We start from the raw sequence: 288358 nt of genomic DNA on the forward strand, positions 1-288358 counted from the left end.
ATTTCCAATTCCTTAGCTGAAGCTGGATGGTAATTTGGAGTTAAAGTGTAGCACGGAGGAAGTACTTTTATGCTGAAATGAGCATGGAAAAAAACCAATATTATAAAAATAGAGTGGCAAAATTATTTTATAATATTTCATATAGCCAGGAAACTGTATAATTTGATGACATCCAACTATTCTATTAAAAGCCTGAAAGGGCTCAGAGTGCTGTGTATTCAAGGACTGCAGAGTGAAATGCTGTCTGTGCTCCAGACACACAGGGCTCCAGAGCCACTCCAGGGCACAGCTGAGTCCTGCAGCCACAGCAGGGGCTCAGGGAAAGCCCTGGCACAGGCAAATGTGAGGAAGGACAAAGTGCTGCCCACCAGTGACAGCTGAGGGGTAAGTGTGAGAAGCATCTCTGAGCTCTGTGGTGAGAGAATGAGCAGGGTCAGGAGGTGCTGCAGTGTCCATGCAGCCTTTGGGAGTCTCATGACAGAGCGGGTATTCCTTGGACAGCAGAGAAGAGCCCAGGCTGGAGCAAGCTCCTGGCAGAAGAGGAACCCACGCAGGAGCTGGTTTTCTGGCACAAACTGCAGCCTGTGGAGGACAATGCTGAGGGTGTCTCTGCCTGATGGACTTCACCCCTTGGAGAGGATCTGAGCTGAAGCACAGAAGAGCTGCAGCCTGTGGGAAGGACTCGCCTTGGAGCAGTTTGTGAAGGTCTGGTTCCAGGGGGAGGGACCCCTTGCTGGAGCATGGGAATTATGTGAGGAAAAAGGAGCAGCAAAGTCAAATTGTTATGAGCTAACCACAACTCCCCTTGTCCCATGTCCCTGCATCACTCAGGGAAAGGAGACAGAAGATTCCACAAAGGAATGAAGCTGACCCAAGGAGGAAGGAAGGGATAGCTGTCAGGTCATGACTGTTCGGAGTTTATTTCTCCCACTCACTTTGCAGCCCCATAAGTGATACATTTAATTAATTTCCTCCAAATGAAGTCTGATTTGCTCATGGTGATAACTCATAAGCAATCTCCCTGTTTCCATCTTCACCTGGGGGCTTTTCCATATTTTCTTCTCCTGTGCTGTTGAGGAATGGGAATGAGAGAGTGGCTGCCAGCCAGACAAGGTCAGCTCACCACACTTCCAAAGACAGTCAAAATTTACTGTCACTCAGAATCTGCTCTCTCCTTCTGAGGCCATAAACTCAGCATTATTGTCATTAAATAAATGTAAAATACACTTTCACTTTCCAAATATTGAATGTTATTCAATAATGTTATTGAAGTTGGAGTCCAGCCTTCTCTGTGCACACTTCTGCTAAATATTCATGACAACATTAGACACTGAGGGGTGTTTACAATACTTGGATTTCAGAAAATTTGTGCCTGATTTATGTAGATTTTTTTCTCAAGTGCACGAATAAGATTACAATATTTTACCAAATATTTCTAACAATGCAGCCAGAAGAGTAACTGAAATTAATTTTGTTAAAAGTTGATTTTTAAATTAGGTTTTTCCTTAAGGAAAGTTGTTCATGAATTAGCCTGTTTATTTTAATTCAGTAATCTTTTAGTATATTTTTTGTGGTTAGGAAAAAAATCCTAATATAAAAGTTCTTAAGTTTTCAGAAATATTATTTAGTTGGTGAGGTAGAAATAAGTTTTAAAGAAGTTATATTTTTTATAAAAGACATTAATTTAAAAATTTAAAAGCAATTGTACATTATGCTCAAATTAGTAGTGCTATAAACTTCAAGGTTTTTAACATTATTATTATTAAAAGAACTGACAGCAATGACTCAGTATTTTTTATTTCATTTACTGCACACCACAACACTTTGTGATTAGTGTTAAAAAATGAAGAAAATGTTTTTGATTGATTTACAGTAAATTTAATCTTTGATTAACATTTCAGAATGAGGAAAAATAAATGAACATGCTATAAAACATGCTAATGATGATCATGATAATTGAGAATGTTCTTAGAATAGATAATGCCTTAATGAAGACATCAAGATTTCATGTAGATATTCCCCCCTGCAGGTTTTACAACAGGCAGAAGAATCTTCGAAAGAATCAACAATTTTTTAAAAACTGTATTGGATTTAAACCCCTTCTAACATTAAAAAAACCAAAAACAAAACCCCCTCAAAAAACAAACAAACAAAAAAAAAAAAAACAGAAGAAGAAGGAAAAAAAAAAATTCCTTGCCATGTTTTAATTGACATTGTTCTATATGTATTCTTCCTTTTCTTTGATCACTAGGTTTTGCATTTACTAATATTAAATCTCCCCTGTTGGCTGAAAATGTCACAGGCCAAACCACTGTTTTTCATCTCACTTTGGCCTCTGTTATTTTATTTCCTACTGCTTTGAAAGTTGTGGTCAAAGCTGAATAATTACTCGAAAGTTACCAGCAACAGATGTGGAGCACAGGAAAGAAGAAATTGTACACGGATTTCAGATTAATTGGTCATGAAATCACCTAAAAACTTCTAAAAGTCACTATGAAGTATGACTGCTAAAAAACCTCACTATCTACAGAACAATGATTTCCATAAAAAAACAAAGAACTATTCTCTGTGCCTCCAGTGATCTGCAAATGAATGCTTGAGAACTATATCCTAAATGAAATGGACAGGATGTAGATAAACCTTTCTTTTCTAGATCATTGATAGGAATATGAGAATATAAAATGGTGAATAATGGTTCATTATGAGATGAATATCATACATAATAAAGTAATTCCAATTCAGATTGTTCATCTGGGCCCAATCACAATTTGGCCAGAAGATCTGTTCTGAGGCAGGAAAGGAAAAAAAGGGACATAAGGGAGTTAGGCACTTAACATCAGGATTTTAAGAGTATTTAGCTTCTGTCTGTCATGATAGTTAGCATGACTGAGCCATCTAGCAGCCCATGGAAAAAACCCAACTTCCACTGAATTTCACAGAGCCATCACTCCTTTCTCCAAAAGCTGAAACCTACTCTCATTTTTTCTCTTGGATCACTTACTGCATACCAAAGTCTCTTAGTTATCAGATCAGCACCCACTGTTCCTGCTCTGAAACTTCAAATGTAAAAGAGCCCCCCCAACTTCATCCTTGGGCACCTGGTATTTTGTTAAATGTTCAGGTCTATGTATCCTAGAGGCCCTACTATATTTCCACATGTAAAGCCTTTTTTTTTTTTTTTTAAACTTAGCATGTCCTCTCTTTTCTTTAACATCCCTGCATGAGCCTTCCTGCTTGCAGTTTGAGTTTCTTATGTTCAATTAACTTAACTCATTTAACCTGGAAAGGGCAGCTGCTCCCCACTAGGCCATGTAGTTCTCAGCTTTTGGTAGGGCTGAATTAATCAGAGAGTGTGAATTAAAACTCAGGGGAAGGGTGGAGCATTTTCACAGGCAGCCTTCTCCAGAAAAGTCTCTGACTCCATCTCGCCGGGATTGGTTAATAGGTAAGTGCTATAGAGTAAAGGCTGGAGGTTGAGTTTTATCTCTCTCTACTTGGTGTTCTTGCTGGGATTAAAGCACATGGAGTTCTGCTACTAGTGGATTGCAGCACTGCTTCATCTTGATGTGTTTATGTCCTTTCCAGCTGCACAGAAACTCTGGCTTGCTGACAGAATAGGATGCTCTTCTTGCTTTCAAAACAGTTTTAAAAGGATTGTTGCTGTGTGTTCTTTTTATCTGCGGGTTTCTTATGTGAAGCACTTCATGCAGGAGATGGGATAACTAGCCTGAAGCTGGGAGTGTGAATTTGGGTTTATGGCTCACATTGTGTAGGTTCCTATATTAAGTGTAAAACCGTATGCTCACTTGAGGGAAAAGCGAACAATTATTCCTTTTATATGTTTTTGGTTTTTTTTCTCTTATCCTCTTCTAATGCCTTAAGAAGCTCTATGAGTTTTGGATCTGCAGATGGGTGAGCATGGAATGTATGTCCTTTGAAGAGAGGAAAGTAATGAGTTTTAACCTTTCATTTTGGGAGTATTTGTGCTTCTGAATACTGACTGAGGACTGGACTTTAGGGGTGGTTCACAACACTTTTTAAGGTGAGCCAGGGACTTCAGTCCTAGTGTGTGTTTAATATTTACCACCTCCCCATCCTAGCTCAATTGCACTTTCTGTCCTTGCAGTTTTTGTCCATCTCTGTGTGCATCTGCACCTTTTATACATGATATAAAGTGACAACTGATACCAAATGATATTGACAGGCCTTTATTGAACTTAATTACTCTTCAGAGACTGGCATGAATCAATCCTCATAAAATTCATCTGTCACTTTGTGGTGTGCCAGCTTCAACATGGAGGAGGTGAAGGGAAAAGTCTCTGATAGAGGAGTCCATTTTAACAGCAAGTTATTTCTTCTTAAATTATGGATGGAGTCCATTCAAGTAGAAAATTATGCTGTTTGGTGTGGCTAGTTGTTTTGTGTGTTTTATTGTAGTTTGGTTTGTTTGTTTGTTTTTTATTTTCTACTTGTTAAAAAAGTATGATTTCACAGCTTTGTGTAACATAAATATGACTGAATCTGAAAATGACAAATTATGAGCTTCACTAAAAAAAAAAAACAGGTTAACATATTCTATGCTAATGACAAACTAAGCATTTTTAAGAGGTGTCTGGCTTGTAGTTTCTTACACACTCAACTGTAAATTTTCCAGCAGCTTTGGGACAATAGTATAGATAAAAGCCATTGTAACTTCTGGCCTTTTAGTTAGAATCTATTCACATTGTTTAGTGTAAACCAGTGTTTCTTAAGCTGAGGATGTTAATTGAAGGCAGATTCTTATTTTTCTTGTTAGTTTAATGTGGTTTTCTCTCCATCTGGAGTTGTGGTATTTGTCAGAACTTTCTTTCCTCATCTTTATCCCTCCAGCTTCTCTCTGTGACTGAGGAGTTAAATCACTGGTTCTCAAAGTGAAGGGAGGCAGGACTAAGACTGGAACTAAAAGTACTTTGTTTAAGACAATCTGCTTTGTTTTTCTGACACTAAAATAATGGAAGTTTTATACAGACTGATCACTTGGGGAGTGTGGCCACTCCAGTTTCAATTACCCTGCCAAGCTTTCAGCCCATGTTTTGTATGAAGTAGGTGGAGGGTAGCTCAAAACTGCTTCTAAGAATTCAAAGAATAGTCAAGAAAAACAAGCATAATAATATTATTTGGGGAACACATCACTGCTTGGCTGGTATCTACTCAGCATTAAAGTTATTCAGTTGGAGTAGTCTTGTAAAATGGCTAACATTTTTGTCTGCTCCCCCCCCATTCTTGCTGAAAGGCTGTTCTAATTCTCATTCCAGTCTTCTAAATACAGTTAAACTTGTGACTTTTTCACAGGCAATATGCTGTATGATATAAATAAATATGCTATGAAGTTTTCTCTTTTGTCTGTCCTTTTATCTTCTGTAGGTTGGTCATGTTGGACTTTTGGCAGGTTTGGTCTTTGTTTTTTTTGTAATTGGTCTTCCTACAACTTCCATGCTAAGGAGAAGTGTCCTCTCCTGTTTCCTATTGCTAGGCAACATGACTAATGTTCATTTAAGATACATTTCTATGGCATAAAATTGTACCATGTAGAAATGCCCAAGTTTGATTGCTGTGAGGTAGTTTGGGGTATTGGAAGCACTGTTTACCACACTATAATGTTCTATCCAAGCTGAAGAATGATTTATTTTAGCAAGTGTAAATACCTTTCTGAGTCATATCAGTTCATATTTTAATATATCCTTGTTGGTCTGTATCTGTAGATACTCTGCACATCTTTGAGGAGACCTTTTTATAACTTGTTCTAATTTGATTACTTTTGTCTTGAACTTAAAAATAATAACTTTCAATATACTGGAAGGTGCTTGTTAGCCTGTTTTCCTACTAGAGATTAAAGCTCCAGACAGACATTCTTTTAACCATAGGTTAGAGCACTCAAGCCTTTCATGTGTCTGACTTCCCTGAGAAGAGGTTCCTTTTCAGAGTTAGCCCTTTTTATGAAAATATTAGTACAATTTCCTCCAAGTTTTTTTTTTTTCAGGAATTTGGAGTTTATGTGGATGGATTAATCCCTTATGACACTTTGCAAGAATGCACCCAATAGAATTAAAAATCGTGGCCAGGATTTTAAAAAATTGTTTACATTCCTCAGCCTGATTAACTACTATCTATTACTGCTTTTTCAAGCAATGCATTAAGCAGCAGAAGTATTTGGAATTGTGTAATTTGGCCATTCTCTTCACAGCTGGAAAACGTGAAAAGTGTCTCTTCAGTAATATTTTAAGTTATTACCTTTTAAAGTTTATTAATACTGATTTATGTACTTAATTACCAAGTGAGAAGATGAAGTTTGCACTTGAACAACAGTGGGATTTGTGATGTTCTGGTTTCTTAAGGAAGGTTTATATTGCTTTCTCATATTTGCTCCTGAGAAAACTGTCTACTAGTTCAGGCAACGAAGGACTATGAAAATAAAAGCAGGTTTTGAAATAATTGTATATTTTCTGTGCAGAGCACCTATGAGAAGATAATAAAAGTAGTAAGGAATGCTATGCAAGCCACAATTGAGTTCTGTTTGTGATCCGATGTGGCACAATGTTACTTTCATATGTGATGTAATTACTTCTATCTATATGATTGCAAACAAACTCAATATTAACAGAATCCCATCCAGCTGGAACATATATTACTAATATAAAGTTGATTTGATTTAAATTGTCTCATAATCAAGGATTAGTGGCCTGAAATGGGCCTTACATGCTCTGACAAAAAACACATTGCAGTGCTGTAAACACAGCAAGTCCACACCTACAACTGGACAATGCTGTCCATAATTTCAAGCTTTTAAACCTTGTACTACCACAGAACTCTCAAAGGATTTTTCCACTAATAGTGCTGACTTGCCAGCAAACTTCTGGCATCTCAGCATGGCAGCACCTGAGTCAATTGCTAGTTTCTCACCTGGATAACAGTGAAAACCTGTCGTGCATTCAAGCAGGGAGCTTGCTGGGGTCTGAGAAGTCCAGATAGCAAAGAATCCTAGGAGAAATCCTGTAAAATAAACTTGGAAGAAATTTTGAAGAGATCATTTTTCACTTTCAGCCCCAAGGTAGAATTGGGTCTTCCTATGTTATTCCTGATGCATATTTATCTAGTTTGTTCTAAATATAATAATGGAAATTTGGCTGCCTCCCTAGGCACTCTCTTCCAGTACTTAGCCATCTGTAGTGCTGTGCATTTCACCTGGAAGTCTCTTGCTGCTATTAAACCCACTACTGCTTCCCTTATCTTCATCAGATGTGAAGAAATGTTTAGTCTCTACTAATTAATAATTTATAGTGCAAAAGATAAAAAAGTTGTTACACATCTCCCTTCAGTCTTTGTTAGACCAAATGATATAATTTCTTTTCAACCTTGATCATGTTTGTTACTCTTCTTTAAATTATTTCCCTACTGCTTTGTATTTTCCTTGAATCATGGTGCCAAAATCAGGTTGGTGATTGCTTTGGAGCTTTACCAGCAAGGAATGCCACTAAAAAAATTTCTTCATGTATCTTACAGCCTCTAACTGTACTTTATATTTTGCAGTATAGGAATTGAAAAGAGGAGAGAGGCTAGATTACCTTGGACTAACAAGTAGTAAAGTTTCCTATCTGTTTTCTGAGACATCATTCAGACACTATTAAAGGGAAGATTTTACTTCCAATTACATAACTTGAGACAATGCTTTCTGATAAATAGGTTTCTCCAGACTGGTACATAGACTAAATTTTTGGACAATTGTGATCAGTAGAATGTATCTGTTTAATTTATGATGCTGCTGATACACTGCTTGAGTCATCTTGAGCAAAAATACTTTATAAGAGATCCCAGACCACAATCCTAGAAATGTTTACTTAATGGGTTTTCAGGTTAGTCTAAATTGCCATATATCTGAAAGGCATGGATGAAGTTTGGAAAACAGATTCCCCTATAACTACATAGGTAGCACAGATGCTCTATAAAAATTCCCAGAGCAATCTCATGTTGCATGATTAGCTTCACCACAAGATAAGTTACACTTTGCATTGTCATCACAAAATAGAAAAATAATTCCACAGAGCCTGCAGTACTCCAGGACACTTCATAAATTGACATCTTGACTGTGCCCTTCATGTGCCTTCTTTCTTGTGGCATTGGTCTTTTGAGTTGGTCATTAACAAGATGTAGGGAGAAAAAAATACGCAATAGGAGGGAGGTAGCAAAAACTCCATGGTAATTCAATTGCACAAGATGCAGAATGCTTTGTGCTGGAAACAAATATTCTGCTTCTGTAAACAGTATCTCAAAGTAAAAGCCTATATTGCTCTCCTCTTCCCTTTAGCCTGCCTCACCCCTTCTAGTGGAATGACAGAAATAATGACTTGATGTTTGGCTTTGGTGGATCCTGGCCTTGGTAGCAGAAGTGTTATAATTATCTCATTGCTACTATCACAGCATTGTAAATACTAAATGCAAAAAACAATGTTTCAATAGCTTTGAGGTTTTGACACTTATTGAGAAAAGCCGTGGGGTTCACAGCTAATATTTCCTCTCTTTCAGTTAAACTCTTGAGTATTTTTAGTACAGTCCTGCTTTATAAGCCATAGATTGTCATTATTAGTAGAGTAAGCTTCTGGAAGTCCATCTCTGTGCTGTTGATTTCATTCTGTTGTCAACCATGAGCCAGGATTCACTTAGCAGAAAGCATCCTCTGATTAGCTTTCCCTGCATACCACCTATGTAATCAGGCTTCCAAGAACTGGAATAAGCCTCCCCATCTGCTCAGTAATGAGAAAAGGTGCACACACCCCCCAGCTTCAGCAGCAATGAGAGGAGAGATGGCATTTTGGTCAAGCCCCTATTTTCTGTTTCTTGGAAAGGTGGATCTCAATGGCTGTATTAATACAAGATGAGAAAATGAAAGGAGGAATTGAGAAAAGAGGAATTTTTCAAGCTTATCTGAATTTAGTCTATGGATGTTTGGAAAGGAAGGTGATATTCATAATCATCTTAGAAGAGCTTTGTGGTACCACTGTTTGGTGTCTGGCTTTTATTCTGTGCTTACTTAAGGAACCTTGTTTCTGGCGTACTCTGAAAAAAACACCCTCCTAATCCATACCACTTTAAGTGCTTTTTTCCCCCTCCCAATTTAAAGTGACTTCTGTGTGGTCCTTACTCAGAATTTGTTCCCTCTAAACGTGGTAATTTCCATTCAGAAATATTCATTGTGATGACTAAGTCAGGCATGGAGGCATTTGTGGTGGTATATTAGGAACAACTTTTAGCACCTGGGATTTTTAGGGCACACATCTCTACTGCTTATTCTGTTTTTGCTGAAGAATATGGGCTACTCCCTGGTATGTTTTTATAGAAGAGCTTGCAATTGGATATGTCTTTGAGTCTCAACTAAATTAAAAAAAACTTGCTAACTAATACCCTAAGGCAAGGAAAATGAGCTGAGAAAGAGCTACTCCTTTTCTACTGAGTACTTGTATTTGATCAAAGGTTAATTCTGAAGGATTATGTTGTCTTTGTGTGTTTATTTAGAATAAGATTAGGACAAATGTTTAGTTTATTATTAAAATGTTCTACATAGAATTTTCCAAAGGACACTTCATACTTGACCTACTAAATATTTGTAAACCAAGTGCTGCTTCTGACTGAGGCAAAATTGCTAAAATTAGCCACAGCATAAGGTCCTAAATGTGTTTATTGGTCTATCAAAATGTTTTCATCTGTGATGTTCTGATATTTGCAGTTAGTCTTAGTTCTAAACTACATTTTCTATTCACAACTAACCAGATGATTCATATTTTGCAGTTCAGCATAGTGGAAGTAAGCTTAGGGTTTTTTATGGATATTCCTCCTTACATTTGCATATTACATTGTGCATATTTATTTACTTTTTGCTATTACTCTGGTCTGTAAAATCCAGCAAGAATATATCCAGACGTGCCCCCTTTACAGCATACAACAGAACAGGAGTTTGGTTGGAGAATCTAGCTGACAAAATGGCAATGACAAAATAGCCTACCTATATCTGCAGGACATCTTTTAAAACACCAGGATCATTGAAAAGGAGATGTATATTTGTGGGTACTTTTTACAAACATCTCCCTCCCAAAAAAAAAGTAAATAACTATACAATCCAAAACATTCACAGATCTCAGAATAACTCCTCTTTTCAGGGCCTGTTCTGTATTCTGCATGAGAGATGTTTTTTCCCCTCCTATATTTTCTTAGTTGCAGCTTAATGGACTTGCTTTCAGTGTGGCCTAAGAAAAGGACAAATGGCAGTGCATGGGCAGAGGGATTGGAGGGAAACACCAAACCAAACACATCAAACGCTTATTTAGCATTTAATGATGGAGCTGTGGTTTCAGAAGGGCTCAGGCTATTAAGCAGCTGAAAGCAGCCCGCAGGTAAAAACACTGAAGTTCTAACAGTATTTCAAATATATGAAACTTCTGTTTAAAGCTAAATTAAGGATGGTTGTTCATGAGAAAGTGAGGAATAAATCTGTTAGGCTTGCTGTAGAATCATGAGGTAGCATACTTTGAAAATCAATATTCATAACACTCATTAAGCTCTTAGTTCTTTCAAAATAATTCTGCAGAATAACAGATTAATAACATTAAATTTAATAACATTAAATATAAAGCAGACAACAAATGTGGAAGGCATTTCAGATTGCTGGGTTTGGGAATGTCTTATTTGAAGTGCAGCTTCCATACATCTTGAAACATAGAGGAGTACCATACTATTCCTCTTTGGTGTGAGTTTGTATGGCTGTATGATTTCTTGAAAAATAAGTGAATTGACATTCAAAAATACTACCTAATATTTATTTAATGGAAAGATAAAACCCTAACCAAGTCTACTAAAGAACATGAGAACTGGCCAGGACAGTGTGGGAGTTCCTGGAATCTGCCTTCCACTGTGTTTAGTAGAAGGTAGGGGAGGAAAACTCCTTGTCAGGCTGAGAACTGCATGGATGAGGCTGGAGCATGATGCTCTGGTAGCTGCCAGGCTGGATCTCGGTGACAGTCACATAAGAACTTCAGAAAAGTGTAAATGCTGCACTCGGAGACACGGTTTAGTGGTGGGCATGGCAGAGTTAGGTTAATGGTTGGTCTCAGTGACCTTATAGGTCTTTCCCAACGTTAATGATTCTTTGATTCCTCACCTGGATAAGGGAGGAGTGGGTGTGTTGTCTGCAGTTAATAGGTAAAGCAAGTTGGAGCTGGTAATGTGGTGGTGCTTTGGAGACTACGCCTGCAAGACTCAGTAACACCTCCATGGCCAAAAAGGTCCTCCCTAAATTTCCGTGCCCTACTGCTCCCTGCTCCCCCATTCTCCACCAACTCTCCCTCAAAGTGATTGGCCAGAATTGCTAATGTGGAACCTTCATTTTTCCTGCCTTGGATACAACCTTTTTCTGTAATGACTGAGGACTTGCCCAAAGTTTATAACACAATGTTTGAAGGGGAAACAGCAGAAAAATCATGGGAGATACCAGAGAAGGAATGCTTGTTCCTCTTTGTTCTCCACAGGTTTAGCGGAAGAGAAATCTTCATCTAACCTGCATTTTCAGTTTAGTTACTCCAAAAATGGAATCTTGTTTCATATTTGGTCTGCTTTTTCGCTTTGGTGAATCAATATGCTCAAGTCCATTTGTGTTTTCCTCCCACATACTTCCTTTGCATACACACTACAGAAATAGCGTGTAGAAATCATCCTTCTGTTGCTTCACTGTGGTGGTTTGTATAAATTTCCTGAAATAGTTTCCTGTCAGGACTTGGGTGGCCTCCTTTGGACCTGACAGGGACCAATGCACGTCTGATTTTTAATATTGACGCATTGTTACACCAATGAGACAGTTTATGCACCTTTGTAAAACACACATGTAAAGATGAAAAACCTTGAGAATCTTTATTTCATTTCTGGCATCTCAGAAGGTGACCAGACCTAGTCTGGCTGGTATGAACTCTTTCACTGCCCAGAATGAGACTTGCAGACACTTTGTTCTCTCTCCTGGGTGAAAGAAAAGGACTGAGATGAAGACAGGCACAGAAACAGCATGAAAACACCAAGGTCAGACAGAAGGAAGAGCCAGGTCCCAGATGGAAGGGATTGATGGAGGTGCCTCACTCCTGGACTGAAAAGTCTCTTCTTTACGCTCTGGAGAAGAGACTCTTGTTTCCCTGTAACTCATAGAGATGAATTATGGGGTGGATGAAATGTTCTGACTGTAGATACGAGCAGAGGCATTTGTGCTGAAGTAAGCAGAGGTTGAAATGCCTGAGATCCCATAGGTTTGAATAAAGAGGAGAGATGAAGACCCGTGCTGCCCCCCAGGGAAGAAAAAGAAGAAAGACCTCTGTTTTCAAAGACAAAGAGAGCTTTTGTTTGAACTGCAATAATCCTTAAAGTGTGTCCCATAAGTTGTCATGGTCCTCAATAATGGTTTTGGGAAGACTTTTGGTCCAGGAAAGGATTTTTACAGTGATCAGATTTCCATTCTCCCAGGCAGCTGATTCATTGGGACATCGAGGACACAGGAAAACTGTTTCTTGGGGAGAAATATCCATAGATGAAGTCTTCTCTCCCTACATAAATTGGTGAAAGACTATTTTAGAGATGGTAAACTGACTGATTTGTTTCTGTACCTTGTCAGTGTGAAGGAAGTTGTCAGGGGAGAAGTGTTTTGAAAGTTTTATTCTGATTCTTATTATTTTTTTTCACATAGTTTCCAATAATGAAGTTTTTTCTTTGTACTCTTTAAAGTTTGAGCCTGCTTTGCCTTCCTCCTAATCCCATCTCACAGCAGGAAATGAGTAAATAATTCTGGTGTGTGCACTGGTGATTTGGCCAGAGCTAGATCCCCAACAATTATTGATGTATAGGCTGGGAAACTTCAAATTGGTGAACCAAAACCACTACATTCACTAACCCATGAAGACTGTAATTCTGCTTTAGAGGACCCTCCATGGCCAGAACTGCTACACCACTGTATTGAAAAGGCTTGTAAGGGTCTCTTGTACATGAAATTTATAAAAATCATGCCATTTGATATTCACTTTCTACTATGGCACTACAAAGGTACATGAAAAGTTTAATGGGGTTTTGCAAGAGAAATCATTTGGATAAAGTGCTCCTAGCTCTTAGGCTTACACAGTTATAATTCCTATTTACTGCTATTTAAATTTATATAAATTATCCTTTGCTTTGTAGCATAGGATGTTCTAGTCTTGGATTCTTTAGTGGAATAAAGATTCTACCTCTAAAACCTAATCCTCTAGAATTTTATTTACTTGAGTGCCTAGTAAGTGAGTCCAAGAAGATCAGAACACATGAAAATTTTAAGCTAAAGTCCTCTAGAACTGAATGAGAGAATGTGTATGCTTTTGCAATACCCTTATAGTTACTTTGTAGAGTTCTTAGCTTAATTTTAGTATTCTAAAATAAGTATTAAGAAACCATCTGATTAAAAATAGTTCTTATTTATTCTTTCCTATTTTTATCCGCTCTGATGAAGCTCAGTACTTTACCTCATTTCCAAAAAAAATTGATCATTTTAGGGCTAGGTTTTTTTAACTCTATTGCTATGAAACAGATAATTCTCTACAAGATGACAGCAGTCTGTCCTGCATTCCCTTACGTCTCTCTCAGATTTACTGCAGGTAGTAAAGGGGGAAATTTAGGGATACACCAAGAGCCTTGACAGGTGGTGTGGTTTAACCCTAGCCAGCAGCCAAGCCCCAGGCAGCAGCTCACTCACTCCCACACCAATGGAAACAGGGAGAAAACTGAAATGCTAAAAACTGGTGATTTGAGATAGTTTAATAAGGAAACAAAAGTCATGCACACAAGCAAAGCAGGGAATGAATTCTCTGCTTCTCATGGGCATGCCCATCCCCAGAAGAGCAGGGCTCTACCACAGGTAGTGGTTTACTTTGGAAGGCAAATTCCATCAATCAAAGCTCCTCCATAGCCCCCACTTTATATATTGGGCAGGATGTCAGATGGTCTGGAATACGTCTTGGGTCAGTTTGGGGCACATCTCCTGGCTGTGTCTCCTCCCATCACCCCCAGACCCCCTGCCAAGTGGCAGTATGAAAAGCAGAAAAAACCTTGGCTCTGTTCAAGCCCTGCTCTGCGATAACAGAAACAACTCAATATTATCAGCCCTGTGTTCAGCACAAATCCAAAACACAGCCCCATGGCAGACACTGTGAGGAAATCTAACTCAACCTCAGCCCAAACCAGCAAAACAGGTGTCAACTCAATAACAGAGCAAGTCAGACTTTTATTGTGTTGGATGCTGAAAAGAGCTTCCAATATCAAGCCAATATGTATTACTTGTGTCACAGTGCTTTCCTAGTTTTCACATTGATATCGTTGGCCTGATTCTGTTAGTAAATATCCTATTTATTACTAGTTTTATTTTTCCATTTGCATGTTTGACTCTGGCAGCACTGGCATGGTTTGGAGGGCATTCCTTTGGTCGCTGGTTTTATTTTCTGAACCTAACACGATGGGACCCTTCCGTCCTGTGCTGGCAAAGGGCTTGATGCAGGAGCTGGTGTACCCTGGTCCTTCAAATTCACTTTCACCCAGTGGAGCCACTGAGAGCAGAGAGAGTGAGCCAGCAGCTACAATAAGCTGCAGGTCCTAAGTGAGGCACTTATCAACTCAGCCAGAGTTAATCAAACCATCATTTTCTGCAGTAAAAGGTCAATTTTAGGTGAATTGGGTGCTTCTCTCTGCTTGCAGGAAAAGGTGAGATGACTGCAGTAAATTGAGGCTTGTGGCTAAAATGTGCATAACTTTTGCCTTTGGTGCTTCACTCTGTAGCTACTTTTTTGCTGATTTTATTGTTTTGTGGAAACTTGTCCCTGAGTCATGTTTTCTCTATTTCTCAGTATTGGCTTATTTATGTCTCTTATCCTTTCTGTTGCAGAAGATTTCTTGCAAGTTATAAAAAAATGGGGTAGGGAAAAACCTCTGCAGAAATGTAATGTATTGCTGTCCATTCTCTCTCTGGTTTCTTTGCAGTAGTGCACAATAAAACTCATAACTGAAGTGTGTTTTTGTAAGCTGTGGATAATTTAGTCTTCATGTTTAAAAAAAAAAAAAAATCTCCTTGGTAGGAGAGCAAAAAAAAATGAACAGAGAAGCAAGAATTATCTGAACAAAGAATGTGGGACAACTGATACCTGTCAAGCAAAGGCAGGTGACAAAGACCCTATAAGAATAAAAAAAGGCTCTGATCACTCACCCATCTGATATTAAAAAAAAAAACCTGTAGGTACTCATCTGAAGAGTTTAGATTGGACATATAACAACACTAAAAATACTCCACTCATTGACTAACAAGCAGAGAGCCTTGACATTTAGATTAATTTGAAAATTGCAGCTCAGGATTTATCTTGTGTATGCTTAAAACATTAGCAAATCAAATTTATCCAGACCTGGTAAAGAAACTGGGAAACTGGGGAAAGGTTTTTCACATTTTATATTTGATTAACTGTGCATCTGACAGTGTAAAGCAAATCCATCTTTAGGAACAAAATTAAATATGTACCAGAAGTCATTTTCTGACAATCAGAAAATCAGATTTTATGTCATCACAGCTAATATTAGCAAAATGTCCTTTAATATGATAGTATCCAGAGAATAAGTTTCACCTCTTACATTTCATACAGTCTAAAAATCATCCCCTCATCCATTGCTCCTTTTAATCTTTTTTTTCTTTATTTTACCTACAAAAGCATCTTTATTAATAGTGCTATAGAAGTTGAGCCAGCAGGATTTCTTAGATCTTTTAATAAACCCTCTGAATTTAAGCTTTCCTTACCTTCCTTTTATGATGTACCAAGACTAAAAACTTTAAGGTTGGTCTAACTTCACTAAAGGCTTTCCTTTTTTCACTTTGACCACCATAAAAGAATGAATATTTCATAAGGGGAAAAGGTGTTTCTTTCCTACCTGATGAAGCTGTGCTTCAAATCTGTATTTGTCACTAGAAATAGTGTCCAAATGAGATAGTGTTGCTGACCAGCAGGCTTGCTCCTCTTTTGCTCTCAGAAGTTTGCTGGAAAACAAAATGAGGATCCTATTTTTAATTGATGAATCTAGCACCTGCTCCAATGTGATATTTATCTAGAAGTAGACTGAAGAGTCAAAGAAAAATAAAAATAATCCACAAATATTGGAAAGAAGCAAATATATTTTCAAATAAAAGGTATGTCTTCATTTCAGAAAAAACAAAAAGAAACATTGAATTCAAGTATTTTGCACAGCCATATTTAATTTGGCTTAACAATTGAAAACAAATTATACGAGGCTTAGGAGGCAGTGCTAGGACAGGGTTTCATCTGTCACATTCTCAGACAGCTCCCCTGGCCCACAAGTTTGCCATTTCTTTTGCTGTGAAAGCTCCAGAGTGACTCTGGAACAGGCAGAAATTTGTTCTGTTTTGCTAGGATGTCACTCTTGGGCTGTGTCCTCCCTCTGAAGGTAGCAGGTTTTCACATGGAGCTGTGATTGCCCTCACTGGTCTCAAAAGCTGGAGACGGAAGAGATGAAACTGCAGCTGAACTGAGAGTTGTATTTATCAAGTTGTTATCTTATCTTGAATGAGTCTTGAAGTCTCTAAAGTGGCCATTAAGAATCCATGGCAGGAACAGTGGGATAATAATCCTCTTTACAGATTGCAATTTAACTTAAATCATGGTAGGCTAAACAAGAACAGATCCAAAACCTCGTTTTTCAAACTCCATGCTGATATGTTACTCTGATTTCTTTTTTTTTTTTTTCCCCTTGTCATTGAGAAACAGAATTTGGGCTCTTCTTTGAATGCTTGGAGTAATCCAAACAGATGAACTGTTTTTTTTTAAAATGATAAATTTAATACCTTGGCTTGATAATGTTCTGTGATAATATTAACTTATTTCCTATACCTTATTTCTCTTAAGAATGAGTAACATAAATATTTAAGTTTTACTTCTGTCTACCTGCATAGCTATATTTTTCACCAAACTGATATAAATCCATAGGAATATGTACATGTTTTTATATATCTTATTATCTCACCAAAAATATGGCTTCCTTTAAATGCTGAAATCACTAGGACTGTTTCAACTATGCTGGAAAAAGACATGATCTACTGGCATGTCTACAGTGAAATGGCTATGGATAATGACTTGTAAAAATTGTGTCAATATGTCCAGAGATATTTTGCAGGCTTCCAGATACACAGCAATTTACAAAAGGAAATACTATCATATACACTCTATTTTCTGGCTATAACATGACTACAATAAGAAAATAAGCACGGTTTGGATCCAAACTAGCAAGACTTGAGATATTTCAGCTGTTAGGAGCTATAGGATCAACTAACAAAATACCAAGCAGGCTTTTCCTTTCACTTATAAAATATTTATACTGTGGCTGCAGTCAAAAAAGGTGCTGTGCATATTCTCTCTCAATGCTTCATTCAAGTCATAAAAGTTAAAACTACTTTTCTTTGTTAGACAGTGAAAAATACTTTTTTTTTGTTTTCCTCCCTCAGACTAAGGGAAATGACCAAGTTTTGTTTGGGGTGCTTGTTCCCAAGCATCCTGGGTGGAGGAACTTCAAGGAGATGGGATGGGAAAATTAAATAGTATAAAAATTCTCAAGCTGAGACAATTTTTCCCACAATACAGGCTAATGGTAAAACATTTTGACTTCTTGGACTTTCTCTTTGATTCCTTTATGCATTCAGCAGAATTGGAAATTTAGTCAGCAGGTTAAATATTTTGTCTTGCAGTTTGACTCTTGCCTCGGGTCACTTAAGAAACAAAAATGCCTTACAGTCACAGAAGTGTTCAGAAGAGTGGATGATAAATCGCAGAACTGCAATTCATAGGTTCTTGTTCCATTCTGAAAATGGGTGGGCTACTTCTACCTATTATTTATTGTAGCTGAAAAATTACGTGAGTACTGATAGAGGAAGTTCATTTACCATGAGCAGATAAAATCTTCATGAGTTCTGTCATATTTTTGTCTGGTTTTGTGATTTATATGTTAAGCTACGTAGAAAAGCGAAAATCTTTCCTTTTTAAAGTATTTTAGACAGGCCTGCTTCTTTGCAAATTTTGTTGCAAATTTCTTTGTGAGGATCAAAACTAAATTGTCAATACTTTCAATAAAGGAAGGAAAAAAAGTGAGGGGATTATATCACCATACATCATGAGCTTAAAAACAAATTTGTGGCATCTTTAAGCTTATGACATGAACCTGCTGCTCCTCAGCAGACATAAGCAAATTTAGTCTACCACTTCTATTTTGTTTCTTGCCTCTCCTCAGCTGCACTCAACACTACACACACACACCTCTAATATCCAACAGGTCTTTACAGCTGGGAATGAAGGATGAGAAGTGCATTCAGTTTTTTTGGCCAATGCTGAGCAGCTTTCAGCTTAGACAGGTGGTGATGTGAAGATAAACTATCCAGTGACTGATGAATCCACTTTGAAGTCCTAATACATGGCCTTAAAACTAACTGTAGAAAGTTAATTGTAGGGATGGAAATCCTCAATATTTACTATCTACCAATGCTCTCTACTATGAAATGCCATTTTCCCTGAAATATTACCTAGAGATCGTGGTCCAATTTTCAAACCTCCACAATAAAATGCCCCAGAAGAAAACTCTTCTCAAGTTTATGAGTATTTCCCTGTTTTAATGTGACTGTGTTTCTCTCCATGGAATCATAAATAGTAATAGACTACAGAAATAACATTTCTTCACTTGCATCATTTAGAAAGAAAAGTAGTTAAATGAGACAGTAACCTCAGGTTGAATTACTTAGGACACAATTTTTGCACAGTTTCTATACCAGTTTGAGACCTTGTTTGCCTGCATATCTGTGATGATTTCAGCTGTACAAAATGCTCCTACCTAAAACTTAATTTCTATAAGGGAATGAGTCTTTTGGAAAACTTAACCTTGCTCCTCAAGTAAGTTTCATTTTAATAATGAACCAAATTAAAAAATTGCTTTGTGTCCTGTCTGCTTCACCTCCTGACTTTATCTTTTAAAAGACTGGGGGCTAAATTAAAGGGGGAAATATTTTTGTGATGTATTTACAATATAAGTTAAATAACTTCACATTCTGAAATATTGAAGTCAACTTTTTAGTTCCTCATCTCTCTCCTGCCTTTGGATGAGTGTATGTCTGCTTTATTTGCATAAATTATGCAAGATTATGGCTGTTTTGGGTTGACTTTCTATATCTTTGCTTTCTTTTGGAACTCAGGGAGAAATAAGTTAATCAAGCTATATGCTGGGATAACTGGGAATATCAGAAAAGTGTGATATGGCAGCAGTGACTAAGCAGCCTGCATTATTTTGCTTATGGGATAGTTATAGACCTAAAAAATTGTTATGATTAGGTACAAAGCTCTCTACTGAAAATTTTTGACCCAAAACCAACTTTTTGATATGTTCTTCAAAGCACCAATGTCAGTACAAAGCTCTTGCTGGAAAGTTACTATGAGTAAAGAAATAAATCAGGTTAAAAACAGGCCTTAGAGACTAAGGTATCTGTCTTGAAAAAGACAAGACAATAATTCAAAATGGTCTGCCTGGTAGAAAGCTCAAAGGCTATCATAACATAAAAACATTAGTGATGGTTTCTGAGAAATGATTCCTTAGTATAGTGGGGGATCCTAAAAACTTACAGTAAGAAGCAGCAGCAGTGGTTTAGAAAATGCATTATGTGTTTCCAAGTAGAATTCTGAAACATCTGAGATTACTGCAAAGGTGGTGAGTTTTTTTCCCTCCCTCACCTGACAATCCCCTTAGAATTACCATATTTTAAAGAAGATTGTCTAAATTCCTCTCATCCTATAATCTAACTAAATACTTATATGAGCTCAGGTACTAAATAAACTATTAAAGAGAACTTAAACATTCACTAGGGTGAAGAAAGATATAAGCCAATCTTTATCATAGCATCAGTACAAGACCACAAAATAAAAATGCATAACGAGCATCCTTCATATTAGTAACACTAACTATAGAATTAGTAACGGAGCAAGAGCAGAATTTTTTTTTCTTTGGCACTACTTTCCAGGAATTGGGAGAAAATTTTAAGTGGAAGAAATTTTATGTGACTGTTGGGATCTGTTTCTAAGGCCTGTGAGAGTACAAGGTGTAGTAGGGAAAGGTGAGAGACTAAGCAGATAAATTAAGATTAGTAGGTAGTAATTTGTGTGTTTCCTTGATTTAAGGTCTTACTAAATCTACTCACCTGGCTCCAAGCACATTCATCATCTAAACTTTTTTGCATTCAAAACAATAAAGTAATTATATTTAAATTTTCTTATTATAAGAGGGAACAATTTTGATATGCCATTTGTTTTAAATGCTTTTATTAATGACACTGGGGCTGCTGGAAGTGCAATTGAAATGGTCTAAAATCCAAAAATGTTTCTTTTCTGAAATTTTGAGAAAGTTACAGTGCACACATGCTGCTACCCACACACAGACAGAGTGAAAATGCTTTGCCAGTAATCACAGTGTATTTTTGAATTTGAGGAGGCACTTGCAAAGGTGGGTTTGATCTCTCCTCTTGCCAACCAAACTGCAAGTCTTTAATAACTCTTTTGAGGGGGATTTTCTTTTACATTTGAGGTAGCAAGTGTATTGTTCCAAAGGCATTGTACTGACTGCTGTTGCACCACCATCCCTCTCCATCCCCCATGTACTGAATTGTTCCTTTCTGGTGATGAAATGCATTCTCCACTGAGCAGAACTCTGCTTCCAAGCCAGCAGGTGAATGTGGTTCCTGGGGTTTTTGTGCTGAATGCTGAAGTGGAGGCAGGGTACTTTCAGGTTATGTATTGATGGGTCTATCAGGCTAAAATGTGCTTCTCACTGTGGGGAATTTTGTGGTTTCAGAGAAGGATCATCTGTTTTAATTATGGATAGTTTTTAATACCTTACTTAGGCATGCTTACTTCCATAACTTAGTGTTTGCTTTTTGCATCTTTTATAAAGAGATGGAAAGCACTTTGCAGCAGGAATTCCTTGTGGGACATTGTCCAGTGTATTACATAGAGATGACCTAGTCCATAGGTAAAGCTTGCAGTGGTTACTGCAGGATAAATAATACTGTGGGGTTGTGGGAAACCCACACGTATTGGACAAGTCTGGCTTGTCAAACAGGGTGGGTTCTGTATGTAACTTCAAGTTTTTCCCCGTTTTCCTTGAACTGTTTAAGATACCACTCTTCCCTCATCTACTTTAGTAATGGATGTAGTAAAAAACAAGAAGGAAGATCCTCAAAAATTGAAATGTGCTTCAATGAAATCAAGTCCCTGTAAAAGGCTGGGCCAGCTTCTATGGCTAAATTACCCCCTGTGTGTCAGGCAAGTAATCTTTTGAGTTCTGTGTTCTGGCCTGATTAAATGAGCTGGTCTGTGTGCCTCCCATCCCACCCTTTGCTATAAACAGCATATCCCTGTTGACTGAAGTACAATTAGATGCTCAAAGGAGCTCTTAATCTACAAAAGGAGGACTTGTATTTGTCCCTGTATTCTGTTTGTACTTTAGTAATCTCCCATTTAACATCTTCAAGCATTTCTGATGCTGGTGGAAACTACTAATTTTCCCACTCTGGCTAGAAGAATGCACTCCCTTATGCAATGTTCATTTTTGGGTTACAGCATCCTTGTTATCTTGTGACTTGCCCTTCTCCCTCCTTCTTCCCTATTCAGGATAGTAGTTAATGTTCATTAATCAGAAAAAAAAGAGCCTGCATTGACAGTGCAATGTTCATTGTCTGAAGACCAAAGAAGAAAAATAAGCCTCTTTTCAACAGCCAAAAATATAATGGGGACCAACAAATGAATCCATACAGAACTTTTCTGCAATGTAGCAATACAGGATCTGAATTTAACAATATTTGAATTTTTTCCAACAAACCATAACATAACAAACCTATCTTATCCTATTCCCTCATCAAGTTAATCCGTGCTATCCTTTTGTCACTTACTGTGTGCCCTTGCAGTTTTCCAGTGGTTTTGTTGGCTTTAAACTCAGAAAGCTGCTGGAAAGAGCCAAAAATATATGTTATGTTCTGTACTTGCCTGTATGCACAATCAGTAAGACATCTGGAGACTATAAGATGTGTTGAAATCAAAATGGCAACAAAAAATTATGTCTCTAAACCACTAAAACAACTTTTTACTGACCAAGGTCCAAATGTCACAATGATTAAGAGGTAGATGGGCTTTGTCAGAGATGTGAGGAAGAGGAGGGGAGGTTTCCTCATGTCATTATTCATACTGGATCAGTCAATGAATGCAGCTCAAAGGAGAAGAAGGATGCACTTTGGCTATAGGGACTGATAAAATAACAAGTGGAGGATAGAGAGGCTACATTTATTTGGTTCTGCAGCTCTTCCCACCAGATTTGTATTCCAATGTGTATGTTAATTGAATTTTGCATTCCCTTAAGACCTCTATTATCCTATTCAAGTGAAAAATGTTATCAAAATTTCCAGACCTTTATTCTAATATATAACCTTCAGAAAATTTTATTTTCCCTTCTACTGTGGCTCAGCTAAATGTAACAGGATTTTCTTGTTCAGACCACTGTCTGTTTGGTGTGTTTCTCTCAGAAAGATACAGTATGAATGTCAGTACTTACCTGTATTTGCAAGGATTCCTCTCTCTTGAATAACAGCAACCACAAAACCTAATTCTTTTTGTGTTGTGTGAATTTACTGTTTATGAAATGTGCATTAAAAAGGGAAAAAAAACCCAACCAAAAATAAACTAGGAGAAAGCTTAACACCAAAATATTTAATATAAACAAAAATTATTTAACTTTTTTTTCCCCCCTGACAGTTTAAATGCCACTGTTAGCGTAGCATAATTTTCACTTTAAACTTCTGAAGTATTATTTTTTTTTTATCTTACTGTCTGTGCATACCAGAATATTACTGTTTGGTTCAATTTGAAGGAATGGTTGTGCACAGTTTTCAGGAACACAGAGGAATTCGTGTGATGGTTACACTGGGTGCCAGTGTGGAGCCTTTTCAGGATTGGAATGTCAGGTTATCCATTGGCATGCAGTTGGCCTGCTGATCCCTTGCACACAAGTAAACCCAAATGAAATCTTCCATAAAAGCTCCTTACCATGGAAAGGTGTGACTTAGCCTTAGTATAAAAAAAAAAATGAGAAAAGAAGAAGTAACTTCCTCGAGTAGTTGATCCTGTCGTCAGTTTGAATGTAAATATGTAGGAAGCACATCTATGCATGTAAGACTGATTCTGGCTGTAAAAACATAATTGAGGTGTTTTTAATGGAGGTTATTTACATGGAAAAATTGTTGACTTCATGAATAGCCTACTTTGGGGATAAATGTGTGGAATGGTGCAGGAATACTTAGCTGAAATTATTATTTTAATCCACTTTTTTTGTGTGTGTGTTTTTAGTGCTTCTTGTCTTCAAAATATGTGCTTGTAGCCTGATTTATAATCTGAAACAGGAGGAAAAAATAAAAAAGCAGAATGACAGATGGATGGTGAAAGTTGCAAAGGCCTGACTATGACCTTCTTTCCACCTTTCCAACAGACATTGAAGGGATTGATGTAATGAACTGGTAATTGTTCTATCTGATCTGTCACTGATAGAGCTTCACGCTCTTGTCTGCTTTGTTCTGAACTGAAGAATGGCTCCTCCTCCCTGAGCAGTTTTCCTACTGTTCACTCAACAGAAAACTGAAAACCAAACCCTGTTCAGCCGACAATACCTAGGTGCAGCAGGCAAGCATCCTGAAAATACTTCAGAGCTTCTTTTTGGGCCTGCTCTTAGGAATATTCATTAAGTGAAACTCTGGAGCATCTGACAGATGCTACACATTCTCATCACACACACATTCTGTGAAGGTTGCCTACTATCATGGGCACACACGTGGGAGTAGAGATGCAGAGACATATGCATCATATTTAGATTTCTACATGTGCAAATCTAATTATAATCAGAGAGGCACAGTACATTTTAAACTGGGTTTGGGTTTTTTTTCCCTTTGCCATTGCATTCCCATCAGATACATCTGTTAGAAGGAAATGTCTGTGGGCAGTGACATAACCACAGCACAGACAGCAAGAGAATTGGAAGTCTAAAAGAGCCAAGCTTCTGACTCTGTAATGTTACAGCAAGTTCTTAAATATTGGTCTACTACATGGTGCCTTAGCAGACTGTTTCTCAGGAGATAGCTAAATAGACCAGATTAGATGGCTAGAGAGATATATTAAAGGCCTTTAAAATCTGAGACAAGTGGGGGAAAAAAATTGTTACCTAAAAAATAAAAATTTTTCAGTTGCAACTTAACACCACAACAGTTTGGAAAAAAGGAAGAGGAAACAGATTTCAGTGTTTATTTGAATGAGCAAAAGGTGATTATTTAAGAAAAACATTTTATCTGATATATTTTGCTTTAATATTGTGATACCTATTTGTGCTGCTTTGACTTTTTTTTTGCTTGCTCTATGCAATGTATTTCTATTTTGTTCATACTCATTTCTGTATTATTTATTGCCAAACTTAAAATATTTTTCTTCCTTCTCTTCCTTCTGCCATTAGTACAGCAGAATGGTCTCAATTTCTTGTTTCTACTTTGAATTTTTTCCTTATTTCTTGAAAGAGTGGTCTGCTCTAGATGTCAGGGCTGCATCAATTTTTGTGATGAGGTTATATCATGTGACTTAAATATTTTGTCCGCTTTTTCTGCTAACTTTGGAACTACAAATTTGACTCATTCTGTTAATAGTGTTTACAAAAAATCCTAAACAACAAAAAAACCAAAACAAAGCCTCAGAAAACAACAATCCAGAAAACTCCCATGATTGGTTAGCCTCCCACTTGATATTTGTAAACAGATTCAGGTTAAAGTTTTGTAGATTTGTGTTTGCATTTCTGATATTCATTTGAATTCTCACGTTTTAGTCCAGTTTCTTAAACAGAGTCTGTTCTGTAAATAGCTATATCTTTTCATCAATCTCTCAGAATCTTTTAAAGCTCTTCAGTTTAGAGTTCCACGTGACTCTCTCCCCTGTAGGACTCACCTCATCACTTTGAAAAGGCATTTCTGTATTTAAACCATGACTAATTTGCTATGCTTGCATTTCTAGAGCACCTGAAGTCATGAAAATCTCTCTCTCAATCAATTTTTTTCCCTTCACCCTATATTTTGAAAGGAAAGGACAGGAGGGGAATGACCTTGTAGTGTAACAAGTGGCTGTCCTGAAGTAGCCCTCTGTCCTTAGCCTGGCTTTGCTGTGTGCCTTGCAGAATTTGCTCTGAAGCCTGCATACAAAAGAGGAGCAGCTGCCTTGAGCTCTGCTGTGCTCCCAGTGAATGGGCTCCCTTGACAACCTGCAGCACATCACGTTCCCCTGGGCTTGTTCAGCCCACTGTTCTCCAGGACACTCCAGACAAAATCCACAGTGTCTCTGTGCTGGAGATGACAGCATCTGGGTGTGGGAAAATCCTTCAGCAAAGCTCAGTGTGTTCCTGCCCCTGCAGGAAAGTTCTGGAATGATGAAAGCTTAATCAATTCGGTTTTGTATTGCAGAGCAGAACAGAATTGGAATTTGATCAGATATATTCTGAATGTAGTAAGATAGTATTTGGCTTGAAACTCATCCATCAAAGCTGTTAATGTAATTAATCAAATAATTGAACAGTTTAAGATGAAAGAAACATTTATTTTTTTTTTTTGTACTGCCTGTTATCACACTGGAAAAAGTGTTACTCTTTACCTTTTCAACAAAAGAATGCTCTGTGATGGGTAGACTGAATTTGTTTTCATGGAGCATGGGACAAAAGGTTGTAAGTCTGGTTAAACAGAGAAAAAAGCCTTCCATCAATATTTATTCCTCTCTGTTTGTTCAGTACTCCTAGTAACACTTTCAGATGTGGTATGAAAGGGAAGTGTGGCATCTCTTATTACCAACTGTTTGCTGAAGAAGACAGTATGAGAGGTGGATTTCAAAGAGGATGTTCAGCATACCTGAGTTGATAGGAGGAAATGCACACATAATTCAAAGGCCTCTTCAGAAACATATCACAGGCATTGTGCCCTCCCCAGAAGCTAAACTTTGATCAGAGTACCCCAGCTGGAAAAAATAGCAAGTGTATTATTATGTAAAATGAAAAAAAAAAATTGCCTGTTGCTTACAAATTTTCTTTTAGATGTCCATGTTAAATGTCTAGTGGCCAACTCTTAGCTCAACTTATTTAAGAATTGGGTTGGCATGCTGGGCTCTTATGTGTGTCACTTGCAGATTGCTAAAGCTGTCACCAAACTGGTTAATAGGTCATAGCATGAATGAGAAATGCCTGCCCTGCCTTAGGAAACTGTAGTTTTTTCCCAGTAAACCTGTTTTAGCTGCTGCCTTTCATTAGATAAGGTGAATATTAATTAACATTATGACTGGATGGGCTTCCATATTTTTTGTGTGTTGGGGTTTGGTTTTCTTTCAGTTTGAGTCATGCAGTGTTGAGCCTTTTAACCTCATTACTCAGACCAGGACAAGATTTTGGCCTGTTTCTCTGCTAGTGGCTCTGAGTAAACACAGGCAGCCAGAACACCCACAAGCCCATAGCAAGAACACAAACAGTAAATTTATTTCTGTTACCTTGCTGCCAGGGGCACCCCTGGGGGAACACCTGGTCAGAAGCACATCAGCAGAGACACAGGCACTGCTGCACTCAGTCCATGCTGCAAGGTCACTGTCCTGCTGTTCCCACAGGTTTATCCATGGCTATTCCCAGCTGCAAGGTCACTTATGCCATTTACAATCCCCCTGACCAGACTTCTGCTTTTTAATCCTTTCCTCCCGACAATGTCTAATAGCACAGCCAGTGTTGTTACACAAAGAAAGGGTGAAAACAGAAGGAGGAGGGAAACTTTTCCCACCACAGCTTCAAAGATGACTGCAGAGATGGAATAGCTTTTATAAAGTGTCTGCAAAACTGGAGAAGCCTGGTGAATTTTACCATGGGTTAGAATGTCATGTTGATGTGTTTGATGTGTTTAGAATAATCTAGCAGCGCATTTCTGAGGTTCCACTTGCAAGTACCCATGAATGCTTTAGCATTTTGTCCAGAAACTACTTCTGGTTTGGACTTAATCTCTTTTATTACTTAAATAACATGGTTCCCTTGGAGAATGAACAGGCACCCTGGGCTTCCTTTTCACATCATAGTGCTGGCTTTTGGAAAGGGCAGAACGGAGTTTTTCTGTCATCCCAAGCAGGGCTGCCTGGTCACACCCTTACACTGCTGTGAAACTTCAGCTATTTTTCAATTATAATGTATCTTGCAAACTAACATGATGCTTTGTCTGAGCTGACTGGGTGATGTTTCTGTAGGTTTGGATGCATACACCTGGCTTTTTCTTTCCTTTTTCCTTTTTCAGCATTTTTAGACTGATTTCTTCCCACCCCCTGCTGCAGCATTCTGAAAAAGTTTGCTTGCCTTAAGCAATTAATAAAGGCAGAGTAATGATCAGTCTAGAAGACTTTGTTTTATCCTTCACTGCTCTGGGTATGATCTGAAGATAGTCCATGATATTGTATGGGAATTTGGGAATTCCCATTCCAGATTTGGGAGTTGGACTATTAAACACTTTTTCCCCACTTTTCCATACTTGATTACATAAACTGCCAGTAGGGGACCTCTGCCAATAATAATTTTGGGCTCAAGTTGAAACACAGCCCCTGTACTGAGTCAGGATCTAGATGTAGGCATTTTTAACAGGTGTCTTATAATTCACATTTAAATTTTCCATTTATTATTTCATTATCTTGCACTTAATCAGTCGTAAGTATAATGTTTGTTCCTCAGAGAACTGCTAAATCATCCTCAGTGTGCTCTAAAATCTTACTCCATTTCAAAGTCCCGTTTTTAAAATGTTAAACTATTATCTGGCACACAATATAAGTATTCCCTGTATGAAGCTGGTAGTCTTTTGAAAAAGAATTGTTCCTCTCTGGGATTGATAGTTATTAATTCTAATGCTAAAGCTTTGAATTTTGTAACACTGGATTAACTATTAGCCTAAATTTTCAAAGATCTCTACAGCTTTTGCCTCTATAGGTGTGGAGAAGGAAGAGAAGGAAAAGAGGGGAATGTGCTAAAATAATCAGGAATTGCAAGTCATATTAAAATCCTAATTTTTATCTGTTATCTTTGGATTTATTGGGGGTTTTTTATTATTTTCTTGCTGCAAGGGACAGCAATGTATTTTCTTTTGCACACCTTCTACTATATATTATTTTCCTTCTGTGTGATGGTGGAAGTGGCCATACTCTACATATGAACTGATAAGTGTCAGGCTGCTGTTGCCTGAGAATCTGAAACTGTGCCATTGCCTGACTGGGTAGTAAGTCCCAAGTCACAAAACACATGTTTATCCCTGCTAGAGGCTGGCAGCACAGTTTTAAAAAAGACAGAATGTTACTAGCAAATTTATAAAAATACATATCTGTGTATTAGCACATAGTATGATGTCTTACCTTAAATAAAAATTGGCTAGGAATTGGGGAAATTATGAACAGCTAAAACGGGTTAATTAAATTTCGCATTCATTATGTATAAATGAAAAGCCCAGCATTATTCAAAAGCTTCAGTCAATTAAATCTTCATGAACTTAAAATTCTTATTGGTCCCTAATTAAATTAGGGGAATTACTGGCAAACTGAATTGGAGTTGATCTGTATTTAGGGACCTCTTGAACAAGGTCCCTTACCTATATAGTATCTTGCAAACACTGCCTTAAATCTACCCCTGTGATGCTTCCATCTCAGTTGATCTAATTCATGGCTTTAATTTTGTTTCCTTCTCATGAATTCTGTATCTGTGGGTCCCAAAGAAGGAATGATTGTTAGTTGCTAAAGTAAATCTTTCATTTTTGTGGCACTGTTAGGGTCTTAATGTGGGACTCTCTGGGCTTCTGGGTTGTTGAGTGAAAATGTGGTGTTTCCTAAGCTAAGCAAACCCCTAGAAGACATAAATAAGCAAGCCAAGAGAAAAACTCTCATTTCAAAGGTGATTAAATAGGAATTTGGCAACTATATCTAAGAGTGGAATGCCAGGTTTTTCTAAAGTAATTGTCTCCTAAGTTCTGAATACACATACACTGACAAAGGAATATACTCCCATAACAAGACATTAACACATATTGTTGCCTTTAGGCCAATCTGTAGAATAAAAATTTAAGAGTTCTGCTAAACAAGGTAATTCATACTTCTCCCTGGATTTAATAGCAGCTCTTGAGTATTTCCTATATGAATTTATTCCTTCTTTCATAAGAAAGAAATTAACATGGAGTTTTATTCTAGGATCAGAAAATACATAACTTAATGCTAAATAGTTGTAACTTAAAGTATAAGGGAATTAAGTTTAAATGTTGATGAGTTCCCTAAGCAGTCATGATTGTTGCCATTGGATGTCTGTTAGAAAGAGGAGACAAAGACTCCAGAAATATCCCTTCCTTCCAACAACCAAGCTGCTCTTTTTATGTACCTGCTGCTGTACTATCAGAGGTGCAAGCCTGCATTTGAAAAGCTGACACATGGCTCTCTTCCAACATTTCCTGCCAATATAAATTAATGCTTACCATAAGACATACTTGGATGGTACAAAAAGATGGTCCTGTGAGGGATATTTGAGGAACAACTGAGCAGTTCTGGCTCTTATACATCAAATCTAAGGGTATATATTAATTAATTACAAAATGATCCATTATTGTTTCTTGCCAGACCTGGTGTTTTCTATGTCCACAGTGATAGCATCATGTTTGTTTAGGAGGGAATTTCTGTCTCACGGGAGCTGGTATCTAGAGGAAGATTAATAACTCTTCTTGTTAATTAAAATAATGACACTTAATGCTGTATAGTTTATTTCTTTTGTAAAGTTAAATGGATATTATTGCTCCTATTTTATCTGCTAGCATTTTCAAACCACAGAAGAGACATACTACGATTTATTTAGTTATTTAATTTTTTCTTTGGCTAGGAAGATATTAGGGTTTACCAAGGTGAAGGTATGGGGTTTGCAGAGTTTAACTGGATATTATTCCATCTCTTGAGTGCCTGGATCTGAGTTGATGCCAAAACTTATTCTTCACCATGCTTTTCTGTAAATTAGATGATTGGGCTAAGAAGAAGACTGTCTATCAGTAGAAAGTAGGTGGCAGAAGCAGGTACCTAATAAGTGCAGCTCTCCTGTTTATAGCTGGCTTGGTGTTGTTAGCTGAGGGAAGTAAAAAATTCCTTCCTTAAGAAGAGGTGCAGAAATTGTTGCTGAAACAATGTGGCAGAGAAGATTCTGTAGGTTGGTGAGATGAAAAATGGGGAGTCATACTGCAGTCTGCAGTCAGGTCCTCAGCTATAAAAAGGCCAGAGGTTTTAATTTCACTAAGATCAGAAAATCACTGTCATTTCAAGTAGATGTGTCAGACTACATTTGATGCTGGACTTCTTGCATAGGTAAGAATGTGCTGTAACCCTACAATCAGTGGTAAAACATTTGTGCAAAACTGATTTAAGAATACTTTTGGACTCTGATCCAGCCTCAAAGATCTTTTGAATGTACACAGTATTGACTTAATTCTTAATAGTGATAAATATTTCTGAAAGGAAAACAGTAAAAATATGTTTGACTCACCTGTCAGTTTTTGTGGAAACCTCAGTCTGATACAGGTCTCTCTATAAGAAACAGGAAAAAATTGTGCTGCAGGGTATTTTAGATCTTGTGGCTATGAATTTCTTTTGTTAAGATTCTAGGATTCTAAGGATTACTATTATTTTGATGGTGAATATTTCTTCCTCTTTCCTTGGGTATGGTGGTTTCAATTTTTTACATTTGGTAACACACTACACCTTTCTCAGCCATGAAAGATTATATTCACAGTGAAAATGTTATCAGTAATTTTCAGGAAGTATGACTGTGCTCTTCCTTTGGGTCAGAGACATCCAGTTATAAAACAGAATTGATACTTTAAGGATCAGTCATATGTGTGAATGAAAACACTTGAAATTGTAGAATTGAAATCCATCCATGTTCAGAAGGCCAATGTGTAATTTTTCCTCCATTTCAAGTTCAACCTCTGTCATTTTAAGCATTCTCTGTGATATAATGCTTTATTCTCAGAAAAGAAGGGAAGGAATAGTGAGACACTTTCACAGTACTATTTTTTCCATAGCATTCTTCTTGACTTGAATCAGTATCACAGCGTGTCAATAAAAAAACCCAGCCAAACTCACAAAAGCTATTTATACCTACAGATGAGTGAGAGAGAATATATTTGGGCAGTGATCTTTCTGAATCACCAAGAAGTTAAAACCTCTGTCTTTTCTCCCCATGTTCACAAAGTCTTTGGGCCCTTGTCAGAAATGTATGTTGGCACAAAATTTTGATTTGCATATCTGGCTCTGTTGGCATGACTTCTCTCTGCTACCTGTATACCTTGTCTGCTGTATTAGTTCTGAAAATGTCAGGAGCTGGGGAATTGAACATGGAATGAACTTGTCCACTTGGAAAATCTTGCTAGTCTTTGTCAGTGCTTCCTGTCAGACCCAATGCTGCAACAGCCTGTGTGGTTTTGGATGCTGAGACTTTGCATTGGAACATAAAACAGGCAAGGATGTATTAAAATCTGAATTATTTGGGTCTTTTGGTTTTAAACATACTTTCTTTAAAAAAAAAAAAATATATATATATTTTTGATAGTAAATAATCAGTATAGAAATAGTAGAGGAACAAGATTGAACGTGATTCCAAAATTTCAGTTTCAATGCCCAATTATTCAAATGGCTGCTGACAGCCTTGGGACTTGCTTGCACTTGTTGAGCAAAGGTGGCACTGACCCTCCAGATGTCACCACCACATGATCAGAAGATGGAATGAAACTGATCCCTGGATGCTTTTGTTATCAGTCTTGTCTGACCTTTCTGGGTGACTTGGTCAGACCCCTGCACTGGTGAATTGCCAGTCCAACCATGGCTCTTCTGCTGATTATGTGGTAGGACACCAGCTTAGAAAATTATTCAAATTACTAAATTACATCTGTGTCTTGAGCAATAAGTTGGCTGATATAGACCACCTAAGCAGGACTGTGAAAAGCTTTTTACAAATTTGGAAGTTTTTTAATATGGAAAATGACCCTGGGCGTGCTCTGATGTGACCAGAAGTTTTGTGTTAAGTCAGTGACCATAATTTTGCAAGCAAATTTTATGTGGAAGCATTAACGAGGAGTGGCTATTTTTAGGTGTTGGTGACAAGGGTCTCTACTGTGTGCTGGCATGTGGTAAATGACAGGCAATGGATAAAAATATTTCCACTATGAAGAACTCCAGAAGGAATTGGTTCATATATTAGTACTTGTAGTTGAGGCTTGTTAAAACAGCTGTAGAAAAGGCACTGAGTTGTGCAGTGTTGTTGCTTGTTGCTGGGATTACTGCCTCACTGAGCAGGGCCAGCACTCTCCTCAGGCTCCCTTTTGCTGGCAGTGTACCTGCAGAACCTCTTCTTCCTGCCCATCTTCTCTTTTGCTAGTTTGAACTCCAGCTACACATTGCTGATTCCACTCCCACCTATGCAGCCAGTGTCTGTATTTCTCCCGAGCAGCTGTCCCTGCTTTCACATTCTGTGTCCTTTTGTTTTGTGCCTGAACTCAGCCAGGAACTCTCCTTTTTATCTGTGCTGGCCTTGCTGGATTTCTGCAAAGTGGGATGAAATGTTCTGGTGTTCTGATAAGGCTGACCTTGAACTTTAGCCAGCCCTGTCCTGGCAGGCAGTTTCCCATGGGATCCCTCCAAGCAGGTCCCTGCAGAGGCTGAAATCTTCTCTTTGCATTCCAGGACTGCAATGCTGTTGATCCTATTCTCTTGGTATCTTGAGCATCTGGATTTCTTCTGACCCCCAGCTCCTGTGGCAGTGAGACTTCTCCCAGCTGCCTCAGAAAGGTTTTATCTACTCCTCCTTCTTGATTATCAGTCTGGTATTTCCTAGAGCACTGAATGACTGCTTTTGCTCAACAAGAGGGTTGAGAAATGTGCCAGCTGGACCCCCCCTCTTCCACCCTTGCCAAGAGGGTGTCCTGCTTTTTAGTACCATCTACACGGTACTTATTTGATTCTGGGGTAAGGAATACAGATGGGATTGAATTTATAATTTCACAGTACGTTTCAGTGGGGCAGGGTTGATATTGGTACTCTGACATGGTGGTGGTTTTTTTCTTTTTTCCTCTGCCTTGAGATTGATTCTCCTGTGCAGTGTACGGCAGGAGTTCGTGTACCTGTATGTCTCAGAGTACTCTGAGATAAGTGCTTGGGGGCGAGGGAGAGAAGTAGCAGGTAATCTTGGAGTCTTTCATCACAGAAGCCCTGGAGGATCCTTTTAACATAAAACTACTTGTACTTAACATAAAACATACAGTAAATGAAATGTTCCTTCAGGTAAAAGTGTGACCGTTTGGGAAACTTACCTCATTCTATCACTTAGCTAGTTGCTCTGCTGAAGAGGAAGGAATTGAAGGAGGAGTTGGTGTGATTAGCACATTAGCTTGAAATCTTGAACACTAAAATCCTCATTTTCTTGATCTTGTCTTTTCTTGTCTTACTTGACAACCCTATATGAGATTGTCTTTATAACATTTTAAATAGTAGTAATCTTCCTTGGTTCTGAATATTTGCTACAGCTGCAGAATGTACAAATAAGCTCTACCTTAATGTGCTTGAATAGACTTTTTTAGCTTAATGTTCCCTTCAGGGATTCAGATTCACAACTTTCAATCTTTTCTTCTTCCTACTTCTGACTCTGAAAGCATCAGCCTCTCTTTAAGTATCTCCACTTCCTCCTCAGGCAGTTTGTCATGAGGTATTTCTTCTGGTCTGTGAGTTCCCTTTAAGCTGACTTTTTTCTTTCTTTGCCCCTTTTAGTTTTTTTGGGGGGTTGGGGTTTTCTTTCACTGTATTTTATTCTCTGTTCCAAATCAGCTCCCTTGCTACAGCACTGACAGTTTTGTGATGCTGCTGTTTGGAAAAAAAAAAAAAAAAAGGCAAACAGAAAAACACCCAAACAACATAATGAACTTTGGAACATATAAGGAACACTGTTCCTACCAATTGTCTCTTCTCTTCTAGCAATTGGGAAATTGAACCTGTATAAAGGAAGAAAGTTTTTAGAGGTTGAGGCTCTGATATTACAGATTTTCCTTCCAGCCTATAATTTAAAGTAGTGGTAGTGGTATTGCTGATGTGCTGATGTTGGGCACACATACAGTGCTTGCAGGGTCAGGAGCCTTCAAGCTTTTATTGAGGGTCAGGAGCCTTCAAGCTTTTATTGAAAGAACTTGTCAGACCTTTTCCAATTATTCATAATCAGAAAAAAAAAAACAGATAGAGAAGAAACTGAATAAATTGGACAATTTTCCTAGGAAATTATTAGGTTCAGTCCAGTTGTGCTGGTATTGTTTTAGAGGTCTTTCAGGTTTTAGAGACATACTCTTTGGGTCAGGAAAGATTTCTCTGTCTGTACATTGGTAACTGGAAATAAAGAGCACCATTCTGGTGGATTATTCCAGCATTCCATGAGCATTAGTCTATGTGCTCATTTGTTTCAGTAATAAAGAGTATAAAATTACCTCCTTCATATGACTGATATAAATGACAAAGTAAAAATTGGTAATAAATAGTTTTTTTAGGACACCTGCCTTTTTTTTATTTTTTCCAGATCACCTTTGTCTATCACTCTTTAGAGTCTTTGCTCCATTCCCTCTGTCTTATACCAGCATCAGACAATATTGCCAACAGTTTGGAACTTTTTTCTTTTTTCCTAGTTTCAGGAACATTTCAGTACCGTTCTTTTCCATCCCTTAGCATGATAAAATGTTGTAGTAATACCAGAATTATGGGTTTATATTTGCATTGTCTTATTTACACTCATTTGTCATGCATGTTAGGCTCCTCTTCCTGGAGATGAAGTCAACAAATGTTGTTATCCAAAACAGTTGGTGAGTAAGTATTTTGGAACGATTTTTTAAGCATCAAATACCAGACTGACATATTTTAGGGAATGTTGAGGAGCAGAAAACTGTTGGTGTTCTTTACTTAAGAGCTGGTTGTTTGCTTTTGTTCCACAACCACCTGCTTGCTGAGTTTTTCTATCCACTGTTAAAAAGTATTGAGTTTATTATGATCCCATCAAAGTGATTTTTACTGTCTCAAGTAACATCATAGAAGGAGCTGGGTATCATAACACTGGTTTAACATTATAATAAAAGTACTGACGGTTTTTTTCTCAGTGTTGGTAGTAGAGAATCTCATGCTTCTGGCTTGGCTTATCAATTTTTCCATTATAAGAAGTGCTGTTTGCCATTTTTTGGTTTTCTGCTTGGTCAAGGCAAACCCTGCTTAGTTTGCTAAGCTCTTCTCTCCATCCTCTTTTCCTTGAATTAGTGTCTAGTTCCTCAGAGTTGTACTTCTGCCTATGCAGAACACCCTCTTTGTAAAACACAAACTAAATCGTGGTTCTGAAGTAAACATGCAGCATCTGCAAATTTATCTCTAGTCTAAAGATGTACCCATGAAAATTTAGAAACTTGAGGGGACTGGAGAAAGGACTAGAATGTTTAGTGGGCTAGGTACATGGCATGCTCAGCCAAAGGAGAGCAGGTGGTTCTGCAGGCAAAGGGTTGGTAGCAAGAAGCACACAGAGTGCTCTGAATGCTAAAGTTAGCAAAGAGCCAAGCAGGAGAAACAGAAACTTCTGGGATGAGAGAATCCATCGAAGGCCCTGAATACAGAGATGCCACCTTCAGTTGAGGAAATCTCTCTGTTGCAAGCTCAGGGAATACCTGAAGAAACTATTTTCTCAAAGCTGTTGTTTGTTTGTTTGTCTTGGTTTGGTTTTTTTGTTTGTTTGGGTTTTTTTTGCTTCCCCAAGTAGTCTCTACAGTTTGTCATGGAAGGAGGCATAGGTTAGGATAGGTTTTTGAACTGGCCTTTATGGCTATTCTTGTGTGTATTTATTTTCTTATTTGCATTTTAGTAACCTCACTCTGAGACAATTAGTTTCCACAGGCATCTCCTCTTGCCCGTGAAAGGAGAGGCCACAGCTCAGGTGAAGTTTGGTGTTAGTTCCAGAGTGGGAAGGAAATTGAAACCATTTCTACCTTTTCACTGACAATAGGGGAAACACAGAGGGTTTAGTTTCCTTATGCTAATGCACTCTGTGAATATCCACTGTGGTACTTCTCCAAATTGCTTACAATTTAATTTGAAGCAATGCGTAACAATTGACTGCAACAAATAAATAAGAGTAATGTTGAGAAATGCAAGAACAGAGGTGCCTGTAATAAAAACATTACATGGTTCCAAGTGACTTCTGTCATTGGACTTGGGAGCAGAATGAGGCATTAAAAACTAAGCAGTATGAAATGTAACATTCCAGCAAATTTGAAAGCACTGTGGGAGTAGTGACTCTTTCATTCACATGTGGACTTTATGAAGGGCAGTTATTTCTGTGCTGAAACACATAAAGCAAAATGTTTTAAAATATTTGTCTGTTTTAGTCTTTTTATATTGCAAGGTCAATGTGTTGGTCTAAAATGTTAACAAAACAGTTGTTTGGCTCTGAAAGTTCCTTTTTACTAGAACAATTCACAACTCTGTTGTGTGGTGCTGCTCTCTGTGCTGCAGCTCTCCAAGAACAAAAAAATACTGAGAAAAGAGAAACTGCTTGAATAAAGGAATTCTCTCATGCATTGCCAGACTGAGTCACTCAGAACATTAAAAAAATAGCCCACTAAATTGATAGAGCAGAGCTGCCATCCTATGTTTTGTTTTTTTTTTCTCTGTGTGTGCATATATACATACACAAAGATCCCTCAGATTGTTTGGGCTAGTGTTTATCTTTATAGCCCCAGTGTGAAAGCAATTCCTTCCAAATCTTCAAATTGTACCGAATTCAACCAAAGGAGTTACATCAAGATGGCCCTTTAGGTTCTTTTTAGGTTGTTTGAATGTTGTGCTAAGTGTGAGTGGTTCCTGACAGTCCATTTGGGTTGAAGTTATTAGAGGAACTTCAGGAAATGAAAGGTTGTAGTGTGTTCTTTCTCCCTCACTGTGGAGAAAAAAAGCCCAAAAGATTGAAATGAAAGCTCTAATAATCATAGACAAAATACTGTATGTGCAGATCTGTATGTATGCAGTTACATGTATAAATGAATGTACAAGAAATCTGGAGTGGATTTCATAGATCTTGGGAACAAGGGGAAACAACTGAGGCTTTATTGATGCAGTTCAGCCTTGCTGAGCATTCCAAATATAGAATGTTTAAAGAAAAGCTAATAAGAGGATAACTGTTGGCAGAAGAGGCTCACATTTATCAGCGGTTTCAATTAGAATTAGGTACTGCACTAACAAAAGTCATAGCAAATGTGAGGATCAAAGAAGGGACTTGATTTACAATTACCTCTGTGCCACTGATGTGTTTATCAAACAATTCAGATACATTAATGGCTAAAAATACTAATGTGAAAGGAGAAGCCAGATCAAATTTATCTCCCAAGTGTAGTGTACAAATGTTGAATGAGAGAGGAAAGAAATAATAAGGGGGAAGAATGGAAGCTGAAACCAGATGTCATAATTTAACATCAGTTTTAAGATTCATGGTGGAGGTTGATGATGGAAATTATGATGGAAAGATGTCATAATTAAATGACATTAGGTCTTTACTTCTAGAGATTAATCATAACCAGATCTCTGTTCTTAAACAGTAATCTAAGTAGAGAAGAAATTGCTGGTACCAGTAAGAAATATTGGAACAGTAGGCAGTGTAATTCCAACACCTGATTCTGTGAAGATCACAGAAAGTTTGACAGGGAATAACTTAGAGCATTTGTGCCCATTTTGTTCAGAATATGAAAGATCATTCATCCATCTCCGCTGAAAATGTCATTAGAGTGTATGGCAGGTGGCAGAGAAATCTGAATGTCAGTGAAATAAAGCATAAGAGATTTTCCTGGTGAGGCATGAAGGTTGTCATCTGTAAGTCCTGTTTCTTCGAGCTTCTTCCTTTGGCTTTGGAAGAGAGGGGAGGATAAAAAAGAAAATCTAATCGAATAGAAGATACTGGGTTATTTCCAAAGATCTTATGCAACTGTTGCACTATTGATAATTAAAAAAATAATGCTCCTGTGGATCTTTTTGAGCTTTTTGCAAGAGTCAAGGAGGTCTGTCAGGGGAGACTGATCTGCTAGGCTGAGGTTCAGCAGGCTTCCTGGCAACTCCTCTTTGCTACAGAATGTGTGTTATTATCTGCTTATTACCTTGTTTGGATGACACCTTCAACTGGCTTCCCCTCAGCATGTCCTTGATGCCAGAACACTTCTGAAAGAGAATTTCAGGCTGTGACAAGCTTGCCTGGGTTTCTTGGCCATGCCTATGATATGATGGTTTCCAGCATGGCTGAAAATGTACCTGTTGTCTGAGATGTTCACAGCAAGTTGGCCTGGCTGCAAGAGAGGAAATGTGAATTGGAATCGAGGCAGATAAAATTTAAGGTTGCATAAGTCAAAAATGGCACTTGTATGAAATTGAACAAGTCTCAGGACATGTATTCTGGTTTGGGAGAAAAAAAATAACATTAACAAATAATGTAGGGTAGACCTTTTTGTGACTGAAAGCAAATCAAGTAGCTAAACTTTGATGTGTAGTACCAGTCTGAAAACTCCAGGGAAACTGGCTAAATCCAAGTTCCTTGCCTCAAAAGGGAGTGGTTGTGCTACAGCTCCTTTGCCTCCTGCAACTATCCTGTGAGGCTTGTCCTGAATACAGAGCACACCTAAAATGACATTGTTAGTCCCAGCCAATGACGACACAATGTGAGAGTGAACACAGAATCAGAAATACGAGAGAACTTCACAGAAAGTTGTGGAATTATTTTTTTCCCTAAGTGAAGGACTCAAAAACAAATCTGTTTTTGAAGTTTGACATAATTGCTTATCTTGAAGGCTGTTCTGTATTACTTTTATGAGAATGTTAGCATACAAACCTGCTTTTATATATTTTCTGAGATTTTGCCTCTGCCTAAGCAAGTTATTTGTGATTATCCTGCATTCAGGGAAGATTCTGAGTAAATTATTAAATAAATAGTTCATTGGAGTTCATGTACCTTAGTCACTTAGGTGCTCTTGTAACCTTTTAACATCTGAAATAGAAAAAGGTATCAACTGTCATAGAAAAATTTTAATGAAAGATAATGTACTATTTTTGTTTTCATGTGAAAAGATTTGAAGTTTACTTTATAAGTGGAAAAAGAAATCTGTTTTTAAAATTCCTTCCAACTTGATCCCAATTTAAGGCATCTTCAGTATTCTGTGATGATAAGGGTGGTTTGCTGATTTTGATTCATCAATGCAAGAATAAGGTCTTCTTTCTTCTTGCCCTTGATGAATTTTTAGTTTGCTTATTTAAAACAGACTATTTTATTTATTTGTTTTCAGGGCTCTCAGCAGTGAATGGTGCAAAACATGATTTAATTCCTACCCATGGCAGGGACAGTAGGATTAGATGACTTTTTATGTCTGTTCGAACATAAACCAAATTAAGATTCTGTGGTTCATGTCAGCTGAAGTGTTAGATGCCACTGGCTGTTTCTCATCAAACACTGAGATACTCACTACAAGAATGAAGTTTGTTTGTTTTTCAGGAATATTTGGTCTGTGCTCTATAGAAGTGAGTTTTGTAACAGTATTTCTCACAAAGAAAGTTTACCTTCGTTCCTGAAATGAAAGAGAATTTGAGGAGGCAAATTAAATTTGGGACCATAAATTAAGTAAAATACTTTAGTGAAACATAGTAAATCCACTATTGTTCCCTTTTGTTGGTCTAGAAAATTTTTATGTTTTGTTCCACTCTCTGAAATACACTACCATATATCTGTTTTATTTTCCTCTGAAATATTCTTTACAGAGATGGAGTACTAACCTATACTTCCTATTTTTATAGCTCTTTGAATTCTAGAAGTGTTCTGTAGTATTTTGATTTTTCAAAATTCTCCTGTTTAATGGATAGAATCGTTCCCTGATGATTATTAGAAAGTTATTCTAGTTTCTCAATGACAGTTGGTATAGTAATCTCTTGGCATGGGCAAAAGTTTAAAAATATACTGATGTTTGGCTTCAAAATATATAGTGGAATTACATCCCAGTACCTCATTATTGCAATGCAGGTTATAATAGAATTGAAAAATAATGTAATGCTTGGTTTTTGTTTGTCTTTTTTTTTTTAGTTTGAAGAGCCAGCTGCAAAAAGAAGTGGAGGGAGTACTTTGAAGAATAAGAGCAGGATCTCTTATGGCAGCTTTCTTGCACAGTGCTATTTGTTGCTGCAGAAATGAGGTAAAAAGACAGCTGTTTATGCAAATAAAATGTCTCACAAATCCACATGAGAAGGTGTGCACAACACTTATAAGACAGAAATGTTTCCTCATGCTCATACGGCGTCTGTTTCCTGAATAAATCCCACACCAGCCTCAATTCCTGTCTGCCAGCTTGTGTTAATGAATATGGAACTTGCTGAAGAGCCAAAGCATAATGAAAAAAAAAAGAGCATAAACATTGCTTTTAGTTTGGAATGGATGCATGACTAATCCAAATTAGACATACAGCACTGCCCATTTCAAAGGCCAGGCTCTCTGGCTAGCTTTGCTCTTTCATTTGCTCTAAAGAGAAAAACAAAAATACACTGAAAACTTGGTTGAATATAATGGAAAGAGGAAGAGAAAAGGATAGAAGTGGATTATAAAAACTGAGGGGAAAACACAGAAGTGCTCTTGTATGTATGTTGTTTTGATGTCCAACTGTAATATTAATTTTTTAGAAAGCACAGTATTTCATCCTGGGAGAAGTAGTATGGCCTATGGCATCAGGGATCTGGTGAGGTTTGTTGGTTTTATTTTCCAAGAACTGGTCATAATGTCTAACTATTTCATTTGGTAGGGATAAAACACAGCTACTTCTGTCTACTTAACTTCAAGTACTGTTAAATATAAATGATTGAATTTCTTCCAACTGGCTTCCATATAAATATTTCTGTGAGAAAAGGGCCCACATGATTGGACACTTTATTATGGTAGAGCGTATGGAAATTTGTAATGGTTGCACTGGTTTTTGTGCCTATGAAGTTCCCTGATTTCTGAAAGTTAGACTAATTTGTTGGACTTGAGCAGATCTTCTGCATCTTTGTAATTTTATTTTAAGTATTACATTTAACCATTCTAGCTTCCAGACACAAAAGAAATAGGAGAGGAGCTGTTGCTCTTCTGCCTTTGACTGAGTGAATTCTAAATTTCATTTGCACGTGGAAATCACAGGGCTGATTAGTAGCCCTTAGTTGCTGAAATCTTTCCTTAGCATGGCTGGGTACTTTATGGTGCTTTGGTAGTGTCTGTTTTCTTTATTTTAGGGAGCAGCTGAGGAATCTGATGATAATTTATCATTTCATGTTAACCTGTTGGCAAGCTGAACTGTATGGTAAATAAGACTGCAATCTAGAAATTAAATTTTATTTGTAAAATTTCACCATGACTTTGTATTGTATACATGGAGTTGGCCAGTAGTAACTCTTGTAGCTGAATTTCCTATAGGTAGGAATATAGAAAAGTATGCAACTAATCTTACATAGTATTGAAACTTTCTATAAGTTGTTTTGAGTTTTTCCCAGTTTCCTAATAGTGGCTAAAAAAAAAAAGCAAAAAAAAAATTAATCTTGACAGACAAGTACACATATAGAGAAAAAACAGCTTTGAGCTCCAAGTGCAAGACTTTCTTTGGACACTCAAATATGTGTTATTTCATTGCTTAGGAAAGCAAACTAATCCCTCCTAGAAATTCTATTATGTGGAACCGTATCGCCACCGATACAAGTCAACAGCAATTTTGTAGCTGTGGAAACCAATCATATTTATTTCTGTCACCTACAGTATGTTCCAACTGACTGATGATAGTAGTACTCAGTCCTTTGCGAGGACTAGCTGCTGTAATAAGGGTGAAAGATAAACCTCTGAAAGCTATTGACAAAATATTTGTAACAAGAAGATGATAAAACTCAAGAATCTGGGTTTCGTTCCAACTTGCTCTGGGAATGTGCTCCTGTGACCTAGGCTCTACATCTTCCTTCTGCAGAGGTGACTGTTTCTAAAAGATGTATTGGTGATTATTCCTTTTGCACTGCAGTGGAATGAGGGGAAAATAACATGAGAAGAATAACAGAGATGGCTTTTTTGTTAAGTTCCAGTGCAGGTGTTACAGAAGTGACAGCATCAGTCTCTTTTAATTTGAGAGGTAGTCTTACAAAGATCCTACAGATCTGGGATAGAACAGATACAAAATCTGACAGGATTTAAAGTGACTTGGGTTTTTTTTTCTGCTAAGCTCAGTAAATGACATCTCCTTAGCATGTGAAAATGGAATTTTTTTTTCAGTCTTCATTTCATCAGCTGTGGCGAACAAATCTATGCTGAATTTAGAAAGTGATCCAATCTTAATAAAAAAGAAAATTATGCTAAAATATTCTGAAGCTTACTACTACTAGAAAATGAATTTTAAAAATCCAGAATTTTAATGTTATGACTTTTGGAAGGCACAACTTTAGCCCACAAAGATAAAAGCTAAATAAAAAACTCACAAAATAAGAGGGGGAGAAAAAACAAACAACAAAACAACAAAAAAACCTCCAATAAAACAACCCAAATAACCCTGCAGCTTTAATTTCTAATGCTAACTTCTTGGTGAAATGAGGCACTCATGAGATAAATCAATCCTCTCTGACAGCTGCCAAATTTCTACTCATGATTTGCTGTTAAAGATACTACTTTTAGGAGACTTTCTGCTCACCTGCTCCTAGAGGGCCTTTTAAATATAGCTTCAGGCAATCTTTCCTTGTACAGAATACATAAAAGAGTGACTAAGAAGGATGTATGAGGTAGGACTTGCTACCTGGAGGAGAGGAAGATTTATTAGATTACAGTTGCTGCTAATTTCTGCTTCAGGGGAAAGTCTAATTTAAAAAAACAAAACAAAAAAAAAAAACCACACCAAAAAACCCCCACCCAACAATAAAAAAAAAAAAAACCAACCAAAAAAACCTGACTTTCTTATATACAGAAGCTTGTGAAAAGTCTACACCAGTTATCAGCTAAGGATAATCAAAGATTAGTGTTGCCAGGGGTTTGTATTCCTCCTCTTTCCCACTTTGAGATCAAAGCCTGTTATTTCTTTACTCATTTTCTTGGGAAAATTAGTATTGGCTACTGCTTCTCTATAAGGAGAAATAAGTTTAGCACTGTCAGGAAAATCACAAAGAGCTTGTGAACTGATGAAAAGCTCCCCAACCCAAGGAGATCCCTTTGACATCCAAGCAGTAGCAAAATACTCATTCAGAAACTGAATTAATTTGGCAGCAGAGGTTAACCCTGGCATAAGAATCCTGACCAAGAATCCCGTAGAGCTAGAGTTTATTAAATCAGATGGTGACTTGTACAGCTTGAAACAGGGTCTTAGGGAGGAGTATTTTGTTGGGCTTTCTTCAGTTAGGAGTAACTTTGAGGCAATATTGACCAACAGGCTTTTTTTTCCTTTTTTTTCTTTAAACCCATCTGGTAGCAGTACATACATTTCAGTTCCCTCAGTAACGCTGCTAAGGACTTGTGTACACTGTCCTCAGAACCATGGATTAGTAATGAGATTCAATCAGGTCCTCATATTAATGATTTTCTGCACTGGAACAGCTGCTGCCACCCATGGAAACCCTATGGATTTTTTCCCCAATTTTTTTTGTGTAAAGCCTCCTTTCTCTTGGAAAACTAAAAAGAAACAAAAAAAGACACAGATAGATGGCATGGTGACCACTGATATTTTAAGACCTGCCTTGTACTTGTGACTTCTAAATCCCTAAGTGTGGATTGTGAGTCAGCAAATAAACCCCTACAACAGGAGAAGGCTCAGTGGAGAGGGGCAAGGTAACGTGCCCACTAAACTCAGGGAATAAGGTTAAGAAGTTGACTATCCCAGAGGCAAGGAGACCAGAGGATGGCCCCTTTTTTTTAGATAAACAGCTATCAACATTTGAATGGATCACCTGGTGATGTGAATGTCTCACTGAATCAGCCAGACCACAGAGGGGCTGTAAATACTTCTTTGTGTAACACTACTATTATAACTATAACACAACTATGGGTGACGCTCAGAGCAGCAGGTTTGAACTGGCTTCCCCCACATAATCTTTCCTGGAGATTGGGGATAGTAAAAGTTACACCTTTCACTCATGGAAAGAAGCTGATGAGGGTTTATTGGGCTTTTGCAGAAGTAAAGGTGGATAATTATTGGAGACCAAAGTGTTTCAGTAGATCAGATCCTTGAATTAACAGAGGGATTATCAGCTAGGTCCTTCTTACACTGAGTGTTTTGTCACCTAGAATTATAAAGTGCCTCAGCAACTTCTCAGAGTTATGGAGAGAGGTTTTTCTGGCTTGGAAGTGACTGTAAACTCCTGGTTTGTCACCTGCTTCTGTGCAGTGGCAGTTCTACAGCGTGCTGTGAAGAAAGGCAGCATTCCAGCCACTTGGTGAGACATTCCTTTAACTTAAGCATTGAAAAGTGCAGTACAGAGGTTATTTATCTAGATGACACAATATGCAGACTTGGTTGGGGGGACTCAATTTGTGCTGCTCCCTGGCAATGTGGCAAACCTCTCTCCTAAGAGTCACCACAAGATTACTTGGCCAAGCTGCCCTTCTTGACATCTCTATTGAAAAACAAAATTCTTCTGAAAAGAACAAAATAAATAGATGAGACAAGGAACTGCTTTTTTTTTTTTTGCTTTTTTCTGAACGAAGGATTTTCCAAAGAAATAGTTTCCTTTCTAGCTTCAGCCTCTCAAATGGCTCAACTCAGATAAGGATGACAAAGATGCTGAGCTAAGTATGTTGCTCTTGAAGAGGTGTATAGGATACAAGGGCAGTAAGCTGTGTCTTTTTAATAATAAAATACTTTGAACCATTAAGAAGAAAATTTAGCATTTAAACACCTGGGTATCAGTTACTAGATATTACACTTACTTGGGGTTATCCAGATATATTCAATTATGAACGCATTTCCAAAGAAAGATATCTGAACCTGTGTTGGATACTGTGCTCTCAGATTATTTAATTGACTGGTCAGACCGAATTCCTAACACACCAGTGCTGATCTATTGATTTCTATTCTAATATTTATTTTCTTGAATAGCTTGCAACACTGTCCAGGAGTGGCACATATAAATATATCTGTAATGATTTAGGCACTGTATTGCAGCTCTTTGCAGACTTTTGTAAGGACTTTCATGTAATAGACTGAACTAGACAGGTGTTGCTTTGACCAATTAGAACCTGTGATTTTCTACAACAGCTGTGGCAGATATTTCATTCACCTCTCTCCCCCTTATTGTATTTACTTGATAGTTAGGGAAGGATTTGTCCTTGGAATATTGGATAGTGATGTATTTTTATCTCAGAAGAAGTCCTTTAATGAGAATAAGCTTTTAACAGAAAATCATTACTTAAACAATTTTAGAGCCTTGTGCTATCTGTTGGAACTGAAATCGATATGCCAGGACATAGATACTGAAATTAAGTGGAAACTTGATTTGAGTATCATATTAATTTCCAGAGCAACACTTCAGAGCTATTTAGCTAACAAACTATTTTTAACTAAATGTTTTTCATTGATATTTTCATAATGTGTTTTCCATGTATTTACATTACATTTATATAGTGCCTTCACTCAGAGAAAATTTGTATTTTGCAAACACATAGCAAGATTAAACTGAAATGCTGCCAAAAATTAAAAAAAAAAAAAAAAGACCTTAAACAAGGTCTTTTTCTTAAATCTCTTGTGGGCAAGAATTAAATCAGCATAAAATAAGCACATCATAAGAACTACACGTCATATGGGCTCAAAAGTCTAATTTACTTGTATAGTCTAAGTGTTAGACAGATATTTGCAAAGAATTCTATTTTATGTGACAACTTAAAGGTGACTTAGTCCTCTATTTGTCACAATGTAGTTGTGAAAGGAAATTTTTCAGTTCCCTCCTAAATAGGTACAGATTTTTTTTTGTGTTTTTAGCATGCAGTGCTCTTGCATTAAAAAGTGATATAATTATATTAATTATGATTATAAACCACAACGAACTAATTCCAGGACTTCATCCTGCTCAATGAAATCATGTCCTAATTTTTCCTTCTCATCACTTAAGGCAACATGAAATGTTCCAATGTGAACGACCTCCAACAAATTTCAAAAGTCAGGAAGGTGAGGTGGAGGCAGACAAAGCTAATGGATGAACCTATCCAACAAAATGAGACTCAGGAGAGAAAGTGACTTCATGTATGCATGGTTTTGTTTTCTTTTCTCAGAAAAAAAGACAAAACAGTCTTAGTGTACTATTGTGTACTATTTCAGAGATACTACTGCTATAAATTTTAAGTGATTATTTTCTTTTTCCCACAAAACATTTTAATGTTAGATCTGTAATTTAAGAAAGTTACAAAAGAAATTATTTCTTTTGCCTAGATTGTTTTTGGCATCAGTTTTAGTAATTTGGTCATAGATTAGGTGAAAATTGAATTTTTAGCACATTATTTTTTTTTTTCCTTTTTTTTTGATAACTGAAAAAAAAGTTGTTCTGAATTCCAGAAAGAAATAATGGAAATTTTGACCCATGATATTTGTTATATACATTTTACCTGAACAGAGAGAAAATGAGAATCCTCTTTTTAATTATTTTTTTTATTATTATCATTTATAAAATAAATTTCACTTTTAAGGGGAAAAATGTAGAAACAAAAAATTGTATTTAAATTTAATGTTTGGAAATTAATAGACTCTATGCTTGTCTCAATGCTAGTTTATGGGTTTGGGGGGTTTTTTTGTTTGTTTTGTGTTTTGGTTTTGTTTTGTTTTTTTGTGGGGGCGTTCAGACAAAAATAGTGGGAGAAAGAGGTTCTGTACATATAATTAGTTTTAGTGGGAGCTAAAATCTTCAAAATAATGATGAGACATCTTGTATTTTGTTGCAGTATAGTCTTCTTACACCTGTGTTTGTTAATTCTGTGTTTGGACTTCTATAGAATTTTATTTAACCTAGCTGATGCTTAAACGTTAGCCTATATCTCATATGGCCGGTGTTTCCATTTCATAAATGCTTATTCCAGGACACAGTTTAGTGCCTTGGCTGTTATTTTTATTGTAAATAACTTCAGTCAATTATCCACGGAATAATTCAAGTTAATGTAGGAACAAGCATTTAAGTTCATGAATAATCTCGTTCTTCAAGTGAGTACATGTTTAATATTTCAGAACACTGTTACAACATTTGTTACAAGCAATTCAAGCCAGGCTATGAAATCAACTGCTGATAAGCACTTCATGCTAGAGAACTAATTTTGGAGGATGTCCTCTCTTGCAAAACACTCTGTGCATCTTTCCTCGTGTTTACTTCGCACCCAACTGCTAATGGCAGCATTCCAATGGATGTTTGAGCTGCCCTTTCTCTGCTCCATTGCCACTGTGAATGGACCAGACTGGCTTCTCAATCCTCACAGTTAATGAGGTTATAATTGCATCACAATTATGCTCTCAAGGACGACTCAGACCTCCTTGCTTTACCCACCTAACCTGCCTGGAGGCTGATAAGTGTCCCTGGGCACTGCAGTGTGGGGTGCCTGCCCAAGCCTGCCTGGACAGCTCCCCAAAAAGCAGTGACACTAGATTCTCCCCTGCTCACTGCTCCGTGGCTTCTCTTGTCTTTCCAGCCATCTCTCTTCAGATGGAGGAAATATCTCTTGGTGCTGGCAGAAGCAGGAACTTTCACCTCTAGTGTTTGTTTTTTTGCATGTGGATTGCACTTCTTTCACTCTTACAGAGTGGAAAAGCTGCCTTTCACTTGTGCTTGCTAGCAGAATATCACATGTGAAGCTTCTCAGCATAAGACTGGTGCTGCTGATTTGTTTCTTCAGGTTTATCTCTGTTAAATTATAGATATGGTCTGGTTAAACTATGTCATAGCCTACCTCCTTGTCCCAGAGCTCCTCTGATCAGCTGTGCATCACACTTGAAGGTGTTTAAAATGCCCCCCTGGAAGGACTTGGAAACCTCGAGTAACTCTGTGATTATGTGCAGGCGTACCTGGCTGTCATTTAAACCTCTGGGGCAAACAAAAGGCAGATGGAGAACTCCAAAATGCAGCTCCGTTTTCAGCTGATAAATTGTATCTTAATTCTAATAGTGTGCACCTTAGGGAAAAACATCCAGAATTTAATCTTATATTCTGGATGCTAATTTTTTTTTTCCTTGAGTTAGTGATGATAAGGAAACTAAAAAATTTAATGTAGAAATCAGTTAATCACTGTTCACGCTGAACAAAATTTAGCTAGGTATTAGAACTCCAGCTGGCTGAATGTGAAGGAGCCTGGGTTTGGTAATAGCACCAAGACTAGCATCAAGTTGATCTAAAATGTTTTTTTTTTCCTTTAAGAAAGGTAAATCTTGGTGAATTTATGACATTCAGTTTCTGGTTTAATGCTATAAGCTTGCATGGATTTATGTGCCTTGGGCTCAGGCTGGCACATTTTAATTTTTAGTTGATGAGTCTAAAGACTTCAGAAACTTAGCTGATTTAATGATAAAGGTGCTCCAGTTTGTTTTGGCATTGTAACATCACATACAAGCCACCAAAAGAGCCCCTCACTTTTGTTTAGGTAGACTTATTTTCATAAAACATGACATTTTCATAAGATACAATGGTGTAAAAAAAAATTTTATTGCAAATCTTATATACCACAAGCACTGCTTTTTTTCTATTTATATATTTCCAGCAATTATCCTTCACTAAATAATTAGAATTATAATTTAAATTATTACAAAACAAAATAGAGACAAAACTTGAGAAAGCATCTGCATTTTCTGTTCAAGCCAATTACACTTAACTGTGAAAGGTACTAGCCTAGATTTAGGTTTACAGATGTGTACAGTTTAAAGCTACCACTGATCTGAATCCCTTTTTGTCTTGATAGCTTGCAGTAAATCTAATAGAGTTACTGACATGTATTTCACCAGAAGGATACTCAGTGTGAGTAATAATGTCTCATTTTCTCCTGGACATGCTGTATACTTAAATACATTATTCATAAATAGTCTATAAAATAAGATACATTTATTAATGTCTAAGTAATCATAGAAAGAAGGGCTATATTGCATAAAATTCAAAATATAACATCAATGTTTCTACTGAGTTGGTGATTTTTTTCTCCCGAGAAAGAACAAATAATTCCTTCAAATATACCTCTCCTGCCAGTTATTAATGCTAGCAATATCAGCTATTTTCAAAGCTAAAACTGATTTGAGCCTCTTCCAGAGCTATGCTGTCTTTTCCAAATTTAGTAGAACTTTTTCTCTTTTTAAAAATTGTTTTACCTTCTTTTTTTTTGCACAAAACTAAGTTAAGCCTGTTTTTCCACTTTAGTAAGTGCCTTTTCTCTCATCAGAAATACTCTGTACCCTTTCCACTTGTGAATCAGATTTTATTATTATTACTGTTTCTTTTTTTCTTTAGGCAAAGCACAAGGTTCTCAGAATTGCCATGCAAGTACAACAGGGTGGGTGGCTACAGTGCACAATTTGCAGACAAAATCACGAGTCAAATGATTATGGTCATGAAGTTGCAAGTAGGGAGGGGGACATCATGCCCTGTCTTTCTGCAGATAAATACCTTTATGTATTTCTCTGATGTTGAGATTCTTGAGCCAGTGATCTATTTTCTTTTATTGCTGCTGGGCTGGTGGAGTGAGGGGTTTGAAGTCTGTGTGATGCTGCCCATCCAGCAGAGTCTCTTGTGATGATGTTCATGCAGCCAATTTCTCTGTCAGGTGTCTGTCAGGATTTTAGTCCACTGCACTGTAGGTCTCAAGATGGGTGTTGATGGATATTGCTTTGATATTGAAATTAAAATATTGGAGGAGGGGGGAAAACCCCACTATATTAATTTTTCCTTTTCAAACACTTTTATATTATCAAACTTTTAGATTTTGATTTCAAAGGTCTGGTGTATTAAAATAACATAAAATATGAATTGAAATGAAATGTTTTCCCTTATTAAGTCAATAGCATTTCATTGATTAAAACCGTATTTTTGTTTCTGAGAATATTGATTTACTATTAAGCTGAAATTCAATGCTTGATAAGGATTGGAAATCTCCCTGTATTTTTGGTAGAATTAGCCATGAAAAAGAGATGGGAGCTGTCATTGACTCCTAAAACAACTCCAAGCAATCTGAACAGTTTTCATTCCATACATGTGCTTTGCTCCAGCTTCCATTCCTAAAGCCTCTTTATTCTGTGTGCACTTGCTCCTTTTCCTAGAAAATTAGGACTGTGACTTTTCCTAGAAAATTAGGGTGAAGAGTTTGTTTATAAAGAGGCAGGGGTGTTAGTGTACAGTACACATAAGTATAACTGCAAATTTACAACACACTGCTAATGTTCCATGTGGACACTCTTATTACTTAATAAAATTTTGGCTGTCCATAGCTTTCTGTAGCCTAGTGCTATGCTGTAAGTTCAAACCCTACACTGTCCTTCAATATCCTTAAAGCATTTAAAATCATTCATCAGAGGAGAGAAGTCACCAGAAAGTAAGAGGTTGCCAACCTTCAGTCCCCAAGAGGTCAAAAACATAAATACCTTGGTGGATATAATCTATAGGATCTAACTCAGTGAAGGCACATTATGGACAAAAGGAATATAGATTTGTAGGAAATCACCACTTAAACTATATTTAACTCCAAGAATCTTTAGTGAGGTTATTTACTCAATGGCTAAAAGTGCTTTTCATGTATCTAATCAACGTAATGAGCATTTTGTGATATGCAATTAACTCTGCAGTTGCCCAAACATCTGGGGACAAATCTTTTGACAGCTCTGTGTGCATATGTGCATGTTTCTGTGTGTACAAACACTGAAGGATGTTGTGCTTGTTAGATGGTTGTTTTAGGTAGTTTCTATTTATTGTTGAAGTACTCATGCTCACCAAAGCTTTGACTGCAGTCAAGAGGTTTGTATTCTTTAAGGAAAAGTATATGGGCAATTGTCAGTAGGAATGGTCTTTGAGAAGAGACCTTTGAGGCAGACCAGCTGGGCTTGTCCCCATTGCCACAACAGATGGGCAGAGTGTAATTCTTTGGGGTTTTTTTTGTGAAAAACTCTAGTTTTTAAACTGTAGCTTTTAATCATTGTATGTGGGAGTTGGTTTTGTATATTAATTTTTGTGTGCATATCTTGGAAGCACTTACTTATTGTATAACTATCGGAGAAAACTCCAGACACTTAAGAATGCATGGTTTTCTGTTACTGGCATGCAGTCAAACTATTTTTATATAGCATCAGGAATCTTGGGTTAAGCATCATTGTTTCACTTTCAGGATGTTTGGGAAGCAGAACCTTTAGTTTTTCTTTCTGCCTTTCTCATCCTGAGGAAATGCAAGGCCCACAGTCATGGTAATCAGCAGGAGTATTTGTTGTCCTTGGGTCTCCAACAACCCCTTAAGATGCCTCCTCTGCAAGCCTATGAACACGAAATCGATAAGATGAGCGTTTCAAACAAAGAGCTTACCTTTATTTTGGATCCAACCATCCATTATGGAGGTGCATTATGCTGCAGCTCCCGGCGAGACGAGCGCTGCGGGAGCCGCGGCAGAGCAAGGCTGACTGCTGTCCTGATTAGATCACCGACAGAGCAGCAGTGATTTCAGCTAAACTGGCTGGGCAGTGGCTGCTGAGGCAATCATTTTTTTAAAGGACATAGAAGCATGGTCAAGTTGTCAGAGTGTGAGCATAGAAAGGAAGTGGTTTGGGTTCTGCTCCTGCTTATAGATACATGTAATTTGTCACCTGCATCAACTAAACTTTCTTCGTCTGAAAAATGGAGATAAATCACTTATTTCTCATGGCCCTAAGGTAGCAAAGTGCTATTTGGAGCAAACTTTGGTTAGATCTTTTGTTTACCAAAAGAAGTAATTTCTCTGGCATCTCCCAGATTCTTTCAGTTAGGTATTGTTCTCTGCTCTTACGCGTTACTTCAGTTTGAAACCCGCAAGTGGAAAAGAGGATAAAAGGCCATGGAAATACTGGAAATACTAGAAATGCATGGAAAGGTCATGTACTTATGGAGTCCAAGTAATATGAAAACCTCCTGTTGCTTTCATGTGTAAAGATGCACTAGTTAATACTAAAACTGGACTACTTAACCTGCTGTAACCTACCTATTTTATCAATTTAATTTCTTGTTCTGGAAATCATTTAGCAATGGATCTTATTATTTTCCTAAAGATGCCTAGATGGTAGAATTAATCTTTAACAAGATGGTTGCAAAATTTTTGGCAGTGTGCTTATGAAACACTATTATTTCAAGTTTAGTTTCTTTTTAGGGAGATGCCTACGAAAAAGCAGTCTTCTCAAACAGCATTCAGGGTCTCCTACCAGGCATATGTCTTAACTTTATATTCTATTAATCTTTAAAATATGTAATTTCCTTCTGAAATTTATGATTGTTAATTTACACAAGCGTAACATGTTTTACATTTGAAACTGTGTTAGAAAGCAAAAACAGGATTGATGTTATCTACTTTCTTTCTTGAAGTGTAAAATCTACTTTTCTGTGAATGTGATACAGCCAGAAATACTTTTTAGAAAGGTACATTTGCTCTCTGCTTTTAAAAAAGTAATATTTGGGCAAGGTTTGATTTTAGGACCCTGTTCTTTAACTGTATGCCATGTTTGATCCTCCTGAACTTGTGCTTACAATTTCAGCAAATTCTAGATTATACTGGGAGGGCTGCATTAAAAAAAATAATAAATAAATTTTTAATTCACACTCTAAACCTGAAAAAATAAATTTCTACCAAAGGCTTCTACCAACAGTTAAATTCCAAGTTGGTTCAGATCACTATTTACACATGTAGTAATTTTTATATATATTGCAACATTCTAGATATCAATTTTTGTTGAAGTATTGGGCACTCACTATTTTTTAGTCTTTTTTGTTTGTTTGTTTGTTTGTTTTTGTTTTTTTTTTTTGTTAGGTGGAGGTAATAGAAAATACAACAGAAGTGCAAAATGCACTTAGGAACTCCAGATGAATATTTTCTTGCCTAAGGGAGCAATGAATATTTCTGCCTCAAAACTGAAACACCCCCTTCTTCCAATCTTGAAGCAAAACATCAGGTGCCATCTCCTTTGTTTCTTCTATAAAGTTTTTCTGTACTATTACTATCAAAGATTGGATGCAACTGCTTTGCCTTAAAGGTTTATCATGTATTTAATAAGCCTTAGGCTTCATACTTAACTCTGGCATACCTGACTCCTCCATCAGTGTGCTTTCAGCTCAGGAGCTTAAAAATTTAAGGGGGTCCTAAGAGTCATTATGTCATCCTAACTGAATAAGACATTTTACAATTTGAAAATAAACCAGTTGCTGACATGCATGAGGACCTCAGGTGCCACACAGCACATGATTTTTGTTGCAAGGCTTAAAAGAATCCTGCCGAAAAATAGCTGTTGGCTTAAATCTTCTGACTCCTCTGTAGTGTGTTGTGTTGTAGCACCTTCCTTGCTTTAATAACTGTCTGTCAGGTCTGAAATCGAGGATTTATTTTGGGGCTGGGATAGTGTTAATGTAGGCAGAGTAAGGGAAGAGGATTGGAGAGGTGTTTCTGCAAGCCTGCTATAATCTTATGCAGAAGAAAAAAGAAAATAGCAAAAAAGGGCATTTTTTCTTACAGGAGGCCAAAATAAAGCAACCGGGAGCAGGAGTAGTTTTTGCCATCATATATAATTTTAACCTGTAAATCTGCAAGCATAAACCTTTCCTAGCAAGCATTTATGTATACAAAGACTCACACACACACATTCTCAACATAGGTAAATTATCTTTACAATTATCACAAAATTTCATTGTCGGTGTTTCATGATGGTATAACAAGCAGATTTTGAACTCCAACCATGTTACAAAGCAGAACTTAACTCATTAGAGCTTACCTCCTCTAGAAATGAAGATAACTTGTCTTGTGAACAATCTCAGGGCAGTGTACATGATTTTCATGGGTGCATTATTTTAAACATGGCCTTCACCATCTGCTCTGCCCTCCGCACAATCAGTAAAAAACATAATGCATGACTGTATCATGAAATGAAAGATAAGTGATAAACGGTCCTTATTCAATAAAGTTTTAATCTCTTGATTTTTTTTAATTGCAAATTGTGGGAGGACTGGAGGGTTGCTGTACCTGGAATGCTTTCTTTTTACTCTTAAGGTAAATTTGAATTGAGTGTCATTTGCTGGGTGAATTCAGATCTGTTGGCAAAATAGAGAGGGTTCAGGCTCTGGTACAGAGTATCCATGGGACTTTTTGTGGGGAGGAGTAATTAATGATAAATGTCAGCTCTGCCTTGGTCTGGTGGACTTTTGGTTTGGTTTATTTTTTCCTCACAGAACCCAAGTGAAGTAAAGTCCAGATCAGTTGAGTCTGGTCCATATCCAGGTAATTCCAGGTCTGTCAGGTCCAGATCTAATTCTGCCCCTATGTCCAGGTGAGGCAGGTTGAGTGAAGTCAGGTCCATGTCCAGGTAATTCCAGGTCTGTCAGGTCCAGCTCTGTTCCTGTTGAGTCCGGGTCTAAGCCTCTCCTGTGTCTGAGTCCGGTCAAGTGGAGTCAGATTCAGCTCCCAGCTGCCAAGCCATGCTGTCCCTTCCCAGTGCCAACTGCTCAGGGGAGGAGATAAGCTGGTAAAGAACTAAAAGCTGAGATAAGGCAATTTACTGAAACAAAAGTAAAGTTTAATCATGCACCAGCAAAAGAGAAAAGGAAGATTTTATTCTCCACTTCCCATCAGCAAGAAATATGCAACCACTTCCTGGGAAGGGAATTATTGTACATAAGAAATGTCCTCCCTTCCTACTCCTTTTCCTTTTTTTTTATACCTGAGCTGCCATCATATGGTATGGAATATCCCTTAGCTTGTCTCTTTGTGGAAATTATCAATGTAGTCGCTTCAGTCCTCTGGATCATATGGAACCTGTTAAAAGTACCAACTTAATAATTTCGCTGGAGATTATGCTACAAATCCTTAAGAGATCCTGAATAGAGATGTAAATTAGGCATTCCTTACCCATGGAGTACTCTAAGGACTGTGTCCAGAGCAGCATCAACATGTTTGGCATTTGAGAGTTTGTGTCTAAGCCTTTGGGGTGAATGTGTGCTGGGTATGTAAATATGAAAAGGTGAAGAAATTCACTTTTGGAAGAAAAAAAAAATAATGCATTTGTTTGGGAACCTGACTCTTTGTAAACATCCACACAGTCTGTCTGTGTGCACATGGGCTCAGGGAATCACAAATACAACAAGCAGAGTTTCTCACTTGTGAAAGCAGTGCAGAATTGACTTGTAGGAACATACGACCACTGTTTGCACAAAGGTTCAAGAATACGAAGAGATTAGGTTCAAGTCTAGGATAATGTGATTGTTTAGTTTGAAAAGAAAAAAAAGAAGTGTGAAAATAAGAGATGCAACCTGTGTAATTCCAACTGCTCACCTCTGCTTTAATGTAGACTGGAGTTTTAGACAGAAGCATGAGTACCAAATATATGCATTTAAATTAAAATGTTCTTACTTGAAAGAAACTACAGCTGGGTTTGTTGAGGGTTGTTTGCTTGTTTGGGTTTTCTTAATTCTCCTGTGCTTGGTTAATGTATTGACATAAAATAACTCCTTTTAAATACTTAAAATAAATAAATAAATAAATAAGGGTGACCAGTGGAGGATGACAGAACTGGAGAACGATTCCAGCAAGAAGCAGCTGAGGGAACTGGGGGTGTTGAGCCTGGAGAAAAGGGGGGTCAGTAGAAGCCTTATTTCTCTCTACAGTTACCTGAAAGGAGGCTGTACCTGAGTGGGCATCAGCCTCTTCTCCCACCCTCATCTCCCAGGATGAGAGGAAATGGCCTCAAGTTGTGCTTGGGGAGATTTAGGTTGGACCTCAGAAGGAATATCTCCATGAAAAGGGCTGTACAATGTTGGAATGGGCAGACAGTTGCAAAAAGAAAGGAAAACAGCCTGGAGATTAATCTGGCAATAGTATGCTTATTGTCTCTCTGTAGAGGACAATTATCTTGTTTCATCTAGTCTGAATTTGGCCCACACATTGGTTTAAGTTTGTTCCCATCTAATTTACTGGCTTAACAGAGCCATCATGAACAGAAAATTTCCAAAAACTAATTTATGCTTCATTCTGAATTGAGACTTTTTTGGGGAAGGCAGTTAAAAGTGTCATAGAAACAGGGTGCTGTTTTTTAAAGGATCACCTTGAAAAGGAAGGAATGAAGAAACCCTCTGAAGGGAGGAGGAAGGGATAGACTCATACTAAGAAATTTTAAAATGTTTCATTGTGCAGGCCTACAGTTCTTATTTATACATGATTTTTGACTCATTAAATATATTGATGTAGGTCTTCAAATATGTCTCTAGTCAGTTTTATTAAATACACCCTCAGTAAAATCACAAGACTTTTTCATCTGACTCAATAAGGTCGTGTATGATTCAAGGGTAGTGCATCTACTCACTTCATGGAAGTGGTTTATCTGTATTTGAATTGATTTAGTTGTCTGTTTAATTATTTTTAGTTTTTTTAGTTTTGACTAATTTTTCCCTCTTAAATAAAAATATGCAAATAAGCAGTCAAAAAATGAGATCAATAGAATCTCCTGTGAACTGCCTGAACAAAAACTTGTCACAAATCTGACTCCACACTCAAAGGAGTGGAAATAGCACCATGAATGGATTTACAGGATACCAATAAAAGCCTTTTATATAAGAACATCCCCAGAGACAAATCTTTTATATTCTCTCAGAGGTGCATAAATCACTGACAAATCTGTCTGGCAAGCTTGTTTAGTAATTTCATTTATTAACCAAACCAATTTAACAGTTTATAGACTTGTTCATTCGAACTTGTTAGAGCCATTCTCTGTATGTTTAAAACAGCACTAACTCTGTGTGTGTGCCACTAAATTATAACTAAGGATATCATCAGTTTCCACTCCTTCCATTCCTTCACTCTTTATGTAGTATGCTGAAAATGGTAATTGTGTGCTGTAGCATCATCCCTGAGTATTTTGTTTTGGATATGATTCTTAAAGAATATCTTAGGGATTATCACAGCCTTAGAAACATGTCTTTTATTTCCAAGAAAGAAGAGTTTATTCTTTAAGGGTTATATCAATGCTGTTTCATTCCCCTTCTGAAATTGCTCTCTATTCCTTCTCATATATAGAACAAACAGGTTAGTATTGCAATTTGCAGATGGATAGATGTGGTCATCTCTATCATGCAGCCTTTTCCCATTTTAATAAGTCACCTCACTTTAATGAAAATTGCCTCTCTGCACTTAGACTGCACAAAAAGCCCCTTACCATCCCTTTTCTGAAGGGAAGTATCCTGCCTTTTTAAACATGGCATTAGTAGTCATGTCCACCAACAGAATGTTCCTGTCTAAATGGGATTTTATTAAAGAGGGAGGGGAAACTGCTCTCAGTTCTGACAGACTGAGACTCCAGCTGTTGGATGTTATGGAAGGGGGAAGGGAAAAGATGAGGAAAACTGAGCTCTAGAAGTAGTCTGGATATGAGCAGGCTGTCAGCTGTGCTATTTTGTGGGAGAGGTGACTGTAGGCATTGAAACAGAAGGAATGCACATCAATGTTCTTATTACCCATGCTAACAGTCACCAAAATTAGGAAGGCACGTGGAGAAGGGGCTCATGTCTATCAGCACATACTTACACTCAAGGCTTGAAGTTTGTCTGTGTAAACTAAGCATGCAAATAGGAATTCTTGCTCTCAAATTATCGGTCTCTAAGCGTGCTCTCCTATGGTTGTTGCTCAGAATACCCTTTCAAAACATGAGATAATGTGCTGGGTTGTTTTCTTATGCTATTAAAATGTATAGATCTTAATTACTGTTTGCCTTTTAAATGATATTCTATGCACTTTATTACTCCAGGTAGAAATGGTTATTAACATATCTCTTACTGGAGAATCATTAGCCTACCAGGCTGAGGCCTTCCCTAGGCTAAAATATCTTGATGATGCAGAAAATTCAGTAAAATTGATTATAAAGACAAAACTGACACTAGAGCAACAAGAAAATGCTTAAAAATTGATTAGAAATCATAAGGATAAAAAAGTTCTGCAGATGTTTTATGGATTGAGAAAAGAGATTTGCCATTGATATGGTTTGCAGTTCTGGTCTCTTTGTTGTTGTTTTCCTAAGTTTGGTGTAACTTAGTATGTGACCATGAAGGTAAAGTTGATTTTAGTGGATTTTGTTTTACAGCTTGCTATTTGCTCTTAATAAAGGAGTTAGTGTAGAAGTAGGATAAAGTGTATAATGTCTTGTGGCCTCGTAAGAACTGAGTGGCAAGCTGTAAGAGGGTAAATTAACCCCAGATTTGCATCTAATAAATCTTCTCCAAATTAATCATAGGCATTAATTAATAGATGGCAAAGTATATCTTTTCTCATTAATGAATAAGAAAAATGCCTTATAATATCATGCACTCAGGATAATAAGGAAGACAGTGATGCTAACAGAAGGCTTTTTCCTCTGCCATGAATTTGGGAAATCCTCTCCCTATTTTGCCACCCACTCTCTAGAAGTGCTGTGGCTGGCAGGAGGAACAGCAAACACTGTTGAGCCAGATACTCACAGCTGTATCTGTGTCTCAGCTGTGCCCATCCATCTGCACTCCTTGCCATCTGCCAATTGCTGCAGTTGGGGAACATCTGGAAGGCGAGCCATTTTAAAGAGAATCTGCTGCACAGCAAAGAAATTATTTCCTCCTCCTTCTTTTTCATCTTGTTTCTCTTTCCTTTCTCATGGCTCGTGTGCGTGGCAGGAGATGTACAGCAGTGATGTGCTGAGAAACAGTGTTCCCTCCAGTATCCTACAAAGGAAGGAGACTAATCAGAGTATCTCTGATGAGAACAGCACAATGAGATGCTCCTGTCTTCCACATTTTAATCTATGAGTAGATTCCTTGTAGGAATTCTGTGTAAAACTCTTCTGTTTTATTTTCATTTATAAAAATATAGATACAGACAAATGTCTTATTCTCTGGTCATCTCTAACAATTGTGCATGTGAAAATGTAGGACTTACTGTAGATAAGCAAAAATGCTCATTGCTTTATAAGTTTGTGTAAAAACCCCAAAAGAGTAATGTAAAAAGGATAAACTGAAGTAGAGCTGGAAGGCTGAGAACTCTTTGCAAAGAATAATAATCCAACTGCATTTTCTTGCTTCTGTTGATATTATTTGTATCCATGCTGGAATGTTGAAGCTACATTTTTCTGGATATGTTTGGTGTTGTTTTGGAGCTTTTTAATTCTTTGGTCAATTGAGAAGAAATTTAAATTGGGACCCCTGGCTTGGGGTGGATTTTATCTTGTGAGAGACATTTTTTACTCTTTTAATACCAAAAACTTCAGATAACTAAATTATCTGTGCCTACAGAAAATCTGACATGTTTTAAGTTTATTTGATTTCTTTTTTACCCTCAAAATATCCTCCTTTTAAAACCACTGTCCTGCAAAAACTAATAAGTAAAAACCTATTCTCCCCTCCCTCAGTGACAATCTTATTGGAATCAAAGATTAACAGTGAGACAGGCACCAGAGCTGTTCAGATTTGTGCAAACAACAGGAAACAAATGCACTAAAATGGCTGTTTACTTCTTTGCATCCAGATCTTACCCAGGCTCTGTTTGAGGCAATGCTAGAGTGTCACTTTCACAAGGCATCTACATCAGCAGCTTTAAGCAGGAGAAAGGGTTTTGTCAGAATGAAAGAAAAATATTGGGAACTTCTATCAACTTTATTTTCTGGCTCTGTGGGTTTCCCTCAGTTGGAATCCACACTATTTTCTTTTTTTTTAAAAAAAGCTCTTGTAAAATTCTTCTCGCTTGTGCATTAGTGTCTTATTTACTGTTCTTTCTGTGCAGGAGGTTGTCATTCCTGCTTTTTTCTTTTTGGTTTGGTTGTTATTTTGGTTTGGGATATTTTGTTTTTTGGGTTTTTTTTTAGTCCTCCAGTCATGTGCTTTGAAAATTAACTTCTTCTTTTCTATTCCCTTTGAGTTGGTACAATAAGTATTTATTTCTGGCAACTGGTTCTGTAGGACTCTGGTCCTTGGCTGTGAATCTTGGATTCTTACCAATTGTTCCTGTTCTGGGCCTGGTAGCTTTAGCTCATTAATCTAATGTTCTATAACTTCCTGCTGCTAATCCTGGTTGTTGGGCCCTGTGTTCATTAAGCTTGCTCCTGACTCCCATGTATGACATGGAGTGTGAAATAATCTGTGGTGACAAGGTACATGGGAGCACAGCCTTGCTCCCCAGGCAGCCCCTCCTGGCTCCTGCAGCATCCCTTGTGTTCCAAGGACTGAGAAGTGTCCTGTGCACGCTCTAACACTTGGTAGTGTGCATGGAATAAGTGCTCCAAACTTCTTCTTTTGTTATTTTTTTTATTTTCCCCCTTACTGAATAAAAGCACCGAGCCAACGTCGGTGTCTGATGGGCTGCCAGCACGAGGCTTGGCCCATGATTAAGTGGAAAAGAGGAGGTCAAGTAGCAGACAGCCTCTTTTTCTCTAAGATCAAGGCATTTTTGTTGTCCTTGTGATCTGAATGCAGAGTTGCCTCATGGCTAAGGACTCTGAGGCTAACACCTTAAAAAGGGCAAGAATTCCCAAGTATTATTCCATTTTTCAAAAGCTAAAATATCAGTCATCTTTCTGCAACACACAAATGCTCCAGGATGCAATTAAGGGTATTATTTTTAATATTTAAAGTCCTAGGGGGGTTTAGGTCCTCCCCGTCTGAATTTATAAACTCACCCCATCATTGTAACTTCAAAATTAAATTTAAGGAGCTCTAGACTAGTTTTTCATGTTGTCTTGGCCCCTGGTGAATATGGGACTGGACTCTTTCATGGGTGTCTGACTGTGTGCCAAGGGGAACAAGAACCCTGATATTTTAGATCTGGGAACAGTCAGGGTGATTGGATGTGTAATACTCCTTTTCAAGGAGCACCCAGACCTCCAGCAGTTATGCAAAGCTAGGAAGTAGCCAGGAGCAGCAGCAAATTTTCTGTATGCTTCTTTTATATTTCACACCAAATTTGTTTGCTTGTCATGTTTTTTGTTTGTTGTGGTTTTTTTGGGGTGTTTTTTAATAAAATGTCATTTCCTCATAAAAGCCAGTAAATTAGTTAGTTGCTGGGATATTCCCCTTCTAAATGTTGAGATTGGTAATTATCTTAGTGCCTGTTTCCCTCTCTAAAGAGGGAAAATTTCTGACTGGTGGTCCTCCAAAAGTTGATGGTTGCAGCAACTCATTAGGCCATCTTTGTTAGAGAGACCATTTGCTGACATTAATTCTAGCAGTAATTAAAGAGCTTGGCTGTGTCACCAAAAGTGCAAGAAAAACAAAAAACTCTCCAACAACATTTTTAGTTTCAAGAAGCAAAGCATTACTAATTCTGGCCAGGATGTGCAACAGAAATTATTTCATCCACACATTGCCTGGGTTGTGCAGTGAAAATCATTTCATCACACATAAATTTTACTCGATTTTTTCATTTTTTACAGTCAAAACCCATAGAAATTCATTGGTTCAATGTTCCTTGGTCCTCAGTGTTGCAGTTCTTACTATTTGGGCTCCTGCTGGTTGGGGATTTCTTTGCCTCTGATGTTAATTAGGTCCTCATTCTTATCTGTTTTTTCCCAGACCAGGTGTATTCCACCGTGCCAGGGGTGATGCTTGGAGTTGATGTTCATTCATGGTCATTATTGGTCATTATCTTTTGTGTATCTTCTGTGCTACTCCCAGTCTGTTGGTATGTTTAACTCATTAGACCTGCCTGGTCAAACAGTCCCACAGAAAGAAACTTCAATTCCCTTCCCCTGGGGCAAAAGTGAACAAAATTAACTAAAATTACATTTAAAGAAAAATTAAACTTTGTATAATTTCCAGTAGCTGCAGCCTTGCCTTGAGAAAGAAGGTGGCAGCATATGTAGGTGTAGTAGGACCTCTGGTAATTCTTAGGGAAAACTTCTGAGCTATGCCAGACCATATTTTTACTGCACAGTGAGAGCCAAAACTAGTCAGAATATTGTGACTGAGTCTTCACCTGCACCAAGATGAATAGCAAGATTACTTCATAACTCTTGCAGGACGAAGGTCTTTTTTTTTTTTTTCCTTCTGTGTGCATGCTAGGGCATTCAAGAAGTCTAGGCTTAAATTGCAATAAATATTGAGCATTGAATACTATGGGAAAAATAAATAAGTAATGGAAAGGAGATTGGAACTCTGCACTGGCAAATTGCAGTGTCTTTGGTATTAAATGTTTTTAAGTGAGGTTTGCATAAAACCAGGCTGGATATGACAAAGGTAGCTGAAGTTGCCTTACTACAAGGGGAAGGGGCAAATACTTTGGAAATTAAATCACACTCTCACTTCTGCCCTGGGTTTGTGCCATTTTGCTTCTCTGGAAAAGGTGAGCTGCAACTTGAGCTATGTAACAACTCATCTGAAATGCATCTTTGCCTGCTGCTGTTAAAGAATGCCTTGCAGGAAAAGGCTTGAATTGCACAGTCAGCCCCATTTGTAGGAAAACCTTTCCTTCCCCCTCAGTGAAATTCTAATGTCCTTGCCTTAAAATACATTGAAAATAATGAATACAGTGAGTTTTGTCCAGCTTTCCTCATCCTGGTTACAGAATGCTTGAGGCAAGTTTGTGCTGCAAGCTGAAATCATTAAGGGCTCTGGATTTGCCAGAATAAAAATAATGATGATAATAACAAAGCAATATCCTAGTACAGGGAATCATTCCCATTCTGAACAGTGTATTGGAAAACAGGGTGTTTGTAATGGCAGTTCACAGTGAGTTACATATTTTTATATGTCATTCTTGGCATGAATCCTTGGAATGGTTAGAGAGGATAATATGATGTGCATGTTGACATGAATAGGTATAACACTTCATCTTAGTGATTCCTCATACCTGCAAAATTCAGAAGGATTGCTGTACTAGAAGCAGCTGAAAGCAGTCTTTAAAACAACAAATATAATGCTTTAGTTTGCAGAATTCCTCCAGTCTTGTAAGCATGAGTGAAATATTGATGTTTTTGAGAAGTGAGTTTAAACATCTTCATCTCTGTCTGTGAGTTACTGTGCAAGACAGCTCCCTCCTGAAGCTAGAAGTAAAAATTAATTAAAAATTCAGCAAAGGCCAAAAATCTTATTTCATATGATACAGAGGCTCAATAATTTTCATTGAAAAGCAATCTACGAGCAGATCTGCAGGCATTTTCGACCATGTATGCATAGATCAGGAAAAACAGAGCAAAGTGTAAATGAAGATAGAAGTCTATACTGTAGCATCAAGATTTAATTGTTTGCTTTTTGTATTTAATAATTTGCTGGGGTTTTTTTCTATTATGCACAAAGCATTCCCTAGCTTTGTTAAATCCTCTTTACCAAGAGGGTGGTCAGACTTTGGAACAGATTTCCAGAGAGGTGGTAAATGGTGGCCCCATCCCTGTCACTGTTTAGGAGAATTTGGAAAATGCCCTTAATATTGTGCTTTAACTTCTGATCCCCTGACTTGTACCAGGAGATCACTGTAGGTCCCTTACATCTGAAATACTTTATTTTATTCTAATCTGCCAGACTGAATGAATATATCTTTTAAAATAAGAGCATCCTTAGGTAGCATTCCAGTGAAAAAACAAATCCAGCTTGCTTTGACAGGAAAAGTGACTGTTGCTTCAGACAGGACCAGATTTTGAGCTCATATTTGTGCAAGTTTGTGGGAAATTCTACTTGAAGATTACAAACTAATCTCACGAGGCAAAAAAACTGAGCTCATCTTATTAAAACAAACCAAAAAAGCTATTTCTGTGTTCCCTGCTCATTTATGTGGAATAGACCTGACATACACATCTTACAGGAGCCTGAAGAGGCTCTTTTCCATCTCCCCAGCTACTTTTTCAAAGTTATTAGCATATCACATATTTCCTAATAAACTATGCATTTTCTTTTCTGCTGCTGATTTGGCACTTTAGTGTGTGCTTTGAAAATAGAACTGATTCAATATAAAGCCATATTTATTTACCCCAGCCTTTTATCTTTCTTGAAGTGTCTCTGCAAGACCAGAGGCAGGAAGGCAAGTGTCCTGTGTGTCCTGTTCTCCACAGATGTGCCCTGTGTGCCTGAGCACTGGAGCCTGCTCATCCTCTGCCATCTGTGGCCCTGAGCTCACAGACCCTCTTCTTGAGATCTGTAACAAAGGTGGCCAGACTTTAAAAAAAAAGAAAAAACAAATACCAACCAAATAAATGGTGTGTCTCTCCCTTCTTTTCTTCTTTTTCTCAGATAAGTTTTGTTCAGGAGCAAACAGGGGTGCTCAGAAGCAGAGGGGTCACTCCAGTTTCAGCAGTTTTTAAACCAAGATAATTAGTGGTTCATAACCCTATTTTGGTTTTGTTCAGGAAAAAAATGGGAAAATTAGGAAGGCTTTTAGCTGACCAGGCTAAACAATGTGACAATCCTGTGCCCTACAGTACAGGGAGGGTGGTATATTGTGCTAATTGCTCACTTGCCTGACAATCTTAATGTGCTCTGATTGGTATAGAGAGACTGTCACAATTCTAACAGGCATCTTGTCCAATTAATATGGGTCCTTACCTTTTCCCCCTCTGAAAAACAAACACACACTGCTTCACCACATTTATGTGCCTTTCCACTTGAGCCTGGAGAATCGTGCTGGGGTGGGATGGGGAGGAGAACTGAAGTAGTAACTTAATTTGTGCAGAAGAGATCTGTGTGGAGGGTCATTGCAGAGGGACACAGAGATTGAAACAAAGAGTGACAGAGATAAATCTACTCTCTGTGAACCAAAATATGTGCTGAATTTAGAATCATTCATTCTGAGCTTGGATAATCTTACATATATATATATATGTGTGTATGTGTGTGTGTGTAAAAATTAAAAATAAATTTGTCCTTAAAAGATTATAGAAATAAACCAAAACCTCACTGGTACAATTTTGAGTGGGGATTAGGCTTTTATCTTAACTTGGATCAATACTTAATACTCTTTTCATTTGGATTTCTGCCACAGGATGGGTTTTAGAAATGGGGCCCAAAGTGATGTATATACATAGGCATATTGAAGAGTTTATATAAAAAGTCATTCTTAGCCATCAGGTTATCTTTTATTTTGTTATGGTTCTCTGATACAAAAATTCAAACTCTGGAGTGCAACTCTTTTTAAAATTAAAGTAGCACAACTTAAAAATAAATTTTAATGTTTTGTACTAAAACCCGTCTAAATTTCCTTGTGTGATTCATGAAAGGGAAGCTGGTAACAGTAAAGAAACTCTGTTATAGAAACAGCTGTAGTGTTTTGTGTAGGTGTTATTATTGGTAGGGGATTGGTAACACTTAAAAAAAGTTGAAAAAAATTAAGTCTGATTGTCTTTTAATTCCCATTTTATAACTTTTAAACTTCACTAACTGGGCTTTTAGGATGAAGAGCTGCAATTTTCTTTACATTGTTCTTATTGCTGTGTCTCTTAATAGACAGCATTTTTAGAAACAACAAGTATTTCTGTGTCTACATATATGTAGTGGGATAACTTTATAAGAGCCATCACATTCAGTAAGACTAAATTTAGTAAGTTTTAAAGACTAAACTAAAAATTATAAATTTGCAGAGAGAAAAAGAAAATAAAACATTTTCTGCTCTGGAGACTAATTTATAGATTTGTACTCACAAATAGCATAATCGGTTGCTGGAAGACATGCAGGTCTAAAACAGGTCAGTGTCTGTTTTGGACATCTCATCCTCTCAAAGCTATATAGCATAATACAGCTGAATAAGTAAGCTGTATGTTCATGGTAGAGATTAATGTCTATGTACAACTCTATTTATTAAGGACAACTTAGTATTATCTGCAGAAGTGTGGATGGTAGACTAATCTCTGTTTTCTCTCTCTTTGGGGCACTGTCAATCTGTCTACATAAATTGGCTCCACCATTTTTGTGGTGGAACTTTCTTCTCATTAATTCTTAAACTGTTTTGCCAGTGGCTTTGCAGCATAAATACCACTGCCATATTTAATCACAGATGTGCCTCTCACAGCACCTGAGTCATTCTTTCCTTCAGCAGTGGAGCAGAGCACTCAGAGATGCCACACATTAATGCAAAGCATTAGGCTGAAATTGCATTTGAAAGCTTCAATACAATAGAGCTCAGTGGTCTCTTTTTGCCTTAGAGGCAACAGTAGGGAAACCAGCACATAATAAGAATTTTAACTACAGTTCTACTTTGTATTATCTAGTGCCTTGTAGCATGATGGTGAGAGAGACAGACATACCTCTGGGAATCAAACCCCTGGACTGACTAGTAGATAAAATATAGGTGATGAAAAACAAGTTCTTCCAGTCAAAGCTAATATATTTTTCATCCTTCATCTGTTGTCTTTTTTAAAATTTTTTTTTATTCTTTAAGATTGTTTGTGTTTGTTTCTCTCTTGCAGTAAATTTTTTGATTTTTTTTTTAAACATCTACTAAGCATCATCAGGAAAGTTGTAAGTCTAAAGCTGTAAATGAATTGTTATCAATTACCTTGTTAAAAGAAAACCAAGTTTTTCAGTCTTCTGAATTAATTAGCTTTTCACAGTAGAATAACACTGGTGAAAATATGCAGTTCAGTGTTTTACATATTCTGTAGGGGATTAGAAGTGAGACACGTTTAAAGTTTTGCTGAAATATGTGAAATACATTACGGGGTTTGTATCATTTTTTTTCTTACACTTGAAACCCAGTGTTTAGAAAAGAAAAAAGAAAATTGTTGACACAGTTTTAAAAAATGTAAAATATATCTGGTTTTAGCCACTAACTGTATTTTTCTTGCATGGATGGGAAAATTATGCATTCCTTAATTTGCAGAAGGGAAAACATCTATGTATGTTTGAAAGTATTTATTGATGTATACATAGAATTGATTTTATTTCACTTTCACTGCACAAGCACTGCACAGGGAGCAAAGCTGAAATCTGTTAAAAAAAAAAAACAACAAAACAAAATCCCAAATAAACAAACCTTCCCCTCCCTACCCCTCAACAATAAAACCTTCAAGGAAGAAATGTTTTGGGATAGAAGTTTATATTTAGGTTTAAGTGGTTTGGCCAATTTTTCCTTTTGAGTTTCACTTTACAGATCCTATGTCTTCTTTTGAGTTTTCACTTGAACCTAAGTCAACTTTTAAAAAGTTGTTCTGAGCGTATGAATTTTAGGTGTTTGGTACTCATTTTGTTCTGTAAGGACAGCTACATACTGCAGTGTATTCTTATGATAATTTGGCAACTCTTGATAGCAAAGGAATAGAGGTTTTTATGCATCACTACTGCAAGGAAGAACAGCAAATGGAGCACAGTAAGTCTTCTAGGATTCAGAGAAAATTAAAATATGGAGGTTTAGTTATTTTTTTTCCCTGTGCATCCCAAAAGACTTGGAAATCCAATGTATGTTTGTGTGTTGTTCTCCCATGCACACATTCACACCTCTTTCGAGACAGATAAAGTGACACCTTTTCCATTGTGCTTGCAAGAACACGGTGCTTCAAATATCTAAGAGCAGATGCTGCTCATGGGCAGTGCCTCTGTGTCAGTGTGCTGCCAATTCACATGATTGCCAGCTTGAAAATGATGTATAGAGAGAGTCAAGTAAGGACATGTTGCTTTGTGCCCATTTGATGTGCACCCTGTGTCTCTCATCTTGGCCAAGATGAAATTTTAAAGCTTGAAGCAGAGAGAGGAGCAAGAAACGTGTTGTGGATTGGGAAGGGAAAGAATTTTTTTTGTCTAGAATTGTGTTTGTGAACATAGGTCTGAGTGAACACACACACAGAAATGATCACCTGTGCTCATAGGAAGAACAGTCCCAGCAAGCTACATCCTGAATTATTCTGATGCTCAGCGATATTAACTATCACTCGGAGGAGTCAGGGTTTGGCTCAGACATAAGCCTATTATGGATGAGGATTATTTTAACTTCTTGCAATGGTTGTGGACAATAGTATCTCAGCAAAACAACTGTGAGGAAATCCACAAAAGATCTGGCAGAAGTGGCTCCTGGAGAATTACAAAATCAAGCTTTCTTTTTTTTATTTTTTTGGCCTTGTTTTTTTCTTTTTTTTTTTTTTTTTAATCTCCATCTGTTTTGTCTGTGCCTATCTGCCAAAAAGAACATGCTGATTTTCAGTTCATGAATGAATGAGGGTCTGTTTGGTTTCTTCACAAGGACATTTGAATCTAGTCAAAATATCTACAGAAAGGCTAAGCATAATTTACCAGAGTCTTAGAGGAGGCCACTCTTGCATGGACTAAGTTCTTCCAGATAAATCAAGAAATATATGACTACAAGCTTTGAAGAACAACTCATGAAATGAATTTCTGTGACTGCTAAAGTGGAGGTTGTGAAGTACCATTGTGAAGAAGCATCACTGATAGAGCTGAGAGAGCTCTGAGCTTTAGAGTGGGATTAGTTCCTTATTAAATTTTTACTGTGAGGAAGACAGTCAGAGAACTAGGTAGACACTTCCAGAGAGACAACCAGCACTGCACAGAAATGTTGTTTTGGATGTGGGTTTGTGTGTATGTGTAGGCTCATTTGTTTTTGTTTTGGTTTTTTTTTTAATAACTAGTTAGTTGATTTTAAGCAAAGGGTGTTTTGTTTGGGTTTTTTTTTTCCCCTGTAAGGACAACACAGCAATAACAAGTATTTTCCACTTCACTAGAATTCAATAAGAAAGTGTACATGTGGAACCTGGGGATTTTGTAAACTGAAATGTTAGTCACTAAGTCAGATGTATGCTCAAAATGAATTGGTTTGCAAAACAAGGATAAGGTTTATATTTATAAGTTTATATTTAGTATGAAAGAAGAAATGGATAATCAAGATTTTAAGATTTTGTGTTTTGATGTTCAGGAGCTTGCTCTGATGGGAATGTTTGACCTGCTTGGAACAGGACGTTCACAGAGCTGAAAACAACTGGGATTGGAAAGGCAGATATGTATGTCAAGGGGGATGGACACAAAAAAACCCCAAACATTATCATTTAAGTGTGAGGATAATGTAAATTCTTATGAAATAGTAAGGGTTTGATAGTTTGATGAATATTTTATCTCCAAATGAAACACAATTGATGAGAGCACTTTGAACTAAAATGCTAAAAGCTCAGGCAACAAAGGAAGGCTGGTCTGACAGGAATTGTTACAAATCTGAGAATGATAAACAGGATTGCATCAAGGACAACTGAGTCCCTGTTTTCTTCAGTGCAAAACCTTCCTCACATGTAATAAGATAAGTAGCTAATACAGCTAGCTAATAATAGTTTTCAAGGTAATCAAGGGGGAATAAATCATTAAGTAGACTTGACAAGAATGTAGAAGACATGGAATTAATAATCACAAATACATACAGTATTTTTAAATCCTTTTCTTTGACAGAGGAATGCAACAATAATCAACATCAAGGTCATCAAGTGTGCTGAGGAGAATGTACATTGAGTGACACATGCTTTACAGGAGCATATTTTGCAGTTATTAGCCATATGAAAATGAATGAAATTGGGGAAAATTACTGTAGTTGGAAAGACTTCTGTGAATTAGTTGCTCAGTCCATGTTACTTCAGCTAAGTAGAGTTGAATTAAATTTTACATGCTAATGAGCATAATGGTACCTAATTTTCATTTGATACAGGAACTGAGAGTAGAAGGTTTGTGTGTGTGTTGATGTCTTTTTAACCAAAGAAGCTCTTTAATTGCATGTGAACTTCACTCTTGTTCCAAATCTGCAAATTTCCATTTCCATCATTCCACCTCTGTCTGCAGCATGGCTTCATCATAGAGAGGTGCCCACAGGATTAACCTTCAAATTGGCTAAAGGAACTAAATATTAATCAGAGTACAATGTAACTGAGCTGGCCAGGGTGAAAACCCTATGTGTAGTTGGTATCATGAGGAGAAATGTTGGGATGAAAGAGTAAAGATAGACTCTTGGGACAGGGAATAAATCTGGAATATGATTCTTTCAACAATGAATAGTTTGTGCTGAAGCTGCTTAGTCAAGAGGAGGAAACTGTGTAAGATCAGGGACACAGCAGAGTCATGGGAGACAGTCCAGGCTGGTGAAATTATCATATAGGACAAGGCTGGCATCCTGAGCTGATCCAAACTAAACAGAAACAAGCTGGCTACAGCCAGCTGAAGGATAAATATACAGCAAAAGAGGGGTTTAATCTGCTTGACATAGACAAAAAAAGAAGGAAATTTGCATGTTGTTTGAAATTTGAGAGATGTGTTTTTTGGTTAAGGATAGGTACAGGTTGTATGCAGCATGCCATGTGGGAGATGCAGTTCTATGAACTACAGTTTATTTTACTATATTTGCATTTATCTCCCTGTCCTAGCCCTCACCCTTCCCCAGGGTCACTGAGAGGTATGGAATGGTCACAGTTCTGGCGCTGTTTTTTAGCCTGGAACTGTAGAAGTGTATTGGAATTGTGAAAGCAAAATATGAAGAATGCTGGCAAGTTCTGTGAAGGAATTTGCAGCCCTAAACAGCAGGGTGAAACAGAAGGGTCCTCCCCAGACTGAATTGCCTCAGTTTTTCTCAACTGCTTTCCAAATTATAGCAGTTTTTTTCTGATTGATTTTAATCTCCACCAGAAATTGCTGCCTTTCCCCTTTGCCCTTCTGTTTTTGTTTGCTTGTTTGTTTTTAACTGGCTCAGTTTATTAAATTTTATTTAACTCTTCCCTCCAAGCTTGCCTGCTTGGAATGGTTTCTTGCTAGTCTAGCCACAATAAATAGACAAGAGAAAGAATCAAGACTGAGCCATTGTACTGAACCATCATCTAGAGGTTTGAATTCCAGAATTTTTATGCCTGCTTTGCAGCTGCTGTTATTTGTGTTTGGTGTCAACCTGCAGAATGGAGGGAAGATTAGTTAAACAGGTTGGTAGAGACACAAACAGCATTGGTGAGACCCATAACAGAGGAATTCATCCGCTTGCCTGTTCTTTTGTCTTCCCTTGTGCTAAGCCTGAGCCCACTGCACAAATTTTGTCCATTTTTATCCTTTTGATCTGTCCCTCTTTCACTCTGTTTGGCATTAAGTTTTCCATAGGAAGCAGGTTATTGTGGCACATGAGAGAGTTGGTAGCAGCTTCACCAGATGTTTCCCAGCATGCTGGAACTGCAAAATCATTCCCTGTAACAAGAAAATAGCAAAGTTGATGCCTGGTGCTTTGTCAGTACTGAGGGGGGTCAGGGATGCTCTGGGACTGCCTGGCTATACCAAGAAATTTATAACTTGGCACTTCTCTCAAATGGGACTTGGAAAAAAAGCTGGTCTTGGTGATCTCAGGGAAATAGTGCTTCTGTCATACCTTGGTTGAAGCTCAATTAAGATTAAATGTTTTTTAAGTTTTATGATGCAGCTCTCCCAGCTCCAGAAGATTTAGAAAGGGACAGGGGCAGTTGTGCAGAGAACCAGATTACACTGAGTGTTGCTTTGTGCATCAGATGAAGTGTAGAGCAGCTCTTAAATGTGAGGTTGGGAGCACCCAAACAAAATAGTTGGGAGATTAATGAGTCTTGTGCTGCAAGGCATTCTTCCAAGAGAAGAAGGTACTTTGCTATTTTATCTTTTAGCCACAGGTGTATATTTGGTGCTAATAGTGCTCTTGAGATCATCAAGAGGAAAATGCCAGAGGCACGGCAGGATTTGGAATGGCTAGTCATTTATTATCCTTGTGTACAGTCACTGTGAGAGAAACATGTTAAATTGTCTAGCATGTAGTGAGGGTGGGGAAGAGCATCTAAAGCTTGCTGAGAACTGCCTGCTGTGACAGAAACAACTCGATTTCCTTACAAAGGAATGGGCACATGTCCAGATTCAGGAGGAGTACAGTTAATAAAGAATTCTGGGAGACTGCTACTCTCAGAATGATTCAGTGACTATCATGTAAACTTCTTAAAAGTGGTGTAGCTTTAGAACAGTCTCAGAAAGTGAGAAAACCTGCTCCTGGAACCAGTACAAACAGCTTTTAACAGAGGGAAACCATTTGTTTTTGAAATCATCGTGGCTATCTGAAATGATAGCTGCTAATAGGTGCTGTTATTAAGGGGTGAGGATTATGGGATACCCTACTGAAACATGCCTGGCAGCTGAAGCCATCCGTGGATGACTCAGGATCAGTTTATCCCATCCAGAGAGTGCCTTTTTTGCAGTAAAGGTGAAAATTGGATGTGAGAATTATCATTGACGTCTTCACTTTACCGCAAATCCTGGATCATCAAAAAAGGCTTTGAGAAACACAGGCAGCAAGGCAAGGGAGAAATTAATCAGCACAGCTTTGAGGCACAGTATTGAGGCATGTGTTTTCCAGACTTCTTCTTGTTCAGGGTCTCTGAACACCTTGGGAGTGCTTGTTGATATGAATTTCCATGAGGCAGATCAGATCTTGATCTTAGCTCTGTGATTTTTGTGTAGGAAACAGGATCAGAGCAGGCAGCATTGCTCATCTTTGATGAAGTGAAGGCTAATAAAAGAGCTCTTCATAACTTGAAACTTCTGAAATGGCAGATCCAAGGGGAGTGACAGATATGAGGTTTTGGTATACTCACCTGGGAGGGAGAGGATGGAGATCTTGTTCTCTAATTAATGTTGCTAAAAACAAGGAATAAAACCAAAATATTCAAACAAATAAAACCCATGTAAATTAATGATTGGCACACTGGTCAGGACATAAGTGTGGCTAGGAAATACAGATGAAGAACAGAGGTGTTTCTGTGGCATAGACATGTAGGTGGTTCTCTGGAGCTTCCTGTAGCCTGTCACAGTTTTGAATATTTCATTAGTTATCATACAGAAACTGATAAAACCTGAGGACTCAATGTATGTGCAATAAAAGGAAGGAAATATTCAGCTAGAGTTGTCAACAGCTTCAGGTGCTTCAGAGATAACTTTGCCACATTTCAGCAGGCTGAAGGCCCAATACCATAAAAACCTGATGTACAGAAAGATCTTGGGACAAACATATCAAAGAGTGGTATCTGCTATGCTCATCTACTTTTTGCCACAAGAGAATATGATTTTTCCATGGATTTCTTTTCTGCATTGTGGTTTGTTCTCTGCACAGGTCTGCACTCAAAAGAATCCAGTTCTAATTCTATTAAACTATTCAATCATGAATATGCTTGAGAATAACTGTTAGAACGTTGGCAAATGATATAGATTAGAGCAATTAAATTAACTCCATCTATTTTCAAATGTATTTATTTATTAATAAATTTATATAGAAGTACATCAGACAAAACTAAATGGATACACAAATATATGCTAAGGCTTTAATATGTTGTTTGATAAAATATGAGCATCTCATTGAAAAGCAGCAAGATAGAAAATATGCTACAGAAATTCTTGCAGCATTTTATAAAACATTATGCTTTTGAACATCACTACATGTTTGATAATGGAGCATATTGTGTATAGCAAGTTCCTTCTCTTAATTCTGTTGGCACATTCAGAGATGCACAAGAAATCACAAGTTCTGCTGGAATGACAGTAAAAAGACCAATATCTAATCTCTCATTTAAAAACATTAAAAGCTATTATGTAGAACTTGCTAAATATTAAAAGCTACTTTATATAAAACTGTTATATAATCTACAGAGCCAGGCAAGAATAACTTTTTTTCCTACTTCTTTTTTTTTTTAGCTATTTAAGAAAAATAAAATAAAAAACAAAAAAAGTCTACTTCTGCTTTTTAAAAAGGCTTCTGCTGTTCTCAGATGACAAAAAGTGGATTATAGAAGCTGTCCCCATAGCAAAAACAGGAGTACTGGAGGTATTGAAGTTTTTTCTTTCCCATAAGGTAACAGAAGAAAGTAGTTTTCCCCTATTGTGTCTTATGAAATTGTTAAGGCTCTATTGAATCCAATTCTTGGAAAAATTAGAGGCTGTGAAGTGTTTAATTTTTTTTTTTTTTTTTTAGTTTCCTTAGGCATTGTATTGAAAAAATGCTTTTGAAGTGAAAGATCTTTCAGAGCATGTCAGAGTCAGAATATAAACTGTCAGAATTTCTTTAGAGATTACAAACTCCAAACACTAACAAAATTGCTTTCCACAGCAGGATTGCTGTTATGAAGGGTATTTTCAAATGCTAAATTTATGACAGAAAACATCTTGCAGGTAGGACAGGTTCAGTTTGGCTGGTATTTTGTACAGCAGAACTTTGTGTCCAGACCAATACAGTGTTTTATATTTTTGGATAATGCTAACAACACCCTTCTAGTGATGAAGGCCAAAGTGGACCTGTTTACAGTAATTTCACGAATACAAGCCGCACCAATTTGACCAAAATTTTGGTGGAAACCCGGAAGTGCGGCTAATATTCCGGGGCGGCTAATCTATTAACAAAATTCTAAAAGCTGCCAACACGGAAGTGAGAGCCCGCGGCAGCCCCAAGCCAAGCTGGAGCCCGGCCGGCCCCGGCAGAGGTGGGAAAGCCTGGCAGAGGCGGGGCCAGCAGTGTGGGAGGCGGGCGGCAGAGCCTGAGCCAGCAGGGCGGGGCAGGGGGGCGGCAGAGCCCGGGCCAGCAGGGCGGGGGAGCCCGGGAGAACTGGGGCTAGCAATGCAGGGGAGCATGGCAGAAGCAGGAAGGCCGGTGGGTGGGGCTGCCTGGCAGCGGGGGAAGCCCAGCAGAATCGGGGCCAGCAGCGTGGGGGAGCCCGGCGGTGCGGGGGCCTGCAGTGCCGGCCAGGGCGAGGAAACGCGGCGGCGGTGCAGACGGGAGGGGGCGGCCGGCGAGCCTGGTGGCGGCGGCGGCAGCCCTGCCGGCGGGGCGAGCGAAAGCGGCGCTCGTGAAGCGCCGCCGCCGCTCGCGGAAGCGCCGCCGCCGCGAGCGAAGCGCCGCCGCCGCTCGCGGAAGCGCCGCCGCCGCTCGCGGAAGCGCCGCCGCTGCGAGCGAAGCGCCGCCGCCACTCGCGGAAGCGCCGCCGCCGCTCGCGGAAACGCCGCCGCCGCTCGCGGAAGCACCGCCGCCGCGAGCGAAGCGCCGCCGCGAGCGAAAGCGGGGCGGGCGCGGCGCTCGCGAGGCGCGGCGCTCGCGAGGCGCGGCGCAGGGCGAGCGAAAGCGGCAGCGGGGCGGGCGGCGAACCCGGCGGCGGCAGCCCTGCCAGCCGGGCGAGCGAACGCGGCAGCGGGGCGGTGCTGACGGGAGAGGGGGGCCAGCGAGCCCGGCGGCGGCGGCAGCACCAGCCGGCCAGCCCCGCCGAACCGTGGCGCTGAGCTGGGCCACCCGGCCCCGTCGGCAACCATGAGCGGGCCGAGCCTGCCTGGCCCCGCCCCGAGCCAGTAAAGCCCGCTATGCCGCGATCCTCTTACTAATTGGCCAATTTGTGAAAGCTGCGCACGGATTCTCGCGACGAACGAAAGTGCGGCTAATATTCGGGGTGCGGCTTATCTATTGACAAAGACAGCAACATTGTCGAGGCACCGGGGGTGCGGCTTATAATCCGTGCGGCTTGTATTCGTGAAACTACTGTATTTAAATTTGTAAAAGTTATGAACAAAATTCAACCAATTTATGTCACTGCAGTAATTTGATAGCCTCAGAAATATTCCCTTAGTTTATGAAACTCTTTCACTCTAGGTGCCTTTCTCCCATTTCCTCTTCTCCCCTTGAGAAGGAAGGCTGGAGTGATGAGTTTAAAAATGCAGATAGAGTGCTGGTTGATTTGTATTATTGAAAATCAAGCAACAAGGTGGACGTTTCATTTGCCTTCATCAAGGAATTTAAGAAATTATAATTTATTCATCTTGTTTGGAGGATTTATCACATTGAGAGAAGAACATTCAAAGTGGTATTTCCTGCCATATTGAGGAATATGGAGTATTTCTCTCCCTGGTGTAGATGATGCCACATTCAGCACTGATGAGATGTAAGGTCCAATGTTCTTGTCTCAAAATGAGATGGGAGAGAAGAAACTGGGTCACACATGATGTGAGATGAGAAGACATAGCAGATGTTGTACATCTATCACACATATTCATGCAGTACACGTTCCATGACCCTAAGGTGTTTTTTTTTAACTTGTTCTCTTCAAAGAACTGCGTAAGATTTCTAAAACAATGGAATTAGAGTGATTCTATCATGCAGTGTGAGGTAATATGTCTTCAAGATAAAAGCTTGAAAAACTAGGCGAATTCATGTGTCTCATATTCAGAGCATAGGAAAGGAATAATTTCAAGAGGGTTTTTTTTGGATGTTATACTGCCTGTAAAATGATGATTTCTTTTAACAGTAATGTTCTCTGTAGGCATTTTTTTACAAAAGCTATACCCACTACAGTGATCCAAACTGATGGCCTATTTTGTAGTAATCTAGATAGATTGAACGTAGCAGACACAATTTTGAAAAGTAAGTTTCTCAGCCTTCCTGTGGAAGTTCACTGAAGACTTGAAATTGCATTGATTTCCCATGAAGCTTCAATTTCTAGTTGCTCAGTTACTTACAAGAAAAATCTATTTCTCCCTTCATACCTTTCTTGTGTGCCATCTTGATATAAATTAAAATACTCTCCATAAGCTGGATAAATCCAATTGTCAGGACTTCCATTAAGTGAACGGCTGAAATGAAAAGGATATGACACACATTGTTCAGATGTCTTGCTGTGGTTTGATTCTGCTTCCTCAGCTGCATCCACCAAACTGCAGTGTAATCTCACTTAGACAGTGAGAGTCTGAAATGAAGGACAAGAGTCAAGGGCTTGTGAGCATAGTGGCAATTTTTGGTTTTGCTAGAAAATATTACTGAAAGTGCTTCAAAATGCTGTGGTTGTGATTCTTTTCTTTTCCTCATTGTCATTCCGTTGTCTTCAGCTGAAACACCTGATATTCCCAGGTAGAAAATTCCTAATATTTGCAATTTGTAAAATTAACCTTAATTAATTTTTCTGTTTTCAAATAAAATTGGTATGCCATGTCTGTGCTATAGCAAGTAGGCTTAACCAGCGCATGGCTTCTGACTTTTCTGTGTTGTGCTTCTGTAGATAATTTTTTTTTTTTGTGATCCTGTGGGTTGCTCACAGTTTTTGGTAGAGTTTTGGTTGATGTCACAGATACAGGGCAGAGTGAAATATTCAGAAACTATCCTTTGGTGGGTTTTTTTGTTTGTTTGTTTTTGTTTGGGATTTTTTTGTTGTTTGTTTGGGTTTTTTTGTTTGTTTTTTCCCTTCTGCTGATATTTGTTTGCAACTGATCCAATCATATTGGTTTTATTATTCTTGAACTCTTACTAAGGATGCTTTGGTAAGGGTGCTTCTTTCTAGTTAGAAGAAAAAAAAAAAAATGAAAGTCTTAAGCAGAGAACAAAAATAAATTTCAGTGCAGTGTTTTGGCAGTGGAAAATACACAGTGTTTCTGATACTGGTAAAAATGCAAGTTCAAAGATGCCAAAACCACCACAAAGGTTAATACAGGAAAAGGAAAACAAAATTACTTCAGAGTTTCAGCAATGAAAGATCATCGTGTAATGTTCATTTGAACTGAAAAAATGTGCCTGTTGTGCCTCTAGAATTTGATGGGACAGCCATGGAAACAGCAATAACTTTGTGACTGTTGGCTAATTATACGGAAGTTCTACCAAAAAAGGTTATACATAGCCTAAAGTATTAAAGACTTAATGAAACTGTCATCAGTCTAGTGATAAATATCTGTTCCAGAATGTCTTCTCAGTGCTGTAATCATATCAGAATATATATAGTTGGCCATAATTCTGTAATGCCACCATATTTTTAAAAGAAATTATAGGCCTTCAGGTAGGCTATATGTAAAAATTAGGGATTTGTAGCATAAGTAGTTGGAACCACTTGGAATAAATAATAATTATATAATTGAATCCTGAAGTTCAAAGCACTGATAATTTTGCCCAGTTACCTCATGGAATAGGTTGTAATTCCCTTGAAAACCTTCAAGTCAAATTCATAATAAGCTGACCATAAAAATGGGCACATACAGGTTATATTTGTTTAGCATTTAGTAGGTCTGAAAAATTGACAGAATAGCAAAGGCAGACATCAGGAAAGAGTAAAAATAATTTAGAAACTTCCCTGTTTAGTGCCTATTTCTGCCATTCCTAACAACCTGTCAGGATCTCAAATCAGTGGTGGTTGCTATATACTCAATTTAGTGTCTACTGTATGCTGAATTGGTGTAATTTCTTGTGCACTTGTTCCATGACTTTGGTTTTCCCTTAAATACATTAAATATTTAGCATGCAAAGAATAAGAACTAATTTCAGTGATGTATGTTGATTAGGCTCTTGTTAGGCATAAATAAGGGTTATCTTGTGCTTTACAGTACATTACATTGCCTGTTTAATACACACATAGCTTTCTCTGTCTTCTTCCACTTCCACCCACAGACATGTAGACAAAGAGTGTAAGCTGAAGTGTGAACCTCTTAGCTCTGAGCAAAGCCTGGTGCAAAAAGCAGCAATGTTTATTGATTACTTGCAGCTTTTTGACACTGCGAAAACAGGAGAAAACAAGGGTATAAAAATGTCAAAACTAGAGTTAAAACTACCTCTTCAGAGCAAATACATGAATTTTGCACTAAAATATGGACAATAGATGTGAAGATATATAGTTGGTAACTGAAAAGTATGAAAGAAGGTAACATCTGGATTTATCAAAACTTTGTAAGAAGAAAAGAATGTGATGATTTAGTGTATTGGACTTGTTGCTCTTGGTAAATTTAGCAACTATGGGCAAAAAGAAAAGCAATATTAGAAGGCAGATTACTAATCAAAGAGCATTTGTGAGTAGGACTTCTGATGTTGTCACAGTTTTCAAAGTGAATGTGATCATATGTTGAAAAAAAAAGGATGAGAACACTTAGAGGGAAGGAGAAGAAATTTAATCATCTTAAAGAACACCCAGGAAGGTGTTCAAGGAAGATAAAAAGTTGGAGAATGAAATTTTCCACTCTGTCAAATGGATATAGATAAAATGAGAGGGTAGGAACAGGGGAGTAAAATTGGGAGTTCAGGAATTAATGTGTGCATAGGTACTTGTGCAAATAAAAAGGCTGCTCAAGTACAGAGGAAAGAGAAATTGGAAGGCATCTGGAGAAGGAGCAGTGGCTAGAAAAATACTTCTTTTCTGGGATCAGTGAAAATTGTATATTTCAAAGAAATAGACTGAATGCAGTTACACTTTCAATCCAAAAAACCCAAATCCTTTAATCAAGACCTCTAACCTGAGGAACAATAATTTACCACTGTTGCCATTGAAGAATTAAAATTCCTCTGGTTCACTCAAATAAACATTTATCTATGATATTTAAGATTATCTTCATGTCTTGAAGCCATTGTAAACATGTCTGGAAATGACACACTCCCACAGTTTCTATACAGCAGAATATGATGAAACCAGCCACCAAAAAATATTACATTTTCCACTTGCATTCATATCAGCTAACAGAATAATATCCATGTGATTTAGAACTAGACATTTCAAAAGTCTTTAAAGGATCTGAAAATCAAGTTATGAACTATGATGTTTCCTAAAGTTCTCTAATAAATATATTATTTCCCTGAAATGTGCAAAGGAGAGGAAAGAGATGTGGTGGTATAGCATTTTTTGTTCCTTTATTTTTCATTGTTGTTCATGCATATTTTTTTACCTTTTTTTTTTTTTTAAATACTACATCAGTTAAGAAATAGTATTTTTTGTGTAAAATGTGAATACTCAGAGTGAATGAAGAAATTGCTGAGGTGTGATTATTTTTTTCTTATGCAAACTCTGTGATTCTAACCCAGTTCTGTCACTTGAATATTATAATTTTTTGAGATGGGGTCTATGGTATCAGTAGTGTTTATTTTCATGTTGAAGTTATTCTTATGATAGCACTTTAAAAAAAGAAAATTTTTCCTTTCACAAATCTCTTAATAGTGCTGACTACCATGTGATTATCAGTTTGGTAATTTTTTGTGAGGCTGGGTTCAGGTAGCTAATACTGATTCCCTAAATGCTGTTTAATTCCACTGAAAGCAAAAGAGCAACTGAATAGAAGTAAGATGATATGACTGAATTTTTAGGATGACTTTAGGTTTGTTTTTTTTTAAACTACACCACAAAATGATGAATGACAATTTGAGAATGTTCTTCTGATGAACCTGAGAGGTGGAAAAATTCCAGTAGACCCACACCTTTATGATTTTATATTTCTTGCACTCAGTTGCAACGTTATTAAAAGGAAACTACCTGGTGATTTCTGACATCTAATAAGAATTATTACACATACATAAAAGTATGTGTATAAAAAACTTCTAAAGTGCAATTTTTGATGTGCTGCAGGTACATGGCAACTTTGACACTATTAAAAAAACTGACTGAAAAACCTCTCTGAAATCAGGAACAAAAATCCATCAAGTTCAGTACAAAATAAACATCTTGCTCAAGACTGAAAGATAATTATAAGGCTGAAGACTGAAGTGTCTTGATAAAGCAAACTAATATTTGAGAGGGATGAAATGAAACCTAAGCAAAGCAAGAAACAAGCAGGGACATCCTGGGGAAGGATAGAATAAGCTTATATATTATATATTTAGCACTGTACATTCAGTATCAATGTAAAGCACAAAATAGCCAACTGCTTTGAATACAGGTGACTGGACCAAATAAAAAAACCAAAATATTTCTTCATCTTGTTTTCAGTTAGAATGGAAAGAAATATTCTTAGCAAAGCACTCAAACTATATTTTAGTGATTCACTGCAATAGAACTGAATTTAAAAAGATTCCTTTGAAATAACAATGAATATCTCTGTCTCTGCCTTAAATGAGCACAAATATCTGGCATTATGAAAAAGCTAGGGATGTATTAATGAGAAACTTCTAACACAGACTTTAGCTACAGAGTTTGTGCAATACCTTTGAGAAGGAAGTAAGGAGCAGTGAATTCCTGCACTCTAGATTACTTCACAAATATAAAATCAAATAAATATTTATAATAAATATAGATAGAAGTAATTATTTAAGCAGAGTTAACACTAGGGGATTTTTTTCCAAGAAATCAAGGTGTGCTGAGAATGCAGATTCCATTGATTTTTCTCTCTTAGTCTTGTGCCTTTGAAATCTTTCCCTATATGATTAATAAAAATTGCTTCTTCTCGAGTGCAAGATAGATGTGAATGATCATTTTATCAGTTAAAGAATGCCTGGCAGGTCAAGTGCAATAAACAGTGCTGTGTTTGCACACCAGGATTCTGGGCTGAGGAAGTGCCATTCAACAACATGCATAAATGAGATAAAACTGGGCCATAAAATCAGGAATACAGAGTGAGGAAGGAGGTGTTAGGCAGACAGTGAGGCAAATTATCTCTGTTCCAGTCACTTGGGTCAAGTTTGCATTACAGATGTAACTTAAACTTCTGTTTGCAAAGAGAAACAAGAAAGATAAGTGCACTGATGCTTGGCATCTAAGAAGGCAAAGTGATACCTTTAGATGGTTTAACATAAACCTTCTATTAAATCATTTACTTTTAGCAGTGATTTATATAAAATACAAGGAGAGGAAAAAATGATAAGTGGCTCATCTGCACAGGGAGTTTGTTTAGCTGCTACATAATATAGTATTTTCATAAAAGGAATAATTTCTGTTTCCAGAGCTACCTGTTTCATAAAGCTTGCATGACCATTTCAGTTTATGATGATGGATTTTTTTTCTAAAATCAGAGATATATTGCTCAGTGGCCTTTCATATCTGCTGACAATTTTTTGATATTTTGCTTATCTAGAGGAGCAACATGCCCCGTATAGAAAAATCAACTTATGCTTAGAATTAGTTAAAGGAAAACTGGTGATTTCTGCCTTATAGTATTTATAAGTTGTCTTCTAGATTCTATCATGTCCTGAAGTATACTTTCTGCTAATAAAAGTTCAATTATACTACATCGATTCTTAACATCACAGCATATTAAAAATTCTCAGTTTTGTTTTAAAACATAACTATAGCAAGATTTTTTTCTTCTTTTCTTTTTTTCTCTAAGCTCTAAAGCTAAAAGAAACCTTGAACATAATGCATAAAAATGAGTTTCAGGACAACAATTCAGTTCAGTGAAGCACTATATTCCTTTGTCTTATTAAGGCAATTAATGCCTGTGGAACAATCCATTTTGGTCCCCAGCTTGTGCTACCTTGACACATGAAGTTACCTAAAAAACCTTCAAATTCATATGGTGAAGATGAAGTGAAAATGCTGCATACTTGTCAGTGAAAGTATACTGTAAGTTTTATTTCAGAAAAACTGAACACTCATGTCAGTTGTAAAATGCAAATTTGATTTACTACCAGCTAGCATCAGGCATTTAGTGATGTACAGCCCATGGTACTGTTGGTGAGCCAATTAAAGTATATGAGGAAGAAATTTTCTTTGCAAGCCTTAAAGGATGATAACTGAATTATTTTCAAGAACATGAGTTAATTTAGAAGATCATAATTTTATTTCTCTTCCCAGAAAGATTGGTAATGCAGCATTGTGGTAAAGGTTGGAAATGCAAGATTGTCTATTCAAACAAGAGATAGATAAACAAATGCTTACCACAGATTTTTTTTTTTTTCTTCCTAAGCAATGCATCAAATATCCTTGCTCTTCCAGAACTGTCAGTACTAGAAAGTCAATCCTAACAAAGCTGTCATCCTCTGGTGAAAATAAAAGGCAAAGTTAGTAACAAGATGGTGCAGGAAGTATGATACTTAAAATGAACAGAACGGGATTGCAAGAAATAAATTGTTAAGGAAGAGTCACCTCTAAGACAAACATCTCTTCAAGTTAGCTCCAAATAATAACAATGAAAGGGGCTGACAGGCCTTGTGTGATCAGCTCACTCAGCTGATGTTTGGCTTGTCTTGAATTAGGCAGAAACAGCATGCACAGGTGGCCCAGCTAGAAGAAGTAAGTGCATAATGCAGGGAGCAATTTATTTATTCATCTCAGGGAAGGTGATCAGTGTCCAATTTAAGATCTAAAAATACATCCATAAAATACAGAAATTCTGATTCCACACTCAACATTTTACAGTGAAAATCAAACAGGTGAATATTTGGGATACAAAGAAGAGCAAAGTTCAACAACAAATCAGAAAAACCCACAGCTTTTAACTAAAAAAACTGTGCCTCTTGGTGACAATTTTCTATTGACAGTTGCTGTTTCCAGAACTCAGTTACCAACTGGTCATTTTTGGAAGATACCTTCGAGCTATTACAGATGTGCAGGGCAGCTGTGATGTGTTTGGGGTGTGTGCATTACTTTGGCATCTGGTAGCTCGGATAGGACCAGAGCTTCTCAGAGTTATTGGATACTAGTGACAACAACTTTCCTTAGTGATGGATCTGTCCAAGAGTAAAATCAATATTGCCATTAATATTAATGTAATAAATGCACCTGAAACTCAGTGGACCAGATAATAAATGGGTTTAGCTACAAGTGGAATTTAGTGCTTCAGTTCAGGGAGTGTGCTCTTAAGAGAAATATCTGTAGTTGTCCTAATGCATTATATGACTACTTACATTATTTTCCTCTTTCTGAACACTTGAACTCTTTTTTTTTTTTATGTGAGCTACTGAAGTTTTGAATACTTTCTCAACTGAGGAATTGGAAATGTACTTGTAATAGCAGGCCAAGCTTAATGTAGGGATAATTCTGGTAACAATGTTGAAACAAGGTCTTCTGACAGGGGAAGAGTGAGAAAAAGCATTTTAGAAGAGGCCTTAGGAAATATATGTATAACCTCTTTGCAGCAGCAGCCCCAATGAGATCAATGTGTTGTGCTGTATTTATATTACTTCCAGTACAACATTGATATTCTGGTAAAAGATTGTAGGGAAAAGCAGAGCAAATAGCTTTTTAGTGATTACTCTGTATCCTGAGTATGCTGGGTCATATGCTGTATCCAAAAGCAATTTGTCTGCATTAGAAACATATAATTTTTTACCTCCCTGAAAGCAAATAGTACCAGTAGCAGGATTACATTTATTATTCTGCAGTTAATGAGATTTGGAAGTGCTTAATGTAAAAGTGTGGCATCATATATATTTCACTTAATTTGAAAAATATGTAAGAAAAAGGGGTGAGACTATTTCCTGATGAAAACCAAAACTATCCCCTTTACCACCGGAATGAGGACACCAACCAAGAGCAAAGCAATTTAGTCACCTACTCTGCAAAACACCACTGAAAATTATCATACTGAAACTTAAACCACAGAAATCTGGAGACTTCTGAACTAGTGTTTGGCAAGGGCAAGTACTAAACAGCACCCTGTAAAGTCTGTTGGGTTTATATCACTGTCTAAGGGAAGATTTATGCCTTTGCACTTCCCTTCATGTTCTGCATGAGCAGAATTTTGTTTCTTCCTTGCCTGAAGTCAGACAGTGCTTAAGGCATTTGGACAATGCCCTTAAAAGCATGCTTTAACTTCTGGTCACCCCAAAGTGGTCAGGCACTTGAACCAGATGATTAGAGGTACCTTCCAACTAAAAATATTCCAAATACACTGCCAAGTACTACACATTAACAGGATGTGATCTTTAGAAACAGCTTTGTCAGTTATGTGGGGACTCAACATCCACACCAACCACTCTTGCATTTATAGATTTGCTTGCGTGTTTGGTTTTAGTTTTGTTTTGTTTTGCTTTATGAGCTTTATTAAGGACTGAATGAAGTGTATCAGGCGTGCCTCCATTGTGCATCTTCCACGTTTTTTTAATATGGAAGTTCCCCAAATCATGTGCTTTGAAACCATTTCTGAGAGAAAACCAAAATACAGAAAATTGAGATGATCAGGTTGTTTTTTTTTTCCAAAATCACCCTTCACCCAAGCTAGAGAAGCTATAGATACAACCCATATAATTTGGCTAAATTTTAGAGCTAATGTAGTGTTTAACTGACTGTTTCTGCCCTTATGAATTGATTTGAGACTTTTGATTAAAAGTAATACAGTAGCTAATGCCCTACTATCCCCCAAAAATTTTGACAAAATTATTTGTTTGTTTCTTTGAGACAGGGAAAAGGAATATATGGCTTTAATACATGCTCATTTTCTATTCTCTCAATCATTTAATTTATAATGAGGTCAAGGCAAAGCAAAAACGATTGCACTTTTCAGTAGGTATGCAGCTTTTCCCAGTTTTATCTGTTCTCTTTATTTTTTTCCTTTTTTTCCTCTTTTCTTTCTGGTCCCCTTACAGAAAACTTGTATAATTTTACTATGATGCCCTTTTCCTAAGAGATGTGTCATTTTGCATGCATACAAACTCCTAAATCTTCCTTCTTTATTCCCCCTAATCTGTTCCAAGTCTACCTTATTTAGTGGAACTCAGTAGTGTTTCTAAGGGAGGTGTGCATGCTGGAATATTACCTTTACATGCTAATTAATTGAATATGATAATGAGGACATGATGACAAAGTCAAAGCAGGAGCTGAAAACAAGTAATCTATTTCTTAACAAGCAAACCAACTTAATAGAGGCTTGCAAGAGTGCCTGCAAACTTAGTTTGCTTCATGTGAGTTGTTTTAGAGTGCAAGTCCCATGGGACAAATCCTGGGAGATAACACTGACTTTATGGCTACTTTTCTGCAATAAAACTGGTACACTTGGCTGTAGGAAGGATATTTCTTATGGGGAATTTGTCAGGACAGGCTCTGCTGTGCAAGACTTGATTCTCTGAACTCTGAGATCCCACCTTGCCAAGAGTTAAGGGATTGTACCACCCAACCTGAAGTTCTCAGAAAGGTCCCAGCGCTGCCAGTGATGTGTGCCCCAGTCCCCTCTGGTTTCCTCCTCCTTAAATACACAATTATGAATTATTGTTGGATGTGACCAAAGGACAGTCCAGGTAGCTGTCATATAACCCAGCCCAGGGAAGGCAGCGGTCTTGAAATGCTCACTAGGCACATGCAAGGTTTGTAAGAGCTGTAGATTGGAAAACCCTCATATAATAGCAATAACTCATGTAATTTTGTTAAAGTAAATCCAATTTTTACACCACAGACTCTGTTGCTCTCCTGAGCTGTTTTATGTTTTGGGAACTTTGGAACTGGAAAGTCTTCCCAGGCAGGGAAGTTCTACAAAAAGAAGAGCACAAAGACAAATTTTATTCCACCTTCTAATTTCTACATTTTCTTTACATCTTACACTGTGCTAATCCTATTCTCCCAGCTGCTTACCAGCATGTTCAGGTTGATAAGAAAATGTCCTGCTTTCTGATTCAATTTTCTCCTCCACTTGCTGTTGTGTACCACTTTACTTTTTTCTTTTTCTCTTCTAACATCCAGTCCAGAAATATTTCCTTTACACTGATAACTCACAGCTCTTGAAACACTTTGGGATGAACAGTGTTGGCATCACATATTGGCAAAGGACATTCTTATGCATGTAGAGTGCAGGTACTGCCTGGCACAGGCACATGGAGCTGCCATTGCCTTGATCTCGTTTGTTCTTGCACTTCAATTTTTCAGTAGAAATATAAGTTGTGTATTTTAGGCAGTCTCAGTTGTACAATTTCATAAACAAAAGGCTTGGTGTTGAAGCTTTAAACCTAACAAAGCCCTTAATCAAGCTACATATCTGCCTTTTTATTCCCTTTTCATATATGCTAAATAAAAAGAAGTAGTTCTTATTTTAATCTACACCTCACACTGTTCTTTGGCAAATGTGAGCTTTATAGACCCCTCTTTATGCATATAAATACTATTTATATCTCAAACTATGTGCTGTGAGCAAAATGGATGTTGTCTCACCTCTGTGGAATTTGTACAGGATGGAAGATGTTGGCTTTTTCTTAGCAAATGCAGGGTTCTGTGGTACCAATGACCCTTAAAATTTAACATTTTTGAAATTAGAAAATTACCATTTAGCAATAATGTGACATGACTCAGGCAGCTTGATGTTCTCTGTCAAAATCTACCATCAGCAGAAAGATTTGAAAGAGCTGGAAATGATAGGAGAAAAGAAACCACTTGCCTTATTTTCTTCCACTCATAATTCTATGTGGGTAAGCAATTAAAAAATGAAAGGAATTGTATAGTGACATAGTTTTAAAATTTAGGCATTTTTAAAACTCTCGTGTGAACACTTCTAATTTCATTGAAGATAGCCAAATTACAGTCATGTATGTTGAGAATATTCTTGCCTTGTGCTATAAACATTAATTTGGTAAATAAAGCATGAGACTGTGCAGTCAGAAATAGAGCATATAAAAATGTTGCAGTTAGGAATTTATTTTCAGCAGATGAAATTTGGCGGGAGTTCTCTTAAACCATTTTCAGTGAAGATTTCTTGAAGCTATTCCTGGCTTTTACACACTTTCTCTAAAATAACTGCAAGCTGTTCAATTTTTCTTTTTTTTTTTTTTTTTTTGCTTTTTTGTGATCATGGATACTGAGTTGTACTCCTTAATGCCTCATCTGAAAACCAGTTTCTCTAGTATGCATTAGACCTTAGCTTAAGCTTTGACATCTTTGGACTCCTAGAAGGGACATCCCAACAGTTTTTGCAGGACAGACAGAAACAGAAAGGGGAGAGCGTGTGTACATGTGATAGATGGGTTAGAGTAACATCTAGAGAAATTAATGTGACAAGCAGACCAGTAAATAAAGGAGAAAAATTGAGGGTAACATTTGAGAGGTGTAGAGCTGAAGAATGGAAGGGAAAATGAGCAATCAGAAAGAGGACACGATGAGCATCGCTCTATGGAAATCAGTCTTTTTTCTGGAGTTGGATACTTCTCTTTGAAGCTAGTATAGAACACTTTAGATTCCAATAACTGAAAATATCATTACAAATAATGTTGTAATTAAAATGTTACAGCATCCACTTGCAGCACTTCTCAGAGTTAATCAGTATCAGTGAAGTGGACTGTCTTTAGAATTACGGTATTAAGCATTTGCATCTGGTATCAAGCCTAAATAAATACATGGAACACCCCCCAAGCTTAGGAAGAACTGAATTACATTTTTTTCAGAACTTTCTTTACAGTTGAAAAAGAGTCTAGAGTACTCTCCTATTCACTTTCTTCACGTTTGAGGAGTCAGCCATCACAAACCAAAAAATCTACACCAACCCCACAAAATCAATCTTGTTTGTAACGCCGCTGGTCAGAGGAAGCATGTTTCACTAGGAGCAGAATCTCATGTTGTGTATAATAGGTTTTTCCAACTCTGTCTTCCTCACTGACTTCTGTGTACAACTTAGAAATCTTACCCTATTTTCTTGCCAGAAAGCACTGACTTTGTTCCTTTTTCTTCTTGCCATCCTCATGCCAAGCAGCTGGCAGTCCCAAGGGCTGCTTCTCAAACTGTTCCCCTCATCACCTGACAGGTTCTGCCCTTTCTTACCTTGGTGAGGTTTTGATACTGGCATGAACTTTATGGCCTCAAGAGAAGGATTTCAGTAAGACAGTTATAATTCTTCAATATACTCTGTTTTATGGAGTAGCAGCATCGTATGAATTGCTCTAAAAGGATTATTAGGACTTTGTAGAGGTAAGATTATAAACTGTTCTTTCCCCTTCAAGAGTCAGGGAGTGATTTGCAAATATGAAGCACATTCAGAATGAATAGACATGGAAGAAAACAGGAACTTATAACTACAAGAAAAAAAATCATGCAGTCCAAGCCATTTTATCACTGATGGTTTACAAGTACCACAGCCCTGTCCCTTTCATTAAAGAGCCTATTTAATTTGCTGTAGACATATGTGATGTCAGTAACAACCTGCAGAAGACACTCAAATCCACTGATTCTAGGAAGCTGTGCTTTTTCTGAGGTCAAAATAAAGCAAATCTAGGCGAGTAAAAATAGCTACACTTCTTTGAATAAAAGAAAATATTTTTACTGTTTCCCCAACCTCCTTAGTTTACCAGGAGACAGGACTTCTGTACACCTGCTCACCTGTAGAGCGTCTATATGAGTGTGTATGTATACATGTGGTTTTGTTACAATTTCCTGGATTTTGAATGCCTGGAAAAGGCTGAGCAGGATGCAGACTTGGTGCTCACTTCCTGTAAGCCACACTGCAGAAAACTCTGTGTATTAATTAATAATGGGTTTTCATCAGTATGCAGGGATTTATTAATAATTTTTATAACAACCACATATCAATTACACATATCTCCTCCTTTTTTCCCCTTTATATGGCTGCATTCTCCAGGACTCTGCCTGTATCTAAACTCCACAATATCACAGCCTCTCTGTCTGAACCCTGATCTCATTCTATCACTACCCAAGTCCAAAGCTTAAGTATGATGTATGATTTAGTTCTGAAAAATGATAGTTCTCTGAGGGAGGGAAGTATGACTGAACCCTCACTATCTCATCTAATCTTGTAATGCACCATCTCTGGTAGCTGAGATGCTTTCTCAGGAGGCTGGAGGGAGGACAGATATGGCCCAGATGGACAGGGGACAGACAGAGGTAAGGACACCACAGGGGCAATCACAACCTGATTTTATGCATGCAGGTGGATAGGAGTTTCTGAGATCGACATCAATAATCACTAAAATTCACTGTTGTACAGATATTTCATATTTGTCTCTTCTCTCGTTCCATGCTCAAAGTTGAGCTGTAAGTGGGGCACAGCCATGAGACTAAAGAGCTCTCATTTGAAGTGCTTTGAACTTTGAATTTCAAGATGCTTGGGAGTCTGAAACTCTGCAAGAAACTGTCACCGTATTTTATCACGTTTTGTATTTAACAGACACTATTTTATTTTTCTCTCTTCTCATAAGCAGTCTTCTTAAAATAAGAGGATTTTTTATTTAATAGAATAAAAGGAAAGTATTTATAAATAAAAAGTAAACAAACAATCTGTAAAACATTTGACAAAACATATGAGTATGTGTTTCATTTAGCTTTTTTCTTTTTTTTTACTTTTTAAGCAAACTAAGCTTCAACAAGTGATGTGGGGCTTGTATTTTAAGAATAAAATGAACTGTAAGTTAAAGCTGAATAATCTTGCGACCATAGTTTGGCTGGCAACACAAGTTTGATTCTCAAAGGTTAGTGTGCAAAGAACTTTAAAAAAACAACCTTAGGTTGGCCCCTACTGAGCTTTATAGCCAAATGAAAAAAAAAAAAAAGAAAAGAGGAGGAAAGCATATGGAAGTCTGTCTTCTGTCTGTTTTGGCATGTAATGCTGTCCCTGGATTGTGGTAGCTTCCTTCTTTATCATTCAAGGTGTGTGCTTAGTTTCCTGGCCAGAATTTTAGTCTCATTTCACAACTGAATTCCATGCATCCTTAGCAAGCTCTTTTAAATGTATTAATTTTCAATGATCTCTTTTGTTTTCTCCAGACTTTGTTAGTTGCATCTTACCTTTCAACACACTATAATCTTTTCCAGGAGTTGTGTGGTTCAAGACTTAAACACCTCTGCTAATATTTAGGAAAAGAGGAGGAAAGCACTGCAATTGCAGTAACTTTTTTTTTCCCCACACTATGAAAGTGAAGGAGAAAGACAACTGCTCTGGGGAGGCAATTCCACTTGCTCACACTCACATATTCAGTAAGAAACTACACAGATCAGCATTGGCTCCAGGGGGATCTTCCTGAAATTTTAAGCTTTGCAGCATAGTCTAAAGCTAGTGATCTGGCTTTGTGGTAGAATAGATGCTGTGTGTGCAGTTGTTGGGAGGCAATAGAAATGCTGTGAAAACCAACATGTGGCAGAAGTAGCCTGGGAGGAGAGATGACAACTTTATGTGCAGCAGCTTTTCTCTCGCTCCCTGTTTCTGCGTGCCAGGCACAGCTGCTGTGCAGAGCTGCACGTGCCAGGTGCCAAGGAATGTGTTCCTCTCTCCCAGGAGTGCTTTGCCCCCATTGCATCCCCTTGTGCTACCTGACCTGTTGCAGGTGTGTTCCCATCATGTGGTGTTGCTGGAAGGAATTATTTCATAGCAGACTGGCTCAGCAGCTGGACAATCCTACTGCTCTTGTGTGATACCATCCCTGCTGCAACAGGTGTTGTAGAGTTTGAGGGGGGTTAAAAAAACCACACATAACCCCCAAATAAAAAAAGACAATTCAAATAAATGACCAAATTAATATTTTTCACACTGTAGGAGGTATATTCTCAGTTCATAGAAATGTTGGGATTTTCAGCATTGTTAGTGGAGCTAGTTGAAGCTGTTATATTTGGGTGATCTAGCTCCCTAATTTCAATATGATGTTTCTACAGGCATATTATATTGGTGCAGTCAGGATGTGCAAATGGGAATAAAGCTATGCTGCCCTGAAGTAAAACAACCTGAAATAAAACCAAATCAAGACCAAACAGTCTTTTCAGTGTAGCTCAGAATGAAGGCGATGTCATCAAAAATGAACCTGCCACCACTGATACAATGCAGCAGGCAAATCACAAATTATAATGGTGCTTAAAACTGCATATCTAGTGTCTGTTTAGATGCCTAAGGATATCCCACACCTCCACCTGCTGCTGCAGAAGAGGAGGGAATCAGGCTCTGTGTTGTACTGTCTTGTATCCACTTGGGCATTTGAAATGGCACCTGATGCTCGTGTTTAGTACATGAATCACTCCCTTGGTATAAGACTCAGTGTTGTGTTTCTAGTTCCAAATCAATAATACAAGAGTTTATTTACCATGTTTTGCCCTCAGCTCTTTTTTTCAGCTGGGGAATCTTTTATGTTTTATTATTGTCTTTACAAATTGTATGTAATAATTGTAAAAAGGAGAAGGTGATATAGTTCCCCCTTATGTTTTTACTTTTATTGGGAAAAAAGGTAAATTAAATTATATCTGATGGAAAGAACAGGTAGTTGGACAATGCTACTCATTAAACAGGCCTGACTCTGTTAAATTTCTGAGGCAGATGTTCAATGAATCTCTTTCATTGGGTTTATGCATCTGATGGTGAACATCTACATATAAATGAATCTCCAACATAATTAAAATGAAATTTATTGTTGGTAGCAGAATGGCATAGTATATTTTGGTAGATGATTGAAATTAAGAAGGCTAAGTTGAACAGCAAACCTCAAACCTGAATGAATTTTTATAACTCAGTAACTCCTGCCCTTTCTAACATACTTTTGGGGCTTTTTAAAAATGAACCTATTGTTCACCCTTCTGCATTTTACTTCTTTTACTTCTTCCCCATATGTGCACTTTCACTTCTGTGCTGAAATATTTCTGAGTTTCTGTGACAGTTTGGTGATAAGAGAATCATGAACTTTATTTCCTATGGCCAGCATTACCTAGTTGTGTTCCTTACAAATACCTTAAGTGTAAATTAACTGTATCTTTCAGATAGTCCTTTATAATATACCTTGCTGAGATTTTATAGTGGAATCATTAATTGACAAAGACAATTAGATGGATTGTTTGAAGAAAAATGTTATTTCTTTAGCCCAAAAACAGCTCAGTGGGTTCTAGAACTTGGTGACTTTTTGGCATGTGAGGACTAGGACAATTTTTTTCCCCTATACATATTTCTTGCAACTGGATTAACATTTCTTATAACACACCCTGTGGGAAATTTATCATTGGCTTTGGAAAATCCTGATAAATTTCTGGTTTGAAATGAGTATTTGGATTTCTTTGAGTCATAAGTACACTAAGTCTCTACAGACTCCTGCATGCTGGATTTGTAAAGAATGAGAGTTGAGTTCTTCACAGGTCCTGCGTTCAGAATATTTAGTGTGCCACAAATCTTTAAATTTATATATTGATATTTTAAAAAGAAGTCTTTAGATCTGCATATGGCAGGATTTCTGCCATCATTTACTTTTGGAAAAAAATCTACTTACCTTGTACTGGCAAATATTTGCTAATAATGTAACAGTGACCATAGAGTTTATAATTTGTATCTGTTATCTGGCAAGGGAGCTCTTCTAGGAAAAAGCAATTAAAACATCCCTGCCCACTTAAAAATGTAAACGGTATCACTGTGGAATATTTCTACCTCTATTAATCGAGAACTTTAAATTATTACTAATATGGGCAGAATATACAGAACATTGCTAGATATTTACTGATATATATAACAGGGCTGCACCTCTGTTAAATTGCTTATAATGCTAATAATTGCTTAAATAATTATTATAAACTTACAATGATTTGGAGGGACCTTAATAAAACTTTGAGTCTTGTTTCAGTCTCCCATTGAAAGATGAAAAATTATCTCTGGACTGAGTACCTGGTTTTCAGGGAATGTTACTGCAGTCAGTGCAGTTTTATTGATCCCTTTGTCTGACCCTCTGTCCTGATCCCTTTCTATAGTCCTGTAATTCATACATAGGTAAAGGGGACAGTTTTCAATTAAAACTCCTTTCTTGAACACCAAGGAAAAAGTGTTTTAAAATGTTTATGCAGAAGAGATTAATGAGAGATGAAGGAAAGGGAGGAGAAAAAATTGACTTAGAATTTCTACATCAGACAGTCTTTTTGCAGAATTCAATTAATAATTGTTAGTAGTGCTAGCATTTATTACTTATGTAGGGGTCTTTGCTTTGGGATATATATATTCTATAAATACCAAAAGCAGAAAACATGTTATGAGTAGAGAAGACCAGAAAAAAGTGTGAGAGGAAACAGAGGTAGAGGCATAAAGTGACCTAACAGAAAATGAGCATTTAAAATGTAAAGCTAGAACTAAAGTCAGGTGAGAGAATTACAGAATGGGTCAGATTGGAAGGGACTGCAGTGGGGCATCTGGTCCAACCTCCCTGCTCAAGCAGGGCCATTCCAGAGTCAGGGTGCAGGATTGTGTTCAGGTGCTTTTGGAAAATCTCCAGTGAGGGAGGCTGCACAGCCTCTCTGGGCACCCTGTTTCAGTGCTTGGTCAGTGCACAGGACAGAAGTTCTTCCTCATGTTCCTTGTGAAATTTCTGAGCTTCCTTCTCTTCCCCTATTGCTTGACATTGTCCCCAGGGTTCTGCTGGCTCATGGACAGCTTGATGTCCACCAGGACCCTGCACTTTCATTTTTCTTTCAGAAAGTTTCTCTTTGCCTGTGACTCCAGCCTGTCAAGGTCCTTCTGAAGGGCTGCACAGCCCTCTGGGGTATCAGCCATTCCTCCCAGCTTTTCATCTTCCAACTCCCTGTACCTTCTATCAGAGCTGCTGAAATCCCTGTTTTAACTCCCTATGAGTTATCACTATTCAGAAGAAAAAAGAAAAAAATAGAGGGAAGATCATTAATAAAAAATGAGGAGACGAAATCAGCTGTTTTTTAAAAAATTGCTGAATTACCCAATGTGTTTTAAATTTGATCGTCTGACTAGATATATGAAGGGGAAAAAAAAAAAGAGTGTGAGAAAGTATAAATAATTAACTCAAGATTATCTTTCATGGAAAAATACAATAAACCAGCACTTTGAAGATTTTTTAACATACACTGTATAGATCAAACACTTGTTGCACAAATAGGCAGCAGAGATACAGGTAATACACTTAATTAAACAATAGGGATTAACTGAAAAATAAGAAAAATTAATATGAGACTATGAGGACTTCCCCTCCCCAAGAGAAACATGCCAAAAAATTAAGGAAATTCTCATTTACCACTTCCCACATTTAATGTATGTGGAAATTGAGATACTACTAAATATCTACAATGACTAAAAGAAGCATAAAAGTATCTTAAGTAACATAATAAGTTAACAGTTATGAAAAAAAAAAAACCAACAAAACTGGAATGCAGTCTGTATCAACACAGAAGAACTTAATGCCCATAAAATTCACAGGCAAACTTACTAATGATGAAATCCAGCAAGGCTTTTCCAGGCCAGTGTGGCAGTGGGTCTGTGTTCCTGGAAAGCAGGTTACTGACAGCTGACAGAGGTGTTTCATCTGTAATGCTTTGCCCCTGAGGCTTCAAAGTGTGGAAGATGTAGCTTCTTGTCCCGTTCTGATATCAGGAATATCAAAACAAAAATAGTAAGAGGTTTTCATTGTCGTCTTTGATGAAATAGGCTTTGGCATAGCATGCTACTTCAGCATTTATTATTTATGTGATTTTTATCTTGTCAGGCTTAATCTGCAGTGTGGCTAATCTCTAATGGATTTAATGCTGCCTGGGAGGTGTTGGGAATGCTCTGTAGAAAGAAGAAAATGATGTTGCTGTTGTTACTTCTCTCAAGAATGATGTACTTAAATAGGATAGCATTTAAGTATTCCAGGGAAGGATATAGAACTCAAGGAATATGTTAAAATCAGATGGAGAATGATTGCTCCTATTGTCACTTGGATGCCCTGAACATCCATTCAGACCAGATTATGGATGAATTAAAATAATTTTTAATTTCTTTCTCTATCAGACCACACTACAACTCATCTCACAGAGAAAAGGCACTGTTGCAGTCCACGGCAGATTGTGTGCAGGGATTTCTCCTTGTTATTGTTCTGTAAATGATCTCAGAGGAGGAAGAGAGAAACAGGTCTGTTTGTGTGTTTTCTACCCTTCTGCTGAAAGTTTTGGGAAAGGGAGGCCAGGCTGGAAATTATTTCTTTCAGCAGTGGGCCCCCTTTAGGTCCTGGAAGCTTGCCCTGGTGCCTTCTCCAGGCTGAACAACTCCAGCTGTGCCCATGGGAGAGATGCTCCAAAACCCTGATTATCTTTGTGGTTCTCCTCTGGACTCACTCTAACAGGTCCACAGCCCTGCACTGGATGCCCCAGAGCTGAATGCAGGTCTCTAAAGCTCCTCATTTTCATGTGTTTTGGAATATATTCTGGCACTATATATTTTGCTGGCAGGCAAGAGTTAAAACTAGCTATTGAAAGTTCATTATATGAGTGTATTAGATGAAAGGAAAGCAAGTGTTTTATTTCTCTGTTTGGAAAATATCAGTACTTGTGCTAAGTAAAAATTGTTAACCTAACTTCTGTAGATAACTATGTAGGATTTCCTTTTGATAAATCCCATTTTTACATGGCCATTAACTGCAATGACTGTAATGGAGGTTTTGCCAGAAACAGTTGATTTCGCTAAAGCCAGATTTTGACAAATTTGCCTCAGCTGCATAATTTTAACTGTCAAGCTAACAATGCCAGCCTTTACTGAGCCTCTACTCAAATAACCAGCAAATTCACTTGAATAATTTTGTTTGCCTTTCTTTCCTTTTCTAACTGAATACCTACTGCTGAAATCCAGGCTACTGGATGTCCTGGGGCTGTGCACAGCAGTCTTTGTCTACAATTGGAATCACAGTCTTGCAGTTCAGGTTGCATTTGTTGGTGGTTTGGCTTGCTTGTTTTTTGTGGTTTTTTGTTTGATTTGTTGTTGGCTTTTTTTTGGTTTTGTTTTTATTTTTTTTTTTTATTTAATGTTCTGTTTTGCACTATACTTTAGGCTCCAGGAGGAATGATTGATTGTGCTCAATAGCTGTATATCCATTGTGAGACTGAACTCTGAGGAAAAAACAAAAACCCGAACGAACAAACCAGCAAAATATTTTTCATTAATTAAATAGATATTTTTGAATAAGAAAGAAGCAAAATATCTGAATTCTAATGAGATGACAGGCAGATTTCCTTTATTTTAGAAATTACAGAAGATATATATAAATAAAGAGGAGAATAGCTCCTGCCTGATACCTTTTCCTCCTTGAGAGCAGAGGGATACTGGGTTTAATGTCCATAAGAGCACAAGTATAACTTACAGAGTTTGTGTACCAGCTTTGTTCTGCATTTTTCATAAAGAAAAATACTTTTATACTCTAGGCTTGAAGCAAGGGAGAAGGAGAGAGGAATGATTGAAGGTGATTATGAACAGCAAACTATCATTTAGAGAGCCATTATTCTAAGCCTTAGCCCACAAGTGGCTCACTGGAAAGTGCAACTTCTATAAAATTTGTCTCAATGACTAGGTTATTCCTATGACCCATTCTAAGATCACCAAGTAAACATCCATATATCTATAATATTGTTTTCCAGTTGTTTTTTTGCTTTAAATCTGCTGCTTGTTAGGTTGTGTATGAGGCTCCTACTAAGAAAATTATTTTTTAGCTGAAAATATATGTACAAACTGGACAGTCAAAGCCATATTTGCTTCTGTATTTAACAAATTTCAGTGGCTTTTTCTTCCAACATGTACCTCATTCCTTGAGCCCATACAAACTTAAGTAACCACAATATCTATTGAGGGAGAAAAAAAAGTTTTGCAGGTCTGGATCATTTCAAACAGGGGAAAAAAACCAACCAGCCTAATCCAATATTTAATAGATTATCTTCGGGTTTTAGTGTGGCTTTTACTGGCTTCTTTTGACTTCTAGCTCTTCCTCTTCTGGCTCTTCTCACTGAAGACAAAGTGAACTTTTAGTCCTCAGCCAGCCCATGCTGTAGACCAGCTCTTAGAAGTGTTTTGTACCAGCCTCATTTGGTATCTCCAACCTCTCTTTCTGGATGGGGAACTGATATATCATGCAAACATCAACTTGTGCTTGAAATTATTTTTGCTTAAGTGGTTGGTGGGTTTTATCCAGAAATTTCAACCTCAGAAATTTTGGAGCTACTGAAATCAGAGCGGAAATATTCATCTCATTAGAACCAGGATTCCTTAGAGAACTATACCTGTTTCAAAAAAGCGTAGAGAAAAGAGGGCAAGCATAACAGGCCTTCCTTCAACACTGTCAGAGCTAGAGCAAGAAGAATCTAAACACAATATTTTCTAGCTCTTTTTCCATTTAGAAAGTAGCAAACACAACCTCTGCATTCCACTGTCATGGCCATATGAATGTAATGTAGGTGAATTAGCTAAAGTGATTGTTGGAATGCAGTGCTATACAACACATCCAGGAACTCCACTCTGTTTGCCTAATGAAGTGTCAATATGTCTCAAATGGTCCCTCAAATGATTTAAAGGAATTGTCAGATTTAGTCAAAGGAGCCTCCAATGATTTACAGCATTGTGTAAAGCTCTTAATCATTTAACTATAGGAGTACTTCAAATCACTCATCATTTTTTCAGCTACTTATCCTGATGCATATACTAATGTCTAATTTGCTAATTAGAGGAGGAAGATTGCAGTGCTTTGACAGGCAAGGCCAGAAATGGATTCTGCCCACAAAAGAAGTCACAAAGGTAACAAAGACAATTTGCAAAGGAGGAAATAAGGCATAAATAAAGAAATCAGTTCCAAGACTGGAAATCTACAATTAGATGATTTACTAGAAAAGATGAAAATTAATGCAGAATCATGGTAAATTCATACAAAGCCAGAGGAAAATCCTAATAGATTTCAAAAAAACTTCATGCAAGTTTTCCATTCCATAGCAGTTTTAATAGGTTCATGTGTTAAACAGTCTTTTAAAAATTGTCCTAATTATATAATCTGTTTTAAGAGGAAATACTAGGAATTCCTTACTCATTACTTCAGAGTGATGTTAAAACAAAGGACAAGACATCATGAAAGACTGCTAGAAGAACTGTTATTAGAGCAGGAATGTAAAGAAAGAGAGGCAGTGATGAAACATTTGAACAGCCTCAGAGTTTTGTAAGGAAAAATCATAGATACAATTCATTTAATGGTGATCACATGACTTTGTTAATTTTACAAGTGCCCACAGGCTCTGACAGACACGCTTCTATAATTGCAGAAGCAACCATAGCATTGCATTTTTAATTTTCTTTTGTCACATGTCATACGGTCAAACATCAGCTTCATGGTGTTAACAGCCCAGATAGAGATCATGGCTAAATTGCAGAGGAATTATGTGAAAATCAAAATATAAACTTTGGGTTATTATCACTGGTATTTATCCTGTGAGATTAGTTTCAAAACAAATTCAAACACCATAGTGTAAGAAAACTTAAATTACAATGAATTACAAGATAGATATTGTATATCACACATTAATTTTTAATATGTTGAAATCGTAATCAGAAATAATTGGACTTTCAGTAGAAAAGTAAATGAAGTTGCTGAAGCAAAAGGAAATTAACATTGATTGCAAGTGGAATAAACTGTGCAGATTTGGAAGGTTCTGATTTATTGAGGTGGGAACTACATCTAAAGCCATTAACATAAAGATTTAATTAATGTGTCATTATTTTTGCCAGATACTGCAAGGAGTTAGAAGCCATTACAAAAATATAATTTCATTTTGATAGGGAAAATCAATATGAAAATTGCAGGAGAAGCAATCTCAGATTACCAGACTGGACATTAATGAACTTAGCTATTGAAAACAATTAAGAAACAACAAAAGTTCCTAACAAGCATCACAATTTCAAGCATGAAAAGCTGTTCTCTTTCACATTCTAATGATGAAATCTTTGTCTCTTGGAGAAAGTAACATGTCTAGGAAATGTGTTTCTTACCTATTTGTTTGTTTCTGTGCTTCTGAGTCCCTCATACTCTCAAATACCTGACATTTGAGCAGTATCCAAAATCCTCTAGCACTTCTGCTTACATGTTTCATCCTCTTTCTGTGCTCTGCCTGGTTTGGACCATGATTCAGAGAGCACTTAAGAGATTTAAAATATCTCTGCATAGTATGATACTGCCCTAAAAGCAACTCACTGCTTTTGTAAAAGTGACTGCAGGAGGGTGATGTATTGGGATCATTTTGTGCTACTTTACTACACCAGTACAGATTAATATTCTGTAAACTAGACAAGGATGAAAAAAAGTCTTACTGGATAAGGACTCTCAAATATAGCTTAATTCCTGATTTGAAAAGCTATTCTGACTTTATGACTCAGTGGAAGTGGAATACTTCCTGTGCTGATTGAAGACCTCAAGGATGAAATCCGTTCATGATTTTGTAGCTCTCAAAATGTTTCTGAGGACCCTGTAAGAAGCTAGATAAATAGGAAGAGAGAGATTGATTTTTCTCTATTTATATTCTGTAGACACAAACATAAAAAATTCTTATCCTCTCTGCTTCCCCATTAACTTCAAAATACCAGAGATTTTGTAAGCTACACTCTTGCTTGCCTTGAGTAGAGAATCCTGTCACAACACTCCCATCCCCAGTGAATTTTGAATGTTGCATCTATCATGCATGAACCCTTTAGAAGATAAACTAATCATTCTCTTCCCATTACCTAACCCTTTCTACAGTAAGTGGTGTCTTTTAATTCACTCAGTACTGAAGGAGAATGTGTAAGATATGATACTGAAACACTTTGAGGCTCAGTAGAGGAGATGTGAGAGGCTTCCTCCTCACTCCTGAGTTGTGAGAACATTGGCAGTCCAGCAGTGCAGCCTCTTTTCTTTCACCACTAGAAAGGGAGCAGCCCTTTCCTGTGGGGCTTCCTGGGTAAGAATTCAGAAATTGAAGCAGTCTGTCATGTTGTCCACTGGATTCCCCAGGCACCTAAGTGAGACATATTTGAAAACAAATTTCTTTGTCAGATGAAAAGAAATCTTGTCTTGAAGTGCTGCTGCTCTTGAAGGGAACTCTAAACTTCTAGAAGCTGTCATTTTGCAGGGTTCATTATCAGCCTCATTGCTATTCACCAGCCACTTTGGGACAGCAAGAGGAAAGCTGAGGCTCTGTAGGAGTAGGCAAGTCAGAGTATTGTGCATAGATCCTCTTTTCTGTGTGTAACATTATCAGTGCTGTAAGAAAAGCTGCTGAGTATAGCCATGCCATTGCAAATGCTGAGGTCTTTCAAGTGTACTTTATCAGATGGTCTCTGTCTCAGGGCACAAAGAGCATATGTTAGGATTACAGAAGATATTTCTCTTCAGCCAAACAGTAAACAGAAAACAAAACAAACAAAAAAAACCCCAAAACCCAAAAAATAAACACCAAAAAATTAAAGCAACTGAGTAAATAAAAGATATTTTTAACCTGACAGCCAGAAAAAAAAGCATTTTAGTTCTTTTTTCTCCATTCAGTTTTTGTGTCTGTTTACCAAAATGCTTAAGTTACCTAAACCTAGATATCTCCTGTTTTCCTCACTTTATTATTGTAGCTAAAAGCAATTTATATGGAAACAAGTTGTTCAAATATAAACCCTGCAACTGGAACTCACCTAAACAATATCAGAAATCTGAGATGCGGTTTTTATTTATTTTGAAGCTTCATCCTTTCTTTCTACATTATAAAGCTGAGATTTCCCTATTTCTCTTCTTTGGCATCATAACATCAGTGGTGAAATGTAAGGGTAGTAGATCAAAACATAATAAACTATTTGATATTTATAGAATATATATTTTTAAAATTAATAATTTATCCTTAATTGTGGGATTATTGTACTTGTTCCATTGAGTCTTCTGGAAAAAAAACTTTAGGTTCTACTGGTAAGTCCAAGATGTTAATGACCCTCTATTGAGAATTTTATTTAAGTTTTATTAATATATGCAGCTTAGAAGTTACATTTGGCTTCTGCTCCACAGTCAGTCAGATGTATGAAACAAAAGATTCTGAGATGGCCAGGAAACTGTTAGAATAGCTTGACCTGGCTTTTGTAGCAGTGAAGTTCTGAGTCCCAGGATGTGACCAGTGTTACAGAATGGCAATTGTCTGAGGTGCCCCCTTACTGACTGCTTTTACAGTGCATCCAAATGGGTTATGGGGATATTTCAGGTCGAATTCATGCCCTTACCCCAGTGTACAGCTGAGGTAGAGACAGCAATATCTGAAGGTAATTGCTCAGCTACAGCAGCCAAATGCCACCGACATACAAAATTGTTGATTTATGTCACACAAAGGCAGCATGGAAAGCAAGCACCTGGGTCAAGTGTGCTTTTTCAATTTTTTTCCTTTACTTTCTTCCTGCGTTCAGTCAAAAGAAATGATACAGAGCCAGCCTGAAGGGTGGAACTGAATGCTTGTGGGAAGATTGTCAATTTTGAAGCAGACTCAGGTGTAGATGTAATGGCCGTATCAGAAAAGAAGCTTCTCTCCCCTCACAGCTGAACCAACTGTGGCTACTCCAAATAATCCTAGAGGCAGCATAAACACAAAGAGGAAAGTGTGCCTTCAATACTTGGGCTTGGGAGACTTTAGACTGATATTTTCCTTCTTCAGAACACTTACCACTCTCTTGACGAAAAGAATGAAAGAAAAGATTTAAAAGGGTGTGTTGGACTCATCTATTATGTACACAGTGTCACTGTTTATAACATTGAAACTATTAACTTCACAAAATTTCCTCTCTCACACTTTTCAAATAGCTTCCAGCATAACACAGTGTTGGACCAGCTACCTTCAGCATCTTGTATGATCAGACCCTGATGTGTCAGGAAATTTGAAATGTGTAACAGAGTTGTTCTGTGTTAGAAGCACAATAGCATCTGCTGTCACACTGGGAGGGAGAATGCAAAAACCCAGACTTGTGAGAACATCAACAAACTCTTCAGAAAGTGGAAAAAACATTTTATAACTTTCTAACTGTGGAATAAAAGATATTCCCTTGAAGCAGAGGTAAGGATAGTCTAGCTGCCTTCCTAACAAATCGGCAGCTTTGTCATCCTCTAGTAAGGTTGGGGCATGGCCATTGAGACATTCCTCAGTCTGTCCCAAAGATTTAATTGATTACTGAGGAGATACTACAGTGATTTGGTGTTAGGCTGTTCTGCTCATCAAACCTGTCAGGACAGGTTTTGAAAGGTAAGGGTAGATAAAATTCTCAGCTGTTATCTGTTGTAACTAATGCATTCATTTAATAAACCAGTATTTTAAAGTTTACCTAAATTACTTTTTTTTTTTTTTTTAAATATAACTGTCTACATGTTAAAAAACTAAAAGCTATGAACCCACAGTAGTTCTTTGTATTTATCTTATTAATAAGTTAATTTTTTTGCCATATGGAGAACATGAAAGTATATGTTTTACCTCTCAAGCATTTTCATATCCATTGGATTGAGTGGTCATCTGATTAATAGCTGTAACATCACATAACATGAATGTATGTTCCAAGACATTATTTCTTTCCTGTCATATATGTTATATTAAACACCCAACTTCTTCCTAATGTTCCTTCAAGTATAAACAATGTTACTTTTAATTTAAAAATATTAAGGCTAAAACTGAGGTAATTTTCCTTCTATAGTTATCTTCCAGGCATTATTACTTGGATTTTGTGAGGAGAGAATTAAATAGAAAGTAGGGTTTAGTTTTATTATAAATGTGAATCACATCATTAGGAGATAATAATATATTATTTTTCTGAATTGACAATGAACATGATCACCTTAACAGGCTCCTTTTGATGCAGTATTTAAAATGATAAGAGAAGGATGTGTTCGGAATAAAATAGAACCACAGGTGGTGTTTTGGTTTCCCTGTTCCACACTTCAAATACTGAGAATAAATTAATAGGTAAAATATTCTACCTGAAGTTTGGAAAATACTTTACTAATTGCTAAAATATTTAATTTCCTGGTTTGAGTCTGAATTAGAAACTTCAAATCATAACTCAAATATTTCAAAACAGCAAGGTTTTAAGTTAAATGTTAACTATTGTTTAATCATGAATTTGCTTCTAAGTAATGATAATACTGAGACGGTGAAGTCTTTCATATTCCAACATCAATGAATAGATTTAATAGACTTTTTTCTCTGGTTTATTTGGGACATTTTTCCATTCTCAGGCTCAGGGTTCACTTTATTACTGACATTGGAGGGCACATGTGGGTGGGTGTCACTGGGGCAGCCGTGGCCCCGCCGTGGTGGGGAAGGTCTCAGCACCAGCAGGGCTCTCTTCTTCGACAAAGCCACCTCTGTGTGCTCCTCACAAAAGGCTGGAGCTAATTTTAGAAGCCAGACAAATGACAGGCAGGGGAGCACGCTGTCCTCCCTGCTGTGCCAGCATGGCATTGATTCACCAGGAGAACAGATGACTGAGGCTGGAAGGAAAATAAAAGTGGCAGAGCTGATCGGTGGCATGAGAGCAGAGCAATGCATCAACTGCAAAAGCATCAGTGCTCTGTGTTCTGTGGCCTTCACCTTTGACTGCAAACTACCTGCCTGTCTCCTGATAGGGCTGGAAGATTGGGATTTTTGCCTTCTGCAGGAATTGGGGTCAGCTGAGCTCAGAGCAGTCAGGCTGGCACTGTCTGCCCCATGAACTGTCGGTGCAAACAGTGGAGATCTAAATTATCACCTCCTTGAGAAAGCCTGGTGATCAAAAATCCTGTACAGCTAAAGTCCTGATTCGGAATTCTTTGTTTGGGAGCTAAAGAGCTGACACTATGCCAGTAGTTTGACAAGACTAGGTCTCATTAAAGTGATTATTGTCATGTAATGATTAGGGTCAATTACATTTGCAGGCACTCTGAGATGTCTAGCTGCTGCTTGGATGTGGAAGAACTTGTGTAAAGCTAAGCCTTGCTTAATGAAAAAGTAGTGTATAGATGAATGAAAAGGGCATTTATGCAAGAGGCAATAAATTAAAAGAACTGAAAAGATGTGAAGATAGATGAAAATAAGAATGTGAATTGCTTCTGAAAAAACAATCAGATATGGTAGCATCTATTTCAATTGTAACAACACAATTTATGTTTTCAAAATTCCATTCATATTTATTTTCATCTAGTTGCATGTCTTTTTCTAGTATGAAATATTGCATGTTTTTTCTCAACTGTTCCCTGTAATATGACATTTGCTATGGTATTACAAGATAATAATAACTTTCTCTGACTATGCATCTCTCTCACTCTCCATGCTTTCTGGGTGTTTTATTTGCCCTTTAATATTTTTGACAGGTGAGTTCAGATCAGAATAACAAATCTGCGTAATTCAAATGAGAAGGTCATGTCCTGCTTCCCCAGAGGGATTGTCCTGCTCAAACTGCATAGAGATTTGAAAACCAGTCCCATAGAGTTAGTGGAAGGACTGAAGGACTCGAACAATGCATAGTCACTTCTTTTTCACCTGTCCTATAAGGAAAACTTTAAAATATGCAGTAACATAGTGGTGTGTTACACTTATGTCTTTGTGTGTAGGCGGCGAATTAGCAGGGGAGGGAGAAAGCCAAGGCTTTGATCCTAAAGAAATAAGAAGAATGTTGAAACAAAAATGTTCCTGACTAAATACGTGCTATTACCATGGTAAAAAGTAAAAAAAAAAAATATTTCCTTAATTTTGTGAAGAAGCAGGACATGATAATAGGCTGAGGATAGGATGGGATGGGCCAAATGCGACAGCAGCATCTGGCAGATACATCTACACTGAACAGAGTTCACTGCTGAGCTTCTTTACAGTTCACACTTAATATCCAACATCTGGGTTAGACCAGCTGTTCCAAGGCTCTTGGTGTCCACCACAGATGCTGCTGGATGGCAGAAGCAAACATATAATGTGGGTGGATTAAACAGCAGGTGCTACCTTTTCCTTAAACCCAGCAGTACCAGCTGTATGAATGCATCCCTTTTGTGCTCCGAGTCAGGCAGGGATTTCCACAATTATTCAAGTAATTTAGGGTCATTCCAAAGTATTTCAGATCAGTGTTTGAAAGCACGGGTGGGTGTGCTGATTGCCTGTTCCATTATTTTAATGGGTTGATTCATTTGCTGCTTGGTTACTTGTAGAGAGTTGTGAGATGGTAAGGTATTGATGATTTCTGAATTCAGGCAAAAATGTGTTTTGATGCTTTGTTTTGTTAGAAATGAAGTTATTCTTCACTGTATCTCGGGCTATACATGCTTTTCTCTTTATAGAGTCTTTGAATATGAGTATAAATAATAAATTATCATTAATAAATTAGCAGGAGTTGACAAAAGAGTAAGTGCAAATGATGGATTTCTATGTAACCCATAGAGTATAATTCTGGATCGACTGAAATAAATGACAGAAGTCTGAATCTTAAATGGAAACAGTTTTATAAAAATGTTTCATTATCTTAACTAGACATTAAACTAACATTGACTTAAGCTTTCTGTCACTGAGTTGAATTGAAATTAATGTGGGTGAGAATAGAAAAAATCTGCTATTGAGAAAAAAGATTCCTTCAGTTAAAATGATTGCTGTGGTCTCATGCATTTTATGGGTTATGCTTATGTAACACATTACCAGTAGAAATAGAGGTGATGGAATGGCCATCAAAGTTATTAGGGTGCTGTTTGTTTTATTGCTCTGAGTAGATTGGTTGATTTCAGAATAACCCAAGTTAATGGAGCTGCTAGTGTAAGTACAGTGAGCATGATTTAGTCCTTGACACATACATATTTATGTATTGTTGTGTTGTGGGGCACTTCTTCAAGTCATGATTATTCTATTAAGTCCTTGCATTCACTTGAATTTTTCACATGCTCTTTCTTATTTACAAAGTGCTACCCAGGCCTTGCAAGACTTAATGAATTTTTAATTGTAAGCCAATGATACAGGTTTCTGCAAACACTCTGAAATCATCCATCATTAAATACATTTTACAAAACAATTTTCTTTTGCTTGCTTGAATCTTACCTCCCTCTTTCCATCTTATCATTTGACTTCATTAAAATACAAAACATAAGTTACTCAGCTTTTGAATGCCTTCTGTATTATTAAAATTCTGACTGAATGCTTATTTACATACAGTCAAATCTCAAGTTGATTGCCAACTCTTTATGTGGCTGGAAAAACCTTACCACATATGAATGTTACTGTTTTAACTCATTTGTCTTCATATTATTTCCTAGAAAAATACACATAGATGTAAAAATGGACTTTTTTCTTTGCATTGTTTAATTTGTAATGACAATCCTATCCTCCATACTGGCATCACCATTCTATTTAAAAATAATAGATTTTTTTTTTGTTTATTTTTGGGTTTTTTGTTATCGAAGGTACTTTTATATGAAAAATATTTTTGGTGAGCGGTGGTGTTAGAGAAACTTGCACTTTTCTCTACTAATGTTCTTTCTTTGCTATTGCTCAAGTAAGGTGTATCTGTATTGCATTTTATACCTCAGATGCTGGGCAGTATATGTGAACGTCAAAAGAGTCTTCTTATATTTTGAAAAAAAACAATTAAAGCTGCCAAATTTGGGCTGCAAGATCAGCATGTACATTCATGGTTAGGATTATGAAAGCAATTTATGAGAAATGAGACACATACTTCTGAAATTTTAGCAAAATATAAATTAAAGAAAAAGAAGTAATTTTTTTTAAACCATGATACATAGTGCAGTGAAAAGTGACACTGTTAAGATGTAAGGAAGACTTACCAGTGGAAAATTATATCGTTTCAATAAATTTCATTGATTTTTAAATTTTTGTATAGAACCCTTGCTCCAATGTCTGTTACATTCCTTATGCCTTTTTCAAATAGGCAAATGTGAAAATATTGGTCTGTGAGTTCTGCATTGACAGAAAGCAAAACTTAATAATTTTATTCTTTCAAGATTGTCAAAAAATTTTATAACCAAAGCAGAAATAGAATGATAAATTGTTTAATGTTTGAGAGAAAAATTGGTACCAACCATTATTTAATGAAGGCTATAATTCGGAGTTGCTCAGAACAATAAAATAAGAGTAAAGGAATTTAGTCAGTAATTTCCTTTTTTATGTGAGTCATGGTGTTTCTGATTTGAATGATGGTACAAAATCCTCTTTACAGCTCAAGGTTCATGGTCTCATACTCATAATATTAACAAACTAAGAACAGACAAATTGCCTGTAAAACATACCAGCAATTTGGGTTTCCTGAATTGTTATAAAAATTGTGTGGGATAAATGATCCATTGATATTTGGGAGACTAACTTGTGTAGTAACATGATGGGGTGTAGAAACTTTTGGGCAAAGGGTATTTTGCAGCCCATATTCCCCTTTCAGGTCTGTCTGGTGCAATTCTATGGTATGAGAGTGAGGATATGGAATTAAAGAATCCTGCTTTGGAATACATTTGAGAAAAGAGTTAAGGAAGTTCAGCAGAGGACCTCAGTGCCTGAAGGGACATTTCCTGTGGGTTCCAGCCAGAAGGATGTCTGTACTCCAAGGCTTTGTCCATTATTTAAGGGAGAATCCTCATATTTTCTCAGCTAGAACCTTTGACAGAAAACAAGGGCACAATATGAATTCATTAAATATATTTGTTTATGCAAAACAGGGGCATAATTTCAAATATGAACGATAACTGCTTACTTAGACATTCTCCTTCCTTACTTAGACTAACTGCAAGATCTTCCAATTTTCTAAAACCAAGATACAGTTGTGTTCAAGATCCAGAGGTTCACTGAAGTCTATCTCCTCTTTGTGGGCAGCTCTTATATCCTTGGATATTCTTATTTCTGAAAATCTTGCCGTTTATCACAAGACAGGTTCAAAATGTCTTTTTTTTTTTTTCCTTCCATGTTCATGTGTCCACAGAGAAAAAGGTTTTCTATGTGCTATTCAAAATAATTGAAAAAGAAGTCCTCTCCAATTTCCAGTGTTGTCTGAATCTGGTTTTCAAGATATCAGCCCTTGAAAAACATAATTCTCTCTTCTCACAAAATTGGCAACCCACCCAATGAATATTCTAAATGACTTAAAATCTTTTGTGAGCAAGGGGGCTTGCCTATAAAATAGTAGTATTGATTTCATCCCCTTTGTTTCTCACTAGAGATTACCTTTTATAGCATGTGCTAATAGATATTTTGGTAGAAGTCCACTGAAATTAGGGAGATTTTGACTTTTAAATCAGTATTAAGGTATCTAGTCTGTACCAAGAAATTTGGAAATGGAAATGGCCAGTGGGTTCTTCTTTAATTAAGTCAGCAAGATTCCTAAAAGAAGAAACAGGGTTAATTAAAAAAACCTCTTAACTATTATCTTTCTCTTGAGAAAATACCTTAGATTGGACCATGCCCTTGTGAGTGTACAATGGTGAGAGCTACAGTATTTCATTGAGAAAACTCTCTATTACTTTATATAACATTTAAAGCCAGTTTTTATAGATATAAAGGTGTAGCTAAAATTCAGTTAAGGTTTGAAATATAGGGTCCTTTTAAATGTGTCTTCAGTATTTTTGACTAGCTGTAACATTTAATTTTACTTCTAAGAATATTCAAGGATGGTATTTTCCAAATGCCTGAAGTATAGGGAGAAAACAAAAAATGGTTGCCTTTTCAGAAAACTTTCTTCAGCCTTTTCATTTAGCCTTTTAGAAAGGGCAGGGTTATGCAAACTCAAGATACAAATAACAAAGAACAGTAGGAATTATCTTCCAGAAGGTAAGGAGGGGAATATACTCAGCTCCATATTCTTTACTTAATGAGGTGATTATTTGGTTTTTCCCTAAAGAGGAAAATCTATTCTGGAGAAAAAGCTGCATTTTAATATATTAGGTAAAAAATTGACTGGCACTCTGTAAAATTTGAGGAACAGTAACTAAAAACTATAAATGACACATTTTTGCCCTGCCCAGGATTAATAATAATTTCAGTGTTTATATTGGAGCTTTAAAAAATATTTATGTAAGTTATTTGGGTGAGGGGTCCGAAATGAAGGGGAACAAAAAAGAAAAAACTACAAAAAGTTGATTGCATAATGGCATGAGTAAGTATCTCAATATTATGCAAATAAGGCTTGCTGTAGGTGACTACAGAATAATTATTCTAGTGCTAAAATTGGTGATGACAACTGTATTTTTCAGGAATCTGAATTCAAACCTTGGCTCCTGGGGCTGACCTTGTGTAAGTGGCAAATACACAAAAAACTTCACCATTAAGTAAATGTTCTGTTGTTGAGGGGCTCTAAAGCAATAAATTGTGCCAACACACATCCATGTCAGGGATTCTGTGAATTAATAGACTGCTGCAGTAATTTAACAACATGGATAAAGGTCCATCTGTGAAAAATGATGGCAACATGAATAAAATCTAAAGAACAAGAAGTGAAGCACAAATAACTTGTGATAGCGTGAATCTCAAAAAAGTAGAACAATTTTATTGCAGAGAAGTCTGTGTTGCAAATTCTAATAGCAAGAGAAATGAAGCTGTAGTAGGCACATGAAGATTTAGCAGGTGGAAACCATAACATGCCAAGGGATATTTTTCTTGTTTTCAGAACGCCCACACTCCTAGTAACTGATATTAATGTTACATTTCTCTATGCAGAATAAAATTGTCTTCAGAAGGATTTGTCTGAAAATTTGTTGCCTTTCTGCTGTCTTTTCTGATATTACTTACATGCTATATTTTGAAAATAAATAGTCTGTTTGACAGAATCTGAATTTTTCAAAGTACTAGTAATATATAGCAGTATCACAATGAAAGTAATGGTTTGTTGTTTCCATTTTATTAAATTCCAATTTAGTTCTTCAAAGTTATAAAATGCTAAAATTCTCCACATATTTAAAGCTTGAACACTTAAAAAATACCTTACTGATGAACAGATCTTTTAATCAAATTTAATGAAATGTGGAGAACTTCAAATAATTAATTTTCTTGCATTTTAAATCACGCATATAATTTTTATTATTAATATTTTGTGATTTCAGGAATTATCTTTTATAGCACAGTAATATTAATAGATTTCTCAACCTAGAATAAATGAACATTTATGCTGGATAGTTCCATTTAGCAAAACTCTAAAATCTCAGAACTATTTCTTTTTTACTTTTCAGATAGTCTAAAATATTTTTGCAATATACTCTAGCTTGGATTTATATGACTTAGTGAACACCCACTTTTCTCAACAGGTTTGCAGCCTTTTTAAGTTTGCACTCCTGCCATGCAGTTCCCCTTGAGCTTCAATTTATGACACTTGGAGAGAGCTGCAGAGATGCTGTTTAGGGATGGATTTCCAGACGCATCTTTTCCTTCATTATTTCTCTAGGTAAGTGGAGCCAGTCCTGTGAAATGCTGTGTGTTTCTTAATTTCAGTGGGAATTGACAGTGCAATGCAGAGTGCAAGCAGGCTCAGAAATATCTCCTAGAACAATGGATGGAGAAGAAAACCTCAGATTAATCCAGAGGTCCTGTGACTTGTGTGTATGAGTCAAGTGTTCCAGAAATAAAAGCAGAAAAACACACAACTTTACAGGTAACACCAGGTTTTCCCCAGTTGGCTAAATTATCAAGGTTCCTTTTACCCAGGTGTAAGGTTTCTTACTTCAGTATGTTGGTACTGATAAACTATGCTTTTCCTTATTTATAGCAGTGTTCACTATTTTTTTTTTGCTCAAAATGGCTCAAGTGGACGACACTGTATAAAAAAAATCTCTTTGAATGCTTAATGCTAATTTTTATCCACATTAAATTAAAGCAAACATCTGAAAAAAAGAAAAGAGAAAGTAATAACAACGACTTAAAATGCAAAAAAAATTTACTTTAGTGACCACTGGGGAGTCACAAGGACCTTCATGAATCTTCTTAAGTTTCTGAGGGAGATTTACCTTGTTGTTTTCCTCTACGTGTTTCATTTAAAAGGTGCATGCTGTGTGCCAGGAGTGGAGAATGACAATATTTCTTCCAGTTAATTTTAAAATCCTGAGAAGGTTTTTTTGTTTTATTTCCCAGATGCTTGAAAAACTTTTTGTTAGTCAGTCTGGGTACAAAACTAGGTACAGCCATGGGACTGAAAATGAGTTTTGATTATGTACTCAAAGTAATGTCATGACATAGGACTGGTGATTGTTTGGTATTTGTTATGGTATAAAAAAGGATCACCCTCATCAGTGAACTGATGAAAAGGATAATTCAAGGAAGAATTGGCATTACTTGAGGCCAGAATGGTGAAATGTTCTTCAATAGAATTATAACCATGTGAGAGATTTCTGGGGAATGAATAAAGGTCATTTGGTCCATCAAGACATCTTCTTTTTAGTAGACTGCTTCCCCAAGGATGATATCCATTTGTTTCTTGAGTGAGACTGGTGCTGTTTGCCTCTACAACTTTGCCTGCAGGCTATTCTAAGTATTTATTATTCTCTGCATGAAAAGGATATGCTGGATTTATTTTTTAATTTCCAGTTAAGTTCTCTCCTCCTATAATCTCTGTTGGAATGGAAATAATAAGCTGAATTGACATGATCTGTGGCAGTTAAGAATTTACATGCTTCCAAAGAGACAGTTCTACCCTGTCCTTAAAATTAGATGGCCAGATTTATAATCTAAGGAACAACAACTGCATATCAAATGGTGGCAGGGAAGATTTCACATCAGAATCAGTCCTATTTCCCTGAATGCACTTTACTGATGTTGTTGATGCTAGGTCCCCCACAGACCAAAAACCTGTCCAATACAGAACATCTGATGACACTTGATGTCTTTTCTAACATCAGCTAAAGGGAAGAGAAATGCGAGATGTACTTTAAACTTATTTCGACAGGCAGAAAAATGAGAGGCAGTATCTGGGGACATGACAGCAAGAGTTCACTAACTCCTCCTTTGTTCTTTTCTCAAAACAACTCAGTCTTACTTTAGTTTGGGGAGATTTAAAAGATAAATCAGATTGTCTACACTGCCTAACTTTTAACAGTATCACACCCGGGTTACTTGCCTTAAAGGAGGGGTGCCTAATCTTCCTGAATCTTTTCAGTTTTTGCCCAGTACTGGCCAGAGAAGCCAAGCAGCTGATTAGACAATTCAGTCACAGTCCTATTCATGTGGATTTTTTTTACTGTGTCAGGCTCCAGAAAAGCAGCCAAGACAGTGTTTAGCTGGGTGTAGCATAAACTACTGTAGCACCAACAGCATCATAGTCTTCATGCTACATTTTTTTTTTGTCTGGAGACAAAGAGATCGAAGTTTCTTCCTCTCTCACCATTTTCCATTCAACCACCTTGCCCTAGTTCCATCTATAACAATTCTTCACTTGCAGACTCCTTACTGGACTTTAGATGGCCCAAGTCTACAATTCCTCAACAAAAACAAGAAGAAAAATAACCTTTTCTCTCACTCCTGAGAAACTTCTTGGTCCTTCACACTGAAAACAGACACACAACACCATATCATCTCCTGTGGCAGACCCTGCTAGCACTCTTCTTCCAGCAACCTGGGTTTCAGATTATTTGGGGGTCTGTAGTATCAACACCTCCACAGACTTGAGAGCCAGGTTTCATATGATGATGAGCTGCATGTGTTTTAGGAAAGAAAAACTGACTGCCATCACTTAAGCACTAAGATATTGCTGTGAACAGATTATGTGGAAAACTTTATGGAAATGCAACAAGAGGCACCAAGTGCCTCTGAGCCACAGACACTGACCCTCTGTGGAAGGTCTATAAATCAAGTCCTACTACTCATGGACAGAGTTGTATAGAGGGGGCAAACAGGTGTCAAAATAGCAATAAAACATATTTATTTAGAGACTTTAAAAAATACCAGGCTCTAGGGAGGACTTTGACATTTCTAGGATTTATTCTGCAGAACAGAATGAATATTATACCCCCTTACTTTTCTACTGGATAAACAGCACTCAAAATAAGGTCTTCAATTTGTAAAAAAACAAGCAAGAAAAAATCATGACCAGCTTCCAGTCCTGAAGGAGAATTCCTTCCCTGACTATGAATGCTTATATTAACTAGTTTTCCAACGTGCATTCAAGATAAGAAAGCTTCAAGCTATTCTGAATAACCATTTCATTGAAGTGATTTCAGACACACACAATCTCTGCTGAGACTCTCTTATCCCTCATTGAACAACAAGAACAACCATGATAATTATTTCAAATCATTGTTACATGAGAAGAACAGAGATCCATGAATATATCCATGGCAGAATTTGTGCTGTCTTAAATCATCCATTTAGCCTAGAGTGCTCTGCAATATTGCAAAACATCCTTGTAATGTGCTGGCCACAAAATACTCATCTGAACACTGTGAGTCTTGCATACCAGTGCCTATTCCTGATTGTGGGAAGCTGACCTTACTTTATTGCCAGTAATGAATGTGGGCATGGGTTAGAGTTTGTGTCAGAGCATGTCTGTAAAGCAAACTAATTACAAATTGTAATGGCATTGACTTTAATTTATGCTGCCATCATAGCAGGCCTATTCTTGATGGGAAGATCCCTTCTAACTTAAAACTAAAGTGGAGAATGGACAATCTTAACCAGTGTCTTGAGGTTAACACAGAAGCTGAGAGGCACCACACAATCTTCTTTCCTCACCCATATTATGATCTAGGGAGGCCCAAGGACAAGGCAGTGTACAGATAGACACCTGCCAGAGCTTTCTCAGATAAACCATTATTGTGCGTGCAACTGGTTTAAAAAGAGAGAAAAACTGAATATTATAGAACATTGTTCCTTTTTAAATTGTAAAATAATGTGAGATAATGAGAGTAATTATTTTTTTACAGCTAGTGAAACTCAGTGAGACTAAATTTGCGGAAATTTCTTTAGTGTTGAAAGAGAGAAGAGAGAGAGAAAGAAAGAAAGAATGAATTACGGAAAATATAGAATAGATAAAACTGCATAGTGCATTCCAGCAGAGATTAAATACTCAATGTGATTTTTAAACCTATTTTGTGTTATTAGGCTTCAGGTTAGAAGAGACTTTTTTATAAAAACCTGTATGAAGCTGATTTTGTCTAAGCTCTAAATTAGTATCATAGCATGAGACACATGGTTTTAGTTTATAACTATATTTTCAAGATATCTTTATATTTTCCTAGGAGACGGTAACTGAATTTCAGTAGATCAGTGTTTCATATTTATCTAGAGGCCATGTTTTAACTGGATATGCATTCTGTTTAGCCATATTAACAAGGTTTGCTCTCACAGGTGTAAAACAGGGTCAGTTATGCTAATAAACCCAGGAATTATTCCCCTGTGAAGACCAAAACACTGCCAGAAGCAAAGAAATTGATAAGACTTAGCCAGAAATTGAATATGACATGTTTTTTGCATCCTGAAGTGATGCACTGAACTTACTTGTTCTTCTTGAAGTCTAAATATTTAGTCTCTTAATTCACCTAAATGAAATTCCTTATTTTCTTAAATTTGACCTTTTTTGGAGCTAAAGTTAAAAGCTAGATGGCACTTCAAAATGAGATTCTTTTTCGTTTATTCAAGAGAATTGTGATTTTACTGTTTTTCATGGCTGCTTTGTTTTATAAAATACATTTATGTTCACACATCACAAGGATTTTTAACAAGTTACCTCATTTAACAGTAATGTTTAATTTTGTATCCTTTTACCTTCAGGAAGAGTGGAACAACTAGTGCAGATTTCAGTCTGCCTAAAATAATTTTCTCTGCTGGATGGAGCAGATTATTACAAGGTAATTTAAAATATATATAGAAAGTGGGGAAAAGTTGTTTACAGCAAATGCATTTGTTAGCCCTCTGATAATTGCCTACAGTGTTTTGAAGATGTAAACACAAATATGCCATATGAATTTATGCATGAATTTCATCTAAGAATATCTCAGACTTGTCCTAATAACTAGAAATACATTTTCTAAAGAAAATTGTTATCTGGGAATAAATTGCATGTTGGCTTCATCCTTCCTCCCACAGTCACTTGTATATCACCAGTGCTCTTTCTGCTTTTCTCCCCCCCTTTTTTTAAATTATTTTTTTTAGCAAACACATTTAACAGCTGTGGAAACAAACAGGGCATACTTGGCAAAAGTAGGGACCAGATGCCAAACTCTGCAATGCTTGTTCTCACAGCATCAGGCAGGGCTGCTGCTAACTCCTTGGTGTCACCTCTGCTGGCTCCTTCTCCAGTTTTGCTGCTGGCAGGCAGCAGAAGGTGCATCTGGAGATGTTGTCAAGGTCCTGCAACTGTGGGGCTGTCTTGGCTCCTGTGTCCGTATTTCTCTTTTATATTTAAATGTTATTTTTGCATGAAATAACATTAATTACTCAGACATAACTAGTATTTCAGCATTCACAGAGAGGGGGGAGAAAATAATGTGGGGTTTTTTTTCCTGTAGGAGTAGATGTTTTTCTATGATTAATTACTGTCCTGAATTTGTGGGGGGGAGATTTGAGTTCCTCTTTAATGGGGCACAAAAATAAAAGTAGACACCTGGCTGTCACTGCTGATGCGCTCTGAGAACCTGTGGCATTTTGGTTAGACTGTGTCTGGATGTGCTCTGGGGTCACATCAGTGTGTGGGGTGTGAGTTCTGCTGCTCCTTCACTGCTGGTTTTGCTTTAAGTTACAAGTCACCCTGGAGAGGTCTGGAGAGCAACTAATTCCAAATGCTATTAATAGCCTGTAAAATAAATCTGGCAGGGAGGGAGAGGAAATAAAAGAGGAAGCTGAAGGGAGAATACATTATCCTCCTCAACCAGTGGTAGGACACAAGGAAATGAAATGAAGTTGCTTGAAGGGAAGTTCAGATGGGGCATCAGGAAATGGTTCTCCACTGAGAGAGTGGAAAGTCATTGCAACAGGTTCTCTGGGAAGGTGGTCATGGTACCAAGCCTGCCTGAGTTCAAGAAGTGTCTGGACAGCTCATTTAGCCAAATGGTTTTATTCTAGGTAGTTCTGTGAGGAGTAGGGAGTTGGGCTTTGTGATCCTAATGGGTCCATTCCAACTTGAGATACTCAATGATCCTATGCCAGCTGGGGTGAGTTGGGGAATATATCCTTGGCAAAGATGGGCTTGGAACTCAGATAATGCTGCTGTATGCTTTTTTATTTATAATCAAATAGAAATGGACATTTAGACCTTTAAAGCTTCAGTGTAGTGCTATAATGTTCTACTGTTGTGTGATTAATACTGGGTCTTATTTGGATGCTAATAATCCTTCTCTACCCAGTGTTTGTTCTGACTGGAAGTCTCTTTTTGTTCCAGAATTTATGTTTTGTTTTCCTACATTTTTGTTGTTCATGGAGCTTTGCTCTCTTATTTGCAAATTAGCTTTTTGCAGTTAATCCATGCTGCTGTGTGGCTGTTTGTCTTCCTGCCCACACCATCACCACCAGTCCAGACTCCACCAAAACTTCAGGATCCCAAACTGTCGTATCAGCTACTGACATGTGAGCAGATATAAATTTTGTGCCCCTCCTGAGCTGTGCTGGTGGTGGTAAGTTCTGTCTACCACCAGGTGAAACCCAAAATTTTGCCATCCCTTCTGGTTTAGGAAAATTTGCAGCAAATCAGGGGAAGGTGAATATATAGGGTGTGTTCTTCAGGTGGGTGAGGAGATGAGCATATGTGCAAGGCATTGAGGGGTCAGTGAAGGGATCCAGCAGATAAAAAAAAGATGCAGTACTGGTTTTGAGGAAATTGAATGGGCAGTGGGAAGATCAGCATCTGATGACAAGGAGGCTTCAATGACAGAAGGAATTTAGGGACCCCTGTCCTTGACTTTCCCTTCACACAGCAATTAATAACCAGAAATTGGTGTGATTACTGGTCCATACCTATCAGAAAGATTTATTTAAGTCACAAGGCTTTGCATATTTGTTTTAACTGCCAATTTTCATTGTTGCGGCATTTCTTACATGTTGTTACATTCCTTTTTGTAGTGAGAATGTGATTATTTTTTCCATATGCAATTGTTTGAATTGTCAATTTTACTAAAACGCAGCACCATTTAAAATCAGAAATGGAAAAATGCTATTGCTTCATAGTTAACTTTGATGTATATTAATGTTCTATTTTTCCCAATAAAACAGCCAAAGTTAACATTGTTCTTTTCAGCAGATATTTCTAGTAATTTCAATGACTTATTTTGCCTAGCATTTTTTCCTATGACCAGATAGTATAATATAAATTTACTTAGACAGCACAATTTTTGTAATGCATTGTTGAAGGTTTTAGACCATTCTGCATATTTTTTCTGTAAAAGGGAAAACGCATGGTTCTCATATAGTGTTTATGACATGCATCAGCAAGCTACTAAAAAGCAAAGAACTGAGATGCTGTACAACTTAATGTGTCCATTTGCTATCATTTTAGTAGTTTAAGGTGTTGATTTACAGTGCATTTGGAACCAGGTTAGATCTATAAACTTTTTCCTAGACTGGGGTAATGAGTAGAGGGACCAATTCACCTGGGAGATGCAAATTTATTCAGGAGTGGGTCATTAAAGACCAAACAAACAAAATGCCTCCTTACTGTTTCTCTAAACCCCAAAGCTGTGAACAATCATGAAAATCATATTTGAAGTATATTCATTTATAACTTTTCCTTGAGATAATTTCCATTTTCAAGTCTTATTCTTCCTTCACAACAGACAAGAAGATTGCCTATAATTAAATAAGCCTTATACCTAAAATCAGAGGACATAGCTGGTACAAATCTCACATGATCCTGTCATCCATTCCCTGCTCCTAGCCCATGATCAGCCCCACATGGATAAATAAGGATTACAGGAACTGCTGCATGCAGCATCTGTTTTCCTCATGGCCTTGCCTCATACAACCAAATAAATTTTCATTTTACTCATGCATCAAATGATAAAATTTTCGTGAGATGAGGCAAAAAAGTTTAAAATCTGTCTTTGCCTGCTGCTTGTGTGCCAGCTAAAGAGATATACTTGTAGTTAGGCCATATTCTGGCTTGCTTTTAGGTGATTTTTATTTTTGTTTAATCAACTTTAGTTATATTTAGGCAGAGGGACTGATCAGGTATAGGTAGTATCTGTCCAGGAAATTTTACAATAGAAACAGACATGGTACATGTAATGCTGTGCAGTACATTTCATGTAGTGGAGGAATTTGTAGAGCAGAAAAGTGAGTAAGGAAATGGGAAATGAAAAGGGCAAAAGAAAAATAAGGTGTGTAAAAATGGAAGAGATAGGATAAAGTGAGTCCCAGATGGAGTTGCTGTGTGGGCAGTAGAAAAATGAGATTGAAGCCAGTCAGTAAGACACCAAATGAAATCAAAGTGGGTTTAGAAAGTGTTATTTTAAAACTTTTTCAGTGGACATATACTAAACAGCATTCTTTATAATTCAGATAGAGGTGCAAATCATACACAATTTGCTCTATAGGAAAAAAATAGCATGTAATGGAAATAAATTAATATTGAGAGAATTGCATCCCAAAGTTGTTCTTCAAAGCATTTGTTTTACAGTACTTCTATGCACGTTCTGCTTACCCATAATCAAAATATACTTCTACATGGATGTAGTTTGTATTATGATTAAACATATATATATATATATTATATACACACAGATACACACATATGTATATATACATTTCTTTTCAAGATTTAAAAAAATATTAAATTACTGGAGAATAAATAGTTCTCATTCACCTTGAGGAACTCTCAGGATGACGTCTCTGTATTAAGACAGAAATGAATTAAAATTGTCTATACTTCAACACTAACTTCTGTCAAGGTAAAGAGAAAATGATGTAACCATCACTGAAAAGTATGCAGAAATCATAAATCAGTAAACAGCTACATAATTTGGAAAAAAAAAATATTGCATTTCGGAAGTTATTAGCCCTGGAGGCACACAGATTTTAATTTGTCTTTGAAAATGTCTTTTCATTCTTTTAGAGTTCAAGGTTTTCATTCATCTTTTTATAATTGGAGTTGCTACAGTAAACTTTAGGATTTGTACATCAGAATTTTTAATCATGATTCAAAAAGTTACTCAATGAATGAATGATAAACACACATTTACACATGAGGGAGAGAATAGAAAAGAATTTTAGGAATTCTGTTTCAAATATGAAATATGGTAAAACTGCAATGCAGTGGTGTCCAGTGCACAAATGGATAACTTATATATCAACTTATTAATTCTTGTACAGCTGCTGAATTGTGTATAGCAACAAATGTTTCTAAAATGAGGGGAAAACAAGATGTTGTAAACTTCTCAGTATATGTCCTTGTCATGACAGAAAAGCTGTATACCATGGAAAACAGTCATGTATAAATTGGCAAACAGGAATTGAAAATATCAAATGATTAAGAATTGCATGCTAAGGAATGTAATCAGGAAGGGCAGATATATTGGATGTGGAGCCAGTCATATTTGAGAACTGGAAGCAATTAAGAAAATATCAGGAATTTTCCAGCAGCAATAGAGCAAAACTCTGACAGCTTACATAGATATGAACAGAAAGAGGCAAAATTGTGCAGTGCAACCTTATTAAGCTTTTTCTTAGTAGGTTACTGCAATAAAGTCTCAGGTTTTGAAAACAGGATTCATAGCTGGAAGGAAAGGACAGCAGTTGTACAAAATCTTTAATTATGAAAATGCTGTGTGTTTGGTATTTCTTTTTTACAAAAAAATGTCAACAGATTAAGATAAAAATGATTCCTTAAATCACTGTGATTATTTTCTGTAAGTGGAGCATCATCTGGACACCAAATGCTGCGTAGTCGCTGCAGAGTCTGTCTTGTGTAATTTTTAGATAGATTGCTGCAGCACTCTGTACCTTGGTCACAGACCTGCTGTGGTCTATCACAGCACCTATGCCTTACCCAACCTAACAAACTGAGAGCAGAGCATCTCACTCCAGTGACAGTTCTTCCAGCCACTCATCCTCTTGTACTGCATCTTGGCCCACTGAGTAAGGATGTGTCACGTTCTGCTTCCTCTGTGATCTGTCTACTGACCTTTCTTCCATGTGGTTCCCATGGAGGAAAATTCCATGCAATTGAAATTGAATGTGTGAATGCATGCAAATATTGTTTTCAAATCTTTTTATCCCATTGCGAAGGTTATCTGTGTGAATTGGAGTGGGAGAAATAATTTTTTCATTCACATCACTTATCATTTTGGCAATAACTTGCTTTTTTTTTTCAGGAACCCTACTTGTGATCTTATGGTATTATCCACAGACAACAAATGAAATTAATTCTATTAATTTATATCAATTCTCCATAAAATTAATTCTTCCTGCATTTTTTTTGTCTCTTGGTTGTATTGTATTCTGCCTGGAAATGTGAGAATTCCAACTGGGGTTTGGTTTTTTTTGGTGTGGGCAAAGACATTCTTAACGTTTCATTTGGATGTTGATTCTCTATACCAGGACAAAACCAAATATATTCTGAAGTATTTTGCTTATCAAGATGCACTAATTAGTTCTTTTTTGCTCACTGTTTTAGTGAAGACCTGTGAGGTCTGTCCTGCTGTCTCAAACTTGGTTAAAGTTAGCCAAGAAGCTCAAAGCAAAGAGTGAGGAATCAAAGGATTACTAGACTTTTGTGTCACCCAGAGGTGAGAAAAAAACCACAAAAACACAACTTATCTTCATTAAATAAATCTTGTTTCCTTAGGAAATCAAGCTTTAAAAAAGTTCATTCAATTATTTAAGTTTCTGTTCATCTCTAGAGACTTTTAAAATGTCATTTTGCTCAATGTGAAGTGTATCATGCTCCACAACTCTTTCAGTTCTAGGAGGTGAGGACAATGAGCCACTGAAGAGATTGGTGTGACTTCTGGTTGCAATCACTGGAGATCTGCTGGTGGTAAATATCTGCCATTGGAGGAGGGATGATTAAACAATACAGTCAATTAAGAGAGAGACTTCTTTCAGAAAGTCATGCAAGCTCTGCTATCCACACAACATCTCCATGACCACAGTAGTAGTAAACAGCTGGCTGGAAAGCGTCTTGCTTATCATTTAGTGCCACTTTTTCTCTTGGGGGTATGATCTGATACAGGTAATGCTCTTAAATGGTATTTCTTTTGCAGCATCCTCCAGTGAAAGTATGTTCTGCCACAGATGAGAGTGATGGGGTAGAAAATGAAAAGGGAAATTTTAGTCATTGCAATAGCGTCCTGTGTCAGAACATTAAACTGATGCTTCCTGAATATATTCCATGAGATAATTTTTCATTTTCCATTCTCCATATTCCTGTTTTGTATTCACCATGGTGAGGCAAGTGGGTCACAAAATACAAGGTGTGCTATGCATGTCCCTTGAGTAAAGTGGTCCGTAATCCAATTTTTGTCTTCTTCCTTAAATTCATTAAAATTATTTGTATTAGCTCCCATCTAGGATTTCAGGTGACTGTAATCACTGCAAAACAGAAGTTCTGATACAGTGAACTGGCATTTCAATAACTTTGGGGCAGTGCAAAGAGAGACTGAAAGTTCTTGGTGGAAATGCAGAGATTTCTGAGGCTCTCCATAAAGTAAAAGAATTACAGAGATTTTTAGGACAATATCATCTTATGCTCAAGGATACAGAAGACTGCCATTAGAGACCAAGACTATCTGTTAACTTTTCTATTAGTTTAAAAAGAGCTAATGTTTCAAACTAATATCTAAAAGTAGATCTGTGTGGATATCAGTAATGAACCAATGATTACTGCAATGAGATAAATACAGTAGTTGAAACAAGGAGGAAATTGTGGTTGATTTGAAACAAATAGGGGCAAAAAAAACAGCTACCAAGTCTTACTTCAAATTTTACAGGAACAGACGTTAGTTTTAGATATGTGTAAATTATTGGCTAAAATTCTATCACAGGGTTGATGGGGAAAGGGGGAAAGTAGAAAATTTAGACATTTGCAAGTTAATGTCATATTAAATATTTCTGTACACAGAAAATTGTCTGGCCCATTGGTTTCTATTATTTTTCAGAGGGTACAAGTGTATACATTTTTGGGCATACCATGTTACAGTTGTATTTCTCCAAAGATAATTTACACTGGAAAAAAGCAAAGGAAAATATGCAGCTCACTAAAAATTAACTGTTCTAGAGCATGCAAGATCAGACACTGATACAGACATTTATAGAATTGGGGCATATAGTTTCATATTTCTAAGCCACCTGCTAAAGACTGCAAGTGCATTGAGAACTTTTTCAATTACAAATTTGGGCCGAGATTCTTATTGTTATTATAGTCATACATAGAAAATGCTGCTAGAACTAGAGAGATGTTTTCAGTATTGTTTTGCTGGGCTTTTTTAATGAGGTGTTTGATGGTTTGCAATACCATTAGAGTGGATTTTTTTTTTTACTGCATTACTTCTACAGACTCTTGAAGTGAGTGACTGTACACAGCTTTTTCATATGCAGTATAAAAGGCAAATGAAAATAAGGGAAATAAGATGTGAGTTGAACTTAAAGTACCAAGTTTGTTTAAAAACAAAACAAAAACCAACTACCTTCATGTCTTTTCAATTTACCAAGGGTTTTTGCTCCTTTTCTGTTTCAACAGACATGGAAGCACCATAACTTTGGAGATACAGTTTATATTTTTGAAAGGAATGCACTGGTTTCAGCTCTTGCATCTTTCAATGTCTTTTGTCTTTCAGAGTATTTCTGTCTGAGTTTGCTTTTCAGACTTTCAAACTGCAAAACTCAGCAATCTGGAGGTGGCCTTTTTGTCTTAATAATTTTCAAGGTAATTTTATATATAAATAATGCAAAAATATGCCAAGTTCTGGACAACTGGTTCAAAATCATCCGTTATTTATTTTCTCAAATTTTATTAAAAACATTTTTTACTTGTAAAAGGATAGGACACAATCAAGGTATTGGCAGCTGATTGCTGCAAATTGTTGCCATCTCAAAAGAAGAAAAATCAAAACTTTATGTTTTGTTTGCAGGTTTCTAGATTATGCAAATGAATTCAAATTATTTGCTTTTAATGATACAGCATTGCAGTGTCTTAGGAATTGTAGAAGGAACTGGAAATTAACTGTGTAGGTCAAGAAATTATGTCTCCTTTTCTGGCAAGTTAGTGGCACCCTAAATTAGTTTAGAAGTAAGATTGCAACTGTACCCTATAAAAACCTTGCATATGATGGGTTGTTGTTTGTTTTTCTTTCTTGTTTGTATATGTGTACTAATCACTGTTTGAAGGTAATATTAGAGAAAGAGGGAGAAATTGAAAATATTTACATAAGAAAGGTCAAGTTTGTCTAGGTTCCATTTTCAAAAGCAACTTACAAGAAATATTCATGCAACTTTATATATTTTAATGGTAGGTAGAGAAAGTTATTGAAATGTTTCCATCTTGGTTGTTTGTCTCTCATTCATCTCTGTTCTCCTCCCAGTTTCTTCATATTACTGTTGAATGCTTTTTGGAATGGATTGAGGAAGTACTTTTATTTTTATGGATTGCTTAGTATCTCAGTTTTGTTTGCTTTACATAATGATAAAAATGTGGTTTAGAAATTCAGAAACATCACTAAATCAAAGTAAGCAAATAATGCTCTATAAGAAATGGGGGAAATGTTAGCCATTTTAAGTAGTTTTTATAGAAAGAAAATGGAGATGAAAAGTGACATGATTTTCTTCTGCAGTGATAAAGAACTGATACTGGGCATGCAAATGCTGTATGATGAATGCTTTCCTTTTAAGATTCTGGTCTGGAACTTTGAGCCTTGCATGTTTAGTAAAATTGGAATTAAACAGATGCCAAAGAATCATGAAACATGACTACATCCAGATCACCAACATTTCTAGGTCAAAACATGGACTATATCTTCAGAAATTGAATGTCATGTATTAAGAGTCCTGTACAATCTTTAAAAGGCTGTAGGCCTTCAAAGGACTTATAAACCTCAAAGTAACTTATACATAATGAATTAAGCTTTACAGAAAGTTCTGTCTTGTACAGACCGTATTAGAGCCCATCTGATAGGAAGCAAAGTGAAACAGAAGGAGAGAACACTGGAGCTACTGCTTAAGGAGATAGAGAGTGGAAAAATTAATAATTTGATGACTATTTGCCATGGCCTCATGACACCAACTGGTTTTCTTTAACTATCTTTCAGCAATCAAATAAGTAGCATTAACTCCCCATCCTCCCCCAAAAAACACTTAATAACATTTGCTATGTACACATTCACAACCCATGTCTTGATCTGTAAGTGTATGTGGAAAATAATATTTGAATATTCTTTTAAATTCTTAAATGCTCTGCTTGTCTGTCAAGTTCATTTTGATCCTTAGCTACTAAAACCTGTGTGTCTGTGTGTATCAGGTATGTGCTTGGGAAAGAACAAATATTTTATTTATTCCTTTTATGTTCCTAATCTTACTCCTCTGAAGAGAGAGCTGAAAATGCAGCTTGTGATTTGTTTGAGAATAGCTGATCTGACTATTTTTTAAAAAAGCAAATCCAACAACTTTTCGAGTTTTTTATGAACTGGAAGATAACTTATGTTTGAATGTTAAAGAATTTTTAAATAACTTAACTATCTGTTTCCAATTGTTTATTTGTAATACTGTGGGGCATCAATAACTGACATTTAATTATGAAAATATTTGCAATGTTTATGGATAGTTCTGTGGAATATTATGGATACAATAATTATTCATAGATGATGACAAATTTCTGTTGTTCCTATTTTTGATGAAATAACCCTCTGTAGCTTTTGTTTATGATGGAGGGACTTACCTAAAACAGTTGGTTTTTTTTCATTTAAGTTAGTGCAAGAGTCCTTGAAAAAGGACTCTTGAAAACAATTCAGTGTAGTGAACTCTGTCCATTCAATAAGTATTACATTAGGCCCTACATTTTTCTGGATCAGGAGATTCTGATAATTCAGGCACCGACTTTGTTACTCTGTTCTGAGACTTTGGTATTGCAAAAGGAGAGGAAGGCAGCACTTTTAAAGTATTTTGCATTTCAAAATTTGCATTTCAATCAACACCAGTGTTGTTTCAAAAGTGCAGGCCCAGACCCTAGGAATTTTTTAAGATGTCATGGAAGTATTCTTTTAATCCCTCTGTTTGTAGATTTGTTCTCAATCAGGAAGTGCAAACCACTAAGAAATAGATTATAATGGTATTAAAAAAAAAATAAATAAAACTATAAGATCCTGTTTTCATGCTTTCATATTTTATTACCATGAAAATTACTGTTTTGAACAGATGAAAAGGGGCTGGTTTCTATTAGAAAGATCTTGGTCTTCCTTTTCTGTCTTCAATTTCTATCCTAACAGGTCAAAAGTTATCAGTCTTGTCACAGGTGCAGGATTGCATATTGCCATTTCTGGGCTTCAGGCCAGTGTAAATTCCGAAGTAGAGGGAAAAGTGAGTGTTTGTCAGGCAGTCTGGCCATTATGGTTGCTCTTTTGTTTGCTTTCTAATTTTATTAATTCTTGCCTGTCTGAGTTATTTGCATTCCAGTTATTGGTTGAGAAAGTTTTGAAAGACATAAGGTGTCTGATTTTTAAGGTAAGACTTAAGGTATTTTTAAGACTTAAGGACCTTTATTCTTTGGCACTTGTTTATAAATCAATATCAGCAACACATGGTTCATAAATTAATATCTGTATGGAATGAACTGACAAAAAAAAATCAGTTTTGTTGTTCAATTTATTTCCTGCATTGTCTGACCTATGCTAATAGTCTTTAAAACTTTGCATTTATTTTTTCTCTACATTATTTAAAGGAAAGGAGAGGATGCAAATATTTTCTCTTCTTCTCCTACCACTTGCATTATTCAAATACAATCTCTCCCCATTTGTATTTAGCTTTTTTACTACATGGTGATTTTTTTTTGCCAAATTTGATTACATGAAATAATTTATATTATTAAATCAAGGTTTTCAAAGAAATAATATTTCTTTTTATGTGAGTGTGCACATATTTGGTTTTCTGAGGGGGACAGCCAAGATATTTTTGTTTTCTCACTCTTCTCAGTTCTACAGAGCTTGTGAAACATAGCAAGGTGAATTTCTATTAAATTTCTGCCTAGAATTATTTTAATGAAAATATCTGGCTTTCATCCCTAATAATTTCCAGTTGGAAAACAGAAATCTCTGGTGGCACAGAGTGCTCAGGAGGGAAGGACATGGGGTTGTGCCAACTAGGAGAAGAGTACATATCAGAAAGCTGGAATTCCACATCAGCCTAGTCCAATTTGCTCTTGTTTTAGAGGAATGTGGTACTGGCTAGACAATTAGCATTGTTTGAAATGCTTATCTATATCGTGAATTGAATACATTATCGTGTGAAAAAGTTACTGTTCCCTCTGTTCTTTCTCGAGTCTATTTGTGTTTAGACAAACACAATGTATAACAGATTTTCTGTCTCTTTTGTCTTAGAGATTAATGAGTTATTGGATCAAGTGCAATGTGATAAAGGCTATTGTCTTCACACTTTTGGTCAAGCCCATTGCAAACTGTCTAGAACTAAATTTTCACAAATGTGCCTTGACTTTTGTCACGTTTTCATCATTAGATCACCCTTTTCAGTCCCTTAAGTTGCCTTTATTTTTTCCCCCTCTAAGATACAAAGTAATGATCCCAGGAGGCAAGCTCTATTTGTTACACTTGTGTGTATATTTAAATTATTTTTATGACTCTGCTTCTAAAGCATGTTTTAGAATTGCTTTGATGTATTTTTTCCTTTGAACAAAGCATAGCATTTTATGATCACATATATTTTTATCATCAGTTTTAAATTGGTGCAGGAACATGATATTTATTCCCTTTCCATATAGGGTGAAACAATGTTAGACAGAAATGTACCTATTTTCATGCAGTTTTTTACTGATTTTGACATGCTAAGCAAGTTCTGATTTTTGAAATTGCAATGTCCTGAAATCCAAAACAAAATTTTCTGCTTCTCATAAGTAAAAAATTCCTAATTATCTCTTAACTTCAACTTTAATGAAGGAAAAATGTTTTAGGGAAACTATTATGTGAAATGATTAAAAAGAATTGGTAATTATAATGTGTTCATTACATACTTCCCTCTCAGAACCTCTGGATTTTTTGTCACATACATATTCCTGCTATGCTTTTGGTAGTATTTTAACATGAGAAAAATGTTCCTCTCTCTTATTTAACAGGCATACTAATTGCTCAATAGAGTTGCAACTTGCTAGGGAAGAGTGGAGTGATGGTCCTCCCCTCTAACTGCCTTTAAGTATGAATATTCTCATTTCACACTTCAGTATAAGGAAATAGCCATTTTTCTCTGAGAGAGAAAAACCTTGTTGCATTGCAATCAGCCTGGGCTGCTGGAGAACATTCATAGACAAAACCTTCCCTCCTTTTCCTTTTCAAAACAGGAGTAATTCACATCAGTAGAAGGACAGTGTGCCTGAGGCCCACGGAAAGAAAAATTTGAAATATTACTTAAATATTACTTAAAATATACAGCTGCATTCATATTGTGTCAGACATGTAGCCTGAATTTAACTTGCTTAATTTTAACATAGTCTAAATTTAATTTAGCAAACATATTGCCAAACTACAAAGAGGATATCCCTCTGATTCCCCTGTGAGATCAAAATTTAGCCAAGCCTTTGGTTTGGACATCATCTGGTAACTTTGGAGAGTTCCACATTCTCCCTTGGGGTCATCTGAGGTAAAAATTCAGTAGGTGCAGAATAACATTAACTTGCATTTCCAATTTACTTTTCCAATAATACCTTGAGGCTTTATTCACTTCTTAATCTTCTGGCTCCTCCTCTTAGCATATTGTATTTTATTTTAGAAACTGGGCTGGTTTCCCCCTGTACACATTATATACTGGGGAATGCTCAAGGCTGCTGCTGCTTGAAGGGCATCTGAAATATTCCAGTTCTCTGAGATACCCACAGTGTGAGGGAAACCCCTGAGTGACATGAAAACCACTGAAGCTTTTCTCAGCTTATTTAAGGCAGGTGAAAAAGTGCATAGCAGGAACACCATGGCATGCTGGTGGCTCCTAATTAGCAGGCTTGCAGCGAGACCACAGTACATCAACTAGACAGGGCTGGTGAGTGGCCAAAGGCTCACTGTAGCTTATTTTTCCTCATTCACCTTACAGAACTATGCATTCACTTGAGTTCCTTCTTTTTTTTTTTTTTTTTTTTTTTTTTTTAACTTGGATTTATTAATGAGAGGCTGTTTAAAGTCCTGCAACCCTGAGCCATAATTTCTCCTGATGTCACTGGTGGTTAGAGCCTGTCATTAGGCATTTTACATCAAGATTTGCTGTCTGGGAAAGAGCACTTCTCAAACAGTAGGATTAATGCTTGATTGGTCTCTTGCCCATCTAAAAGCTTTAAAGACAGAAATAAAACATAAGAAATCAGAGTGGGATTTATGCATACTTTTGACTTTATATAATTCCACATTTTGTTTTTTATGTATGCTTTCACACACACCTTCACAGGTGGGCACAAGCGTGCATCAGTATTTCTGCCCACAGGAAATCCTCTCAAATCCATTGCCATTGTGCTCAGTTTTAGTGGGAGAACATCATGACCTGAACCTCCTGACCAGTCAGGTGTTTCCTCCTCCTAGGTAAGAGCTATCCTTCAGTGCATTATTTGACTTGTACTGAATGCTTTGTTTTACCACTTGTCCTGCTTTGGCTGAAAAGGAAATCTTGCCCAGAATCCATCTCCCATGAATCCATGAGACTGGTCATTCCACGTGGAATCATTCCTTACCTCGTTTAATAAACTACGTTTCGCCGTTAATTTTTTTTTCCATTTTCTTTTTCAATCAATAAGCAGTTGTTGAGAGAACACCTATTTTAGAGCCTTCAGTAGTTGCTGCTTATCAATACAAGCCTTCTGGCTGTGTGAAGGATTCACCTCTGAGTCCTTGTCTCAGGAGGAACCTCAAACTCTTTTACTCCTTAAATTGCCATCATTGTGTGTCTTGCAGTTGCAGTATTTTCATGCTAATGTTGTAATTTTCTCCTTTCTTTTTTGGTTGGTTTGCTGAGTTTGTTTCAATGTCCTTTGAAGTGTTTCCTGTTAAATAAGCTGAGAACAGTTCTGTTGTGTTTTTTTTTTTTTTTCTTCATTCGGTTGCTGTTTGTTTTTTTCCTCTCCAGGTGCTAATATCAGATGACAGCTGAACCAGCTTTGCTGATAAATCTTTGTTGTATCACACTCCATGGGTTGTTAGGGGAAGCCTGGTGTTTAAATGACTGTTAAGTGATAAAAATCAAAAGGAAAAACTTCCTAGTTTATAAGATTTAGATAAGCCTGTTTCTACTTAATCTCCAAAATTAACACATACCTATCTTTCAGTTTTATTAACTTTTTATGAGTTGATTTATTTTGAGGACTTCACTGAAAATTTGTAAGATTTAGCGTCTCGTTTGAATACATACCTAATAAAAAAATGTAATGATGTTGAATTAATCTGTGTTTAAAAAAAAAAGAAAAATACTGTGCTGTTTAAAGACTTGGCCCAGGTACAGCAGAAATATTTTCTTTTACAATCCAACTGCTTAGAGGGATTATTTAATTCAAATTCACCGATGCTGAAATCTCTCATAATAATTCATTACATAATAGGATTACCTTAAAGGAGAGCTAGATGGCACAGTTGGTCAATACAGTATGATACATTTTTGGAAGGTTAGGCTTAAATCTGACCCTGGGACACAAATGCATCATGTCTGCTGGTCTGAATATAAACCCAAGTAGATGTTTGTTTGTGTTGCATACAATCTGGCATAACTTCATGCAGCTGGCAGAGTGCTCAGTAAAGACCTGAGACTCAGCGAGCAGTTTTGGACAGAGGAACGTTGGCACAGCTGTTTGGACAACCTGATTTAGCACATCTGAACTGTTCTTGGCTTTAGCCAATGGAGGTAGTTTTTCATTTCCCTGACTGCTAAAATTCACATAATAATTTAGCAGAAAATTAAGAACAACAGTGCCACTGGAACTCATCCTTAGCTGCTGTGCCTAGTTGTTATTCCTAATTATAATTGGGATAGAAAAACTGGCTTACATAAAATTTTATAATAAAACCCTCTGTTGCAAGATTCAAGTCACTTAGGTATCTCTCAAAATGAGGAATTATGAAAGAATAGACCTCCAATAACAAGAACCATTTCTGACTTTTTAGGACATAATCTATAATTACAATAATCAGTTTGTAAAATCTGTGTCACTTTGTGCTGGATGTAGTCTAATTATATTTTACTTCTCTGTTAGTAGCTCAATTAGTAGTTATTCCTGAATTAGGTTGTATATCTATTAAAATAAGGCATATTATCTAGGATAAAAATATCACAAAAATAAAATAAAAGGAACAGTTGTGATAAATAATAAAAATGTCAACTTTTCTTCTGTTGAAATGCAAAATGTTTTCATTTTTCCCTGTTGCCATAAAAAGGCAATAGTTTATATTGTCGCAGATTTCACACCAAAAAAAATCAGTGCTTCATTCTGACGTGCTACATCTTTTATTAACTGATGTGGGAACACTTTTTCATGCAGATTTCATGTCAAATGATCTGAAAAATTTTGTTTCTTTGTGCTACATGAGTTAAAATTTCTTACTCTTGGTTTCTAACACAGTTGTATTATTGCTCCCTAGAAAAAGAAATTCTAGTGGAGGATATACCATAAATGAGGTACTTATGTCTCAGTCTGTTGCTCTTCCTCAGGTACAATATATTATTTTGTACTAGGACAGGGTCTAAGTTTCTAGTTTTGGCATTTAGAGGCCCAGAAATTAGATATGCTATTTTAGTCCCTGTCTCCATTCCCTTTATCAATTTTATTTGAAAACAGAAAAGTGATGATAGGTCTAATGTTTTACTAAAGGAACAATTCTAATAATTTATTTCCTAAATATTGAGAAATTGAGATTTCTCTGTAGCTTCAATTTGCTTTACTTCCATGTGTTTGCTTTGAGAGAAGTGTAGCATTGATATATTTACCATTTTCACCATGGACATCTTTGCAAAGTCTTCGTGTGAGTTAAGACAGGAGGTTTTTATAAAACTTTTGGGGCAAGATTCTTTGGTTTGTAGCATGCAGGTGAGATGTTAGAACTCTCTCACTATCTTAAAAAAGAAAAAAATAAAAGGAATATAAATGTTTAAATACAGGGCCTTCTGATAGATATGTTGCATTCATGGCATATATACTGGAAAAGGTAAAGATTGCAGCTTTACAAAATTTAAAATTCCTAGTGATAAGATCTAGAATGTCATTAGCATTCACATATTCGACCACAACTTCAACTTCTCCTAAATTGAATATGTGATGCATTTCACAAATCAAATGCCACTAGATACAAAATATTACAGAAAGTCTCTATTGAGAAAACCTCAGCTATCTATGAGTAAAAATCTAGGATGTCATACACTGTATCTGATCATACTTCTACTCTCCAAGCTAAAACAATGTATTTTGTAGTGTCCTTAATTGCTATGAATACAGAACTTGCTATTTTTGCATGGGAATTATTCAAACTTACTGATGACCATGAAAACCTTCAAATTGTCTAATATTGTTAAAGTAAACTTATAGAGCAGCATGTTGTCTAAAAAGAACAAAAAGAAGTAATTTTAAATTAGTCAATTGTAGAAAAGGAAGCACTGTAAAACTGGGCAGATTAATTGTGCCTTATTGCAGGAATTGTTCCTTATTCTTCAATAATATTTCTTATAATGTTTTGGATATCTTATTAGGGTTTGATTTTACCATTCAAGAGAAGTGCTAAGTGGACAAAATCACTCATTCAGAACTATTCTTCATCAAAACCAGACTGGAAAGAGTCCCCTGTATTGTTTTGTGTTAACATCATCTCCGCTGTGTGTTAGCACTATCTGCACAGAAAACCAGGTGTCTGATTTCATGTTTTACTGACCTTTTTAGAACCTTTGAGAGATGGTTAAAAATATTTTTCTCTACCTCTTTACAATACTGCCTATATGTGAATTCCTCACCTTATGGGTGCTCCTGACCACTGCTGAATTGAAAACACAAAAGCAAAACCTTAAGGCTGGACATAATGGAAAATACTGCACATAAGGCACAAAACTCTTGTTGATGTTCGAAATTTTAACCAACAGAAGTCTCAAATTGCAATTACAGCACAACTTGCTTGTTATTTTAGGTTGTACCAGAAAGTAGTGAAGTATAACCAAATCTGTATTGTCTTCTTTACCTGAATGCCTCGTGTTCCAGGCAGTGACACAGCTTTTGGTACCACAGAAATCCAATTATTTTCTGCAGCATGGAGGTTCTCCTGGGGTGTCTGAAAAACTACAAACACATGTAAAAAGATCATCCTCAAAATTCCATGCATTTAGTCTCAGATGAAAACTAGAGAAACAGAAAAAATTGCAACACCTCCCCCTTCATATTAATGAATGAAAATCTATGAACATGTGGACTTTATGACTTATAGCAAACATACCTTTATGTATCTTTGAGCTTTCGCTGGAATACATATTTATTTATTATTTCCCAAGTGTTTTTGCTTTGTGTGTACCACTGAAGTACCTGGAACTCTATAGGCAACCAAGAAACATAGGAAACCCAACTTCAGGTTTTGTGGTTTGGGTGGGATTTTTTTATTTGGTTGGTTGGCTGGGGTTTTTCTCATTAAAAAGCACAATTTAGTGTTTGTTTTAGCTGTCATATGCTATCATATAGGAAAACCAATCACCTGTTATGACAGGTTATTTCTATGTTCTATTGGCCCTATACAGTTTGCAATGCATAATAAGTAGTGTAAAGTAGCAATGATTAAAAACATATAGAAAATAGAAATGGAAGACTGTTTGTAGTAACAGTAGTTGTGCAGATTTTTAGAAAATGTTGTCCATAATTATTGCAAATTTATTCTACTGGTTCTGAATTTTGAACCCTTGTTATGTTTTTGTAAAATAACCCATAGTTATTAACTGATCCGTGCCTTGGTAGGTTCTTCATGCTTTGGGAGAGTGAGGAATAAGAATATGGCATTGATCAGAGACTGCAAGTCTGTGTGGCATCTTTGTGTGGCAGAGAGCATGTGCTGCACTAGAAAGTGCCAATACACAGACCATGGCATTCCCCCATCCCATTAAGGCTGAGGGAATGTCAGGGTTTGCCATATGGCTCTTCATGATTCACCACTTTTGTCAAATTCACTCTTCTCCCTCAGTTTTTTGCCTTTTTTTTCTCTTTTCTTTCTTGCCCTACCACCACCAGTCCTTTCATCCTTCCTCCTGTTCAAACAGAAATCTTCATTTTAGCTAGGGATGCTTTTCTCCCTTCTGTTTCTGCCCACAGTTGCTAATAACAGCTCCTTCTTAGTCTCTATAGCAATCAGGCAGCAGAAGCACTCAGCACTAAAAAACAAATCTTGGTATCAGCCTCCCATTTTTTCTTTTTCCATTCTCTGCAGCAGTTGCCACCTGCCTTCACCTCTGCAGAAATCTGTGAATGTGCTGATATTCATCCAATGGAATGGAACAAGAAGAAGGAAAAACAGCAGCGTATGGATCAGTTTTCTAAAGTACTAAACTAGATTAAAAATTAGTACATTTTACCTCATTTTATGAAACTAATGAAGCATCTCAAATATACATAAATATTCTGCTTCTTTTCACTGTAGCTAAAATATCTGGAGAAAGTGATAAAAATAAGAAGGTTGACCTCTTCTCATATTAAACATAGAATAGTGGAATAGTGAATAAAGTATTATGCTATTTATTTTGAGTGAAAATACAGTAAATATTCTAATTCATGAGGGAACACATTCTCAGACTGAGAGAAGACAAAAATATTTAATTTTCTGTGTATGAATGTCTATGTAATATTCCAGAGAAAAGGTGAATAAGTAGAGTTTGCTTTTATTGCAAAGACAAGGTTTGGGTACTGTATGCTGAGCAGGAAAATCAAATAAGATGTTCTGTCAGGAAGACAAAAAATAAATAGCATTAGTTCTCTCTGCTGATTCTGAGCTATCAAAAATATGTCCAGTCTAACATAGATGGCATTTAGTTATAGCACAGATGAATATTTATTAATATTCTTCAGAGACACAAAGGATAGCTTTTGTTTTACTAGACACTTGAAGAGATGATATTCAAAATGTTTCCTTTGTTTGGCGTCAAAAAGTATTATGATCATTTTGGCAAACAGCATACAAACAAAGCTATCAGGCAATGTACTCTACTGACAGCCTTTGAGTTGGAAGATTCGTGCTGAATGAACAAAACTTCAATTTGCAAGGTTTTTCAGTCAAATGTGGGACAGATGTTTTATAAATAGTGTAATACATAACATAATACATGGATTTAAAGATTTTCAATAATGTCAGACAAAAACCTATTTTGGGGTCAATTGGCAGGTGACAACAAGTAAAGTGTAAATTAAATCTCAAAGCTGTTTTTCAAGACAAAAACAAGTGTGATTTCGATTAGGTAATTAATGGACAGTGTCAATGAGGAAGTTGAATTAAAAAGCAGCAGCAACTGCGCATTTTCACAAGTAAGAGTGGATGCAACTTTAATTGTTCCTTCATAATATCTTTGTTGAATTTTTCAAGAGATACCAGAATAGGACAGATTGTCCTCTAGGAATGATACCCACACTGGCATGACCCATTTCTGGGAACATGGGGAACCATCTGTATCAAGATACCAGATATTTTATGTCCTCTTTTATAGTAATGACTTACCATATAAAGATGACCCTGTTTGCATCTACACCTGGAAAGTCCTTTGCTTTACAGAACTCATGTTTGATTCAGTTCTTCAGGTGCAATGAGTGAAGCAGATTTCTGTCAGAATTCTAGGTGTGAGAGATGAGCAAACGGGGCAGGTGATGCTGTGCTGACTGCTCCAGCCTGGTTTAAGTGAGGTGGTTTTCTAGCAGAGGGAAGGCCTCAGAGTATGCTGCCTGTGCAGATGATAGCTCCCTTCCACCTGCTTTATCCCACTGTGCCTTCCAAGCTGAGGGTCAGCAAAGCACAGGATAAACAGCCTGTCTGTACTCTTCAGTTCTAAAGCATAGGGCTGCAGTAGTCTCTGTTGAACCAGGGATGATTGGTGCCAATATGGAAAATTAACTGGCTTTACTAGCAAATGCACAAGAGAGGTGTTATACCAGCAACATTAAAAGCAAATTTGACAAAACAGTGGAATAAAAGCCCTTGAAAAATGCCAGCAGGGCATGAACAGGATGGAATATACAGTAGGAAGGAAAGAATTGTTTCTTTAAGTCAAATGATTTGTGCACCAGAGTCTCAGTGTTCATTTATTGGGAAAGTAACTTTCTGTTTGATAAGAATGCAAAGAATAGCTTGAAAGCATGAACTGGCTGGTGAGTGATGTACTTTGTTAGGCTTCAGCAGTAAAGCCTGAAAACTGCAACCTTTGTGTATTCTAATAACCCATTCATTTCCATGCTGCATTCTTCTGGCTACCAAACAATGACACCTAAAAATGCATGTCACTGCTGGGCTCTAATTCAGCAGCAGCTAGAAGCAAAAAGATGGCTGGTTAAAATACAGAGGAAGAATGCTTGCAGGGAGTGACTTCTTGGTTGTCACAGAGGGGATGAAAAGAATGACCACTGATTTTCTTTGTTATTTCAGGAGAAACAAAGCCCAAAATTCTCAGTAGGATGAAGGTTGTCGTTCTGTTCCAATAAACATACAGCGAAACAAGCAAAGAGGTTACATCTCAGTATATCAATTCTGTAAGAACATACTAATAATACTAGTTTTAACATATATCTATATAAATATTTATATGTAAGTTTACTTATTATGGCCACATCTTAGCATTCAGAGTCAGCAGATTTGGAACAGCATCCTAAGTATTTGTCTCATCCCATGCCTCATGATTAATATTCAGTAATATTTCTTGTGGAATCTACTTGAGTCATCACCCTTTGTAATACCCCTTGCTTACAAGCTATTAGAAGAGCTATTAAGAGCTACTCTTGTGTGTCCATGATCCCAAGCTACAGTTGTCTGTGTGTATGGATTGTTTCTCTAGAAGTTCACTTGCAGAACCAGTACAGAATACAGACCGAGATGGGCAGGAGATTGAATGATTAATCTCTAAACTTATTGCAAAATCTTGTGACTTCACACTTTGATCTTCTTGATTGTGAGGATCTGATTGTTAAAAGATGCCTCTGTCTGGATTGAGGTGGAAATGAGACCATGTGCAAAAGTCAATAGTACAGATTTCATTTAACAGGAAATGAGAGACAGAGAGAGAGAGAGATTAAGTAGAAGGACAATCACCACCACATGGATCTCTATGGTATCTTGCTGGCTCTTCTTCTTATCGTATTCTTGGTACTGGGGGTCTCCAAGTGGTCTTCTGACCACTTTTATACAGACCTTTTATATGTATCCTGTGCTTATCACAAGTTCCCTCAGTGGAATTTTGTCCATTCCAAACCTTCACCTTTATTCAGCCTTGGAAATAATGCCTTCCTATTTTCCATCTGCACCTGTTATGGTGGCTTAACTCCTGGGAGTTTCCTTCCTTGACAGTGTTCTGAGATATTCTTTAATTCCCCATAATGGTTTAATTATCTGTCTGTGTGGATATAGCAATCTTTAGAAACGTCAAAGAAGAACCAGAAAATTTATAATATTCAGCACTTACTTTCCCACTATAATTTTATTGATCTTTAATTAGTATTACATTTAATAATACTTGTTTTAGGCTGTGGCTTCCAAGTTTGTTTATTGCAGCCCTTTCTTTCCTTGCATTTCTGTTTTCAACTAGAAATATAAATCAGTGAACAAGTAGCAGAATTGGGGATCTAATGTTTTAATGCTCTCATTTGAATTTGTAGGACTTCTAGAATGATTTGTTGTCATTAATTTTTGCTGTTCAATTTACAGTGTTGTTAAATGAGCAAAATTGTCCTGTTTTAATAATATCCTTTAGCAATATGTTCTATCTGGGGGAAAAAAAACTCAACAAACCAACAAAAACCCCCACCCTTGATTATAAGTTTGAAACTGATGTTCTTTCTCTCAGTATGCATTCCTGAATTGTAAATTAGGGAGAACAGAAACTCCCAGTCTTCTCACTTTGTTCTAGTCAATATTAATGCATGTTTTTATTATGCATTCATGTATTTTTCCTTTCTTGGAGGGAATGATGTGCGTTGCTGTATATTTTAAGGACTCTTTTGTGTCTTTTCGTATTCCTCTCACTCTTCTTTAACTTCCTGTGCTTTTTCTTCTCACCTCCTTGTAAATACTCAAAGTTTTTGACTGTTGAGTTGGGCAACTTGATATTTCTGTCTTAGGCATTAACTAATGGTTTTTACATTGAGGTCTAGCATCTAATATTTTCTTTTTTTTGAAGCTCACCTGAAGATAAATTGATTTGAGTCAGTCTGAAGCCAATAATTTTCCAGATTTAAATAAATCTATAATTTTTTCTGGACATTTTAGTACAAGCATAAAATTATATGAGTAAAAGGTGTTAGATGACTCTCACAAAGTACATAAGTATTAGGATTAAATGTAGTCATCCACAATCTAATTGCATGGTTCCATACTTGTTCCTTCTGGTTTTCGCCCTGGTATATTTTAAATAAATTTTTAGAAAATAGAATTTCTTCAAAGGAAGGCCTGCACTCTTGAATGTTTGGGACAACCTTTGACAATTAAAAATTACCTTCTTTGCCAAGGCCAAAGAAGATCAAGACTAGGATTCATATAAATATCCTAGCCGCTGGACTTCCATAAAGTGAGGGGCAGAAAAGGGAACAGGATAGAGATGTAACCTAGAAAAGGCTGTCATCTGAATATTGCTTCAGTACTTGTCATAAAATTCGAATTTTTTGGAAACAAAATCAAATCACTTATTCTAACCCTTCCCAGTGGAAGTTGAAAATGTTTGGATTTGGCATAACTGCCAACTAATTTTTCAGAAAATTATTAACCAAAGTATGTTTTATCAGTCTATTCTAGGCTGATGTAAAGTGCCTGATGTGTGTGTATTCATGTGTAAGTATGCTAGAAAAAAAGGCTAGGAACTTTTCAGAAGCTTAACAGAACTTGCATGTTTTATCATTAATTCATGCTGAAATTAAACAAATGTTCATGTGGGTACATGTGGGAGATACCTGCATGTCCTTTTGCCATGTCACACTCGTGTCAGATTTGGTACACCACGAAAATCGTTCTGCAGTATTTTCTTTATAACAAGAAAACAAATGAATGGTTTCGAGTACAGCTGAAAGAACAAGACTGGTGTGGTGTTGCTTTATGATCTGTGCTCGGAGTCTGTGTAATACATTCTTGACCTTTCAAGGAATGGTGTTTTTCTTCCAAATGTAGTTTCTTTTTTTATGAGTCTCCGTATCTGTGGGTCGGCGAGGACAGCGAAGGAGCACTGTGGCAAATTGAGCAGCACACAATGCCACTGTCTCTGCAATTGAATCAGAGTTGTTCAACATATCCCGTGTGCTAAAATAGCTGAGGGCTGTGTTTTGCTTCACGTGGTAGAAAGCTGGATTTCCCCAGGGAAAGGCTTGTTGTGTCTATTCTTTTTCCCAGTATATGTCATGATTTCAACGAACATTAAGACATGCAAATAACCAATTTTATTGTCCAGCTTGTTCTGTTTGTAGAATAGACTCCCATCAAAACCAAAAAACTTTACTGTGGATAGGAAAAAGTCAAAATACAAGATTATATTGGAACGGTTTAGCATGTAGAAATACACGACAGTGGAATGATGATAATGACTGTTAAAGAAATAACTGATAGACTTCAGAGAGCAATAAGAGAGAGTCACTATTTGCTATCTGCTGCTGCTGCCTTGGACCTGTGCCGCACCAGCAAGTGAGTGTTAAGGTTCAGATTCTGCTTAGGTGTTTACTTGTCAGTCTGTAGGGTATGTCAAATGATAACTTGGGAAAAAAGCCCTCAGAGTAGTTCCTCGGATGTACAAGTTAAGAATTTGAGGGAGCTTTTGAATAAGAATTGGAGGAAACAGTTATTCTGGTGAGTAAAGTACAGCTTTGGAAGTTGAAAGGTTGTTTTCTTTTTCCTTATTCAGCAGAACTGGAAAATCTTTGTTTCTGATGTTGAATTACTTTAAATGATGGAAGCTAATTTTCTCTAGGTAAACATTAGAAATGTTGATCAGATGAACTTTTGTTATTTGCCTTCAGTGCAAAGCATGATTTATGTAAGGAAGGCTGGTGGGGGGGTTTAAGTGTGGGTGATGACTTGTCCTCCTTAAATACCCATGAAGTTGCAAGTGAGAATATTGATTGTGCTATTGATCAGCTCAGTGATGGTGATGAGACATCACTGTATTAATTATAAAGTCCTGCATTTACTGAATGACTGTTCATTCTTCTCTCTTCCTCTCTTTTTACTTCTTTCTCACAGCTATGCAATGTAGATGACTAAAGGTGTGTTTTATTTTGTGTCTTTATTTGTTCTTGTCCAGGTGTAATCATAGCACTCAGAACAAATGAGAAATTGTGAATGCTCTTCCAGTAGCCATTTCAAAGGGGAGCTGTTTTGGTTTTCTCTCCCCCACGTAAAGTTCAAATGCACTTTGCTTCATAGACAGTGAAAGAAAAGGAAACAGAGAGCAAGAAGAAATTAACATCATGTTTCCTGTTTTCTTGCAATTTCTTCAAATAATTTTAATTTTTATTATTATTCTATGTCCCTCTCTGTGCCATAGTGTGGTTTAATAGCCTGGCATACAAAAGAAAAGGGAAAAGAAGCTTTGAAATCACAAAAATGGAGTAAGCGGCTGAATTAAAACTAGTAGCTGTCAGAGGGGAAGAAAGGTAACTTCTGAAACATTTTCAAATCTCATGAAGAAATACTCTATGCTTGGAATGTCACTTTCATTTTGGCTGTTTCAATGGCTGCAGTACTTGAAAAAAAACAGAATTCCAATCACGTCCATGGATTGTTTCTCACTGTTTACTTTTGAGTTCACTTGTCCCACTGTGTCCAGCTGAATTATTCAAATTTGTGTTGAAGTCTACTGGACAAGTGACAGGAAGTTTATGAGCCTAGGGGAGACTTGTACTAGAAATAAGATAGGCAGCGTGAGCAGCTCACTGTGTCTTCAGGTCACATTATTTATTGATTTTATTTTAAATGTTGTTCCATAGAAATAACTTTACAAGGTTCACAAAAGATTTTCTTTGGGCTTGAATAGACATCAGTCTGATACAAACAAAACAATACAACAGCAGCGTGTCACACTCTGCAAAGATATCACTACCAACAAACCTTTAAAAAAAACCACTTCAGTGTTTCAGTCTTTTAAAACCAGACAGAGGATTAATTACTGCTTTTATCCCTAGTTAGGAGAAAGATAAAGTACCATCAGACAGTGAGAGGCAGCTGAGGAGATGGAAAGCTGAAATTAGCTTACTTTGTTACTGTTAGACCAAGTACTGCACCTCTTTTTTTAAACATTTTTACACTTTTTGAACTTTTAAGTGCTCTGTCCAAGATATGGAGACACTGAGATCTCTGAGGGCTATTGCTGGTGAATCTTGTTGGGGTTAGAAGATGTCCTTTCCAACTTTTCATCCTTGCCCTTTGTGGAAGTTGCCTCCTCTGTAGCACAGCTGCAGTAAAGCTGACAGAAGTGGATGTTTGCCTCTACTTTGCTGCTTTTTCAAGTGACTCAGTACAGGCACTGGCCTTTGAACTGGTATGACTGAAGAATGAAGGAATGAAGAATGGTCCTTTTCACCTACTCTGGCATGTCAAGAAAACAGATGAAAAAATTTAGAAGCTGGGCAACTAGTTTTTGAATGCTCATGGCTGGGGGCTTCAGGGTTAAGAGTCAATGCCTTTGAGTACCATAAACTACACAATTAATAAATTGACTGATTTGAAGCTGGAAGCTTCACTGGTCCTCTCCTGACACGATGTGAGGCCAGCTAGAAAGCAGAGTCATCTCCCCCAGTCATGGATTTGAGTTGATAGGAAAAATAGAACCACTGATATAAGGCCACTAAATAAAACAAAGCTTCCTGAGCTGATTTCTTGATATTCAATTCTAGAAATGGGTGTAGTAGAGTTGTGCCATCTTATGTTTGGAATAGTAATAGACTGATAAAAAGATTAAATTTCCCTTCATATCAGTCCAGAGAGGAGTAATCTGAATCAGGACTTTTCACACACAAATCTGCACCAACCCAACCCTTGTTTGCAAATGAGTACCATAACAATAGGCCTAAGTGTTGATATGACACTGGTATGCCTTGCTATAAATTATATCTTTATTATGTAGCTATCCAATGTTCTCTCAGTATTGTGAAGTGTCCTGTTTGTTTTTGGTTTTGTTTGTTTGTTTGTTTGTTTTTTATGTTGGTTGGGTTTGCCTTTTTTTAAATTTTCTTGTATTGGGAAAAAAACCCAAAAAAACAAAGATAAGACAAACCAAACCAAACACATATTTCCTGCTAACCAGCTGAAAAAGCACAGAGCATAGATAGAGCATATTGCTGTCCAAACTGTGATCAGAAAATGAGGGTTGTAGTGGTAGTCTTAGAACTGAGGAAAATTCTCATTTAAATCTGTCCTCAGCAAGTGCATGCATTATACATTCAAATATATGTATTTACATGAACACAAAATTGAGATGGATGTACAGGTGGTTTGCTCCAAAAAAGAGTCAGAAAAAGAGATTAAGGTTAAATGTGTATTTAAAAGTAGGGTTTAAAAAATGCTTGGTTTTCTTAAATGCAAATTCAGATGTTTTGAGAAGTTAAATAGCATTCAGTTGTTTGAGGATTACTTTGTGTATGACTTGGATTTAAATCACAGGGCATTTCAGATCAGCTACTCTGTTCAAAGCAGCTGCTGTTAAAGGATTTTATACATGATATTGCTTCCAGGGTATTAGTATAGGAGGTCTTCTAGCTGATTTTGAAGTGAAATGTAGATTTTATATTGTCCTTGTCTAATATGTGTTTTTTTGAGCAATCTTGATCTGCTGTGTAAAGGTATTAACCAGTTCAAAATCATTGGCATTATTTAGAGTATTTTAAATAGAGGAATACATAGTTGAGCTATATGAAACCATGCTTTCTATTTAACTGTAAAAGTGTAAAAGTGTAAAAATAAAGTCTCTGGCATAGAAAAAAAGTTCTAGAATCATGCATTCAGTAATTCAGATCCTAAAGAAACACAACTTATACTTCAGCAAGGGTAATATGAATATCTTGGATTATCATTATGTAGCATTTCCCCAACAGGATGAAAAGAACAGAGAGTACTTATGAGGAGGAAAAAAATAAAAAAGGAGTTAAGATATATGATTTTGGTAGGCTTTTTAAGAAAATGAAATATGCCTACAGTATTTCACCCACAAACAGATGGCCAAACATAACAAACCAATAGTATGTAAATATCAGTGTTAAGAAGATCTGTTGCAGTGCATGAAAAATTGCTTGGTTTCTTGGCTGCTACCTTCATGCAGACTAAAGCTTCACACAGAAGAGTAGGATATATGTTATTTTTTTCACAGAGACAGATGTAGGCTCAAAGTTGCCATCTTCATTTAAAAGTCCATTTTTTAAAGAGCGCGTGCAGAATTAACAGATGTCCTTTAGAACTTGTAAATGTGGTAAAAGAAATGCCCAGAGCTCAAAATTCTGCAGATGCAGGCAGTGAAAGGAAATGTTGCTCTGTTTTCACGAGGCCTGAGAGTTCTTTGGACCCACACAAGTCTGTGAGAGAGAGCTTGTGATGGAAACTTGAAAATTGGAGCAGAGTGGTTGCAGCAGGCAGGCTGTGATACAGTGAACTGCTGGTTCTGTGTCACACAATCACCAGAACACTGGCACTAAAATGTATCTTCCCATTTAAATTCACAAGAAAAGCCATGATCCAGATTGCATCTTAGCAGGCTGCTCCTGGAAGCACAATTTATTAACTACCATCAGGACCTGCAGTCTTTTTCCAGGTGTGCTGCCAATAGCACCTCTAGTATTTGAAGACTAAGGTATGCTAAGGGTGTTTGCTCATTCAAACTGCAATAATGGGGGATTTTGTTTTAATTTTAGGAAAGGTCTGCACAAGTGACTCAACTTGTGACCTCAGGCAACTGATTTAAAATCTCCCTCTGACAATGGCTTGTCTTCTCTGGAATGTGAATGGTGCTGCTTTACTCCCCTTGTCTAGTAAATAATTTTGAGTTCCTCGGATTAGGAACTTTTGTCTGGCCTCCGTTCTGTACAGCCTCGTGCAAAGTAGAAGTCAAACATTACAAAATATGGAATGGGCAGACATCCCAGTTTTAAACTGAGGTTCTTCTCTGTGTCAGAAAAACGCACAGAATTTTCTGAAAATAATTAAATATGATGAAGTGAGTATTGATCATTTATAGTCTAAATGATTAGTCATGAATTTAAAGTGCTTGAACAAACTATTTCTTTAAGAAAACTACCCATTTCAAAAGATTACTTTTTGTGCAGTTAAACAAAAAATGTTTTTGAATATTCTCTAAAATAAAATTACAGAAATAGCATATATTTTTGAGATAAAAGAAGAATTATCTGCAAGCATGCAAAATTGCCTATTTTCCAAAGAGAATGCTGGCTCCTGAAATTGTAACAAAATGTTCTCCTCTCCCCAAGGAATCATGTCTTTTATAGAGGTAATGCATCCTGGAATTCCTGTTCTGTCAGTATTCCCTCTCCTAATGCTAAACTATTTTATCTAAAATGGAAGTACCATGGAAGGATGTGAGTCAGTAGCCATTAAAAGGTTTCTGGGTTTCTGATGTAAACAGAAGAGGAACAAAATGAATGGAAATATTGTTCTGAAATAGACACTGAAGGACTCGTTCAAATTTGTCAGCATTAGGATGACAGAGCAAAGCATCAAGTTGTAAAAAATGCATTTGTAATTTTCTCTCAGTTTCGATGCCATTGTTAAATTTGATTCATTTCTTTAGTTCCCTCAGCTGTCTTCTCACTCTGGGTAAGATGTTCCCTTGCCTCCATTCTCTTTTCATACTTTGCCAACTTTCCTTGTAGAGAGCTGAAAATGTGTTATAGATCATTAACATGACTAATCTCAAAGTACTTTTACAATAAGCATTGCTAGCTGTAGCAAGATAGAACATTTCCCTCTCTATGTTCTGAAATTATGAAGTAAGCTGTGAATTCTGTTGCTCTCAAATGTTCTCCTATTGCTGCTTCTCCATTTGGCTTTCCTGTGTGAATTTTATGTCAACTCCAATATGACCACAGCCTGGTAGCAGAGATTGTTTTGTCTGCCAGAGTGTTATCACCTGGGTTTACATGAGGAGGAGCAAAGCTGGTGGTGGGAAAATGGAATTAACAACACAAACAGCAATTTTGTATGAAATTAATTGATAATTTTTACATTTAAAATGCAAAGTATAGCAAATACAATGCCAGTCTGGTTACATTAATATGAAGAGAAACAGGGAAACATTATTATAATAACAATTTATTACTTGTACAATTTAATAAGGAACATTTTCTGGTGACAAGCTGGTTAATAAGAGCAGGCAGACAGAACTGAATATGCTTAGGGAGCAAATGATAGTTTTTATTCCTATGGGTTTAGTTTCAAATTGTCTAGGTTTTCTGCACATGGGAAAATGAGAAATCATCCAGCGGTAATTGTGAAAAATTTCCCTCTCCTGGTTTTTTTAATCACTTAATCAGTTTCTTATTGCAGGATTCATTTACAACTTGCTCAGTTTTGAATTAGATGAGCAATTATTTAGTTTTTTTCTTAACAGACTTTGGCTTCTGGATTTTTTTTTCTTGAAATTCTAACTTTCTGTATTAATCTTTTTCCATTCCCCCCTCCCTTTATTAGTTTTTTGGAAGTTAAAAATCTGTCCTTGTTGCATGGTATGCACTATTAATAAATTTCCCATTTACTCCTACTCACCTTTTGGTGTCCCAGCACATGATTCCTCATGGGTATCTTCTGTCACATGGAAATACCCACACTAACTGACAGCTGATCCCAGGAAAACACAGCTTAACATCAAATCAGACATGTTAATGGAAAAGAATTTATGGAGTTCTCTTAACAATGAATACTCTTATGGAGTGAAAAATTGCCATGGAACAACCTCAGTGCTGAACTTGCTAGACATTGTTGCCAGAGTAGTCTATAAGATGTTTAATTTTTCAAATGAGTTTCTCTTTGGACTCTTTACTTAGAAGCTGGTTTCATGATCTCCTGTAAGGACTCAGTTTTCAGCTGTTAGCAGTTATTATCCAGCTGAATTACAATAACACTCAAACTGTGATTGGTGCATTCCAACCACAGAATGATGCATCTTTGCTCAGAGGGTTTGTGTTCCATATCACTGGATCAGTGGAGTTGTGCCAGGTTATGCCATCTGAAGATTTGGCCCTCAGTAGCTCACAATATTCCATTTGCAAGGGCCATTACTCAAATAGAATAACCCAATCACACTACAGGCCAAATGTCTGCTGCTCCAGACTTTGGTACAGGAACTTCTCTAATAGTTGTGATAGAAAACAAAAGTACAGGTGAGTAAGCAGTATAAAATTTATATGGTATTTCTTTTTTCCCTCTTCTAGAAGTAATTTAAGGTCCTGTGGAAGTAAGATGGGACTTTCAAAATGGAGAATGATTTTGCTTATTTGAACTGCCCCTTTTAAAATTTCTAATTTTAGTGGCAGCTGTTAGGATGTTGGATTTAAATGTACTGAGGGCTAAACTTGTGTGACATCTTAGGCCAGAACTTAAACACTGACATGTAAGTAGCCAGAAATTCCTGTCTCCCTATTGCCTGAAGTGTGATAACTGCATAGGTCAGATGGTGTAGCAGAATTATTTCTAAAATTACATGATTTCTGTTAGTAATAGTACCAGAAAATTATATGTAAGTGAGGATATGGAAAAGTACTTATAGCAAAGTCAAAATAGAGGCTTTAGGAACTGTATTTGGCTTTGGCAAGTCAAAACAAAGCAGAAAAATTTCCTCAGTTTCAATTTATATTTCATTAGCACACCCATAACAGCAATAAAAATGATAACAAGGAATAATTTTGATGACTTAGCATTCACACAGATGCCATTAAAAAAATATTTTGTTGATATTAAAGATTTTCTGGGGCTTTATATGAAAGAAATGTGTTACACTTGATAGTGATGAAGGTCGGCTGAAAATATAGTGCAAGTAAATTCTACTTCATTGTATCTGTGGGTAAAAATAGATTGGAATATAAAGGATTATTACCTATAAAGAGGTTGTTGTTACTAATATATATCCAAAAGGTTGGGGAATGACCTAAAATCCTAGTTTCAGGGATGACCTAAGCCCTGATGTTTCTGAAATGGAGAGTTACTGATGGGAATTGTTTCTATTCGCAGGGAGAGCTCAGGTGGCTGCCTGTACTCAAAGCCTTCCTTTCCCATCTACTCTGACAACATCAATGCCTTGCTCAAGGAATTCCTTGTTGCAGGTGCTCAGCCTGTGAGCTCAGGTCATTCATTGCCTCCTGCCAGGCCACACTGCTGCAACTGCAGCTTTGAAATTTAATTAGAGCTAATCTATGGAATTGCAGTCTGCCCGGCTTTGAGCATTTACCGAAAAGCAACAAAATGTGTCAAAAGTTCTTTCAGACTGCATGTGCAGAGTGCATTTTCCCCATGAATTATTATATTGGGAGAGAGATGGGGTTTTTTTAAGATCATTAGAAGAATGTTAAATTGGTGAGATGTGGACAAATAGTTTTTCTTCATTTATTTAAGATTAGATAATGGAAGATATCTAAGATTAATTCATTTTAATGCAGCCTTTGTTTTACTCGACGTGTGTACAGGAGGTGTTTTAGCTGTGTTACCTAAATGAGTGGTTAAGAATGTGCTGAGTGTTGTAATCTCACTTTGAACCCATCTGACACTGATAGCTTAGAAGGCTTATGATGTCTCAGGATGGTAAGAAGTGAGAAAATAAAATGGGCATTTTTAGGGGAATTTAGCCAAAGTGGCAATATACTGGGATGGAGTGAGTTGTCCATGTGTATCTCCTATCTTGCTTACTCTCTTCCCGAGCTGTCAGCTGGTTAAAGCACAAAATGAGAATATAGTTCCCTGATACCACAATGACAGTTTAAGTAGTACCTTTCCCTGACCATATCTTCTGTTGCCAAGTCCCTGAAAATTGCTTGCGAGAGTGTGAAGTGCATCAAATCAGATCAGGGAACTGATTTAGATTAAAAATAAAGCCTCCTTCTTCTCACCTTTATTCTTTTATCCCATTTCATTCCCTGGCCCGGGCTGACAGCTGTGCTGGTGGCTGTGAGAGCACAGCACGGAGCAGAGGAGGGAGGCAGCAGGGACAAGGGGCAGGAGGTGGCTGCTGCTGGCCAGAATTAGTATTGAACATTTCTTCCTATTGAACTGTGGCCTGTCTGCTGCTGTCTGGATGGCTAAGGTCAGGGTTGCCAGCAGAAGAGGGAGGAAAGTTTCTGGATGCTTTAATATCTGTTCAGGTGCAATTAGTAAGGAATTTGGACTGGTCATACCTTGGGAAAGTGTCTGAAACCTGTTGTATGGAACTATTTTAAACTGAACCCTCTTAGGAAATTTAAAAGTTGTTTGAAGTAGATGCAGGAAGTAGCACTGAATTTTCCAATCTTTCCCAACTAATCAGGAGTTATAAAGTACCTTCTCTGGTTGCAAGAGCTCCTCAAGTACACACAAAGTAAATCTCCAGGGAGTTAAAACTTCCGCTGTTTCTCAAGTGACTCTTTTCCTGCAGCAGGGTGCAACCCTCTTTGATTTGATCAAGTTGGCCAAATTGTTTACAGTTTTGCATCACTACTTATATATTTTGACAATTCCTTGTGCTGTTGTATAATTTATTTCTAACAAATATATGTGAGGTTCTCAACTTAGGAATCATCCATAAACCTATTATTGACAACTTCAGAAGTAATAAAAGTTATCTGATGGCTCAGGTAGGATATTTTAAAATTTCAAACCAAGACACTAATGCAGATATTTTGCTGTAAATAATTTTTTGAATGCCACTTATTGTAAGTTCTTATAAATGGCAGCTGGGAATTAGTATGAATATGCATTTTTCTTTCCCTAGTAGTTCATCACTGTTGCAATTTGTGATCCAAATTATTTGTACAAAATGATTTATCTGTAAATTGGGATGCTTATATGTGTCCATGTGTTTATAAATGCACATATATGCAGTCTATATATATATACACACACATATATTTCATTATTGTACTATTATCCATGAGTACAAAAGGTTTTTGGAATGCAAACTTTAGATTAATTTTTAAACTGCTAAAAGTCTAAAAATTTTAAAGGAAACTGTGCCATATTTGTTAGCTTGTATCTGTTGCACAGTATTCAATTAAACACTTAACTTGCCTACTCATTGATCCCATGTATTTATGCAGAGCTGTGCTCACTTTTAAATTCAATTTCCTCAGGGAGAATACAAATATTTTTAATTTTGTTTTGTGAGCCATATGTTCAAGAGCCGTTACTAGTTTGCTGTTTCAACTTTCCTTGCCTTTTTTCTGCCTTTACAACATTCCAGACATTCAGTAATACAGTCTAAATAGAGCACTGTAAACATGCCACTAAAAAAAGTTTCTTGTGCAATGTAATTTTATTATGAACTCAACATTTATTTAGTTTTATCCTAATATCCCCTCAGTTGCTCAGTTCTTCTCTGAAAAGCCATCCCTCTTTCTGTTTATTTTGTGAGTCAGCTTTTATAAATTTATTGCTCCTCATTCCTTTTATCTCAGCTCCAGCATTGCTGCAGGACTACTTTAGGGTGGCTTTTATTTGTATTTTTAATGTGCTTCTGACCACCAGACCATAGTAAATGTGTCTTCATTGAATGATTGCTATTTGTTTTTACTTTCTGCAGTATTAAATTTGTCTCTCTCTTGTGGTCATCTACCCATTTTCATGACTCATCCCTCTTCTTCTGTTTGCTCTTGACAAGAAAGTGGAGCCTCCAGGGATCAGAGGAAGAGCAAGTGAGACCCCAGAGCAGGAGAGGCCAGGAGCTAAAATGCCGCAGCCAGGCTGGGTGAGAGTTTTCACCTGCTGGCAGTGGGGGAAGGCTGCAGTCTGCTCCAGGGAAAACAGCAAGGAGACAAAAATGACCTCGTTTCATAAAAGTGACGAGAGGTGTAACAAAACCTGTGCAAGAAGAAAGGAGAAGAGACAGAATCTGGCTTCATCTTGAGCATATTGGTATGTGTGTGTGATAAATTTCAGCTTGGGAAATAACCAAAACTACTTAATTGCATCATTAAATTTTGCCATCTGCAGATTTTAATTGATGCTTGATTATTAGAGTGAGATGTCCTGTGAACATTTTGAGTAGTAATTTGAAAACTTGAAGCACAGTTACAATTCCAGTGATGTGGATTCTTTGCAGTATAGAGTTATAACATATTTGGATGTCATCTAAAAACTGTATTCCCTCATTTGCTACATGATTATATTTCTGTAACCAATGATTTTCCGTATCAGATTTTGAGGATTCTACTCTGAAACTCTTGTGTAGATCACATTTCCTTTCTGTTGAAGTGCTTTCCTGGCCTATGAACTTGACATACAGGATGGATGGTCTTCATTTCTTACCAACACTAAGGATCTAGTTTCCATCTTGTAGGAACTTTTTATCAGCTTCTAGCTGTGACAACACATTTTTATTCCAAACAATGCTCTGTTCTGCCTTATCATTAATCTTGGCATCTTGCTCACTGTAATCTCTCTCTCTTCTCCCACCCTCTATTACATGGCATTTAAAATCTTCTAAGTGTTTCATGTATGTTATTTTTCTCAAGATTCAGCTCAGACTTCCTTGATATGCTGCTTATCTGTAAAGGTCGATACTGATTTGATATATCTTGGCAAGCATTTTTTGCAGCATGAGGTAGGGGAACAGGATATCAAAATTCTCCATTTTTGCATTACAGAGTCCCTGTGGAGCAGCTGCATCAAATTTTTCACATTATTTATGACTGAAGCAAAAGTAACTTTCTGATTGTCCTCATTTTTGTGATTTGTCCCCTACTCAATGTCATGCTAGCTTCCCTCTAGAAGAAGCGTTTTGGGATCATTAGTCAGATGGAAGATCACATGCCTTTGTGTAATTATTTGAGATGGTTAGATACCATCTAACCATATAGGTAATTCAGTCGAGCACTTTGAGCTAATTTAAATATAAAGTGCACTAAAAATCTCTACCCACTTCTGCACCAAAAAAATCACCACCTACATTTTAGCTGCTGCTATTGTAAACTCCTGGGATCATTTTGTGTTAAATGTAACTTTGAAATTGCTAACTTCTTTATACTCTTTCTATTTCAGAGTCGTTTCTCATTTGATTATGATTTTTTTTTCCTTCTAAAATAAGGTTTTATCAAGGTGGGGGTTTGTCTCTTTTTGCATCTAACAGATGATAGGAGAAGAGAAAATGGCCTCGGGTTGTACCAGGGGAGGTTTAGATTGGCTATTAGGTAAAATTTCTTCACCAAAAAAGGGTTTTTAAGCTTTGGTACAGACTGTGCAGGGAAGTGGTTGAGTCACCATCCCTGGAGATCTTTAAAAGGGGTGTAGGTAGGGCACTTATGGACAGGGTTTAGTGCTGAAGTTGGCAGTGATGGGTTTAACTGGATGACCTAAAGGTCTTTTCCAACCTAAATGATTCTATGATTCTCTAAACAATTTTCTCTGTAGTGTAGGAGAATGGCAGACTTTGTGTCTGCTGGTCAGTGGGAGGTAAATTCTGTGCCTAAATAATATTGAGGTAGCTGAGAAATATGCCCCTTTGTCTGGAACAAAGATATAATTTCTAAGCTTAGTCTGAATAAAAAAATAATGCAGTCCATGAAGAATTTAATGTCTATTCTTGTAAATGTTAAAGGAGGAAAAAAACCAAAACAGGGCAGCATGCAATCCCTATAATCAAGCCTTTTTTAAGAGTGCAGGGATACAACCAAATAAGCAAATTATTAAGTATCCATAATAAAGAATTACTGCTGATGTGGATTTTTTCCCCTTGAATTGTTCCTCTTTTTACTGGGATGTATGTTTTACTTCTTTGCTTTTTGTTTTTTTAATAGGTCAGTGTCTTAGTCTTTTTCATCCTAGGTTCATAGTTATTGTGAGCATCCTTCTATGACTTGGAAAACAATGACACTTTGTTAAACTCTGCCTTTTGAGAGGAACCATTATTACTGTCCTAAGTTGTGCCTTATTACCAAGTTTCCTAAGCACTTACTGGCTCTGAGCTAAGCACTTTGGAGGCTTAGTAAACACAGAAATAATAATTATATTAAAGCTGAAGTTACAGCTGGGGCCAAGAACAGGAAATCCATGCCTAAGTGCATTTTCATCCTTGTTTAAAGAAAATGAGTTTTGGGGAATTGGTTCTTAACATAATATTGCAGCATGAAAGTAAGTTATTTGGTGAAATATTTTCAGGTAATTGTTATGCCCACTTAAAACACACTGAAAATATGAGATCAGTGCTATCTTAAACAACCAGGCCTGTGTGATGAAACCCATCTTTTGTTGAAGAAATCTGAAAGCTGGGTAGGAACATTCTCAAAAAAGACAAAAGTGAGAGTGAAGTTAACAGTGACATAGAAAACTATTTGTTTTAAATCACATGGTCAAATAATTACATAATTGAAGTGAAAACCAGAAATTTCGTTAAAATAATTGGGGGCATTCATTTAAATATGAAAGGTGATATTAAAAGGTAATAAATTCAGACCAAATATGGAGAATATGGTCCAGAGACTGATCAGGGTTGTCACCACTCAAGTGAAAGAACACTCTGTGCTGGCCTAGTGCACGACAACCCTTGTACCTGCTCCAAATTTTCTTTTTTTTGGTGACCTCACATTCACCTGATGTTTTTCCCTCTCATATGTCCAGACTGCTTGGCTGCAGGATTGGTTATGCATGGGGTAAAGTTTTAGAACCTGATTTGAGCTTTTCAAAGGTGCAGAGGGTGTCACAGAGGAATTTCAATGCAACAAGCTGTATAGAATCCTGGCCCCTCAGCAATCAAAATCTTAGTGATCCTCCACTCCTTTGTGAACTTAACTGTGTTTAAAAATGGAATTGGAGTGCTGATGTCAATAGAAAATAATGCAGGATGTATAAACACAAAGTGTTAAATATAAGAATGTAGAGTTGTTAAATTTCAGTGTGTTTCTCTATCTAGTTTTATTTTTTGGTTTTTTTAAAGTTGTATTTGGGTTTCGTCATTCTAATGATAACTACTGGCAACTAAATTTGCAAAATAAAATTCTAAAGAGGGAAATCTCCTTTGCAAACATTGAGAAAGAGAGTTCTGAATTTTTCCATTTTGTACCTAAAACCAGGTATCCAAGAAACTATAGTAAGTATGAATTCTGTTCAGTTTTATTGCTTTAAAATCTTATCTTTACTATTAAATGATTATACTCTGCTTTAGACACCTTCTGTGTTCTTGAAATTTCATGGGTGTATTTAATTTGATGAGTTTGTAGCATGTATGATGCAATGACTTGAAATGTCTCTCAAATGTGCAAAGGTATTGCCAGATAAATGACTTTATGCTCCTGAACCTCATTTTCTTGAAGAAAAATTATTTATACTAATTCAATAAAGACTAATGGGCCTGTTAAAATTAGTTGCTTTCAAAACAGTGCATTTACTGCCATAAATATCCCTGCTTTCTCCAGAAGCAGAGGAAAGCTCAAGGTCTTAGTTTTCTCCACAGAAAGAGTCTTGGCTGCAAAATTGCTCACATTACACACACAACACCCTAGACACGTTTTGTAGAACTATATAAAACCATTCTCATTATTTCAATTTATGGTGTAACTGGGTGCCAAAGCCTTTGAGCTTTGGCTCAATGTGAGCACAATGCAGGTTATGAAAGGACAGTATAAATGAAAAATACCTGACCATTACACAAAGGATACTGACACTATTGTGCTCTATCCAGTTGTTTACTGTGCAATAGTATGGAAAGTCTATTATACTGGTTTTATAGTTACAGATGCTGTTTCGGGACATCCATCACATGGTCTTGAACAAACATGGGGAAATAACCAGTTGCCTGTTATATACTATATTCTCAAGGCAACAGCCCTTTTCCCATCTAGGGGAATGCATTTTCAAGCAATATTGATTTTTCTTTCATTCTTCTGTCCTCTCCTCTCTCCTTAAGAAGCCAGTTTTAGAATTATCTTTGGTCCTTAAACTTGTTTATCTCTACATGGATTTGTTTAGTCTTTCTGTTCTTTTTTTAAACAACCTTGTATTCTTTGAAGTTCTATGCTGGACAGTGATCACCAAAATACAGCACTTTTGTTGGTCAGCCCCCTGCAGGACATGTATCATTTTTGTCTTCTACCATCAGAGAGCTGGAGGGATCTGTAAAAAGTGTTGATTTGTTTCAAAGGTCACTTAAAAGCTGTTAATCAGGCAAAAGCCTTCTGAATTAAAAGGTCTCACCAAAAGGTCCTTGGTTTGATTTGTTGTCACTGATGTACATCAGGCAGATCCCAGTAAAAAACAAACTGACATGGGTACCACCATGAAATTGCCAATTAACAATGCCATTTTTGGCTTTAAGACAAGGAGTAAGAAACCTGGGGTTTTAAAGGCTCTTCTCTGTGCTTTGATGAAGACTCACAAGGATGGATTCCCCATGCTCAAAAAAGCAACAAACTTAAAAATTCAAGAGGAGCTAGCAACCTGCCCTCAGCTGCCTTCTGTGCAAAGAGACCTTTGACCAAAGTATTGAAGCTCAGTCCCGTTGAAAATGTTTTGATATAACTCTGGCCTTTTCCAGGTAAACGTAAAAGTCTTTTGAACCATATTGCTGTAAATGTGATTTGTGAGGAGAGCAAACAGAGTTTTGAGCAACCTGTTTGACAGGTAGTGATTCATTTGAGGTTTGCTATTTATGTATTTGAAACTTCTTCCTTTATCCCACTCTTTTTCAAATCTTTCTCACTTTAAATCTGGAAGAAATCATGCCTACATATATCCAATGTGAAAAAAAAATTTCTTTTTCTGTAAAGCATATTCACATAAATTTCACTTTTGTAAGAGAACAATCTGTGTAGATGAAGGCAAGTGTATGTCAAAACAGGATGGAGAAAATGTTTCCTCTAGGTCTCTGGTTTTTTTCAGCTTTTGTTCTTTTTATGGTTGTTATAAATCCTATCTTTATGATTTAAAGTTTACCTTCCAAAGAGGCTTATGAAATAAATACATAAGAACTTAATAGAGTTAATTAGCAAGTTCCAGTGAAGGATTTAATTTTAAAAAAAATCCTATGTGAGGTTTCATTTAGCTGTAGACATGACTTTTCTTATTTTTAGATGCTAATTTCATTATCATGTGTTTTGGAAAAATGCTGTGACCCCTACATCAAGAGCATAAGCAGAAAGAGCTGTTTGGGAACTTATTATGGGTATTCATAGGACAACCTATAATTTATGACTTATGTTTGATCGTGGCCTTTTTAATTAGAAACATATTGCATCTGCTTAACATTGCTGCTGTTTTGTTGCAAAAGATTTTCTGTATCAATTAATCTAGTAATATCCCTGAGCAATCTGAAATTGTTGAAGAAGATGGAAATTGGCTGATGAATGTATTGGTCACTTCAAAGGCATGTTCAAATCTATCTTCTTGCTGTCCTAATGAATATGGAAGCCTGCCCAGTGTGTGATTGGATTTTAATGACTCCAAGGTCAGGGACTTTGTAAGGTGTGAATCTGCTTGCAAGGTCGCTAGTGGCAAACAGTGCATGGATCTGAAAATAAACAAGGAGCTGTCAGGGATATTAAGTTTTTGTAGAAAAACCCTTGGGATGAAAAGGTTAATAGGTGATTGCATTGTAACTTGTTTTGAAACTCAAAACGAGCTGTAAATCTGCGTGCATTATACCTTGCATAAGAAACAGTGGTAATTTAAAATGTGGGCAGTGTTTGATTGTAATAGTACCCTAGCTTATCAAAAGCTTGCATTTACCACTATATAAATCGGTCCACATAATCAACATATGCTCCAAATGCAGATCTTTTGGAGAAATAGGTGAAATTACCTGGTCTAAACTACCCATGAATGTGTAAGTACATTTGCTTCCCATAGAAAACTCAGACTAGCCACTCCCCATAGAAATTCAAGTGGCACATACAGCAGTTGTACCTTTTATTAATTTGATATTCTGTAGAGATTGTTCAAGCTGCAGAAAAAAATAATAGGGAATGAATCTGAAAATATTAAGGAAGTTTATGAATTATTTGTCATAAGGTACTTGACTTCTGATAGAACAGCACAGAAATTACTCCTGCATGAGGAAAATACAAAAAACCCCACAAACTATGGATGGGAGAAATTTGGAGGGCTGGTGACATTTTTTTTAGTAGGATAAAAATTTAATTTAGCAAGAACAAAAACTCAGAGCTGTTGGACAATGTACCCTGGTGGTTTGGGGCACAGCTACAGCAGCTGCGGTTTCTCTCAAGCTGTTTGTACCGATGGGAGGTTTCATCTGATGGGCATGTTCAAATGACCACTTAACATATTAATGTACAGTGGAGTTCTACATAAACTATTTCCTGTCACTGGAAAGTCCACAGGCTTAATGACCAAAGAGACAGGAAAAAAACCCCACAGGTATGGGGCAAAAAACACTTTTACTGAAGTCCAGAGTTCTGTAATTTTCCTTTTTTTTTTTTTTTTTTTTTTCCACAGAAAGTATCTGCATGTATATAAGAATACAGATTTTTGTATGTCTTTTACTCCACATCTGAGGATTTTATGTCTATGTGGAAGCTGCTAACAGTGTTTTGGCCTGTGTGATTAATGTTTTCATGATTAATCTCATCAGTGCATCAATAGTAAATAATCTAAATTTAGCTGCAAATTTAGTTGCCACAGAAATTCTGAATTTAAAACAAGGACTTGGAGATTTTGCTGTAAATAAAGAATATGTTGTGTACTTCTCAAAAGAATGCTTAGTCTTTGCATTCTTTATAGTGTAACATAGCCAACAGTCATGTAAAAAATAAAGCAGAAGCCTTTTGCCAAGATTGAAGATTTCCTTGGGTTTGAATTCATTCACTGCAGTCTTTTATGGTGGGCCACTTCTTCATTGATTTCACTCTCCTGAATGCATAATCTCAGGTTTCTATTTCCATCTGATTTAGTAGTATAAGGGATGAGAAAGGTGTTCTGTTTTCACTTGCTCACTTATTGGTTATCAGGAATCCCTTTTTCTTTCTGCACCCTGCCTGGCTACAAGAGAGGGCATCAGCTGGGTTTTCCCTAAATGTTTTGGCTGATAATGGTTTGAAAACAAAAATTAATTCTTTTTCAATTTTTTGTCTTTAAGATACATTGACAATGTCAGCATTGACATTACAGGAATTTGAAAAAGAATAAACTTGAAAGTAATAACCTACTGCAATTTCAATGTGAAAACAGTGAAACCTTTTAATAGGATGAATATAATAATATTATTATTACATAGGAACCAGGAAATTCCTTTGTTTAATGACTAATTCTAATGATTAGAGTAATTTTGTATATTCTTAGTGTTGACAAGCATTCTTTGTATAATCTGTAATGGGTTTGTAGGAATATGAACTGAATCTACATTTTTGCAGCCACTTGATGCAGAGCTATGAAGGCATGGATATGGAAAGCATTTCTTTAAGGCAAAACCTTTATATACTAATCTCTATTAGATGTGATTCTATAATGTCAATTTTCAGACCATGTGTCACATGTTAATATTGTATATATTAATTTATTAGCATCTTCTTCTTTCTATGTTGTTGCTGGTTTTAAATTTGAGGTTCAAAATTGCTGGCAAGTTTGTCAGCCTCTTCCATACTGGCAGTTTCTGCTTTTAATCTCTGCGTGGCCTCTTACATAGGCACAGTGACAGTAAGCTTGGTGTCCAAGTCCCCTTCTATTCTATTCTTGCACTTTCATTAAATTTTCTCATATTATAGCTATTTTTCACTGTAGCTTTAATTTTAACTGATTTTAACAACTAATCAGTCAAGACTCTTTTCCCTGGTTGTCTGTGCACTTTGTGATAAAGTGATATTTCTGAAATTCCAGCTGTTTAGTCAGCTTTGGTAACTCAAAATCTTGAGATTGGGAAAAAAATCTATCTGCTACACTTTTGGATAATTTTCTGTTTCATCTTGTCTGATATTGAATTATGCAGTCATTCTTATTTAAATTCTGTGTTTTAAGGACGCACATCAGAGCTCCATGAGTGGTTTAATTGAAGTGCTGAGTTATATTTTGGAATTCTATACCACCAAATCTGTGGCATATAAAATGGCAATCCTAGAAACAAATGACTTTTCTCATTAAAAAATATCTGCTAATTTTCTGCAAATTGCACTAATTGCTCATTCAACAGCAGTAATGCACACAGCTTGGTATAAGAGGAAGATCTAATCTTCAGTGGATTTCTGCTCTCTGTACAAACTCCAGTCAAACACAGCAGAGCTGGAAACAGTGCCAATGAATCAAAGAAATCACTGGCCTCTTTTATCCTATTTTTAGTGCCCTCCCCATTGCTAGTAGAGCTTTTGCTGTGAAAACATACTGTTGTATTTTTTTTCTGAAAATATGATGAGTAATTATTTTTTAAAGCGTAGCCAAAAAGGAGAATAATCTAAGGGCATCCAATCCAGAGCCTGTTGGAGTGGGTAATTAGCAAGCCACCACGGTTCTGCTTGCATGAGTGTTAAACATTTATGCCACTGACAAGTGATTGAGCTCTCTCCACCCCAGTGTGAGAATAAGAGGCCACCAGGTCCCTCCATCAAGAGAAGGCCCATAAAGTCACTGTACCCCTGAGGAAACAGAGCAGGAAAGAAAAATGAAGAGAGCTTGGTTTTATAGAGGACTCCTGCTTCTTGTCTAATTTTCCTTTGATAGCTGAGCTTCCTTAAAAGCAATGACTGGTGAAGATGTGACAAAGACAGGGTTGGGGGAAGAAGGGAGCTTATTCAGGGACGTTAAATTAGAATGCAGATGCAAGGAAGATTGACACATTAGGCACAGTGGAAAGCAGAATGCACTGCTGCTAAACTGTGTGACAGGAGAGGCTGTAAAACCTAAAATCAGCTGTGAGAAGAATAGAGGAATGGGAGCAGTCCTGACTGAGTTATGTGACTGAAACATTCAGAGCTTTCCCAAAAATCCTTTAATCTCTCTGCAGTTGTCAAGCCCTTCTCACCTCACACTTCTGAGGTGGCCTCACCTGGTGTTATACTGCATGGTCTCAGCTGATTCCTGCTCTGCTGCAGAAAAAGGAGCTTCATTTTTCATTATGTTTGTAATGAGAGAGTTGTACTTAGCAGTCACTGCCTTTATGGTTGTCTAAAAATCAAAAGAATCAAAGGGCTGCTTTGTATATGCAAGTGGCAAAACAGCAATATTAAGAAATTGTTGAAGGTAGCAAGTCTCTTCATGGTGAATGTTCCACTGTTGTGTGCTAACCTGCTTGTTTAAGTTTGTAAACTCTGGAGGAAAAATACTGTGTTTTCTAGTTTTCTATTTTTATGGATCCCTGTGTAGTAAATCTTCAAACTTTTTTTTTCTTTTTTTTTTTTTTTTTTTTTTTTTTTTTTTTGAGTTTGGGTACGTTTGGAGCACAAACTCAGAATGTGAATCAAAGGACATATAATCCTGCAAGCAGAACACCTTGGGTGAAAAGACAAGTTTTCTCTGGTAGTGTTTCTGAGGGGTAGAAGGCTTTTCCCTGCACCACTGGTTGTTTGGTGGCTGAATTAGCACTGCCATATGGGAGGTCTGGGCTCCACTTGCAGCCAACGCAACAATCATTTACTTGGCTGGTGAAATTCCCAGTGGCAGGTGGATGTTTCCGGAGATTTTTATGGAACATTGCTTTTCCACTTTAGAACCAGAAAAGGCTTTTATTTTCCTTTACTTCCCCACCATCCCCATAAGGTTTTCACCAGAAATGAATCACAGTCTCGAGGGGGGAGTGGGTGTGCTCTGTCTTCTGAAAGGTTCAGAGCCAAGGTTTGTATGATTTTGTCTTTGATAAGGAAACAAAAAAAAAAGAAAAAAGAAAAAAAAGAGAGCAAGACATTTCAGAGCTTTCAGGAGATGGGAGATGCAAGAGCAAGAGCAAGCTTTCTCTCTGAACTGACTGTCCCATCAATTTCAGCATGAAGAAAACAGGGTTTGACCTCTCACTGAACAAATTTATGCTTTTGGAGATGTTTAACTTTTCTTCCATTTCCCACTGAATAAAGAAGTTTCAATTTCTGATTGACAAGGGACATTAACATATATTTTTAAATTTACCAGTTCCTCCTAATGGCTAGGCACTGATGTTGCCTAAGCTCAAAGTTCAAAGATTTATGAGAGCAACTCACTCTCTCAAACATGCTTCACTATTAAATAAGTGCTTAGAAGCTTAATGTCAAGAGTCAAGAACATGGGAATTCTGGTCTGGGTCCATCCACTTAATTTTAGATGTTTATATGTGAATTTTGATATTTTAACTCCTTTTTTTTTTTGCCAATGGAAAGAACTTGGTGCTTTTCATATATGAATTATGCTGATCTCAACTCCTTGACTTTGGGTGAGATATGTGACCTCTAGATGCCTGTTTTCTTTCTCTATATCCTCTCTAGCTCAGATGTACTTAAATGGAAAGAAACCCATCCTGAATCCTAATTGTTAGGAATGCTGACAGCTTAGAATTTTGTTCAAACATGGGAGCATCTCCGATATGTAAAATATATATCTTGTCATCAAGCTAACACCTCAAATTAGATTTCCTAAATGTTATATTTATATATGACTCAGTTTCCCATCTGTGAAATATTCACAGAGAGCTTCCTCACTTCAAAGACATGCTGTAGTTTTTTAGAAAATAGTAAGAGAAGCCTTTTAAGGTGATAAAATATTCTATATTGGGATATAAAATTCTGTTGAAACCAGGCTTCAACAAAATGGGGTTTATAAGGAATTAGGCCACACCACACTTAACGGAGAAATTGAAAAAAAAAAAAAAAGAAAGGAAAAGAAAAGGAAAAGTGAAGGAATTAAAGAAGCAGAACAAAGTAAATAGAATAAAAATACCATTCACTGAATATCACTCATTCTCTGCATAAACATGATAAAAGTTCTGCAGATGTCAGAATATCATATCACATATTGCCTCCTGGTCAGGAGGTTAGGAATCAGATTACACAAGCAATTTATGTGTGGAGGTTTTGTCCTGTTCTAGTCCTTGAATTTGTTGCCTTAATGATATTTTTAGTGAAGCATTTAGTTTGAAGTTTGATCAAATAATTGGCAAATACTTCTGAACACAATTTCAAAATTTAATTACTCATTAGATTTATGCATAAGTGTTTCTTTTAATTTTTTTAATGAGCGTTTGAACAATCTTTTTTTTAATTTGAAGGAATACTGGTGCTCATACAGATCTTCATTTTCTTGGGCAAACAAGTGTATTTATCAGCCAAAAAAGAATGCTTGTTGTTTGCTATTCAATTAATTAATATTTGCCAAACATTTGACTCATTTTTTCTTATTAACAATATTATGTTGCCCTAGAATACAAAAATAGCTGCTGTGGTAACACTCTTACGTTTATAAACTTTAAAAGATAAATTACTTTGGCTCACACTCTGTCTAGATATTGCAATTCCTAATCTTCTTAAAACTGACTTAGAGTAATTTTGTCATCCCTCTTTTACAGACTGGGGTCTGAGAGTTACACAGACAAAGCAGAGAAAAGGTGAGAAAACAGCAGAGCCAGCCACTGAAACTTCACAAGCACCTGAAAAGGAAGGTGTAGGCAGGTGAGGGAGACACAATTCTCCCTGGCAGACAGTGACAGGACAAAGAGCATAACCTCAGATTGTGCAGGTGGTGGTTCAAGTTGGATGTTGGGAGGAATTGCTTCACTGAAATGGCAGCTCAAGGTTGGAATGGGTGGGAGGTGTTTAAGGAAAGGCTGGACATGGCACATGGTCTCGTCAGAAAGGTTGATCACTCAAAGGTTGGACTCAATAATCTCAGAGGTTTTTTCAAACTTGACTGATTGTCTGATTGATCTACCAATTTGGTGCAAGGGCAGCTTTAACCAGGCTCAAACCAGGTGAACTGAGGTAGCTGAGGCTAAGATGAAGAAGTTCCCTTAGTTTGCCATCACTGTGGATCTGGCAGAGAACAGTTGGATAATTTCCTCCATTGAGTTTTTACTGACTGGTGCATGCATGCACACACATGCTGTACTGCTCTGGACTGAGTTTGTGTGGATCTGAAATCCTAGTTTGTGGAAACAAATGTTTTCATTAACATTGTAATAAAAAGAAACAACACAAATTTTTCTTGACTTGCAGATAAGGGCATCATATGTGGTAAACAGCTGGAGTAGAATGAACCAAGTATTACTCACACTTAAAAGGGTTATTTGTAATTTTCTGCCCAAGGTAGAATTTATTCTAGTTGGAAAAATAAGAGTCTTTTTTTTTTTCTTTATAAGAGTTCAGAATATAAGCCAAGGATGTCTTGGGCTGTCAGACCCAGATCTATCATGTCATATTTTAATCAAGTTTGCCAAAACTTAAGAATGATCTTTTTTTCTTTGTTTTTACTGTTTTCTAATAGAAAGGAGTTTTATACTCTTGCTTTCCTGATGATGTGGAGCCTTTTTCAATATCTAGCCTGGATTTATTCTCAGCCAGTTCACATGTATTTGTTTCAATGTCAGTGCTGCTAATATCATGGCCAGAATGAAATAGCTCATTTTCTTCCTTCATATTTGGGGATAGCAGCTGCATGTCTTCTGGCTCTTTATTTTGTTCAGGTAAATGCTTCAAGCCTTTTTGTTCTCCTTTGTAAAATAAGTTTTTCACTTTTCAACTGGTGCAATGTTAGCACAAAAAGGACTGACTTCATAACTCGAGGCAAAACTAGTATGCCAATAATGTACATTCCTGCTTGCAGAAACTTCTGCAACTATTACATCAGGTTGGAGATTGCCACGAGGTGAATGCATTTGGGGTCAGAGGGAATATGGCTACTTAAATCTCTGAAACACATCATCTTCATCTCTGAGTCTGGGGAAGATTGCTGTGAGCAGCTGCTATAGAGCAGAGCTGATCATCATCTCACTGAGTCAATACAAGTTCACCAGTTTAGAGAAGTTGAAGATCAATCTGATACATTCATTTTTCTAAGTTTATCTGTGTTTACCCTTGCACCTCTTGTGTGCCAATGTCCCATGTGACAGAAACCACTGTAATGGAAAATAGAAGAAAAGCTATGGGCAAAATGTATGTTGAACTGTTTTTAATAGATTTAGGTATACTGTACTGTTGAATACAGCCACAGTATATTTTAAACCCAAAATATGACATATTCACTGAGAAAAAAACACCACCATTAAAAAATTCTTCTGTCACTCTTCATATTTTATTTTCAGGAAATAACTATTATATTCTTCTAATATGCAAGATTGTTATGTCTTATGACTATATCTTCACACTGTACCTGCACTAGTTTTAGGTGAGCTTCTTTCTATCAATTTCCAGGATAAAGTGGGTTTGGCTGATTTTTTTTTTCCCCCATTAGGATTTCCTAAATTACAGTCATCTAATTCTTGCTAATTGATATCTAATTGAAAGATTTTTTTTTTTTTCTACAACACACAGCAGCTCCAGGAGTCCTGAAGGTTACAACAATATAAAATATTTGATTAAACCAAGTTTTCAAAGTTGTTTTTTGTCTAATCTTTTAAATTTTTGTGTCTTGCGTTATAATTATGGAAATACGAAGATGAATTTCTGAGCACTTAGTTTTTTTCTCATCCCTACTGGGACTTTTGTTTGTCCAAGGAACTTCTGCACAGGAAAAGGTCACATAAGAGGGCAATCCCAACTATGGATCCTTTGTCTTACACACAAGTTTATAAACTCAAATTTGGAGACTACATTTTAAATTATAGCCTTTTAAGTTTCTTTACCTTTCTTGAGAAGATTAATGTTTGAGATTGTAATGCATAATATTTGAATTATTCATTTTAATTAAAATTGATCATGAGAACTAATTAAAAGACATGCAACTGGTTACTGGCAGCGTAGTTTTGGACTAGTTTTCAAAAATACCATTTGGTGTTCAACATTAGGCTCATGTTTATTTTAGAAATTATAATCTATAAATAATAAGAGGATATAATTAATTCTGCATAAGAATTTGGTAATCTAGTCTTTCATAGAATATATTTAGCAGTACTTTCCGGTTTTGGAAAATCATGGGTTCTCTTTTCATATAAAGCTTATGTGCAGTGCTCAAAAATGGCAACTGGAAAGAGGTTTAAAATGACCTCTTATTCATTTCTTTTTCTCTATATTTTAAAGTGGGATTCAGCTGCTTGCCCATTACCCTTGCTGGAATATTGTGGGAAGATACAGAAATCATAACAGATAAATGATCTTTCAGAAAAATAAACACAGAGTGATCCTCTGGATCACCAAATCCAGGAAATAAATTCTTACTATTATAGCCAATCTGATCAGTAAAATAAAGTTTTGCCTCAACAATAAGTAGATTGTTGACTTCACTGTTATTACTCAGGAAATTCTCGTCATTCTTATAATTAGAAACTCTCAGATTTCCAGTCTAAATGTATTAATTGCCAGTTCACGCTCATTTTCTTTGAAAAGCACTTTATTTGACCTCAGATTGTGACTTGATGACTAATTTTGAGAGCTATGATGGGAACCCATTATCACCTACTCAGAGAGATGTTCTTAATGCATTGCCTAATTTCTACTACATGAAATATAGTTTCACCAATTTCTATTCTGTGTCTCACTGAGGTTGTTGAAAGGAATAGAACCAAAAGAAATATTTAAAGAAGGAGTTTTTAGCCACTTTAGCCTAAGACTTGTGCAGTGACTTCAACAGAATGGAGAGATGCCAGGGACTGTAAAAGTCAAATTTAATAGCTGAAGGTGACCTAAGATGCAGTTACTTCTATTTGTGGTGAAAATATCACTCTGAGGGAAGAAAGATTGTGCAGAGAGGAATGAATGAGACATTCTCTAGAAAACTTTCCAGTTTATGCTTTAATTTCGTTTAAAATTTTCCTTTGAATCTATTATTCAGAGAAAATTTGAAGCTATGACTATGTAATTTTTTTTTTTTTCTGAAGTGTCATGTGTTTCCTGGAACTCTTACATAGCTGTTTTTCCTTTGAAATAATTTCTACTGGTGTCAGAATAAGATGCATTATTCTACATGCATATTGAGAATCAATTTCTCAAAAGAAAAACCTTTCAAAATGCATGAGGGTTTTAGTGCTGAGTTGGACATAGCTCTGTTACTCACCTAGGCTGAAAATGCTTGAAAAACTCTGGTAGGGAAGAGTCCCATCTGTTGCTACTAGGGAAGTGTTAGTGGGATTTTGGGATCTTTAAGGCTGAATTTTAAAACCTGTGACATGGTTGTGATGTTCATGTTCTTTACCTTTTTGAAGACCAGATCTGTTTCCAGTAGAACAGCTTAAACAGACTTTAGAAATTTCTTGTTGCCCATGTGGATCATATATATATTTTTTCCTCTCTCCATTGAATGAACTAGGTTGGAAACATTTCCTAAGCAGTGAGGAACTCTGACCCACATTTCCATGGCATCAAAAAAAGCCTTCTCAGACAGCATGGCAAGGTGCTGCCCTCCAAAAGATGAGCAACATACTGAGGACTTGCCTCAGGACACCTTCTAGGATCCAGGGAGAACTGGGTCAAATGCCAAGGATATTCATAGAGGGAAGAAAACATTGTTTAATATCAACTGTGTGCTAGCTGACCAGGAAAAGCAAAGGCAGAAGGGAAAAAATAGTTTTTCAGATTAAGGCAGTTCTGAGTAAAAGCTCTGAGAGATGAATCAGATGTTGGTCATCTTTTTATTGAAGGAGGAAAGACTCCATAAACAACTGTAGAGGTACCAAATATCATTGTGTTGAACTGTGAAGATAAAAAAGCCCTAAACAGGATTCCAAAACAATTTTGTATTGTTGAGTAAAGTTACAATGATCCACAAAATGGACACACTATTCTGACTCTAATAGGAGCTGGAGGTGGAGGATGTTTTGCTCCAATGCTTCTACTGTATGGTAAAAAGAAGAGTGGATAGGTTTACCTTTAGCAGTGGTAGAAACATTCTCTCTGAAAGGACAGTAACAAATTAAGAAGCCCAGAAAACTTTATATTAAAAAAGAAGGGTAAAATTTCATGTACCCCAAAGTCTCCAAATTGTCTTTGTGACTTAAATTTCTTACACACGGAGACTCCATTACTAACTGTTATATTGTCACTGGTTAAAAGTAAGTGTGAACAATTGAAATCTTTAATAAGTTACACTTCAATAACAAATGTTGTCTTTGACTTGGTGACAGTTATAACAGGAGGTTTTAATTTCTAATGTATCTAGAGTAATTATCCATATTCTGCTGATGGTTATTCATTATTTAATATGTTCGGGGGTAAAAGCCCATTAGGATAAAGCATTGTGTCAAACTCAAAAAGTTATGATGAAGTTTGAGTATGGAAATGCCTACTGCTGGCTCCTGTATATTTATGACCAGGTAGCAAACTTCAGAGAAAGAGAATACTGTAGCCACCTGCTTCTATAAAATCAGAAAAGAATTTGAAATATACATCCAAAGCCTAACCAAAGCAAGGCACATTGATGGACTAGCATGCTATGACATTAGGTATCACACCCTTGTTAAGGAGCAGTTTTCTTTCCAACCTTGATTCAATATTAGTGGGGAAGAGCTAATTAAAAAGGAAAGATTCTGCTAGTTAGAAATGGCAATAAATTTTTCAAGAGGTGTATCAGCTCATACATATGCCTAATAAATTAACTCGTCTTTATAGGAAAAAACCTGCAAATATATATTATTCAGAGGTACATTGCTTGTTTTGAATCTTAAATTCATTAATCTCTGTGAATTTTTACACTTGTCTGATATGGTTTGAAACGCTTGTTCTGATGTATCAGCTGAGGGTAATAATCTATTTGAATTCATGGGGAACATTATCACTATGAGGTGAGGGAATTTTCATGTGCAGCTTTAGAAACAAGTAAATTCCCGTGCTCTGGGATGTGTGAGTGAAAACTTTTTTTTTTTTTTTTTTAATACATCACTGTAGTTTTAATCAAAGGTGATTTAGCTAAATTCAAGTATGTGATGCACCTCATGATTTCTGCAAATTTTTTTATTTTTTTTTAACCTTTCCAGTATAACCAATCCATTCTTATTGTGTGTCTTTGGAAGGTGCAAAAATTTCTCAGGGACAAATTCCTTTTACCTACCAATTCCTTTCCCTGGCTGTGTTCCAAATTAGTGATTTTTATATCATGCCTGCACCATCTCTTTTCCAGAAAGATGGGAAAATATGGGAAGATTGACTTCAGGACAGTTGGGCTTTTTATTTTGTGGGTTTTTGTTGTTGTTGTTTTGGTGGCGTTTCTTGTTTGTTTTTTTTTTTTTCCCTTTTACTGTGGTAATCCCTGGATACAGATTCCTGGATAAGTTAGAACAGCTCAATCACATCTCTAAATTGTGCTAAACTGTGGTGGAAGCAAGGGGGACACTGCAGCCAAGAGTTATTGGAGAGCAGCGTGCTCTGATTAGACCCTGTTTGTCCCTTGGCAAAGCCTGTGTGTTGGTGTTATGTATGTGTATGTCCTTTCTGTCAGCTGGTGCTAGGCTTTCCATGCCAGAAATATTTCTGTTAGGTATCCAGGTCTTCCTGCTGTTGAAGTGGCACAGAGGGAGTAGATTTTGACAGGGCAATTTTCTGGACAACTATTAGAAATTTTTTGGAGGCTGTATCCTGGATGCTGCTTTATTTCAAAGCGTATTTTACTGTACTGCAATAACCCTTTTTTTCTTTTTTTCTTTTTTTTTTTTTTTTAATTGCTGCCCTGTTTATAAATGGTATGAGACATCTAGAACAGTGGTCAAATTCATATTACCTGAGCAGGGTTGCCTAGTTCAGGAGTAAAGATTTATCTGTGGCATCAGGTTGGTGGGGATGGAGGCAAGGAAAGGCTGTGCTCCTCAGTAGCATGGGTGCTCAGGGTCTTCTGGAAGTTTTATGCAAAAAATCCCCAATTAGTGAAAGGAGAGTGTTCTCTGGCAGTGCAGTTGACTTTTCCTGCCCTTTTATGACAAATTATAGTTGTGAACTTGTGGCCTTTATTAAAATTTTAAAGTGTGTGTCAAGGTATCATAAGCCATTAAGTTACTCATAATCATGCTAATCATAAGTTACTCACACTGAATTGGGTATGGTGGTGCAGGTGCTTCATGGAGTCTTTAAAATAGATATTGCATTGCATTGCTGTCCTCAGCCATGAGAGACTGAGCTCAATTAGCTCCCCTGGTTGTACCTCTCTGCTGTGACTTCTACAGTGAGTGAGAGAGAATCAACCATATTCAACCACTCGTGTAATAAAATGACTTCTGAAATTTCTCCATTGACTGTACAGGTAGAGAGGGTCTCAAACTTGTGTGTTAGAGCCTAAAACCAGGTGGACTTGGGCACTCAAACTGCAGGATTGGACATTTGGCTAAATAAAGCTAATGAAATCTTGGTTTCTTGGTTTGAAAAGTCTGAAATCTAAATGGCAATCTTGCCCATCTAATGCAAGTCTTTTACATCTGTCTTCCTGTTTCTGAGTCCATGATGGTGGTCTGTGTTAAGTACCTGGTTATGTATGCTGCTAAAATTGATACAGAGAGGAATCATGTACCCCTCTGTCTCTGAAGTGTCATAACAATAATGGGATTTTGTCTGATTTTATGTAAAATCCTGAGAGATTCAAACTAACTGCTGCATGGCATGACACTTGTTTGTAATACAGCATCTTGAAGATGGTGTCACAAGTAAGAAGTACTCAGTGACTAATCTCTCAAGTAAACCTGTTTTTTATTTTTAATTCAGAAGGCTAGATTGTCATGCTCCTCTTACTAAATTATAGAAATAGCTGTTTGAAGAAGAACCTGCAGTAGAAGGAAGGCATCTGTTCAATTTCCTTTGCACTTCTCCCCACCGGATGATGTTGAAAACTAAGATGTTATTTTCCCCCCTTGTTTGTCATCCAACAGGATAAAATGCACACAACTTTTCATTTCACTGTTGTTTCTCTCTGTAATCAAAAGAGAAACAATATTTAAACTAAGAACTTCAATATTGCTATCCTGATACACAAAGCTCTACAAAGCTGGTATTTTGCTGGCTAGTTGTTTTCAAGCAATGAATTACTAGACTTGCCCATGCCCAAACTCTGCTTAGGAAATGAGATCTCCTAGTATGCAACTACTAGAGAAAATAATTATTGTCTTTCAGGGTTGGTTGGTTTGGGGTTTTTCTTTTATTTCCGTGATAATTTTGTACAGGTGGCCACAATTCACAATTGTGAATCACTGTGTATTTGTGTGTGCTGATACTCCTTTAGAATCACAGAACAATAGAATGCTTTGGGTCAGAATGGACTTTTAGAGAGCATCTATTTTAACCTTCTCTCATAGGCAGGGGCAACTGAGCTGGGTTGCTCAAAGCCTCATCCAACATAATGTTGCACACATCCTATGATGGAACATCTTCAGTTTCTCTGTGTAACCTGTTCTAGTGTCTTGCCACCCTTATAATAAAATAACTCATTTTTATGCCCTACCTACACCTGCCCTCTTGGAGTTTAAAATTGTTGCTCTTTGTTCTGTCACTACAGACACAGAAGCAGAAAATCTGCTTCTGTCTTTCTAAGAAAGTCCTTTGTATTCTGAAAACCTGCAGTAAAATCTGGAGACTTCTTGAGGTTTCACAACCCAGCTCTCAGCCTGTCTTCATAGCAGAGGTGCTCCAGTTTAATATCTTTACTTTTGCTATTTAAGCAAGGCAAATGTTCTGGGCCATCACCTGCCTTGTAATGAGCTACCAAATACCACCTACCCAACTGCCTTCCACCATGACTCCATTGCTCCCATGCCCAACCATTAAACCTCTTTTGACTGAATCCCCAGCAATACAGGTCATTCAGAAGATCACATTTCTACAAGGGCTGTGAAGCACAAAATGTTACTGACTACTTTTTGTCTGTATTTCATCTTTTTTTCCTAAAAGTGGATAGAAATAATTTTTCTCCAGCAGTCCTCTACTTTATCGGTCGAAGGCCTCTGCAATCCTGGGCTTTGGACTGATTGAACAGTGTTACAGATTTTGGCAAGATGGGATAGAGAAGGCTGGAATTCAGCAGGAAAACTCAGCTCATTTTTGTCTTCTTTTTTGGCCCCACAAAGCTGTTACATGAAAGAAACAAATACATTAGGAAAAAACTCCAGTCATCTCAGCATTGCCCCATTTAGCTTACATGTGCTGTGAAATTTCTACCTCCCTTATAAATTACTTCGAAAAAAAACAGAAATTAATCTCAGTTTGTTTATTTATTTATTTTAATGTAAAGCCATGCCATTTATGCATAAAGTCCACCTGGACATTATACCTGCTGCCTGACTGTGACAGGTAATGGATGCTTCAGAATGAAGGTAAGTTATACACAAATTTAAGAAATAATAGAAGAACAGTGATCATGCTGGGGGATGCAGATTTTTCCTCTGACTGTTTTAATTCTGTCTTATTTTCATTTACCATTTCCTTGAAGGGATAAAGTCCATTTATGTTTACTGTCGTTATTAAGAGATCATTAAGTACTCATGATATTTTAAGATTTATACTTGTTATTTGTATATTTTATTTTACTGAATCCTTTTGGAGGTGGGCTGACTAAACTACTATTTAACACTCAAAAGAGCGAATGTACACTTTATTTATAAAACATTATATTACATCCACTATTTTTGCATGTTCCCAGTATTCCTAACATCCATTCTGACCACAGATGAATGTCAAGCTGGTGTTGTTAGAAAGGTATATAAAGTGATTCTTGGGGGACCTCTCTAAAATTTTCTATAGTCTTTCTACAGGTGTGTCACTGCTACAACCAATTCTAATCTAGCTTTTGAAAATTTGCTTGGCACTGTGATTTGAACAATTGGGCTTTTAAATATTAGACACATGGATTGTTGAAGGCTGAAGAAGAACTCTGAGGAAATACTGCTATGTGTTTGTCAATATGTCCACATGTTCTGCCTTTTCCTCTCACATTCTGCCATGTTCTACCTCTGGAACACCCATTGTTAGGCACCTGGGAGTAAGGTGGGGCTCAGGGTGGGTGGGTTCAAGGTCCAGCACTTAGGACTTAGGTGCTTATGGTCACACAAGCAGTATCACTTTGGGAGATCTGCTTACTGCTGCAAATAATCCTTTCGTGAATTATTATATAGATTTCTAATATGCATTGGTACTATTGTGTACGGACAAAAAAATTCATTTTCTTTCATTTTGGATGCAGTTTCATTATTCTCTGCTCTTGTAGAGGGACCTTCATTCACCTCACCAACTCAATTACACAGTGATACTTTCTTTTCTGTTTAACTAAATCATTATTCAAGGAGGATGGCTTCTAAATGTATTCCAATTTATGTGTTGGGAAAGAAATTATTTACATCCAGACTAACAAGAAACTTGGTCATTGTTAGACTAAGCACAGCAATGCAAGGACCCAGAATTATAAATTTACCAAGCCAGACCAGGCAGCTCACACGCAGATACAGTGAATAAGGGAAATTAGATCCCTGTGGCTGAGCCACAATAACCATCACACTGATGGCTCACTCTTGTCAAGAAGCAGTGCTAACTAAGGAGAGTATTTGAAATCCTTCTTGTGTCTTGGCCCAGAACAGCCAGATTAATCTAGACACTGAACTCAGAATGGTCTTTTGTGTGTGTGGTAGATATATCTAGGCAGAGCAGTTTGAATAGCTTACCTCATAGTGTTGTGTTATGGGAAATGAATTTTGAAAAAAGAATGTCAACATTTCCTTACATCTCCAAAAAGATAACTTTACATGACACGGAGGAAAAGTTAAGAATATATGTACCCGTAACCTGATAACAGTTTGTGTAGACAGATCTGACATAATATTCAGCAGAGTGCTGTCAAGTTTAGGTGCTGAGAGATTATTTCTAGGCTCTGTGTTTCTATAGAGCATGTAGGACTGGATAGCCATGCTTCAGAAGAATTCTTTCACAAGAGCAGAATATAAGCATTCTTTGTGAGCACTAAAGGCAAATACTGGTCATGGTTCAAAGCCTTAGAAATCAAGGTGGTGACCTCCAAAAGGAGCTGCTTCTGCAGCAAATGAGCTGGCACTTTATGCTCCATCTAATTAATAACTTTCAGTGTTCTTTAACCCTGATGTTGGAGAGGGATGGCCATTAGCCATACAAATCAGCAATGCAGTGATCAGGGGGACAAGGCAGGTCACCCCTTTGCATTTGTGGTGGAAAATGCATTTTATTTCAGCCCTCTTGTCAAGCACTGGAAATTCCCCAGTGGATCCAGTCCATGGCAAATTTATCTCATGAATGGGAGATCCCATGACTTCTCATTGTAGATGTCACAGTTTCCTTAGTGTGGTGTGCTGGATTTAGTTGGCATAGAGTTAATTTTCTTCAGGGTGGCTGGCAAGGGTGTGGCTGTGTTTTGGATTTGTGCTGGAAACAGGGTTGATCACACATACATGCTTTTCTGTTACTGCTGAACAGGGCTTACACAGAGCCAAGGCCTTTTCTGCTTCTAGCAGAGATCCACCAATGAGTGGTTCTGGGGGCTGTGGTTATTGGTTGGGTTTAAAACAAGACTTAAAGGTAGAGTATTTCAGTAGTTGCATTATTGTACATATTTTTATTAACATTTATGTCCTTCCTCATCCCTGTGGCAAAACCCCCTTTGCACTATTATCAGTGCAAAGATGGGAACAGACCCAGCTCCTTTAGATTTATAGAAAGAGAAAGCTGTAATCATTCCAAATTCCATCAGCATTTTGAGATACAAGTTATTAATTCTTTTTGTGCATGCAAGGTAGTTTCACTGAATACTTGTTATAGTTTCTTAACCTTGCTGCAACATTTCTGATGCCCAGGAGAAGGAGAATATGCAACCACTGCTGTATTTGAGATTCTCATAGACATGCAAAGCCTTGAAATACAGCTCCAAAATAATGTAAATTCCAAAGCAGGAAGGCCAGCTTAATTTTAATCTTTATTTTGTATCTCTTGATAATGTTAACATTTTCTAAATATTGCTCTTGTTGAAGCAGTTTAGTATTTAAAAAATACTTCATGGAAAAAAATTCTCTAGTTCAAATTTGGACTAACCCTTACCAATATATGTACATACATTAAGAAAATTTGCCTGGCTTTAATAATTAAAGTCTTTGTCAAGATCACCTGCACCGACTTTTTAAGTTCCTAAGAGATGTATTTATTGCTAATTTTTGCCTTATATCTTTCCTCATTAAATTTAGTAAGAAATGGCCTCCCAACACCGCCAAGTGCATCAGATGGAAACTGTATGGAAAAATGAGAAAAATTCACCTTCCTGTTGTGTCCCTTCACTCTGAACACTGCAGAGTTTAAATTTTTCTGTCTATTTTCTGACTCACACTGTTGCTGTTTCCCTCTTGTTCTTGCTTTCATCCTCTTTCTTTGGTTCCCCTGCTTCTCTATTCTCTCAGGTTGCAAAAGTGATGATTTTGTATTTGTGGATATTTTTTTCTGCATGGAATGTTCCAAAACATAACAATTCAGCACGCTGGACAAACACCAGTATTTATTTTTCTCAGTCAGCTGGATCCAAATCCCATTGTAATCAATGGAGATAACAAAGTATGATCCACTAGGATTAGCTCCAATATGAGTAGAAGCTAGGGAACATAATTAAAAAGTATTTCCATCCCATAAAGATGGATGATGACATTCAAAGTCTGTCTCCCTCTTTACTGGGGAGTGGTGGAGGTAAATTACAAAAGTAGTCCTGCTTATTTGTCTTCTCTGAAAGGTGACACTTAAGATGACTTAAATGTTAAAATGATGCCCAAGGGGACCTTTTTGTGTATATGATCAAGGTTTGAGGAGAAAAAGCCAATGGAGCTTCAGATGCTGAAGAAGTTGTTTGTATCTTTTCCTCTCTGCTTTTAGTTTATAAGGTAGTGAGAATACCTCTGTCTACCTAAACATTTCTAGCAAAAGAAAGGGTAAGCAAATTTAATCAGAATAATTTTGGTGGAGTTGTACTGAGAGATTTGAGCACAAGATTCTGTATGACTCAAAAACAAAGGATAATGAAAAAATTATTGGGCATCATTAAGTATTACATTGTTGTTTTGCTTTCTAGCAGAGGACTGTAACTCATTCTGGAGCCTGACTTTTTTAAACAGAATGAACATAAAAAATGACTAGCTACAAAATTAACTGATATGTGGAGATCCCATATACTATTCCTTGCGATTCTGGGTAAGAAGGCAAAATTGTTTGAAATTAATATCTAAATCGTTTGACTTTTTGATTCAGAAGTAGTACTGGTAACTAAAGCTGAAATCCAAATGGAGAGGTTAGGAATTATTAAAATATTGGATTTTAACCTATTTATGTCTCTTTCCATCATCTCCCCTCTCCACTCTGTAAAAAACAGCATACATGTGCAATAATTTATGGGTGGCTGTAAGGAAAGACTTCTGTTGCCAGTGTTGAATCTGTCACATTTGCTTGTGTGCCTCTGGAAAACAATGCCTTTCACATCTCTCATACTTTTTATTTGGGTGTGTGTTCTACATATAATTTTCATAGTTGGGGAAAAAAATGTGTGGAAGAGAAATTAAATGTAAGGTTGATGGAAGCATTTTAGAAAACTCATCCTTTAAACAAGTGGATCAAGAAAAGCTAACAGCATCTAATTATCCCATTCATATGTTCCATTGATTTGGGTGTTTGAAAGGCATCTAGCTTGCTGAGTTGGATTTAGATTTGCTGAGACAGGAATGGCATTGCCTTTTATTTTGATATATATTATATATTTTATTTATACTTGCAATCTTCAATCAAATGGGATAATGTTATATCTATGCTTTCCCCAAATTCCTGACCCTTTAGCTTGGGCCATTAAAGGTTATTGTTATTATTAAATTGTCTTGGTGTTAGAACTGGAGGTTTTCTTTTCCTTATAAATATTTCAGTGCTGTCATTCCCAGATATTCACCACATATTTATTGGATACCACATGCTCAGCAGATGGGGGAAAAGAGGAATCATTGATTCACTTCAGCAGTGTAAGTGAGGGAGACAAAAAGCCCAAGTACCACTGTCACCAGGTATCAAAAATCTGGAGATGGAGATTGCTAACAAAGCATAGAGTGGTGAGCATTGAACTGTATTGCAGATATTGTCTCTTTTTACTGTGGATGTTTTGGCAACATGTCCTCTGAAACAAATTCTCAGCAGGACTTTCTCTTTGAGAGTAGCTCCCTTTAACTGGGCTCTCACTTCCTGTTGTCTTGCTAATTCTGTCCAAAGATTCTTGTTTCTTCTTTAGCTTTATGGGGAAATATCTACTATGTGGATGAATTTGGAACAATAACTTCTGCCAAAAGCATAAGATGTCAGTATTTGCCAGTTTTCAGGTTTTTTCAACATAATCCCAACAACAAGCCACGATTTTTTCCAATATATTTTTGATTGTCCACAGTATATAAGGAAAAAAAAAGTTCTGGATGCTCTTTAATTAGAATGACTGATGTTTTCACTGAGGTTTGCAGACAACACTGACACTTCAGTGTTTTCTGAGAAAACAGCTCAATGACAATTGATAGAAAAAACATCTGCAATACTGAGAAGTAATATGTTTATCTACTTCTGATATTTCTGGAAGCCTTACAGCTTGATCTCAAGGTCATAAAGTCCAAGCTCTACTTTGAAAAATTCAGAATTGACTCCCAGAGTTTAGAGCTCTGCAAAAAACTCAAAGTACTGTCCTGTTTAAACAATGCTCTCCAAATTTAGATCTGTAATGCTTAAGGCAAAAATTAAGCAGCATTTGGAGGTAAATTATTGCTAACAAAAAAAAAAAAAAGGTTATGGAAAATAATTTGTCTTGAATCTGTTCAAATGCTCAGTCTTAAAAACTGATTTATGGTGTTTTTTCTTTTTCTTTAGGAATTGGAGCATTTTGTTTCATCATTCTCAGATGAAATGTTTTGATGTTTAGTTTTGAAACAACAAAGACATGTATCTCCCAATTCATGTTTATAATTGGCATAAATTATTTCTTTGTGAAAGAACACTGAGATCTTGGCTATATTATTTTCTCTGAGGATGTCTTCATTCATTGCTAAGTCTGTTAGGAATCTCCTTGAGTTGCATGTGTCTGCTGTGATGCAATGCTGAAGCCTCTGTTATTCTGATCTACCATATGCTTATTTATTCTGAAAAAATCTGTTACTAACTTCATGTTCAGAAATATCCTTTGTGTCCATGCTAATTCACTTTTTGGCTATTTAACTGGGCCACTGGGACTCAGTTGGAATAGATTTTACATAGACTGCAAACAAGACTGAGACCCACATTTCCTTTTGCACAGACCACTGTAAGGGAAGTGGGGTCTAATAGTGAGGGACGAAAGTTTTTCTCACCTCTAAGTAATTTTAACACAAGGAAAATGAAACTTTGGCCCTAGAACACTAGCTGCACATAGAAGTGTGAAGAAATAAATTAGAAATATTAATATCCCACTGTCAGTAGTTACCAAGTTCATTCTTCACACATCATGCTCCATCTCATGGTGATCTCACATGGCACTTAAGGAATCTTTCTATTAAGCATTTGTCCTGTCAATTCTGTTAGAGAAATATTAAACTTTTTATAATTAACAAATTATCTCTTTTGGACCAACAAAATGACAGAGCTAGGTCTAGGGCTGATAATATTTGTGCAAGTAACCTTCAGACATCGAACTGCACTGCTTTTTGTCTTGCTAGTGTGCTGAAGCATCTTTTGTTTAGAAGAGATACATTTTATAACCTCAATATATTCCACAGATAGAGAAGGCAAGCCAAGAACCTGTTTATCTTGCCTGAAATTTGATTTCAGTAGAATTATTTATTTTAATAGAAAATTGATCCTAAAGGGGAGATAATTTCTCAGGAAGTCAGAAGTGGGGTATTGCTTTAACTGTTTAAAAAACTGATACTTACCCCTCCTAAGAAACACTTATTCCCAGCCCATTCCCAATAAATCTAACAATGTGCAGTAGCTAGCAGCCTGTTTCCTCCATAAGTGCTGCATGATCATGTACAGAAAGGTCTTGTTAAAAAGTATGTGCATAGGGGAATAGAGTTAAAGCTTCTGTGGGAGCTATAAATTTAAACATCTTTCCTTTGCAATATTTAAGAAGCCAAGGTACACTTCTTTCACATAGATTTGTCTTGAAATGTGATAAATATGAGCCATATTGAAGATAGGTTTAAATTAACTTTAATATAGCAACTCCATATTTTTCAACATGTGCAAATGCTGAACTTATTTGCCACAAGGCTAAATGGTTGTGCCATTTCATTTCATTTTAAATTTTAGACCTAAGAACTAATTTTAAAATAATGCAGGCTGAGTTTGGGATGCAATGTCACGAAGTCAGAATCACACCAAAATCATGTGTGAACAAAGGTGACACTAAGGTGTGTCATTCTACTCAAATAGTTGTCTGGTCACTGACTCTGCTCCTTTAATTACCACGAAGACTGAGGATGAAGTAAATCAGTCCAAGAAAATTTAGCCCTAAATTATTATAGCTGCTGGGAAGTACTAAGGAAGCAAATATGCAGTTAATCTATTTAAAGCTCTTCTTTTAAAACACACTCTTAAAAATGGATGCTCCATAAGCAGCAAGGAGGAACCAGCTCCCAGTGCTACTCCAATAGAACTGAGCAGGAGCTGTGTCAATCTCCTCAGGTCTTAAAATTTCCCATGCAATTGGTGTTTAAATTCAGAAATTTTGGATGCTTCTGGGAGAAGCTGTTATTAACAAAATGTAGACTACATTAAGCATGGCAGGGAGCAGTTGATCTCTTTATACAGCCTCGATTATATTCTTGTTAGACACTTCTTCATGCTGAAGACTTTTCATGCAGAAATGCCTACTGTCACAACAGAATGTTTAAACTGATATGCCTCTGAATGCTGCAAGAGGAAAAAGCAACTCAGCAGTGCAGGTAAGCTTTGAAGTTTTGTAAGGATTCCTGTGAGTTTATAACTACCTGTCTAGATATATTTACCCAGAAGTAGCACAAAATTGTGTTCTTATGTGCATTGTTGATTTAAAACCCGAGACATTTCAAAGTCACCTAGTCCCTAGTGCAATCCTGTGTTCAGGGAGGAAAGCAAAAAAAAAAAAAAAGAAAATGATGTGAATGGTAGGCCAAAAAAATACAGGACGATACACAAAACATTAATAAAAATATTTTCTGACTGAAGAATTTTTTTTCTGTGTGGAGAGACACCCCATATGGCTGGAATTGGTTGTTTGTTTGGTTACAGATATGTGTGGGGTTTTGGGGAGCAGAGTTGGTTCTTGTTTTGTTTTGAGGTTCATTGTTTTTTGACTGTGTGGGTTTGGGTTTTTAGGAATAAATGAGGCCGTGTTGTGAAAATGTGAGCTTGTTGTAAGAGGTAGGACTGTGCAATTGTCTTTAATCTGAAAGGCAGAGGTGCTCTGATAATGCAGTTGTTTCCACCTGAATTTCAGTAGTTCAGATGAAATTAGAGCTAGAGGAGAAGATGCAATGTTGTCCCTTTCCCAGACGTGTGGCTGGTCCCAGTTCATGGTGCACAGGGGCTCTGCAGGGCAGCTCTGACCTCCCTCTTGGTGCAGCTGCTGCTGGGATGCTGAGGCTGAGTTTCAGAGTCACCCACTATATCAGCCAGGAGAGATGACAGGTTTGAATAGAAGACAACATCTCCTTCCATCTGAAATAGGAGGTTATAAACAACAAAAAAAAAAAAATTATTACATGTCTCATCCCTTTGCACTTCCCTCAGTTCTCATGCTCATATACACTTTTTTCTTCATTTTCAGACATCTCAAATTCTTTGAACTCAAGCAAATTGCCTTTGATTCCAACACAGAAAATGAAATGTGGAGTTTGTTAACACTTTCTACTGCAGCTTCTGGGTTTATCTGATATCATTCTGTCTGACTCCATTGTTATGCTCAACTACATTATTTTCTCTAGGAGTTATAACATGGCCACATCTTTAGAGCCATTTTGAGTAGATTTCAAATGGTCTTCAAAGGGTTTGTTTGCTAATACATGGAGCCACCTGCAGCTGTGAATGTTCTTCTCCCATTATGACCAGAGAACAAAATTAACTTCTCTGATATTACTCTTTGCTAGTGGTAGGTTCTCTTTGAATGTGTCTAGGACAAGTATTTCTCCTTCCTGTTAATAGCACACCTGGTCACCTATTGCAAACAACGTTCAGCCAATCCTTCATTAAGTCTTTAGACATCCATCCTGGTTTGACACCTAGCAATTATTCCAGTAGGCAGCTGTTCCTTCGGCATTGTTTTATGCTTGGGAATCACATATGGTGGCAATTTCATGCCATCTGCTAGCACTGCCAACAGGACCGTAAAGAGCCTTTTTTCATCCCCCAAAGTTTTTTATGATGACAAATTCTGTGCCTGTTTCTTCAGTGGAGTAACTGGGTGGTGTGTCAATACAAACTGGAGTCTCATTGGCATTCCCAATTTGGCTCAGCAGGAACTCTCCATCTCTATACAATCCATTCACACTCTGCAGAAAGGCATTGATTTTTCTAGGGAAGTTGGAAAGTAGGTGTGGGTATAACAAAGTTCTCCACTGTAGGCAGAATCCATTGTACCACATCATTTGTACACATTGACTATTACTTGCCTTGAGTTCCCTCTATGCATCATTTTGTGCTTGTGCTATTTCTTGATGTTTCAGTCTAATGATTTCCTATTTTAAAGGTGTTTCTGTCTTTTCTTGGAGCATGCAACAATTCTACAACTTGTTAACTTGTTCTACTTTGTGAGTGTTCTATTTTGAGTGCACCCACCAAAATATGTCTTCCCAGCACCACATTTATTTTTTTTTTTAAATAAGAGATACCACCAAACTTAAATATGCATTGTGTACGTATTGGTCCCTCCCCTGTTGAACTAATTTTTCTCAACTCTGTGTGATCTGCTTTTTCACACATAACTTACAAGATTTGGGGAGACTCAAAACTGTGAAAGCTTGCTGTGGAGTGTTCTGAGTTACAGTGCAACACACAGCTTCACAAGTCAGTGAGAAAAAGAGTTAACATGTTAACACTGTGTTTTATTTAAACTTAGAGTTTGAGCATATTCATTCTCCTTCTTTACTATGGGACTCCCACAGTGCACTCACTTTGTGTTCATTAATCCTAAAGGAAGAGGAGCTAATTTTTTTCAGTTGGACTAGCTGAGTGGAAAGAATTTTTTTTTTTTTTTTTGGCTGAGGTGTGCTACACCACTGAGACACACATGAGTCAATGGTGCAAGATGGGATCTACCCAAGAGTGCCATGGAGACTGCCAGAACGGGTCACCAAGCAAATTCCAACCGTTTACCACAGCCCTGCTCAAATGACGGCCTCCCAGTGGGGCCTCCCACATCCCAGAGAATGGCTGGATGGGGAATCTGGAGAACTACAGGCCTCTTAGCTTCACCTTGGTGCCAGGGAAGGTCATGGTGCAGATAATCTCTAGTGCCATCACATCTCGAGTGTATAGGACAATCAGGGGATCAGGCCCAGCTCAGATTTGTGACCAGCACTGCTGAGCCCACACCTCAAACTGTGTGTTAGGTTTTGGGTTCCTCACTATAGGAAAGACATTGAGGTGCTGGACCAAGTGCAGAGAAGGGAATGGAGCTGGTGAAGATTCTGGAGCACAAGCCTTATTAGGCTGAGAGAGCTAGGAAAGCTTAGCCTGGGGAAAAGGAAGCTCAGTGGAGACCTTATCACTCTCTAAGCTACCTTAAGCAAATGGAGATTGGTCTGTTCTCCCAGGTAATCAGCAATAGGACAAGAGGAAACTTCCTCAAGTTTATATTAGAAAAAACATTCTTCACCAAAAGGATTGTGAAGTGTTGGGACAGGCCTCCCAGGGCAGTGGTGGAGTCACCAACTCTGGATGTATTTAAAAGACAGTAGATGTGGAACTGAGGAACGTGGTTTCGTGGTGGACTTGGCAGTGCTGGGTTAAGGGTTGGACTTGATTATCTTAAAAGTCTTTTCTAATCTAAATAATTCTGTAATTATGGTGATGAGGGGATCAACCTTCTGGGTAACAAGTGACAGGATGAGAGGAAATGGCCTCAAGTTCCACCAGGGAAGGCTTAGATTGGATATTAGGGAAAATTTCCTCACTGAAAGGCATTGGAACAGGCTGCCCAAGGAAGAGGTGGAATCACCATTCCTGAAAGTGTTCAAAAAGTGTGTTGGAAGTGGTATTTGGTTTACTGGTGAGCATGTTGGTTCTGGGTTAACTGCTGGTCTCTTTTGCAAACCTTCACAATTTTGTTCTTTTCCTTCTCCCTTTATAATTCCCTTTCCAAGAGGAATAGAGCTGTGCGTAAGAGATCTGCAAATATAAGAAAGAAGTGAGAAGATATGGAATTATGATTTAAGAGAAATTTTAGGGAGTAAATAAGTATTGAAATGTTAGGATCTCTCTGCCCTTTTCCTCTGCTTGAACCTTTGGTTCTTTTATTTTTTCTCAGTAAATTAGTTCAAATGCAGCCAGGGTTTTGTGTCTGTAAATATATGCCAGAGTGTTTATTGTTGTGCTGCCAGTAGGTTTGCCCAATGAGGCCTCCCAGTCCCTGTATTTATACACTTTTCACACTGTAAAGGGATCATAGCTCCTTGGGAGACACAGTGCTAACATTTCTGTGGTGCAGAAAATAGAGAAATAGTGGTAGGCCAGCACTGATGTATTGTTAAAATTCATAACTTCATTATGTGGGAGACTACTAAATCTTTATTTTGCAATCTGAATTCAGAAAGAGAAGTGATGCTGAATTATTTTCTTTCTCACCAGGAGCAGTCTCACGCTTGCTGCCTGTGCTTTGTAAGGGCTGCATACATAGTTAAACACCTTTTGGGTTTACAGATGCCTTTACATTTACAAATGCCTTTATCTTCAGAAGCATATTTGACACACTAGGCTGGCTTACAGTTTGAAAAGCCAGTGAATCATTCTGTGAACAGCTGAATACAGAACATTTGAAACAATCAATGACAACTTGCCAGGGCTTGGGCAGAATGCTCCCTATTGTAAAAAAGAGCTGTAGAGCAGTCTGTGAAACTCCAGTGGTCATCTGATAGGAAAAGAATGCAACCAATCTCCAAGGAGCTGAGCAGATTTTAGCATCACCAGTTGCCTGTAGTCATAATGGAAGTTATCTCCCTGCATTTCACTGAGCTTTCATGTTCTGCTTAGGAATGAAAGGATTGCTACTTTTGCTAGTCTTCATATGTAAAGTATTTTCATATTTAGCAAAATGTGGTTGGGTTCGGTATTTTTCTTGTTAGTTCCTTGGTTTGTTTTTTTTTTAATATTAGATCTGTTTATACAAATGTACCTTTTTCCTGAATTTGTGACAAGCTACAAATATAGACAATTCCTGAAACAAGTGACACTATGCAGGCTTGAAGGTGAAATACTCTTATATGAATGTTTGCACACTAATCTTTTCTCTGTTGAACCCTTAATACCTCACAGCTACTAGAAGAAAACAAAATTAGAAGCTAGTGATTTGACTTCCCCTTTCTTTATTTTCTGCATTCAGTTAAAAAAGGGTGACATCTGTATGGGAGATGTAAAGAGAGAATATAGATGTTTGTGGGGATGGACTGTAAATATTTTAGCACTGCTAGAAAACCTAGTTTATTCAATTTATTGTGAATTGCACTGTTACATTGCTTCACATTCAATAGTTTACATCTCAAAATCTCAAGTTTCTGGCATTCCAGAGGTTTGTGTGGGGGAAAAAAAGTATTTTCCCAAATCTATTTAGTATAGATTTTGACTTGCAACTTTTCTGAAATCCAGTGTAAATGATTGCTTTGACAGCAACATATTTTACATGAATACTGTAAACAATTAAACCTAAACAGGCTTTCAGATGATCTTCATTGTCATCATTCACCACTGAAATCAAACTGCTTCTCCAGTAAAACAAAGAAAATCGACAGTAATCCAAGTTTCCTCTGTAAATATTACAGATACCTCCAAAAAATAAGTAGGGTGAACTGTCTTGCACTTTTGAACTTACAAGCACAGCAATAGAATTTTGCACACAGGAGAAATGATATTTGTTATTACCACATATTTTCCTCTTTATTTTCCTTGTGCACATAATTGTATACTTGGTGTATTTAATAAGTCTTATTGTGCTACAGTGCAATTCAAGAGAGTGCTCAGAGATTCAAAACACAATGTCAATGAAATTAGATGCCACTGCTAAGGGGCTCTTCTATATTTTATTTCTTTGTGGTTTGTGTGAGTAATTCTGTGAATACATAGGAAATTTTGGCAAATCAGACAAAAGACATATACTGTGCAATGATGATTATATTTCTCTGTTATCAGCATCTAAAAATGCGTAGTTATGTATTCTACATTTTTCTCTACCACATTGTTTGAATTATAGACATTTGGGGGATATTTTCCTTCTGTGGAAATTGGTCTAAGTCATTGTAGTAGAGGGAGAAAAAAACTAAACAGATATATTTTTTTTTCTGTTCCAGTGACTTTCCACCAGAGGTCTTGGAAATTATTTCATGGAACCTATCTAAATTGGCAGTAAATGATGTGCTTTTCTAGCAGGTGGATGTTGAATTGATTCAAAGGTGATCAGGTGCTGCATCATCTTTATTTTCACACATCAAAGGTAGGCATATTGCAAGCAATTAATCATGTGCTTGTTTATTGTTTTGGAGTAAATGCATTTTGCACACCTTTTATTGCTGATTTTAATTTAATTACAAATCATCCCTATGTGTATCTGTCATTATTGTAGTGAACACGAAAGTGGAAAGATGAGGGAGAAAAAAAAAGAAGCTTTTGCATCTGTGACACTGGTTACTTTTGAAACAAGAGACATAAACCAAGTTACTTGTGAATGGTATTTTTAAAACTAACTATTAGAAGTATTTGCAAAGATATTTCGCTACTAAGAGTAACACACTTGTGTTTTACATTAAAACATTGTCAGTTTTCAAAAACCAAGTCATTTTTTTCTGATGGCCCAGTTTCATGAGATGGAGAGGCCAACATGGTTAGTTGTCACTGGAAAAATCAGGTAAAAGATAATACAAGAAATCTTAAAAAACTTAATTTTACCCTTTGTCTTTTTTGCCTACTACTACATTAAATTTCTGCAGCATACGAGGAGGAGGATACAAATCCAAAGTAACAACAGTGTGAGATTAGTTCAAGCTGTAATACCTTGTGTACCATGCATGGAATCTTGAAGCTGAATTGTTGGATAAATCTGGGGAATAACTCAGTGAATTAAGCATTTGTATAGCATTGTATACATAAACTTGGTTATAGCACTCAAGGAGTCCTTTGATCCTCATAACACTAGAATATATTATTGCACCACAGACTAAAAAAGAAATAAATTAAAAACCATTGATTTTGTTAGAGGCAAAATTCTGCATTCTGGATAAAAATTTTAACAGCCATTTTCATGTCATGAATGGTGGATTTAAATAACTGTGAATTGCTGGCCAGAGAAGGCAAAATAAGAAATCCATTAAAATTTCAACAAAATACCTCCAGTTTTGCTACAATGATGAAATATTTAACAATGTAGCAACAAATATTGCAGAATAATTAAACTGTTTTATAGACAAAGAAAGTTCTTCTGCCATCCTGCACACCTTTGGGGCAAGGTGAAGTCAAATCTGAGCTGTTCTGGAGCTGGATTTGATTTGCAAGGATTTGATTGCACCTGACCCTGAGCCTCTGAATTTGAGTTTCAGATACCAAAATATTTTTGTTTGCTTGGTGTTCTTGTTAGCACAAGAATGCACCAGGGTGAGGTGAGACTGGTTCATCACATGGATGAAGAGAATAACACAGCAGGAAAGGGAAAGGAGCACTAAGTTTTAGTTTGGCAATAGTTCCAAATAACTTCAAATGTACACCAAGGCACCAGCTTTTATGGCAAGGCACCATATCTTGGTCAGAACTTCTGGCATACACATTTTCACTATTATCATAGAAATCATACATGAGAAAATGGAACCTGTGGAAACTGATTTGATTTCTGTGGTTTAGAAGCTACTAAAAGCTTTCCAAAATCCCAGCCCTCAAGTCCTTGTTTAATAGCATGATCTGACTACACAGGATTGTTTTGCATCAACTCCAGTTTAATGTCTGGGAATGTATTTCAGAATTAGTTGGATTTAAGAATGTCTACAGAGTTAACTTAGGATGGAAACCGCAGGCTTCATCCACTAAAAGATGAACATCTAAATTGTGAATTGTGAAATATTCTTAAAAAGTAACTGTGTAGAGGAAACAGATTTGTTCTACAGCCCACTAGAAGGAGTAAAACAGGGGTAATATAAATATTGAGCAAGTAAATTGCTAGAAAATGGAGGAAAATTGTTGATCCAGATCCTTTATCTAGAATAGGAAATAAATTTACTTTATTCTTTTAAGATTGATACAAGACATATCTGCATAAAAATTTTATGTGATAGCTGGGAAGCCCAAGAGATGTCATAAATCCTGTAAAGATGTTACCTGATTCCTGAAACCTGCAGTGATGTGAATGTTAATCCCATCCCTTTATAACACCTCCAAAAATGTGTAACACACGAGAACTAAAAGAATTCCAGCCTTATCTTCACTACCCCTCTTCTACCTATAAATACTTTCACCACCACCAAGGAAGACCTCCAAAACAGCAAGCTGAGTGCTGTATTAGTACATAGTATGGGGAGGGGGTTTTGGGAACACAAAAGAATGTCTCTGTGCATTCCAACCACAGTAATAATTATCTGGTTACCTTTATTAGAATCTAAATATAAATCAGAGCTTATTTTGCCAAGTCTCAATGGAAACAATGAGGATGCAGAATGCTAGTTTTAGTGTAAATATGCGGCTGTTGAACTGAAACAAAGTTAATTCCACAACACTAATCTTTGTTTTTATCTAGAAACAAGTATTTGCTTAACTGAAGTGGAAGGGCACTCACCACTTATTGACCTGTAATTGTCTTAAACTTCATCAAGCAATTTATAGAATTTTTCTGTTTCTCCAAATACCAGATCTGGATCATGAGAATATAATTAAGTATATGCTCAGTCATTTTAACTGCATTGATTCCTTATCTTTGGATTGTTAATTCATTACTCTGCAGCGGATTTTGTTCCTAGTCACTGAATAATGTATGTATTGAGGATTGGGCATACAAATGTGTGATACTGTACATATTTTGTATGTACACTGTTACCAGGCAACATCAAGTAATGTTGCAAGTAAATTAAAACTCAATTTGTTATAAAGATTATCTTTTATATTTTTTTTAGTTAAAAGCCAATGGATGGAGTTGTATGGATTTTTCAGTTCCTCTTTCAGAAGCAGGAACTTGAAGCTCTTTTAGTCTCTCTGTACAATGTAATGTTTGCCAAAATGTGCTTTACTGGTTGGGTTATTGAACTTTGCAGAGGTCTGTTACAGAAGAGTTTGATCAGCACATCTGGGTATTTTGGCACTACCACCTCAGCTCATAGAATAACACCTTTTCTTAGCTTGTAAGATTTGCCCTCATTTATGCCTAAGAGCTGTTGACTACTGCCAGGCTACTTTACTAGGTGACAAAAGAACAGCAGGGGGTGTTGGGGGAGTGAGGATGGTGGGACTGGACCTGCCATCTACACAGGTTCTCAGAGTGAGCAGGAGGGGTCTGGAATTTTCAGTCTACACCTGCCATAAGTATCTAAACTGGAATCTTGTCTTATGCAGTTCATTAAACATTCAAGGCAAAGGGAAACTTTAAGCAGTAGAAGTGCACAATGCAAATGTGCTGGATGCAGAGTGAGCAAACCTGAACTCTGATGTATCTGTAATTGATCTAAGTCATCTATGTTGGAGAATGAAAAATAGCTTATAAAGAGAGTAACACATTTTCCTTTGTTTTCTGTTTTATACACACCTCAAAGGGAGAATCTTCTAAAGGAAGTTGTTTTGTGAGCATTGCAACACATGAATCTCTGTTTCTAAGGGTTTATATCTAACAGGTGCTTTTTTTCCCTGTTCCTTTTCTTTCATTTTTTCCTCTTTTTCTCTGCTCCCTATGTTCTTCCACTGTACCTTGACCTTCTCAGTGTCAAAATCCCCAGATGGATAGAAAAGTACTTTGTGATTTCTTTCAGGCAGCTGCTGAGCTAATTTATTGAAATGAATATATATGGTTGTTTGGTTGACCAACTGATGAATGTGAACTCAAACAGTTGCTCATTCTGCAGAGATACAAATTTAATCTCTTTTTCTGACTCAGAAACTGATTTTCTCAGACTTACAGTTTCTGATGTAACCAGACTTACATAGTTGGATTTAGGTGATTTATTGAAAAGCTTTTCAGAGGGAAGGTAAGCAGCAAGCCTGTGAATAAGCTTTGTTTCTTAGGATATCCAGGTGCAATTTGAAAGAGGGATATTTATTCTGAGATAAATTTTAGACTTCTTCTGCTTCCCAAAAAATCAAGGAAGATACAACAACACAGTAAGACTCGAGCAATTTATCTTAGTAACACTAAGTCTGATTACTGGATACATTCCCAACCTATATAGTAATCTGAAAATTATATTTCCAGAACCAATTTATCCTCATCCTTTCAGGCCTTTCCCCCCCCATCCCATAACCTCTATAGCATATGGTTTCCTAAAGTCTGTCTATCCATCCAGAATTTAATTTTCTCCTTTACCCTTCCAAATTCTATATTTTTTTCTCATAGTGATGGAATAGCACCATCCTTACCTGTCAATCAAAACCATACTACTACAACTTTCAGTACTAATCTCGTTTGATTTTATTACCTCTTGAATAATATCCACATTCCTTAAATCCATCTTTTGGCTTCCAATTCATAGCAATTTCAATTCAGATCACTTTTTTCTTATTTTTAAGATAATTCACAGCTATGATACTCCCTGCTTGTTTGACTTATGATCTATTTCCCCATCTGCAACTTCCTCTCTGTTTTCTGTTACACTGTCTTCTATCTCTTTGTCCATCTCTATCACATCTCATTTCATAATGTTTCCTAAAGAGATGTAAAGCTTAAAGACTTGCATTTTCTAAATCAGCTTTGCAGGCAAATATCTGTCATGAGGCCTGTAAGAAATTCAGAGTTAAAAGTAGCTAGAGAAAATGCTATTATTATTTAGAAAGAAAAAAGAAATAGTTTAGATATTAATACATACAGGCACATGTGTTTATATATATATATATAGACATATATACATATATATATAAAGTATTTATTGGAATTTGCTATTTAGGGCAAGGACAGCCTCTTCCTGGGTGCAACAGCAATCCATTAAACCATAAAATGGATGCTTTGTAATATTGTATACTTGCCAGATCGTCTCAATTTTTAACCCTAATTAAAGCTCATCTTCACTCATCATGTTTTAGCATTGTGTTCTCCATCTGTATATGTGATCATAGCTACACACATGGAATAGCTGAGAAACATCCCTATAATCAACATGCCCCATATATTTTGTCACTTTGCCACACTTTTATCTTTTTCTTCCATCAAGGTCTGGAATGATAGCAGGACCTGTGCTTTCCTTGGAGCATCATCATTCCACAGTTGTTCCCTGCTGCTTTTGGAAAAGGTGGTGTTTTCCCCTGGCCCAACCATGTTCTCTTTTCTATTCCTGAACATACCAAGAAAAGCAAAGCAGATTCTTTTTATCAGCTTTGGATTTATAGCAAAAATATTGATGGTATTGTGCTTTTTCACTTCACAGGAATTGAAACTCTCAGCATTGACCTAATTTTATCTCATTAAGGATTGTGGGAGTTTTGTTTAGTATTACCTTTAGCAGAAGCAGTGATGCCAATTCTGATTCATTTTACTAATCCATGTTTTGAAAACTTGAATGCTTAAGAATTTTTAACATTATTACTTGCAATGTTGAGACTGGTTTCTTAACACAAAATGCAAAAATCAATGAGACAAAAAAATTTAATTTACTCTTTATCATTTAGAAATAAAAAAAGAAAAATACTCAGAAAAAGTAAAATTATCCATTCAGAGCTTTAAAAAATGCCTTGATTTTCAAATTGAAAAGTCGACCATGTTTTTTGTTTGGTATGAAAGGGTTAAATCACATTAAGTTTTCTTGTTCTTGCAGCTCAATGCTATATGGATAATGTTATGTACCTGTCTATTCAGACATATGGTCTTCTTTGTGTTCATCATGGAATGATACTCCCAGATTCTTTGAAATGTCAGTGTTTGTTGCTTTTTGGGGGAGGAGGTCTTGGGGGTGGTGTTTTCCTGTAGGTTCAGGAGTGTTGCAGTCAACAAGTCAGAAAAAGCCCCAAAATGTAATGGTTAAACTAGTGTGTGACAAAAGCTAAAAATCAAGCAAATCTAAAATAAAATATTATTCTTTGCATCATTCAGGAGACTGAAAAATGCAGAATTTTAATTTCTTTCCTTATTTTCCAGGTGGAAAGGCTATGTAGAGCTTCTGCATGATGTACCAGGAGAATGAGGGTGCTCAGCATTGTCCCATTTTCTTTTTAGCCTAGTCAGTATTTCATTCACACACACTTTTAATATTCTTGTTGCCTAAATCATATATTAATGTTCTTGGTCTCCGTAGCTGAAAGGCATAATTCCAGTAATGAGGGGAAATAAGCAGAATGCTTGATGAAGTAGCTAAGCTACCAAACAACAAACAGAATGTTTCATCAACTCTGTTTTAACAACCTGTGTGTGAAACTGCCACAGATTTGTCATTTCCTCACCTAAAAATGCATCTCTTTTCATTGCAATGTGGTGTGGTATCAAAAGGGTCAAATCAGCTAAAAAGTTGTGAAAGCATAAAATGCAACAGCAATAGAAACAAGCTATGATGAAATTAGAGAAAAAGCAAAAAAATAATCTATTGTTTCCATAATTATTTCATACAGTGATCTTGTTGGGTTTTTTTCTTCTGTGAGACCTCCAGCACACTTCCTGAATCCCATGAGAACAGCCAGAATCAGCAGTTACCCCTGGTAAGTGATACATGGCTAAATTAGTTATTTTGTTCCTTACCCTTCCAGGATTTCATATTGAAAATTAAGCTTGATATTTCTAAGACAGAATTCTTTTAAATACCTCTTTTTTGGTCCATTTTCTTCTTAAACTCTGAGATATTTACAGTACAATGTACACTGTAAAATTGAAAGGAAGAGGAGAATGGAGTTAGCTTCTAAGTTACTGGCAGCTGAGTTCCTAAGGCTGTGTGCTTTCTCCATTGTATGTAATGCATATTTTCTAGCTGTAGAAATATAGTTTTTAAATACTTACAATAATTACTTTTCAATTAATTTATTCAGTAATTTTTACCATCATTGCATGATATTTACTTTTTAAAAATAATCTAAAAAAAAATCGTTAGGTTTTTTTTTGAGGTGATACATTGAAGAATACCTTAAGTACCATCTATCAAAACTTTTTTTTTCCATTTTCCCTTATGGCTAGTTGATTATGATGGCCTTTCTGAGCAGTTTTAACTGCCTCTACAGAAGTAATCATATATATGGGAACATCTGTTAAAAGTGTTTGTTCACAAGTACAACACAGGGTGATGCAGATGTTATAGAATGGATAACCTGAAAATTCCTCTTTATTGTGAATTTTATCAGCTCCCATAGTTTTGGGAGCTCACCTCACCCTGGTAGGAGCACAATAATTCTGAACCAATGCACTGGAAATCAGCCCTAGAGAAACTGGAGGGCAGATTAAAATAGCTACAGACTTTTTTTTTTTTAAATGCACCACTGATGGAGAAGAGAGACAGGATCCATTTGGAAACTGTCTTGATTCTGTTAATTGCTTGTTCATTATTCCATGAGCAAGCTTACACATTATTTCCTGGTTTCAGATAAGGCACAGCTGGAAATCTGCCTGATGCTATCAGCTCTTCTGAAGTGATTGGGCAATACCTGAATGATTAGAAAGAAAAGAAAGAGATTTTTATTAAATACGTTTTGCACATTGTGCAAACAGACATGAAATATTATTCCTGCAGTTTCTTATGTATTTAGTCAAATATATCTAGTGCTGTCTTTTTTTCTGAGTACATTAAATGCACAAAGAAGGAAACCCACACTCGTGGAGGCCACAGTCAAAGATTGCATTCAGTTTGGAAGTAGTGAATGGTCTCTGTTACACGAGTGACATGAGAGAGAATAAAAACCAGTTCAGGCCATGTCTGACAGTCTTCTCTCCAACAAAGGCCAGCAGTGGATCTCCAGAACAAGGTAAAAGTGTCATGGCATCTCCTGGAATGCTGTCCCAAAATCTCATGGCCTTTGGTCAGAGGCTTTTCCAGAGAGCAGTAACACTTTGCATTTCATCACCTTCAAAGGGTTTCACTTTTCCTTTAACTGTACACCAGTTTTTATGTACCACAGCCCTTACTGGGGTGACAGCAAGGTCATTACTTGCTCTGCATGTTCTGCTCGTGGCTGTGTCCATTTGTGCCATGTGCCCCTCACCCTGCCTTGTCTTTCTCAGGCTGAAGTGTCCCAGTCTGTTTTGTCACTTGTACAGAAACATTTCTTACCTTGATAATCACTGCCATTCTCCTGTAAAAATTCTCATTTTCAGTGTGCCCTTTTTGATGTCAGAATTTAGACCCTCTAACAGGAAGGTACAGCATAGTTTTCTTCATAGTCATAAGGAAATCTGACTTATTTTCTCTTTCTTTTCTAAATATTCACAAAGTTGTTTGTTGTTCTTTTTATTTTAATTCCCATTAATCATTTTATTGATGTACCTGATTGGGTAGAGCTTTTAAATGTATTTGCAGAGTTTAATTTTTTTTTCCAAACACAAATAGCTTTTTCATTTATCTATGATGAATTTTATTGGCCCAAAGCAGAATCTTCTAAGTTTCTATGTTTGTTGAAAGCAGTCATTATTTTTACTACTGTGAATACATCAACAACTACATCCTTCATTGTTCATCCAGGTTTCTGTATCAATTTATGAACATAACTCATAACTCCCCTCATGACACTTACGGCTCTGTAAAATCTAGCCACTTTTCTTTAGGTTTCTGTTCTCCAACTGTGAAAAGTGTTCAGTTTTGAACCTATGTTACCTTTTGTAAATCCAAGTGGATGAGATGCAAATCTGATTTATCACTATACTTGATCACTTCTTCAGAAGACACCTATAATTTGTTGGAAATATTTTTCTTTAGAAGAGTTGGGTGGAACCTTCATGATGTATTTTATTCTGAAGTTCATTAATTCAGTTCTTTATTATGAGCAAGAGATCAGCTGTTTAACCCTTGATTTCCTTTTGAATTCTATGCCATCTGTTTCTAAAAGGCCTTTTGTCAATTTAATAATTTTTGGCCAGTATTTCAGCTTGGCATGGATCACTGATATGTATTTTGTGAAGGAAAGTTTCTCAGAATAGTCACCTAAGTGGATACCTAGATTAAAAAATACTAGCTTTAGCATTATCTACTTTGCATACTCCTGTTATTCTTAAGTGTTCTACTTTTCTGTGGTCTTTTTGCAGGCATCTTTCTTTTTATGTATTTAAAAATATTTTAATCTGTATTATCTGGTTTTAGTTCTTTGAAAGTTTTTCAAGCTCATGTTTGGCCTGCTAAAAGCTGCTAAAGATTAAGAACCTTTCCTTCTTCCTCATTTGCAAATATCTTCAGTATTTGAAAGCAGATTTATGGATTTTTTACTACCTTCTCCTACTTTGATATTTAACTAGATTTTCTCAACTTCATACCTTTTTTTTAGAATTGGTGTGCCTATGACTTATGCCTCTAATATGGTTTTAAACAATTTTGAGCCTACTGCAGTAATTTACTCTTTTGTCTGCCCTTGACAGATTTTAACAAGTTCCTTATTCTTTGTTATTCTGCTTTTCACATTTTGTAGTACCAAGCAACATCAGACTTTGCAAGTATGTGTAAGTATGGGTGTCTAACATAGGCATGTTTTTGTCTGCTTGAGTTGTGCAGAGCTGCTCCTTAATCTCAGCTCTTGAGCCACACCTTGCTTCTAGCCAGGACCTGATTGGAAGTTTCTTCCTTTTCTTCCTGACTAGGGCCTCCATAAAGCAATCATTTAACATTCCTAGCATTTGAATTTTACCTTATGTTTTAATGCAATATTTGTTAAATTCAAAGCACAGATGGTCTTTCCGTATCTATTGCAGATACCACTCTTGCAGCCTCTCTGATCATGTCAAATAACCTGAACATTAAACATTCCTTTTCACCACGCTGACTGGACATGTTAAATTACGTTATCTTCTAGGATATGTGGAAGTTAGTGACTGAAAGGTACAATTCAGTGAATAAAATGTGTGCGTCTTCCAGCGACTTTAGAGACTCTTTTTGAATTTGTATGACATAAGCATATGTTGTTTGTCTGCAGCTGATGGTCTAAAAGATAAATTTCAAGGACATGTTGATTACTGAGTTTAATACTTCCTTTGAGCTTTGAAAAGACTTCTTGCATACAAATAATTAACTTTAATGGAAAAGAAATGATGTTGTCTCTGCAAATGCTAAGTGTTGATGTGTGAATCTAGTTTTCATGTTCAGGCTTGACTTTTGATGAGTTTCTAAATTAAACCTCACAATGACTCAATTTTAAATGATTCCTTAATAAAGGATGCTATCTTGACAATGAGTTAGCTAAAACTCAAAAGTTTTAAAAAATCACTTATTTTAAAACTGGGATCAGTCTAAGTAGTGAATAGGGTTGGACATGCTGGTTTGTTCTGTTCCTGTACCCACTCAGTTCTGATATTGCATGATTCCAGGACAAAGTTTCCATAAAAAGAAAGTTACATAATGACACAATAATATTTATGCTGTTTATTTCATTTAGTGCTGTATTTTTACTGCAATTCACCTTTTGCTCTTGACCATGAGTTTCTTAAAAAGCCATCATCTAGATAATTTGCAGGCTTGACATGTTCTGATGACTTGGAGGGTATTGATTATAGGTAGTACATTCAGTTGGCCCCTCTGAATGAGACTTGTGTAAAAGTCTTGTTGATACTGTTAACTGTCTAAGAGTATTTCATTTAGCCCTTCCTACACACTCCTTGTAGGTCAGTGGCACGTGACACCCTCTAGAATATTTAAAAGTGGCTAAAAACTCAATAAGATCTGGTACAAACATGGTACAATAACTTCAGTTTCAACACAGCATTTGTTTAATTTTGAGCTCAGCTGTCCCTGCTGGCTCAAGTGCAGTTCTTTGGGTGGGACTGGGATAATTATCTTCTGTGCCAATGACAAGGCAGTTCATTCAAAAGGATGCTTGCAGCTGAAAACAACATTTTCAGGGAAACAGCAAACTAGGCTTTTTAACATGATTCTAATCCTTCCCTAAACAATTTCTGAGAGCTGACCTTTAACTTCTCTTTCAAATAAGTTTGAGTTTACAGTACATGACTGGGTTTTGTAAAATGAGATTTGAATATAAAACATAAATGTACTACAGAAAATTTTGCAGAATAGCTGATTCAGTTTATTTTACTGGAAGTAATAAAAGCCTCATTTTGCAATACAAATAAGCATTGTTAAGAGCAATTCCACTTGATCTGCTGTTTGTGAAAGAAGGCAAAATGGTAGTTTTGAAGCTGAAGACGCTTGTCTACACCAAAGCTACGATAAAAATAACTCTAGTGTAAAAATTCATTCTTCATCATACCAGTACTGCTCTGTCCATTTTGTGACAGTGGGCAGTGAAAGAAAGTGAGAGCTAGAGGATAGATTTTTCTTTTTATTAGCATAATTTATCAAGCAATTATCCAGCATTGCAGCTCTCAAATGCTTGTTCCTTTCTTATTTTAGACTCTAGCCAAGATCAATAAATGCTTTGCTTCTTCAGAAATTGTTGCTCTAGAGTCAAATTTTGGTCATTTGTCTCTTAATTGCCAGGAAAAAAGGCTCGTGGATTGTTACAGGATATTTTACTCTAAACCTAGTCCAGCACATTGCACTGCTGTGGCAATGTTTCCTAGTCATTACTCTCCCACTGGCAGCAGCACTTCCTAATTTATTGTGGGCAACCTGCTCTTCTTGTCAGGTCATGTCTGACATTTTAACATGTGGTGGCACAGGGGAAGCAGGTTTTCTGTGAGCCTTGGGATGAAAAATGCTAAGCTGTGGTTATCTGTAGAAACACTTCCCACACTGGGAAATTGGTCTACATCATGTGTAGACTTTGCCACCTCCTGCTACCACCCTCTAAACTCTTGTAGGACAGGCAGAAAATATCCACGTGACAAGTCCTTTTCAGCCTTCCAAGAGGTGACCTGTGCACTGTCCACAACAGAGAAATAACTCATGCAGGATGGAAGCTGGCCATGGATATGGGTACGTGGGACAAGTCTGAGTGAAGAGAAATATTTGGATGTTGGGGCATGTAATGTTTAGGTTATAATAGTCTTCACATGGGTGTTAGCTTTAATCAAGTGTTGCTAGATTTAAACCAGTTAATTAGGTATGTGAAGTTCTGTAGCCTCTTGCCATTTCTGAGCTATCCATTTCCTCCTCAGGTTAATTTTTTTACATAGCTGACATAATTTTGTAAAATAATAATTGCAATATGCACCTCCAAAATTAGCTCAGAACAGTCATCAAAGTATTGCAAGTGGTTATACCTCCTACATTAGAATAGCAGAAACTAATACATAATTAGACCTTTGCATAGCACAGCAGCAAGGAAGGAAATTATAGCAAGTAACAATGTACAAGCAGGTTTGGTGATGAATGCCTGGCAAAACAGCTGAAGGACAAAAAAGAAAAAAAGGAAAAGAAATCTGTGAGACAAGAGGCATGCCTGCACAGCAGAATAAGCTCCTTTCCCAAGTGTCTGACTGCAAGGAAGTGAGGAAGTTTTGGTTCTGAATCTCTGTAGGCACAGTGGATACTGACTGAAATATTGATCCTACCAGCTCAAGTTCAGGATTCCCCCAATGTGGATACGTGTCCTCTGAAGCAGAACAGCTTTGAGCAGAGGAGTTATTGTCAGTATCTGCTTGTTCTCTCTGATCTAAGAGCAAGAAGTTCAGAAAAATGTTGCAATTAGAGTTGCTTAAGTGGTATATGAAAACCTCAAAATAATAAAATTAAGCAAATAAAAGTTGTTCTAGTAAAATAGTACATTTGGGCACAGTGGTTTGGCTATGTACCTGCAGGTACTCCCTGAAGATGTAATTCAATTTTCATTTGTTGCGTATATGTATTTCTCATTTTGTTCTTGTAATGATTGGTTTTGTGCTAAAAACTGGCAATCATGGTAAACTCAACACAATTAGTTTCCTTTTTCTTCACAAAATAGAAAGAAATCCAGTTCCAGACTTGTGCTAGGTGTTGAACACAGGAGCTGCACACCCAAAACCTGAGAGAATGCTGCCCATTTCTTTATACCAAAAGAATGAATTGATTTATCTGAAAAAGGGATATGATCACTTTGATTCCCAGTTCTCTATGGAGCATTAGAATATTGAATAGGAAAATGTAGTTCCAGACTAGTGACATTTCTTGATAATACCTGTAAAGTGTTAAAAATTCTTGCATATCAAGGTCTTAATATAAAATTAAAATGATATGAGTATGTGTAATAAAAGTACAGTTGAAATACACTTCTCACCAAAAGCCAGAGCAGACTTGAGCATATAAACAGGATGCTCTGTAGCATAGTCAGGAGATATCCCTTCTGCCTCTCTTCTAGATTTCTTTGACATCCATCTGTATTCATTCATAATGTACTTTCTCAGTCATTTAGATTTAGCATCTGAATGCTGAGCTGTCCATCACTTCCCCTTAGTCTTGCTATGTATTATAAATATTGAAATATCTTGTTAATATTAATAAAGCAGTTGCTTGTTTAGACTATTAAGACTACAGATTAGGTGGCAGTGGGATGCTCAGGAGGAAGAATACATTAAAGATGTCTGTTTAAGGGAAAACCAAAGGTAGGATAATAAATTTTCATCTGCATGTAGCCATCATTATCTCTTCATCACGAAGCCTGGGCTTCTCATTTGTCACACTTTTTAACAAGGGTAGAAGAGGGATGGAGTAGAAGGAACAATTGCAACTTTTATCAGCAATTCCCATTACAATGATAACAGGTAATGCTGCATTTGGCTCCTGCTGTGTGCTCCATAATTCTGCCAGGGAAGGAAATGATCCTGTTGAAACATGCAATTCTTACATTGCAGGGATATTTCACAGTTTTGCCTTGTTGTGTGTTGTGAAGTATAATTTTCCAAAACATGTTGTATTATGGTTTCGTAGTATTTTAAAGATTTCTTTTTTGGAGGAATTGAAGTTGGAACACAGTAGTGTTTATCACTTCTGCTTATTTTTTTTTTAAACCCTCAGAATTTTTAACTTTTCCCACCAGCAGAAAAGATGTTTTTAACTAAAAAGACATTCACCACTAGAGGGAAATTCCATTCCTAATGCTTTTCATATTAAAGTGCAATCATTAATTGACTTTATCAGTTTTGTGATGTGTCAGTAGCAATGGAACATTTTCCAGCCTTTGATGATAGTTTGATACAGGACATTTTTAAATGCTATTAGAGTATTTGTGAACATATCTAAACCTTATAGAGAGATAATATAGATTAAAAGAATTTTATCTGAGAGGAACACATCAAAATATTTGTGGAATCCATTGATAAGAAATACAAAATCATATTTTAAAATTAAGAGTTATTATCATTTTTCAATAAAACTTTGTAAAAATATACTTCATTTAAAAGAGTGTTTTTCAAGTCAAGTCTTTTATAGAAGAGTCCATGTATTTAGATAGATATATACAGAAGTCTGTAAGGTGGTGATAGAATTATTGTGTTGTTCCTGATGATCTCATATTGGCACTGCTGCTAGTGAGAAAAAAAGAGATAAAGATGCTAAAACACTCCCTGAGGTTGCCTTGTGGTTCATAAAACCTGCATATTCAACAACTACAGGTTCTTGAACTCCATGATTTTTTTCTTCAGTCATTTTATAAAAGGTTTGTAACAGAGGAGAAGTTGCTAAAAATCGAAATTTAATTAGCCACAAATTAGAGGCAAAGGTATGAAATTGTTTAATACCAAATTCATAGTGTGCTTTAAGAAACTCCTCTGAAAAGTGTCACAGCTTTTGTGAGATATTTGTGCTATTAAAAAAATTTGTTCAGGTGCCCTTGTAGAACAAACCACAGGTGTGCTCAAAAAAGTTTCCATCCATAAAATTCCTGCATGAAGAAGACTCTATGAAAGGAGATAGCTGTGACCTTTTAGTTTATATATAGCCTAACAATAATCATATAAATTGAATATGTGAAAAGTGCTGTCCCACTCAAACAGGACTGGATTTTATGTGTTATGACTCTTATGCCACTGTTTATCACCTTTAATTTTGGGTCAATATTAACAGAGATTTGAGTTTGAAACATTTTGTCTTTCAAGAGGAACATCAGTGGTGTCTGGGAAGGTGTGGCAGGAGATGATCTGCCAGGGCTTTTGCTGTGCAATGTTTCTTTCACCTTCATTTTTACTGATTGCTGGTGAAATGGTAATTCCTACAGCTTTCCCAGGAAAAGTGGAAATCAAGGGATTTTTTGGCTGAAGGTGATAGCTGTCATCCACTTTTGCTAAAGAACATTCCACTGTTCTTCCATCTTCTGGTTATTAACATTATGCAGTGTATTTTTTGGTTTTTTTTTTTTCATTTTCACAAAGTTATTTCAGATGAAACACGTCTAACAGCATGAGTTTATTTTTTTTTATTTTTAAATAATAATTTTAAATTAATGCACAATGTTCTGCTCAATCGCATAGACTCATAATTCATCACGATTGCAAATGAAATGCTGGTTTCGAATGAGAAGTTTGGTTAGATGTATTAGCATCAAAAATCTCAGAGGAAAACAAAAATTCATTAATTTCCTACCTCTTAGACATTTAAAGATTTACTGTCACAACGCAGCTGATGCTATGTTATCTCATCTGTCCATGATCATCTGCACTGTAGAAGTCAGGGAAGCTGCTTTTCCTGCTTTCATCATGTTTTCATCTTTTTCTGTACAAAATATGAGGTTTTGCAGATGTAAAGGAGGAAAACAATGTTAAATCCTACAAAACAACATTAAATCCTAAGAATGATCTCGCCTCTATTCTCTTTCTCATACACACACAAAAGCCTTACATGATTTCCAGTTCAGTGGTTTAGAAATATGAAGCTAAATAAATTTAAATCAAAACACTGAAGTCAAATCTAAAGAGCAATCAGAATATTTTTAAGACCTAATAAAATTGTGAATATCTTTATGATTTCTTTGACCTTCAAATTCAGCATTGTTTGCAAAGTTTTGAGCTGCATTCTCCTAGTATATCAGAGCATGAAGCGCCACAGATCTGTCATATGGCATCAGGAAATAACCATAAGTCTGGAAAAATCTGAAAAACACTATGCCATGCTGATCTCGGGTGCTTGGCTGTTCTAATGTGGATAACTGTCTCTGAAAACAAATAAACATGCGGAGAAGCCAGATTAATGATCAAAAGATAATTAGCTTTGCAGATATTTGTAAATAGTTTAATTGGAGGACATTGCATTTAACATTCTATAAAAAGTAATAGGTAACCATCAAACTGTCATCAAGGAAATTATATGCTTGTTTAGTGTATTGTCTATGACATGATTATTCTAATGATTTATTTACATGCATCTCTGCCCTCTTAGTAAGAACTGACAAAATGATTTTTTACATTTTGAAGAGATTTATTTTATAGTATGTGAAAATTTGTTGGAACAAGCACTTGTGAAAAATAATTTCAGTGTTTCACAGATCCAGAGTGAATTTGCCTAGAGGTTGAGGCATTTATCTGGCCTTGGATTCATGGCATTGTTTTGAGGAATATTTGTTGTTTTTAATACAACAAGAAAAACAACAAAAAGAACAAAAAACAACAACCTTGTCCTAATTTTATAGTGAGGGATTGCATAACAACACAGCCAGCAGTTGGGTCTGTCACAGCAATCAGTGCAAGGGCCACATTTTCAGTATTTGGTGTGATTCACAGCAGTGACACCAACCTTAGTATCCCATGAGGTTCTCATAACCATGATGCTCCTGGTTGTTTTTTGTTTTGTGAAGGTTCAAAAAAAAAAAAACAACAAAAACAAAAACACAACAAACAACAAAAAAGCAAAAAAAAAAAGCTTGAAATAAATTTTGTCTAAATGAATGATAAGAAGAATAAACAGCTTTAACAAATCATAGAGGAAAACAAACAAAAACAAAAAAATAGGTCCCAACATTTTTCAAGGAAAAAAAAAATCGAGTTTTTAAAATAATTTCAACTTAGTTTCAACAGATATGCACTAAAAACATCTCTAGACACTCTTTAAACAGTTGCCACTTTCAATAATGAAAGACTTTTTAAGATAAGAATTTCTGTCTGAGCATAACTGCAACACTTATCACTTTTTTTATGGTTGTTTATTTTCTTCTTTTGTGTTTCTTGGTTTGAGTGGTTTGTTTGCTTTTATAAAAATTTGGTTTGTTTGAAACTATGGAACCTGACTGTTAGAAGAGGCTCCAGCAGTGTTCTGTGTATGAGAAGTTCTGCCAGGTGTAAAAGATTCATTGATCTTTATGATAAATAATATAAATGATAAATTTAATTTATTAAATTAAAATTATAAACCCCAGTTTCTGTTGAATGCCATGGTTGCTGCTCTTATTGTCTGTGCTGAACAACTGGTGATATTCCCCTTTTCCAGCTCTCATCAGTAATCCATGCAAGGTTTACTTGGGAGCTGTGCTTTGTTATGACCCAACATGAACTAAGCTGTGCTCCTAGATGAGCAGGTTTAAATCTCTTTGTGATGAATATTTGATAACAGTCCTCAGAGAAGGTGCCTCTGAAAAGATGGTGAACTCAGCTGTAAATAATGAGAGCCCTATGAGGATGAGGATTTGGGAATAATTTGGAAATGTGGTTTTAATCTCAACTAACTGTTTCTCTAAATATGTTCCTAATGTTAAACCATAATGTACTACTAATGTATTAAGTAGAGCAAGATGTTAGCCCATGCTGGGATTATTGCACACATCAGAAACTATTACTTACCTTTGTGGGGAGTTATTTGCATTTCTTCTATTTTCTTTTTATCAGAACACTGTAGTCACAGTATGCTCTTTTAGTCATTGCTGGAATTCCTTTGTGATTTAGGTAACTGTATAATCTCCATGTAACAAGTGATTCTGTGAGGGAGAGGATGTAAGTGGTGTGTGTAGAGACATTGGGACCCTCTAAACATGAGAAATAAAATCTAGATGTTTTACATTCTTTTTTGTAACTTGGAACAGTCAAACTGGGGGGTTTTTTTGTTCATTAATGAACATTCATTAATGAGAACTTTACTGTACCAGATCTAGGCACCTGTCTTATGCATTGAAAATCAGGGAACTTGCATAAATGTAGGCAACTTCTGTACAAATATCTGCTGAACTATTTTGGCTTTGATTTTGCAGCCCTAGTAGGAGTTGATAGGCTTTACAACTTTTCTGTAAGTCACTATTCTAATACTCTGGGAATGGAAAAGAAGTCAAAATGACAGGAATCTTGTTCCTTCTAAATGACTCTGGAATATTTATTGTGTTAGAGAGAGCATATCATCCTCAAAGTCTCTAATGGCCCTGCCCATGTGGAGCCAACAAAAGCTATACCAACTCTTCAGCCACTCTCCTTGACCTTCTCATTATCTTTACCTCTGTCTGGTCTGCAGGAGGATTGCAGCTAATTAGTCATATCAATGTTACAGGTCACACAGACATTTGCATTTTTGGTAGCAGGTTGGTTCAAGACCTCACAGATATAAGACTGTTTTAGACGAGATTAGTATCACTGCTGATCTTACATTCTAAATATAAAATATTTTATTTCTTGAAAGATTTTATGATTTTTCTCAACTTCTCATTATAAATGAGACGTTTATTCTACTGCTAGGTCCTTAAGCTAAATAAGAATAAAGAAATAGCAGCTGTCACTAAACAGAGTTCTTTTCAAAGTTCAAAATTATACAGAAAGCCACAAAAATGGTAAGAGTAGCACATCATGAGCAAAAATCTGAAAATAAAAGCACCTCTGAAAGGTGTAGAGACTTTAAAACTTATTATTATTATTATTATTATTATTATTTAAGGTCATGCCATGACGTTTTAGTTTTGTCACCTTGCTGAAATGGAATCTATTAATTTTCATTATATTTCAACCTGCCTGAATTGTTTGTGGCAGCTATGCTGCCCATTTCCCAGGTTCAGAAACTGGAAGCAGAAAGAAAAGAGTTTGTGAGAGTTTTGTCATCAGCCTGCTTCTCCCTTGCTCATCTCACCATGATGACATCTCTCAGTCTGAAAATCTCAATTTTATCACATTGTGCTTTTTTATTACCTGTGTTCCTTTTTATTGTTCAAGGAAAAGAGATGACTCAGGGAGTTCTAACTACTCAGATGAAATATTGAAAGGCATTTGCTCCTGGTTGTAGTGGCTTGGTTGAGGTTTTTAAAAATCTCCGCCTGACCTATTATAAATGTAACGTGCCAACTATAGTTGCCTTTACTCAATTTGCTGAAGCTGGGGGATGAATTATAGATGCTGTGTATTCCCTGACACGATATTTGTTTGTGCTTCCTGTGTGGAGAAGCGTGGGCTTGTCAAACCTTTCCCGCAGTATCTCTTACGCTGGGGTGGCGAGGGCAGCCTGGCTGGCTCGGAGCTGGCTGTCAGCTCTGAGCTACACTGACAGCTCTGGCAAAAGTCCTTCCCTGCTACAGCAGCTGCCAGTGTCATCTGTCATCCTCCAACATGTTGTCAGCACAGCTACTTAATATTTAGGTGGAATATTGCTCTATACCTACAAACGTTGTGCCTGAATTGTATAGGAATATATTTAGAAATAGACTTTGCTTATTCATACTTGTCTTGGTTTGTTTTCCTGCTGGTCCTCAAGGAAGTGAATCAATAGTGTGTGACACTTGGACACAGAAGCACAACAGCACAGGTTTTTCTTCTTGCTTCCTCTTTCTTTACATTGCATGGTACTTGGAGAGAAGCTGATAGCAGATGTCTCTCACCTAATCCTAAATCTTTCTTTCACTGATTTTGAAAAGTAAGGTAGAAAGCTCTGGTGGACTTGGCAGCACTGGGTTAATGGACTTCATGACCTTAGACATCTTTTTCCAACCCAAATGATTCAACGATTTTGTTGTTCTATCTCATTTACTGAACAATTAAATATTGTATTTGGATTTTCACAAATTGTAGTAAAAAAAATTGTTTCTAAGTCTTGCTACTTTTTGTCACAGAACCATAGGATAAGCTGAGTTGGAAAGGACCCCTCAAGGTCATCAAAGCCTGGCCCTGGGTAGGACACCCCAAGAGTGGCACCATGTTCCTGAGACCTTTGTCCAAAAACTTCTTGAGCTCTGTCAGGTTTGAGCTGTGACTTCTGCCCTGGGGAGCTGTTCCAGTGCCCAGCCACCCTCTGGGTGAAGATGCTTTTCCTGATATCCAACCTAAACCTGCCCTGACTCATCTTCGTGCCATTCCCTCGGGTCCTGTCACTGTCACAGAGTGAAGAGAGCAGTGTCTGCCCCTCCTCTTTCTCTCATGAGGGTGTTGAAGATCACAATGAACTCTCCCTTCAGTCTTCTCTTCTCCAGATGAACAGACCAGGTGACATCAGCACCTCCTCTTAAGGCTTCCCCTCTGGTTCCTTTGCCATCCTCACTTTTTCAACTTGGAATGAGTTACTGAGGAAAAACTTCAGGGAGATTTTCCATTTCCTCAAACTTTTTGAAATTGGATCTGCTTCTGGAACAGCTAATATTAATAATTTTCTGTGAGATGGATTTCATATTTGGTAATACAAATGGGAACATGGCATTCTCACAGCAAGGCATATCCTCATAAGAAAATCTGAACTAAAAAGATATTTCAAAAAAGCTAAGACAAGCCAGAATTTTTCTATTTAAGGTTGAAATCTGTGCTCCCCAGGCATAACACAGTTCACACTTAGAATGCATCACCACAGGGACTAGAAATTGATTTCTTGATTTTTTTTTTTTCCTAGCAGCTTTTCTAAGTTTGTAATATGTGACCTAACAAGCAGTTTTACAGAAGCATGGTAAATTTCTTATTAAATAATCGAATCCCAGGTAACTATGAGTCAAGGAACATTTGAGTATTTTCTATGCCATCTCACAATTTATTTTCCCTTTTAATTTACATTTTGTGTACATTAGGAGGGAGAGTCTAATGCTTAGCCCAAGGACTGGGTGTCAATGATTGAGGATTTCATTCTTTGTATCCACAGGATAGTCATCTATGTTTACTATGCATCACATAATTTAAACTGAGGTGCTGAGCTCTTCTTGGATCATAGAATAATAGAATCATTTGGGTTGGGAAAATTCCTTTAAGATAATAGAGTCCAGCAGCTAACCCAGCACTGCTAAGCCCACCACAGAACCATGCCCACATCTGGACACCTACTCAATACCTCCAGGCTTGGTGACTCTACCACACCCCTGGGCAGCCCATTCCATCACTTGATAACTTTGTGGTGAAGAATATTTTTGTAATATCCAAGCTAAATCCAAGCACAACTTGAGGCTATTTCCTCTTGTCCTGTTGCTTGAAACCTGAGAGAAGAGACTGACCCTCAACTCATCACAATTTTCTTTCAGGTAAGGTCCTTTCTGAGCCTCCTTTTCCCCAGGATAAACACTCCCACTTTCCACAGCCAATTCTCATGTATCTTGTGCTCTAGACACTTCACCAGCTCTGTTTCCCTTTGCTGGACACACTCCCTGTTCTTTCATGTTTATAGCTAATTTTTTTTTTTATTTTTTTTTTTTTTTTTTTTTTTTTTTGCCAGATGGTTGATTTATGCAATTGAGAGTATCTGTAACTTGACACGTGATTTTGTAGCTGGGGACTGTGACTGTTCTCTTTTCATCAGAAAGACACATCAACACTTCTTCAGGTGCTCACATGAGTGGGTCAGTGGATGCTTGTGCACAAGAACAGCTCTGCAGGGGCACTGCACTGAAAATGTCTGAAAAGAGCAGGTAGCAAACCTGATTGGGTTGATTTTTCAGAAAAAAAGTATTAGATATGACAAGTTTGGTGATAATATTAATTAGTTGTGTGGGCTGCTATGAGTTTTAATGCATTATTAGGTCTTACTGTTTAATGTAAGAATAAATCTTGATTTTGACTGGGAAATTTATATTAGCTCAAGTGATAGGGGGATTATATTGTGCAGCTACAAATCAAATAACTGAACAGAAAGTTCCAGACACAAACCCTTATAAAATTCATTTTGTAACATCAGTAACAGTAAGAAAATACAGTCATTTCTCTGCTTGGAAGACAGAGGATGTCACAAACAGTTTGAATTCCAGATCTATGGCATTACTTGGAAATAAAACATAATATAATTAGAACATTTTTTCTCTCAGATGGTTAGTCTTGTAGGAGAACACTGCCTGCTACTATTTTGTAGGTAGATGGGGTTAGAAATGATTGTGAAATATAATCTGTGAAAAGGGTTATTAGAATGTGCTAAAAAGCTGCATGACAAAAACTTCCTCCTCTTGCTGAGCTTTGGGACATCTGCTCTTTTAGCTCATAAACATGTTTTCTTAGAAGTCAAAAATCAATATGAAGCCCAACATGCAGAATTTTCGTCATAACAAAAAACGTATATTTGAAATAAAAGTTTATTCAAAGATTTTTTTTCTGTATTTTACAAAAGTATGATAGACTTGCAAGTGCTGTTCTATTAATTTTATGGTGAGTCTAGCAGTTTAGGAAGGACCAGTTACTGAATAAAAAGTGTGCTTGCAACTTTTCCTGGGAAACCTCACCTTCTGCTCTGGCACTATATTTTTTTCAGGAGTCCTGAACACAGCCTATCACAGAAGATTAATTCTTCTGAATATAATTTGATTAAATTGCATTTGTCTCTAGGGGCTAAATGCCATCCCAAGGCCTTTCTTTTAATCCCTCATATCTGACTCTCTGAGTGCCATGGTGTGGCACCTTCAGTGTTTACTGCCACGTCTGCTTTTCTCAGTAACTACATGTGACTGCAACAGAGTAAACACCCTAATTTCTAGATGACTGATCACTGCTGCACCTTGTTGCTGTATTAGTTTTAACCCTCCTTTTAAACCCACAGCCAGATCAGCTTGCTTTGGTGAAAGAACACAGCACTGTTGAAATAGTCAATGGCACTTAACAACTTTCATTTCCCATAGTTTCTGGTTTTTTTGGAGAGTGATGACCGAGGTTATCTTTGAAATAATGCCATGAAGCATTGTCCATTGCCTCTCAAATTTAAGCAATGTTTTATGTGGTTTGCCTAATTGAAGGAGGCTGTTGGTAGTGCAGATGGTCATAGTCCTGCTCATAGGGAGGTGCTGTCACGATTTGCTCTGAGGATTAAACTCATGTATTTGTATTATATGCAAAGGAGTAGCCTACAATTAATGCTGTGACATTTTATTTCCAGCTTTTTTAACTGATTGCTATTCAAAAATATTAATAAGAAATTGAGTTCTCAAGTTGAGGTCAGGATTCAAAGTTCATAGAAATAATCAGATAATTATTTGAGTTTTTAATTTATGTGAAAGAGCATTAAAATAATTTTTAAGTTCCTATGAATTAAATACATATTTTAAATACTTTCTCAGGTGAGTGTTGAGCTGAGAGTTTGGACTTCAACCTGTTACAAATAAAAATAATCGTGTTCATATATTTTGAAAAATAAAACTGATATTTTTTTGTAGTTTAATAATTTAAGTTAGAGTCTCAGGTAAAGACTCTTAAAATGTGATTTATTTTAATAGCATCACTTAACATGATTTGATCTCTGTAGGAGGAAGGCAGTTCATTACTGAGGTCTCTATTTCTCAGCTGGCTCCACCACTCTGCAGCACAGTAGTGTTTATTTTTTTTTACTAGGTCATTGGTTTCCACAGTAGGTCATACTTTCTGCTAAACAGCTTGGCCTCCTATGGAGACAGAATCTGTGACCTTCTAAGGCTTCCTTGCTTAGGAGGTGTCAGTTCTGCTTTAAAGAATAACTGTTTAATCAGAAGAAAATTTCCACTGCTGAAATGTTAGGATATAGAGAGTATTTCAAGGAAATTTCTAACCTCAGCACTTCACAGGAAAGTACAGCAAAATATTGTTGAAAAAAGCCTTCTTTTCATATAGAATGCTGACAAACAAAATAGATCCTTTCTGTAACTCCAATGTCGTTGGTAAGTGTTTGAGGTTAATTGAATTTTTGCATTTTTGTGGAACAGAAATGGAATGGAGATTTCTTCTTCTTTCTTCAAGCTTCATCTTCTGTTCATATGTATTTTCAATATGAGCTTTCAAATTTTACTCTTTTTTTTTTTTCCCAATGAACAGGAGAACTGTTAAAACTCTTTTTCCTTCTCACCTCCACAGTGTTTGTTGGGCTTTGTTTTGTTTTTTTTGGGCTTTGTGTGTGTGTGTGTGCACACATTTTGTTTCTTTTAATAGAAAACAGCTTTTAATTAATCAAAACAATGGGGAAAAGAGAATAAAAATGAGATCCCTGATTAATTTCCTAAATTTTGTCTGCAGTGCTATTTGTCTTTTCATTTCTACTTTCAAATAATCCTTTCTAAAATACCCTTTAATTAGAAAGGGTGGAATTTCATTTCTTTCCTAACATTGCATACAGAAGTGATATGTATGCTATTGCAGATTTATGAAGAGGGTACTCTTGTATTTACAAGACATTATATATGGCAATGTAATGAATCCTCTGTTTTCATGTGTTCTGTTTACCAGCCAATACAAATAATTTAGAAGAGTTCTTTAATTTATTTCCTGGAAGCTGACGGGATGAAATAGTGTAATTCATCTGCTCCTCTAATATCTTTTACATCTTGGTTGCTTTTTATTTGCTGCCCTATATCAAAAGCACATCTTTCTCAGATATTAGGTGATTCCACAGCTAAATGCTTGAAGAAGCAAGTACTTCTTACAAAACTTTTTAAAGAATCTTCTGCATCAGGACTCAGAAGATTCACAAACTCTACAAGACCAAATCAAATTCCAGAGGGCAGAATCACCACCCACAAAATACTTTCTGATTTTTGCTGGTTTATACTGCCATATGGCATTTGTCTACATTGAAGAAATTCAAAAGCAGTAAAATTAGATACTTTATTCTGCAATGTATGCATGTTTGTCAAGGTGGAATTCCACAGAGAATAGAGAACTTTTACACATCGACTGTGGGTTTGTTTCCTTCAAAGAACAAAAAAAAATGTCAATAGGGTTCCTAGAAAATTTACTTGAGTACTTTTTATTATATTTTTTCTCAGAAATGTTTCAGTGTGCAATCAGAAAATTTATTGATGTAGGGCTCAAGAGTACACTCCCTCTTTCACAGCTAGACCCAGCTATGTCCCTGGAACATGTGTTCAGCTGCACATCTTCTCTGAGAATTTAGTCTGGCAGCAATATATTTAGAGAAATTAATTTTCCAGGTGAAGATTTCACTAAAGCAGAGCCATTTTCACTCAACATATTACACTGAAATAATCCATCCTTTTGTGTTATTTTTCATAGCTGAGAGTCTAGTCAAAGTTTCAGCCCATGCTGAATTCCTGTAATTCTTGAGAAGGGTTTAAAACTCACCTCATTCTTCACCAAAACATTAAAGGGTTTAAGAGTGAGATGGAGTTTTTCCTTATGAAACTTTTCCTTTCCTTTCCATCTGAAGATGGATACTTGAACATGTCCATTGCCTGGTGTGCTGTCAGTAGGCACCTCTGAAGAAACGTTTCCTGTTTCATTGCACCTTCTCTTTGGGTATTTGTGCATGAGCAAATTATTTTTTATCTGTAGCAATTCTATAGTTAAAATTTGATCTATGAAAGACTTTCAAAAACTATCACAGGTTTTCATTCTTTTAGTGGATGGTCTCTCCCTTTCTCAGCTTTTCCAAAGTAGCAACGTGCATTTTTGTAGCATGTAAGCACAACACTAAATGAGTCTGTTGCAAAACCATATTGAGAATTTTGCCCATTTCTGCTGGAAGCCCAAATGTGGCTTCTCTAAGATATATTAAAAAAAAAAATCTAAGGTTTTATACTAGGTGTTATTGCATTTCATAACAATAATGTATGCCAAGGTAATCCTAAAAAAATGAAGTGGAAAACTGAGAATGTGAGAACAATATTTTAAGGATTTTTGTAGAGAATTAACTGACATATAGGAAATTATGTAGAAAAAAGATCGTCTTATTAAATATTTAAAAGTTATTTGAAGAAACACCCAATACAAAGCAATTATAAACAAAGATGATTAAATTTCTGGAAATTGCTACTCAACCACTTAGGGAAAAGAGTGAACATGCTGCTAGTCTGCTTGCCTAACAAGTGCAGTAGCTTCAGTAGCTGTTTAATTTATTTAGGTTCAGTGCTCTGCACTGTGCAGGAATCCAGTGCAATCCATACTTGGATGCTTTTATGGAAGTGATAGCCATGTGAGGAGCATTATAAATGTTTACAACCATAGACAGTTATTAGTGCTGACATTTGCTTGGGTTTCCTCACCCATGCTCTTCTTTTATCTTCCCACAGAGTTTCTCCCTTAGCAGAAGAAGCCCACCTTGGCCACCTGCTTGGCAGTCTGGATGGAAAAGTGGTGTTGAATGAGCTACTGGGAATCCCAGGGTGAGAAATAAAGACAACGAGTCAAAAATCAGGATTCCTATGTGTCCACATCCACAAGGGGCCTGCCCAGCATGTTTGAGGTACCTCTTGCATGTCCTTAGAGGCATCTTTGTTACTGTGCATGTCCGGGGATTTCATCTGTTCATGAATAGTCACAGCAGATGATTTTGTCTTTTCTCTGCAGAAAACATTTGGTAGAAATTTGATTCTCTTATTAGGTCTTAATGTCCACTCTACCTATCAAGTTATAATTTAGAAAAATTCTTTGGTAGGCCAAATGTCCACTCATACATCTTTAATTAAATGAGATGTCTTATTTTATTTAGATAATCTGGTTAAAGAGTAACTCCTAACTCTCTATCCAAAAATGGGGTCTTATCCTGAAATTGTATCTGTAAAAGTTGCAAAGTTGTCTTGGCTAGTACAGATATTTTTTTTTTTACATAGAAAGACCCCAGATATAAAGTGCCATGTCTTTTTTTTATTCACAAAAGTTTGAGTATATATTCTGTGGATCTTTTATCAAGATTTGACAGGATGAGATGCCAACAGTAAATTCTGTCCTGTCATCACTATTTCAAGGCTTAAAGACTGTCCTGCAAACTCCACTCAGGTAAGTAATTCTCTTACCATTTGCAAGAAAATAACATTTCACTAGAACAACATTTTAAAATATTTAGGAATGATCAAAAATCAAATTACTTTAAAAAAATAGTCATGAAATGAATCAAATGTTACAAGATACGAGCTCCCTGTCTTGAGTAATAATAACTGGGGAGGGATTGTGTGTGCCTTAGAGTAAGCAATATTTATTTGCTAAAATAAATTATTTAGAAAACTTATTTTTAAATATGGCCAAAATGAACATATTTGAAAATTATTACATGTCACATTATGATGATTTATAAGAGTGAAGGATATTGCATGTTCTCATTAAGAATCACAGCAGACGTATAATGAACAAAACCATTCATAATTAGTTTCATTACCTGGTTCCCTTTTTTGTACATTTCTACCGTGTGTTTTTGAATAATTTAAAAATACATCTGATTTTATAGAAATCTTGGAGTTTTGCCTCAAAATAAATTTCCCCAAATTGCAAGGACTGCATACTTTTAGAGGTGTTTTATCTCTAGTATTCGTGAGAATATTAATGAGAAAATGTTCATCTGTCTTTTTAATATTGTGTTTGTATTTCATGTTAATAGCACAATCTTTGTGGTGTAACCTAGTTGTTGGAGCACAAAGGAGAGACTACTAAATTTTAACCCTATTTTTCCCAGTCCTAACTGTATGTCCTTAAGCAAGGCACTTATCTCAGTTTTACAGACAAGAGAGGTTTTTGCCTATCTAACCAACAGGGATGTTAAGAGGATTAATTTGTTAAAAGCATGAAGATTCAAGCAAAAGTGAAACATTGCTATGAATGCATTCAACTCTAGTTTGAGTACAGGACCCTAAAAAAAAAAAACAAGTTTTGAAAACTCAAAACATTTGCGACGTAGCATAGCAGACATAATCACAAAAAACTCTTGTGGTTGCTTTTAAGAGGTTTAAGACTTCAACACTTCTTGGGTTTTGTTGCCACCTTTGTTACTTTAACTGATGACTCAGTCCATTTCAGTGCATGAAAGAATTGGTGGTTTTAAGCTTCTCTGGAAAGCCTTTTAAGTTACTTTACTGTATCCCCACACCCCAAATGATGAATGTTCATTTATTTCCTTCCTTCCTTTCCTTCCTTTCCTTCCTTTCCTTCCTTTCCTTCCTTTCCTTCCTTTCCTTCCTTTCCTTCCTTTCCTTCCTTTCCTTCCTTTCCTTCCTTTCCTTCCTTTCCTTCCTTTCCTTCCTTTCCTTCCTTTCCTTCCTTTCCTTCCTTTCCTTCCTTTCCTTCCTTTCCTTCCTTCCTCCCATTTCAGCCAAAGAGTTGGTATCCTGGAGTAGTCAGAGAACAACTTTTTGGGGTGTTCCAATGGTACTGTAGGATTCAGCCTGCCTGCTGAATTACTCCTGTCTCAAAGAACACCATTTTTCTTTCTCTTCCTATTTTACTGTGGGTGACTAGCAGAGAGAGTTTTTAATTAAAAACTTTCTTATTTCATTTAGTATGAAGCTTTTATTGTGGCAAGCCTTAATTCTTTTGTTTATACAAACTAAGGTTTGTGGTTTGGGTTTTCTTCACCACGCTTCCCAAGTGTGCCATACAAATAGTTTTCTCTGGTTTTTCTTGTGCCTAAGAAATTATCTGTGATTCCACTCTGCCTTCCAGTGTACTGTTTTTATTCCCTTCCCAGTTCCAGGCAGCCAGGCTGGAGTCAGGCACACACATTTGGTTTAAACCCCCCTCAGGTTGGACTGGCACAGCTCTGCTGACCAGAGCTGTTAAGAAGGGTGACCCACAATAACCTACAGGGCTGTGAAGGGATGAGGCTGAGAACAGCACTTCAAAATGATGTAAACAAAGTTTATTGAGTGTGAGAATTTCCTCTGTGGGCAGGTATCCTCTGCTGTGATGCTGATGGAAAGCCAAGATAAATGCATTTTCATAGAAAACAAGCAAACAAGAGGGGTTTATTGCATTAAGATTAGTAATAATATTGACAGACCTGAAAAACAGATTGAGCTGGTAGATTAATTTCTGGCAAGGAAAATGAGAAGCCAGAAAGACCCCAAAATAATGTATACTTCATTCTTTTGATGTTGCTCCTAATGTACTTATGAAATAGTCATGTGCTTGAGTTGCAGTGATTAATTACCTCTGGTCTATCAAAACTCAGAGAAAATAACAAATCTTCATTCTTGGTTAGGGTTGATTAGACTCAAGTGACCTTGCATTGAGCTGTGATTTTCCTGCTACATGAAATTCAGGACATTGAAAAACTTAGTATTCCTGTGGGAGAGTGGAAGAAAACAGAAATAATTTTTAATGTTTTTATTAGCAAAAAATATTTATTATGCGCAAAACAAGATCTCAGTGTCAGTTTGACAGTCCCAAAAGATTTTTAGTGGGTAACTAATATGGCTTTAAAGATTCAAAAAGAGGTGGCTTTACTGTACCACTTGAGTGTCTCTCCTTGTGACCTTTTGAGGTCACTTGTGCAAAGCAGGGAGCACTTTCTCACTCATGTACATGCAAGACACTGTTCCTGTAGATTTGCAGGCTGAAAAGTGTGGTTTTGGCTGGCCTGAGGTCAATTTTTACATGACTGATCTCAAGGGCTATGAAAGTAAATGGACAAGAAGATGGTGCCAATGCAACATTTAAAAACACATGTATAACATAGCTAGAGGTTTAATATACTTTTGAATACTGAATCAATAATTATACTGTGAGTGAATTTCAGAAGAGCCAAGAACAATGTTTGTTTAATTTGGGTGAAGTGAGTTTTGGCAGGTTATAATTTTAGTTTCCAGAAGGATTTTGCAATATTTTTAATTTGTGCATTGTTAGAAAAAAACCTCACATCATAATATTTCAAGAAATAATAGATATCCTCTCAGTGACTGAATGCAATAAAGTGCAATTAAATAACTAAAGTTCTGAAAAAATAGAATTGCTTGATCAAAAGTTTTAACTTGAGGTCATAATTCAGAGATGGTTTTGCTGTTCCCTTTAAAAATTTGGGGAACCTGTTTTAATTTAAATTCTCTGTTACTTCTGCTGTGTGCTTCCAGAGTGTTTCCTCCTTCCACTGAATCAGGACAGTTTCAGTAGCAGTGATATGACCCCTCTGGGCCTGCTCCTGTTGCTCATTTTCTGTGTTTATGTGACTGCCCAATCTCTACCAAAGAGACTGATGGAGTCCTGCTGGTCATAAGTGCTGCTAGCTAAGGGAGGAATGATATCCAACCCCTTTCAGCAAAGAGGTGATTAATCCCTCTAAGTGTCGTTCATATTTCTCTTTTTCTAGGGATTTTTGAGTGGGGCTTGCTGCCCATGACTGTTTCTTGTTTCACCCTTGCATTCTCTTTGTGTCGGGGAAGACGAAGGACCTGAGGTTTTTCCCTGATGGGGATGTAGTGAGTTTCATATTTCCCAAAATGAATGGCTGTGGGTAACCATAAAGCACATTAAAAACCTTTACCTCAGTGTTTATACGTGCTGAAATCAGGCTAAGAGTTTCAGAGAAAGGTGGAGTGGTGGGAGTGATTCTCACTCTCTGCCCACTGCTGGTAGGGGAAGCAAACCGTCCCAAGTTTGGTTTTCAGCATTCCCAGCTTGAAAACCAGATAAGAGTACACTAGAATTTCCCAAGTACAGGACATAGCTGTGTTGCCTTTAGAATGTCTTCTCCAAACTTGGTCAGTGACAGCAGTTTTAAGGATTTTTTAGAGTGCACTGGAGTGAGTGTATCCTAATGTTAATTAGCATGTACAGAGCTGCTCTGTATCCAGGACAGGAATTGTATTATTTGAAGTTAAGTGAATAGGTTTATCTATGAACTCTTAAATGTCCAGATTCTTGCATTACCGCTCAGGTTAAATCTTGTTGGTCTGAAGAGTTTTCTCATTCTATTTTAATATTCAGTTTTACTCTATTACTGCTCCAAATTTATTATAATTAATGCTGCTTTTTCATTAACCAGCCATGATACTATTTTCTGAAGATAACAATCTGTTAGGAATGCATTATTTAAATGTGAATAACAATAAAATAATAGAGTTTTACTCTACCTTTATTATTTATTTGCATATTAATTGTTATTTTTGTTTTCAATAGCTTGTGATTTAAAAAGTACTCCGGGAAGTGAATGTAGTCTCAAAATAGTTATCAAAATGCACTGAAAATTTGCTACTGATTAAATGATTTGACTATTGAAAGGAAGAAAACACAATTAATTTTTATTATTTAATAACTAGTGAACAACTATTGTTTAATAGAAATATTTACAAACTTAAGTGTTTAAAATGCCTCTAGTAAAATATGTCAATTTTTTACTTAATATTGTTACAGCATGTCACTCTTCCTGTGTCTACAACTGTTAGCATAGAAGTTAATTACTGCTTTCAGGTTCTCCCAAAATATTTATAAGTAAATTACCTTTCTTTCTTTTTTTTTTTTATGAGAAAGATTAGTAGATGCCTAAACGAATACATAAACACACCCCATCAAAATATTCCAATCTTACATCTGTTTTATAGCATTACCTCCCTTCATATTTCTAAGGATCTGCTAGGCAATAAAGCTATTTCTTTCTATTATTTTTCAAGTGGCTTCTTAACATCAATATTTCCATATGTACATATGTATGTACATATATATACACATAAAATATATACACACCTTTCATTGCTAATATTTTTTTCCATATGTAGGCAGCAGATTGCATTGCTAATGCCTCTTTGATGAAAAGATGTTGAACTCCTCAAAAAATGATGAGGATTCTCAAGTGAGGCTTTTCTATTTGTTCTTTCTGATCCTTTTTTTTTTCTCCACTAAAGGGATGATTGTTATCAGTGTAAGTTATGGGCTGGATCTGTCTCTCTCTGATGTCTTCCATTTTCTGTAGCATGAGCAGAGTGAACAATGCCAGGGCAGCAAACACCTCGACTCTTGAGCATGCATTTTGGGAAACAGGCATTTGAGGATAACAGAAAACAGTAAATGTAAACTAGAATCATATTAGACACATGGTTAAAAGCTGTGGAAAAATGATTTGCCTTTAGTGTCAGATTGCCCTGCTCTCTCCATGCTGTTTGTGAATTCCCTCTCTTTGTCCAGTCCCTCACCTCATAAGGTTTTTCACTGGTGTCATACCTGCCAGATAATGGACTCAGGTGAAGTGTTTGCATTTCTGTGAAGATCAGGGTGAGATTCCGCTGGGAATCTAAAATATTGTTTCTCTCTTCTCCCAGTATATTTAAAAAAATGGTGCTATGGAGATAACACCTACCAACTTGCTTCATGCACATAAATGCATATTTTTCCATGTGTCAAGGTGAGTAATACCTCATCTGGCACACGGGGAATCACTGGAGAAGAGGCTGAGTTTTGCAGTATAAATCACCAGCATACAGCTCATATCCAGCTTGCTTGGACTGCAGCAAAATAAATGCACACCTGTCTGCACCAGTCCATGGAGACAGAAGTGTAAGTTCTTGGAGCTCTCCAATGGAACTTGCTTGCCAGATTATTTTTAAGTAAGTGTGTGCACCATTATAAACTTCATCTTACTGAATATAAATTTTAGGTTGAACCATGGTTTTTTTCATAAGTTGTATGGATATTCCTCATTTTGTACATAAAGAAGGGAAGTTTAAGGTTTGAGATGCTATCAGAAATCAATACAAATATGAAGTTCAAATGTTTATTTTAATATCTATATTTTAATATAAAATCAGATGGAGCCATTTCTTGCCTACCTTAGTATTTGTAAACTAGATAGGACTGTATTAGACTGATAAAGTTTTGCAGAGCATATTGTAATAGTGATATCTTATATTTCCCTTGCATCCATATCTAAAATGGAAATAAATCAATGAACTATTTTTAAGCACTTTTTCATGTTTTCTCTAGTGTATAAACTCTATGATGAAAATTATTTTCTCAATCACTACAGAAACTTCATGTATTTCACTAGCAATTGCTTTTCACCTTTGATAAAACTGCAGAATATATCTCAAGTACAAAATAATTTCTCCCAGTATAAGGCAGAACATTTTTAAACTGTAAATTCAGTAGTAATTTCATGGTAGATGTGAAATTTTCTTTACTCTGTTCCTTGTCACCCCCTCTACTCAAGATTTTCATTTTTTAACTCTTTAAAGGTCAGAGTTTTCAGTTTTCTCAGGCTTTTTAAATGGAATAACAGAACTGTGAACATCAATAGTAATCAGATTTTGAGGGTGCATTCATAGAAACTAGAGTTGGAAGACACATTCATAAATGCCTTCTGAAGTTAGGAAATATGAGAGGAATAATTCCCTAGCAAACACATGTAATATATTTGAAAGAATTTAATGACTTTAAATCAAATATATACATAGTAAAGAATATGGCATATTTTTGTACAAATATGTACTGCCATGCAGAATTTCACAGTGAATATATTGTCCATAAAAATGTATGGTTGTGATGTCTTGTTAGATGCATTAAAACCTGTAAAGCTGAACATGACCTAACAGTCCCAAGATTCTTACATGGTGGGGTTACCAGGGAACTGCTGGGCAATCTGTTACAAGTATTAAAATAATTTTTGAAGGTCCTGATTAATTTTAGATATTTCCAGATTAGATTTAGAATTTCAGATCTATTTTACTCATAATTTACTGTGCATTTGTTGGGTCTAATTTTGCAAAATCTGTGAATTTCCACCCATGAGTTAGACCATTCACTTCAGGAACCTGTTCAAAAGTATTGGATTAATAAGGAAAAATATTCGTAAACTTGATGCATGCTTTTTTATATATCCTCAGGTACCTCCTCTGCAAATCAGGTTAGTCATGTGATTTCCTAAATCTTACACAGTGAGACTCCTCATATCACTTTTGGATGATAACATTATTCCCTTCTTGAAGGCAGTTAATCGACCTTTTTTCGCTTTTTCTCTTGAACCACTCCCAATGCCTTGTTTTATGAAAATAAAACTTCCTCTCGTGAGCCTCAAGACAAGTAAAGGAATCAGTTACCTGCAGTTGCCCAATTGTAGCTTCCACTAGTAGAACATATTGATCATGTAATTTTTCTTATTTGGAAATAATTATTTGAAGTATTTATCCATATCTATCATTGTTCTAACTGAGATCAAGTTCTGTGCTCTTTTTGTATGAGCACTGACAAGTCTGTAACTCTTAAAAGTAAATATTATTGGTGTTGGAGTCCTGGCCTCTCATTCCAACATTGCAATCTGCATCTGTCTCATCCCAGTCAAAGCTGCTGGGTGTTGGTAGAGAAATTTGTGTTCCAGATGCCTTCTTTTTGCCCAGTAATCTTACATTCATGTTCTGCTCTGGAGAGAGGCAAGAAAGGAGGACTGACAGTCATTCTGTGTTCCAGCAGACAGCAGAAACAGGCAAATGGGGCCAAGATTATAATTTTAGCATCTCTTCATCATCGAATATGTTTCTCCTTTAACTGCATAAAGGCTGTTTCCACTGTCAGCTAGGTTCCTGTTCTTAATTCTCTGATAGCTGAAGGATGAGAATAGCTAGAGCAATAGAAGGGCTTAACAGTAAGCCAAGAAAAAGAAAAGGTGAGAGACTTGTTCTGTTTTGCAGAAAATAAAGACTGTCCAGGCTCCAAAATACGCAAAATTTAATTTAACATTACTGATTGATATTAAATAGAAAGGTATCATGAGGCATACCAAGTTAATTCCTCTGATTTTCTGGAAGAGGAGATACAATAAATTTTGTGCAATCTGTTTCAGCAGATTGGCTTATATCAGTGCAAACGCCGTGATCAGATCAACAAATGTTCATGTTCAACTGAGATGATAGCAAAGATTAGAGTTTGGTGAGTTTATTGCCTAGGAAATATGTTACCTGAGTATCAGAAAGGCATGTGAGTGTACTGGCTCTGTACTTTTATCTCACAGGAAGCAGAGTCCAGTTTTCTCTGACTACATGGATTATTTTATTGTCTTGCTATAGGACCAATGATGAGGATCCTGAAAGATCATTAGTAGTGAAATCTGTTTTCTCAGCATTATAGGAAGTTACAGAGATTTCACATGATTGGTTCAGTGCCAAGCAATGCCTCTCAGCTTTGTTGTTGACATTGGGACTTACTAGAGAACAAATATTTATTCTTTCAAGAATCCATTCCTTCCCTTGCATTCAAATATCACTATGAGTAGCCAGACAAAGAAAAAACTCATTTACTCTAGCTGACTGAATGTTTGGTTTCCCTTTCCTGTTCTTCGCCCATAAAATTTCTTCCCCTCATAAACTAAATTCAGCTAAAAAAACCACAAACAAATAAAACCACTAAAACCCTAAACCAAACACCTTTTTGAAAATAAAGAGATACAACCCAAAGGTAGCAGAGCTGTTCTACAAAGTCCTAACTGCCCCTCAGCTCCCACCGGCATCACGTCTGCACATTCTGTACGTATCCTCTCTGTAAATATCTCTGCTCAGAGAGGAAACCAAAGAATTCTTAATTATCTTTTATTCTCTCTGTCAAGTCCTGTTGGTAAGAACTGAGGTGCCCAGTGGGTTCCAGTATCAGGTCAAGCAGTTGTGTTCACACTAACAGGGAAAAGATGTAGATAACCAGGCAAACTCAAAGACTCGGAGCTCTGAAATTCTCCAGGACTGGTTACAGGGTGAACAAAAGCAGGACTCAGGTAAGCAAGAGGTAGCAGAACTGTTCTCAAGCATTATCCCAAATTTTTGGTGTGGTTTCAGTTTTGAAACTGAAATTTTCCTTGCTGATGTTTCAATGCTTTTAAAATTATTTTAGACATACATGACACAATTCAACTTGTAATTATAATTTGCTCCGCTTCTCTTGCAGTGATACAAAGAGAATCACAGAATTATCTGAGCTGGAAGGGACCCAGAAGGATCATCAAGTCCAGCTCTTAAATGAATGGTGCATACAAGGATCAAACCCACAACCCTGGCATTATTATGCTCTAATCAACTGAGCTCATCTCAGGGTCATGTTATAAAAATAGATACAGAGAAGAGATTATTAGAAATAGCTGCTGCTTCTATGTGAAAATGGTATTTCCCTTTACAGGAGCTGTCTAGTTAAGATATTTCAAGGCATGTCAAAATTTGCTTGATAGGCCTGTTCTTTCATAAAAAAAAAAAAAAAAAAAAGGCAGAGTCTTTCAAAAGCAAAATCTCTTCTTCGTGTGAAATGGCACTCAGAGGCAGAGGGCTGAAGTCTCTGTGTGGTGGTGTGGCAGAGCTCCTTAGCAGTGTCTCGTGCAGCTGGGAGCTTGTTTCCTCAGCTGTCAGTCACAGCCCTGAGCTGCAGTGTGTTATTACTTGATCACTGGGGTAACAAGTTGGAAAATGCTGCCTGCACTGCTTCACACGCCTGGCTCGTGTGCTTGCACTGTCAGACTGCCACAGCCACTGCCTCTGTTTGTTTTACCTCTCTGTTTACCTTCTTCCCTGCAGGACCTGTAAATTTGATATGAAACTAGGAAGAAACAGAGCCCAAACTCTGCTGGAGAGAAATCCTGTCGAGTTGCTTTATTTTAACCTAAATCCTTGTGGGGGTGGGAGAAGAAGGGGGAAGTTGCTAAAAGAGTTCATGCTGTTTCGTGTTCACACAGAGTCCTGGCAGTCAGTTCTCCAGGCCTGGAGGTTCAAAAGGGTAGCAGAAAGATCTGGAGAAATGCCAAGAAGACAGAGCAAGGGAAATCCTCACCACAGTGTATCAATGAAAATAAAAATGTTTCTAATAATTTCCATATAATATATTTTCTATATACTGAGAGGCTACTTACCTGATCAGAACCAAGACCCTTTTCCATCCATGAAGACGCAGCAGTATAGGGAAACTGTATTCTTTGATTTATTTCGTTTAAATATAATATTTTTGGAATCAAAATAGTAGTCTAATAATAAGAACTATTCAGATATTATTCAGACTACATGATTAAATTTTAATTGGTATATCTCTTGAGGTCTCCTAGGAGTAAGAGTGAAAACGATGTAAACTTCAGGTTAATGAGAATCCAAGGGCTCACCCAAACACTGCTATTTATTTCCCATGAACTTTGAGGCTTTTTAAAAGAGAGATAATTCCTTTCACCCAATTCTGTCCATTCTCAAACTTGAGGAAAAATAATTTTACAATGTGCACTGTCTCTGTTTTTATCATAGGAGCACCACAGAGTGGGAGTCCAGACATTACAGAAGAAGAACTTAATATTACAACTAAACTTTATTTTTTAATATCTAAAAATTAAGTTTAGGCTGATTCCCTATATGATTTTCCATCTCTCTGTTGTGCCATAAGAACACAATATTCCTGCAAATGTGGCTACATGGGCAGCAAAAAAGATGCTTAAGGTCCTCATCACCTACATCATGAATATAGAGCTCTAAGATGTTTTACTGCATATTTAATGTTATTTCTAATAAACAGGAACAAAAGTCCCAATTTTAATAGTGTTTGCATAATCAGCTAGAGTCTTTCCATAATGAAGCCAAAGCGTAGATCTCCATGGATTTGATGTGCTTTAATCAGGCATTTCCTGAGCATCTCATAATGTTCCAGTGCTGTAAACCCAAGGAGCCTGGAGTGTGAAAAGGGGCAACAAACTTGACAATGATTTTACTGGAGGTGATACCCTTGTAGAAGTTGGACCCATCTGAATGTTCTGAAGGAACTTGGAAATTAAACCCATTTTAAAAGGATCATTATGCTTTGCACACATGCATGGCACTGTGCTGAATGAGAAATAGGTGTGTCCTTTGCATCCTTTTGACATAATTTGACCTGACTTTCAGCTGTGAGTTTGTGTCTTGAGGTACAGCACACATCCAAGTCAAAGAGCAAAGGTTGTCCAATGATTTTCAAGGACTGATTTATTGGTTTACCTTTTCCTTCCTGGTCACATCTTGTATGTTAAATTATATTTTGGGGGCAGAGGGGTGTGTTTGCTTTTGTTTTGGTTTGTTTTGAGGTTTTTTTAAATATTTTTTTAAGGTTGTTGTTGGGTGTGGTTTTATTTTGGAGTTTTTGGGTTTTATTCTTTTTTGTGGTTTGTTTTTTGTTTTCTTTTGTGGGTTTTTTTGGTTGTTTTTTTTGGGGGGGAGGGAGGGGGGGAGCAGTTATTTTCTTTATTCCATCTCTTTAAATACAAATCTTAAGGTACAGGCAGTAGCCAGGAGATTACTGCATCCTGTATAGTTGCACTTGAAATGAATTAGACCTCAACTCTCAATTAACTCTGCTTAAATTGGCCAATTCATGTTCTCTGTAAAGGAACCAAAACGTTTTGTGTATGTTTCATGTAGGTCATTGTTTTCTTCTGCTTTGGCTGCAGAATCAGCTAATGCAGAATGTCTCTGATCTCAAACTTCATTCAGTCTCAGCATAATTTAGCAATTTGTTGTCCAAGAGACTGTAACTAGAATATTCCTCTTCCTACAAAGAGTTTTAAAGTACTTCACTGATCATTTTCTGCTCCTCATGCTAATCTCTGAGTTCCACTGAATTACTGCTGTTTGTACAGGGAAAAAAAATGAAAAGGAAAATTATGTTCACACTGCACTATATACAAACAGAAACTGAAAAAGGAAACAATGGGTAGAAAAATTAGCATCAAAAAAAGTAAAGGCTGACTAGGAGAGGGTGTAGTGAAAAAAATTTAAAAAGAAAGCATCATACATAATCTCATTCCTTTAGAACTCTTTATTTTCAATTAACTTCCTGTAACAAGTTCCCTTAGCTCCTGAAGCACAAACTGATATCATGACATGCGCTACATTTCAGGATAAAGAAAAAGCAGAGGAAGAGCTATGAAATGCAAGATTAAATTGTAGCTGTTAACTGCATAAATTAACATGTATCTTAATATGTAATTAATATGTATTCCCCAAAGCAGAGAATGTTTGCAGCAACCAGCAGTGGTCTGGTTTGTAATTACTGCTCCAAGAAACAGAGGAGACTGTATTAAGGATCTGGTGGTTGATTAATGGAGATTTCTCACATACTTGGTTATCACCTGGCTACCAAGAAAGAGAGAAACGTCTATCACTCTGAGTTTAAAAATAGAAATTTGTCCCAATTATGTTTCAAAACAGCTTTTCTCCGTTATGAAATAAAAATATAAAGTCTTGAAAGTCTTTTGATCAACTGTAATCAAAACAGTCAGAATATGCAACAAGCATTTTCTGGGTGCTGCAGTTGTCAGCCTCTCCGTTTCTCTGTTCACATTTTTACCTATGTTATTCTCTGGAAATAATGCAGGAGCTGCTGGGGAAATTTGAGACTTATCCAGATTTTTAATATACATCTCATGTGGTGTTAATAATAATAATAATAGTACTAAAAAGTCCTGATTTTGTTTCATGAAGACTGGTTTTTTTTGTAAATATTTTCTAGGCCTTTAACACATTTTTTATTATTTAGTTATTCCCAAAGGAAGAATTTATTTTCTCCAACTTCTGTAGGGAGGAACTTTGAGTCAGTCTATTTTGCTTAAAATCTAATTCCACTCCTGAAGCAATATAAATTATACTTTAGTTTTCTTCATCTTCTGCCCACAAATTTTGTAACTCCTTCTCCATGTATTTAATTTCAATAATATAAGATTTCTCACAAACTACTGGGAAGGGTTGTGTCATTATTCTAGCTTCTTTTTAAAGTAGAGCCTTTTTATTTGATGAAGCAAAATAATTGTCCATCTGACTTAAAGAAAATTCCCTGCCTGTGAACAGGTCAGTGATTCATATTCTGCAGGAGTCGAGGTGGAACCTACTAATGAACACAATGTCTCACTTCTGAGCCTGCTTGATGATGCTCTTCAGAAAGAGATGCCTCATGAAAAGAGAGATACTGTTCTTAAAAGGATCTGGGAAGCTCACTGTGACATTATTAAAATACTCTATTTTTACATGGGGGTCAAGTTGGAACAGCTCCAGTGGTAAGGCTGTGGCAGTCATCCTACAATGAGCACAGTTGGGTAGGAAATGTCTCCTTGACTTCAATCCCATTAATAACCTCCCACATGAGGGAGGCTTGCCAAAGGGTCTGTAATAGATTCCTTTTAGTGTTATTTTCTGTTGCTCCTGTCATTAGCTTGTGAAATTTCAGATCACAAGGTCTTTTCAACACATCTCAGGTAACTGGCACGCAATTCCTTTTTGCTTTGGATCTTGTTTGCTCTACTAATGGCTTTAAAAACAAAGTCATTTGTTCCTGCTCTAAAGAAATATTAGGCTGCATGAAGTACTTGGCAAGAATTTTCATCTCTTGTAGATTCATGGGTTTTTGGCATCAAATGCTGAGGCTTTAAAACCCTCAATTATCACTGTTAAATGTTCATAACATTTAGCTTGATGGTTCAGCAAAAGTGCAAATATGGATGTCACAAAAGTTGTTAATAATTAATGCCTTTTAATATAAAAATGTTTGAAATTGGCTTGAATTTATTAAAATCTGCCCCAACTTTAAAGCTTCTTTTAGGAAGCAATCTGATCCAATATGACCAAGAACACCCAGGATCCTAACAGACCTAATTTCATGATAAAAGCCCCTGTTAATAATAGTATTCACTCTTTAAATTGCCAAATAAGGAATACTGCTAGAATATTACAATTTTTTAACACTGACTTATGTCACATGCTTTTAGGACTTTAATTATTGCAACTCATTCTTATTTAACTTCTTAAATTAGATTCTGCTGTCTCAGGAAAAGGCAAAATGCTGGTATTAAGATATTACTCCATGGATTATCTCTGTCCATCACTCTTCCTTTGTATAACAAAGGAATTAATTATCAATTAATCATTGCATCTGTTATCAAGTGTTTATTGGCATTTGTATGTACCTTTTATATCTAGACTGACTACATTATCTCTGTTCCTGAAAGAATTTTGTTCATGTTTCTTTGTTCCTTTAACCACATCATTTTAAAGTGCCCAGCTTTGAATCACTTTGCATCTTCTTCATAGCACCCAAGGCTCCTCTGCTCCTTTGAATCTCTTCTATAGTTTCTGCTCTCCCACCTTTTAGGTTGCCTTCTTCTCCACAGAAGTGACCATGTCCTCCTTTTCTGCCTCTTTCCAGTCTGTTTTGACTCTCCCATCCACTCCACTGCTTGTATCATCCCATCAGTTCCAATATCCTTCTTCTACAGTCACCACCTCCTTCCATGTGCCATTCTTCTCCCAGCCTGGTCGCCTCACACACCTTGGATCCTACTCTCCAAACCAAATCTTCTTGGTCTGTGTAATTCCTAGGCCTGCTCTCCTGCTTGTTGCTGATTCCTTTCTCCTTTTTTTTAAATTCTCACACACCCTGCTGCCACCCATACTCCAGTACTGATGTCTCCTTCCTTTGCTGGCCACATCTACTTCCACACCCACAAGGCTTCTGCTTGAAAACAGGCTTCAAAATAAAAACTCCCAGTCTCCTGCCCAAATCCTCCCAGAGGAGTAGGACACATGTCCTAAATGGATTATAGAGTACCATCTCTGTTGTTTTTTGACTCTTCAAAGTGAAGGTGAGAGGCAAGGAAAGAAGAGATTCCCTGTCATAAAATGACTTCTGCAGTTATTGAGTTACTACAGCTTAAAAGAGTAACTCACATGAAAACCAAACAGGAGCTTTGTCTCACATACACGCCATTATTTAGAATTGTCAGTCTGATAAGAACACCTATTAGCTAGTCAGAGTTCATGGTGTAAATACCATTCTAAGAATACACCAAAAAAAATTTTGTAATGACATGAGAATGGCAACTATGTGTAGAAGTTGTCCCACAGGGAAAATCTGCTGCCTGTGCCTTCAACAGCGTTCACTCACCATCTCCTTGCTGGTCTCCACTACATTTCAGGACTGCAGGCAGACTTTTCCCTACTAGAGGTACCAGCAGAGCATGCTGATGATTGTTGCAAGTATTGTGGGACTGATTAATGGCTGCAAATCATTCACACCCTTTCCTGCTATATGTAAGTATGTAAGAAGGAATATCTTACCTTTATACTGTTGTCTATTGGAAATTGTTGACTGAATGTAGCTTCTTTTTTTTTTTTTTTTCCCAAGCTGAGCTTTTAAAAATATAACTTTTTTCCCCAATATTCCTGCTCACCTTGTGCAAAGTGATGGTTTACTAACTCATTTATCGGCCAACTAAATTCTTCTATCATTTTGTGCCTTTTCTTTTTCATTTTTTAATTTACTGGAACCTAGGACATGGCTGTCAAAATGTCTCTGCTGTTTGGTGTCATCTTTGGTGTGGGTACATTTCCATCACTCATTCTCCATTCTGAGATTCCCATTCTCCATTCTTAATTCATCTCAAATGTCAGGTTTTGTCATAGCACCACCAGGTTTACAACATCCTAAACTGACAATACCTTGAAATTGGTGAGTCTTGCACTATGAAGAAAGAAGGGGAAAATGTCCAACTTTGGAAAGACCTTTCTGTGTATTCTCTTGTAACTGCTTTCTCAGACAGCCTTTTGAATTGTCTAAATTCAATTAAATTATCCAAATTCAACTGAATAGTGTCAATCAAAAGCATTTTCTTCTGTTTCAGCCAGTGGAACAATTAGAAGCATAGTTCTTTTTATTTAATGTTTGCATAAAGTGAGTTTCTAAAAACTTCATTACAACTGGATTTATTTTTGAAATAACATAATAACAGGATTATTTCATAGCCTGAAATTAATTTCATTTAATATCACTTCCTGCAATGTTCCTGTGTGTCATGGTATTTTTTAAAAAATCATCTATTTTGATTTAAATACTTACTACCAAATATCTCTGAAGACATGAAGACAACTATATAAACGTTTGTATTTTGTCATTTCTTTAAGGAGTTATTCAATACATGTGTCTTAACTTGTCTGCCCAAGTCATGTCAGAGTAAAATAAGAAGGAATATTGTTTCTTGGCTTGGTTTTGATGATTGTCTTTAGTGTGGTCTCACTTGCTTTTCAAAAACAGATGACTCTTTTTTAAATTATAGATGTTTGTGATTTGCGTGTCCAGAGCCTAAGGCAACAAAATACTTCTGGATTCAGCAGAGCAGTTTTCCAGCAGAAATATTTCTCATAAATCCCTTTGTTGTAAATATGTAGAGAAGTTCTTCCTTCCTATTCTTTCTGTCCTCAATTGTTATTACTTTTACTCCAGATTTGCTACTTCCATAGACAGACAGCAAGCATGCAGGTAGGGTTTTATGGCCTTGAAATATGCTTCAGCTATGATTATAGGAGTGTTAAAATCAGTTATCACATATTTGGAGGACAATATTAGTAGCTAAAAGTTGTTAGATGTTGGTAATCATAATATTTTTCCTTATTTCTGGTGAATGCCAGTTGTATCAGCAAGTTACTGCTTTAGACACTGCTTTTACCATCCTGCAACCTTTGTAGGGTCTCATCTCTGGTGGGATTTGACCTTTTTATATCCAATGGCTGATAGACATAATGCAGGAATAGTCTATCAGGGATTTCAAAAATGAAGACAAGGGCTTATGTTTGTAACATAAAACGAATGGAAACCAGTGAACAGACGACAAAGACAAAGCAAAGGGCTTGCAGAAACAATGTCTTGAGCAATGTTTTCTGGAGAAATATTGATTATGTGAGATTGCCTTTGTCAAGACCAAAGGCAAAGAATTTCAGATATTGATATATGATAAAACTTTAGACAAGAACTCTGTCTGTGAAGACAAGATAGGAAAGCTGGTTCTAAAGTGTTCAACAGAACATGAGAATCCAGAGCAGTCAGAAGTGTCACAGATGGCTGAGTGACAGACAGGGTGCTGTCCACAGAAAGGAGTAGTGGTAGAAGAGTTTTGAGATGCAAAGCAGAGTAATAATAATAACGTGCAGCACCAAATGTTGGTGTATCTGGGTTACAATTGTTTGGTTTGCAGCTCTGCAACAGGCTCCCTGTGAGCTCTTTGATAAGGCACTGAACCTTTCTGGGTCTTTGTTTCCCCATCTGCCAATGTGTGATAAAAATCTAGTTCACAGGTGTATTGTGTGGCTGGGTTAATGAATATTTTGAAGGTTTTTTGCAGTCATCAGATGGCACAACTATTGGAATGCTAAAGCTATTCGTTAGCAATCACCACTGTAACCAAAAGTCAAAAAAGGCCCTGGCTTCTGAAGCTCCATGTACTTAATATAAATTATTTTGTGATATATATCAAAACTGTTGGGTAACATAATAACCTGGGACTAGAAGAAAAAAAAAAAGGTTGAACTACAAAAAACTCCAAAAAAGATAAAGTGCAACTGATTTTTAGTCCATTATGACATTTAGTTCATTTTTAGTTCATGATGACAGCAAATCTAGAGTAAAGAGAATGGTTGAAAAAATTACCTAGAAGAATTAGGACATGCAAAAGGCTGTGTCATTTACTAACAGCAAAACATTCTGACAAAAAGAGCTCTGAAATCCATGTATATAGAAACGAATGTCATGTTTCAGCTGGAGGAGAATGCTGACTGCAGCAGGAATTAGGCACAACTAATAATATGGAATGAAAAATGAATGTTCATAGTATGCAAAAATACATAAATAGACTATATTTCTAAACAAATGAAGGATAATGGAGGGAAAACCACCAGCAGTGCTGATGTTACATGAGTCCTGCTCACATTCTGGATTGATTGATTCATTATGAATTTTAAGTATTTTAGGTGTTGATAGAATGCCCATCCCTATCAATCACTTTAAAGTGTTTATTGTGAAGTGCACAGATACAGAGAAATGTATTTTAACCCTGAGCTGCTAAGACTTTTTTTCATGCTTTTCTTTCTTACCATCCTTGATCTATTTCCTCTAGCATCTTTTCCAATTCTAAATCCTTATTTCCAGTAATTTATAGTGCAATATAATTATGAAAAGAATTCTTAAGATTAATGCTATGTGTTATTGGTTGTGGCTCTTTAACAAATCAACCTGTTCTATTTGGATTTATTGTTGTGTACACAGTTTTGTGAGGAGTAAATTTTCTTTTTCATGTTAGCTGCTCATAACCTGTATTTCATATATGCTTCCGTATTACTTACTCCAGACTTAAAAAGTAGAAAGCAAGTTATTTGTTAACTCATTACTGAGATAATTCATGTTCCACTCCTTTGACAACAAAATATTTGGAGGAGACAGCACTGGAATAGGGTGAAACTAAAGGTTTTGGTACCAGAGCAAGAGCAGAAGGTGGCAGAACCAGGATTTCTTAAGCATGACCAGGAACATCTCCAACTGCAGCCTAAGGAATGATTCATTCCAGAGAGTGGGTTACAAGGAGAGCCTGTAATTTGACAGATTGATTTGACACCATTAATTAAACACTTTCTTTAAATGGAAAGCAGATTCCTTTCTTTCTGTTGCCATCCATGAAATTTAATCCTTCCCTAAATTCAAGTGCAGTTGTCACAAGTAATTCTTTCTCCCCCCTTGTTGAATCAGACATTTAATATTTTCACTAACTTTTCCTTATAAGCCCTGCCAGTGTTCACAAAACTGAAAATATTCTTCCTGAAAATTAATGTACGATTAGAAAATAATTTTCTTTGTTTGCTAAGAAATCAAGCATAACTTTGTGTTGTGGAAGACACTGGAATCCCTGTGCATCATCTTCCAGCCCTCAGATGAGCAACAGGAAATAAAAGCATGGCTCTACATCAGCATGCTGGCACCTTGTTTTAGCTAATGAAACAACAGTATAACTGAAGGTAAACTATGTCTGCCAAAGCTACCTGAAGTTCATAAGAATAATTAAGTTATAAACCCAGAAGAATAATTAAAATATGCAAAACCTTTATTGATCTTGAGCATCTGGTGACTCGTCAGTAACCACAGACACTAAACCAGCCTGCTTTAACATGCTGTTAATTTGCAGTCTTTGATTAAATAGATTTTTTTGGTATGTGTCCATGAAACTACAAGGATCTTCCCTGCCATTCATTATATTCCTTTTAATAAATGACCTCGGTTTTGTATGCCAGCAGGGAGGTTTGCAACGCTGAATGTTCCTGTCAATTGAAAATTGATCTTTTCCACAGGATGTTCCAAAAGATTAAGCAGGTATCTTTAGACATGAGACCCAGGTCACCTCCATCCTGTAAGTAGCATGTGCAGTTTTATTTTTGTGGGTTTTTTTTCCTTTTTTTTTTTTTTTAAGCTCTGCAACTTCAGCTAAGAACAGTGTCTTTGAGATGACAGGATTTTACCTCTTCTACTAACTTTGAAACAAAAATGTAACTCATCAAGTAGATAGATACATGAAAAAATAAATAGTCTCAGTAGAATATGACTCAGTGGAATAGTCTCAGATGGATAATGACTACACTTGCATCAAGTGGAAGAGAAAAATACCTTTCTCTATAGAGATGTTTCATAGTATATTGATCTCTGTGAGATTATTTTTTTCTCTGCCTCAAAACCTACCACCAAACAACCAACCTTTTTGTTTCAAATAACATATATAGTTTGTGTTTTGATGGACTAGAACCACAGGGCCAGGTCATGCTCTGTTAAATTCTGTCAATGGCAGCAGAGTAGAACTTGGAATAATGTCAGCCGAATTTCTTGCTGTCAAATTACCATTTCCAAGTATGAATAAACTGTACAGTAAAAAACACCACCAAATCCTACAAGGATTCCCTACTTGTGGAAAAAAAAATTAATAACAACAACCAAAACAAAATCAACTAAATAAACAAGCAAACAAACCAACAAAAACAAACAAAAAAACCTCAACAAAAAACAACCAAACACATACATAAATCCCTATAAAACAAACAAAAAATTCAACTAACCAACCAAAGCACAACAGTAATATAAAATCTTATATGCAGTGTGGAGTGTGGCTATCTGGAAATTGCTGTAGCTGCAGATAGCATTACAATTTTCATGTGGATACAGATTCAGAGAAAGGTACCTAAGCTCATGAGACCTCAGAACACTTTTAGGCTACTTTAACATATTTTGCTCATGAAACAAAGCAATACTTCTGTTTTCAGTGATACATCTCTCTTTTCAGCTGAGTTGCTTTTTGAGCAGAGCACATTCACTTGGTGCAGACTGAAATTCTGGGTCTTGGGAATGGTTGAACTCAGCCCTGCAGAGCAAAACCACTGGGCTTTGCAAATCCCAAAGTCAGCACTGTGTCAGGAGAGTCTGAAGGGCAGCACCTGCCCAGCCACAGGCAGGAGGCACCATCAGTCACAGGCAGAATACTCTTTGCAAATGTCCATGCAAATCTGACTGCTGCATCCCACTCTGTCTGTGTAATGTGTGTGTAATCCATCCTTTAACCCTCGAAACCTGGCAATGACTGTGCCCATAATGCTGGATTTGCTTTTGAGAGGTGTAGCATGAAATGCAGGATCTAATCCTGGAGCAGGAGTTAAAGAACTGGTGGAAACCACTGCTTCAATCTTCTCTGAACTAATTCTATTTTATTAATTTAATATTGATACGTATTAGATGAGTTGCTTATTCCATCAGGTGAAATGCTGCAGTTTGTTTCCTCTTATGGAGGGGCTCATTTCCTCAAACCTTTCCATTTCCACATGGTGTACTCCTTGACCATTTTTAATTCAAAGCAGCTGTATTAATTCCTTCTACAGCAGTTCTCAGCGCTGCAATTACAGCATTAACATTGAGCTTTTCAGACTTGATAACAGATTCTAATTTTATCCCATCTGGTTTATTGTGAGGATTTCTTTTCTGCCTGGAGGTGACTTTTCCTTAATCATTTCTCTGTACAAGATTGCTAGTAGGAGCTTAAAAGGCTTTCTTTGCTGCAAAGACCAACTGCTGGTTTCTTCTCCACCAGGACAATGTACCAGCAGTTCTCTGGATAAATTGTCTAGAAGGCAATCATTTGGAAGCTCTTGCCAAGCTAGAGAGGTTATTAGCTTTTGATCTCTTTTCTTAAATAATATCACTGTAAACTTGCCCAAGTGTACTGGCATTAGATCTTTACTGGGTTTTCTTCCTGAGAGGAAAAACTACAGAAAGCTCCTTTTTTCATTTAAAAATAGAAATTCTTCAAGACTGAGGCCTCAGATATTCACATTAACCTCCCACTGCAGGCACTAGGCTGGGTTGTGGGGGGTGAACATGTGAAAGAACAAATGGGTCCAGCTGCCTGGTGGGAGTGAATGGAAAAGTAAGGGATTTTAAGGAAAAACAAAACAAAACAAAAAAAAGCAAACAGAAACCCCACAAAAGCTAACATAATTTCCCTTCATCAGTAATTTTTAAAAATTATTTTGAGACTTACATTTTATCTTTGCACTTGTGTTGGCAATGGCATGTCTAGCAGTGCCATAATGAGGTGCAAATAGCTTTATGGCTGGATAATCTAGGAATATGTATATTCTTTAATTGTGTTGAATTTTAGGAATACTAATACACATACCAGGTAAAAGAAACCAAAAGTTATTGTGAATTTATTGAAATCAGGTTCAGTATTTCTATCTTTGCCTTGCAACAGAATATATTATAGTGTATGTGACATATATGAGCTGGTTTTTATCAGTTTGGACATCACTAAAGTTGGGCCACTCTCACAGCTGGTGACTGCTAGTTCTTTAAGTAAGTATAGTTAAGTTAATTACTGTATTTTTTATATATATTTCAATTTGGTCTCATTGAAAGACAGTCAGTGAATTGAGACCCTATCTAGGACCTGTCTTCAAAATATGGGGTAGTAGATCACTGATCCAGACATTATCACTCAGTCAAAGCAAATTTCTTTTTCATCTAAGAAAGTCTTTGATATTTTGGATGAGACTTCTTCATTTCAGTTAGCTGGTGTTGCAAAAATACTTTAGATTGTTATTTAACAGTTATGTACTCTTTGGGAGTTTGAAATAAACTACAAAAGTTATTGCAGTTTGTTCTTTATATTTCCTGTGGATTCTTAAACACTCTGAGTTTCTTCCTGGTTCTCCCTAGTTGAACTGTAGCTACCAAAACAATATTGCAATTTTCCTTACCTGCTGGATTGAGTCCCAGCATAACTGTAATAACTCCACTGGCTTCTCTGCTATCTCTATACAAATCTGTTCAGGGTAGGAATTTCTTAAAGAAAAGCTTTTATTGCCTTGTTTTGGTATTTTTTTTCTTTGACAAGGGACTATGTCTCATTGAAAATGATGTAATTTCTGCTTTTCATTATATATCTTTCTGACAATATATTTTTTAATAGTTTTATCTAGTCCTAATAATTCTTTTCAAAAGGCTTTATAATGTCTAAGGTCCCTCAGATGAGTACCCACTCCTCATCTTCCCCCTCCTCTCTCAGTGTTGGGTTTTGATAAACTAAACTTTCTTCAGAAATTAGGGAATATTTTTTTCTGTATCTAACTGCCAGTATTCCAATTGTATTCCATACCTATTCTCTCAGCTCTAGTTTAGGTGAATTTTTTCTATCCAAGCTATCACCTAAAAACTTCATTTAACGTTATCATTCAAATAACCATCTCATGCATGTTTTTGAAATGAAATTTTAGCTTTCTTTCAACCCTATATCTAGGGTAACTTTTAGGGTAACCCTCTTGTCATGTTTCCCAATAATATTGTTGTTGCAATGCAATATTTTTCAGAACTGAAGACTAAATTTTTTATTTTTTTCTTGTATCTGTCACTGTGTAAAAGCAAACCCCAAAGCCTGTAGTACCCCAAAAATCTGTCCTCCATCTCAATTAAGAGTTTCTCATTTATCATTTCACTATTTAGAATAATTTAGACAGATTTTCATTAACACTTTTCACAACACTTTTTTTCTGCGTGAATATTAAATTAATTTCTTTCAAATAAATTTTTGTTTCAAATAAATATCAAATAAATATCAAATGTTTAGCAAAATCCAGAAACATCAAATTTACTGTCTTCACTTTGCCACTAATTATTTTTCTGTCTCTCTTCACATTATCTTCCTCTTCCAAGTTTACCTCTAATATGGCATATCTTCTGCATGATAGATAATGAGCCTGTTTCTTTAGTGAAACATTTCAATTTTGAGAACAGGTGGTCAAGCATCTATTCCACTGACACAAGGAAAAAGTTGTCTTGACTAGAAAATAAGTCTGTGGTATGTAAAATACAGTACCTGCCACCTCAAATTGTATGGAAAATGTTCTGTGTCACTTTAGCTGTGGCTCTAAACCGAAATTGTATCATGAGCATAGCTGGGGTTTTTTTTTTTAGGCTTCTGCCTTTATATTGGCAGCTGCTAAATAAAAGTTGTTTCAATTTCCTTTTCCTGCTGATTGAGTGGCTAGCTCCAAGTCCAGTTTCTGAGCAGCATCTGGCACTTTTTATGTAGCCATAAAATATTTAAAAATAAGGTGAACCACTTTTGGCAAGTCTGTTACTTGAAACCCGGAGGGAATTCCAGAATCTATAGCAAGCTTTATTATCTCTGTGCCAATGCAGCACATCTAGTAATGTGAGACTGTCTCCTGTGCTAATACCAAGCACTCAGAGAGAAACAGATGACCCTTGTCACAGCATCCTGCCCTGACTTTGGCCTGACAGGTACTGAGGATTTCCTGATTAAGCAAAATTCTGAGCAATTGCAGCTGAGAGGTAGAGGGACACCTTGTCGTGTTGTCATACTTTTTGTGATGGATCAAAGTATGACAGATTGTATATGGGCTGGGAACTAAACTCCTGAAAGAGGTTGGCCACCCTGAAAGCTGAAACACATCAGCTCGGTGATTTCTTGGCAGGCTGCTACTCAAAAGGTGGAAATAGGAATTATTTAATTTTCACAGCATTAATTTTAATGGTATTAAAAAGTCCAAGTCCCTTGATTGCTTACTGTTGGAAGGATGGTTGTGGTCTCCACCAGTGATGGAGGTAACACAAATAACACACCAGAAGCAGAGAAATAAAAAGCATGAGGTGCTTGTTGCAATGGCACCAGGTGCTTAGAGTGATGAGTGACCAGGGAGAGAAGATTCTCCTCTCAGGCAAAAACTACCCGGGAAGTGTGCCTCTAAAATGCTTTATGCAGCATTAGCAGGGTGTTGCCTGCTGGGAAAAATTCTTAGATGTAAAAGCACAGCAAGGAGAAGATTTGATTTAATAAAATGTTTATTTCTGTTTGTGAAGAGTGCAAGCCTGATGCTCAGCTGGAGTAGGCTGGCACGGCTCCACTGATCTACAGCTGCCAGCTTCAGGAACTTATCTATGCTTTCAATGCTTTTGTGCTTTTATAAGACATCTCTGTACATTTTTTTTTGTGCTATTCCAGCTTTTACCTTATGGTCCTTGCAATTTTGTTTGTCTCAGAAGAACCTGCCGTGTCCCTTTTATCTGTGATGGGAAAGTGAGGCTAGCCCTCACAAAGATGGCAATTCTTGAGGCTTAAATATAGTTATCTGTCCCCTCTGTGATTCTTTCAGAGTCCCTGAGCTGAGATAACTGTGGCACTGGCAGAGAAAGGAGGTTGCAGCAATCCATATATGTTAGTGCCTGTGACACTCTCGAGGGATGAGAGGATTTCAGATTAGTCAGATACACAGCTAGCCTGAAGCTGAAAGGGAAGGGTCCAGGGACAAGTAGTCTGATGTGTATCACCTTCTCTATTGTATCCTCCATGTTATAGCTTTTGAAAGCTTTGGGCATTGGCATTGCCCTTGGAAACTGCTATCTACCACTGTGCTATAGACTTTATCTGCTGGCTGATAGGAATATGGTAAATTAGGTTTAAAGCTTTGCATATAAAATATCATTTAAACTCCTCAAAACTCAGTTTTGAAGTCCACAGAGAAAAGGGGGAAAAAATCATTTTAGGTCAGTAAATTGAAGATTCTTCTTTATTTTCCTAATATGCTCTCAGGTACACTGCAAGTGCTGGTTAGGGGCTTAGGGCATGTATTCATTTCTCTCCAGTGTGTTCCCTAATGTCCCTCTTTACAGGAAAAAAATGCAGCAGTGAAGTCGTTATGCCACTTCACTGTAGACAAAGCAAGTGATTCTGAGGTTTATTAACCCCTCGAGTAATCTAATGGCATATTCTATGTCCTGTAAAAATGGACATTTTGAAAAAGCATTGGTTTCCCCACAAGAAACTTCGCTAGCCCTGCCTGCTTCACTACCGTGCTGGCATGGAAAGGTTCAAGACCAGGATAACTGTAAAGATTGCATCCTCATGGGGATAGCACTCAGCAATTCATTTAGCACAGCTTTTGATTCAGAGTTATAAATAGTGAAAAAGCAAATTTTTAGCAGCTCTGCCATTCCTTTGTGTATGGGTGCACACTTATGAGAGGGGTCCGAAAAGATAAGACAACACAGGCTGCTATGTAAGAAACTATCATATCTCCTATTGAGGTGAGAAAATGAGACACAGGGTGAGTAATGAATGAGCACCCAAGTGCATTTTAGTGTGCTATTTATATGGGTCCTTTGGGGGTTTTGTGTTTATCTTTAGGGAAAAAGAAAGAAAGGAGAGAAAGAAGGAAAGACACACGGAAATGTTAAGTTATGCTGTTACAGCTGTAGCTTTAGAAATGTTTGTGATGCAGATACTTGATTTTGCATTCTTAAGACCACATATGAGCAAAGAAAAAAGCCTCTTTTGTAGCCTGGTGGCAGGACCAGAAGACAAAATAGGACACGACCAGAATCTACCCCAACTCGACAACTGGTAGATCTCTCTCCCTCCCTGGTACCTCTATCCGTGTCTTTCCCCATGACTGGTGCTCAGACACAGGTGCCTTCCTGCCCTCTCCTGACTCCAGGTGATGCAAACACTTTGCATCACTTAAAAAAAATAAATCAAATCCCCTTCCATTCCTAATAAATGCTTCAAGTCCTTAAATGTCAGCTTTGGTCTCATCCTAGTACAATCTATAGCAGCCTGCCTTCTGCTTGAACTGATCATCTGCTCAGAAACAATTTTAGAACTGACTTCCAGTCCAGATTGAAAACAGAAATCCTGCTCCAGTGGCCTTTAAGAAGACTATTTCCTTCACTGAAATAACTTTTTAATGCAAAATAACATAGCAAAATTAAGAAACTTTTTGCCTCTCTCAACCAAAGACAACATGCAAAGGATATGTGGAGATGTGTCTGTGTCTGCATATAAAAGTGCTTTATGAAACATTTCTAAACGTTTATAAATAATCTAGCTATATTTCTGTGAAGTATCATATATATTTATCTTTCTATTGAGTTATAATTTCTGAAGGTGAGAAACTAATAGCTAACATGATTTTAAGCATTTTTGAGATTAAGTTCTTCATTTGCTTGTGTATGTTCAACATATGAAAAACAAGTTTTTGTTCTCTTGCAAGACAAAGTACCTCTGTCATACAGCAGTGAAACTGGCTCTTTTTGTAAGGGGGTCAAGGTAGATCACATCTGGTTTACAGGTACTAAATCTTGCCCTGTTCAAAATCCTTAAAAACCTGTTAAGAAACTTTTCTTGTTGAACAGTGTATGAAGGAATATACATGTTGGAAAGGATCTTCAGTTTACTGAGGAAATTTCAGGGAATATAGACTCTTGATATGCTATTGTAGGACTCTCTTACAGGGTTATCTGATAAAACTGTGTCAGTAAATATTGTAGTTCACACATTTTTATGTTTGAGATTAAAAAAAGAGAAGTCTTATATGTTTTCTGCAAGTGTTTCAGACAATTCTTTAATATTTCTTTCTGAGAGCCATCTGGGAGATGCATGCAGCTTATTCAAGTCTTTGAAATTATTCACAGAAGTAATTTGTTACTTCTTTTGCAGAGGGATACAAGAAATCTCCCCCTTTCTCATTTTGATTGCTTCTTTTCCTTTATTATTATTCCCTTGTTGCACAGTTTTTTGAACTGCTACAAAATATAAAACTATTTTTATCACAAAAGAATATGCATAATGATATAAAACATATTTCAATTTATTTAGCCTTTTCTGGGATAAAGTCCAATTACAACCTTTAAAGTATACCCCAGCTGATATTATTCTTCCATAGAAATTTCCAGATACGTTTTTTGATAAAGACTCATTTAAATAATGTATCTTGGCTTTTTGCTGATTTAAATGTTCTGTAAAATAGATGCAGCATTGTCAGTGACTGCTGCGTCGTTCCCATATATATTTATGCTCAAGCTGTCTTTTCCATTTTTAATCATCTTATCTATGCACTGAGCATTTACATTTTCATGGAACTGAACTCTCTACAGAACATCATATATATTTGTTTTTCATTCATGCTGTGTTTTTAATGACTTCAGATACTTACAGTAAACACAAAACTTGAACCCAGTCAAGTGCTTAGCCAGGTGATTAATTTTCAGCACTCAAAGCTGAGATATTTTGGTGGAACAGTTCACAGGAGTATTTTTCCAGGCCCAGGCAAAACTGAATACTGCGAAACCCTGAGGCAAATGTAGGTGTCTTCTAAGGCTTGTAACACTAAAAAGCTCCCCAGACTGAGAGAGACAGAGAATGTTTTTTCTTGTAGTGAAGTAGATTTTACCATATGATGTGTCCTAGGAGAGATAGGATTTAGCATGACTCAGGCAGACACCTACGACTAAGTATCAGGAGCATAATCCTCACCTACCAAAACACATCTAAATTATTCTGTATTTAGGCTGACCCAAAATACAGAATTTTCATCAAGTTCATACTGTGTGGGCTAGTTTATTTGCCCTCCTCCAAAGATGAATATTTCTCTCCTGTTCATAAATTTCTTTTCCTTGTTCATTTGTATGAAAAGACTGTAGGTTTCCAACTGTTCTTTTGTCAAGCTGGAGTGCTTGATTTACTGTATACATTTCTTGCCACATATTAAGAGCTGCTCTGAGCAAATTCTATTCACTGTCACTGCAATAACTAAGCCTGCCAATGTTAAATTTGGGATGTAACAGGTGTAAAATCAATCAGCCTCCTTACAGAAATGTAGAAATGCCTTCCTGTTTCATTTCTCATACAAAAAAAGGTCTGGTAGGTCAGTCCTATCCTCTTTCAGATTCATGACTATACATTGAAAAAATTACAGACATCATAACCTGTAGTATTTGCAGCTGCCCCTCAGCTCCTCCTCTGCTCTGAGACCTTGGCACATTTGCAGTGAACTGAAGGGTGCTCTTAGGTACAGAGTGGGTTTCAATCATTTAGCAATATGAGTTTATTAAATTCTGTCTGTCTATTGTTTTCATATTGCTTTGTGTTATTTTCTGCCACCCTCATGAAACTCCGTCCTTCCTTGCTTGCCAATGCATGGCTCAGTCTCTAAACCACAGTAAAGATGCCTCATAACAGCCTCTCTGCATTTTTCTCTCCCCTTGTTTCCTGCCCAAATAACAGGAAGCACTTTGGATCAAATTGAATCTCTCAGGTTTTGCCCCCAAAATTCTCAAGCTATTGTTCTTTATTTATTATTAGTGAAGCTCCTTCATTTATGGTTTGGAGCTTTTTTTCAAGTGTAAAACTATTTTTCTCAATTTCATAAAATCTGCAGAAATTTATATACATGCATAAAAAGACATATTACTGGAACCAGCTTTTTAAACAGTCCTTAATTAAAAATATAGATGTTCTTAATCATGTCTGTGCTTGAAATAGCAGGGTTTGGCATAAAACTGTTTTCTTGATCCAGAATGAGTTCCAGCAGAAGCAGCAGTAGTAGTGTACCTGGAATTACAGATGTAAACTGGATATGAATATGCAGCGTCTCTGGTGGATTTTGCTGTTATAGCTAAGGCTTCAAACTATTTTTGTAGGCTTGCTGGTGATTTCCAGGGGTTTTATGTGCTAGTTTATTTGGTTGACTTTTTTTTTTCTCAAGGAATGTAAAAGAAATATGAGAAGTTCTATACCATGGATGAGAATGTCTATATTTCTAGGAATAACTAGAATTGATTTAACATTCCAGAAACATGTATTTTTGAAAAGCTAGGACACAAGGTTAAGGCAAAAAAGGAGGAAGGACAGACTGGTCTATTAATCTTTATTTAGTTGCTTAGCCTGATAGATTGTTTTAGTGTTTCAGTCTGTTAATTGCAACTAATAATGGAAAAGAAGGTCTATTAGAAAGGCCAAAAAATCTACAGTGTTTGCTTTGTGGTGGGCTTGTACTTGGAAAGAGCCAAGGTGACAGCTGCCAGTTCATTTCATAGCTCTTTGCTTTACCATTTCATACAGCTGGCTGGAAATGATCTAGATGTTTTTCCTTTACTCATATGTAATTTGAAGTTGGCCTCAATTGGTTTGGTGTGGATTTGTCTGTTAGGAAGATAATTTTCTTTAGATTTGTGCTAAGGGTATCTTTTTGCACACTTAGAAAACTTCCCCATCCCTCAGTAAGAGTATGGAAAAAGATTTTAGCTACTTTGGATTGTCTTGGGTTCCTGTGGAGCAGGTTCATGAAAGATGCATCCACTGCTCTTTCTGTGATGTTTTCCCCTGTCCCTTTCCTCCCCTTACCCCACTAATGCTTTCAAACCCAGCTGTTAAAATCATCCAAAGCTTGGCCTCTGAAGTCAAAAACAGAAAGCTTCTCTGTGTTTGTGAGCCTGGGTCAATTATAGAGCTAAATAATTTTGTTAATATAAATGTCCAATGAGTTGAGAATATTCTTTGAATGCTAAGGATTCACTCTATTAGGAAGCAGAAATAATCCCAAATGACAGGCTGGGATTAGTCACAGCAATTACAAACAGTGCTAGGGATTAGCAAAGGTGAAGCATTTTAAAGCATTCAATTAGCTCCTGGATACATATTGATGCCTTGCATAAAGTTATTCTTAAAGACAAACATATCTTTTTCCCAGAAAGCAACAAAAAGATCGTGGACAAATCCGAAATCAAAACAACCTTCTGTTTTTCCATGTCTCGTTGGATGAGCTTTGGTTATCCAGTTCTAAAAATCACAGAGTTTAGTAATTCATATACAGTTTTATCTATACCAACAGTACAAAACAGGCTTGCCTGCTGTCTGTGCTATTTAACATTTTCATCAAATGTGAAGGGTGATGTTTACGAAAATCACAGAAACATTAATCCAAAGGGAGGTAAATTCACTCAGTCTTTCAAAATCTAAAATATTCTGAATAATTCATAAGCAGGAGAATGACATTCTGGCATTTACGTAATCTAGCCTAAAATATTGGAATCTAATGGGAACCCTGATAATATGCATAATATAACATGTTAGGAACAGGACAGACTCGCAGACAGACCCTTCCCAGGGACACAGGGCTCCTCTCCAGACACTGTTCTCAGTTGCTTGGACACTGCATGCTGATGCAAAGTAATTATCACTGAGGCATAAAACAAGGTGCTGATGTTCCCCCACTGAGGTTATAAAAAGGCTCCTGTGACTAAAAGAAGGTTCTGGAAGTCAAGATTGTGTAAGCACAGCTATGAGGTGACCCAAGCCTGGCAAAGAAACTCCATTTAACGTTTCCATTTAATGACCGCAAAGGCTGCCTAAAGTTTTAACCGTGACTTTCAGGTGATGTCATATAAATGTGAGAGCTTGTACCCATGATGGTCTGGGGAGAAATGTCTCCACAATTTGCAATATGTGAGTAATCTGAGGTCTTTTTTTCTCTGCAGTCCAGAAACTCCAATGAAAAAGGTATGTAAGAGTTGGAGTGAGTGTATATATATATATTTTTTTTTTTAATGCATTCACTCATTTGGTGTTTCGGTAATTAAGGAAGATGATGACTTCTATGGGATATTTACAGAGTACTTTTGGTTTTGCTAGTAACTTATAAACTTCACAAATGCTAGAATGTGTCTTTTGAATGAAGCTACACAGAGAGCATTTTGGATATTACTGTCAAAAATTATAATATGCTACTCTCCCCCCTTCTCCTCTCCCCTCCATTTTGCTACTCTGGAGTTGTGTGGGATGTTTTTCCTACTACTTTTGTCTTTATCATAGTGATCTTTACTGGCAGGCCACATAGTGTATCCTTGTCTGCATATCTTAAGTGCTGTATGATTTAATTTATGTGCCTTCTTCCATTGTTAATTAAACTAAAACTAACACCTCAGGTTCACAACAGCTTTGCTGTTTTAATATCCAACTTTTCTTCTGCTGTGTCCCTAATCAGAACAACTGAATGCCCTAAGGAAAAATAAACAATCTCAGCCTTTATAGGACTGATTTTTATTTGAAAATTGTCAGAGCAAAAATACTGCCTGTGCTGTTATAATAAGCCATGCAGAAGGAGGCAGATCTTGGCTCCAGGGAAGACCAACCTATTTAATAGAAAGATTGGCTAGCCCAAGGAAGCCATTTTTTAAGCAGATTGAGGTCGCTGTGATCTGCAGGGATATGTGTGTTAGAACTAATAAGTTATTGCTGTACCCATGACGCTTTCCTCCTGATTGTTTTGTTTTAATTCCAGCAAAAGCCATAGAAAGTCCCCCAACAGATTCTGCTGCTGACCTGCTGGGTTTATGGCCCCAGGTAGCCGAACACTTCAAGCTATTCATTTTATAATATATCACTGACAGCTTGGAAGCGAGGACAAAACATAAAAGTTGTGAAGCTTGAGAGATGAAAAGAGAATGGTGAAGATGAAACGTGAGTTGGAATTATTTTTTTTTTCTCCTCCACTCAGAGTAACTGAGAGTTGCAACCCAGCCAAATCTATGCAATGAAAATAATTTGTCTCTACAGCAGACAGCTGCTGTCTTCATGCTCCTATGGTGGGACCATTTGTGTTGCACATGTCCACTCCTGACATTCTTGGACTCCACCAAATTTGCCTTGTGCATCACTGACTACGCCATTCTCCATTCCTCCATGCTACTCCACCCAGCCTATATTTTATTCCCTGCCTTTTAAATCAGCAGGAACTTTAAGGTCTCTAAACAAAAGCAGGAGTGTGCCCACCTGGTAGTGAAACAAACAGTGGCTAATAAAAGTCATTCCCTCAGGCAATGCCTGGAATCACGCACATTATTTCTGCTTCTGAGTTGTGGTTTCAGGTCTCCTGGGAAAGCAGACTTCTCTTCAGTCCATGGAGGTTTCTCCACAAGAAACAGTTTTCTCATGGCCTTGATGTCACACTGGATCAGCCACCCAGGAGAATGGAAATCTGATCACTGTGTAAAAAATTCCTTCCTGGACTAACAGTTTACCCACAATTGTTATTGAGGACCATGTCAACTTATGGGACACACCTGAAGGATTATTGCAGTTCAAACAAAAGCTCTCTTTGTCTTTGAAAACAGAGGTCTTTCTTCTTCTCTTCCTTGAGGGACAGCAGTGGTCCTCTCTCCTCCATGATTAAACTTCTCATGGGATCACAGCCACTTCAACCTCTGCTTACTTCAGCACAAATGCCTCTGTTTGTATCTACAGTCAGAACATTTCATCCACCCCATAATTCATCTCTATGAGTTACAGGGAAACAAGAGTCTCTTCTCCAGAGCTTAAAAAAGAGACATTTCAGTCCAAGAGTGAGGCACCTCCATCAATCCCTTCCATCTGGGACCTGACTCTTCCTTCTGTCTGGCCTTGGTGTTTTCATGCTGTTTCTGTGCCTGTCTTCATCTCAGTCCTTTTCTTTCACCCAGGAGAGAGAACCAAGTGTCTGCAAGTCTCATTCTGGGCGGTGAAAGAGTTCATGCCTTGCCCAGGGCCTGCAGATGGTTATGTGATCTCTTCCAGGGACAGTTACCTGCTGAACAGCTGGAAACAAAAATAAAGATTCCCGGGGTTTTTCATCTTTACATGTGTGTTTTACAAAGGTGCATAAATGTTCTCATTGGTGTAACAATGCGTCAATATTAAAAATCAGACAGGGATTGGTCCCTGTCAGGTCCAAAGGAGGTATCCAGGTCCTGACAGGGAACAATTTCAGGAAATTTATACAAACCACCACACTAGTTTAGAGTACGGCATTACCATGATTAGTCCTAAATTATTTCATTACGTTTTCTCCACTCTCTGTTCAATCTTTAAAAAATTAATTACCAATTCCTCATTCCGTCAATTAGTGAAACCTGCATAAATTATGGGAAAGAGCTACTTGAGCCATGACTATTTTTTCAAAGCATTCTATTACTATATGAAACTACTCTACAAAAATTGTAGTGTTTAAGTCAGTGATATGACTTTTTCCCACAAAGTATGTAAAATAAAATTAGTAAAGTGGACTCATGTTTAAAAACAACTAAAGGCCTATCTACTTCTTTTACTGCAGTGCCGGGTAATGATATTGGTCATAACACAGTGTTATGTGAATCACATAAAACAATGAATTTTTCTGAACCAAAATAAGACTATCACTTAAAATTATTTTGAGTGGGTTTTTGTGGTTGGTGGGGTTTTTTCCCCCATTTGCTTTCATGTTATAATGGAGTTCACATTTGAATAAAATTAGAAAGAGAGGGATTGTGTAATTTCTGAGCAAGGAAACCTTTAAGTGTATGTGACCATATGGAACACTGACTAATAAAATAGGGAATACGTCTCCTTATTTCAGTATGGGATTCCCTTTCCTCCCCCAGAGCTTGTCCAAACTGCATGGATTTTGCTGTTGTGGCAAAAGAAAAATGGTTTAGTCTCTAGCACAGTGTTCAATACCAGATATTGGAGGTTTGAATCAGTGTTAGTTCAGCCACGTAAATTCCCCATGGTTTGGATTTAACGCAGAATTGATAATGGTAAAAATAATGTAGTTAAGGAAAGGCAATGCTTAACTGTAGTCACCAACAATGCACTAAAGAATTTCAGCTTGTCGGTTTTCTTGTCTGTTTTAGCCATTTTCAGTCTATAAACTTAATATTTGCTTGAAAATTATATGGTGAGGGTTAAAAGGGTGCTGTGCATGAGTTCAGCTAGGAATTCTAATCCAGAAATCATAGAAAAAAGGCTTTTAGATGATATACTAACAAATCCTAGTATGCAGTCTTAGGCTTTGCCATCCCCATAGGATAGTTTTACAAAATTCCTAATTTTGGCATGTAAAAGTAAAAGAAAATAAACATGGGTTCTATGCAATGCATCTCTGAGGGTTATTCTACATCTTAGAGACATCTCAGAAAACCTAAATGTGCCTCACTTACCAGTAGTTCAGCCTTGTCCTAATAGAAATTTTAGGGGTTTTGTTCTTGTGTTTTTTGTTTTTTGGTTTTTTTTAGTGTTACAGAAGCATCAAAATAATCCCAACTCTTATTCTGGCTGTCTCAGCTTAGTTTCTCTGACTTTTCTTTTGGGGAACCAATATTCTTGGAGTTTCTGTTCAATGAAGTTTAAGAGCCACCTTGGTCTTTGTAGGCCTGCCAGAATGTCTCTCCTGAAATACATAAAACATTATACCAGTGATCTGCAAGAGTATTGTGCACAATTTGTGCATAACCTTGGTAATTTAAATTCCTAGGCACTCCAACATTTCTATTATTTTGGATTTTTTTTTTTTAATGAAATAAAATCTGTGTTTTCAGAAGAGGCAAAATTCAGGTTTAAGCGATGATGTCTCTTTGGCTAAATGAATATATATTCTTTGAGGGATGAGGGGAAAATAGACTGAGTTAAATATTTGTCTGCTGGTATAAAGAGTCACCTACTTTTCCTCTAAAGCAAGCAAGTAGATAAGGTATGGTTGTAATTGTATGCATGTAAATAATAAGTACCATCATATGCATGTGCCATCAAAGTATGTAGTTGCCAAGGATGCAAAAAGTAATTAATTCTCAATAATTTATCTGGAATCTGGTTATCTATCTATCTATCTATCTATCTATCTATCTATCTATCTATCTATCTATCTTTGTCTATCTATTTATCTATTTGAAAACATCATGGCTACAGTGATGTAAACTTGAACTGCATAAATCTGAGAAATAAGGACCACTATAACCACATGGTGTTCTTGCATAATCATAAGGATTTCTGTATCAGAAAGACTGTGACATTGGAGTGTGACTCTATCTTAAGTTCCTTTTTCCATGAGACCAAAAGGCTTGAGTAATCCTAAACTTTATTTTCGCCATCATTCCAACTCAAGAGAACTACAGTAGTTTCACGAATACAAGCCGCACGGATTATAAGCCGCACCCCCGGTGCCTCGACAATGTTGCTGTCTTTGTCAATAGATAAGCCGCACCCCGAATATTAGCCGCACTTTCGTTCGTCGCGAGAATCCGTGCGCAGCTTTCAGAAATTGGCCAATTAGCAACAGGATCGCGGCATAGCGGGCTTTACTGGCTCGGGGCGGGGCCAGGCAGGCTCGGCCCGCTCATGGTTGCTGATAGGGGTGGATGGCCCGGCTCGGCGCTACGGCTTGGCTGGGCCGGCCGGGCGGTGTTGCTGCCGCCGCCGCCGCCAGGCTCCCTGCTCCCGTCTGCACTGCCACTGCTGCGTTTGCTTGCCCTGCGGGCGGTGCTGCTGCCGCCGCCGCTGCCAGACTCCCTGGCTCCCCGCTCCCGTCTGCACCGCCGCTGCCATGTTGGCTCGCCCTGGCCGGCACTGCTGGCCGCCGCACCGCCGGGCTCCCCCACGCTGCTAGCCCTGGTTCCCCTGGGCTCCCGTGCACTGCCAGCCCTGCTTCTAGGGGGCTTTTCCCCGCCGCCGGGCTTCCTGCTTCTGCTATCTTCCCCTATGCAGTCGGGCTCCCCTGCACTGCTAGCCCCAGTTCTCCCGGGCTTCCCCGCCCTGCTGGCCCGGGCTCTGCCACCCTCCCTGCCCCGCCCTGCTGGCTCAGGCTCTGCCGCCCGCCCCCCACACTGCTGGCCCCGCCTCTGCCAGGCTTTCCCACCTCAGCCGGGGCCGGCCGGGCTCCAGCTTGGCTTGGGGCTGCCGCGGGCTCTCACTTCCGTGTTGGCAGCTTTTAGAATTTTGTTAATAGATTAGCCGCCCCGGAATATTGGCCGCACGTCCGGGTTTCCACCAAAATTTTGGTCAAATTGGTGCGGCTTGTATTCGTGAAATTACTGTACGTAAAAATGTGCATGGAAAGAGAATTAATTTATGGGGCTGAGCAGTCAGTCTAGGAGTGTGAGTTATTAAAAAATTGTATTGATCTTTCAAAAAAATTTTACTAGTATGAGATGCTCAAAAAGAACTCACACTGCTGTATGAAGTGGTTATCTTACTGAATGTGTGTTTGATTTTAAAAAAAACAAAAAACACAAGCAAACATACAACAAAAATCTTTATGGAAGTAAAAAAAAAAAAACCATAAAAACCAGAAAAAAAAAAACCAAAACCCAAACACAAGTAAACAACAACAAAACCACAAAAAAAAAGACCGAAATTCTTCTTTCTATTTTGAAAACATTTATTTAGCTTTTACATAAATGTGATGTCATAAGAATTTTCCACTTCTAATATTAATTTTTAGAAATGTATATTAAAGTGTCTTAAACAGTAATTTACTTATAAATTTAAATTGGTAATTCCTTGTCTGGACTCCTATGTCTCTTTGTGTTAAGAAAAGAAAAATTATTATATAGATGCTTAATTCTTTTTACTGTAACATCTCTTACAGGAATATTAGTGTATAATACACTAAGAAAAATTCTCTTTCCTACTTTCATGCATCTTTATTCTATATTAGAAAGGAGAGTTTCTTTTTTCTTCTTGTAAAAACAGAGTCTATTTTTCAAGGAAGGGGTAGACGATGTTAGTCCAGAGTTCTATCTCTGAATCTGCTATCAGGTAAAAATCAGAGATGCATCACTTGGTTTCAAAATAAGGATTGTGTTTTGTAGGGGGTTAAATGGGTTGAAACTGTGGCTTAAAATTGCATACCAGATGTAGGTATGTGTTCAGATATGGGCTCTCTCTGTCCCACTTCCAGCATTCTCTCTGCCTGCAGCTAATCCTTTCTGCCATAGATCTCTTCATTTGTAGTCCCTGACTTGTCTTTTCCAACAGATATTCTGGGTGCTCACTTAGGAATGGAGACTGCTCTGGGCTCCTGCTGGCCCAGGGAAGAAGAGGACAGGCTAATAAGCTTGTGATCATGACCAAAATTGCAATACTTTTTCATGCTCTGTGTAGTGTCTGGGGTTCTGAACTGTTTTGGAATGCTGTGAGCGCACAGGACAGAGGGTAAAGTGTGAATCAGGGGAACAGAGCTTTGTAAGGATCCCTCAAGGCCCTTTAACTGGCTTAGAAAAAGAAATCCCACTAAACATCATGCCAGGAGGAACTGTTACTGTTTGTTTAGTATTTCTGTTTTATGGTATTTCTGGGGAAAAAATTGCTATGATTGAGGTTTTAAAGGATAAAATTAACTACGATTCCAGTAGAAGCATACCTGGGATGATATCAAAAATGTAAATCGATGATTTGACTTATTTATATTTGCTTTCTTAATAATCAAGAATAAAAATAATACACAAGGGGATATTTGTCAGAGTCATCAGCAATGCATCATCTGTGAGGGGAGTGGGACCATTCTAATCAGGTCAGAAACACACAAATAAAGCTGGAAAGAATTCAAAGCTTGGCAAAACTGATAATTGTTATGTACTTGGCTTTAAAGATTCTTTGAAATATTTTCACTGCTTGTGTCTCTTTGACCATAGTAAGGATTTTCTTCTAATCAGGTGAATAGATATGTCACATAAACAATTTACCCAAACCTGTGCAGGTAGTCAGTACAAGTATCAGCCTTTCTGTAAGTCAGTGTTTAGTTTAGATGTGTTGTGACAAAATCCCTGTATTTTTTTGGATGGAACTTGATTTGCATTTTGGTAATCACTTTTCTGCTATGTTTTCTCTAAGCTCATTTAAAAATGAGTCAAGGTTCTGTGTTTCAGTAAACTTTTAATGAATTCAATGTGGTAATACTTTGCTTAGGGACTAATCAGGGAAAGCAGACCAAACAAAATAGAAACATCTCTCTAGTGCAATCTAAAAATTCAAATAAAATTAAGCAGACCACATCACTCTTGAAACAATCTATATATTATACAGATAATGAAGAATATTTTTGAAGTCCAAGGGTTTAAAATAAACAAACTGTAAAAAGCATTTTAAAAATGCACAAAAGTTTCCCCTTCTTAACTATGTGTGTTCCAAGCCTCAAACTAGAAGTTATGAGTGAGTACTTATATTTCCCAGAGCTATTGTTGAACATCAGAAGGAAAAAAACTGGGGGAGGAATCCGTTTTGTTGGCAGAAAACAAATTCTTGATGAATGCTGAGGAACAGATTAACAAAAATTTGTGAAAATAATGAGAATTGCATTGGGGGATGCTGGGAATTTAACCAGCATCTCCTTATTTCAGTGTTGCCTGCCTGGGACACTGTGAGCTTTTTATTTTTTATGGAGTCTGCTGCAGTTGTGCAGCTGGGAATTGAGATACTGCCCTTGGTATTGGGGAGGTGATGGAGTTTTCTCTGATGATTTCAAGAGTTTATTCTCAGTTCCATGTCCTGGCTGGCATGAGCATGCATCAACTCTACAAGCAGAGGCAAAACGATGTCCCAGAGATAATAAATTTCTAAACTGGGAAGAAAAAACAGGAAGTTCAATGGGAACTACAATTAAACAAAAAACACACTGAGAACAAGCCTCTTTAAAAAATATTTAAAAATCAGAATACCATCACACTTTCATTTTAGTATCTCCAGGATAGTCTTGTTTAGGTAATTCCTTTCTTGATGAATCCATCTATTTCACTGTGCAGTAGGACCCTGCAATTTTACTGCAGAATAGAGCAGGATTTTTGAAAAGGTCCAGAAGCCTGACTAAAAACAAAGTGCTGATATCCTGTTGCAGTTTGGAGTAAAACTATTACAAAATACAAACATTTAAAATTGCAACGACAAATGAAGGTGGATTAACTAGTGCAGCTTCTAAGTGTAGGCAAAATTTCATTACTTTTTAGCTGTTTCTGTGCTTTTTGAGGATAAGAATGACCTGTGGAGATTCTTCAAAGCAAACCACATAGTACTGAAATTGCTCTTTAAATAAAACAATTATTCAATAGTTTAATCATTTTATTAATAACTTATCAGTCTTGCATTTTTTAATAACTGAGTATTTTTCATCTACCAGAAAATCACACTGGAAAGCATCAGATAAGTGAGTGTGTCTTTTAACTGTTTATTGACAGAATAAAATTATTTACAGGATATTCCACACAGCATTATGTTTGGATGTGAAGCAATTAGAATCCAATAGTTTTTATTGAAATGGTGATTTATTCAGGAAGCACAGGAAGCTCAGTTTGTCTTTGCAGTAGAAATAATCAAATCTTGTCTCTGAAATATTTTTCTGAAGTAGTGATGTTTCAGAAACTTTGCTGGAAACCTGCTGCTAGTAGATCACATTGCAGAAATATTTTTCCAACCATGTTGTATAAATTAATGTGTCTTTTGTTTTCCAAGGAAATCCATATCTCCATTTTTGTTGAAAATATTTTCCTTATGAGTATCATCATGAGGCTCTTTAGAAATTTCATTGCTTTAGCAGAAATTTAAGTTTGCTTTTGTTTTTATTCTGTGAGTTTTCATTCTGTAAGTCTCCCATAGGGATGGAACTACCCTAAAAGTGTTTTTGAAGATGGATGTATTTGATGTATGCCTGTAACAAAACAAGATGTCAGAAACATGTTCTGGGGTGAAAGAAAATTTAAAAAAAAAAAAGGAGGCAAAGTTTGGAGCATCTTAATTATCAAAATGTAATTCCAATGGAATGATCTTACTATAGACTTTTTAAATTTTTTTTCCCATCCTTAATTGCAAATATCAGCTGCCTTCAGCAGGGGCAAGCATATGGATTTCTCTTGACTGCAAAAATTTCAGCACTGCTCCCTGGCACTTCAGTTGTCTCAAAGATTTTCAGGAACCCGTTTGTCACTACACTGGGTGATGACAGACCAAACCTATTTGTCACTGTGAGTGACAAATAATGTGCACCACGAGGGACTTCTTGGCTGTATTTCATTTGTAAATCACAAATGCAATAAGGCATATTTGAAATCCCCCACAGAGTGAATGAGGGACTTGCTACACATTTTATTTGTATATTCTAGTATGCTAATTCTGTACTATATGTAAGAATAATTGCAAAGAAAAAAGGTTTGTGACTTTTTTTTCCTCAGAGTTTGTGAACTATGCTCAAAAACTTTTTGAGGAAAATTTAGGCTTGAGGTTTCTCACTATGAATTAAGACACCAAAGAGAAAAAGCTTTATTTTGCAGCCATTGGCATTAAATTCACAGAAGGTTACTCCTATTACTTATTGACATGAAAAATCTGACCCTGGGAAGTAATATTATAGCATCCATAGCATACAAATACTTGAAAAACAGAGAACTTATGGTAGAGCCATTTTTAATCTTAAAGCAGAGAGGACTACTTTGGTTATATCTCACAACTGATTTGGCTGTGCTGTGAAAGTTTAAGGCTCTGTCACAGATCAGAGACATTGGTGGTTTATTGATTTTTGAAATCATCTCACCCGCTACACAAAGCTCTTCAGTGTCACGATACTGAGTTTGGCTATGAGTGTGTTTTGTTCCTGTGATGGATTTTGTTTTTTTTTAATTTTGAAACATTTCTATTTGTAAAGACATGCCTGAAATGAATCTGAAGAGTTGCTATCCTTTAGTAACTTTAATTTAGCACATCTTGAACACATGGAACTCTTGCACAGTGTAGTTTAGTGGTATTAAGGCACTCTCACTACTTTAAGTACCAATGCTCTTGTCCTGGTACAGTGGATTGCACATTCATGCTTAGCCATTGTCTGCCCTATTGTTTTAATTATATGTTTTCTTATGGGCCTCAAACACCTCCCACTCATAAATTACAACCTGGACATAAATATATATTGGTTTGGATGCAAAAATCCAGCTTGCAAGTGCTGCATGGTGGTAATATTACCATGGAGAAATGGAGGAAAGACTACTTAACAGTTTTCCTGCAAGCTTGATAAATGTTTCTGTCCTGATGGGTACCATTCTGAAGTTCAAGTTCTTCAGCTCAAATAGCAGAGATGGTCTCTTACTGAAATATATCAACCTGCTGAGTACTGATCAAATTTATGATGTTAATATCAGTTAATTGGTATTGCTACAAGACCATCATTTTACCAGTAACATATCCTTCTATCTAAAGAATATTTATTGTTGCACATGTAACCATCTAGGCAAATTAGTAATTAGTTCAAAGAACCAGCTTTCTACTGAAGTGCTGTTATGCTCTTTTCAAAAGTCAGTCTTTCCTTTTAAGATTTCCATGTGTCTTTTCCATGATCATCCTTGGAAAGTATGATCTCCTTGCCTGGGCTAAAATTAGAAACAAAACACAACTGCATTTCTACAGAGAGGAACTTTAATCTGGGCTAACAATAGATCTTCAAATCTCATCTTTAGTGGAGGGTTTGTTTTATTTGCTTGTAGTATCTTAATTTATTTGATCATTAACTACATTCACAATAATTCTACTAGCAAAATCAAACTGATACACCCGCCTTTCATCTTTTTCACCTAGAACATGTTAAAATGCTACCTAAGAATGATATAATGTTTTTCACAATGGTGTGTTTGTCAATAGAATTGAATAAAATAGAATTCCCACACAGGGATTTCACTACTCTTGTTATTTATTATTTTAAATGCAATTATTGATGGTTTTAAATACAATTATTCTTTTTCAGAATGTAGATCAGTACAAGTAAGGATTGCCTCATTTTGATGACTTATAATGTATTCCAAATTTACTTTCATCACACTGAGGGAACCAACTCCTGGCTAAAAATAGTGTGTTTGTATAACAGGGCACCTTTCTGTGAGCACATGTTGTGTAGGAGCACTTATCTGCTCTTGGCATTCCATGTTCCTTGCAGACTGGGCCTCACAGCTTTTGGAAGCCACAGGTAAGGGGAAAATAGGAAGAGAGCTGAACCTTGATTATTGCAGCAATAGTGGAATCAGAGCTGTGGGGAACCAGTGCTGAGGCCCATAAATGTTCACTTATTCAAAAGGAGCTGTGACTGAGCAAGGGTTCCACAGAAAATCTGAGGATTGCACATGATTCCTAGTAAAGGACTAATTTTTAAATTATATTATGGCAGTATGTTGCTCATAATTTCAAGAATTATTTTTTCCTCTTGATATTTAGAGAATCAAAAGAACAATAAATGATGAGAGAGTCAGATGAAATACTTGAAAACGTGTTTGGAGCTGAGAGTTTGAACCAATGTAAGAAATACTGGAACAGTATGAAAATACCATTAGGGTATGGATGCACATTATAAGGAAAAGGAATTGATCCCTAAAACTCAAGATTTTTTTTTTTTTTAATATCAGTTTGAACAGAAGTGGATAGTTACTGACTGAAGTTTTCTGAAGTAGCCTAACCACTAGCACTGCTCATTTTGGGCTTAGAACCCAAACATTAATGCCAGAGACAAAGAAAATAGCTATTCCTTTCCTCAGAAATATTCTACACTTAAGTGGTAAACACACACCAAAAAAAAAAAAAAAAAAAAAAGGAAACATCTTGAATGCCAATACTGTGAGAGAAAATCCAAAAAATTGTTTGCACTGTTTAAAATCATTTCACTCTCTGTACAAAGCTCTTCAATGTCTTGGCATTGAATTTGGCTCTGAATGGGTTTTGGTCATGTGATGGATTTTTTTTCTTCCTAGCACCCTTCTACAACATTCATTAGTATTTCAACCATCATAAAAGAAAAATAAAAAAAGGGGGAAAAAAAGGAACTATGAACTTTAGTATCTGGATTTTTGGGTGATTTTTTTGGGGAGTGATTTTTGGTTGTTGTTCTTTTATTATTGTTTTTTAGATTTTTTTTTTGGTGTTTTGTTGTTGTTGTTGTTGTTTTGGTTTTTTGTTTGGTTTGAAAGAACAACACATTGCAGCATATAAAGCTAATGGAAAATAACCTAGTAGTAGAAACAAAGCACATCTTCTAGGTCCCCATAAAATGAAGGGTACATCTGTCTTAGAGTGATGAATTGCTTCATTTCTTTTTGAAATTTGTGTATTGCATTTAAATACTTCTATTAAATACTTTGAAAATAGTCTTTCATCAAATTGTAACTGCTCAAGTGATACTGAAAGTAAAAGTACTGAGCAAGTTGTTAGAGAAAAGACAGAAATCTGAAATATAAGCTGTCAATAATGTTTCCATTCATCAAAAGTGACAAAGTCATGGTTGCAAGTTCTATATGCCAGAACTTAGAAGCTTTGTAAGCGTTTCCCCATTGTACCCTGAATTTAATAGTCAGGTTGTGAGAAAAACACTAATTAAAGGAATCAGTGGGTTTTCTTCAGCACTGAATGAGGAAGTCATTACTACTTGTTAAAATTCTTATCCCACTTAAATATTCATAATTTTCTATTAGGTCTTTTGCAGAAGGAAGATTATGATAATACATCTAGCTCTTCTTATTAGTGGGTAGTTTTCATCAGTATTCCAGATTAGTCCACTACTCTGAGCCATAGCCACATCAACATAAATCACCAATGCAATTGCTAAACAAAAGTAACTTCTCTGTGGGAAGGACACTGCTGGTTGCTTTGCTTTCAATGGTTTTCTCTTCTGCATTACTTGCAGCACTTTGAAACCTGAAAATGCAATTTCTCTCGCTATTGATTTTTGTTCTTTCCCATTTAGTAAGCACTGAGGTAGATGGAGATCTATGTATGTTCCTTTCCATGGGGTGAGCCTGGAATATGTTTTATTGTTTCAGTGTGTTGTTTCTGCAGCTTGGGAGCCTGGTCTCAGTGTATGTGTGGAACACTTCACCTGCAAAATCAGAAGTATTGTTTGCTTACAGAAAGTTCTGATGAACTCCCTTATTTTAGTGGATGTGCTATGCAGCACTGCAATGACCTTTGTCTGATTAAATCCACATTCTTTACACATCCTTTAGCTGTCTAAAGAGGATGATAGCCTCTTTGCATATTTGAGAACTTGAAGGAGTTACAAGGTACAAAAGTTTGTAACTTCACAACTTCAGATTTATGTTAAACTGATGCCTTAATATTCTTTCCTTATAAGCAAAATTTAATTCTATATATTTATAGGTTTCTGTTAAAGATAACTTTCACATACAGAGTTTCCTATAAAAACAGCATCTATTAAAGCAGGTCAAGCAGTGGAACTGGGGGAAATATCATTGTTCTTACACTTCTCAAATGTGTGGTGTTTGCTCTTTCATCCATTTAAACAACATGGTAGCCAAAGGATTTTTCCAATGCAGGACAAGCTGAAGTGTTCTCATCTTGTTCAAGTTTTGGTCAAATGAATTTATGATTTCTAGACTGACATTATAATGAAATGAGAATAGAACTATAATATAAGTACTTTAATATCTCTATTCCAAGATAGAATAGTGTACTTTTTGTAATACTCTTACTTTTTTACTTTTCAGAGAGAGGCCAAGGAATCAGCAGTATCTGGAGTCCGCCTGAGCTTCTTTTCTTTTTTCTATTTTCAGTCTACCAGCTTCATCAGTCTCACCTTTCCTAAAGAAAAGCAAAAGTTACTTGTGCCCCATGGTATGAACAGGAAAGAAACTGGTGTAAGGACAAGAAATTGGGAAGTGTTTTGAAGCTGACAACATGGTATCAGGGCAATGGCAGTGTAATCTGGCATTGCCCTGGGGATTTCCTGTGAGAAAAATAACAAATTGTCTAACAAGGCTATCACAACAGGAAACCACAGCAAATATGGGACAAGGAGAAAGGGGAAGATCATGGCTGGTACTCTATAGCTTCGATTGGAAACTGCAAAGCACTGCAGGTATTTTCAGTAAAAATAGAAGTCCAGGGTGATTGTTCCTTGTAGATGCAGATCACAAATGTGATGGTGCTAGAGAGAAACTACAGGTTCGTAATGAAATTCAGTCTTGCACAGAATTCCACAGAAGAGATATAAACCAGTTTGGGAATGTAGTTACTGTGGGTGGATGTCTGGGCATCTTGTTCTTTTCGGGGGGTTTGGGTTTCTTTTTGTCTTTGATGAGTCTGACTATCCAATCTGTCCTGTTTCAGTCTATTCAAGTGCAACCAGAGAGAAAAAAGTTCTACTAGAAAGAAAATTGGACATCACTTGGGAAGACGAGCTGCACTGGCAATCCTTGTTTAGTCTTAACAAGAAGAAAAACTGTTTTAAATAGAATGGTATAAAGGGACTGTTTGAAAAACAAAAAATCTGGGATTTTCACCAGCATGACTACTGTTCCCAGATATCAAAATATTAAAATGCAGATGGATCTTTGTCAGCTGGGTTAACTCCCACTCATGAAGAACAGTTCCATCACACCAGTACAGATTTGTGTATACAGTAAAGGGAAAAAGAACTACACTCTATATCCTTCTTTTCTTAAATGGGAAAATTACTTGTATTTTTCATTTTCATTGTGGAGTTAAATAAATAGCAAACACATTAAAAAAATACTTTAAACAATAAGATTTGGAGATTAAATTATCCTCTCCTTTCTGGGCTATTCAATAGTATAACAAGCTCAAGTGATATGACCCTATAACATAAATTATGTAGACTTAAAATAAATAGTGAGTTAGTTTCATGTGATTTGTCATGAATCAACAGTCTATCCCCTACCAAAATCTAAGATACATGTGTCTAGTTATGACATATGACTATATATGGAATGAGAATTCATATTTGGTTGACTGGTTGATTTTGAAGGGTTGTTCTTTTTGTTGTTTTCTCTGAAAGGAAGTCAATTGCCAGTGATTGTCAGTGTTATTTCTTGCTTTTGGTACAAATAATTAAAGGAGATGGCTGAGGGGAGAATGAAGATCCAAATTCTTACTCTGGTTTAAAGTGACTAGTTTAAGATAGTCTCTTTTATGAAGTAACTTACTTGAACAGTGTTTAGACAAACTTAAGGGGAAAAAATAAAGGATATATCTTAGGATCACAGTTTCTATTAATTACATCGTTAGTCTTGTGTTTATAAAGCCAATTTAGAAGACTTCAAAATCCATTAAAGATTCAAGCTAGTTTCTTCAAAATACTGTTAATTGTATCTTTGACTTTTCACAGTCTGGTGTTAACTAAATGATTTCATTTTTTTGTCTTCCACACTATGTGACATAAGAGGGAAAAAAAAAATGATCTCATATAAGTGAGCATTTTTAAACATAAGATTATGAGGATAGATTTTTCATGTCTCAGGTAATAGTAAAGACATAAGGGAACCAAATACAAACAGGACATCAGCATGGACTTTACTGAACTTGTAATTTTCCATTTTTGCCAAAAGCTTTTCAATGGCAGATTCTAATAATTGTTGGATAGTGCTGCATGGTGTTTCTTAAAAAACACATAAAAGGAAGTGGATTTGTTTTTACTTGCAGTCAATTTGTTTTATATGCAGATACAAAGACAATACATTCAAAGTAGCATTAATAGTATTTATAATAATGCATTTTTGTTATTTTCAGTCATTAACTGCAATGTAATCAACTCTTTCCATGAATCATCTAACAATGCAAATTCCTAAAAGTAGTATTGGTCCATTCATGTAACTTGGTCATTGAGCACAGGACAAACTGAACTGCAATTGTATTTTTAATTCAGATACAACTACGTGTATTTTCTGCTTTTAACTTCTCTCGGATTCATTGCTTACCACAAAACCTTTCAGAAGACAAGAAGTTATAAATAACTTAAAATGAGACAGGAAATTATAGGAGATGTGATTAAAATGTGGACTTTTTCCAATTCCTAGTCATCATGGATCATAACGCAGAGATTTTTCACCTTGAGAAGTGTGGTGGGGCAGGAAGAGGGAACAAGGCTATGGTTGGCTAGATCTGCTGCACAACAGTGAGAGAGCTACTAAAAAGCACTCTGAGAATTTTCCCTGGGTTCTTGGAAAGCTTGCAGAGTGTGATTTATAGTGGGTGGTGCTCATATTTATGAAAGCAGTTATGAAAACTATTAGACTGTTTTCTTCTGATGAGCACAGACATCTGTGGTGTCCGTGAAAATCCCCCTCTGGTGCAATAGATCCTTTCTGGATCAGCTCTCTCCCATCATCCACACCTTCTATCACTGTAGCTTACATTGCATCCCTCAGACCAGCTGAAGGTCTGGCCTTGGAGCACCTGGGATCTGCAGGTTCCATGTACTGAAATTTAAGGTTTGTGACCCTATCAGATGTAAGCTTGGGATCTTGGACTTTGTTCAATTATGCTGTAAGCTACAATAACTCTAACTGTCATTGTGGAGAAATGCATCAAATAGCTCAGCTACTTGGACAGCACACAGTTTAGAATTTATTAGCTGCTGCTCTGCTCCTAATTTAGTGACATAGTCTCATCTCATTGAAAGTTTAATTGCCATTATTGAGCAATCATTTTGATAGGTTACTCCATTTTCTGCCCTGTTTTTCTTCTGTTCTTAAGTGTCGTGCTTTCTGCTTTCAATATTGCCATCTCAATCTGAGCTCCTTCTGATTCTCAATATTTTCCAGCCTTTTTTTAATGGCACAATCAGAGCTTGATAGCATCTCTATGTCTTTTGCAATTCTGTCAAATTGGCTGGTATGCAGAGACTCGAGTACTGCAATTTCCCTTCTGAGCTCCTGCTGTTGCACCATTTTGACACATGGGATTTTTTTGTCTTCCACCCTTTTTTCTCACTTTGCTCCTCTACAATAAGATTGTTTTTATGCTTAAATCAATTACCCATTGGAAAGTTATCTTTCTGAAAAAATCTCCTATGTGCAGAGTGCCTCCAATATCTTCTAGGGTGCATACATAAAATAAGGAATTTTCTAACTTGCAATCATGGTCTATAGTTGGTAGTTAGCTGCCAAAATCATTGTTTTATACTGGTTATTTTTTGTATCATAATCAACTTGAAAGTGCTTCTGCCCTGTCATTGCATATTGCATTTTGGTTTTTTATAGACATTTACAAAAGGAAATAAAAATAACCTAGGGCCTCCAAAATAATCTGATCTTTCTTCCACAAGTTACACGATTTTTATCACTACAGTATCTTTTGTGCCCTTTAATGCATCCTCTGGTGCATGCACATACATGCAAAAAACTCCCACTCATAATGACAACAAGATCCCTGCAAGACAGATGAGATGTGATATGCAACTATGGATTGTTATTTGAATGTTTGCAGAGAATGTTAAAAATGAATAGTAATAAAAACTTATTTATATTTTCTGCCTTATTTGATGCTTCTTACTTATTCTCCTTCCTAGTATTTCATATTAGTATTAATGACCTCAGACTCTATTTATTTCATAGCTTTAATTACTGATATTTTTGATGTGCCAAGTAACATCCAAAGCCTTTTTCTTTCCTTATGGATATTTTAATGGTCATGATATGTTAAAAGTTGGAGGGTATTTAATGGACACTTTAATTCCACTGAAACTCTGTGTACAATAAAAGTGCTTTGCATGACTTTTCCTGACTCCTGACAGGGATCCTACAGGCTTGTGGAGAGGGAAGCCCATGCTGGAGCAGGTTTCTGGCAGGAATTGTGACTCCATGGGGAGCTTTGGAGCAGCAGTGGAAGTTATGGAGGACTCTCCCATGGGAGGGAGCCAACACTTCTGTTCTCATTCCTCATCCCCCTGCACCACTGGAGGGGTGCAAAAATCAGGAGTGAAGTTGAGCCTGGGAAGAAGGGAGGGATGGGGATGAGGTGTTTTAAGATTTGGTTTTGTTTCTCAATACCCTGCTCTGATTTTGATGTGTAATAAACTAAACTGATTTTCCCCAATTCAAATCTGCTTTGCTGGTGACAGGAACTGGGGAAGGATCTCTCCCTGCCTTGCTCAACCCACTTTGTCAGGTTTTCTCTCCCCTGTCCAGCTGAGGGAGTGACAGAGTGCCTTTGGGAGACACCTGGGCTCCACGCAGGATCAACCCACAACAGGATGGAAACTTAAGAGAGAAGAACCAGATTGCTGAATGCTTCTCTCAACAGGCCCTTATTCAATGACCCAAACCAGTTAATAATTATATATATGTGACTAGACAGAAGAATTTCTTTTTGTGTAGTATAACTTGCTCAAAAGTAGTTTATTTTTACAGGTGATTCTATGTAGCTGCTTTGCTTCTGCTGCCTGTAGTTCTTCAAGGAATGGTGAGTTGGAATGAAAGCATTGAGTGACTAATATAAGAATTTCTGATCCAGATGGAATTAACTGAACAGGATAATTACTTTAATTCCCATGCTTTTATTACTGTAGTAAAAATGTATTTTTATATGGGTTTGAAACTCATGTCCATAGTTCTTTCATAGTAGCTGTAAGAAACTGCAGACACATCTCTTCATTTCTATGATGCCCCCTGGGTTGCTTATTTGAGAACTTGTTTCCTCTATACCACAGTTCTTTTAATCTCATGGAGATAAATAACTTATAACCAAAGATCATTTCTATATGGCTTCAATATTTCTGTTTTCAAGCTTACTCAAGGTATGTATGCAATGTAAATCTCTGTTCCAGTGAACAACACATAATTTTTGTGCCCTATAGTGAAACTGCATCGTCCATTCTGTAAAGAAAAGGGGAAAACCTCAAAAATTGACTGAAGTGAAAACCTAATTATTTGCATGAGTGGCAAAAGAGGATTTTAAAAGCCCTTTTAAAGTTGTCAGCATCTCTCATTATGTTTGTGCTAAGGGTAACTATAAAGAACTGTAGATTTTATTGTGTGTGTGTGTATATATATATGCACAGATGGTTTAACCCTGTACATTGTGCTAGCCACAGGCTCTACAATAAAGACATGTTCATCTATTCTGGGGATTGAAAACAGCCACTGAGAAATTCTAGTCCTGTACCTGTTGCAGAGTTTCTATTTGCCCTTCCAGCATTAGGGACTGCAAAGTTTTGAAAGTGTGGCAAGTCTCCTGGCTGTTAATAACTTTTTCATCCTGCCAGCCTGGAACTTAACCAGACACAGTTTTATTGTGCATAGTTAAATCAGAATAATTTCTCACAGATGCTCATGTATCTCAATTCCCATTTATGTATCATTTTTACTACCATCTGATATTGTGACCTGCAGTTCGTATTTATTGCCATTACCCAAGCCATCCAAGTCTTCTTTAATAATACTAAACAAAAAGTGTGAATAATTATATATGTTCTTAGAGAAAATGCACATTATCTGAACTGGTTATGCACAGCTGTTAACATTTAAATCCCATCTGTAAGTGGATACAATTATCTTTAAATTCTACATGCAATAAAACCCACAGAATACTTCTGGCCTTTTCTGAAATTTGTCTTTGGAAATTAATACTGAAAATGGATGTCTTCTTCATTACTATTTTCCTAATATAAACTATGGGGTGGAATGGACTCTTAGTGTAGGAGTGAGATCTAAGGCCTGGATCCCTGTTCGTGACTGCAATCAGATCTGGGCTGCACATTCAACACCTTAAGCTCTGCACTGGAGTTTTTTTTTCACCATTCTATGTCTATGTCTATTCTGTCTTTTCAGAAAGCTCTCCCCTTTTACCTCTCTCTCTGCTGCTAATGGTGGATGGCAGCTGTCTCGAGACCTCAGCGTTCCACGCTTTTCTTGTCAATGAAAGTGTTTTCCTGTTGGCATTGACAGACAGAAATGTTTTCATGCCATCCTTATGAAGTTTCCTCTGATGGACTGGATGAGGGTAACTGTTAGCTCTCTTAACTGATTCCACTCTTATTTTTAATTTGTGACTTTGCAGCTCAAGAACAAATTTTTGCATTTATCAGACAGCTTGTAATTACCTCTCATTAGAGGATGTCCAGCAGGAGGATGCATTATGGTTTCACTAAATCAGCATTACATCCTTCAAAAACTTTGCATTTGATGTGTTATCATAAGGGCAAACAAGGATAGACACAACATCCTGGATGAAGAGATAGCAAGGAACCTAAAGATCAGCAGCTCAATAACTTAATGCAGGAACAAGTTCATATATCTGAGACTAGATTTTAGTTTTTAAATACTTAAAAAAAAGATATACTTATTTCATGCCTGAATTAGTTGAGTCCAGGTTGAAATCTAGTCACAACTCTATTGTTCTTGCCCATGGGGAAGAAGTATTAAAATGTATATAACTGATTTCAAAAGTGTGGGAATATGTATGTATTACCTGAAAATATCTGAATGAAAGTGAAAAGGAAAAAAAATACTGGAGGAATATTAGGCTATTGGAGACTGACATTGGAATTTTGAGATGCAGAGTGTTGGATTCCAACAGTAATTAGTACTCTTATGCACAGTATGGGCACCTAAGTGTGCAGTCAATGAAGGTCAGAAAAACATAGATTTATGTTTGGGTTGAAAGGGACCTTTACAGGTTACCTTGTCCAACACCCAAGATGCTTCTCTCAAGAGAAGATGCTTCTCTTGACTGTTTTCCTTGCAGTTAGGAAGTGAGAGACATTGCAACAATATAAAAATTGGGGCTTTCTGCATCTATTCTACTCCCTTACTTAAAGGGGAAAAATAGAAAATAAGAAATTGGAGAAAAATCAAAGATTAAATTCTTGTTCTTGTAAGTGTACTGGAAAGAACGTAGTGCTTCAGAGAGAATCAATGCATCTTCTCCAAAATAAATATGCCTACTTCAATATTTGCACTATTTCAATGCCTTTTCATTTTAAATGAGTCTTTAGATGCACTGGCATCACAGTGAAAAATATATCATAACAAGATTTAGTAAGGTCAGAGTTTTGAGATCCTCATAAGAAAAATGTTAAAGTGTTCTCTGTTCAGGTTCAATATCTTTAATTGATACCTACATATCTGAAAAAAGAAGCATTGGGAAACAAGGCCAAAGGGAAGGGAGTTATGTGCTGAGGGAGAACATGTGAGAGGCTCCCAAGAATCCATCATCTCTGGAGAATAATGGCCTTATTGGATCCACAGGAACTGTTAAACTTAAGACGTAAGTCTGCTGAAAATGTGTAGGACCATTGGCATTTATTGGTGTCAAAGGCAGGCATGTAATTCAGATTACATTCTGGAGTACAGTGGATGTTATATGCAAAGTCAATAGGATTAGTTAGAGAAGTTGAAACAGACAAACAAAAAAAAAACCTTGAAGGACTTTCTCTCTTAAAAGTCAGTGGTGCAACCCTGACTCGTTCCACTTCAGAATAAATAGTTGGGGTTGGCCTTCTAGCTGTGTCACCAGCCCTGAAAAGGCTGTGTGCATTCATGTGTAAGGGACCAAGCAAAGGAAAGCACTGTGTGAAGTTATCTGCTGTTAATAAAACCAACTTATTTATTATAACACCTTAAATTATTGACAGTGATCTCTCTTGACCCAGTCATCTTTCTTTTCTCTCTATGAGAGAAAAGGATATTTATGACTAAGGAATACAATGAATTTTTTCCTACCTATTTATTTTTAAAATACATCCTTTCATGGAGCTGTATGTAAATTAGATTCTGGCAAGGACAGCCTTCAGAATCAACTTTAAACTTTGAGTTTGAAATTTCAGACTGAAGTACGATGTGTATCCACCAGGGAAAGAATCAATGTGTTGGAATGTTTATAACATGGTCTTAAACAGCAGCTAGTTCTGAACATCCAAAGAACACCTAGTATGGGGGAGAAGATTTAGGTAAGGAAGTTAAAGACTGAATTTAAGTTTTGACTGGCTTGAAATAAAAGCAAAAAAAGGATGGAAGAAAGGCTATAATTATTGGAAGAACATAATGTGATGCTTAGACAGGATGTGAAATTCGCTGAGGAACATATTGCGGCTATAATTAGAGATAGTGTTTCAGTCACTTTAAAAATGAGTCATTAGAGAATGCATTAAAAAGAAAAATTCTACATCTGTTGGGTCTCCCAGTTGGGACAAAAATATGAGACCTAAAAGGGAAATGCAAATTCTTTCTTCTATGGAGCTCTGAGGTTAAATTCCAGAAGTGAAGCACAAATAAAGCTCTGAAAACAAAGAGTATAGATGGCTTGCAATACTTTCCATACATACTCCTAGAACATATACAAGAACACTGATACTTATCCTGCAAGGAGTTGAAATTGGTTGCTTGGAATTTTACAGGGTATTCCTCTCATCTTTCATCATTACTTCCAATCGTAGGCAGAGGAAAATAGTTCCACTGTATCTTTTTGTAATATACACTACATAAGAATAGTCGAGTGATTTGTCTCAGTTTTTCTGTGTCCATCTTCAATACGAAATGTGCTAGATGGAGACCAGTTTTTGCTTTTCATTGCTCGTCTGTAATAAACAGTTTTCAATTAATTTCTTTTCTAATTGTGCTAGGACTAGGGGTGAGAAGCACAGATGTCAAGTTTTGATTGCATTGGCTTTTGCAAAGAGCTGAATTTTCTGGGGGAGGAGAAGTTTGTGGGAAGGAGGTCAATGCATGTATCTGGCACCACATTGCTTTCAGGCAGTCTGTGTGAGGGAATGATCTACAATAAAATATACTGGCTAGCAATTTTTAATCAAATCAGCAAATTAAAGGAAAATTAGCTACACAGTAAAAAAAACAATGCTACTATTTGATCCAACAGTTTCCTCTTTTTTTGGCCTCTAATATAGATTACTCAGTGTATCTCTTTATCAGAGATGATCACAATGTCTTTTGAAAAGTATTTTTCTATGGAGTTTTGCACAGACTAAATTCATGTTGACTTGAAATAAAATAAGATGATTCAGTGTCAGTGGTCTACCTGGACCTAAAAAAACCAACCCTAAAGAAACGAACAAACAAACAAAAAAACCCAGAACAAACTGAGAAGATTTGGCATCTCTATTAGTACACAAGCGATATGGTTGTGAGCTGCTGTGGAACTCAGGGGTGTAACACTTTCCTGAGTCCAGTTAAGATTAAAAAATAAAAAAGCATGCTCTATACTTTGAATTATTTGTGTGGCTTATGAAATTTCTTGATGAATGCAAATTGTGAAGAACACTTAATAGTTTTAGAACAATTAATTATTGCAACATGCAAAAGGCAAGGTGAGATAAGTCTGCAGCCAGTTATTTTGGTCTTCATCATATTGTCTGAATGTGGTTATTGTTATAATTATCAACACAATAATGGTGTTTCTGCTCAACTTAAGTTGCCTACAAGAGATGAAACCTTTTAATTTGCTTGCCAGTTAAGCCTTAGGTCTGAGGAAGTGCACAGGAAATGTTATTCTAGAGATGGTTTAATACCAAACCACAGTATTTTTCTGACACACTGCCTTGTGGAGGCTGAGCCTTCTCCTCTCCTGCCTTTCACAATTCTCTTTACTAGCATTCAAGACAAAGCAGCTTCTGGGCCTTAATAAGAGATTAATTAGAATTAACTCAATTCTCATAATAACTTCTATAATTTTTCTTTAGCTTTATTAGACAGTGGTTGGAAGACAAGTTATTGATAGCTTTCATAAAACTCAAAGGTGTTTATTTAATCTATTAATCCTGTCTCTGCTTAGCTGTCACAAAGATGATCTCTTGAATAAGGATAACCTGTTCCCTGAGAAACTAATAGAAAAGTTTTGTGCAGTTGTATAGTTTAGCAAATATAATGAACTTTTATCCCTCTTGAAATGGATAAAATCAGTTTAATTTAAAATTAAAATGATTTTACCTTTGCATGCAATCTCTAGGCAGCTCTGGTCTGTGAGTATTTACATCAGACTAAGAGGTGCTGTCTAAAGCACCCAAATATTTTTAGCACAGGTTGCTTTTCCTTGAAAGGAGGGGGAAATGCTCACTAGGCAGCAGGCACAGAGGATGCTCGATCAGCTGTCTGCAGCCTAATGTTGGCTGTGACCACCAAGGGCCTGGTCCTCCAGCTGGAGACCCAGAGATAAACACAGAGCAGAATAATCATATTAGAACTATTTGGATATGCTTCAAACGAGAAGGTTTTCTCGGGGAGAGGAATTGTGACGCGCGCTATCTGTAAAGCTGATTTAGAACAAATTGTTTGTGCCCACTGGAACAGGAGCAACCTCACTAACACATCTGATCATGCTCCTGTGTCAGCATTCCTGCACTGCTGGTGAATGGGAAGGGGGGAGGCATGTCTCCTGCAGGATTTTAACACTTTAAAGAAGAGTGGAAGCACAAGAAATGCAAAATATGAGTGAGGGAGGGAGAGCGAGTTTAGGTTTTTTAGTTTCTCTTTTCTTGGGTTTTGTTTGTTTGTTTGTTTGTTTTGTCAGGTTTTTTTTTTTAAAGAAACTATTGGTTTTTGAAAGATCGCCTTAGTAAGAGAGGAATGAAAATAAATCAGTGTTTTACATTTTACCTTCTGGTGAACCTGAGCGAGCCGTTCAAGTCACACTTAGGTTGCTATTAAAAGAGTTGCTCTGCTTTTATGTAAATGAAAATATTAATTATCATACTTGAATTCTGAAAGTGCAAACATTACAATACCATCTCAATGACAACTGTAAGTTGGGGGATGGTTCATGACTAGTGTATTTTAAGCCACTTACAGGTTCTATAATTATACTGAAGATGTAAAACAAAGATACTGCAAAGTAAGGATGACTTTCTTAGTTCAGACAAAGCATACGTACTTTGAACATCAGGACTAAAACCTGAAATAAAGTTAGCCAACTCTTTTTTTAACAGCTACAGAGTAAATTCTCATAAAATTCCACTCACATTTGAGAGTGAATTAAAATATTGATGAAGCTCAGTGATATACTTGTTTTCCTTCTCTAACTAAAAAAATTGGGGTTTTTTTATTTTTTTCCTCATTAAGAATAGCTTTTGCCAATTAAAAGTTTGCTTTCATAGTGTTAAGTACAATTAGGAAAGAATTTTATTAAATTATATTTAGAGTATCACCATTAATGCTGGTAATATTTTTTCCTATTGTCCTTTTTTTTTTTGGTGAAAAAATTGTCTACATAATAAGGATGTGATAAATGAACATCACAAGCAAAATAGGCAACTCTTACTTGTTCTGAGATATTCTTTTGCAGTTTCAGGACTTTAGCAGTTTTGATAGCGAATAGATATAAACTGACATATAATACCACTTGCATCAATGCTTTATATCTCCTATAATATTTTTGAAAAATTGACGTTTGTGGGTGATTCTGTTCCTCTAGAAACTATTGGTGTGACACACTGAGTTGTATGGCATTGCCTGGTCCTGCTTTTAGCAGGTAAATTATGTTGACAGACTGCTGAGAGTAACTTATTTTCCTGCATTTTTCTCCTGTCTGTTTTCTGTGTTGCAAGGGTGTAATACAAAAGTAAATGAGCTGGCAAGACTGCACTTACTTTCCTTAATAAATAGCTGCTGAGTAGATTCACAGAACAAGATCTGTGGCAGCATCTCTTTCAAAGCACAGACCTGAAGATTAGCAATTATTTCACTTCACATATTTAACTAGTTATAACAAAACACAACTGAAGAGGATCTGAAAGGAAAAAAAATATCTTAAGCACATTTTTTTTCTGTGTAGTTTTTAGATCTGGAGCATTCCTCTATCTTTAAACAAACAAATGCAGGAAGCTGCAGACAGCCTCTTTGCAAACTGGACTGCAAGGATTCATAGATTTTTTTATTATGTTTTTACCCATTGCTTACCCACCATAATGAACTATCTCAGTAGTCAGAAAGACATGTTGAGCTTGCAGTTTTTCTCAGATCAAATCTTATGCTGCACCATGCTGTGCAAATAGCTTTTCATTGAAATCTCCAGAGCTGTCAAACGTAGTGGGCCAAATTCTGCTCTGAGATGTACCCTAAAAAGCATCCTATATTCTTCCTCATGTCCTTCATCCTCAATACACACCCCTTTTCTCAAAATCCCACAAATAAAAAAAAGCCTCCATACCCCCTACAGCACCTCTCCCTACTTAAGGACAAGTTGAAGGCAGGGTGTGCAAAGAGAGCAGACTAAACCAACTGAAGAACTTAAAAAAGTTACTTTATTTCAAGTTACTAACCTTTCCTCATGTGTTCTTCCAAATGAATTTAGGAATGAGAACTGTGTAAGAATTCTGAAAGATAACTATAGTTAATGGCAGAAGTCTCATTCACTATTCTATGCATTAATTTGGTATTTATTTTCCTCTCTTTTTGTGTGATCTTTCATGAAATGGCTAGGGAAATAAAATAATTATGAATCTATTTTCTAACTTTTTCTGTGGTAAGGCAGTTGAATTATGCTGTAAGTAATTTATGGGGAGCTGTTAACACAAATAATTTTTCCCTTGTATTTCTGTCCAATGCTTTCATTTAAAACAGTATACTAATGAATCAAGCTCTAAAGCATTCAAAATTAGCATTTCTATTTTTATGATGCAGTTATTAAAATTAAAGATAAAGTTTTGAGTAAGTAAAGTTATATTACTGAACTACATAATTTTGTTTCTGAATTATATATTAAATAACTACTGTGACTTTCATTATTTGACAAATTTGTGAAGAATGATGAGAGCAAAATCATAGTCTCTAGCTAGATTTCAGTGATGGTGCTGGGGTTCTGGGATGGGATCAGCTGACCAGGGTTTAGAAACATTGCAGAATAACTTTAATATCCAGGATAAACAAAATATGGGAATACTTTTGCTCACAGACATAGAAAATATAAGCATGTGAGAGTATGCACAGATAATACATGCACTCATCTGGATCAAATGGTATTTAACAGGATGTGGTTTATAGTGGTGTGGTACATGCTGTCTGTCACCTAAATCTGTGCCCTCAAGTAAAATAAAAAAGAAATCTCGTACATTTGCAAGGGGTTTTGGGTCAACCCAAATTTGAAGGGAAAGATCAAGTTATAAAAACTGTCTTAACAAGAATGTTGTTTGAGGTTATTGAAGGAAACGGGAAACCGTTTTAAATGCTGGTTGGCTTTCATCCATCCAAATTGGCCTGCTCATTCTTGTGTCTTCATATTTTTGTATGTCTGCTGTGAAGAGGGAAAATGGAACTTACAAAAATAGTTAAAAGCCTGTCTGATATTGAGAAAAATGAGATTTATTGGCAGGAGGGAGATGTTTCAAGTGAAGCAGTTGAAATAAAGCCATATGTAGGGAAAGTAAAATAAGGTAATAAAGCATGGTATGAATGGCAATAAAAAGACCAAAGATTCCAAATTTGAACAATAGAAGCAGGAGTCAAGCAGTCAGCGTATCAACGGATAGAAAGAATTAGTTTAATATGCTGGCAAGAAGGAGGCTATAAATTCTGTGAAAAAAAATGGAAGTGAGCCACCATGCTGAACTGGACTAGAAAACCAGAGAAGCAGGAGGCTTTGATGTAGATTTGATGGGGGTATCCTGTGGGGTGGAGGTAGGAGAGAGGAGCTGGATGCAGGGATTTCAGAAGATGGGAATACTGCAGAGGGCTGTGCTCCCCTGATGGAATCAGCAACGAGAGCTGTATTGGATGTGGTCATCTTGCAAGCTTAATAAGCACCTTGCTGCCCTAAGAGCAAGGCTTTGGTTCCCTTTTTACCTTTTATTCTGCGAGAAACTGGTGGAAATCTCAGGCACGTAATTGCCAGCACCCGCTCGCAATTCCTGGATTCAGTCTCTGTGGTTCCAGTCATTAAAGCTCCCTTCCCACAGCTCCCAGAACTGTGGGTGCATCCAGCTTCCTTTGTGATGAGTTTAGTCAAGGCTGTTTTTTCCATTGAGGTTTGAGTGTGGGGGTGGGTCTGGCGCTTGGATGAGGCTTTTGCTGGTTGGGAACAGTTTAACAAATGCAAGAAGAGTTCCATTGCCCTTCCCAAAAGGCAAAATATGGATGTACAAACACGTGTACAGATCAATGATGTCCCCTAACAAAATCCTATATGCCTTTTTTCTCTCTGTCAGGATGCATTTTAAACAATTCCACGGCAAAGCTTTCAGTTCTGGAAGGCACAGCTCAAGTCCTGCATTTCTTTCATGGTGCTATTAGCGCTGTTTCCTGCAGCTTAAAGGCTTGTAGCTAATATTTGAAAAGTTAGACAGTGTGGGCTAAATGACAGCTTTTTGAAAGTGATCAGAAATCCTGTATATTTCACATACAGGATATACATAATATAATATACAGGATAATGCACAGAAATCCTGTACATTTAATATACAGAATATATATATACCTATATATGTATAGGCCACTGAAGACCTAGAAAGAAACAGAAAGAGGAGTGTTATGCAAAGACTTGAGTATGGTAGTGCATTGAATAAAAATTCATTTTCATTTGATACTTTTTTTTTCAATATACACTGAATGTAGGATTTTTAAAAGTCTGCAACAATGTAAGTTCAAAGGCTGAGTTTTCTTTGTTTCTAGCTTTTGTCACTAAGTCTTGTGTTCATTGCCACCTGATTAGACCTTGTCTGAGAACTCTGAAATTTTGGGGCAGTATTCATTCCAAACTTTTTTTTTTTTTTTTTAGCATGTTTCTGCATTTAAATTCCACATGTTTTGAAAATTACACCTTTAATGTTTTGTGATTCTCTGAACATTTACAAATATATTTAACCTTTATGAATAAGGAATAAATAAGTGCTGGTTGTTAAGTGTTTATCAAGGAACAGAGACAATACATAGATTTTTCTACATAAAACAAGATAAGCTTAAATTAGTCTGATTTAACCTTGCTGCAATTACCTTAAAGTAAAATCAAGACTTCAAAGAAAAGATTTAATTTGAATTTTGATGGTGCTTCTAAATTCAAGATTAATCTTTCTTGGCTCTTTATTGTTAGTGTTTAACAGTTCTTTTTAACACCTGCATTTAAACAGGACTTCTTTTTGCACCTGCAATTATTTGTGCAACCATTACATAGATTTTTCACTTTCAGGTAGTTGTAGGAATACTTATATCAGAGGGAGTCTGTGTAAACATCTAAACTGAATGTGTACCATGTTTTCGTATTCATTGATATTAAAATTCAGGGAAACATCATTTTTATTCCAATAAAGAAACCAGTGCCCATGAGGAGTTACTCAAACAATATGAGGTAAAAGATGATTTCTGCCATTATTTTGTCCTCCAAATTATGTGCTGAAAAAATCTAGAAAAAATGCTTTAAATTGACATTGTAATTAAAATAACAGCTGTATGTTGGCCAATATGGAATGAATTAAATTAAACAAATTCCTGGAAGAAATACATATGAATGTCTAAGAAAAGGTGTTACTAAGGAATTCTAGTGAATTACAGAGAATGAACCCCATGTATGGGTGAAATCATCACTGTGATCATGGTTGAGAAAAGCAGTTTAATTAGATTTCTTGCATTGTATTTATGGATACACAATAGCTATGTATGTATTTTTTTTAATGAAAAACTTCTTTTGAGCTTCTTGTAGCAAAAGTGAGTAACACTGTATTGTAAAGAAAGGATTCAGCTGCCACATTCTCCATACATCCCTTTCAGTGTCTTCTGTGACAGAGCCTTGCTCCTTCTTTCTTAAAGCTTGCTATTTTTTATTTCTGTTGTAAACAAGTCAAGTTTTTCCTATTAGAGATCTCTTTGAGCAGCTTCTAGGTAAGTGCTTTATTGTGTCCTTTTTTTTTTAAACATTATCACATAGAAAATTACTTTTCTAGTTATTGTAAATTACTTTTGTTAGCATCTTAACCAGAAAATAACAAGAAAACAAACAAACAAAAAAAACCAAAACTAGAATACAGAAGAATAACTTGTAGGTCAAGTGAAATTTTAAATAACTAGTATTATTTTAAAACTTGACAATCACTTGCATTTATTTGCAGCATTAATGACTCAGAAAACTGAATTTGATATGTCAGAGTGGTGAAGTCTGATGTTTGCAAAGAGCCTGTACTCAGTGTCCCTTCTTAAAATTTTTGATTTTTGTTATGCAGTGCTTGTGGGGTGCTGTTTTGTTATTAAGCATCTGCAGAATTCTCAATCTAGCCTTTCATATCTAACATAAAACTGGCACCTCCCTATATCTAACCATAACTAGCATAACTGATTTTTTTACTTAACCAGTATTTGACAAATTTAATTTAAAATTATTTACTTTCATCCAATTAAAACAATAGGGGAAGAGAGTTTGTTCTAAGTGCCATTATTAGACCAACTTACACATCTTGGGAGGGAAAAAAACTCCAAACCTCTGTACTATTTGCTAGACTAATATGCCTGAGTTGTGCAAAACAATGTATTTCTCTGCACTGAACTGTTTTCATGTAAAGAGACAACTTTCAACCTCCCCCAAAAAGCTTCCACATTGGAAAGCTTGCCTTTTCTTTTTTTTTCTCTTCTTACTTGCCTTTTCTTATATCTATCAATTTGCCTTATTAAAAATATTGTCTTTCTTAAATATGCGCAATCCTTCACAGCTATAAGTGCTTAAATTCTGTACAGTTTTCTTGCTGACTGCCAGAGTAGATGGAGGTGAGTTATCTGTTCTCAGCTCTTCTGGGCAGCCACACTGAAAAAAAAAAGAGAGAAAGTCAAACAGGTTTGCCAGAGCACGAAATGAATTACATTTAGTGTTTGTTCTTATTGAAGCAAACATAGATATCTGCTTCTTTTAATCCAAATTTAAGGAAGTGTCCTGTTTGCTTTGGGAAAAGCAGAGGACTCATTCAGTTCTGCTATTTTCTGTTGTAGTTTTCACACATTTGTTTTCAGGACTACCTGTCAAGCATGTTCATGTCTGAAAGTATTAGTTCTCTCTGGCTGCACGGTAGACTTTCAGTATACTTGTAGCAAGAATTTTCCTATATTTTCTATATTTTTCTATATTTTTACCTGGTATTTCCTTTTTCACTGGAAAGAACCTACGATGAAAATGGCAACACAGAAAACAAGTCGCCCTCCCAGTTCTTGCCAAAGAGTGATCTGTTCTGTCTCTCCAGCCCTGCTGTTTCCAGCTCACAGACTGGATTTCTCATTAACATCTTCAGTGTCACCTTGGATGCATATAAATCTTACAGGACTCATGGCACCTGTAGGAAGGAATTATGGAGCCTGAATGACTTTGACATGAGGTACCTTCTCTGTTTACATATTCCTTGGGTGTGCAACTAACTCATTTCAGCACAGCCCTCCCAGGCCTAGGGAGTCTTGTCTTTTAACTCAGACAAGCCTTCCCCACCTCTGTGTCTCCCATGCCTGCTGGCACAGGTCAGCCACGAGCTTTGCAAAGCAAATCCTCCCCATTTTTATCCTGTGCTGTCCTGTGGTTCCTTTCTGATTTTAGTGCAGCAGGTGATGAAATCTGGGCGTGCACAGAGAGCAGCTCCAGCTGCTGCTGAGTATCCTGGCAATGGCACCTGGCAAGAGGCACTTGGAAATAAAGCTCCCTTGAAGCCTCTACCCTGGAAATGTAAAGCATCAGCTGTTTCACTCCACAAACCTGCTAGTGAAAAAAAACCAAAAAACAACAAAACACCCACATCTGTCTATTAGTGCATCTAGTCTTCAATCTAGACTTCCATTCCTCTGGATCACGAAAATTTCTTTGCTCCACCTATCTGCTGCTACATCCTTGAAAGCCTGAAATAACTTGGTAAAAGCAGCATCTTGCTGATTCCTAGTGACTGTTGGCAAACATCACTTATCTCAGATTAGGTGACAAAAATATATAGAAAACCCAGGACTTAAAAGCGTAGTATCTTTCCCACAATGTTTCAGCATCTTTCAATGTATCTACAAAATAGGTGATCTCTGCAAGGGCGATTTAGCTTCAAACTGAATTAATTTGTTGTGTGCTTCCCATGCTTTTATTTTCTTATCTGAAATGGCTGGATGTGGTTCCTCCAGAAATATCAAATCCACCTTGTTAGACTTTTCATTATCTAAATTGTCAACTGACATAACCAAGAGTAGCTGAGACCTACCTCCAATTTCTAAAAGCTCATTTTTTAAATAAATATTTCCATGTTATATCTTACAACTTTAAGAGCAGCCTCCCATTTTCCAATATTTGTAAATACTTCAGAATGACATGATGCAATCGAGAAGTTGTAGAACACAAGTGTGGTCACCTATACCTCCTGAAAGAAGAAATATGTTTGGTTTAAGGGTTTATTTTCATTTAAACCTTCTAAAATGGTTGTTTTGGTTTTTTTTTTAATGCAATTGGTTTGGGATACCTTTATAGGGCTGTGAAAATTACTTGTTTTCTTGATTGATTTGATGAACAGAAAAATCCCAGACAAATCAATCAAAAACCAATCAAACAACACCTCAAACAGATCCAAAATCTTTTTCCAAAGAATGAAAAGGAAACATATTTAATTTGATCCCCCTCTCTGCCTTACAAACATTTTGTTCCCTAGCACATATGATAGAAAACAGCAATGCTTGTGAATAACAATTCAACATATAACTACTCTGTCTGAAAATTTAAGGGACCCAATTCACTCTTGTCTTCTTTTTAATATCTATGTCTTCTGTCAGAATTGCCAACTATTCTGTTTTAGACAAAAATGGATTTCTTTTGCAGACTGTTTCAATACCTGTTTGACTCAAGGATATATATTCTATCATGTCTAGAAAGTGCTAGATTGTTCGAAGTGTTGACGGAACAAGCTGAAGCATCAAAACCATGAAGTTTAAGAGCCAGTTTTAAACCAGTTTAAAGCATGAGAGCCAAAGGTTGTGGTACATCACCTATATTCCTTTCTGACAATCCTTAGAGGCAGTGAAAAGGCTTCTTCTGAATCTTGCTGAAATAAAATGTGTGGAAGAAACTTAATAACCATCTTGTAGCTTTCTAGGAGAACATGTAGAATTCTGGAGCAGTTGAGAAGCTCACATTAAAAAATATACAAATAATGAAGTCCCAAGATAGGAAAAAAAAAGCAAATGCAGTATCTGAGACTGATCAGAGCACATATTCCCAATGGTAAGTCACTTGGAACTCTGGTTTACCTTGGAATAGGATGGGCTTTTGGGGAGTGTGTTGTTTATCTGGGGTTTGTTTTTTTTTTTTTCCTTTCTCACCATGGGACAGTCCTTTTGTAGCCAATAGAAGAATGTTTGTGTTCCCACCATCACTGCATTCCTTGGCTTCCCATTCCTGCCCTTCCATGTTGCCTGAAATGAAATATAATAGTCCAATTATATCTAAATCTGAAGAAAAAATCTAAAAAAAAAAAACAAAACAAAAAACAAGACAACAGCAAAAAACATCAACAAAACCCCCAAATCCCACAAAAAAACTACCACCAAAAAACAATAGACTTGCATATTTTACTTTCAAAATACATAAGATCTTGTTTTGATATTGTCACTCTTGGACAGAGGAGCTTATTTTAATTGAACTTCTCCAGTAGAGAAAATTCTAACACATCCACCCAAAAAGACTAATTAAACAGTTTGTTTGGTAGAATTATAAACTGCTTAAAAATAGGGTGGGAAAGGTTTTATTTAATTGTAGCCTCAACTAATAAGATTTTACATTTACATTACCATGTTATTAGACCTATGGGAATGGTCAATATTAAACCAGAATTATTTGTTCTGGCTGTAGTGCTACAAACATATTTTGATTTGGATTGAGGAATAATCCAGATTATAACAGGACTTTAGAGACAGAACGTCTAATACTTATTTGTGGAAAAATAGTGTAAGGAAACAACAAAGCATAATTAAAATAGCATTAATGAGTAATCAACTTTATCCAATGTGCAGCAATCAATATCCCTTGACACCTTTGAGCAGAGCTGAAGAAACTCAGGCAGACAACCAAAAATCAGTTAAATTATCTCTATTAATACTATGACAGAGACATTATCTTTTAGCTCGCTATTCTTTCTATCCTAAGTACCAGAAGGAGATAATTTGAAAGCACATCATGTGGTTTAATAAACAACTACTCTTACCTACTAAAGGTACATCCATTACCTGTGTTCCCTGCTTGCTCCCTGGTAAGAAAGTTCAGGTTATAAGGTGAGCTTAAGCAGTTTATGGCAGTTCTTCAAGATAAATGAGTGAGCTGGCTGAATTTGACTGTTGATCTGTACATGAAAGTAATATTATTTTCAAGACATTAAAAACTGCTGGCTACTAAAATGATGAACCAGGTGGTTACAGGTAGCAAAATGCCAGAGTGGGAAAAAATGTGAGAAGATTAATTGGAAGAAGGGTTAGCTTGGCAGAAATAAGTAATCCTATTTAAGACTTCTGTGTCTGCAGGGCTGCAAAACCCCTTTTGTTGCAGTGGGTGCACCAGTAGGGCACAGAAGGATTGTAATAATCACCTTGACTGACTAAATAGGTTTGGTGAATTTTTCAGAGGATGGAGTGATTTAAGAGCCTCTTAGGTCTTCTCTCAAAGCATTTTATACTGAGCACTGTATAAGTGCCACTGTAGGGGGTGGGGAGTAATCAAAAAGGTTGAGAACAAAAATAGGAACAGGTTTCCTTTATGTTTCATTTGCATAGGTGTAGGGATTCTGTTTGTTGATTGTGGGGTTTTTTTACATGTAAATATTGTACAAATGGGCTGAAATTTTGCCCTACAAATTAAAACTTGTAATGGGATCTAAACACCTTTACAAAAGTTACCTGATGCAAATAAAATCCTGACACTAATTCTCTTTGATTTCTAATTGGGGTTATAATTACTTTAAATGGAGTCTTGCTCTACCAGCACTGCTGCATAATTAATTTCACTTGTGGCTGAAATGTTCTCCTTGAGAAGACTTCTTGATGAGTAATTTCAACTTTTAGGTTAAACAACAACAAAAAACAATATAGAACTCCCTTAAACAGCTCCCCAACTCAAAAGAAAAAACAAAAAACAAAACCAAAGAAGCTATTAGGTGTCCAATCATCTTACATATTTTTCATCCATTATTAATGAAACATAATTATTATTATTATTAAAAACTCCTTACAGTGGAAAATTTGGCATTAAACATCCCAAGTTTCCTTCAACTAAGAATGAAACTTTCAATGCTGCTGCTTGAACTTCTGCTTCTTCTATAGTTAGTGATCAAAATTGAGGAGCTAAAAGGAATGTGATCCTAAGTGATAAAGTCACAATGAGTTTAAAGGAGGAAAGAGACCATTGCTGACTTCGAGGTCATCTGCTTTCTCTTTCCTTATTGCAAGTGGCAAAAATGTTAACAAAAGTACTTCAAAAGTGCTTTATTCCAGTCTTAGATGATTATAAGACAAAATTTATATCTAGAACAATTCAAACCAGACTTTTAAAGAAGCTTTAGTTTTTGTCAGACTCTCATGTGTGTGTCATGTCCCCTCACCTTTTTTGGGGGGGAGGGTGGAGGGTGGTTGATAGATATTCCTTTTATTTTGATTTAAATGAGAACTTATTTTGGTTGAGAACAAGGACTAGGAGAATAATAAAAATTCAAAAATTTCTGCTACTGATTTAAAAACTGGTCATTCTTCTAAAGAGTAAGTTCTTCTATTTGGTATTATTTAGGTATACAAAAGCCAAAAAGGCACCTGATTGGAGCTGTGTGACAATGACATTGATAACAGGCTCTGTCTGGATATTGGAGTGACTTGGGACATAATTCTTAGCAGCTGTTTTGATCTTATTTGTTGCTCTCTACATCAGACATTCATTATTTCAGGTTTTGTTTTAATTCCTTCAATTAATTCGAGCACTGGGATTCCAGGGTTTCTTACATGGTTGCTCCATTTATTCTACTGTTAGATTCTCAGGGTAATTTGAACTGGTGATAAACAGGTTATTTTTCCTGGTGATAAATACTAACTCAGTAACTTGTTTTCCTCTATGTAACTTTGATAACAAATAATCTGTCTTTATCCTGATTTTATTTTCCTTAAGAGAACCTGTATTGACATTTATGTAGGTAAGGGGGAAGGAAAGATGGTAATAGAAGGCCAAGGTAGAGAAAAATTCCATCAAAATTGTCTTTTATAAAAGGACTACTGGAAAACTTTGGGAATTGATCAGCACTAAATTTCCTTTGAGTGGAAATAGGGTCAGGGATAAAATGGGCTTTAGAAAATATGGGAAATTAAATGCTACTAACAAAATCTAGGAAAACATCAGTGTTTAACCTCCTGAGTTCCAGAGGAGCCTGAGTTAGATCAATACATGACACTTTACACATCACACTGCTGGTGAAACATGTGAGCTGTATTCAGGGATGCCTCTGTAGAGAGCAGTGACACGTCCCTGATGCGCTGCTGGCTGAGCCGCCCCTCGGCTCATCACTGCTGTCACACTCCAGGAGCAGAACAGCACAGTGTGCTGTGTGTTACAGGCTGTATCTCTAACACCAGGGGGGTTGGAATCACACACTCTGCCAGTCCACTATTTACACTAATGTTCATCTCACCAGCTCCGCTGAAACCTGAGGGAAAAGGGAATTGCGTGTTTTGGCGTGAAAAGGGAATTGCGTGTTTTAGTTACAGTTGTGGTATTTCTGCTGTGGGTTGTTTGCTGTTTTCTGCTCCACTTGCTTGCATGGGACACCTACCTTGGAGTGCCTGCCTCCCTCTGCAGCTGCTGCAGAGCTTGTACAGCTCTCTGAGGCATGGTCCACATTTGTTCAGTGTGAATCTTTTCATCCTAGTGAGAATTCCTCTGTGGAAAAGAGGACAAAATAAGCCTCACGTCAGCTTCAATGACATTTTAAAAATAAGCATCACAGGCAGATTTCTGTATTATATTAAATATGTATGTATGTCAAAATGAAAAGTTTATGTAAAAAAAACGTTTTTTGATCGTCTGGTATTCTCCCTCTTCCTTAAAATTCACTTCACAGGGATTGTTGGGGGAAGGGCTCTTTGTGTTCTGCTTTGGAAACAGACTGTTCTCTATGTTCGTCTGTTCCCACAGAACTAAAAATCAATTTCTTGATTATCACTGAACTGTGGCAATTTTCAGCCTGCTAGGTTATGCAAGCAAGATATTCTGCTTGCTAACTTGATAATTTTCACCATTGTCCAAATGTAAATGCACATTCTTTCTAATCCTACTCTGGCTTTTCACAGAAAACTCATAAATAAAGCATCTAGGTTTTGTTTGTTTTGTTAGCTTCTAAGTTTCTTGTCATATATTTGTTGTGTCAGAGAAGAACTCAGGTTGGAGCAGACCTCAAGAGATCTTGACATCAAATTCTTGCTCAAAATGAGGAGAGCTACAAAGTCAGAGAAGGGTGTTCAGGACCTTGCCTGGCTGAGTTTTGAACTTCTGAGCACTGAGATTGCTCAGTCTCTCTGGGCCACTGCCTGCCTGTCCTGCTTGGAGGAAAAGCTTTTTCTCTTGTCTGAACCTCCCTGGTTTCAGTATCTGCCCCTTGTGTCTCCTGCTCCCACCTTGCACAGCTCAGTGTCCCCAGGAACACCCCACAAGCATGAGGAGGTTGATGTCAATAATCTTCTTCTCTTCCCTTTCCACTTCCTTCAGAATCAGTCTTTTTTTCTTCCTTTTTTTTTTCTTTTTATTTTTTTTCTTTTTCTCCTCTAAATTACTTCTAAAGAACTTCATCTTGGAGGTTTTCACATGGCCACCTATGGAAGAAATATTGGATTTGGTTTTTTTTCACTTGTAACTGATACAGAGAAAAGAGGAAGACTATAATTGGGCTTTTTAAGGAGATTTATCAGGGTATGAATGTTAAAATTTTCAGTAATTACAATATAACTTTCTGAATTCCCCTCAATCTTTATATCATTTAAGAAATGTTTTGGCTTAGACATCTCCCTGCCCCAAGTTATTTGCAAAAAATGTTTGGAGAAGGTCTGTACAAATCCATGGATTATCCACTCTCTCTGTTAGTTATGTATGAGACCTCTGTATTTACCTGTTTTTAATCTAACTAACTTATGAAACAGAGTTCCAATATTTTGTTGTACTACTGAAGATATGAAGTAACAAATTTAATGTCTCACAAGCTAACAGTACTGCATCAATAGTCCATAAACCAAAGAAAGAAACCAAGCAACCAGTGTTGTAATCTCACCAATAATGACCCCATTTTCTTTTCCTAAGACCTACATTCCCCTTGTTCATGCTGATTGGCATTAATTATAATATCACTCCTTAAAAGTGTGTTAATTTCTTATATCTTTATTCCTCCTGTGTTGGATTTGTCTGTGTTTTATGTCAGGCTGCCAAGTTTTCTAGTTATCTGTTTACCATTAAAGCAATAACAGAAGAGGAGCTTCCTTTTTGTTGTCTGAAATGCTGGCTGGGTACCAAGAGATTCAGGTCCAGGGATTTGAAATTTTTTGACCTTAACTTTTCCCTAATTAGTCGTGTAACTGTTTTGTAAACAACTTTTTTATTTTTTACTCATATGAGACAGACATCTTTATTTTCTTCAAATGGCTCTACTAGTTCCTTCTCCTGATGTATTATGGAATTTTTTTGTTGGGATATCAAGTTCTCCTTGTTTAAGAAAAATTTCTCAAGGGTATAACTAATATCAGCTCTTTTTCTGATGTCATCTATCTTTCTGGAAAGCTTTTATCCACTTTCTTTTTTGTTTTTAAACCTAGTATAACCATCTGTCATTCACAAGAATGTGAGGTATTTAGAATTCATCATGAGGTTTTATTACACATTTGCTAATTATTATTCAGATTTGGTTTTATTGGGTTTTTTTTTCAAATTTAATTTAAACCATAATAACATTTACTTCAGAGAAAAATTCCTCTCTCAAGCATGAAAATATATTGCATTTATAGCAATAGATGTAATTGTTTCATGAACTATTGCAGTACTAACTCTTAATGTGGGGCTCAACTACTTGTTTTCTGCCAAAGTTATGCCTTGTTATGTTAAATAGAAAATAAGAGTGGAAGAAAATTCAGCAGAAATTCCTAAATCATGCTGGTTTCTCTACTGAGAGAGATCCCAGAAAGGAAAAGAGAAGGCTCCACAATAAGGTGAAAGACACAAACCAGTATGCAGCCTTCTACAGAAGGAATAGAAAATGAGAAAGACTAAAAGGAACAAAATGCTGAGAACCTACAAAACAGTGTGACTGTCACAATGACATTTAGAATAGATTTCTGAAGCGTCCCAAAAAGGGAATTGAAATGTTACCTTGAATTTTAAGCAGTGCATATTTATGTTGAGGAAACATAATGATCACAATAAAACTGGTTTAATAATGGATTTGTTCCTTAAACTGCTTGAGATAAGCCATAACACAATGCTGTAATACTGCTGTGTGTTAGTTATAACCATACTGTTTAGAGATGTTGTTCTGCCTCCCAATTTACTAGAGGTGCTATGTTTGAGTGACAGTGACAATAAAAGAGAGTTGCTGCTTAAAATAATGTTAAAATATGGCTTCTCACTCTGTTCCTCCAAAGTTTTAGTAAAGTACTGCTGCTCCTGTAGTTTAATACTGTGAAAAACAGCTGTTTCTGACCTTAACATTTTTATTTTAAGAGATTATGTTTTAAGCTTGCAAAGTCATAAACTAAGCCTTTTAAATATAGACGTCACTTGGAAGCAGCAACCTAAAAAAAAGGTCTTGTTACTCTGATTTTTAATTTTTTTTTTAAGAACACCCTAATCAGTGACATAAATTTGCTGCAGACTTCCCTACAGTTCATTTGCTTTGCATCAGTGCAGAATTTGGTCAGGTCCTCTGAGGATGCAAGGCGTGTGCCATTGCTGGGGTGTATTCAGCCTTTGCCACCCTCCAGGTGTGCCCAGCCCTACACATAACCAAACTCCATTAGCTCTTTGTAGCTATTATTCTAGAAGGGAATAAGTCCCTGCATTTGAGGAAGGCTGATAAGTTTAGAGAAACCTTGATATTAAAATCAGCAAAAACAGAGAAAAATATATTATGTTCCTTAGGGATTTTACAAGGTGGTTTTCTATTTCTCTTTTTTTTTTTTCTCCCCCTGCTGAAATTGAAACTGATTTTTTCTGCAAATCTGCTGTGCTTTAACTTAGATATACTTGTAAGCTTGCTCCATAAAGTGTCAGGCTATAATACTGATTCAGAAATAAATCTGCAAGTAATGTGAATGTCCATACCATAACCATACACAAGGAGACACAAGGATAATCATTTGAGTTCATCAAGTAGATTTTCAAGATTATTCATTTTCTGTAGTAACAAATTTGAAAGGAGAACTACTTGGAGTGCCATTCACATTTCACCAGTCTTGGAGTCTAACTTGGCATCAGAATGTCTTCAAAGGAGGAGAGTACATGGTTCATTACTGCACCTGAATTCATCATTCCTCACACTGCACAGCTTGGGGCATGTCGGACTCCACAAATTAAACAGGTAGTCTTGATCTGTTCCAGGCTGGTACACCTGCACCAAAAGCACCTGGTGCACAGAAAAGTGGCACTGGGGATTCATTAGGTGGCATTTTCCTTCTGAAGCAGCATTGATTATCTCCATGTTATGCTAATGAACTGCTGGAAGCGCTATCAGTCGGCAGGATGGGGAATGGGCAGGTAGAGGAGCTGTAAGGATAATATGAGCTGCCAGGTTTTGATCAAGTTCTGCTTACTGAAAGGTTTACTGATGGGGATTTTTGTTTTTGGTGTTTGTGGATTTCCTTTTTTTTCTCCTCTCTCTGTGGTTCTTTAATATTGTGCTCAACTATTTTACATTTTATAACAAGTTATGTCACAAAACAACCAAAGCAGGTGATACTGAAATACACTAAACAATATTGTGATGTTTGGCCCTGCTTTAGCCCCTGGTTTAGCTTCACTTTGCTACAGGGCATGTCAGCTATTGTATACATTTCAGATCTGTTGGGAAGGGAACATTAGAAGGCAAGTGCCCCTCAAAGCCAAACAATCATTATAGATGCATGGTGTACAGACAGAATCTTCCTCCCCAGCTGGTGCAATTAAGGTTTCTGCACACCCCAAACCCTGTGGACTCTAGGGAGTGAATTATTGATGCCCATGTTGATCAGTTTGTTTTACCAGAACTACTGGAGGTTTTATTCTTAGTTTTGCCCACTGAAATTTTCTAAAAGAGTCAGGCCCTTTCCCTCTGCTCTGTTTAGCCCCAGTAAAATTTCCAGACTCTCCTGGTGTTCCTGACTATTACACATTGACAAGAATGAGTATAAAGTTCCTGTATCTTCTGCCTGTCTTCTAAGTACAGACAGTGTTGTCTAGTGAATAGTGCAGCAAAGTAGAAGTCTGAAGGTCAGACTTTATAATTAGCTCATATAAATAGCATTGGCTTATGTTAATCATGGCACCACAGAATCATAGAATTGTTAATGTTGAAAAAGACCTTTAAGATCATCAAGTGCAACCTTTTTTTTTTAAGGAAAAGCCATCTTCATTTTGAGGATGGCATCAGATTCCTATTCTATGAAAAAAAACTCCCCAAAGACTCCCAAATGCTGATAAATCTATTTAAGTGTAGTTATAGTTTAAAATCTGTGTTTTAAATTGGTGAAGGAGTTAACATAATTATGTTTGTTGACTTGAATAAATGAAAAATTGAATTAATTTCTATAAAATGAGGGATGGGGGGGGGGGGGGGGGGGGGCTTTACTTTATTTCAAAACCAGAGAATTGAATGACATCACACCAAAAAAAGAAAAAACAAAAACAAACAAAAAAAACCCAACCCAAAACCAACACTAAAATCACCAAAATGGGAGATCTTGGGTCAATGCTTCATTCTGATATAAATTTCAAACCTCAGTGCAGACTTCCATTCTTTATCTTTTCTTGCCATCTTGGTCATATGAAGGATTGATGATATACGGGATTTACTGAGGTGACCAAAGAAAGAATAAAATGTTAGGACCTTAGCTCTTTTGGAGATATCTGCTTTAAGCTCTCAAATGAAAGAACATACTTTCTGAACTTTATATGAAGGGGAGAGATGAAGCGGACTATTTTTTGTATATCTCTGGTGAACCCTGGTTTAATGTTTATTGTTTGCTGTTTTGTTTGTTCATGTCTTTGTTTTAAAGGCAATGGGAGAAAGTGTAGAGAACAAGCCCAAAACATAAGATGCACATGATAATCAGCATTAAATTATTATCCAAGTTGAGGAAATTAATTTGTTCTGAATTGAAGCAGTTAAAACTAAGAAGAAAAAAAATAAATGAAACAAAGTTAAAAAACATAGAACCACTCTTTAAAAGAGTACCTGTACAGTTTAGGGTATGTTTTTTTGGTATTCATATGAATTTGAAAGATAGATGGGCTTATCAGTTAAAAACGGATGTCAAATACCTGTAAAAAGCTATTGTATAATAGAAATAAAATGAAAAGTATGGATTAATGCCTTTACATTTGAAGCACCTCAAAAGAAGAGAAAGACAATTAAACGTTTTCCTCACAAAATTAAGTTGTGACTTGTAATTTCAGACACATTTTAATACATTCTCTCTTTGGGCAGTAGGAGCATTGGTTTAACAACTGAAATCAGTGTAGTCTTGGCTATTGGCTCTGAATAGAACAGAAGTTCTTTCTCCAAGTTTTTGGGTACGTGGGTCAGGGATGGGAGATTCCTGAAAAACAGAATGATTAGGATGAAAACAGTGAAGCTGTGTTTTCCAGGGACCCAAACTTAGTGTTCTGTGGTAACACAAATTCAAGCATGGTATTTTCTTTTAAAGTTGCTGCATGCAAAGCATGTGTACCTGAAAGAATATTCCTAATTGGAATGGTCTTCAGAAATGGTTGAGTGAGGTTCTACCTCTTAAAGAACCTATTTCTGCTTATCTCATTCTGTTGACTTGATTCTAAGTTGTGGATCTGTTACTTAGCTTTTTAAAAAGTGGAGGATCTTGTTTTACTTTGACTACCTTGTTCAAAGTGTTTGTTCTTGCATAGAAACACAATGCAGGACTTGCCTGGATTATTTTTCCTGCATGCCTCTTGGAAATTGCAGTTTTTATTAGTGAATTTTTCATGAGGTGATTTTTCATGAGCTCCAAGCTCATCAGTGAGAAATAGCAACATGGGAAAACATTGTTTTTCATAGATTTACCAATGTACAAAGAGAACCTGCTCAAACTTGGCCCAATGTCACTGAAATGTCAGCCCTGAAATGCCAGAGAACATCATATTGCTGCTTTGTGTGTGTCAGTGTTGTCCTGTGATCATAGCTCCACGTTTACACTCAGAGGAGTTGGAGATTATGAAAGACAACTGGAGACAAATTTATCAGCCTGTATTTGGTATTCTGAATGCTCTCTTTGTTCACACAGTGGAATACACTGAGAAATCAGCTGTGGAGCTATAGAACCTTCCCAGTTGTAGACAGCAGCTTCCCAACAGAGGTCCTCTTGGTGGTAGTTTGAGCAGTAATCACAGTCTGCTTGAAATAGGTGTAAAGCAAATTATACTCATCAGTCATCACACAAATGCTGAAGTTGGTTTTGAGTTCATTCCTGGGGAAGGAGGGAATTGTTTTATGATGAGACCAGGTGTAAACATGGAAAGATCTCTGCTTTGCTTTGCTTTGATGGTTTTTCTATGCCTCCTGTTCACACATGTCTGCAGTTCTTACCCTTTCAGCTTTGAGTGTACCCCTACCCAGAGAGATCAGTTCTAAGAGGACCCCTCAGAACACTGAACCCACTATTTGTTACTGCTGAGAACCTGCTGTCAAAATACCTGAATGCACACAAGTCAGTCTTAACTGACTTCTTGTGTTTAGATTTGGGATTTGGAGTTCTTTGTGGTTTTGCCAAAAATGGTTGTGGATCCTGTTGTGTTGGTGACATGAAGAGCACTGGTCAAAACGGGTCAGCCCAGTTAAGTAAGGAGAGGCACTTGAGGCTCATCCTTGCCTGCATGCTTGTGTTCAGCTTAATTTTTGCTTAAATTTTCTTTCTTTTAATTGTTCTCTGGCAGCTGAGGTAAAATTGCTCCTGTACTGGTTGAAGGATATTTTAGGTTTTGTTTTTATAAGTTCTCTAATCATCTGCCACTAGTCTGTTGGAAGTGAGTTCCAAAGCCCTTAAGTTCCTTTTGCTTTCTTTGCAAGGTGCTACCAATCAAAATCTTGTACATGATGTGTTAGACATTGCAACAAAAAGGTGTCACAAAGCACCTTTATCATTATGACAATATGCCATTCCTCTTTTACTGCCATTGTTTTCTCTTCTGGAGAAGAGAAGAGAAGCTTAGAGTTTTAGAGTTAGTTACAGGCCAGTTATCTATTAAACAAGTTTTAAGATATTGGTATCTGTGTGCCTTTTCTCTAAGATGGGGATTGAAAGAGAAACCTGTAATTTTAAACTATGACTGTCAGTATTGCTATTCAAGGAACTGAAATACTTTCTTTTCAGAAAAACAAACCCCTGGGAAGGGGACTATGGGAGGCCTCAAGCATTTAACCAATCACTTATGATATGTTTGTTTGTTTGTTTGTTTGTTTGTTTTGGTGAATGTTTTTTGTAGTATGAATGTCATAAAATGTACATAGGTGTTTACTGCAAATCACTGAATTGATGTTTTGGGGGTTTTATAAGTTAAAAAGAGTGATAGCAATTTGATAATAGGGGCACTACAGTTTCTCTTGCTATACAGCAGCCACAGAAGAGGCAAGGCAGATATCTACAAGAATTATTCCAGCTGTAATGATGATAAACTGTTGTACAGTCTAGTAGGTTTCAGATGGAAATTCAGGGTATTTTACACATCACCATACAAGTTCTGTGAGGTGAATACAAATGTTAGCCACTTACCAGGAAAGATACAAAAATCTCAAATAACTTGGAAAAAAACCCCAACCTTCATCTGCTTATTGCAAACTCTTATCACTTCAGCTAATGTGAGGTTGTTCAATAATTTATGCAGCTGACCTAATTTGTCATACAAAGATTGCATTAATAAACAAGCTCAGCTGTGTAGGGCTCCAGGCAGGGCTCCTTTAGGAGTGGATATGTTTGGAAAGCAGGCAATAGTTTTATATATCAGTCATTCTCTCCCCTTCTGGGAAGTTTCCAGTTTTGGCAATGCATAATGTCTATATATAAAAAACACCTACTTGGTCAAAACTCATCAGTTTTCCTTCTCTTACCTTGCAATGTCTATTCTTGGTGCTCAAAAATTGCTTCTTCAGATTTCTCAGAGCAGTTTTAATGAACAATGAAATTTTAAATAGATGGGTGAGGCACTGGCTGAGTTCATTCCCAGTTGACTCCAGATATTCACTTCAGAATAAGACCAGACACTAATTTTTTCCACAAATCAGGGAGGATATTTTCAAAAAGTGACCTTAGTAAGAGTGTTCCTAAATAAAGATTAATTAGAGGATTTTATTTGTGGGTGGGCAGATGGGAGTGTGTGTGTGTGTGTGTTTTATTTTACTTTTGCTAGTTTTCAGGGCTTTTTCTGGGTTTTGTTTGTTTGGTTGGTTGGTTGGTTGGTTGGTTGGTTGGTTGGTTGGCTGGTTGTTTTTGTTGGTTTTTTTGTTTTTCTTTAATTGGTTTTTGGTGGTGGGGAGGCAGGGATTGTTTTATTTTTATTTTTTACAGTAATGGCCAAATGTGGGCAATTCTTAGGAACTTACACAGCTAGAGGCAGAATTTTGCATTCTTCTGCTCAGGTACCTTCTGTCCATTGTTTTGGTTCATATTTCCAACCTGAAAACATGTCATAGTCCTTCTTGTGAAGGACAGTAAATCTCTCAATAAATCCTGAAAATAAATCTTTCCTGGTTTAAGAAGTTTATAAACCCAAGTGACTACTTAATGTTGGATCCTTTCAAATGAAATATTTTAATGGATTTTGAGTAAATATCTAAACATAGAAAATATTTTTGCAGGTTGCAGAGATATGAAATCTTATTAGGAACAAATTATAAAGGGGTTATGCATCACAAAATGAAAAATTAAAAAAAAAAAATAATTTACTGCTCTGAATGGAAGAGTGGCTGTGCTACGTGCAGTATTTTCTACTCTTCTACATCTATCACATTAAATGTATCCATTTCAGTTATTTCTACCACCAAAATATTAAAATTTCAAAGTTTTTTCCTAATATATGCCATGGAATATATGTGATTAGAATATTGTCTCACATTAAAGTTGTTATTCCAAAATAAATGCTATTTTTAGGACTTTACTTTTATGAATGCTCTATTTTAACTTTTCCAGTTCTGTGTTCACATGTAATTTACTATTCCAGTGTTCAGAAAGAAGTTATTAGTGAAGATGCAAAATAGAACTCCTCATAATCTTCAAATTACTGGGGTTTTTAGTAAATTCTAAAAGGTTTTATGAGAGTGGCATTTGTGTGCACAGCAAAGAGGCCAATGCTCCTGATATTCAGTACAGGTGTGTAATAAAATGCCGTATTGAGCACGACGGAAATTGGCAGAGCATTTTTATGCCAAATTTAGACCTAGAAAACTCATCTAAACTAGAGAAACTTAAGTTGTTAAGCATTAATCAAGTGCCTCCATAGTGACAGGTCAGTACTGAAGGTTTTATTCATGGAGGAAAATTAGCTATTATTTCAGAGTAAAAATACATGGTGGAGGTGAGGTAGACAAAACTTTGCCTCATAAACCTTTTCCTTGGGGAGAGGAAAATACAAAAACCAAAGAACATTGGATCATGAAAGTGATTTATAGTATTTATTTGACTGGTAACTATAATGAAATAACTTCATAAATTAATCTGTAATTACAAGAAACAGTTCTGGAAATTTTGCTGCCTTTGGAGGGTTCAGAAGAGCAAATGAGGTCAAACATAACACCCACTTCACAGAGAGCAAAGTCCTTGAATGTCATACCCTTAACTGTCTTAAAGTAATGTCAATTTCTCCAAACCTTTGGATAGTAACAAAAAGAATAACCTAAAACAGCACATCAATATCTAGAAATGAAACCAGTCTGTTGTGTCTAAAAGCTACTTTTTGTCTTTACGTGTGGTATTAAGGTTGGTGGGCATGCCATAACCAGTTGCTTTTTCCTGCAGATTTCATGATTCACCATCTTCATTAGTTATCTTCTCCATGGCTCTTTCACCAGCAGATGTCTGGAGAAGGAAGGCCTTGCTT

This window comes from Catharus ustulatus, chromosome 2 (genome assembly GCF_009819885.2).
Source record: "Catharus ustulatus isolate bCatUst1 chromosome 2, bCatUst1.pri.v2, whole genome shotgun sequence".
Taxonomy (NCBI): Eukaryota; Metazoa; Chordata; class Aves; order Passeriformes; family Turdidae; genus Catharus; species Catharus ustulatus.